The following is a 271458-nucleotide window of genomic DNA, read 5'->3' as shown; positions in this document are numbered from 1 at the left end:
TGAGCGCTGGTGGGTGGCTGAGCCAAAGCAAAGCTATTCTGTCAGCGGCGGACCAGACGCAGGTGGGTCAGCTTTACCCAGCCTCATATCTGGGCACCATGGCTCCTGCAAGTGGATTTGAAAGGCTTTGATCCTCCCTCCCTCCCCCATTGGCATCCTCGGCTCTGCCACTCCCAGATTCATTCTTCTGCATAATGAAAATGAGTTAGTGATCCTACAGGAGAAGATGCTAGTCCCCAAGAAGACGTTAGAGATGTGCAACAGGCATAGCAACCTTTCTCTCCAGCTGGTCTCTTTCTTTTTCTGACACACATTCATAGAGCAAGGTCTCTTTCTCCAAACCCTATGGCTGGCTTTTGAGGGTTTTTCGGGGGAGTCTAGAAACTCCCATGTCATGTGGAGACAAGACCTGTTTATTATCATAATTCATAACAATATGTGCTGTCATCCCTGCTCAACCAAGAAATGCTGCAGGAAGTGTGTAGGACGTACCCCACATTCCTCCCATGGTGGCTTTTTACTTATTTATACCAGCTAGTAATTGGGCTGGCAAGTCATCCCCATTCTCTTCTCTTTGTTCCCCCATCTTAGGCAGTACTTTAATCAATTTAAATAATACGAATCAGAAGCTGCTAGTCCAGAGACAGTGACACACCACTCCTTTCTAATAATATTCACAAGGAAAACAAGAAATATAGTGAGGGCCTAAAGATCAAGTCCTATGAGTAAAAGCTGGAAGAGTTTTTGTTGCCTCGAGGAGATATTACTAGGAGATGATATGACTGCCATCTTCAAGTGGCATTTGAAGGACTCTGCATTTTTTTTTTCTATAATTCTACTGAGGTTATCAGCCAAACCAATTGGTTCAAAATATGACTATGTTCACATAGCATCATAGTTAACTGAACTATGGTTTATTTAGTCCAGTTTCCTAGGTTTGCATCACAACTGAATTATAAACTAATCCCCAGTTAGGTTTGCAGCACACAGCCACCTAACACGTAGTTTAGGGTACTGTGCAACCACAAAACTTAAACAAAGACATTGCCTAAAAGTTAGGTAGAACACCATTATGGTACAAAACTCTACAGTCTGAAAAAATTGTGGATGCCCCTTTATTAGAGGCATTTAAGCAGAAGCTGGGTGACCACTTGACAGAGATTTTTTTTCATTACATGAGCAGCAAGGCTTGGGCTTTGTGACCTTTGTGTTCTCTTTGAACTTCAGATCCTATGGAAAGAAAGGGAAGGAGCTCTGAAATCTTTATACTATTATCTCAGCAACATCTATACTGAAAATGGGGGCAATGCAAGAAATCACCACTCCTTATGGACACCTCTCTTTGGTTTCCTTTCTGCGACATGAAGCCTTATGTGTTCTTACTCCTGGGATTGGCAAGAGACAGAAGCAGCATTATGCCCATTGCATGACTCACAAATCTAAAGGTCCATTATTGCCAGAAGGGCATAGGCAAAGGGCATTTCCAACATAATCACTTCTGAAGTTACATTTCCAATTACTTGTCAGGGAGGGGAATAAACAGAAGGATATTTAGACCGCACTAGCTCTTAAAATAAAGGGTAAAGATAGTTTCAAACCTGTTCAGTAGGATGAGAAATAGGTTCCAAAGCAACTGGCTAATGAAATCTACTGTGAAACAGCTTTAATATTTTCCTAAGGTTTTGGGAAAGACTACACTCTGAATCTTGGGCCTGCTGCTAGTCAGCAAGTAAAATGGGAGTGTTTATACAACACACTTAACCAGGTCAGTGGCTGCATTTTCAAAGCTTGCTAAGCTTCCTCTGTCTTTGAAGTTCTGGCCAGTAGATGATTTGCACATGCCTGACTCAGTCCTGTTACAGAACACCCTTAACCAGGTCTTTTACAAACCCAGCTGCATTTGCCTAATATACTACATATGGTAATGCTAACCTTAGTTAGTTTATTTTCAGATTAAAACATAGATGGATTAATTCAGTGATCTAGGTAGCGTGCAAATTACGTGAACACAGCCAGTGTTCTGCCAGATATCAAATGGTTTGTCTTTCTATAAGGGCAGCTTCCTATGAATTTCCCACTCTATGATTCTATGATGTACTACAACAAGAAATTATCAAGTTCACAAGGATCAATCTTTTAATCGTTTATTTACAGAACAAGTTTCTAGTGGTCACCATTGCCTGGAAGTGTTTGTCAACATTCTCTGATTGGGGGAAGCGGGAAGGGGAGAGATTGCACCTCCAATGACTAGAAATGTTTTCCATTACTCATAACTCACCTATCAGTAAATCTGAGAAATTTTCCTAATCCAGGAAGAGGGTAGAGGATTCTTCATTATATGCAGGGTGATAAACAAAGCAAGGCAGCCTATGAAGAAGACAGATGTCGATACCACCACCATTTACACATTTTGTTAGCTCTTCATGATATTTAGCTCTTGTTCATACATACAGTATGTCTATTTGTTGTCATGGAAAAATTAGCAATCTACTATAATATGAACTAAAGCAATAGAGATCTGAATTAAAATACACTAAAACAGTGATTCCTGGAGCCCCAACAATAGAGCGACAAAGGATAACATGGCAGATGGAAAAGGTACATCAACAGTCATGAATAATAACACATTACATAGGCAGGAAAAGCCCCCAGTCTGCATTAAGGTAATCAGCCAGACCTAACCTTGAGACTGGTGCCTTAGTCTTGCTATTAACCCTGATCTACATTCTTTTTACCATTATTATTATTATTATTATAAGATGACCATTTTCCATACTTCTCCCCAGAATCCAAGTCTGCCTCTTATTATCTGCCTTCTGCCTTGTTATTCAGAGTCACTTTAAATTGAATTAGAGTATCAAAGGGCATCCTGAATCCCAACCACTTTTTTCATTCTATATAATTTTCTCCTGAGACAAGAAATAGGATTTTAAACATAAAAAAAGTCTGAACTAAAAAAAAACTACTTTTAAAGAATTTTAAAATTCCATAATGTGAAATGGATGAAGGAGCCCAAACCCTTTTGAGATAAGTACAAGTAAATTGGATCAATAACATTTCTGGGATATGGTGTGTGTGCGCGTGTATGCATGTGTGTGTGCGTGCATCTTCTTTGATGAGAACAACAGTAGGAATCTAGATCAATACGCTGTTTGGATTAATTCTTCAGTGCACTTACAGAGAAGATTGCAGGGAGAGAAGATAGTTACCCTCAGGTACTGGTAGGCTGTATATAGAAGGCAGAAGTGTTCAGTTGCTCCAAAGACAGGGGAAGAAACTATAGGTTTAATTTACAGAGAAGTAGGTTTTTGGCAGGCTAGAGAAAAATGCTAATGGTAAGAGCTGGTCAACAGTGGAAGAGATGCCTTGAGGGATGCTGGGCTCTCCATTGTTGGAGGCATTTAAATGGGGGGGGGGGGCATTTGTCAGAGATGCCACAGTAGCAGATTCCTGTGCTGGGCATGGGGTGGACTAAGTGGACTCCAACTTCTCTCCCAACCTTTACGTTTTATGATTTATGGATACTTTTCCGCTATACAATCCATGTATTAAATGTAGAGAGATAATTGGCTGCTATGAGGACACAGAATGAATGGAAATCACACATTCAACGGAAAAGACAGAAGTCACAGTTTAGGGCATGTAGCAATCTTGGATTTCAAAAGGGATTATAGTTTATGCTAGGTGGATTCTTTGATCTTATTATACCTTTTGATATAAATTAGCATTATTCTATGCCCCTAATCATGGTTCCTATTTGGACAAAACAGTAATTTTTGGACAAAGAATAGTTTTGGATAAAGTACTGGTTAAGGTGCTGGATTAGAAACTGGGAGTCCATGAGTTCTAGTCCTGCCTTAGGCATGAAAGCCGGCTGGGTGACTTTAGGTCAGTCCCTCTCTCTCAGCCCAACCTACCTCACAGGGTTGCTGTTGTGGGGAAAATAGAAGATGGGGCATCATACATCTTGAGCTGTTCAAAATAAAAGTGGGATATAAATCTAACAACAACAACAACAATTATATTGGGGCATTATTATACACAACATTCATCGTTCTGAAGTTCTACCTTTTAGCTGAACTGAGTTCACATGACATGCAAAAAACTTTGGGAGTTATATTTGTGTCACTTGCTAGCTTGGTTAGTATTAACTTTGGCTAGGCTTTTTTTCTTCTTCTTTTACTTATGAGAGTTGTGCAACCCAAGCTATTCAATTACTTTATGATTCCAAGTATTTGCAGATCCAGAAAATGGCTTAATTCAGAAATCAGGTTAAGTGTGTATTGTGTGAATGCTGCAGAGTGGCATATCTGTAGTACAAGATCAAAGAAACAACAGACTCTAATGCTGCCAGCTGACTTAGGGCTAAGTCTATTGGGTTCCATCCAGAATCCCATAACCTCCAAATTCAGTACCATACACATAACAATAAAAAAGAGGAATCCTATCCTCTTATCTCCCCCATCTTTTTCAAAGATGGCATTCAAATTTATCTACAAGTTCAAACAAAGAGAAAGAAAGATCCCAATGTTGATGCCTGAGGAAAGGGAAAGGCTGGGTTCATACAATACCATAAGCCTGAGTTACTAAACACAGTTGCTGAGTTCACCTAACATGCGAGGCCCAAAGAACACCTTAACAGGGGGGTTCTGATTCACTGACCTTGGTAAGACAGAATGTAGGTCTGCCCCAATATGCTGAACCACAAACTCTCCAACCCCATTTCTGCTGAGTTTGGTGTGTTGTATCAGCCCAACCCAAAAGTAAAGAAAATGCACAGGTGGTAAGAGGGAAGAGAAAATTCAAAAGGATCTGGGAAAAGAGAGAGGAACTGGGGGTGGGGAGCATGGGATATCTTGCCCAGAGACCCCTCTGTTTTAATCAGGTCACTGGCCTTTTCCAGGAGATGGTTGGTTACCACTTTACAGCTGGTAATTTTCCTTCAGGCTTAAACCCAACCATGACCTTATTTATATTCCACACAGTTGTCTTTGAACATGTACTTAGCTGTTTCCTAATAAATACTTTAGAACACCGCTAATTTTGCCTAGAAATTCAATAGGTTTGGTTCTTTCCTTGTTGCATTCTTGGCTAATGTATTACTCTGGCCATAAGAAGAACCTAAGAAGAAAAGAACGTGGATGTACCTCTTGAACCCAAATGAAAAGATGCTGTTCTTCATCTGTCATTGTTTTCCAGATGGTCTATCGAATTGGGGTTTGCAGAGTTTCGTTGCTGTTGACTAAGAATCTCATTCTTTTAACAATAACCAAAACGATATAGTAACCAACAATCTTAGAAACCCATCCCTGGAGAATAAGAAATGGAAATTGGCAAATAAATGTTCAGAGGCCTTGATCTAATTTTAATAATTGGTTGCAGACACATAAATTGGATGCACGTTGGAAAGAATCTGAATGTTGTTCTCTAGCTAGATTTGGGGGTGGAACAAGAGGCCTACATATTAGCAAATTTAGCTGATGCAGTAAAGAATGTGAGTCACAGATTCTCTCTCTGCTTTTCATATCTCTACCCTGCATGTACGGGGAGCTATATATTCTATATATCATAGCTTCAGTAATACTGTATACTGGTGACAGCATTTCCAGTTATCAACGAAAAAAACTGAAAGTAAACCTCTACTTTAGATCTTGCACCACTGAAAATAATCAGTGGAATTCATGGAACAATACACCTTTATTTATTTGATTTATAATTAGTTTTCCTTCCAGGGCTCAAGGAGCTCAAAGCTGTAGGCACAGTTCCTCTAATATTTGCCTGAAACACCAACTCTCTGAGACAGCTTTGGCTGAGAGTGAGTGGCTAAGCCAATGTGAGATTCTGCGGATGAAAGTGGACTTGATTTTCAGAGCCTGAGTTCTAGAACGTTGGTCCTGATTATGACGCTTTGGCTAACGTGGCCAATCGTTATTCTGGCTCCATAAACCAGCTTCTTGTGCTTCAAGTCATAAGAACGCTGTGCGATAGGAGATCTAAATTATGATGTGAACTCAAGACAACATGTTAAGGGGTTACCTGTCCTGCTAAAATTCTGTGACTCTTCCTGTCCATTTTCGTCTATCCTCAGAGGAGGATCGCTGTGCTCCTAGCAAGCAAAATAGGAGCCCAGAGGTCAGGGCAACACAAATCTTATTTAGGTTCTATCACATTGCATTACATTCTAGGGAGTATAGTCTGATTTAATCATTGTTTTACAATAATCAAGGTAAGGAAGGAGAAGGTGTCAACTCTGGCAGGTTGTTTGGAGAAATCACAACACATGGGCACTTGCTTCTGAAAGGCACAATAAATTAGCACTTCGTATTATTGTAACTGTGTGACTCTTCCATAAACACAAAGTTTATCGTCTTTATCCTTGAGTAAATTGGCACAACAAAGTCTCCTTTAGACCCAGGGAGGATATTGCATAGTAAAGAATGTGGGTCTTGCCAGTGTCACGAAGATTTGCTGCTTGTCTGGCAGTCTGACCTTTCTTTGGTACGAGATGAGAAGAAAGCTGCATTACAAATGCAGATCAAGTCGTTTTATGCAAGTCTGCCAACTACGACAGCCTTCTAGGTTCTATGCGGTTCACAGAGTTTATTGGGTGTACCTTCTAACAGTACTATATGATATCGTAAAGGGGGGAGGTGCATCTTTGCAGTTTTCTTGGCAATAATGCAGAAGTAGTTTGCCACTGCCTTCCCCAAAGATGCTGCTGTTGCTGTTTAGCTTCCCCATCTACCCAATGGCCCTGGGGTTTCTTGGTGATCTTCCACCTGAACACTAACCAGGTCTGATCTCCCTAGTTTTTCAAGATCAGCCAAGGTTAGCTGGGGGTTATCTCAGATTCCAACCCAGCAACCACATTATTAGCCTTGTACGAACGAAGCCACTGTACATCTAAGAAATGTCATCTGTTTGTGACAGGTGATAGCTTTTCCACAATTCCTACCAAGGGCAGCATAATGCTGTCCCAACCCTTTGGTGCCTTTGTGGGAGGCAGAAGAAACAGCAGCTGAATCTATGGAAGAAATTTTGGGCTCCTGGTTTTTCTCATGCTGGAACTTCTGGGCCAAACTCAACACCCATTAAAAAGCCAAACTAGGGATGGGGTGGGAGGTTGGTATAGAAAAAGAGAGAATTGCCTTCACTGGCTGCCTCCATTTCCCACAAGGCCTGGTAGCCCCTGAAGCTCTGCGCAAGCAACTATTGTAAGGCATTGATAGTTGGGCGCTTTGATGTCTCATGCTCAGCACGGCATCTTTGCCATTTGCTGTGGGTCATCAACTCCCAATAGCTCAGCGGGGATCAATAGGATGTTACTGAGTGCGTCAGGCCCTCCACAGATCAAGCTTTGGATACAGGAGAAGGACAAGGCAAGGGGTGAGCAACGCAGGCAGGCAAAGGAGGTCAGCCCTATGGAGAGAAGTTGTATCAGTCCTGACGAAGGAGGCTGAATTCACAGACTGCACAAATCCATGGCATTCAGCCTTAAGTGCAAGGGCTGGGTTGCCACTAATTGAGGGATTAGGTTCATGCTTTGGCCTGTGAAAGTGTGAACCGGTGTTATTTTTTGCAGCACGATGGAATGCAGGAAAAAAATGATACAAAGGGGCTGTCTGGATGTCTGGGTGCCCATCAGTAGGACTGCTCATAGAACTGAACAGAATGGGACCAAATTAGTTTAAATATAATATAATATAATATAATTAATATCATATCATATCATAAATATAATATTAAAAAATTCCCCTCTCACCCCTGTGGGTAGTCTGTGTCTTCCTCAGTCTCGGGTCCTCTCCCAGAGGCCTGGGAGTTTGAGGGTTCTGTGCAGCATCTGAGCTGTTCCTAGCCCTGCACTCTTCTGGACAGAGAGCTCTGAGGCTGTTCCTGGGATCTGTTGGAGCCCCTCGCCCAGCTTAGGAGCCACGGCCCCAGTGCTCCTACCACCACTGGGACCACTTTGGCCTTTACTTTCCACATCCTCTCTAGTTCTTCCTTTAAGCCCTGGTCCTTCTCTAGCTTCTCATGTTCCTTCCTGATGTTGCTGTCACTTGGCACCGCTACATCTATCACCAATGCTGTCTTCTGGTCTTTGTCTACTACCACAATGTCTGGTTGATTGGCCAGTACCTGCCTGTCTGTCTGGATCTGGAAGTCCCACAGGATCTTAGCCCTGTTATTCTCCACGACCTTCTGTGGAATCTCCCATCTGGACTTGGGGGGGTCTAGCCCATACACTGTGCAGATGTTCCTGTACACAATGCCAGTTACTTGGTTGTGCCGTTCAATGTATGCTGTTCCTGCCTGCATCTTCCACCCTGCCACTATGTGTTGAACTGTCTCTGAGGTGTCTCTGCACAGTCTGCCCCTTGGGTCCTGTCTAGTGTGGTAGACCCCTGCTTCCATGGATCTGGTGCTTAGTGCCTGTTCTTGTACTGCTATGGTAGGTGCCTCAGTGTTGTCTTTTAGTGCAGCCCTTTCCACCACTGGTAGGACTTCCCAATGTCAGCCACCTCAGCTATCTGTCAGTGGTACATCCCATGCAGAGGCTTATCTTGCCATGGCACTTCCTCTGCTTTAACTTCCTCCCGTGTCTTCTGCTGCCTCAGGCCTTCTCTCAGCAGCTCGTCTGGGTACCATCTTCCTGATGTACTCCTGGATGCTCCGGGTCTCGTCCAGGACAGTGGCTTTGACACTCACCAGACCCCGTCCGCCCTCTTTGCGGCTGGTGTACAATCTCTGGGTGTTGGACTTGGGTGGAAACTCCATACATTGTGAGGGAGGTTTATTATATAATATTATAGTGTGTGTGTGTGTGTGTGTGTGTATTTGATATAGTAAAAGCATACAAAACAAAACAAAAAGAAAGTAAGCAAAAGAAGAGAAAACATATAATTATGCCTTCCACCCTTCTTTTTATCAAGTACTGTAATTATCTTATTCTTTTCTCCATCTTCTTTGGCCCTTTTTAATCCTCAAATCCAAAAATCATCAATTCAGTCTTTTCTTCTTTCCACAAAAAGTCCATATAAGGTTTCCAGCCTTTCAAAAAAAGTCTTTGGCATTTTTTCCCTGACCAGAACAGGATCAAATCTGGAGAGGGGAAAGAAGTCACCCAACAAAGGCGTTCCAAAAGAGGTCAGGTGAGGCTGGGGGCTGCAGAGCAAACCCCCCCCCCATCTGGATGGGAGAGCTGGTTGGGCTGCAGCGAAGAAGGTGGGCGACTGCTCCCTTCTAAGCACCCTCCCTGCTCCTTCCTGGTCATGTGACCCAGAGCGGAGCACATGGAGCCTGCTCCATGCTTCCCAGCGCTCACATACACACGCACACACAGACATGCACACACCAACACATCCTATAATATCGCTTTGTTACACAGAAGAAAACACAGGCTTGCTTTCTTCCTCATCCAACAGAACGTTAAGACAAAATTATGGAACAGGGAATGGGGCTCCGTCCATCAGCAGGATAACTCTCTGCAAACCAAACAGAAATCCAGAACCATTTTCCCAAAGCATCCCCTTTGGCGGAGGCAGCAGGGCAATGGCTCAGAAAGTATTTATTTATTTTATTTTGGTGCCACCCAGCTCTAGAGTGACTCTATACAGCATGAATAATATGAAAATAATACAATTAAGTAATAAAGAAAAATACAGAATAACAAAAAACAGTACAGAATTAGGATGTTGGCAACTGCCACATTCTAAACTCCCTTTGTCCTTCCTTCTCAGTCATGTGACCTAGCATAGAGCACATGCAGGCACCCTATGCTCCCCAGTGCAAATACACACATGTACACACACACACACACACACACACACATACCAAACATATGGGCATTGCTGCTAAAAATGTTGGAAAAGATTCTAGACTATGCACATTTTCCCCTCCTTTTTCCTGTTTTTAAGGACATTTGCATTCACTCTTGGCTTCCTCCTATGGTTTCACTTTGGGCACATCTAGCTAAGTTGACATACTAAAAAGAAAAAAAAACGGGGTTTCTCTTTAGCCATATTTATTTTTTATTTAGTTATACAGTTTATAGGTTGCCTAACTCCCAACGGCTCTGGGCTGCGTATAATTAAAAAGTTTTAAAAATGACAAAGACAGAAAGAAATTGTGTCCCCCCCCACCCCCCCGCCCCATCATCTTTCCTCTCCCTAAAAACGAGCCACTTTGGGCTTCGATGATTTCTCTTTCTACGTTTGGCACCAGATGCCATCTCTCTGCCATTGAGAGCTGCCAACTCCTGTCCTTGTCTGGGCACTTATGACAGGGGTGATGCAGCGGGGACAAAGTGTCATACTCTGAAAAGCAATGACAAATGTGTCCAGTCAAGCAAGATTCAGAAGGGAACACTGACAGACGCTGGCAATGAAGCTGCCAAAGAGGGGCAGCGGGCAGGGCACCTTCTTGATTCCAGCTTGACTCATGCGCAAGCAGAAAGACCCAGGAAAATTGGCCGGCTGGAGGAGGAACCTGCGTGCCCACCAGTCAGTTTAAAGCACAGGTGCGAGGATACGTCCACTCTTCCAGCCAGCCTTCCATAGTCACGCACAAAGAAAATCACGCACCAAGCGATTATTGTTTTGCTCCGTTAAAAAAAGAATCCAACAATCATTATTAGGACCAGGGCTGTCTGCAAGGAAGGGGTCAAAACGTCAAGACAGCAGCCCCAACTCTGCGATCAAACCTTTTCTTTACGTGAGTCGTGAATTTACGTACATCTCGGTTGTTGTTGCTGTCTGTGATGGAATGGACTTAGGAAGGCCATGCTCAGGGAGATAAGCGTGTTCTTAGCCCCCAGCAGGAGCGTGGGAAGTTCAAGAAAATGAGGCTGGCACCTCCCTAAGGAATTCACGGTGTTGTGGCTGGCTGGCTTGGGAACTAGGGTTCAGTCTGGGGAGATTTCTGTCCTGAGGTTGAAGCTAATAAACGCAACAGAACTGTATTTGCATTGTCTCTTGGAGTTCTTTGGGCTGAACCTGACACCGTCTTTAAAAAAAGGAGACGAAAGTGTAATAGTACCTTTTGAAGAGATGATAGCTCCACAGCCTTGTCCCTTCAGGATGTGCTTGGCCACACTTTTTCTCGCATGGGGAAGAGGAAAGTATATAATTACAAAATGTAATACTGTATATACAGAATCATACAATCATAGGATTGTGGAATTAGAAGGGTTCTAGTTAGTTCTAGTTCTAGAATCGAGTTCAGTGTTTGTTAAACTTTTTTCTCCCTTCCCACTTTTAAAAATTATGGAGGACCCCAAAAGAGCTTTTGTTTGTATGGGTTATATTTATCGACCTTTACCGTATTAAAAATTAAAATTGACACATTCGCTGCTCCTACCACTTCTCACAATTGTCGGATGGGATTTTAATATTGCATGATTTTTCAATCTAGGCTGGCAAATAATCTTGATTTCACAGACCCCAGAGAGGGCCTTGGGGGAACCCCAGAGGTCCTAAGAACCACTCTTTGCAGTATAAAGGAAAACCAAGGAAAGGGAGAGGCTTATTCAGCCTCTTCTTTACAATCCTCAGAGGAAGAACCCACAGCCTCCTTGGGGAGACTGTTCCACTGCCGGACAGATATTTTTCCAGAAGATTCAGATAGGTGGAGGGAGGGAGGGATGTCAGGGGCGTCAAAAAAATCAGGAAGATGGCCCTGGTTAGATAATTAAGCCCCCCCCTCCATTTCATGTGTGCCACATATGCAACACACGTTAAAAAATGGGCAGGGCTTCAGTCACGTGGCTTGTCTCCAACCGCATCCATTTTGTGAGTGTGCCATCCTATGCCCTGACAATTGCAGATGGGTTCCTGATCCAAAAAATGCCTTCCTTTTATGTACACTTAAAATATAGCTCAATTTCCACAACAGATGAGTCAAATATGCTGAGTAGCATATTTCGAGATCCCCAAAAGGGAGAAAGTGAGCCACTCAACTAACTCCAGAGATTCACGTTAACTTCAAAGAGATCCAAGTTTAACCTAACTCCGTTAATCCACTGTTCGGTGAAAACACCTACAGCAAGTCAATCAGCTTCTTGTGCATTTCTGGTCCTCCAAGAGAAGCTGCTGGAGAGAAAGAGTGGCTAAAAAAGCCAGCCTCCCCATTTCAGAACTCCCTGCCAAAGCCTGACAAATGATTGGCTGTGGGGGCTAAGCCCCACCTACTGCTCCCTGCCTAGCGAATGAGGAAGGCCTGGGCAGTGAGGTCATGAAGCCCTGCCAGTTTTAAAAAAGAGGGTAGAGATTCTGCCTTCCCAAATCTTGCTCCATTTAGCATGATCATGTGCTGTTAAAACCACCCAAAAAGGGATTACCCTGAGTTAATGGTGCATTAATAATTTGATAATTAACAATATTAATAATTAATAATTGACAATATTAATAATTAATAATGCATTCAGCATATTGGAGGAACATGGTGTCAGTGAAAATAAAGAAATAAGGAAAGTAAATCTTTCGTGTTACGCTGACTTCTTAAAATTTCTCCATAATAGTGTACAACCTTTCCTGTTTAGAGAAGGTGAAATATATTTACAGTAAATAGTTTCAGAATCATGCGGTGTTAAAGAAAGTGATACCTTCGCCTAGCTCCAAAGATAACCTTTTAATCTTCACATGAGTGCGGTAATAAACACCCCCTCATTTTTACTAGCTTTGTTACTTATTTTATTTGAATGAATAAATCACACCCTTCCTTTACTACATTAATTTTTTAATGTTCTTTTCCAAACAGAAAGTGTTTGTCTTGTTTACTCCTTCCCAACTTTAAAGATAGTTGTCTAGAAATGATGCCATAACAACACACTGATTATCTGCCATGTAATTTAGACTTTTAACCATCTGAAGGCTTTCTGAGAATAAACCCTCACTGAACGCCTACTATGTTTGCCCATCATACTTTCCTGGGTCAGATAAAGACCTAGGTGCAGCCACATAATTAGCTAAACTTTGTTACTGTTAATCTTGGTTAGGTTTTGCTTTTTAATGGTTTACATCTTCTGAGAACCCACCTGGTCTGATTATTTCATGGGTTCAGGGTAGTGGACTCACCCAGAAAATGGGTTAATTCAGCAGACAGGTTAAAGTGCTGTGTGAATGCAGAAACTTCAATCTGTTTAGGGATGGCAGTACAAGGAAAATAGTTTCAGTCTGAAATTTTGAGGAACAAAGTGGCAGAACACGCCATGTTTAGATAGGTGCAAAGAAGAGAATTGAGAGTAACCAGGACTGGAAGCCATGTCTTACAAGAAGGAATTGAGGGAACTGGGTTTGCTTAGCCTTGACAAGAGAAGACTGAAGAAGATATGGCAGACTTCTCAAGAACATGAAGAGGGAACACACAGAATGTGGCAAGATTATTGTATGCAAAAAGTTGGAAAAGCAATGAAATGCCTATAGTGGAAGATTGGATCATAAAACTAACTGATCTTGCAAAAATGGCAAAGATGACCAGTCTAGTCATCTAGAACGAAAGATTATTTTTAAAAGACTGGAAACCTTATATGGACTTTTTTCTGAAAGAAGAAAACATGAATTGATTATTTCGGGATTTGGGGATTAAAAATGAGACAAAGAGGTTGGGGAAAAGTTTAAGATGACAATTACTCGATAGACAGAAGGGCGGAAGGCATGGTTGTATGTTTTTTCTTTTTTAAAAAAATTGTTTCCCTATTTCTTATTGTCTATTTGTTCTTATTTGTTTTGTATATTTTACAGTATTACACTGAAAAAATATTTTATATATATAATCCTACTGTTGCTGGAAAGGGCCGGACTAAAAGACAGCACTGAGGCACTGGTCATAGCAGCACAAGAACAGGCACTAAGCACCAGATCCATGGAAGCAGGGGTCTACCACACTAGACAGGGCCCAAGGGGCAGGCTGTGCAGAGAGGCCTCAGAGACAGTCCAACACATAGTGGCAGGGTGTAAGATGCAGGCAGGAACAGCATACATTGAACGGCACAACCAAGTAGCTGGCACTGTGTACAGGAACATCTACACAGTGTATGGGATAGATCCTCCCAAGTCCAGATGGGAGATTCCACCAGAGGTCGTGGAGAACAACAGGGCTAAGATCCTGTGGGACTTCCAGTTGCAGATGGACAGGCAGGTACTGGCCAATCAAACAGACATTGTGGTAGTAGACAAGGACCAGAAGACAGCAGTGGTGATAGATGTAGCAGTGCCAAGTGGCAGCAACATCAGGAAGGAGTATGAGAAGCTGGAGAAGGACCAGGGCCTGAAGGAAGAACTAGAGAGGATGTGGAAAGTAAGACCAAAGTGGTCCCAGTGGTGGTAGGAGCACTCAGCACTGTGAGACTCCTAAGCTGGGCGAGGGGCTCCAACAGATCCCAGGAACAGCCTCAGAGCTCTCTGTCCAGAAGAGTGCAGGGCTTGGAACAGCTCAGATGCTGCGCTGAATCGGTCCTCCTGGCACCTAGTCAATGGAGTCATCTGTGTCTGCTGGCAACACACAACCTGGCCATATTTAATGGCCATATTCACATAACTCACTTAGCTTAAATACTGAGTTACTAGCCACTTTGTGTGTCCAAGCATGAACCATAACCTATCCCCAAAAGGCTGGGTTCACACAACACACTAAGCCACCCCACACACAATCCCCAATCCCCACAAGGTTAACATCAGCCAAGCTTACCATGCTATGGGGTCAGGTCTTCAACAGGACATCTTTCGTAAGTCCTTCCATGCAATGGCATCTTGATATATATATATCAAGATGGCAGCTGTGACCACATGATTGAAGCCCCTCCCCTTTTTTGTGCGCATCACACCTTGACTTTCGACAGCCTTCCCACCCAGGATACCCCTGCTTCCATGGATGCATTTAACATCGACTGTCAATTCTTTTTTTTTTTTAAGCAAAGGGGTTGATATTTTGGAAGAAACTCTTGCTGGAGCAGGAGTTGCCTTCTGCCTTGGTCCCGTTTAATAATAAGTAAACCCAACCATTTGAGTGGTTGTTTTCCCCAATATTGCTGACAGTGTCGTTTTAGAGTTTATGTTTTTGCAAACCGCCCAGAGCGATTTGAAAGTAAGTTGCGTATAGCTTTATAAAATCAGGACATAAATAAGAGAGGTGCCATGGCATTCTTGAAAATAAAGGAGATGCTGGAGGCTAGGGTTTTGCTTCACAACATGCCAGCTTCCCATTTCTTTTCATATGAATTAAAAGAATTGTTCATAATGTCAGGGAAGAAAATTTGGCAAGGACTGATGAAAATTTCCCGTGGGTAACACGCTGGTCTACCTCTGGAATAGAAGGAATAGAAATAAACGCCATGCCCTCGGAGGACGAGCAGGGATGTCTGTGGGGTGGAGGGGATGTCAAAAAAGTCTAGTTGGTGGCCACAATCGTATGGTTGCAGCCACATCTTGACTTTTTTTGACCTCTCCTGCCAACACTCCTGATAAAGAGGTCTAAGATAAAGCAGGTTAAGAAAGAAAACACAGTCTAGCCCAAGCAAGACAGCATTAGGGCTCGTTGCTCCTGATTCAGGTCCTAGAATTCACACCTTGAACTGTCTCTTGTCCATCTAGATCAGTGCTGGCTGGGGAATTCTGGGAATTGAAGTCTGCACATCTTAAAGTTGCTGAGGTTGAGAAACATTGATCTAGATGAATATATGGATAGTCTTAAAGAAAATATGTGGCAGCTCTTACAGAAACCTCAGCATAGCCCAGAAAGAGGGGAAGAAAAACCTGAAGACTGGCCCACTGTGGGTCTCTTTTCCATATGCTCCAATCTCAAGCTTATTCAGCTTCCCTTTCTATCTGCCTGCTAGAAACCATTTTTCAAGATGACAGTTATTTGCAACAACCTTGCTCTGCCTTTAAACCAATGTCGCTCTGACCTTGGCAAGTAATCCGTTGAGAAATTATCAATTGAGGATTGAATCTTCAACGTCTCCCTATCTATTTCTCCAGGGTTCTGTACAGACAGAGTATTGGAGGGTTGGGGTGAAGTGAAAGCTCAATGGGAAAATGAGGGCCAGTTGCTCTCTTTCAGCCCAAGCTACCTTACAGGGTTGTTGTTGTGGGAAAAATGGGAGGAGGGAGATGTATTTCATCTTTTGCTTCTGGAGACAAGCAAGATATCAGTCTAACTAGCAAATGTCAAATCAGTTACTGCATTTGAAGCAATCACTGTCTCTCAGCCTTGTTGTGGAGATACAATCAGAGGACAATGCTATTTATGCTTCCTAGAACTTATAGAGCAGTGATTCCTAAACTATTTGACCCACTTACTCCTTATCCCGGTCTTGAATAATATCAACAACAAGAACCAGACTGTTGTTTTACGCAGGCAACTCAGCAGCGTCAGTCCCAACTCACAAGCAAGCAAATTGCTCCATTCCCCTGCATCTGTTATCTCCCAGCTGTGGTGAATGTGAATCTCAGGACCCAGCTTCGGAAGGGAATGACAGATTGGTAGAGGTGGCAGAAAAGAGGAAAAGGTGTGACAAAACCCCTTACATTTTGGGAGACGCAGCCATCTTGGGTGTTAACACCTGAATAGAGCAAATTACCAGATACAAGTTGCGGAACATTCCCTCCTTTACAATTGCCATTAATCACACTGATATGGGAGGATTAAGATAATGTTGGCCTCACGGGGTTAACCAGATAGGAATCACAACCAGATGAGCTAATTCCACTTTATTGTAATGCTACGTTGACAGAATCTTGCAAGTCTGAAAGTACAGTTCTCCCCCCCCACACACACACTTTACAGCTCAAGAAACTAGGGAGGGTCTCTTCGGAGCCTCTTTTCTCCACCCACTATCCAGCTGAGGGCTATGCTGTCTTTTATCTGACTGTTCCCTTGGCAATATCTCTTTGCCCAGTCTCCCAAGTCTTCCCACATACCATTACAGGTCTTCAATGATAAAGACAATTATTTTCCCATAGTATCTTTTTAATTAAAAGAACCTTCTGCTTTTTCAAACCACACAGCTTGGGCTTTAGCAAAAAGTATGTGGCAAACGTTGCAAGTATATGGGAGCACGTTGCATCTGCAACAAATATGTTCTCTAAGCGCAAGAAGGTTCCTTTATGACATGGACTCAAAGCCTAAGCGTGGATAAGGAAAAAGATATGCTGCGCAGGACGCAGACAGCCAGTCAGGAAGTGGGGAGAAGAGGAGGCAACCAAAATGGTAAAACTGAAACCAGGCGTCTGCTGGGGGCTGACATTACGTATTCTCTACCCATCCTTGAGTCGCATGGAATGGGCTGGAATGGCTATGGAATGGGCTGCCCTTCCTGCCAATCCCAACCTGCCTCCGTTGAAAGGTGACTTGAACGCTGGAAGAACAAAGAGCAGCTTCAGCCTGACTCACTCCTGCACTGGAGATATAACAGAAAAATGATATTGCCAACCGAGTCATGTTTATGCTGTGATAAGTGCAAGTGGAGGTGAATTTTTTTTTCGTTATTGCTACCTCCTTTTGGAATAGTCTTCCTTGCTGGTGTTAAGGTGGGCAGTAGAACAAGGCTACTCCACCGAGCTTCCAGTTTCCTGCCTTGGGTTTCGGATATTAGCTAGGCTGCTTGCAATGTGGGAGTGTATAATAGCCGTGGAGAGAGAAAGTGAGTGAGTGAGTGAGTGAGTGAGTGAGTGAGTGAGTGAGTGAGTGAGAGAGAGAGAGAGAGAGAGAGAGAGAGAGAGAGAGAAAGAAAGAAAGAAAGAAAGAAAGAAAGAAAGAAAGAAAGAAAGAAAGAAAGAAAGAAAGAAAGAAAGAAAGAAAGAAAGAAAGAAAGAAATTGTGGGTTGTGCTGAGGACCTTTTTGGAACTCTGCTATGCTGCCTCGGTAGGAACCAATGGTCTAAGTCTTGGCATATCTTTCTGGGGCCAGTGGAATGGTGCATTAGAGTACAGCAAGCCCCCCTTTTGAATGGGGAGGGTCAAACTACATATTACTTCGTCTATGTCACAAGTGAGACCCATTGCTCACTTTGCCCTCAGCTTTTCAGAAGAAAATCATTAACTTCAGAACATTAGAGAAAACAAGTGGTTGGGGAACAACATGCTGGCTGGGGAATTCTGGGAGTTGAAGTCCACCCATCTTAAAGCTGCCAAGTTTGAGAAACACTGCTAGACTAACCAAGTTAGATACTATTTTTTTTTTTTTTTTTTACTGTTAGAGTTACATCTTGCCTTTTCTCCAGCTTACTCAGAAATTTTATCCCAACAATAACCCTGTGTAGTAGCTTGGGCTGAGAGAGAGGGGGGACTGGCCCAAAATCTTCCTGTGAGTTTCAGTGACTAAAGATGGACTTGAACCTGCCCCCCCCCACCCCCAGTCGAACAACCACCACACCACCTTGCTGTCTCAGCACATTGTGTGAACCAGGTTATCAAGTTCAGCCACAAAACGGTTTGTTTGTTTGATCATCACCTGTTTTATGAATACGGAAATGTGGCTTTCTTAACTTGCATTTAGTATATTCTGTGAACTAAATTAATTTAAAGCAGGGAACGTGGCCCACCTAGAGATTTCTTGAGTTTTCTTGATCTCTCCAAGCCAGGAATACGAATCCATGCCTACATATAGTTTGTGAATGAGGGTTCAAGATTTTTCTTCTGAAGCTCCATATTCTTGGAGGAGGTTCTCACCATAACAATAACTGGCTTACTGAATAAACCCATTTTCTGCATTTGTACAATATATAAAACTCAGGCGACATGATAAGCCACAAAAAAGAAATCAAGGTTAGAGCTGGCCCACATTCTGCATGTTGTACAGATCTGGTTGCTATGTTGATTGAATGTGATATAAGAATCCAGAGAGTTTGGTTTGCTTAATTGCCAAATGTCGAGATGGGTTAATTTATTAACCAAGTTAACGTGTCTTATGAATGCAGCCTCCTTGATGGTTTTTGGCATCCTATCCAGGTAGTGGTGTTTAAATGTTAGCAGAATAAAGTCAAGAGTTTCACAAACTTTATTAAATTCACAACCCGTGAAGCTGAAGAACACCTTCCTCTATTCCCAAAATATCTTTCTTTCGCCTTCCCTCCTCTTCGGGGGCAGGTAATTTGTTTCCGTGTTGAAAATCCTAGCATTTCAAAGCACCTGCGGTGAGCATGGGGAAGCAACTGATGAAGGATACACTCCAACATCGCAACAGATCCTGTCCTTGCACCGCAGCTCTGCACGGTGGTAATGAAGGGCTGACGCTTGCTGCATAATGTCACGGCGCACGTTTCGTCATTCTGATGAAGTCACAGCTCGCCTCTGCAGCCATCTCTGGCGTAGTTATGCAAATGTTATGTCACTAGCTGGTGGGGACAGCCTTCGGCCAATCCCAGCCCCGCAGGAGAATGGGCTGAGTCTGGCTGCAAGGCTGTGCCCGTCATCTGGAGTCCCTTCCTGATGCGCTGAGTGAATTTGAAGGAAAAGAACAACAGTTCTGCATCAGAAAGGAAGCTGAGTCACAAGCAGCATTTTTCTCCCCTTCCTTTCCTTTCATGACATAGGCAGTCAATGCTGGTGTCCAGATTTCTCGGGGTCGTGTTTGGGAGGCAATGGGAGAAGGGGGGGAATCGGCCCCATCATCCCACGGGTCCACTATTTCAGCCAAGGAGGACCACCATTTAGGTTGGCGAAATGGAACAGATTTGAGACAACTTGCTTCTGTTTTTGGATGCTGTCAGTTTAGCGGGGTGGGGGAATACTGTTTTTAGCACGGGTATAGCTCAATGTTTAAACACGTCTCACTTGTGAACTGGGGGGGGTGAGGTGGAGAAACCATCGTGGGGACACGGTGTTAAAAAAAGTTTGCCTGGCCACGTCTGTGCTGTGATTAGTCACGAGAGAAGGAAGGCCTTCAAATTCACCTCTCCAGCACCAGGTTTGCGAAGGCAGAACTAGCCATTCCAGATCCTCTGCTGCTGTGCTCTTGCCACACAGTTGTGAAACTTGGTTCGGACCTCTAAAGCCTACACAGATGCCCTCTCATTTGCCTTAAAGAGGTTTTCTTTTTCCGGGATGATTCCTCCACGATCAGCCGTGGCAGAGAAAACCAATTCAAGACCATGCTACAAGCATTCCAAAAACATCTTGATATTAGTTCACCAGTTTCTTTAGGACCTTCTCTCCAGCTTGCCAAAACCTGTAGCTTAGGCGTACCGCTCTCAAACACTTTCAAAGGTATGGTGTTCCTGATCTTGGGATAAACCAACTATGGTATGGAAATTAAGTCTGACATTGATGCCGGAATTCAGAATGGATGACTGCTGTGCGTTTTGCAGGGGGCTGCCTTTGAAGACCACTTAGAAACTGCCATCGATTGGAATGCAGCAGCCTGCATGCTGGTGGTGCTCCCTGGCTGTAGGAGCAGCATTTGGGACAAACCCTTTGGAAGACATTGTTATTTTCTCTTCTCCCCCCCCCCCCCCGCTCCCCTTCTTCTTGTTCTTTCAATACCCCTTTGGTTTTTTAAATCTTTGCATTCATAGGAAAGACTTGCTTTTATTACTGCATCTGGGACTCTCATTCTGAAAGGGTGTTAATCTTGGTCCATGCATTTTCCTCCTTGGTTAAGCTATGAAAAACAAAGGAATAGCCCATCGCTTTGCCTACTCTTAAGTAACTCAGCACTAGAGAGGATTTCTCTGGAGGAACAGGGGTGCTGGCAGCATTTACCAAATACTGTAGGGTCTCCCCAGAAGCATAGGACAGAGAATAGGCTCCCCACTCAAGAAAGCCCAAGGTGCTCACCAACCTCATCCCAGATGCATTTGTGTTCTCCCAGTTACCTTTCCTTTTAAAATAATAAAGCAACCTTTGAGTTGAGCTGGTGACTGACAATGGATACGTTCATCCAGTTTTCTACGCAGTGTTACAGAAGGGGCTTGCCATTGTCTTCTTCCAGAATATGGTTTGTCAGGCTTACAACCTCTGTCTTCTGAGATAGTCCCCCATCCACATTCTAACCAGGCCAGCCCCTGCTTAGCTTTCTTGAGAAGAAAATTTCAGATAGATACTGCCACCTGCTGAGGCTTTAATAAATCAGAAAGTGTTTACAGATAAGATATGTGTCCATATAACACATATTAAACCATTTTCTGAATGTTCATTATACTTCGAACCCATAAATAAACCAAATGGGCAGTGTTCATACAAACCACTAAGCCACACAGAAGCTAACCAAGTTTAATGCTAACCAAGCTAAATAACATCTGTTAACTTTTTAACTGACTGAGTTAAATGTTCTGTGGCATGACCATAGCCAGAAAGTAATCATCTTAACTGTGTTTAATGTCACCTGGTTTAAATTAAAACTAAACTACATCAAATTTACTTTCTGCCATGGCCACCTTTTGAAATGGGGTTCCCTCATCTCTAAGTACTTCTGTTGAAAACCAAATATGGTCATCCTTTAAAACAGCGTTTCTCAACCATGGCAACTTTAAGACGTGTGGACTTCAACTCCCAGAATTCTTCAGCCAGCATGGAGTTGAAGTCGACACATCTTAAAGTTGCCAAGGTTGAGAAACACTGCTTTAAACAAACTAATGAACGAACTGAACACTCCTGCCTTGTTGCAAAATATGGGGACATCAAACTGTCAGTGCAACCTTACATTCAAAACCCTATATTCAAGAGCAAGTGACACTGTGTTTAATGGAATTAGAGTTCAGAAAAGGACAAGTAGGATTCCAGGCTAATCCTCCAATATTGCTGGCTGGAAGGGAAGGGCAAAGAGCTGTTACCAAAACATGAGAGATGGGTGCAGCACCCTTAAGAATCAGAAGCTTGGCCCTTTGCGTTCATCATCATTATTTCGACATGGAACGAGATGATTAGCCTCCCATCTTATCACTTTAGCTTTTGTTAAGGATCTCAAAAAAGAGGGGTCTGGAAATCAATCCACCCATCTTCTAATCTAGAATCTCTCATTTGTAGGGATTCCCTGTGGTTACTGAAGGCTAAGGTGCACATTATATCCAAATACATTTGGGATTTCTCCCCCCCCAAAAAAAAGTTCCTGTAGAGATCATATTCAGGTTTAAGGGAAATCCTGCAACTAACTTGTATCTGGTCCCGTCCCCCCTAAATTCAGGCCCCACATTGGAGATTCATTTTTCATTAAACACGCTGAAGCCAATAAAAAGCTAAACTGCTGATGAGGAAAACTCAGTGGGAAAGGAAGGGATGAGGTTAAGCATGGCTGCTGTTCCCTGCTGCACCTCTACCTTGACATGTTCTTCTCAAAAGTCTAATACAGTGTTGTCCAAACTTAGCCACTTTAAGATGAGTGGAGTTCAACTCCCAGAATTCCCCAGCCAGCCAACTCTGGGAGTTGAAGTCCACTCATCTTAAAGTGGCCAAGTTTGGACAACACTGGTCTAATAGAAGGCTAGGAGTTTATGCTTAGGGGTACTTCTGTGGATTTGAAAGGCAAATACTCATAACCTAGCTTAATAGTCACATACTTTCCTCAGGGAGCTCTGGGAACTGTAGTTTTTAGACATATTTGAAAGAGAATTTCAAATCATCACATATGTCCTAGGATACTTTTGAACAGTATTTATCAACCTTGGAACTTTAAGATGTGTGGACTTCAGCTCCCAGAATTCCCCAGCCAGCATACTCTGCTCTGGACTGTACAATTGCTTCTCCAAGTCTCTCCTTAATGACTCACTTCTTCCTCATCTGATTAATGGATCTTTTATACGTTCCCAAACTCATCTCTAAATTTCTTTACACTATATGACCAAACCACCTTAACATAATACTTTTATTGTGGTTACTCATTTTTGTATTTAATTCACATTCCTTCAGCACCCATTCATTCTTAATCCTGTTTCTTTTTGTTTTACCACACACACATTCCTTCAACTTACATTGTTGTTCCTCCTGATATACTCAACTCTCCCTTCTAAAGAAGTAGACAGAAGCATGCTCTTACCAGAGTGATTTTCTTTTAGTAAATACTCATTCCTCGGAACAGACTATCTACCATATACTTCCATTTTTCCAACGTTTGCACATCTTCAAATTTCTTCATGAGTTTTTTTTCTTTCTTGGTAAACATTCTAATTAAGGTACAGAAGCTCATCTACTTGCTCTAGTGTAGTGAGAAGAAGAAGAAATGGCCTTGAGGGACAGGAGGAAGAGCCATTACCAAGACAACAATTAGATAAAAGAAACCTGAGTCAAAGGCAGAACTGTAACGTGAGAAAATGTCTCAAACAAGCCCCTCCCTAGTTCTCATGAAGATAAAGAGAGGGAGGGGGAGCACATTCAGACTTGCAAGAGTCTGTTACTATAACTTTATAATAAAAGTAGTGATAGCCTTCAATTACTTTGGTTTTTGTCTGGTCTACCTTGAAGGATTGACATCTAGTTTTTCACCAATGGGGGGCTGATTCAGATTAAACCTATCATGTGCTCCTGGCCAAGGAATCTATGATTTTTCACTCAATCATAAAGATGGGTCTTAATAGCCTTGCTGTATTCCCAGGGCTCAAGAAAGAGAACCATGGACTTTTCTTATCTCAAGAGGGCCCACCCTCCATGTCTCTCTCCTCCCAGCAGTTTACCCCCTTCCTCTGATATCTTTTTAACTCCAGTGCTGTCTCCTGACATTATCAAGTCTGTCATGTCTGGAGCAGATTTGGATATGGGCTGTAGGATTCAAAAGGAGGAGGGGCAAACCAGCCATAGCCTGAATCCAGAGGAAATTGCTGTCTCTTGGAAGGCAAGCTGCAGGAAGCCCAACGTGGGGAGACTGAATGGGATTTTGGACCTGCTGTTATGCCTGGTTTAATTGCTCAGCAAAATCGCAGCTCTGCATTTTTAGATTTTGTGTGTCAATCGGAGAAGCATCATCTCAACAAGAAGACTGAACAGGTGCTAGTAGCCAAGGCAGTAAAGCAAAAGCGGGACTTTAAAAAGCCACCCATCTGCAAACATAGGGAGGGTGGATGGGTGGGAAGGAAAAAATTAGCATTATTCCAACCTGATTATTTTTTGATTTGGAAAATCTCATTTGAACCCACCGGATGCTTCCCCAGAAAGGTAATATCAATGCATTCCCTTGCATCTTAACCTGAGTTACTTCACCCCCTTCTTTGTAGTGAGACTCTTACCGAAATTTTGGCTACCACTGCACACTCATTTACCTAGGAACACACCCCACTGAACTCAATGGGATTTATTTCTGGGTAGACCAGCACAGCCAAGCTGCAAAGCCCTTGCAGCAGAGAATATCTGATCAGCCTGTGCTATAGAGCACCATGTTCTCTGCAGTCTTTGGGAGTAAGCAACTGGAAACCACAAAGGGCCTTGGAGGTTATTTATCCTCCATGACCATCTCTGATGATTCACTACATTGCCTTTTCATAAGTCTAGCCCAGTGCTTCTCAACCTTAGCAACTTTAAGATGAGTGGACTTCAACTCCCAGAATTCCCCAGCCAGCATGGCTGGCTGGGGAATTCTGAGAGTTGAAGTCCACTCATCTTAAAGTTGCCAAGGTTGAGAAACACCAGGCTAGCCTAAAGCAAATGTAGAGGTCTTTTTCTATTGAACTCTTCCAGGCTCAAGAACAACTGCTGCAAAAGCAAAAGATGCTTAACAGCCAAAGAGGGCTGGCCGTATTATTAGGTATCATGGATACAATGATTGATTGATTGATTGATTGATTGATTGACTGATTGATTTCATATTGATTTACTGGGCTTGTATATCACTCCAACTGGCATGGGGTGCAGGGCAAGGGACACACTTGGCTGTTGAATGGCAGATGATAGACCACAGTGTCCAAGGATGGGGCGATGAAGACCATTTTGATTTAAGATGAATTAAAATTCCATTCACGCAGGAGAGGTAATGGCCATGGCTGGTCTCTGAAAAGCTAAGCAGGATCACGCCTGGCTGGTACTTGGATGGGGAGCACCAGAAGGTTTTGGGACTGTATGTTAGACTGGGAAGTCAGAAAACACCTTGGAAGAAAGTGATGGCAAGGCACATATTGCTGCCTTTGGCGATGGGGCCAGCATACAAATGGAGAAATAAGTAAATAATAAGAAAAGAAAGAAAACAGCATGGGTGAGCCCTTGTAATCACCAGGAGTCAAGCTTGAGTCATGGAAGACTTTGCCTTCACACGTATTGAATCATTTTCTGCTTTTGTCACATGAAATGATCATTCTTAGAAGGTTGCCTGTTGCCTCGGATTACCAAGTTGTTCTCAAAACCCGTGCCACACTGAACTCCCAATCTTGAATAACAACAACAACAACAACAATTTTATCCAACCTTTTACATAGATTTGGCAGCGAACATACCAAATACTCCTGCCTCCTATTTTCCCCACAGCAACAACCCTGTGAGGTGGGTTGGGCTGGCAGAGTGTGCCACAGCCTATAAACATCCATATCCACATATACATACATACATACAGCATATGTGCACATATTTGTGTATATGTACACACACACACACACATACTGTATACAAACTGAGGGTAGACACTGTACAAAGTCAACAGGACACTAAGGACCTTCCTCAAGAACTCAGTGGGACTGTGGAGGACAACACTGGAAGTCAACTCAAGGCAGCTCGCACAAGTGGCCATCAAATGCAGCGTATACCAAGGTGATGCACTGTCCCCACTGCTGTTCTGCATAGGGCTTGAACCCCTCAGCCAGATAATCACAAGGACTGGATGTGGATACAAGTTCAAGTGTGGAATCACCATCAGCCACCTCCTCTACATGGATGACATGAAGCTGTATGCTAAGAGCGAACGAGACATTGACTCACTGATCCACCTGACACGGATCTACAGCGAGGACATTGGGATGTCATTCAGACTGGAGAGATGTGGCTGGATGGTAGCAAAGAGAGGGAAGGTAGTGAAGACTAATGGGGTGGAACTGCCAGCGGGCCACATAGCAGACATAGAGACCAGCTACAAGTACCTTGGTATCCCATAGTCACATGAGAACCACGATGAGGAGGCAAGGAAGACAGCAGCATCCATGTACCAAAGGATAAGGCAGGTCCTGAAGAGCCAGCTCAATGGGAAGAACAAGATCCACACCATCAACACGTACTCCCTCCCAGTCATCAGATACTCTGCCGGTATAGTAAGCTGGCCAAAGGAGGACATGGAGGCCGCCGATGTGAAGACCTGGAAGCTCCTCACAATGTACAGAAATTTCCACTCCAAGTTCAATACCCAGAGATTGTACGCCAGCCACAAAGAGGTGGGCGGGGTCTGGTGAGTGTCAAAGTCCCTGTCCTGGATGAAACCCAGAGCATCCAGGAGTACATCAATAATGTGCACCCAAAGATGAGCTGCTGAGAGAAGGCCTGAGGCAGCAGCAGACATGGGAGGAAGTTCAAGCAGAAAAAGAGCCACGGCAAGACAAGCTCCTGCATGGGATGTACCATCAGTAGGTAGCTGAGGTGGTGGACATTGGGAAATCCTACCAGTGGCTGGAAAGGGCTGGACTAAGAGACAGCACTGAGGCACCTACCATAGCAGTACAAGAACAGGCACTAAGCACCAGATCCATAGAAGCAGGGATCTACCACACTAGACAGGACCCACAGGACAGACTGTGTAGAGAGGCCTCAGAGACAGTCCAACACATCCAACACAAATTGTGGGAATACCTCTGCTAGACCTTTACCTGATCTAGTTAAATGTGTTCTGTGAACACAGATAGCTTGTGGTCATTTTGATGGAGCTCGTATGCCTAACCCCTCTTCACAGTGCAAACAAGTGAAGACCTCTGGGGTTCCTCTTTCCCTCCCCTCAATAATATGGCTGTGTTTGCCTAAACGTGCTCTGGAAGATCTGCTCGATCCAGCCTCTGCCTTCACCTCGCATGCCACACCTGAGTAGCCTCAAGCTTTTTTAGTTTGCATGTGTGTTGTGGGGGGTGAATGCTCAAAGGATGTTGTATGAACTCAGCTCATTTGTTCCTTCATGGTTCTATGGCTGTGTTGACACAACACACTTAACCAGTCAGATAAAGACTCTGTGGTGCCAAGTGCATTAACCCGCCTCATTTAATTGGGTTAGGGTTCCGTCTGTTGCACAAAAGCAGGAACGGGATTAATGCAGCAACAACACGAAAGTCACCTTGTGTGAGATGGGCAGCTGTATAAATGTGATAGATAGATAGATAGATAGATAGATAGATAGATAGATAGATAGATAGATAGATAGATAGGTAGGTAGGTAGGTAGGTAGGTAGGTAGGTAGGTAGGTAGATAGATAGATAGATAGATAGATAGATAGATAGATAGATAGATAGATAGATAGATAGATAGATAGATAGGTAGATAGGTAGATAGGTAGATAGATAGGTAGATAGGTAGATAGATAGGTAGATAGGTAGATAGGTAGATAGATAGGTAGATAGAAAGGTAGATAGAAAGGTAGATAGAAAGGTAGATAGAAAGGTAGATAGAAAGGTAGGTAGGTAGGTAGGTAGGTAGGTAGGTAGGTAGATAGATAGATAGATAGATAGATAGATAGATAGATAGATAGATAGATAGATAGATAGATAAGGTGGTGCAACAATAGCCAATATGTGAAAAATATATTGACAAATATATCAAACATGGGTCAATTCAGTATCCACGTTTCGGATGTGCGCTTTTCCCACTGTTCTTATTCTGCTTCAGAAAAAAAACATTAGAGCAATGCCTTTTCCCCAAGTCCTGGAAATTTTCCCCAGACTATTATTAGCAATTGGGTGTTTTTGGAAAAACAAGATGTACAATGATCAGCAGCATTTGTTCAGCCTCATTTGGATGTATTGTTTGCTTAGCAGCTGCATCCTCAAACCATCATGGAATAAAATTCCTGTAAATAGAGCATTGGCTAAACATCCAGAATCTATAAGATATCTTTGCCTCATTCCACATATCTTTGAACCTCATGACGACAAGATGTTCCTTATCAGATCAAGGTAAACCAACATTTTAGCTGAGAGATGATCTGGAACTTGTACTGATGGGAGACAGACATGCTTTTACAATATAAAATAACATTGGGTAGCATTCCTTAAGCCTCTGGTTTTCCAGTCTTCGCTTGGGGAAATTGGAGAGGTGCTCTGAAAATGAACAGGACCATGTGGCTGTGTTCACACAACACATCTACCCATCGTGTCTGCACCATGAAGGGGCTCCGTAGCGGAGGGATTGATGTTTCTGAGATTGGGACTGAAAGTTTCTGAGAGAAACACCAAGATGGGGAATCAATGTTCAACTTGCTTGTCCCATTTTTTTCTTCCTGGAATGACATAGGCCCCAAATAGGGTGGTTCTCCTGGGACTCTAAGGGACAATTACATTTTAGCAAAGGCAGTATTCTGAAGTGAGCAAGAGTCAGTGTTGGCTTCCCTAAATTCAGTCCCCAGAGGCAACCATAGGAACCAATGTTTTCACCAAAATAGCTCCACCCCTTCCATACTTCAGTGGGATATCATAATGTATGCACAAAAGGGCTGGCGCTGACAGTGCAACAACACAACGTTGCTGTCACAATTTGCCCCTTGTGGATCCCTACCTTGGCACCCCAGACACCTCTGACTTTGCTGAACTATTCAGAGGTTTTCTTCCCGTAGGTTATTTACTTATTTATTTGATTTTTGATGCTGCCCAACTCGAACTGACTCTTGGTGGCTTACAGAGTAAAGAATGATGTAAAAACAATGAAATACAACTAGACCAAAACAAATTACAAAATAATTACAAGATGGCAATCTGGACCACACATGGAAATATAAAACAGGGGAGTCTCTTCCATCCTACCCCAAGGCCTGGGAGAACAGCCAGGTCTTCAAGGCCTTCTGAAATGCCATCAGGGTGGGAGCTGTACAGATCTCAGGAGGATCCTCATTCTAGAGGGCAGGTGCCACCCCAGAGAAGGTGTACTTCTTGGGTCCTGAAAGATGACACATTTTAATCAAGGAGATCTGGAGCACGCCCACTCTGCCGGATCATAGCAGCTAGGCAGAAACCATGGGAGACAGGTGGTCCATCAAGAAACCAGGTTCTATGCCATATAGGGCTTTATGGGTGATAACCAGCACCTTGAATTGCTCCTGGAAGCACACTACCAACCAATGCAGCTTGTGAAGCATGGGTGTCATGTGGGCATGCCAAGGCAAGTCCATCATTGTCTGCATCACTGCATCCTGGATCAGTTGAAGGTACCAAGTGGTCTTCAAGGGCAGCCTAGGAGTGCTTGAGAATTGCTTTCAAATCTCTCTTGGTGGTGTAGTTGGAGGTGGCATAAGAGGTGATTGCTGTTGTTGTTTTCTGGTACACCTCTCTCCATCAGTGAGAAACCTCCCTGGCTGCTCATACTTCCAGTCAGGAAAAGGCCCACAGGAGTTCCCTCCTGGTGCATCTGCTTGGCACTAAATGGAAGTATGGGAGCGAGGGAGGCTGCAGAGCACTGGAGAGAGGATTATACAGTGAAAGACAGGACATTGCCACACGCATCCTGCCAACTTCTTAACTGCATAAATACAAGAACTTCATACTATACTTGGCCTAGGAGAAACCCACCAAAATGTTCTTCTCCTTGAAACACAGTTTAGAAGTTTATTGCTTTTCAACAAATTGAATGAAAATGGTAGGAAAAGAAATGGCAGAAGATGGCTCTGCATGGCACTGATTTTGCCCACCAACTCAATCTTACAGCCTTTCAGGATCTTGAGAAAAAAACCCATGAAGTTGCCTTCAGTGGTGAACTGATGTTCTTTGACTTTCCATCCTCTTTGTCCACAGCTTCCCTGGCTCGTGCACAAGAGCGGCTGAAAGATGTTTCTGCATATATAAAAGCAATACAGAGTGCACACAGTTTGTATACAGTATATATGTGTATGTGTGTGTATGTAGGTGTGTGTGTGTACATATACATACAGTATATACATATATATACTGTATACTGTCACAAAAATTACCTTGCCGTTTTGCCCTTCTATTACCAAGCCACTCTTTGCTGTATGGACCTGCTTCTGACTCCCATGTTTGTCATCCCGGTCTACTTTGGGTGATATTGATATTACTAGGAGCACAGAAAGGAGCCTTACACTAGGAAGCAGAAACTGCAGGAACGGGAAAGGGGATAAGAGCGAGACCCCTCCCAAACCAGAGAGATCGGAAAACAGGGGTGTCTATGGGGGAGTCAAGATATCAGTTGCAACCATGCAATTGAAGCCCCGCCCTTTTTGTGCACATGACATATATAAACAAAGGGCGGGACTTCAATCACACAGTCACAGCTGCCATCTTGGGGAGAAGGAGAAAATCTGCTGACTCTAGAACAGTGTTTCTCAACCGTGGCAACTTTATGATGTGTGGACTTCAACTCCCAGAATTCCCCAGCCAGCAGGCTGGCTGGGGGATTCTGGGAGTTGAAGTCCATGCATGCTGGCTGGGGGATTCTGGGAAATGAAGTTGATGTATACTGGCTGGGGAATTCCAGAACCCCACACATCTTAAAGTTGCCAAGGTTGAGAAACACTGCTCTAGAACAATTAATGTGGGGAAGAGAAGGAGCGGCAGAGAATATTATGCAGGAAACCGAGATTTTGTCCATGTATTTGTTATGACATATATTTATGTACCAGCCAGCTCCCAAATCTCCAGGCAGTTTAGAATAATAATCAAAGGAGAAAAAAGAGCAATAATTGTCGTAAGAGAATCAGTTCTTCTTCTAATGTCATGCATTAAATATTTAAGATGATGATTAAGAGATACATTTGTGAGATGGACAGCTATGTAAATGGGATGAATAAATAAATACATAAATTAAATCAGTAAACACATTTAACAGCATTAATGAAGCAATGAAGCGTTGGGACTGGAAATGGCTGGAGACAGCAGGAGGTGAAGGTCAGATGACATTTCTCAGAATTAGCTTTTTGTCTGCAAAGAATCCTTGGGGTGCTCAAGTCTGAAATGAGGCAGATCCAGACCAGCTTTATGCAGATTAGGACATGGGAGAAGATCTGGGCAGTATAGAAGAGAATATATTCTGAATATGCTCAGAGGCTACTTTCTTATCCAGCTTGCTCTTGCTGCTGGAAAGGTTTGGTTCACATATAATGCTGTATATGACACTAATTGCATTCAGATGACACATTTGACCATGGTTAAGCATGATTTGCTAGATTAACCCTTTTTTTTTGGTTTGAATAACATGCAGAACATTGTCAACTGGGTTTACACAACATGCTACAATGAAATTGTCTCACTTGTGGGTCAGAGAACAAGAAATTTTTTTTTTTTGAATGACTGGAAACCTTATATGGACTTTCAGCTGAAAGAAGAAAAAAATGAATTTTTATGGGTTTGAATATTAAGAAAGATGCAGATTCATTGAGGGGTAGGGATTTGTGAAATATTTAAGAGGGAGGAGGGACAATAAGATTGTAATTATCTGTTGAAAAGGTCAGAAGTCATTTATAATTTCTTATCTTTAATTTTCTTTTTCTTTTCTTTTTTTCTTTTTCTCTTTTGTTTTGTCTTTTATTATATGGAAAATCTTAATAAATAAATATCAGTAAATAAAAAAAAAAATGGCTCACTTGTAGTTGATGTGTCATGTGGGCACAGCCAGGGCTTGTACACCTGAAGGCAAGAAAACTAAATCTTAGTGTGCCCCTAATTCTGGAAATAAGGAACATGATCCCATTAGGTTTTGATAATCTGTAAGGGTTTCTCAACCTTGGCAACTTTAAGACGTGTGGACTTCAACTCCCAGAATTCCCTAGCCAGCATATTCTGGGAGTTGAAGTCCACACGTCTTAAAGTTGCCAAGGTTGAGAAACCCTGCTGTAGACACTTTGGTAGCCTCCATCAATCTCCCTGCCTCATCATTTTAAAAACTTTGATTTTTAAAAAAATTAAATGGAAAGTGGCAAACTGCCATATTTGCCAGCCAGGGCACCTGGCAGATGTATGGACGTCTGGTCCCAGCCAGCATAGCCATTGCTGACAATTCTGAGGATTGAAGCCCACACATCTGGAAGGCGCCCAGGCTGGAAAATGCTGGCTTAAGCACAGGCAACACGGCCAGGTTAGATCAGAACGCCGTGCAGATTTTGACGTCTCCCGTGAGGACCTAAGATATCATTTTATGTTTTGCATGGCAGACTGTCATAGCCCAAAGCTCTGTTGGTAGACAGGCACATCTACCCAGCTGAAAGAGACACCAATACAAGCTGGAGGTGGTGTGCAACGTCAACCATGCAGTGGTTGGCCATGGTTATAATCTGGTTCTCTCTTGTTTTCAGTTACAGCCCCCACAGTTCCTGTTCATTGGCAATGCCAGGAGGAGTTGATGGGAGTGAAAATCTAAAATAACTCAGTCTTCTGCCAAGAAACCATCCTAACTGAGTGGATTAGAATTTACGCTAGCCGTCCATTTCAAGATCTGCAACAATCGGGAGGAGGCTGACAAGTCTAGGTCCCGGTGCCTTTGCAGGGGACACGGGAGAGGCAGGAAATTCAATCAGACCCCTTATAGAATGAGAAAAACTAAGATCATGGCATCTGGACCCATCAATTCCTGGCAAATAGAAGGGGTAGAAATGGAAGCAGTAAGAGACTTCATTTATTTGGGCTCCAAGACCACCGCAGACAGAGATTGCAGCCATGAAATTAAGAGACGCTTGCTCCTTGGGAGGAAAGCTATGGCAAGCCTAGATAGCATATTAAAAAGCAGAGACGTCACCTTGCCGACAAAGATCCGCATAGTCAAAGCTATGGTTTTTCCAGTAGTAATGTATGGCTGAGAGAGCTGGACCATAAAGAAGGCTGAGCGCCGAAGAATTGATGCCTTTGAACTGTGGTGCTGGAGAAGACTCTTAAGAGTCCCCTGGACTGCTAGGAGGTCAAACCAGTCAATCTTAAAGGAAATCAACCCTGACTGCTCATTGGAAGGATTGATAATGAAGCTCAAGCTCAGATACTTTGGTCACCTAATGCGAAGAGAGGACTCTTTGGAAAAGACCTGATGCTGGGAGAGATGGAAGGCAAAAGGAGAAGAGGATGGCAGAAGATGAGATAGTTAGAGAGCATCACTGAAGCAATGAGCATGAAACTGAGCAAACTCAGGGAGGCAGTGAAGGACAGGAAGGCCTGGCGCGATATGGTTCATGGGGTCGACTTAACGACTGAACAACAACCACAACAATGGAATGAGAGAGTTTCACAAAGGGGGTTCCACCCCCTCTGTGACTCAGTGGTTCCATGGTTGAACCGCTCTTAATGTGGCAAAGATTTTTTTTCCTGGAGATGGCACGGTCTCTTTCCATCTCCTTGCAGCCCCAGCCATGACTGTGTGATAACAGACCCATCCCTTTCCCACATGTAAAAAGGGGCTTTGGTCATGCAGTGGCAGCTACAATCTGGACTTGTGGACACACACAGACACCTCTTTGCACACATGAGCCCTTTTGAGCCCTAAGGCAAATGGGAAGAGATAGAAATGGGGAAGGGTCTTCATGGACCCAGACCCTTGTGTCTGTTCCTCACTTGGCCTGTTGTTAGTTAAGTGAGTCTCTGTCTTTAACAGACAAATGGGACTTCTTCCTCTCTTGTAGAACTGAACCTTTCCTATCCTCTGAATGTCTTAATCTTTTATTTCAAACATAATGACTGTCTGCTAGCATTCATGGAAAGCTGGGCTAAACGCATACTCTGCATCCATATGAAATGTGTTTTCTTCTTTTTATTGAGGCATTCTGCTACTTAATTTCTCAGTCTTGTTTCAGCACTCTGCTTATGCTCAGGAGCCCATACAGCTGGGATCTGCCTTCCTGTAACTTGAATTGATTCTTCTGCATTCTTCCCTCTGAAACGAGAGGACTGGACCTTCCCTTACCGACATCCCTTTCAGGTACTTGAAGAGTGCCCTTATATCCTCCTCCCCACCCCCCCACCCATGAAAAACAGTATTAATAAAGTCAAATCCCTGAGAATTATTTTCCAAAACAGCTGCCAGGATTGACATGTTCCGGGTCCTCTTTCTTAAACAGTGTCACTTTACTGGACCCAGGAGATATCTCTTCTCCTGTGGAATGAGCTCTGAATGGCCCCAGTCCTGCCCATCTTTCCTAACGCTCTGCAGCCCTGTTTTTTTCCCCAAGCGCTGGGTCAGAAGAATTTGTGAACCCACCCGGGATGATTGCTTCACTTGCTGGATTGCCTTCAGCAGAATTTGCTTTATCTTCTATTTTATGATTACTTTTCAGCATTTTGTTCTTGTCATCCTGCCCTGCCCTGAGTCAATTCTGAGAGGGTGGCTATATAAATGACCTGAATAAAATAAAATAGAGATGATTATCATGACGCCAGCCATGACATTCTAGACCTCATGGAGTCTGCATGGAGTTGGGCGGCCTTGAAAATGTGACAAGTAAATAAGATAAATAAATAAATGGGTTGCAAGAAGCTTCTGAAAATAGACGGGCTATTTCTGCCACAAAGAGGGAAAAAATATATATTTTCCAGATAATTAGGGTCACAAATTTAGGATGCCAGATTTCCTGGCAATGGAAAGCTATTTTAAATAAAGATAAAAGAGGCCTTTTGAGAATAAATACTCTCAACCACAACTAAGGTTCTTTTGTATTTCTTAGCCCAATTAGAAATCTCTTTTGATGCAACACTGTTGTATATGAAAATGTGTTTTACCGAATGCAGATTGGAACATCTCAACCAGAGGGCACTTAATGGGGACTATTAATCATTTAAGAGTTAAGTTCATTTCCTCATATAATCTCATTTTATCATTCCTTTCATATTGCATGTTAGGTTAAGAGTGACTCAGAAGGGACGTATAATATTTTTGTCATAACAATTCATTTCTTACAGTTACCTCTACCGCTGTGCTAGCCAATTACCTTTCTTTGAATTTCGTTTTTATTGGTAATTGGTATTTGCTTTGAGAACCTGGCGGAGTTGTTAGAATTCTAAATTAGCCTGATTTATGACTCAGAAGGTGGTGCGCCACAACAACGTCAGAATTACAGCTGTAACAATTGGGGGTCTTAAGGAGCCATTAAGAGTAGAGGAGACACCAGAAGGCGTAATTATCTCTACTATCTTGGCAGGGTTCACATGAAGAGGAGACGTTAATGGAAAGTTAGGACCTCAATGGCTGCCTGTTACAATCACCACTTTTTCTCTCCATTATTTGAGGCATCAGGCCGGCCTGTGTAAATCAGCCTTTATCGCATCTTGATCGTCAGGCTGGATTTTCCAATTAGACAGATTCGATTCAAACCGAGTCCCATTTGAAAAAAGGTCCATCAAAAGTTACTTAAAAGGCTCCTGAATCCTTGAATCAATTTGGTAGGGTATGAGTCAGTTTGATGATCCAATTTGGAGGGTTAGTCAAACGGTCATCAAGTCAAATTTCCGCATTGAATATCGGCACAATGGAAAAAACCAGGATTGCCCAAGGGCCTCCTCCAGAATCTAAGACAGAAAGCTTCTTTGTAAGTTGCTGGAAGACAAAAAAGGAAGCATACTTTTGTGCTCTTGACATGCTTAGGAGTTTCTTAATGCATCTAGTTGGATACTCTAGAAACAGGATGCTGGATCAAGCCAGCACAACACTTCTTGTGCTGCTCTGCGGGGTGGATTTGGCCCACGGGCTGCTTGGGGCAGATAACACGTGCAGCCTGGGGCCAGCTCAGTTAAGAGAGCCCGTGGACAAAGGAGTAGAGCCATCCTTTTTGTCATTTTTAAATACGTGGTTGATTTCCTTATTCTGTCATTTTAAATTTTGTGCCGTGTGTGTTTTCTTAGTTTCCTGCGTTGATTTTATTAACTGCTGAGTCTATTCACTGCAGCAGGTTAAAAAAAAAAGGTCTAATAAATAAATAGTTCAGAAAAGTGACAAGAAACCCTGAACCTGCTCTTCCCCACCTGCTTGTCTGAAAGTACTCCATCTGACTGTGGAAGTGAACAGACATGGCTCCAAAGGCATCACATTTTCACTTCCCCACCCTTTTTCTTCAAATCTATTTGCCTGATGCTGGTTGTGTCCATAGAACAAACTTGGTTAATACCGACCAGAGTTAAGTTAAGTTGAGTTGCATTGTATGAATCCAGCATCCTCCCTCCCTCCTTCCCTCACCTTGCTCCCTCCCTCCTCCCACCTTGGAGGCAGGCATTCAGAAACATTTTCTATGTTTTTTTTTTCTTTTTCCCAATAGAAGAGAAAATATGTAGCTCAGGTTGAACTGTGGAGTCTTTGGTGCTCTGAGAACTTGGTGGCTTGCTTTTTTGTTTGCATTTCCCCCCCTCTGGGTGGGAATAGCCTCTTCCTCAGTTTTGGACCATCAAGCTAGAAAAAGAACTTAGAGAAAGGGAGGAGGAGACAGGAAAGCTATGAGAAAAGCACACGTTTGCCTGTGGAAAGTATTGGGGTTTTGTGGTGCTTCCCTTTCCACTCTGAAATTGTGCCTTCCCTCAACAGAAAAAAATGGACCTTCATGAGAAGCATTACAGCAGTAACAACACAGCCAAAAATGGGACTTCAGAGCTGTCCCCGAGATGAGATCTATCAATGGACTTTGAAATGCCTAACAAGGAAGACATAGAGGACCATGTGGGGTCCCCATAAACATTCCTAGGGCATTTGTGTTGAAGACAGTTGAAAGAGTCGCACTACTGGTGAATAAGCCATTATTCCTTGTGGGGCAGGTTTACTCTGTTCTTTGTATGCTGGTTTGATGCAAGTCTTAATCCATCTGGACTCCACGGTAGATGAGGCTTTGTGGTCTACATTAGGCTATTGGAAGAATATTAAGAGGCTCTCTGAGCCTCTGAACTATCCTGTTCTACACAGGTAAACCTTGATGGCCTATCTGATGGCTGGGTTTTGGACAGGAAAAAAAGAATCATTTCCTGGCCAAGGTAGGAAGATTAGGTTCATAGGTTGGATATTTGGCACAAAGGTTGGATCTAGGCAAAGAGTTATGATGTCTGGCGGGATGATACAGAACTCCCTCCAGGTACATTTCTGAAATGCACCTTGCTGATGTTGCGTTGAATGCTCATGTTAGGTGCTCTGGCAATAATTCACACAAGGGCTCAAATGGCACTTAAGTAAGGATGAAAGCACTAGGAAGAGGTTCTATTATGGATATAGGTGAATGGTGAAAGATCTTTCTTAGGAATCCCCTAATGTGAGGATGTGTTGAAAGCAGCTCACCACTCCCTAGGACTAGGACTGAAGATTGCCACTTACTGGTACAGAATGGTTGGCTGCAGACCAATATGGAGACCTATCTGTAGGAAGACCAGGATCTTAGGGATGGAGATTGACATGATGAGGCCCCCTTCCTTTTGGTCCCTCTACAGAAAAGTCACCATATTAATTCATTTATGTGGATCATGTATGTCTTCATGGATCCATTGTCAGACCTTAGGCTGGTGAGCTGGTCAATCTCCAGCATCTAAGTATAGATAGCCAGGGTTTGGGTGGTTGAATCTTCTTGGCTCAGCAAGTATGCTGAGACCATGAGCCTCCATGGACAGGGGTGATAGGCTGATTGAATCCAAGTAACAGTCTCAGTTTCCCAAGTAGACCAGACAGGAAATACAACAAGATGAACTAATTCTATTTTATTGTAAGGCTACAGTAACAGAATCTTGCAAGTCTGAAAGTAAAAATCTCCTGCCATCCCTTTTTACCACCTGATCAGTTAGGGTGGATCCTTTCTAAGTTTCTTTCTCTGCCCATTATTCAGTTGTGGGCTCCTCCCCCTTTTATCTGATCATACCCTAGGCAGCATCTCTCCCATCCCCATCTTCCAAGGTCATTCTCACATTCCATTACAAACAGGGACTCCTGGGCCATTTGAAGGTCATCAACATCCCAAGTCTCATATTTTCTGCAGAAAACTAGATATGAAAAGAAACAGGGGGAAGGAACATAATTCATTGGGCTAGTTGGTGCTAAAGACATTTGTTGCCTCTGGGATGAAACAAGTTGAAGTGCTCCACCTTGTGATTAGTGGGTACTGCTAAGAGGTCCATCATCAGTTTTCCAAAGGTGAAAGTGACATATTGAATACCCCAGGGTTGAGGCTTCATTCACCTAGGCCCAATCTTTACAACTGAACTAACCTGTGGCCATATTGTGGATTTCTTGAACAGGTTCTGCAATAATGGAAGGTATGTTTTCTTCAGCCAAGTGTGGAAGCTTGATTGCTTCCTTTGTCAGCTGTTTTGATCTTTCTCTTTCTCGATGTGGAGTTGGTGACCATGTCCATTAGCCCTGACTTTTTATGAGATAATCCAAAATGAAGGTATACATATATTTTATGTGATCTGAAGTGGGCTATGATTGTCACCATCACCTTCATAGGAAAATGGGTTAATTCTAAAACTAACTCAAAACCATTTTCTGCAAGCATGGCAGAAGAATTTAAAAAGTTCAACAGCCTGCAGTGATTTTGTAACGGTTCATTTGGCCTAATAAAAAAAGTATATGGATTGGGTTTTTTTCCCTCATGGCTTCTTGACCAATTTTATTGCTTTTAATCCAAGAATTGGATAAGACTTGAAAGGAGCAAGGAAGCTAATGGGTTCTTATGATAGTCAGGCCATCATCATAGACTGCTAGATTGTCACTGTATTTTGGAGCCTGAAGGAAAGTGATTATCCAGAAACAAAACTAGATGTGCGAGATTTCTGTCCGTTATGAAGTATTACTTAGCTGTCCTCTGGTGGACGCACAGAACCTGCACGTACCATGCACCACTTTAAGGGGCTATTTATGAGCTGTATTTTTGAGCTTTCTGGTTTTTGGACATAATTGATGATTCAAAAGATGTAAAAATACTCATAGCTGTATTGCTCCACCAAAACAAATTAAAAAAACCCAACCCAAAATTAAGAGTTAGGAAAGACATTTCTTAGAACCAATAAAAAAAGCATAAAATAATGCAAATTTTATAGTTCTCCATGATTCATCAGGTATGAAGTTACACAAGAGGACTATTACAGCTTTCCCTACTATTTGTATTTCTTGGGAAATATTATTTTAACCACTTGGGAAAGACTCATCTTTCAAGAAAGAGGATTTTTTTTACAACCTGAAGAAAGAACTATATGTTTGCGGGCTCATTCCCTCCTAACCACTTGGTAAGATCACACAATTTGGATTAATTGACTTCTTTGTTCCTGCTCTGTGTCAGTTCAAATCTGTGAAGTTTGCTCAAGTCAAGAGATAGATTAATGAGTTCACCCAAGCATACTTAACCAATGTTCATCTGGTCAGTTTTCAATAAACTGTGAATAAGGGTCAATAATGGGTCCTATTGAGGTGTAGATCAAATTAGTTTAAACAAATTCATGCTTGAAGAATGTTGGGAAAGATCTGGCCTACGAGAGGGCAGAAAGTTAATCAAATGAAGTCTTGCAATGGGATACTTCTGAACACAGAAACGTTGCTTGGAGCCATAGCTTGAAGCAAAAATTGTTTTAAATGGACCAGAAAGCCCCTTAATTTGCTTTAACAAATCCACATTTAGTTAGTCTCTCTCTCTCTTCAGTGGAAGGATGCAACATTGCAAGAATTGGTATTCAGTTTAAGTTCATGGAAACGTTGGCTGAACCATAAATCACAGAGATATTACATACTGTGAAGCGTTCTTTTGAAGTTTGAAGGAGAGAAGATAATGCACCTGCAGTTCTTCAAAATAAAATTGAGTAAGTAAAACAATGACATTTGCCTTTGTTTTCTAGAGCCCCATATGACTATGGAGGAAAGCTTGTAAGTAGACAGAAATAATGTTAAAAGAGAATGTGCATTGCTGTTGCCTAAATGCACTTAATCTATTACTGTTTGGCATTAAATTACTATTTTCTCACATAGCCCTACTGTCAATCATCATTAGTTTGTCTTTTAGTGAGAATACAGATTATCTATGTACCTACTTATGGAGTGACAATAGTCTTTGATTTTGCTTTATTTAGTAGGTTGCTAAGATGTAGAATTATGCTTCTTTAGACCTTTTATTCTTCCAAGACAGGGTTTCTGAGATTCTGGGTGAAAAGTATAGTCTGATCTAGATAATTTGATAAGGGTGGGAGAAGGTTGACCTACAACTGTAGAAATGGAAGGAGCCACTGAGGTCATTAACCCAACTCCCTGCTCTGTGCAAGAATCCAGGTCAAAGCATTCCAGACAATGGCAGTTTAACCTCTACTTCAGTATTTCTCAACCTTGGCAGCTTGAAGATGTGTGGATTTCAACTCCCAGAATTCCCCTGCCATACTTGAACACATCCAGTGGAGAACTCACCAGATTTTGGAGTAATTGATTCTGCTGTCTTTTCAATGAACTGCTTCTCCTAATGTGCAATCAGAATCTGCTAAGATAGCCAGAATAGAATTGGAGTTACAAGTGCTCCACTAAGAATAGGGAAATGCAGAGTCTACTCCTCAGATGCAAAAGGCAGCTGGGTGACCTTGGGCCTCTCAACCCAATTCAATGAGAGGCAGTCTGACAAGCCGGCTGATAAACAATACCCCTTGTTGCATTATGCACCAATAGGTCTGCTGTAAGGACTAGGCAAGCAGAATGCAAAAACCAGCAGAATGGGCAACCACAGTGGACAAACACCTGAGAAAAACCACCACCATCAGAAATTAATTGAAATGATCCTCTACTGTGTCCCCTGGAATGATAGAAATAGGACTGGCTCTCCTTTTTGGTAGCATTTTTTTAGGCTTTTGAAGGATGCTATAATATCCCACCCACCCAGGTTGTCTTCTCTCAAAGCTAAACATCTCTATCCCTGGTTCCTTCCATCTCTCTTCCTATGACTTAGTTCACAGATAGTTGCTCTTCCCTCTTGCTGGAAGAACAGTCCAGATGTAAGTCACCCAGTGGAGGTTCCAAGAAATTACTAATGTTTTAGTCTAACAATCCATCAGTATAGTATCACATCTTAATTGCTAGAGCCTAAGACATAACAGCAACAATCTACAGTAGCAACTTGCTGTAAATGCCAGACCTGTCTGCCAGACTGCACACTCACACTCACCAATCCTCATCCCCAGAAGAGACAGGTGGGTCCTTGTCAAGATGAACAAGAAGCTGGGCAAGTCCAGGAAATTGAAGCAGAAATCTTTTGCTTCTGGAAAGCTTCTGCTTCTGTAGAAAAGGTCAGTGCTACTAGCCAGAAATTTGTTCTAGGGTTTTGATTCGTTTTCTATGCTGTACTAAGTTTCATGGTCTCCTTTTATGCAAATATGGAGTGTTTGATTTCAGCCTCATCCATATTTTAGGCTATGTCTGGAAAGATGGAATTTTTTCCTTAGGATCTTTTGAATTGTACTATTTTGAACTCTTCCTTGTGACGGGTGGCACTCTGGGCAGAAAATGCTTCATTTGTAGCAGATCAGTGCCATCTTGTGATCTGCATGAAACACTGCATTGGATTTTCCTCCCCCCACCTTTAAAATTTGCAAGCTGCTGTATCCTAGGATCTGGGCAGTTCTGTAATTTACATTCTTCCACGCAGAATGTTTGGATTTTAAGGTTTTAAGCTAAGAGGGGGAATCTGTAAACTTAACTTTTTTAAAAAAAATAATAAACTTTGATTTTACCTCCTGGGAGGTTGATTTATCTCCCAAGGAGTAGAGAAGGGCTAATTCTCTAGCCATGATGTTTTTATGCCAAATGACCAGGATGGCACTATCAAGATTACTTCAAATTTTGCATTTTGACTTTTCAATTGCTAGAAAGGCAGCACAGGGAGCGAAACCTTATTCCTCAAGTACACCCGGGTTACGTGGTGGATAGCAGGCGAGTCACCTGCCAGACACAGGTGGTCACAGAAGGAAAGAAGGGTGATAGTAGAGCTTCTGGGAGAGGTTTGGGATTTACAGCTTTGCACTTTGCAGACATTTTGCTCCATGACCAGCAAAATGTTGGGAGTGACAGAAGAAGCTTGGTGTCAAATGAAATATCAAGAATCATGCCTACTTAGTAAGAGATACAGGTGTTTATAAAAAGCTAGTACAGGAAAGAACTAAAAACAAGGCATGTTAACAAAACTCCTAACAACTCTTGGCCTCTCCCCCAAGATGACGCAGCTGTTCCATTCTTTGACTTTCCATACAGGGTAAGAATGCTTCTCCTCTTCTTTACTTTTCTCTGCTTTCTTGGCACCTTCTTCTGAACCAGGAAACTAAGCGTTGGAAACCCTAGGGTGACACATTTTATGCTCCACTATTTAGAATTCTTCAGGATGCTTATATTGATAATGGGGTAGAGGAGTTGGAATTTATTTTTAATACAACTTTTGTCATGGATTATACCTTCTTTAGTTTCCAGTTTAGCCCAATTTAATCATTTTAGTTGAATATATGGAAATGGCTCTATTATGAAGCAGATGGATGGGTGATTGTCTGTTTTGTTGTTATAGTTTTTTTGACACTACTTTGCCTATCAGTAACATTTAAATTAGCTTCCTTTTTGGTGCAACCTTCATTCTTTGTCCCCCCTCCATCAGCTTCCTGAAACAATCTAGGGAAAAGTGATCAAAGAACCCAGATTTTAACCAGGTCAGTAAAAGTAACTGCATTTGCATGTTCAGTGCTTATCTTAACCTCCACTTTTATCCTTGTCATCTCTGCATGCTGTGTGAATGCAAAGGATGTACTTAGGATTCAACATAGAATATGAAACTATCCATTATGTCCCTCCTTGGATTCTTTCTAAACAGATACACCCTCTGTATTTTCATTTTCTTCATGGGAAATTCACACCAGTCCCATGATAATTTTAGTGCCATTTTCTTTTTTATAGCATCACTTTTTCAGCTGGTTAGTTGAACTGCACATGGTAGAGAGCATAGTTTTGTATACAGGTATTCCAAGACTTGGCAAATGTCTTAATACTCATTAGAGAACTTACCTTTCCCACAGATATCACCAGCTTAGCCCACCCCAAAATGTGTATCATTTCACATCATTCCAACAGGTAAAACTAGAAAAAGTGTTTTTAGAAGCAGTGGATGGCTACTTCTACCCATTCTTTTATTAGTGTTACCTAATTAACTGTTGGACCTCTTCAAGCAAAAGTTCTGAGAATCTTTCTTCCGAAGGAGGTGATCAGCACCCTGACCCTGGTAAATTCACCAGCTTTAAACCTTGCTTTAGGTACACTAGGTGTGGACTTCATGCACTGGATAGATCCCTCTTCTCTCTCAGCCAATAGTAATACAACCCTGAATGTTAAGCACCGCCTACCATCTCCAAGAATGACCTGTATAGAACAGTTCCAGATGTAAAGATCCTGCATTCCTGACATCCTTAACCCTATAAAGACAACCCTTTGCTAAGCCTATCTAATTTATGCACACATTGTTCATGCGGCAACTTAAAATTTTACTTACCAGCACAAAGTCCAGAAAAGCACATAGTATTGCAATACATTCAGGATCGCACTCTTATCTAAGGGGGAACCAGCAGCACCCTTGTTTCAGGTACACCCTTGTATAACAGGACAGTTAAGCAGTTAGCAACTAAACCCACCTGGCTGGGTTTTGAAGGCTGAAGCCCGTTCTAAATACCTAGCTGGTACTTACTGTTACTTTATAGGTCAAGATATTGTGCAGTTGCATATTCGTATGTGTATGTGTGCACAAAGAACTGGAATGCTGCCCCCAACATAGTAAGTAAAAGCGGCTGCCGCCTCATTCTTGGATTAGAGAAAGTGAGAAGATTCCAGCAAATACTGTCTATAATTCCAGCAGCTAATCTCAGTGTTTGGCTTCTTGGGAGTTTCGGTATATGTCAAGTATTAGAATTTGGTGTTGCAAGCAGCAGCTCGGATTTAACTACTCCTGGGAAGGATAACCCCTTGAAGCTGTCTTTTGGCTCAAGGACTCTGTAAAATATTACTTGCCTCCTCCCACTCCCTTCCTCTTAGGCCTAGCACATGCCTTTGTATCCAATACTATTTTACTTTTTAAAAAATCTTGTAAAATCCAAAATACCGTGGAAATCAACTCCTGGGAGACAGGTCTCAAAGTTGACCAGCCTTTCTATAGACTAACCACGGAAGTACCTACTAGCAACTTACAGGTTAGAACTACTCTGCCTAGGGTGGGGGTGGTAGGGCAGAAGACAATGACAAAAGCCCATTCTTTTTGCCTCCTAGGAACAAGCCAGCTTCTCCACCACTGAATCGTCTAGCTCTGCACAGCCTAGAGGGGCTCAAGTCTTCTTCTGTCCTGCAGGATTCTTTCAAGAACTTAACCTTCTCCACACTCAAGATAGGCCACCTCCCAAGTATGCACGCATTATCCGTATTTTAGAACAGGAGCGCTCAGTGTCCTCCAGCTCAAGGGCCATGTTTGGCCTCAAGATTGGCATGCTAGAAGCCACACTGTAGAAAGCAGGGAAGAGAAGGGAAAGTGATGGTCAGGACCAAGACAAAAACTAAATTTAACTTTCAATTAAAATACCGTTAACAGGATTACTTCCAGTGGTATTTTAAATTTTTTCAAACAAAACTCGGGAAACAACTCTAAAAAGGGTTGAAAGCCACACCTGAAGCTTTGGGCCCATGCAGTTGTGGGGCCCAGATTGTGCATCTCTGTTACCAGACTTCAATTTTCCAACCCATTAAACATTCTAGAGCTTTAAAGCTTGCAAGGAACCCATTCAAAGACTTCACTTTCACACCCCATCCAAATCAGACACGCCTGGAACGTACTCATAAGCACCATGGAAGTTATAGCCCCCCTTTCTATGTTCTGCTCTTCTTCTATATCCTATAATTTCTTCAGACCTATTCTTTTCTGGATAACCTAGCCTTTCAAAATAGCCTGCCTTCTTTTTAAAGGCCCAGAACAACATCCCAAGTCGTTCCAGATCAAGCAGCTCCAAGCGCATGGAAACCTCCGTGCCTCCTTTTGGCAGGCTGGGTGACAGGCGCTGCGAATCTCCCGAAAGTCCTGCCACGATCAGGCAGGGATGCGACATCACCCACACATCACCTTTATTTAGCAATGTTCTTTTTTTTTTTTTTATTTCCAGTTTACGGTGAAAAGATGCTTTTGAATCTTCAATTAAATACTCCATAAAGAAAAACAAAAAAGGAAAGAAAGAAAAAGGGAAAAAAAAATATTTACAAATTCAGGTGACCGGTAATTGAATCCTTTTTTTTTTCATTTGTGTTGTTTGCTTTTGTTTTCCTTTTCATTACAAGCACAGCTCCGTTAACTATCCAGCGCAGACGAAGCGGGTCGCGCCCCCGTGCGCTCGAACGCGGGCACGGAGGGCGAGGGTGCGAAGGGGCGAGGTTGGCCCGAGGGGGCCAAGGCAGCCGTGGTGAGCTCTGTGGAGGGGAAGGGAAGCTCAGAGCTGCCCTCACCTCTTGGCCAGTGACACGCCAGCAACTTCCAAGCAAGGTGGATGTTTGAAATGATTTCTGTTGCGCTTGCAAAACGTTTTAAAAGAAACATCCATCCAGGGGGGTTACGTTAATTCCAGGCGGTGATCCAAAGAAGTGGGTGAAGATCTGAGAGGACCGGGGAGAGCAGTTTGTGGACGGTTAAGAGTTCTATTCTCCAACCTCAAAAGATTTAATAAGTCTATATTTATATTTTATATATATATTTATATAATCTCTATATTTCAGCAATAAAGTGGAGGGGGAAGATGGCAGGAGCGTAGGCATTGGGTTGGCTACCCACCCCCTTCCATCGACATGTGTTTCAGGTGCTTTGCACCAGCAGAGCCGGGCCCCCGCTCATTAAAATCATTCAGGTGCCCGGGCGCTAGCCTGGGTGCTGAGCGGAGTGCCCACAGCAACACCTACCTCCTTCAGCATCAATTTATTATCGTCAGACACAAACCAATACAGGCTGTTAAAACAAAAAACGGAAAAAAAAAATCCCAACCAAAAAAAAAGGTAAAGAAAGAAAAAGAAGTCCTATTGGAGGTGGGGGGGAGGAAGGATCGCAGAAGTCAGTCCTGCGTCGGGTTCCCCACACCACCGCCCAAGGGAGTCCAGGCTCCGAGGAGGGGCCAGAGCAGCTGGGCAGGCTTAGTCTGCCCCCGCCCCCCCTTGTGGGCTCAGTTGTTGTCGGATTCGTCCTCAGCTTCACGCAACCAAGTGTAAAAGGCTGTGACCGACTTGAGGGCAACACCCTTTCCTTGCTGCTCGGCTGGGTCCTTGCTCGACTCCCACTTGTAGAAGGCATCCTCTTTAATCACATCCTCATCGTACAAGGCATCGAAGAACATTCGGAGAAGATCTGGAAGCAGGGAAAGAACATCGCCCCGTGAAAAAGCTTGCCCGTGCAGTGCATGCCTTGACTGGTTTCTACGGTATGTGGTATTTCCTCCTGAAGGTTCAAGGTCTTTGGCAACCTCAATGCTCTCCAAGCGTAGCACATTTATACATTTTGTACCACCCCAACCAAACCAGCTCAGGGCAGTGCACAAAAGGGGAAACCCAAAACAGAGCATCTCCATAATTTAAAAACACCCGCAACGACAGGACAGATCACCTATCGGCCAAGGCCACTTGAAACAAAATGAGAGAGAAGCGGATGGATCAATGCCAGCCTCAATGGCAACACTTTCTACCATGTGAAGGCCTGACCTCTGACTCCAGGCTCCTTGACCTAGCATGGAAGAAGGACTTTTAGCATGTCCTCTTTAGTTATTTGCATTGACCGGGCAGAATCACATGTTGGGTGGTCCCTGAGATGGTTGAAAATTCGGTCCCCAAAATTCTCCAGCTGCCGGCTGTACGGGTGAAGAATCTGGGGAGTGCAGTTCCTACCCAGTGTTCAGAAAGCTGTCTTATAGCAATATCAGATTAGTGTCTTTGTTCCAACACTCCCTACTTTTATAGGTCACAGCAACTTCAGCCACAAGGAAACAGCCTTTCCAAAAATTACCAGAATTCCTCAAGTAGGGAGAGCCCAACTGTCCAAGTCTAATTTTCTCCCTCCTATGAAAATGGTAGATATATTGGCCTTCCCCCAACATGGAGCCCTCTGGATAAATTGGACAACTCCCAGGATGACAGTTGTACTGGCGGAGAGGTTTCCAAGTTAAGAGTCCCAACACATCTGGGAGGCACCAAGTTATGAAAAGCTGGCAAAGATTAAAGAAATGTTGGAAAGGCTGTTTCCAACATTTTCAGGCCTCAGAACCAAGCAAGAGGGCTGGACTGTTTTTTGTTTTTCTTTGCAAATCCCTTTAAGAATTTGGCAGCTGCCAGTGTGTGAACATTTGAGAAACAGAAATTACAATGCAGTGGCAACTTTTGAGGGTTGTCCCTCCTAGGCTTTGGAGGACAATATGTAATCCTGGGACCCAGGTAATGCACGTCCGGGGTTGATCCTAAGAGGCCCCATGGGGATTTGTAATGTTTGTGGGGGGGTTTCCTTTGCTAGGAAAACAATGACAGTCAGACAGTTTTGTGAGTGCCTATCACCCAGCACTCCACCCCCAGAGAAATCTGACGTTCTTGGATTAAAGGGATGTGGTACAATAAGATGCCACCCAGAGCATTATGATCACAAACATCTCATAAGAGAATGTTTCAACCCAGTGTTTTTCAAACTTGGCAACTTTACAATGTGTAGACTTCAACTCCCACAATTCCCCAACCAGCACATACACATCTTAAAAGTTGCCAAGTTTGAAACACACAGTTTTAACCACGTGGGAGAACAAAAATGTATTACTTAACCTCATCAAAGCAATCCCTGCAAAGAAAGGAGGAACAAAAAGGCCTGATCCTGTATTTAATACCCAATGATAATCAGTCAGTGAAGTTTTTAAGAATCCAATCTTCACGTTTTCTTTGGAAACCATCTGCCAGAGTGTCTTCAAAATTCAGCCTTAAGGCTTGATAATTTCAAACTGCTTTCTGTCATGCTGATCAAAGGATATGTGTGTGTGTGTGTGTGTGTGTGTGTGTGCGTGCAATTTTTCCCTCCATTATAATCAGGCACATGTGTCTCATACCAGAAATATCCAAATTCTGCTATCTGAATACATGATCAAGTAGAAGAGTGCAATGCATTGACTGGTTTCTGCAGTATCTAACCCAGTGTTTCTCAACCTTGGCAACTTTTAAGCCAGCCAGGAGTTGAAGTCCACACATCTTAAAGTTGCCAAGGTTGAGAAACACTGATCTAACCAATTTACCCCAGTCTGATGCCTTCCTGATACATTCAGCTTCAGTGTCCTGATTTGCTAACCAGTTGTCTATGGGGGCTGGGAATTAGGAAAGTGGAAGTGCAGCATATTGGAAGACACATTGGGAACATCGGCCTGATGTTTTTGAAAAGCCCAGAAGCTTTTTCAGAGCACCCAGGGATTTTTTGCTTCCTCCTCATCCCCAGCAACTAATATTTCAGAGATCTGTTGGATTTAACAAAGGACATACAGATATGTTATCCTGGCTGATAGACTTCTATCACTCCCATCAATTGCTCTTAAGAATACGCTTATTATTAAAAGTAATCTAGGCTTATCTTAGGAAGCAAATTCTGCAAGTTGTACATTTGATGTGAAACATCATCTCTTATCTTATCTGTGTTAGTTCCACACCTCAGGTTTATGGCATGTTCCTAATTTCAATCTTCATTACAATTGTTATGATTATCGTTTTTATCATGACTAAGGTAATGAAGGAAAAATTTGGCTCTATTTGCTCCATACCATGCCACAGTTTTAGAAGCCTGCATCATTTCATTTCTTAAGCTACAATTCTAAAAGACTCACTTTTGAGTTAAAAGGAACAGGGTCATCCCTCCCCTCCCCACAATAGCCAAACTGAACAGCTTCAAGCACCTTAGGTTTTGCTGTATGCTCACACTGTTGCAACTCACCCAGCTTGGTGTTTTTTTTTGGGGGGGGGGAGATTCTAGAAACGAATTTGCAAAACACTAACAAATCCAAAAATGTGGCCACCTCGTAAGGGCATCAGGTTGCTCATGATTTTATTTTCACGTGGCCTGTCCTTTAAGATTCAAAGTCCAATTTTCACAAGAGGGAAATAAGCATGTTGCATGATCACAGCTCAGCACAGTTTAGGTCTGCTACTCGGGATGAGTTCTCGCCAGTTTCCACATTTCTGGTTGGGGAATTCATTCCACTGACTCCCTCCCCCCCTCCCTCATTAGAATCACTTTCCTGAATGGAGAGGAAACTTACTTGCTGGCTGGTCCAGCTTCACCACTAGGGCCTGTAAAGCATAGAGGGCCTGCAGCTCCTTATCTTCATCGCTCAAGTATTTCTGCAGCAGCTTGGCTCGGCTCTTAATCACAAGATTGTCCATCCGGTAAGGATTCTCGACTGCAGCAGAGGAGGAAAGGGAAAGGCCAGATGAAGCTCAGTGACAGTTTTCTGCATAGCCCCAAGGAGCTTATTAGCCACATTCAAAAACTCTTCCCCCCATCCCTGCCTCTGCCATCTCAGAAGAACTGCCTCTAATAGGTTCCTGGGACTATCAGGGGTCTCATTCCTCAACATTCCTGTTAAGAGAACAATCTCCTCTAACTCTGGACTGTTCCCATCAACCCCAGCTAGCACAACCTGATTTGGTGAGGGGTTCAACTTGATCAGGGTTTGCACTGCCCTCTTCACCTTTCACACTGTGGGGAGTTACCAAGGCCTGCATTATTCAGCTCTGGCAAGATTTTTTTATTCCTCTCTGCTCCTGTTGGACCTCTCAGAACTTGGGATTATAGTGAAAAGAAAGTTGCAAGAGGTGTTTGCTCTTCTTCAAGGCCCAGCCCAAGAGGAAATGGCTGGAGGATGGAAGAGGAAGGCATGAGCTTCTCGCATACCTGAAGCCCAAGGGGACAATGATACCAATTCCAACTTAGAGAACCACTAAAAACACTTCGCTCTACCCCTCCTTAATGGCTGACTATGCCAACAGTGGTAAGCCCAAATGGAACTGGTTTGGTTTTGGCTTCACTGTTGCATGCACCTAACCAACCACAGCTTATTCAGCACATCATGGTGGAGGTGTCTAGCCTTCCCAAAGTCATCCCTGCCTTGGGTGTGGTGGATTTGTGAAAAACATATCCCAAGGCACACTGCTGAGCCGGACCAAACTTTGGCCACAGAGGTCTCCGTAAGTTGCTGATGTCCAGCTCTAGTTCCAGTCAGCTGGATAGGGCAATGGTGAAGAGTGCTGGAGGCTGGAGTTCTGCAGCATTCAAGGGTTACTCTGGGTCTCTGACGTGCCACCTTAGGGAGCCTGCCAAAACCACCAGCTGCTTTTTGTAGCCCGACCGTACTAAGGAGAACCAGAGAACTAGGAAACACTGCTGAGGGATTGAAAGGAGGCTGCTCTCCTCAGCTGACAGTAACTTCACCCACTTAGCTGCACGGGATTCCCACAATGTGTGCCTCCCCCAAAGCTCCCCCCTCCTCCCGCCCTTTGACAAGTGTAAAGGCTTACAGACTACAGCTGAATGGCACACTGACATCATCAGGGCCCTGATAAACATACTGGAGGAGACCTGCTGTTCACTCAGGTTTACCTGACGGAAGAAAAGATGCTCAAAATTAGTGGTTGGAATTACCCCTTTTGACAGCCCTAATGCAACTCTCGGAATCTTTTTTCCCCCCAATACAAAAACTTCACCCACAAGGGATGTTATACATCCTAAAAGCTGCAGTATGATTTTCTTTTTTCACAGGAGGCGTGGGGGAGGAGTATGGGGGTGGTAGAGAGAATACCTAGCATGATGGGGAAATAGGACAGTGAACACGCCATGGTGCTTTTTAAAGCATTAAAGCCGCTAGAGTCACATAAAAGTGAGATGGGCGGCTATATAAATCGAATGAATGAAATGGAATGAATGAATGAATGAATGAATGAATGAATGAATGAATGAATGAATGAATGAATGAATGAAGATGGGTGGGTGGGTGGATGAAACAAATAAACCACTTATTGAAAGCATGGTCCACTTTTGGCTTAATGGAGCAACTCTGGCTCAAGGTGACATGCAAATTAGGGTGCACTTTTTTGGTAGATTTCTGGCTTGCTCCTGATTTGGTTTTCCCCCTGTCCAAGCCTCTAGCCAATCCACAAAAGGATGAGGCAAGAGCAGCTGAAGAAGAAAGGAAAACAAACCAGGAACTGGCAAAACAAGCCGAGATGTCTTTACCTTGTCTGTAAGAACTAAGGCAAATATGGTGTGATGTTAGATCCTGTTCAGTTCTTAAACAGAAGAAGGGAACAAGGAGACAGTCATCCTATCCTCTGAGCAAAATGGTAGAAGGGCCTAAGAATGTATGTTGAGGTCTGTTCAACTGCCTCCATCGTATGCAGAGAGGCTGCTGCTTTTCTGCACTGGGCTAAAACTGCAATCTGCAGGTCTGATCCATGGGGCAATGCACCTTCCTATTCAAGTACAATTTCTAGGGAACTGTCAACAACTGCCCGGGGACTCTCACCCTTCTGGCAAAAGTCAACACTGACCAGCTACCGCTAGTTGGCCCTGGATCACCCTTCCCAGCGCTTCAGTCCGGGGAAATAGCTTCAGCTCCAGAAACTGTGAACTACTCGCTCAGGTTAGTCCCTTCTGCCTTTGTCTGTGGAGAAGGTTTGCCTCTTCCCCTACATGTCCCTGCTCTCCCACTTAGTTTCCAGACAGAGCAGAGAGAGATTAGTTCATTCTGCAAGATCTTCCCACCTTGGCTCCCCAGTGAAAAAAGGTCCTGTACAAGCCCTTCAAAGGATTCCTCACCTCAATCCAATCATATATTCTTTGGTTATTGGCATTCTCTTTTAATAGCTTATCTAGTTGTCTGCAGAGTTCTTCAGAGGTGAGCTCCTTCCGACTAGGGGCGTCCGAACTGTCGCCCATGGTATATTCGACTTTCTGGAAACAGAAATAAAAGGGGAGCAGATCTGGTTAGGATACCAGGTGACAGTGCTGGATGACAAACCCACTCCAGCCCACATGAGGGCATTAGCCAATGGCATAGGACCAATTAGCCATGGTACAGGAATGGGCTGAGGATCGCCTTCTCCCAATAACATCTGCCCATTCCACATGGTCCCCCAGGGAGGGCACGTTCCAGGTCCCTTTTTTTAAGCCTTGTCATCTTATGGGGTCTAGAAAGCGCGACTTTTCTGTGGTTGCCCCTGTTCTTTGGAACAATCTGCCCCCCTCCCCACAAATATACAACAGGCCCCAACTCTTCTTGATGTTAGGAAAGTTCTTAAGACCTGGCTCTTCCCCCAGGCATTAGGGGTCAATTGAGTGGGAGTCCCCCCTCTGTGGTTTGTTTTGTTCTGTGCTTGGTGGCCATCCTACATTTTAGATTTTTTATTGATATATTATCAGTTTGTTAGTTTTTTTTAAATTCTTTGTGATTTGTTTATGTTGTACACCACCCAGATGGTCTGAGTTGGGCAGCCTTATAAATCTTGAAATAGATAGACAAACCAACCACTCCAAAAGAATCACTCCACAAAGGACAGACAAGAGATTGAAAATTCAAAACAAAACCACGCCAACTGCACTAAAACGCCTGGCCTGCATATACCACTGCATTATGCTTAGATTTACAGTGGGGCAAAAAAGTATTTAGTCAGCCACCAATTGTGCAAGTTCTCCCACTTAAAAAGATGAGAGAGGCTTGTAATTTTCATCATAGGTATACCTCAACTATGAGAGACAAAATGGGGAAAAAAATCCAGAAAATCACATTGTCTGATTTCTAAAGAATTTATTTGCAAATCATGGTGGAAAATAAGTATTTGGTCATATCAAAAGTTCATCTCAATACTTTGTTATATATCCTTTGTTGGCAATGACAGAGGTCAAACGTTTTCTGTAAGTCTTCACAAGGTTTTCACACACTGTTGCTGGTATTTTGGCCCATTCCTCCATGCAGATCTCCTCTAGAGCAGTGATGTTTTGGGGCTGTCGCTGAGCAACACGGACTTTCAACTCCCTCCAAAGGTTTTCCATGGGGTTGACATCTGGAGACTGGCTAGGCCACTCCAGGACCTTGAAATGCTTCTTACGAAGCCACTCCTTCGTTGCCCGGGCGGTGTGTTTGGGATCATTGTCATGCTGAAAGACCCAGCCACGTTTCATCTTCAATGCCCTTGCTGATGGAAGGAGGTGTTCACTCCAAATCTCACGATACATGGCCCCATTCATTCTTTCCTTTACACGGATCAGTCGTCCTGGTCCCTTTGCAGAAAAACAGCCCCAAAGCATGATGTTTCCACCCCCATGCTTCACAGTAGGTATGGTGTTCTTTGGATGCAACTCAGCATTCTCTCTCCTCCAAACACGACGAGTTGAGTTTAGACCAAAACGTTCTACTTTGGTTTAATCTGACCATATGACATTCTCCCAATCCTCTTCTGGATCATCCAAATGCTCTCTAGCAAACTTCAGACGGGCCCAGACATGTACTGGCTTAAGCAGGGGGACACGTCTGGCACTGCAGGATTTGAGTCCCTGGCAGCATAGTGTGTTACTTATGGTAGCCTTTGTTACTTTGGTCCCAGCTCTCTGCAGGTCATTCACTAGGTCCCCCCATGTGGTTCTGGGATTTTTGCTCACCGTTCTTGTGATCATTTTGACCCCAGGGGGTGAGATCTTGCGTGGAGCCCCAGATCGAGGGAGATTATCAGTGGTCTTGTATGTCTTCCATTTTCTAATTATTGCTCCCACAGTTGATTTCTTCACCCCAAGCTGCTTGCCTATTGCAGATTCAGTCTTCCCAGCCTGGTGCAGGTCTACAATTTTATTTGGTCTTGGCCATAGTGGAGTTTGGAGTGTGACTGTTTGAGGTTGTGGACAGGTGTCTTTTATACTGATAACAAGGTCAAACAGGTGCCATTACTACAGGTAACGAGTGGAGGACAGAGGAGCCTCTTAAAGAAGTAGTTACAGGTCTGTGAGAGCCAGACATCTTGCTTGTTTGTAGGTGACCAAATACTTATTTTCCACCATGATTTGCAAATAAATTCTTTAAAAATCAGACAATGTGATTTTCTGGATTTTTTTTTCTCATTTTGTCTCTCATAGTTGAGGTATACCTATGATGAAAATTACAAGCCTCTCTCATCTTTTTAAGTGGGAGAACTTGCACAAGTGGTCGCTGACTAAATACTTTTTTGCCCCACTGTATATCCCACCTTTTGTTCAGTAACAAAAGATGCCATACATGGGATTCCCTCTTCCTATTTTCTCCCACAATAACAATCCCGGGATGTAGATTAGGCTGAGAGAGAACAAATTGTTCCAAAGTCACCCAGCAGGTTTCTGTCGTTGAGGGGGGATTCAAACCTGGGTCTTTCTCTCCTGGTCTAACCACAACACCACAACTCTCTCTCCTGGTCTAACCACAACTGGTCCTCACAAATGTGGTAAAGTGCTATGTCTTCCTTGTCAGAGACCCATAAGCATTCTATGGGAACAGTAGTGCTGGACTTCACCCTAGCCCAGGTGGTCAATGTGGGAACAGAATGCTTTTGATCTTATGCAGCAGTTTTAATCTTTTAATTTTCTGCCGTTTGGAAACTAGCACCAACTTTTCCACCCAACTCTTCCTCCTTACCTGCTCTGTGATGAACTTATTGATATCCTGGTTCTCAGGCAGGAACTCTTTCCAACTCAGTCCACCTTCTCTCCACAATGTCCCTGCCTTCTTGTGGCTCTGCAGAGAACAGAGACAATCTTCGGACCATTTCACACACACACCCCACTGAAAGGACAGCTATGCCCCTGCTTTGTCATCAAGCCTACACTGAAAGAGATACCACAGACTCTTAGCAAATGCATCCATGAACTTCAGACCCTGTGAGCTTGTGTCTCGTGTGTTTGGCATGTAGACTCAAAACAGGGGCTATATATAAAGTATCATAGGTGGGTTTCTCCTCTTAATTCAAGAAGGCCCATCAAGAAGAAGGGCCTGCTACCCACCAAACCACCTGTTCCAAACCCACAGCTCTCCTTCCCTAGATGTGGAGGGAGAGTGAAAGATAGCATTAGATGCCGTTTTAGATCAAGTGAACCAAAAGCTGTGAAATACAGAATATCATATATGTTGATCCATCTGAACAGGCTTCTCCCAGAACCAACAAAGTTAACACAATGGCAGGGGCGGGTGCTGGTGCTAAGCCAGCAAGTGACCCACAATGATCCATCTTCTCAATCCTTCACAGAGCCCAAGAAGCAGGTGGCCGCTTGGAGGATAACATACCATTCCTTTGCAAAGCAGGCCCAGGATCTCCACTAACAGAGTCGTGGCCTTGCCAATAGGGACCAAGGGCTTGGCGATCTCCCTGAAAAAAAGCACGGGGGGGGAGGAGGTCACACAACAGAATGGGATGCAGGAGCAGAAAATGCAGGGATGTCACCCAGCTCACCTGAAGAGCTCCTCCATGGGAATCCCACCTTCTCTCAAAATGGGAGTGATAATCTCTGCCAAGTACAGCCATATATGGGGTATATCAATCTCCATGTCCTCCCCGATCTCCAGGATCTCATGCAGCCTAGAAGTCAAAAGGGAGGCATGAGGATTGTGCCAGCTCTAGGACACCTGGCCACATGGCCCCAGACCACCTTCCCCAGCGTTCCTCGGAGAGCGGCAGGCATCATTACCCTTTGTAGTACTGTTCCTTGGAGAGGTGGTCTGCCTTGACCAAGTGATAGAGCAGCAGCCCCATGTGCTCGCGAGCGATGGTGCTTCGCTCTAACGTGGACTCGATGCCATTCCGAACAAAGATGTAGAGCTGAGTGGGGCACCCCAGTTCCTGTACACACTGCAGAGCTTCCTGGAAAAATAGAGGAAGGGGCCTTTAGCCCAAGCTGCACATCACACCAGCAGACCAAGGTCAGCAAGACCTGATCAAAGGCCATCGCTCCCCACCCAGCATCCATGGATGTCAGAAAGGGGCACGGCAGCAACCTATGAGCACAAAAAAGGCTGCTCCTAGGAAGTTAACGTCTTTTGGTGGTGCTATTTTACATCACACTGATATTTCCATCCCACACCCAGCCCCCAAGGAGCAGAAAAATGGGCTACCTCCTTTTTTCCTCTCCTTCTGAGTTGAAGCAGAGTGCTGCATTCACCAACATATTTAGCCGGGTCAGTTAAAAGACCTAGCTGTAGCATTCGCACAATACGCTGCCAAGTTTGGTTATTTTCTTGTGAGTTAATGTTTTGTGCGAACCTGACCTGACCTGTTTGATTAGTTTATGATTCTACACTAGTATGTTGCACAATATGCTACATTAAGACTAAAATGATATTGTGCTGTCTAACCCAGCCATTGTGAGGAGTGAGGAAGGCCATCATGTTAAGCCATAATATGATTTGTTTGCGCACAGCATGTTGTGGTTTTGCTAACTTGGGTTTGGAGTGTTGTATGAACTCAAACCGATGTATTGCACAAACCCAGAAAATTAGTTAATTCAGAAACCAGATTAGGTGTGTTGTTCAAACCCACCAAATATGTAATGAGGCCTGAAGATTACTCACTAAACTTCATGGATGAACAAGGATTTGACCTAGGTTCCAGATCTCCCTAGTTCAGTGTTCTGTCCACTACAGCACACTGGCTTCCCCATGAGGACTATCAGTCAATTAATACACTGCTTAAGTCAACCAGTGCATTTTCCTTTTAAATCCACAGGAAATCTTTAAATTAATAAGCCCGCCCTCCCCACCCCCACCCCCGGGGAAAAGAAGTACAATATTTTTAACCAGAGGTTTAGCTTGTGCTGTTTACCTATAACAATGTCAGCATTCTGCCCCTGAGTCAGGTGGAAAGAAGCAAATCGTGAGATAGCTCAGCTTGTGGTTTACACTGATGGGAAAACCTGAAATTCCAACCCTTTCCATGGCAGAGTAAAAAAAAAAAAAAAATCCCAAGCAGCCTCTGAATTTCCTCCGCCAAACCTAGCAGGAAAAGCATGTGCTAGCTTGGTGCTGGCTCATCATTAACCCCAGATTCTTAGAAGGCCTGGAGACCGAGAAGTCTCGCATGCCCTGAAATGCCAAAGCAGCTGAATCACCACTCCCGTTGCAAGGGTCTATTTTGGGCCGGGGCAGGCCAACGCCACAGTGACTCCAGCCTAGCCTTCCTAAAAGACCTGTCCACTGAAGGATGTTCTCCCTTCTGCCACTGCAGCCCAGAACAAACCTTCATGTCAGTGATGTGCAGGTATTCCTCAGTGATGGCCTTGGCTTTCTTCTCCAGCTCCTCCTCAGATAAGGCAGGCTTGGCGGGTGGCTCAGGAGCCACTGGCTCACGCTTTACTGCAAGGGGGAGTGACAATGGGAGGAAGGCAGAGAAGGAGAAATCAGAGTTCCTTCTGGCCTGGAACTGGGACTGGAGGGAGACTCCCTCGCCCACCTCCTATGTTCACCCCCACTGCAACCACCACTCACCAGGCTCCCTGCTTCGGTCCCGCTCTTCCGTCATGCTAGCCACTTTGCGCACCGTTTCAAGGACGCCTTGCCGCTCACGCTCGCGCTCCCGGCTCCGGTCGTCCATTTCTTTGCTGAAGCTGCGCTTGGTGATGGGGGTCCGGTTTCTCTCCGACCGCTCCATCCTCTCGCCTCGCTCCACACGTTCGCCTCGCTCCAGCCGCTCCCGATCCGAGCGCTCACTTCGCTCACTGCCCTTTTCAGAGCGGTCGCGGCTGCTGCTGCTTCTGCAAATACAGCACCCAGGAAGTCCCCTCTAGGCACGGGCACCCTTTCCAGCAGCTTGCAGAAGGGCTCAGAGATCTCTCCAAGGGAGGGAAAGGGTGGCCTCATAAGGACCACCCACCTCCCTAGCTTTGCATTAAGTGGTGCAATGGAAGGGGGCAACAGCGAAACAAAACTCCAGGGCAGTCTCAAGTGAGGAGCAGTGACGTCGTCTTCCACAGGAGTGGAAAGACCTTCAGAAGCGATTGCTTTAAACTGCACCGAGAAAGCCAGAGGTTAAACAAAATTCACTTTCCTTCGTGCCCAGCAGATGAAATGAAAACATTCACGTGCAAGGTACTCTGGGTTTCCAACTCCGTTAAAACCCAATGTATTTTGGAAATTGGATCGATGAACAAAGCAGCATTTAAATTGCACCACTCATTGCTGATAACATCATGCTATGATTGTTTTGAGCACTGTTTGCCAAACAACCTGGAACCTGACAGTAATCATGGTTTGTATGGCCAACTCTCTTTATGATGTCTGCCAGTTTCAATCAAGACTCTAGCAGCTGTAGATGACAATTCCGCCTGTGAGATTCTGCTTGTGAATCTCTGTGAAAATCCTATGTTTTCGACCACATGTCAGTGGGGAATGATGTGGTGCATTTTTTAATATGTTTGCGCATCTGTTGCTTGTGTATGCAAGGGTTAGGGTTTGAATTGCTCTTTGTGTCTGTTTTGTGCTATGTGTACTTCCAGCTTTTTTTTTCAACAAGGGTGTGAGGTCTGTGTTTTATAGAATAATTCTTTATTTGTACTTGTGTGCGTGCATGTACACATACCAAGCATAAACTTTGCCTCTGCACTTGCAAGGATGTCTGCCTCTTGGGTTAAGAGATTTTATTTTCCCTTCAATGAAATAGGTATCTTTTTCAGCCTTGCTAGGGCAAATACGTAGTTTAGCATTTAGAGGCCTGATCTTCACTTCCTTCTCGGCCTAAAGAGGAGGAGACGCACCTGGAAAGACTTTGGTTGCCAGGAGAGTAAAGAGCTGGGCAAAAAGCAAGGTGTTTTTTTTTCCCAGTTTCCTTGCCCTGCACATTTGTAAACTCACAAGAGACATAGACAGAACACAAGAAGCTGGGGAATGAGCCAGGATAACAGGTTCAAACCCCAGTAGTTAGTTAGGGAGCTAGAAACAGGTGGCCTCATAAATAACCTGGTCCTGTGCCACAGGTGGTAACAACATCTATGTGCTATCAATGTGCCATATTGGATTAAGTGAATAAACCAGGATTAGGTTAATCTAAGGTAGGCGTACTGTGTGAACACAGTCCCTATGTTAGGAAGCATGAATTTCAGAACTGAATTACGGCCCTTTCCTTAACAGTAGAAAATGTAATTTTAAAGATGTATAATTTGCCAATAATGGACCATGAAGGCTATTTTCCCCATTGCAAGTGCCAGAGTTTATCGTGTTTTATAACAGGGACACGAGAGGTCCAGATGATAAAGACAGAATCAAGTATTCATACTGCACTATGATAACTTATTACAGGTAGTCCTCGTTTTAGCAACTGCCTCGTTTAGCAACTGTTCAGAGTTACAATGGTAATGAAAGAGTAGCTTTATATCCAATCCCTGCATTTATGACCTTTGCAGGTCTGTAAAGCAAAGGAAAGCTAAAGTAAGAACATAAGCACAGTTGCAGTTTCACTTAGCGACCGCTCTGCTTAATGACAAAGTTGCTGGTCCCAATTGTGGTCACTAAACAAGGACTACCTGTGTAGCAACATGGATTCCAAATTACTTCTTCCCTCACACCTGAATCCAACCTGTGGACTTTTTTCCCCTCTGAGAACTGGGCTGTGTTTGCACAAGAAGTTCATCCAGGCTAGTTCAAGGCTGAATTTGCAGAACATGCTAAGCTTGGTTAGTATTAACCTTGGCTAGACTTAGTGGCTCAGTGTGTAAACCCAGCCCATTTGACGAGATCAGGGTTTAATGTATTGTGCAAATCCAGCAGATGGGTTAATTCTAACTGGGTTAAGCGTGTTGTGTGGGCATGGGCCCATGTGTGGCCAAAACATCTCTCCAATCCACCTGTTCCCATATTCCAGATGAGCAACCACAATGCTATCAAGAGCCCTGAACCCCGGGACAGATCCCTCCACACTTCTCTAAGCAGGCCTGGACACAAGAGGAAATTTTTGCAGCAGAAGTGTAGAGAAGACAACCAACCTTTGTACCACACGCCGAACATCCTGGCTCTCTGCAGGAGCCGACTGTTGTAAGGCTGAAAAACGATTCAAGGTACTTGTGGCTGGTCGGTTAGAGTCAGAAACTGCAAAACAGAAGGATGGCGGGTTATACAAGTACAGAGCTACATGAAGGCACTGCCCATTTTGCAACACCTCTGCTATACTGGTTGCCACCTTACCTGGTTCAGCAGGTTTGGCGCCCGAACCACCACTGCTGCCTTTCCCCCAGCTCAGCCGCCCACCAGGCGCAAAGAGCTGACTGTTAGTGTCAATTGAACTAGGCTGTAGGAAGAGAAAAGACAGACAGACCCAGGTCATTCCCTTACTATTTAGTATGTGTACTATTCTGCCACCTCAACTGTTCAGCCTCCATCTCACAAGCAAAAATATAATGTCTTCAATAAACATCCAAAACAGCACAGCCATAATCTGTCAAATCGCGTTGTAACAAATTCATACATATGGCAATTCAAAGTACTAGTGCCCTCATTCAGCACAGATCTTATTTACTTACACACACACACAGTTTTTATCTGAAGGATAGGCAGGCTATCTTTATAAACATTATTATAACATAATGAACAACAAATGTTGAGCCTTGACCCATGAGACTTTAAAAATAAAAAGGAGAGCATGGTAACTAACTAGCTATTAAAGATCAGGATGTGTGGATATATTCCTTATGCATAAGTGTACTTTCTTCTTTCAAATTACTAGCCCTACTTCCTGTTTCCAGAGTATTTCTCATATCTCGCCTTCCATGTTTATGTCAAAAAATACTCCAGTGTTATTAGCAAAATTAATCTGGAAGTAAAGTGATGCAAAGTCAGTTTAGGCAGACTTATGTCCACTCCTTTCCCACATCCCAGGAAAAAATAAGGTCTCTCAGTACTATGTTGGTTAGCATAAATAACAACCATATTCAAAGACCACAAAAATAAATCTAGCCTTTTGGCGACCTAGGCAATCTCATATCAGGCTGATTTTTGAGGTTCTACTTTCCATCATCTAGAAAAAGAAGACCCCCTAATCTTACTAGTACCCAAAACCAGTCAGCAGCTTACCTTGGTGATCTTGGTTAACCTGCTAGTGTCAATAGGTCGGTTACCCTTGCTGATGGGAACGGTGTTCCAACCATCATCTGACACTAAGTTTCCTCGTCCCCCTGCAGAGATAACCCAAGTCAAGAACACCCCTTTGAAACAGTTCGAAAGCTCCCGTTGCCCACATGCGCAAGTCTGTACTTGGGGAAAGCTACAGCTCTAACTTCCACTGGAGCCCAGAATTTTCTACTTTTGGAGTAGCAGATTCAAGCCCTATTTGGTTAAGCACTCTCTCCTTTTCCACAGCAGCAAATCAAATGTCCCAAGAAAGCCAGAGGTAACCCTTGAAGGCAATATCCCGCTCACTATGGTATCAAAGCTGAAATCTAGCCAACGTAGCAAACAGCCATTTACTGATTGAGCCTTGGAGAATTTATCTTATCCTTTAAGATAGAAAGGCAGAAAAGCCAGCGAGGAGCCCCATACCTTCCAGAAGCAAATGTCACAGTTTAACAAATGTAGTGCTAGTCTGGGTCAAAATGAGGTTGACGTGTTACTGGTTCACTTGTTGTGGGATCCTAGCCCTTATAATGTAAATCAGGATACCAGGTTAAGCCGTAACAGGACTTATTTGTTCTGTCTCTTGTGAACACAGTAACTGTGTTCTGTTAACCCAGATTTGATGTGTTCTGCAAATCTAGCCTTATAATTGCAACTCTGTGATCAGAAAACATTGAGAAGACCATCTATTTCTCTCTGACTCCCCCTCACCTGTGGATGATGGGCCTGGAGGTCCTCTCCTCTTATCCTGCTTGGACATCAGCTGTTGCACTTTAATGTGCTCACGGTGCTCCTCCATCTCTGCTTCCTTGTGAATCTGGTCAATCGTCTTAGGACCCTGATCCCCTCTCCTTGGCACCCAACTGTTCTGCAAAAGGCATAAGGAAAAGCAGGGAGAGGCATTACCGCATGCAGATCACTCAGCTGCTTGAGAGCAACAATGGGGGACATTGAGGGATGAGAGAAAAGAAGATGCACAGCACTGTGCCTGGCAAACCTTCTAGGTTGTTCTTCCTTTCAAAAACCAGTTGCAGTTCAATTCTTTCCAGCAGTGAGCCTTTAAAGCTTTGAGCACCAGCTTACAGCAGAGCTATTCACACAGATTGTTGATTACACTGATGCTGCAATGCTTTTCTGAATGGATCTAGTATTGTTTTCAAAATTATTGTGATAGTTAATATTTGCTTAGAATTCTCTTCCTCCTTGTTATCTAATTATGTTTTTGCCACTTACAGGTAGTCCTCATTTACTGACTGCCTCATTTAGCAATCATTCAGAATTACAACAGTGTAAAAAAAAAAAAAAAGCTTTGTGACCAATCCTTGCATTTATGGTTGTTGCACTGTTCTGTGGTCATGTGACTGTCACTTGTGTGCTTCACAACTGGCTTGCAACAACCAGAGTTAATAGAGAAGACGGAAGTAAAATCGCAAGTCACAGTCATGTGATGTTTCCTTTAACAACCATGGTGATTCACTTAATGACTAAAGGGGAAGTGAGGTTGTAAGCCCATTGCAGTCATGTGCTTTTCTGCTTAGTGACCATGGCACTTAGTGACAATGCTGCCGATCCCAATTGTGGTTGCTAAGCAAGACTACCTGTAGTTTTAAAATATTAGGACTACAGAAACAAAAATGTTCAATTGCTTTGGACATTGGGGGCAATGAAAGGGTATGCTGCAGTTGTTAAACATTTTATGAACTACAGCATCTACATACCCATTTCATTGCTCCCAGTATCCAAAGTGGCTGAACATTTTTCCAGTACCTCATTTCATTTATCCAAGTGCAAGGGCTGGGTAAACTGTTCCCCCAATGGCATCTCATTGTCTCTGACACCTTTATATATCCAAACTGGGGCACAGGAAGATCCAATAACTGAGGACATTCTCATCCTCTAGTTTATAAAGTTGTCCCAAAAACGCTTCTAGCTATGAGTATAAGGAACCTCTATAAACCTCTAAATTGGGAGTGTCAAAAATTTCATCTCTTCATAAAGCTTTGTTGTTGCCATACCCAGATACCTAAATTGTCATGACAGGACATCATGCCCTTGCAGATGGGGAAGAAAGCACACCAGTCATCGCGGGTATTCTCCTTTTTAAAGCATTAAGGACGCATACTGTGTGATGCAAGGTTTCAAAAGAGATCTACTCCTTAAAGCGGAATAGCCCCCTCTTCCAAAGAGAATGGCACCTGCACAGCTCAGGACCTGCACATCGGGCAGTAAAACGTAACTAGAGTCATTGAGCAAATACGATACACGTTTACAAAGCTCCAATTTTCAGACAGCGAAGCCCATGGCTGAGATAGCTCAACCTCTGAAGGCAGGGGACAAAACCTAGGCAACAAGCTGTCCTCACAAGGACCCATGAATTTTGAAGGTCTGAACATCTCTTAGCATGATAGTGACAACAGGGAATGGGGACTAAAGTGAATAATTGGTTGGGCCTATCAGCTGCTTTGAGACCAAGCTCTCACATGGTTACAAGAAAAACAGCCTGATACCAGATCTGTCAGATACCAAAACAAGAGGCAGGTGGAAACTATTGCCCCCAGAGAATGGGTGATTCTCCTTCTAACCTGATACATTGCACAGGCAGGAGAAAGAGGTGCAAGAACTGTGAACCTTGGTTTCACTATAAATAGGGCTCACATTTGATATGCAGCAATTACTGGAATTTTGTCATAATGGCTTATTCAGATCTTCTACAGTTACCCTACTTATCAGAAGTTCTTGTATCCTTCCATGTCAGTTTACCTGCTTCCGGTCCAGCCTGCCAGGAGAAACCTGACAGCTGCTGGGTTTCCCAAACACTACCTCTAGGTCAGGGGCATGTAGCATCTGTCAGTTTGAGGGCTGTATGATGTTCTGTGCAGCATGCTGAGCCCACACTCAAGTGGGGCCAGGTCCCCTTTTTTGCTAGGTTTCGGTTGTTGTAAGATATAAATGGGTACTTTAAACACCTGCCAAGTTTTAAGGGTTCCATTTCACTCCTTAAAACACTTGTGACAAAAAAGGGCCAAAGTTTGTGTTCCCCACCTCCCATTCAAGCAGCTGTAAAAGTATGTTGAGGGTATGAGCTGGTTGCTGGTTGCACTCTTTGTATCCTAGTTGTAAGCAAACATGCAACCCTATGAAATACTGGCCACTGTGCCAGAACCATGGTGTTTTGCAGTCTGCATGTCAATCCAGAGCAGATCAGTTGTCTAAACTCTGAAATAATTCTGGGACTCTGGCAGTAGCCATCTCAAGGCGCTTGAGTGCAACAATGAGCAGGAAAAGGTTGTGTGTGCCCCCAGCCAGCACCCTTACCCAGGTGGAGATGAAGCATGTGGCAGCCTTTGGCACAGGAAGGATCAGCAATGGGAACCTTTCTGCATCACAGCTGTCTTTGGGTGCCACCAGCCTGGTGCATAAGCCAAGAGCTACCAGCCAGCACAGAGTATAAGGGGATAGGAGGACAGGAGAGAAAGTGTTGACCTCTGCCATTACTAATTCCACAGAGCTAGCCTTGGGAGGAAAAGGCAGGCCTTGTATCTTACCCAGCTGGCCTGTCCCAGGAAGGGGGATGGGACTGTCATCTAGCCCAGGGGCCAAAAGGGAGCTGCTACCTGCACCTTACCCGCCTGAGATCAATCACATCCTGCAGCATGAACCGGATACGTGAGGATGTCTTCTTCTCCTTAATTATTTTCTCCATCTGGTTGAAGTACTGATCCATTCGAGGCTGAAGGGCAAGAAAAGAAGTGAGATGGCACTACAGAAACAGTACTGAAATTGCAAAGAAGGTGATTTGCATTTCCACAACACAACTGGTTGGAGGTACTGGTCCTTCTTCGAACTCACCCAGTCATCTCACAGGGATACCCATGAGAAGTCAACTATAGTTTTTTGACAACTCAACATTTTACCAGCTCCTGCTATGCCCTTCCTGTGCCAGATTTGAGGCAGAGTGTGTAATGCTAAATCTCTGGTGGGAAGTAGAAAGGAAGCCCCAGAAGTAAGGAGCGTGCAGTATATGTGCATTTCTATCTGGCAAGCTGACCAGTGTATGGTGGGGTTAGGAGGGGGAAGCCTGAAAGACCTAGCCCAGTTCATTACTTCAAATGGTCATCTCTCCACTACCAGAGCAGGCCTACGGCAATGGCTATGAAGCTACTATTCAAAAGGTGAAGTGGAAGAGCATGACCGAAGCTCCTCTACTGCTTTTGTGGGCTGTACATTAAAAGGGAAGTCTCCTCCAAGCCAAGGTAGATTCCTGGTGTCTTCCTGGACACATCCACCGAGCTTCCTTAGCAAACCTGGAAGATCAAGCATGCACTGTATATGCTACAATGTGCTCTCTGTACATTACCCAAGCTATGGGTCCAACGGAAAGGGCATCTGTACATCTTAAATGCAAGAGAATTGCTGCTTTCTCCCTCCCACAGCAAGGGGCGAAGTACCTTGGCCTTTTCAAAGTCCAGGTCTTTGCCAATAGTAGTGAGCAGTCGACATAAACACTCAAGTGACTCCTCATCATGGTTCTTCAGCAGTTTCACCACGCAGTCGTGCATGATGGCTTCTGTCAACATCTTCAGCTTAAAGAGCTCCCCAATGAACTTAATGTTGCCAAGAGAGCGCCGGCGGGCTTTGTCCCGGGCTTCATCCAGCTCCTCTTTTAGACGTGTCTTCTCTTCAGGCTACCGAGCAAACAGGAGAGGAGATTAATGATGTGTAAGATTACATGAAGTTAACATTAAGGGTTTATTAAGTCATTCATGTGCTAGCCCACTATCAAACATTGCCTACTGCTACACCACCATCCATTGTTGATTACACATGCACAGAATGTTCTGTTCCTGGAAAGGCACGTTTTGCATATCCCTAATGTAGGACAACAATCCCTGTACAGTAGTTCAACAGAGAAATATCGTCTGCTGCAAGGTCACCGAAACAGCTTCAGGGCTGACTGGGGTTCTGAACCAAGTGCCTCTGCCCCTTCCCAGTTACCCTAGCATCATGCCCCCTTTCAAGCCCATACCCTAGAGAACCTTTTCATCTTAATAAAAACTGGTCTCAGGTGGGTAGAAAGAGCTCTCCACAGCTAGACTTTTGGATAGCAAAAATATGACCTCAGATTACAAGGCTGGAAAAGTAAATCTGTGTGAAATTGTGGGAAAACTGCCACCTTTCCAAGGAAACAATGCTAGTATAGACAAACCAATAATCCAATCAAGAGAGCACAGATTTCAATCCAACAATTTCAAAAGGTTTGAGGTGTTCTGGTTTGAACTGTCTATCAATTTTTCTTAAACATTGTTCATAAGGCTCAGTCACTTGAGTGTGATTTATGACTGACTGTGGATAACCCATTTACTTCTCTTGAATTCTTAACTTAAAAGTATACATTTCAGCAGTTTTTTAAACAACCCAAATCTAGAGAAGTTGCACATAAAATGAATGGGTTGTAGCCCTGTAAACTGTCCATATCAGGCTAGCAAGGCTCAAACAACTTCTTTTTCCAACAGAGATGAGAGTTAGGATTTCTCTACTAAGCATCTCAACTGAGACTTAGCAAGCTCCAAACACACGTGCAATTTCATGTTTAGCCATACCCCATACCTCCTCCCAATGGGATGTGGGGCAGACTTTCAGCCAATCACAAGTCACCCAATCACTTATCTGTCAATTAAAGAAGTCCAGATGATCCTATCATTCCTTTCTGCCCAACAGAAGAAAGAAGCCTAAAATGTCAGAATCTCTTTGACCTGGGAACCCAAGTTCCAGATGCTTATGTTCAAGCCACACTTACAGTAGCTGCCTCATCCATCTCCTTCTGCTTCTTCTCAAAAATCTCATCATCATCCTTGTCTTTCTCAAACTCTTTCTGGCAGCGGTTCAAGAGTACCTTGCGAAAGTTGACCATGAGGGTGGGTTTGTCAGTAGTGGGGACTTTCAGCTAAAAAAGGAACAGTTGAGGATCACAATGAGAAGAATCCAGAGAAGTTCTCCATATGCCCATTGTTCCCATACACAAGAAATTAATCATCTGGACAGTCATGTCACAACATATAGTTTATGCTCATACAACCTTAACCTGTTTACTGAATGAGTCCATTTTCTGGGCTTCCCAAATATATCAATCCATACATTAGCCAACCTAACTAAATCTGCCCAACATTCAAGGCCGCAAAAATCGTAACTGAGGTTAACACTAGCCAAGCTTAGCATGTTGAGGTAGAACCAGCCAGGCAACCTCTAGCAACTCAGCATTGGGGATTCCCAGGTTCTGGGAATGGAGCTCTCCAAAGATTATTAAAGTGGAGGTACTATATTTGACAATTGGGCTACAACCTTCAGTTATTAGCATTTCCACACCCCACCCTGGAAGGCACTTAAAGCCACTGCACACTGGGGGGGGGGGGGGGCTGCACATGTGAGAACTGGTGGGCTTTGAGAGCCTGGAACACTTACCCCCATAAGGCAACGGCACATGTTGGCATAGGCAACAGAGAAGTTTGGCTCAGAGATAGCCTTCTCAAAGATGAGGTCAATGACACCCTTGAGGCGTTCTTCTGTGTCAATGGACAACTCAGTAACCTGCTTCATTAGCTGCTGGAACATCTGCGGGGTCAACTTGTTCAGAATGCTGCGCACACGTCGGAACAGCTCCTGTGGGAAGGAAAGAGGGAATGAGGGGAGCTCCACTGTGGAAGACACAACGGGTCTGTTTAACCTGCTGCTCCCTTCTGAAGCTTGGTGGAAATGGCTTGTTCAGGGGCTGAAAAAATGTCTGGAAGATAGCATCAAAGAGGCAGGATCAGACTGAACTATTTCTGTTGAGCCAAAGACAGGGGCCTCTGCAAATCAGAAAAATGTTGCTTCACAGAATTCAGTGGAACTGGACTGGAACATGCTTGAGCATTCTTTTTCTCTTGTGTTTAAGAGAGAAAAAATATTTATTTCCAAGCTCTGAGTAGCAACCAGCTTCTTTCCATTTTTTTAATTCAGTAGATTTTTAAATGTTTCTTCTCAAAAAATACACCAAATAACATGTGGCCATAGTAGATTATACAACTTCTGCCCAAAATACTTCAATCCCAAAGGACACATGAAGTACATGTTACTGAATGACATCCATAACTGTCTTTTAGCACCAAACCTTTCTGTCTGTCAGCAATGAAAACACTTAATGCGAAGTACTTAGGAAGCAAGACAAGTCATCCTTTGCAATGAAATCTGACAGCCATGAAAACCCTGCCCAGAACCATCTAGGGTACTAGGTCAAACAGAACAAGAGTGGCTTCTGCCCTGCAACTGTCCATTTATTGCTGGAAAGGGAAGAATTATGAGAGGTGAGAGCATCTAACTGCCCTAGAATATCAAGACATATTTGATTGTATGGGCTGTGAGCAAAGAAGGCACCCCCCAGCTACATCGGAACACTGGATTTAGGTATCCAGGGAGCGCTCACACTTCCGTACCCCACCTCCTATCCTGTTGTCTTCCTGGGCTGATGGGAGCTGCAACCCAACTGACTGAGTCTGGTTTCTTCCAATTTTAGCATCAGCCACTGCTTACTCATGCCATGCCCTGTCAGCACAGCACAAACCTTTTATGGGTTCTCAACATGCTTAATAAACAGACTCCAAAAAGAGAACTTACTATCTTCGTATATCTTCTGTGATCTTAACTTTAGAAACCTTAGGGGCAAATGTGGATAAATAGTTGGTCTTCCTAAACTGAATCTCTGTGGCCCAAGCTGGCAGTCTAAAGAGCACCCACCCTGAGGAGCCAGCAAGAGAGATATAAAAGCACTGAAATAGCAGCAACAGCAGCTACAAGAGGCCACAGAGTCCATCTGTACCTGAGTTTTTACGTTCTCAGGATCTTCTGGTTCGCTGGCTCGCTTGCTGCTGGGCTTCCAAGCTTTCTCAGCCTTGTTGAGCTTGACATCTTCATTCAGGGATACTGTAGCAATAATCTTCCGGGGTTCCTTTCGCAGGCTTTGCTGGGAACGCCGTTGCCCAGGCCCAGCGGGCTGCAGTGCAGGACAAGAGGAAAGTGATCAGTACTTTGCAAGCATCACCCAGCCAAGTCTGCTAAGCAGAAGCATGGCCTTCACAGTAGTAAGCTATTCTGCTGCCCAGCCATGTTCAGTCCCAACAGAAAATGTTGACTGCCTGGTCAGTTCCTCAGTTCCATCACAGAGCATCAGTGGCCCAGACACGATGGCACTAATTAGGAGTTCATCATGCAGACACAGATGGCAGGAAACGCCTCAAGGGTACATACCGGCCCACGGTTGGGTGGGGTAGGGCGGCCCAGATTGGCAAAAGAGGGCGTGAAGTCTGGTCCACAATTCATAGTGCTCAAGCGTACAGGGTCCAGGGGCCGCAGGGGCATTTTATTCACCTGTGAGCCAAGAGGCAGGAAATAACATCAAAAGTCTATCACTTTCAAATCAGTAGATTGCCTATAACCTTCTCTCAAATTCTATGACTTCAGAAGCATTGCAGACCTTCCCAGCATTCTGGACAGATCACAGTACAATCTTATCTTGCTACCCCCAGGAATTGCATTTAATTTATGGCATAATCTAGAAAAGGGATGGGTAATTTTGCTTGGTCAGAATCCACCCCCATTTTCTGGCTCAGCTAAGGGCTGCACATGACAACCCTGGAAGAGATAAAGATAGATAAGCCTGTTGTTGGGGAAGGGCTTAATAGTGGGCATGGGAATCTCTGGAGGGCAAACTGCTCCCATTTCCACCCTGCAATCCTACTCCTGAGACCCCAGATTTTGTTGCTGAAATTAGGCTGCAAAATAACCAAATCTCAGTGATGGATTTGGGGGTTGTTGGGGGGGGGGTCCTTGAAGCTGGGCCATAATGATGGGAATGGAAGCAACATGCCTCCCAGATGTTTCTTGCTACCAATCCCACCCTTCTTTGAGGAAAAAAAAGTGGAAAGAAAAAATATATGGCTAAAAGTCAACAATTTTGCTATCAACTTTTGGTGGTGCAATCTTGGGGTGCTAGGGAGCATAAGCAGCCTGCATGCTGGCACCAGTTTTAGAGACTATAACTGGGAATAATTCTTTGATCATCTCATGCAAAAAAAGAGGATTCTGTTGGACATTTGAGGAAATGAATTGGATGACAAACCTTTTCCAAGACCACATCACTGATATGGGGCAACCCTTCAGGCTTCTGCATGCTAGCAAACATAAATTGAAATCCCAGCAGGAATTCCCGGTCATATCTCTTCTTTTCTTCCGGGTTCAAGGGCTTCCACTGATCTATTAAGGAAAAGAAGGTAGAGAGCACAACGCTTCAACTAGTTCACATACTAGATCAACATTTCTCAACATTAGCAACGTTAGTATGCTGGCTGGGGAATTCTGGGAGTTGGAGTCCACACATCTTAAAGCTGGTAATGTTGAGAAGCACTATACTAGATGTTTAGTGGCTTTAACATTCAAACGACTGGAGTGATGGTAAGAACATCCTGTGAAACTATGGCAGGAATCTAAGAAGAGCCAACCACTCCCTGGGTAATGAGTCTGCTCAGATCCTCAGTTCCATCACAGAGTATCAGTGGCCCAGACACGATGGCTCAAAATGGAGATCATCACAGAAGGCTCAATGGGAAGTTACCCCACCTTTCCCAAATTGTAAGTGCCGGTCAAATCTGGCTCACCTTCCTTGTAGCGGTACTTCTGATCTGCTTGCTTGACTTTCTCAGGATCCAGCTTATCCTCTTTCTGTTCCCAGGTCTCCTCAGCCTCCTCCTGGGAGCGTGCTGGGGCAGGTTCCTCAGGCTCTGGGGCTGGCACTGGGGGATTGTTCTCTGTCTCAGAGCCCCCCTCGCTGACCTAAATGGGAAAACAGAAAAGTTCCCATGAAGGACAGAACTAGGCAGCACCAAACATCCTCTTCTGCAAGAGGAGGTGTGTTCATCCAGCAACTCCAAGCTCAAAACAAAATTGGTACTTTCTTCTCTGCCACCACAATGAAAACTCAAACCCATGAGATTCACATGCAGCTCATGGTGGACCTCTTCTCATTTTGTCCACCCAACAGCAACCTTCTAAGGTAGGATGTGATGAGGGAGAATGACTGGCCCAAAGTCCACCCAGTGAGCTCTACGACAGAGTGGAGACTTGAGCAGTTCAACTTGGTCAAAGGCTGGCAGGTGAGCCACTATACTGTACTGCTTTTTATCTTAAAGAACATATACAAGACCCAGTAAGTTGAACCTGCAGGAAGCCCAGAAGATTCCAAGCTGCAAGCTTTCTAAACATTCCTTCAGTGGTAGGGGGCTGTAGCCCTGAAGCTAGATTAGCAAATGCTCAAAGTTACCCTCGGTGGGTGCTCTGGAAGTTCTACCACTACAGGTTTTCTGGACACAATTTTTTAAAACTCACTTTGCTAATTTGAACTGAACTTTTCTGTTTAAAATCCTTTTAACTTTTCAGCTATCACTGAAGCACTGGGTGGCTGAGGATGAACAAAGCCCTTTCTGCTCCTCGTTTCAATTTTTAGCAAGATTTGTAGTGTCTTTTGTCTGTGAAGTTACAAAGCCTTATACCAAGGATCAGCAACCATCTGAGGCCTGGGCACCAAAATAACAAAAATAAGCAAGTAAATAGATTTAAAATTATTAGATAATCCTAAATGAAAACAAACTCACAATCTTTCATGAGAGACCACAAAGGTCTTTTTGACAATCCCTGTTTTAGATCTCACTGGCCATCCTAGCCAAATTATTATTCTGGTTTTACCCCTCAAAATGATCTATTAGGGAAGGCTGCCTTTCAATATTAACAGCTTAGCAAGGAACCGACTGAAGTGAAAACACATGGTCAACACGGATTGGATAATGAAGCTATTTTACAGATTGACAAAAAGAACAACGGTATGTAGCCTCTACATGCTGAAAGAACTTCTCACATTATCAGGCATTTGAGATATTTTAAGACCTATGATAACTATGACATGCTAATGGGGAAAACACATTCAGCATCTTGGATAGAACTATTTCAAAAGACGGCATTAGGTTGCACCCAATATGTACATGCAGTCCTTGCTTACCAACGGTAATTGGGACCGGGAACTCCGTCACTAAATAATGTGGTCGTAAGGCACAATATCATGTAACCTCACTGACTTACGACAGCAGTTCCAGCAGTCCCAGTTGCCATCATTAGGCGAATCCAGTGTGGTCGCAGTGTCCTGCGGTCCCCCGCTTGCCATTTGCAACCTCCTGTTGGCTTCCACGTTGACTTTCCTTGTCAGAAGCCAGCAGTGAAGGTCGCAAATGGTGATCACATGACCATGGGACACTGCAACCTCGTAATTGTGAGCCAGTTGCTGAGGACCCATAGTAAATGCCCCTCGTTCAGCACCATTATAACTTCAAACAGTTGTTGAACAAGTGGATGTTAAGTGAGGACTACCTGTAAGTGTAGCCATATCGACATGTCTAAAAAATGGTGACCCTACATATAGTTTACAGAGAGGTTTGTAAAAACAACAGCTATGCATGTGTATATATAAGGGTCCACACACTCACAAGCCTCCACCCACTTCTTGAGTATGGCGCAATCTTTTAACTAGAGTAGGCTGGGAAATAAAGAGGAGGGTCAAAGGGATGTGTTCCCCACCTCTGATCCCTGCAAATTCTGCTCCATGTTTCTTTTTTGGCATCAGAGGTTTCATCATGAACACTGAGCTTCTCAAAATGCTGAAATCTGTGCTAAGATGTGTGCCTGTGATGGAGCTGTGGTAGTCAGACAACCCTAAAGCATTGGGTGGTGAGGAGTGGGGGTGGGCATTTCAACTGCCCCCAAAGTTTACTTTAAAAAAACCCACAATAAATGTAAGCGCCTTCCTCCTAGGCACAGCAAGGTACATCCAAAATCCATGCCACCCCTTGGCACTGGCAAGGAAATGCAATCTCTGTCCCTTCCTACTAGTTCCCTAGTATGCAAAGATTCGTCGGGCATCCATTAACCAAAAGGGCAAACAAATTGTTTTCCCCGATCATCTGCAGGCTACGCACCTCTTTGAACGCATCCAACAGGTCTCCAACAGCTTCCTTCTTGTTCAGGTCCTTCAACTTTCGCTTCCTCTTTGGCACCGATACAGCTACTAGGTATATACAGAGGGATTGAGAAGCATGAGCTACAGATTTGTTCCTGATGAAAAGCCTCCTTTCCACTCCAGGAAACAAACAAGAAGTTAGTGCAAAGTACTGCTCTGAAGCCATTTTCTATGGGTAAAAGGAGTGTTGCTCATGACGTAGACAGAGGGTGCTGTACCCCAGAAAAAAGCTGTGGTTTCCATCCCATCTACTTGGGATGCTTTTGGACAGCAGCACGTGAGCCTTTAATAAGATTGAAAGGAACCAAGGCATCAAAGGCAGAAGTGCCTAAACCAGTGTTTCTCTACCTTGGTAACGTTAAGATGGGTGGACTTCAACTCCCATGCTGGCTGGGGAATTCTGGGAGTTGAAGTCCACCCATCTTAAAGTTACCAGGGTTGAGAAACACTGGCCTAAATACTCTGAAGACTGACTGACTGACTGACTGACTGTCTGTCTATCATATTTATATAGGCACCCATCTCACATAAGGTGACTCTGGGTGGTGTACAATTCATTCCTTGATGTACAGTTAACACCACCCATGCACAGCATCTCATGCTGAAAAGGAGAAGTAACCAATCCAATGCCCACTGGCACAGATGAAAGGAATCATCTGGCACGACATCCTACAGAAGACCATGAAAAGCAAAAACTGCAGGGATGGATCTTAACTTGGTCCAAACTGATTCTGGGAATTGCTCAAGGAAAATGTTCTGAGATGGCACTGAACCACATCTCCCAGCAACCCCAGCTAGCATGGCCAATGGTGAAGGATTTGGGGTGCTCTAGTCCAATCAACCTGGAAGACTTGAGGTTTCCTAACTCTATGTTACAAAAGAAAAACAAAGATTCCTGCACATCACAGACTTCTCAAAAGCTGAGACTGCATCCAGCTGTTTGGGAGGCAGCTGTGGGTACTAACCTTGCGTAGTCACTTCTGTGGTCTCCAAGGGTGCAGCTACTGGTTGGGCACTCTGCTCTGGCACCTTGGCTGCCTCCTCAACTTCCTCCTCCTCTGGCTCTGCCTCCTCTTCCACAGCAGGCGTGGCCACTGGGACAACCACCTCCTCGGGCTTCACCTCCTCAGGTTCAGAGATGGGGCTGACATCCGATTCGGGCTGTTCCTCTGGCTCTTCAGCCTCTTGCTTCCCTGGGGTCCCAAGCCCATAAGGTATTGCCTGCTCTTCTGGCTGAGCAATGGGGGACTCCATGGCTGATTCTGGCTCGCACGGGGGCACCTCAGGCATGGCCTCTACCGGTTCTTCCTCTAAAACTCCATTTGACTCAATGACCCCTTCGGGCACCTCCTCCAGCGAAGGAGAAGGAACAGGTGCACCTGGCAGCGTTAGAGGAGGCTCCTCTGGTTGAGAAGCCTCCTGTTGTATAACCACTGTCTCTTCTGCTACCACCTCTTCATCCACCGGCATTTCTGGTGGCTGGGAAGGAAGCTCCGAAACAAGGCTAGCAGCTACCTCTTCCCGAGGTTCTGTGTCCAAGACAAGAGATTCCAGAGGGGGCACAAGCCCCCCTGGCACTGTAGTGGTGGTGCTAATAGGCTCGAGGATAACTTCAGGGACCTCCAGCAGCTCCTCTCTAGTGTCCACAGCAACAGGGCTCTCTGGGCGCACCAGCGTCACAGTGGCCGGTTGCACAGGCTCCACCTCTGTCAGGGGCGGCGGGGGAGACGGGGATGCTGATTTACTAGTCTCCAAGGATATCGGTTTACTTACTACTGGGCTGGCCTTGGAACGTTCATCTGGTGGGAAAGAAAAAGAAGAGGATGAAGCATTTAGTTGTCTGGCACATTCAATCTTTTTTAGAAAATGGCAGTTCATATCCAAGGACAAAAGGAACCAACATCTCAAACCAGGCTGGTGAATAAAGTGATGGCTGGTCATTCATAGTGAGAAAGAATTGCCTACAGTGACAAGGTTCTCCTGGCTTCATTTCCTTTTAGGTCTAGATAACCTTCCTGGATTCAAAGAAGCAAAGGGTAGTTTTAAATACACACATTTTGGGATGACAATCTTCAATACACATCTGTGAGATGAGTTCCATGGTGAATCTGACCACGCTCTTTCATCTGTTGGTTTTCATCATGAATGGCTATGGCTAACAAGATGCTATGGCCTGGTTAGCTGGGCTTAGCATGAAATGCAAAAAACAAAGCTCTGTTTTAACTTCCTGGAAGAAACTAGCAAAGGAAGCCATAGTTTGATTGTAGTTTCTTAGCAGCTTCATTCTCTAGATGTAACAGTAGCTGCTGAAGTGAGACATTATTGTTGGCTTCGCTGCTAAGCACCTTGGAGATGGACAGGAAGTAGAAGCAGGGAGCTTGGAGGAAAGTAGCCAGAGCTGGCACGAGAATGCTAGGCTGTGATAACAGCCCAAGAATAGTGGGAGAATACAGCAGAGAATCAATGGAAAAACTGGACTAGTCTGTTACCTGATCTTCTTTAGGAGCTGCAGGAGGGCCAGGCCCACGCAAGGCACAACGCACAACACAATGAAAAGGAAGCACACTGAAAATTGTAATGGGTTCAGACTATGATTGTGATTAAAATGGTTTATAAATCCTGCCTTATTCTGAGAACTCAGGGCACTTACGGGAGTTTTGGGGAGGGGTGTGTGCACGCACATGGGTGCACATGGACACACACACACAAACATACCACTACTTACCTATGGCCTTTAAAAGATGATCAATACAGATAAATTGCATGAAAGCAGGTGGAGAAAACAGCCAAGTATGCCAGGGGGCAGGGCAGGAGGAGCAGAGAGGGTGGTCAGGGAGAAGAGGAAATTCAGAATGATTAAAGCCTGGCTCCACCAAATCCCAAACCGGCATTTGTAACTTGGGGAATTAAGCTGTTTTCACATGGTGAATGCATTTTGATTGCAAACGCAGCAGTGCTTTTACAAAATGCCAGCTTATTAAAACGATTACAGTAGAAGTTCAAAAAAGGAAAAAGGAAAAAGGAAAAAAAGGAAAAAAAGGGTTTTGTGCACATGATCATTTGCCCTGGTTACATTAACCTAGCAAACCAAAGCCACATAAATGCACAACTTGTGGAAAATACTGAAGCAATATTAGGTGCCTGTGCCCCTGACCTTTCCCAGAACTTCTCACTCCAGCCTTGGCTGACTTGTTTTCAAAGATTCTGCCTCCCAGTGGCCACAGACTAGACAGCACATAGGATCTAGCACAAGTTGCCTGAACTGAGCTCATATCCATACATACACCTCACGCTATTCCCTTTCAGAGTAAATCATGCAAAGCAAAGCACAGAAAGGGAGGAAGGAAATTGCAAAGCAGAGAAATTCAGGCACAAGATAGGGAAAAGAAAAGGAAGAACAGCTAATGCATCTGTTTTACATCTGTATCATTCTCTGCACCTCTCTGTCCTTGCAGACCAACCTCGGTTTCACCACATCCATGTACCACTTCATACACCACTTTTGCGTTTTAACAAAGAACATGAGAATGTGGCTATTGCCAAATATCCTAGCCGAAGTGCTTTTTAAGCCAGTTGTAAAATGAACCTCCAACTAGATGAGCTACACCAGCTTTCGTTAGTTCATTCTCTCTGTTTAGAGCAGTGTTTCTCAACCGTGGCAACTTTAAGACCTGTGGACTTCAACTCCCAGAATTCCCCAGCCAGCCTTGCTGGCTGGGGAATTCTGGGAGTTGAAGTCCACAGGTCTTAAAGTTGCCACGGTTGAGAAACACTGCTCTACATAGATACAAATGTTTACCATAGAGTCATATGAGACCGGGAAGAAATTCACCCCAACATACAAAAACCTACGCCTTTCAGCTTCACTGATGAATCAATTAAATTTTGTACTGATTGATCTACATATTAAAACAAAAGAATACACGCAATACTGATAAATGAGACGCAAAGAGGAACCAAAGTTCCTGCCTTAAATATTAGCAGCGCTTACAGCAGCTACACCCCACAGATTAAAGATTCGCCATTTCGACTTGGAGGGCTTGTTTTTCCAGAAGGCAAGATTCCAAATCCATGTTTTTAAACTCAACGTCATTATTTAGAAGAAATCATTAGCAACCAAGCAACTGTTATCTGTTATTGAAATCGCTCTGCAGTTGGATCAGCTGCACAGCTGCCCTTTTTAAAAAGCTGTCTGCCAAGGACCTTAAGATGTGCATTTTAAACTACGCTGTCTTCTAACACAGGCCAGGCAAAACCCTACACAGCAAGAAAAAACTGAATTCAGCCACCAGTAAAGAAATAAATTTAATGAGCTGTGTTTTCCACAGCTATTTTGCATGCTCTGCTGTTCCATTGGCAAATCATCTCCTTTTGTTCCAGGTAATAAGATTCCAGGACCAAGATTACGTATCCCAGGATCAGGATACTATTATACTGCAGTGAGTAGATCTTCCCAAAGTCTTGAAGCCACAAAGGGAGCAAACAAAACCTTTCTTTTAATTACACAGGAGTTAAGTGTCGGAAGTGCGGCCCCAGCCCCTTCTGTGGACAGATAAAAGTGCCCACAGAGGGGCATGGGGTTGCACTTATCACACACACCAGCCAGTTCAGCCATATTCAATGTCCCCTCATACCTTGGCGGACAATAACTGCTACGTGGGGTGTCTCCCCATTGGCCTGTGGCTCTGAACCGCTTCCGGCCTAGGAAAACAGAGGGGGAAAGAAGGGTTAATGAGACCAGGAAAACAAATATGAATTGCTCTCTCACACGCACAAGCCCAGAGCAGATAATTTATTCTAGCTACATCAGATGTCGGCGAACCAAACCTCTAGGTGTTGGAACAGCAACTCCTAGAATTTTCTGGCTAGGAATTCCAAAAGCGGTTTCAATTCATCTCGAGGGTGCTGGACTGAGGAAAGCTGAGCTGCAAGAAGATCATGAATATCAACTGGCGTGGACTTTTTACAATCTGGTAAGAATCACTGCCTGCCTGTGTGCAGAGGGAGGCACAACTTCACCCATTCATTATGGAAAACAGCTGGATAGGAAGGAGGAGGCTAGGTCCACTGTTATGTTGAGGCTTTACAGCATTCTGCACAATGTCCTAATATACGTACGTACATACATACATACAACTCCAGTGCCCATTCCAAAGCAGCTTTTTGGCCTTGGAGCCAAACTACCAGATACCCCTACTGGAGACCCTATGCAATCTGACCAACCATGGGGATACATCCTTATAAAAACCTAATATGCTGTTTCTCAACCTTGGCCACTTTAAGACGGGTGGACTTCAACTTCCAGAATTCCCCAGCCAGCCATGCTGGCTGGGGAATTCTGGGAGTTGAAGTCCACCCATCTTAAAGTCGCCAAGGTTGAGAAACACTGACCTAATACAGGAACTGGTACTTCAGCACGTAATAGCACGCTCCCTGAGCCCATTTCTCCAAGTGTAGGGGTTTCAAATAGATCTCTTTTCTTTCCCCAAAACACAACACGGCTGTATCCACAACCAAGACAACAGTTCACATGTTCGGTCTGGAGGAGCTGTACAGAGAAATGTCTCATTTCAGAAGATATTGCAGAGAGAAGGAACGGCAGACCTTTTCGTTAGAGGAAAAGAACTCTGATTTGGGTACCCAGCATTTGGGAGAAAAGCTGGATGGAGAAACGCTCTAGGAAAAGTACAATTCCATCGTGAGTCATGGTCTTTGGCGTACAGCACTTTAGACTTCATGGGGAAATGCCAGCTGGAACTAGACATAGTAGCAATTGTTTTGCAGGATGATAAAAACTGCGCACGGATCAGGATGCATTATCCTGCCACATCAAGGATGGATTGCTAGTGCTCACCTATCCAGAACATTGGCTATGATTTAGTCCCAGAGCTTTTGCATTATGAACATCAGAAAAAAGGCACCCATCAACAAAAGTGGGACCTGTTGGAGGAGGAACGGAGTTGAGGAAACAAACTCCCTTACCTGTGGAGGAGTTGGGGTAGAGGAAGTTCTAGCGCCAGACATTATCTCCTCTGTGATATCCTTGCCACCCTGATTTGGATCTCGTATTCGGATCTGCCGGACCAGAAGGGAAAAAATCAGAGAAAACTTGCTTTAAGCAGGGTAGACAAAGCCTGGAGAGGTGCCTATGCTCATTTTGGGTCTACCCCAACCATTAGGATACAGACATGAACAACAGTCCTTAATGAATCAAACTCAGTTCAACATACAGTTCCAAGAGTGGCCAAACAAATGTCATACAGAAATCATTAGCAGAATGCCTGTGGATCCCACCCAGCACCCGTATTTCAAGACATAACTCCTCTGAATGTTGTTAAACTGTGTGGGTGTCACCACTTGTAGATAATTTCTTGACTTCCATGGACTTCTCTAATCCCATTTTACAGACAACTCAACAACTTAAGAGATTCCTGGTCCACCAAATATCTTACAAGTAGAGACAACCTTGAAAGCAGAGAGCAGAAAAAGGAAATGCCAGCTTCTAGTGGTCCACGTCAAGGCCCAAAGTCACCCAACAACAACTTGTCCTTGGCAAGGACCTCACACCACCCATGACAGGGGGCAAACCTCCCGAAAGCCAGCTGCCATGTCTTTCAAAGCTTGGCACTCCTCCCAGGCTCACCCTCCCTCCCGCCCTACCACAGGGCTGAGGCCAGGAGGAAGCAGTGTCCTCCTCCTGGCCCTAAACGCCCAGGGTGGGTGGCTGCAGGAGGGAGGAAAGGGAAGACAGATCCTTAGCAGCAACCGATGAGGTCACAAGCAAGCTCTGTTTGGCCAACCTGGACACAGTAGCTGAGTGAGCAAATCAAAACCTTTATTACGGCCTATGGGCCAGAAAGCACAACAATAAAATACATAGACCGTAATTATTAATAACACTTTTTTAAAAAATTGCAATAAAATTACATAAAATACACTATTATAGCAACTGTAGTACAAATAGCAGTGGCAATCACCAACATTTGTGCTTAACTGCAACTGTAGGCAGGACGGATACAATGATAGCACAAAATCGGACAACCTGGAAAGATAGGTCAGGGTCCTGGTCAGATAAAAGCAGTGATAGACAAACATGTGTTCTCCACCAGGGTAGTTCTTTAAAATGGGATAAATATATATATCTTTCTTGGTTCCAAAGAGAGAAGGCAGCAAAGGAGCATATGGCTTAGGGATTCTACAGAGCCATCTCCACGCGGACGTAAGCACTGCTGAAGAGGGATGTTTTTATACTGTCCCCACAGAACTGCAGAGGGTAGAGCATCCAACCTGACCAAGGTGAAAGCCCGGCGAAATTTCAGAATTAGAATTCAAGAGAGGTAAGATGATGGCACGTGCCCATTTGAGAAGAATCCATAAACTGCAGGGTTGGATACTAGGCTTAAACTGGTTTGAAAATCAATATCCCAGATGTTGTTTAAGATGACTCCTGGCATTTTCAAGCCCTAATGGACAGAGACTTTCCAAAACTGGAGTTTGCTATTAGCTTTTGTTAGCCAGGTTGATTTAAAACCATCTCTGAGAACCAGTGGAGCCAGACCCACAGGAGAAAAATCAATTTCAAACAGAAATTAAGGAGATAGAACCAGGCTCTGGCACTCACAGAAACCAACCCAGTCTCTAACCGTAAAACAGCATCCTTGATGCATCTTGGAACTATGACTATTGCTCTTATAAATTTGGACTGGACAGCTTCCAGGATATTAAACTTCGTAAAAATGCAAATTGGAACACCATAAAGAAGCTGAGAGATGACCTTAGCAAGAAAAATCTTGCAAGTTGCAGGAATAAAATGTGCCCCCTTTGAATAGAAAAATCTTAAGACAGCTGTGGAGCTACATTGGGCCACACTTGCCCAATAAGAGAAATGTGTGCTCCAAGATAAGGAAGCCTGGAACTGCACCCCAAGATATTTATAAGTACATACCTGCTCTATTGGGGTCCCATTAATTTGCCATTTATGTAACCTACTGTTGTATCGTGCAAACACTAGCACTTTCGTTTTTTGATAGTTTACTACAAGTTGTTCTTTTAGGCAAAAGGAAGCCAATGCCCTCAATGCTCTTCTCATTCCCATCTGGGAGACACACAAAATTACTACAGTGTCTGCATCTAGCAAGGCTGGAATGGCACAATCTGCTAACATTGGAGAGTGATGATTAGAAGATAAGAGAGCCTGAATTACTGAATTGATGTACAAATTCAAAAGTAAGGAGGCTAGGATACACCTTTGCCTTACCCCTCTTTTGGTGGAAACAGCTCCAGAAAGGTGACCACAAGGGGAACATCTGACTCTCAATGAGATGTTAGAATAAAGAGTCTGGATAAGGAGGAGCAATCTTTTATCCACTGAGGATTCCTGAAGTTTTTGCCATACCCTCTTCCTGGGAATCAGATCAAAAGCTGATCTGAAAACCACAAAGGCTGCAAAGAGGGTGCCTTTGGGCAGTGAAGTGTATTTTTCAGCTAAATGGTGCAAGACCAGACAGTGGTCTAAGGTTGAATGGTCCCCTCTAAAGCTTGCCTGTCCCTCAACAAGAATATTTTCACTTTGGACCCAATCCAACAGTTTTAAATAAAGGTATTTTGCTATAGTTTGCTTATTGTATTAAGCAAGCTAACTGGTTTATAGTTGGCAGGGTTAAATCTATTTCCTGTATTCTTATAGAGAGGAATAACTACTATATGGCCTCCTTCCACTCAGATGGAAAACGTGCTGTGCTATTAATGTAAGTAAAAAGAGCAGCCAGCACTGAGGCCCACCAATCTTTATTTTCTTTTAGCAACTCTGGAGGGATGAAATCACCTCCACGAGCTTTCCCAGATTTCAGTTGTATAATGAGATCCTTACCCTCAGCTACAGACACAGGAGGCCATTCAAGAGAAATCACCATAGGGTGGAAAACCACCACTGGATTATTTAATAGTTCTGGATTAAAATGTTCTGGAAGTAATTCTCCCAAATATCTGCAGGTATTTGGCAGATGGGGCCTAAGGGACTACCCATAGGAGAGCCATTAACTAGGCGCCAGAACCAAGCAGGGTTCTTAAGCTTAGCTGCTGCAATTAATTTCCCCCAAGCCTCTCTCAGTGCTTGTTCCTCCTTAGATTGTTTAAGTGCTTTACAAAACTTCTTATGCTCTCCAAGTGATGGAAAGAAACCTAGAGTTGTCAGAAAGAAAAGTATACACTGCAGTAAGAAGGGCCTTTTTTGCTTTGTAACAATCTGGGTCAAACCAAGGTTTGGACCTTATACGAAGGGGGCTAGAACTAATTGATGAAACTCTAGATAGTGTAGCCTTGAAAATGTGGAGAATAGACTGGTAATGTGGTAATATCTGTGCAGAGGAGTCTGCTAAACAAATTTGGGAGTGGAGTTGAAGGAGGGGTTCTGAGTTTAATACAGTGGACAAGGTTTTTTTTGCCACTCTGGAAGACCTTTTATTCCGAATGAGTCTTTTTGTTGTGGCCCCAGGGGGGCAGTGAGCTAGGAACTTCATAGGTGCCTTGCGATTCAGATGGCAGATTAATGAGAAATGGTCCCTATAATAAAAATAATCAACCACACTTGCTCCTTTGGAGCCCCAGAAGGTTACTTGCCCATTTGAGTCTCCTCTAGCAGAGCCATTTAGTATCACCAAGTCCAGACTATCTATAAGCTGGGCCAGTCGGAAGCCTGCCATATTACAGTGTTTATCTTTAGATTGCCAAGCCTGTGAAGGGCAGACTACTTCATTTGAGGGGAGAGACCAACTAAAATGAGCTTGTAAAAAAGCATATGACTCTCCAATACAAGCGCTGAAATCACCAGCAATAATTACTAATGTGTCTGGGTACTGGCAAAGCAGACTAGAGATACAGTTGCCAAGAAGATCCCAAATACTATTAACTTAATTCTGTCTGCGTAATGGGGGAAGATACATATTGATGACTAACATATTGTTCAGCTTCAGATGAAACAAAAGGGCTAGGGCCATACTGGCACATGGCTTCTACACAGTGACAGAGACGTTAAATTTTGTAGTGACCATTATGCTCAAGCCTCCTGAGGGTGTTCCATTTTTAACACTGGATAGTGCCTTGAGTGTGTCCGGAGGGTGTCCAGAGAGAGATATATCATCCATGGCCCATGCTTCCTGGAGCAACAAAATATCAAAGGAGCTAATACATTCCAGAAAAGGGGCATCCATGTTCTTCACTTTCCAGCCAGCTGTATTCCGAGAAAGGATGGAGACTGAGCCATTACCATAGGAGAGTCAGTTGGTGTCCAATACTTCCACTGATGACCTGATTAGTCCCAAATGGTCTTCGATTACAGCAGATAAGGGTATTTCAAAAGATTGCTTTGCAGGAACAGAGACCTGGGGGAGACATGAGCTCACAGATGGAACTGGCTCGGTTGGTGCAGAGTGTGATGCACTTTGAGACTGGGGAGTAGCCTTCAGTTGGGAGATTGAATGTGTTTCTGCTGAGAACATCAAAATCAGGAGAATGGGGCACAGCGTGGGACGGGCCAACAAGATTTATGGCTGAGCTTCCAGAGTGGCTTTGCTAGGACCTGAGAGGCTCTTTTCAGCAGCACTGCAAAGGACTGGGGACTCAATCCTCTGATCATCTGGAAAAGCCTGGTGTATTCCAGCCAACTTATCATCACTCATAGAAAACTGATGATGCAAAGTTTTAGGTGACACACACTTAAAAGTGGCTCAGCTGTAGCAATAGTAGTGAACAGAGTTTTCTTAAGGCTACCCAGCCTTTGTAAAACATCCTCTTGCTTGACCTTGGGCAAGGCTCCAAAGGCACTGATAACTACAGCTTCGTCCATATCAGACTTGGCCTCATTCTGCATATCCACCTTACTCCCAAGGCCTTGCTTAGCCAAGGACAAACAGGGAGAGGAAATAGTTAGTAACAATAGGCTTATTATTTGGAAGACTATGTAAATCAAAAGTAGCAGAGCTGAAAAAAGGGATTGCCCCTCCATCACAAAAAACTCTTGATTGGAACAATCTGAAGGGTACCAAGAAAAGGTTTCATTTTAAGCAACACATGAGGTATAGGAGGTATTATTGCTTAAAAGTCCGTAAGATTCGTTTATTGCCAGGCAAGCTTGGGAGCCACTCAACCACAAATCTATCTGTCAATGGTAGCGGTGAAGAAGCTGTCTCAGAGAAGTTATAATTGCTCTTTTGGAGACCCAGCAGCTGGCATTAAGGCTGTCCAAGATATATGGAGAGCAACTGATTTAATTGCACGGAGTGAGTAAGCTTTGATGAGGTAACTTCTTTAACTGCTTGCACACCTCTGTTGGCAGTCACATCAACACCTTTATTGGCTTGTGATTTATTGTTACTTAGTCCTGAGGAATGTTGCTTCACTAAGTTGTCTGTTTGGGCTTGGGCTTCAAAATAAAGATAAGAGAGACTTTCTATATGTTTTTGTGCAAAAACCTCAAGTCACTTTTTAAGAGATCCAGGTTATTTTTAATGGAGGCTAATTGCTCGAACCCTGGAATAACAGTTTGTGCTGTGAGCAAACACTGCTTTGCCATGAATTCAGTTGAGTCATCCCGTGACAACAGCTTCTCCTAGTCCCTACCCGGGGCGATCTTGTTCTTATTTTCTTTAGAAGAGACTGGAGAACTAGTGGAATGGACCAAAGATTGATGGGGGAGGGCTGCCGTAGAATTGGACCGGTCTATTAAATTGTCTCTAAGAGAAACAGAAAGCTCCGATAATTACTGTTTTTCTATTTCTGTTTGTAAGTCCCATTCAAGAGCCTCAAAATTATTAGAGATGGGAAATGGGATTAGTTTACTTACTGTTTCCTTTTGTAGGAAAAGATCATCAATTTTTGGCTGTTTGGCTGTCTTGGAAGAGTGCTGTGAGCCAGGACTGGCTCCGTGACGCTTCTTCCTTTTCCCCATTCTCCCAAGTCAAAAGTCTCTTCTCTTCTCTTCTCTCCTCTCCTCTCCTCTCCTCTCCTCTTCTCTTCTCTTCTCGAGTCTCACCTAACTCCTACCCTTCTTCTTCTCTCCCAGGAAGTTACAGACGTATAAGTGATACCATTTACTTACTTTAATAAGTCTTAACGAACACTAAACTGAAGAGGCAGGAACATAAGACAAGAGCTCACAGAGGATGATGTTAATAGGTTGCCATCTTGCTCCTCACCCCCGATGAGTGAGCAAAGGCAAGGCTTGTGCACCATCCTTTCAGCAAGGTGCCAAGCTTGTTAGTGAGACAGAGACATTGTGCAGCCTGAGAAAGCAGACGGATGCAATGGCAACGAGAGCAAGACATGAAGACTTTCTTCTTGGCCCTCTCCCTAATAGGGCAACCCTAATGGGGCAACCTGACATGGGTGTATATGATTCACGGTTACTGAGATTTTAAACCCTCAATTTGGTTTCTTTTGGTTTTAATGGAATGTTTTGTTTTTTTGCTTTGTTTGCTGGCCAGAGTTTCTTGGATAGATAAGCAGCCATATAAACTGGATTACTAAATAAATAAACCTGCATGCACGGAGATACACACCCCTTTCCCAATAGGACGGTCCATGCATTCTGACTTGACCTAAGGGATGTCACAATGCTCTCAGAAAAGCACACGTTCACTGGCTAGCAATGCTGTCAGTGGAGAAGTTAGTTATGTATTACCCTCAGCCTTCTTGCTTCGGGATGGAACCCATCATGGCCATAAACCAGCAGGCATAAGCTGCTATTGGGAGCGAACCAAAGCTTAGGACTACAGCACCCTTTTACATGCACGGAAACCCTAATTCAATCTCTTTTGCGTGGGAAAACAGGGTTGAGAAGCTTCTTGCCATACAGCTCAATCGCCATTACCAAGGAAGAAATGGAAGACCATGGTGGAATGAAGAGCCAGCGAAGGCACTGGCTCTTTGGAATTTCTCTCTGAACCAGGAGAGGACTTGGGATAATCCACATGTGCTCCAACAGTTGCTCCTCGCAAGTAAACCACCAGACAACAGTCTCCGGTGGGTTTAGAGCTCTGGGAAACAAGTGAATAGCCATCTTTTTGCTCAAAGCGCAGTTGGTGCCTTTTCAAAGGACACCAGGTTCACATACTTCTTTTCTTAATCACTTCTGGAAATTGCTTGTTAACTGCTTTTCAGATATTAGTAACGCTCAGAACGGCAAGTTTTACTACACCAGGTGAGTTTCCTTCAATCCTTAGTGAAAGAAGTTTTAAATACAAATATAAGGACTTAAAATTCTTCTTTTTTTTTTTTGGAATAGCAAAACAGCAAAAGGGTGATTAGAATGTTGATTTTGGAAAGTTACAAATGGACTAAGGGTCTAGATGGATTTGAAATAAGATTTTGAAACATTAAGAATCCTTCCCGGGGGAAAATGCTGCTATTTTGAATACTTTAAAAAAAATTATATGATAAGATGGGATTTTGAAGGTTGGACACTAGAGGGAACCAGAAGGAACTAAAGATTACAATTAAAGGAGAAAAACACTTAAATTTGACTTACTAATACAGAATGGAGCAACATTGGATGTACTGAAGAAAATTTGCGAACAATGGACCCGAAGTTAATTTTAAGAGCATGTGCCATTATAGATAAGACTGTGTTTGGAAAATGATATGGAAGAGGAGCAAGTTTTACCAGATAGGACTGAAACTGATTTGAAAGTGGATTTTAAAATGACAGGCTATGGGAATGATGTAGGGCAATGCTATACTGAATATATGAAAATTTATTTTCATATACAATCTGTACTATACAAATTAGAAAAGTATTTTAATTCAAAACTTTCTGGAAAACTTATACTACTGTTAGTGAGCAGGGGGAAATTCTGCATTAGAAAAATATTCCAATTCAAAACTTCCTGGAAAATATACATTACTGTTAGTGAAGAGAAAAAATTCCGCCTGAGTCTTAGAAAGCTGTACCAGTGAATGGCAGGATTCCTACAATACACTGATCTTGATAAAAATGTTGTGGTTGCATTCACACAACCTGCTAAGCTTGTATTAATCTTTGTTAGATATTCCATGGCTTAGTGTGTTTTGCAAACTTAGCCCTCAGTTAGTTTGTGGTTCAATGTATTGTAAGAATCCAGAAGATGGCATTCATTCAGTAAGCAAACAGTTTTATGGGACCCCAGCTACTGTAAGACAGCCTTCCATAATCTGGTATCTAGGAAATTCTGGGAGTTGGACTTGGAACATTTCTGAGAGGATGTCAGGCTGGGGAAGTCAGAATTTGGCAACCATTTTTTGCTCTGAAAAAGTTTCAGCATTTGTATTTCAAGCTGATGGGCTGGACCTGATCGAGTCCAAGTCAGATCTGGGGCAAGACCACTTTGTGCACAACTCTGGGGAAGAAAATCTGCCTAGTCCACTAAGTGAGTAGCATGACATTTTCAGCTCATGTGGAAACAGAGGAACAATTTAGGACTCTCCTCTGGGACAGTAAAATTGTCTGTACCAATCTTTTCTTCTATTTTTTTTTTCCTTCCTAGCATTTTTCCCACAGGTGCAGAGTCTACTTTTTTTCGGATCAACCAAACGTTGATTCATTAGTTGTGACAGGAATTTACCAACCGGCTTGTTGCCCGAGCCTGACATCATGGGCTGAGAGAGAGTGACTGGCCCAAATCATCCAGCTGGCGTTCATGCCTAAGGTGGGACTAGAACTCACCGTCTCCTGGTTTCTAGCCTGGTGCCTTCACCACTAGACCTAACTGGCTCTCACCAATCCTTTCTTCTAATGAAGAGTATAAAAGTCTGCAACCCTGTTAGGCATGCTGAAGGATTTCTCTAGCCTCGGGAGCAGGTTCACCTTTCTCTTGCTTCAAAAACAGGAAGCTTCATGTTCACCTGAAAATGAAGCTGACAGATAGCTGCACTGGTTCTGCCATCCCATTCACTCCTTGTATGTCCCTTGCCTCTGTTAGAATTATAAACATACATTTCTTGGGGACACGCATAGGATACACACAATGACAGGGCTGTGTGCAAACCAGTAAATATTTTCACAGCAGAACATGCAGTTCCCCGAATGAGACAGAAATGGACTGATTTGGTCAAAATCCCCCTCTGAAAGAACAGGACATTCTGAAACCCACCCAGAGTGCCTGTACTCTCAGGACAATCCACAGGCTCTGTTCAACACAGGGTTAGCATTAATTTTAATTAATTAATTAGCCCATGTTCCCACCCACAGAGAAAATGTGCTTAGTGGCACTCCTTGGACAGTTTTCCTTATACAACACTGCCATGTGCTATTCCAGATCATATTGGGCAATAGCAGGTAAGGTTGAAGGGGTTATGACAGTATTTTTCTCACTTGAAAGGAAAGTCTCTATGGTGAGAATTGTAAAATTGACCCAACAACACATTTTAAAAAGGAGAGCGAAAATATGAGTGAAAGTACACACAGACTGGACTGTATCATGTACAGGTAGTCCTCGAGTTGTGACAACTGGGACTGGGATGGCTGTCACTAAACAATGCAGTCGTAAAGTGCAACGTCACATGACTGCATCACTTAGTGACTGCAATCCAGGCAGTCCTGGTTGTACTGTAACCCCAAGATGTGCGGGTCATTAAGTGGGGTGCGGGTTGGCACGACCACAGGGAGGCCAAGGGAAGGAGGGTGCAGCACGGTGCACAGGAATGCCAGGAGAGGGACTTACCAGAGTGACTTGTGTCCTTCCCATTAACTTTGTTTACGGGAAGCCAGCAGGGAAAGTCGCAAATGGTGATCAAGTGACCATGGGATGCTGGAACTGTCCTTCTGGTTGCCAAGCGCCTGAATTACAGTCACGTGACCATGGGGTGGTGTGATGGCCAGAACTTTGAGGATTGGTCGTTAAGTACCACTCGTTCGGCATCATCACGACTATGAACAGTTGCTGAATAAGTGGTTGGTAAGCAAGGACTACCTGTACTGACTTCAAACAAGGGCAAGCTATTTAAGACAACATAATGGAGAAGCTTCAAATGTTCAAAGTATCTGCTAAAGACTAAGAAAGATAGTTTTCCCTATTTCTTCAACAATACCACAATCTAGTCTATGATCCTGTCCATAATACACATTTATAAAATGCCAGCAGGGATGGGAGGATGACTGGTGGAACACTCTCCCTAAAGGGAAGGGCTGGACACCTGCATTTCTTTCTCGGTACCAGGCAATGAACTTGTTATTTTCTACAGCCTTTTAAGAAGATTCAGCTCTGTCGACTGGTTTTGTGTTCACTTTGTGGTTCTGAATTTATTTTCCATATTGTATTGCAGGTTAATGTATTTTCCAGCAAACTTGGTGTATCCATTTTTATCTTGTCCTTAAAATAGGGGCAGGCAATTTGTGAAGTGTCAGGGAGGTGCTCCATCACTTTCTGATCTGTTGAACAGCCACAGAGGCAAAACCTGTTTTACTTCAAATGGCTTCTTTTTTGATGCTGTGGGGGATAGAGGTGAGGCCTCCCACCCCACATTTTAACTTTTATCTTCAGAGAATGGGAAAAAACCATCTCATTAAAATTCAATCACTGATCATCAAAATTTTAAGAGAATAATCTCAGGAACCACAAGTGAGATTCTGGGAGCCACCTCTTCCATAAAACAAAACAGGGGACTAAATACAGTTAGAAACATGTTGCAGTTTTAAAGCCAGCCTGATAAGCATTTTCACGGAGGGTTAAGTGGAATTCAGTAGTTCACCAGTGAACTTAGGGTAGATTTGAAGCAAGAATTACTCAAATCCTTTTTAAGAAGCTCAGGTCTTGCAACTGTGCTTATGTATACACCCATCACTAGGCTGTTCCAAGGGGCGGAACTGAAATTACAGCATTCTGTCTCCCTGCAAAGGCTTAGAAATTGGAGCTTTGCCAAGTGACAGCCCTTTAGTGGCAGATGGTTTAACAGGGCCACGGTAGCTTACAATCAAAAATGTTTCAAAGCTTACATTTTGCTGCAACAAAAATGGCTGACCAAGTGCAGGATGCCAGCCTGCAGCTTAAAAAAAAAAAAAAAGGAGGAGTGATCTTTAGTTTGCATGGCATGCATGCCTACAGATGTTGGATTTTTACCAGACCTATTTAAGCATTAATTTATTTGATTTATAAGGCCGCCCAACTCAACCAGTGTGCACACGGTGTGGACAGAGCCTAAAGATTCCTTCTAAAGTGATACGTGTGTGGTAAGATGGTCATCAATTAGGGTGGCTTTCAGAGGGAATAAGGAAAATATGCAGGGTTCACTGGTCATGATGCCTCTACATTGACCAAAGACACAACGCGTGACCTGTACTATTTCCCAGTTGGCCACTGCAGGAACAAGATGCTGAACCAGGCTGGCTTTGTTCTTACCCAACAGTTTTTTATTTATGATGAAGAAAGATTTATCTCCAAATACATGGCAACCCTGGCATGCAATAGCTGCATTCCCATAATCTACTTAAGCCAGTTAGTGCATCAGCCCCTTTTCTAGGTTTGCACAATACGTTACAGCAGCGTTTCTCAACCTCAGCCACGTTAAGATGTGTGGACTTCAACTCTCAGCTTTCCCCCAGCCAGCATTCTGGAAATTGAAGTCCACACATCTTAATGTTGCTGAGGTTGAGAAACACTGCATTACACCATAAAGCAAAACAAGATTCAGGCTCACCACGCTCAAGGTGAATGATGTACAGGCAGCCAGTAGGCCTTCAACTGCTCAGGTGAGGTGTCTGAGTGACCACGGTCATGCAAGATCAGACTCAACTACTGTAGTCATTCAAAGAGTCCAACACAACCCTCGGGAATCGCACCAGCATGCTAAAGAGATGCTAGCCTTGCCCTGTTCCATTATTATTTTTTTAAAAATCACTCAAACCAGACACTCAAGATTGTATCACCTTTGTAAAGACAGCACTGAGTTAAGCATCTTGTGTAATCATTACTGTCAGGCCTGCTTTCAGCACATAATCTATATACTACTAAAAACTCTTGGGTCTGTTTGTAACCCTCAACTGGAAAACAGTGCGTTGTAGGACAATTTTTGAACCAAGGTACCTCCAATGGGCTAACTTACCGAATGCATCCAAAATCTTGGACCCATGACTCCTGTGGGACTGAAATTTGGCAAAGTTATGGCCACTTAAGAGCCGCTACACTGCTGTGGTCAGCTGCGGTCACATGACTGTCATTTCCAATGCTCCCTGCCAGCTTCCCACAAGCAAAGTCAGTGGGGAAGCTGGCAGGAAGTTGCAAGCCCAAGGCCAGCAGGCAGATAAGTGGCTGCTGCTGGGTGGGGGAGGGAGCAAGGTGCGGCGAGGGACGGGGAGAGTGTGGGGAGGGGTGCCCAAGAGGTGCAGTGAGGGTCAGGAAGGATGCGTGAGGGTGCAGCACAGGTTGGGGAGGGTGCGGGGGGTGCTGGAAACAGCTCGTGCCATCTGAATACGATGCATTATAAATTGTTTAAATTGGATTTTAGTGCTAAAGGCAAATTGCAACAGCTATACCATGAACCCACAGCAGCCCTAAAGACGTTCAAACCATTAGCAGGTGAAACTAAAACCAGAGGAGGCAACAGCCCATGTGCCTAGCTCTGCATATTCAATCGCTGCATGACTCTGAGCCAGTCACTCTTTCTCAGCCCAGCCTGCCCTATAGGGTTGTTGTGAGGAAAACTGGGGGGAATGTGGGACACAAAACAACACTGTTACTAGGAGAACTTAGCATGTCCAGCCAGGGACACCCCCACTCTCCTCTTTTACGCAAAGATGGGCTGTGCTTCACAAGCTATCTTGCAGCAAAATCTACCAGCCATTGACTCAGGTTCCTAATGGAGATTCTTTGGGGAAGGCACTGGGCTGTCCAGGGTCAATTTGAAAGAAGCTGCTCCAATGAGTAGCGCTTCAGACAAGGTCTTAGAACTGAGGCATTTGCCACATACCCCAAAGAGGCAACTTTTGTGATGAGTGCACTGCCAGGGAAACAGAGTCACAAGACCCACAGCTGCTACTGTCCCCACAGCAAGGCGTTTCCACACCCTTCCTGATACAGCCATGATTCCCAGAGGATGCACCACTTGTGCACAAGTAGTTATCGGTGTTTGCTTTGCACAAGTATCTATCTATCTATCTATCTATCTATCTATCTATCTATCTATCTATCTATCTATCTACCTACCTACCTTCCTTCCTTCCTTCCTACCTATCAATCAATCAATCAATCAATCAATCAATCAATCAATCACATTTATATAGCTGCCCATCTCACACAAAGCGACTCTGGGCGGCGTACAACAACTAAAACAATTATTGGTGTTCTCAGCACAGTTTTAATTGGCTTCTAAACAGGATTTTACAGCAGAATGACTCTCTCTTGGCCCTATGACTGCGTTTTTGCAGGCAGTGCAGAGGGCTTGGTTTCATCTAAATGATGATACAGTCAGTCCACCCAATGCGCTACAGCTATAATTTACATGACCACAGAGAAGCCTCCCTCTTCTCCACCTGAGACCCTTATAGTGTTTTCAGGTTAGTAAAATAGGGGAGCTGAAATCCAACTCTTCTGAAGGGCAATGGTTCGAATGCTAACCAGTTTTCTCAGTCTAAAGCAGTGTTTTTCACCTTGGGCAACTTTAAGTCATGTGGACTTCAACTCCCAGAATTCCCCAGCCAGCATTTATGGCAGCATGCTGGCTGGGGAATTCTGGGAGTTGGTCCACACAGCTTAAAGTTGCCAAGGTTGAGAAACACTGGTCTAAAGCAATGGTTCTCAAACCCTGCAGTACTGCAACCTTCTAAAATAACAAATGAATTTGCGTGAAGCCCTATCCCTGCTCCTAAAACGTAATATTTAATTGATACTAGGTTTGGACAAGAAATAAATATGGTTCTGAAAGTTTGCACTCAAGTACCAACTGCAGGCTTGCAAAAGCTAAAAGGAAGGAAGAGCAAAGTCTAGGAAGTTCGGATGGCACACTGTCTCTGTACAAGCCTGAGCAGCTGCTGTTCTTAAAAAGAAAAAGATTTAACCCCCAGGGAGTTCCAACCCGTGCTTTAAGAACCCATGTTCTAAAGGAATAGGTTTAAATAAAAGCTGCTTATTAATTCTGTGTTTCACAGCACAGAAGTAATCTCTGCACACTGGAAAGGAATTTACTCTTTTAGAATCCTCCCTTGTTTACAAATCTCTCCGTTATATCACATGGTTTTACCAGCTATAAAACATTCAGAGGTTAATAAAACAAAAGGCTTGATTTCAATCCCTAGCTATCTCCAAAGACCAGTAGCATCTATGGACAGTATCCTGAAAACTCCCAACCCACCTCCACACAGCGCTGTACGTCACACGGGATGAGAACCACAGATTTTCAACTCTTGAACCAAGAGAAAACCATACTTTAGGAGTATGATATCTGTGCTTCCCAGCCCAATTATTCTATGAGATCTTATTCCTGGAAAATGTTATCATCTGAACAAAGAAGGGATAACTCTAAAATATTGTTTTTGATATGTGATCAGTTCCAACATGGCCCAAAGCCCACTAGTGGCACTTCGTTTATGGCAGCTGTATTCTGAGTGGAGCTCACTTCAAAGTTTCTATCCCACTTCTTAACTGCAGAGTTCTTATGAATGCACCTTAAAACAAATCAGGCTTCCAAAGAGGAATAAGACACTCGCAAAACTTACTACAAAACTGTGAGCGGGACGTTAGAAAAAGCCAGCCTAAAACCAGAGCTAGAATGAGTTCACCACCAAAAAGGTTGCAAAAGTCGTACTTTTCAAATGCTATGAAAATGGTTTTTAACATTCGTTTACCAGCGGAAATACAAATGCAGCCTCCCTCACTAAGACTGGGGAGCAAGATTTGTGTTGAGGGTGCTGCTAACAAGAAGACTCTGTCTCTTGGCTCTTCTACTCAAGCTGAAAGCAAAGGAGGGGGAAAGCAAAGGGAGGAACGTACGGGAAGTGGTTCCCCCAGTGGGGATTGTGCCAGGCCTTTTCCTTTGCAAAGAAAAACTACCAACTATTTACTTATCTCACCTGATTCTTCTTCTCCAGCGCTACCAAGACAACAGGGACCTAAATCACGTGGCATGAGAGCAACTTCCGTAGAAATATTGCAGGATTCAGGCCTTAAAGACAAGCAGGCTTGCATTCAAACAGCCTTTCTCTGTGCAAAGTTCCAGCCTGCTCCCATCACTGATGTTCAGTACTGCACTGTGCCACATTCTGGACTCTTGCACCTTGCTGAACTCTGACCCATCTTGCCACACTCCCCTCGAACAGCATGTACACAAACACACACAGGGCGGGGCCTGCTTCTCCTGCTAAATCCATGTCTGGAATCTTCCAAAAGACAAGGAACAGTTTACCACGCTAAACTTTTCCTACATAGCTGGGAATAGAGCCCACTGTACCTGTTGTACAAGACTGGGAACAGCACCTTCTTAAAGCACATTAGGTTATATTTCCCTAATCCCAAGGGAAAGAACCAGGATTTGCAGAAGCTGGCCTTCTACGAACAGTTCCAGTTCTACATCTAGAATATGCCAAACTGGCTGTTTTAGAGGTTGTCCAACAGTTTCATTCAGGGGATTAAAGTCTGCTGGACCACCCCGGAAAAGCTGGATTGGTGTGATCCAGAGAATGAATGACACGTTCTGGAGGATATTAGGTTTCTGACATACCTGGAAAGAACTATAAATGAAAGTTTAATTTAAGGGACCAAGTGGGGCAAGAGGGTGACCATTATTTCCAACTGTCCGTTAAATCAGAATGACAACCCTGCAGTACTGACATCATTATGCACATGACACAAATGACATCATTGGTGTCAATTTAGATCATTTGTGTGATATCATGCAAACAATTCAATTCATGTAATGATGCCTTTATGCCAATGACATAAAATTGCTGCACAAATTTGGCACATGGCATTCAAGGTGTCTTATACTGAGGTCTGATAAAGCGAGATTTCACTGTAATAAACTTCCTACTTAAACTCTTGTTTATTACAATTACAAAGAAGAGAGGGAGCAGGTTACTTAGGTCTTCAATGCATTTAAAGTGCTAGTTGCTTTTCTTGCAGATGCAAAGGCAGATTGTACAGCTGCAAAGATCAGCTACTACAGAATACAGGAACCCTAGCCATAATTACCTGTGAGCTCCAGGATTTAAATCCTGGGTCTCTTTCTTCTTCCCTTCCACACTAATGGAGTTCTTGCTGCTTGTTTCTCAGCCTTAGATGCTGAGAGCATTTGCACAGTGTTTTGTTAACAGTTTCATCTGGTCTTACACTGTTTACTTCTGGCCATGTGGGCTTCAGGCCTCCCAGCCTCAAGCTGTTAACCTGATCCTTCCAAAGCACGTTCACGCAGCCCATAAACCATCCACTAGCAGAGCCTCCTTCTGGTCTGGACTGAGCTTCAGTTCACCAGCAATCATGCAGTCCATTACAACACTATCACAATTAGGACACTATTCTCGCTAATCTGATACAATTCATCATCATCAAAGATGCTATATATAAGGCAGTGTTTTTCAATCTCAGCAACTTTAAGATGTGTGGACTTCAACTCCCAGAATTCTGGCTGGGGAATTCTGGGAGTTGAAGTTCACATGGCCTAAAGTTGCTAAGGTTGAGAAACACTGCTGTAAGAGTGTCAGCAGAAGTTTTGTTGAGGGGCAATTAGCTGAAATATTTTCAATTGGAGGTGCAGGATCTTCCCATATGTAAAATATGGGTTTCCCACTGAGCCATGATTCTTTCAGTACTTTGTTTTTAGGAATCCAACTCATCATTAAACTCCATACAGAAATAGCTACATGTACTTTACATTGTATTGGTCCCAGAATCAGTATCAGTATTTTTTACAAAAGCTATTCAGAACTCTAGGCTGTGGCTCACTTGAAAATGAAAATATCAATTCTGCACATTTGCTTAACAGCAAGAACTATGGACATCAATAGATTTATTGCTAGGCAATGCTGTGGGGTATGCAACTGCATAGCACATGGATCTGTCTGGGTACCTCTGAACTCATCACACTCTCCCAGCCCAACCTACCTTATTGGACAGTTGTGTGAAAATTAAGGCAGATTCTCAATTGAACTACCTTGAGCTTAGAAAGGTAGGATATAAACCTTAGTACTAATAATTTTATGCCACTCTCTTGTTTGAGTTACTTCCACTAGAATCTTATAACACCAATATAGATATATTTGATACAGGTATCAAGATATTTGAATTTTAAATGACAGCCTGACATTTCTAGGATCTTGGCAACCAGAAGGTCTGAGACCTTCTCAGTTCATTTTTCTTATTTTAGTATTTAATTTATTGTCAATTTGAATCAGTATTTTAAAACTTTTGATACAATATTCATTTGAAAAGCAGGGCATAAATCTTATAAATAAAACAGCAAACACCAAGAAGCAAAGTAAGGTAAAGGTAGGGGATGTGAGAGGGATCAACCAACCAACCAACCAACCAAGGAGGTCTAAACAATGGAAATGTTACGGCCCCACCCAGTTGCCACCCCCTCCTTTCTTACTGTCTTGCGCTCTCGCTTTGGTGGGATCGGTGGCTGTGGATTCATCATGACTTGGGAAGTTGGGAACTGTTGCACATTCTGCGCAGGATAATATGCACCAGCTGAGGGAGAAAAGAGGAAATTAAGTTATTGCAATCCCAGGACCCTAAGGGGGCAAATCATATAAGCAGGCTGGGTTCTGAGAGTCTCTAGCATCTCTAAAGTTTATAAAGAAAAACTGCAGGGTATAAAGTTACCTCTCAGTTAGTGTAATCAAACCACTGCTCAGCCTCCCATACAAGAGAAGGCATGTCATCTCTGAGACTCACAAAAATTACTGTTTTTTTAAGTGGCTAAAATCTCTCAAGATTGCCAAATCTCACGAGATCTCGGGCAAGCATGCCAAAATCATGCATGATTTCGGGATGAGAAGAAAGGTCACAACTTCTTTTCAGCTATTTTGAAACGAAAGTGGGGAGGAACGCATCTCTAGCATCGTGCAAAATTGTGTGATTATTCCTGGAAAGGTTGACAGCTGCTGCCCTGCACACATTCACACCACACAACACTTCCTCGAACAATCCTGGCTTATAAATTATGGAAGGTCCTAGTTGAAGCAGGGGAACATGTTCATCTCTGGTATTAGTCAGGAATGTCAAAAACCTGACCCAACAAGTCAAAACAAAGAATGTCTCAGCATTCTTCTCTTCTGGTACTGAGCATCCTTGAGCCACCCCACTTCCCCACTTGGGGTAACACCTCATTTGAAGCTGCCACACCCTGTCCCAACTCAAGTCAAGGTATGTTTGACAGCAAAGTTGGGTGGTAGTTAAACTTGCAAACTCATTTGGAGACATGGAGGAAGAATAAAGTGTACAATGGCTATCATCTGGAAGGATGTTCTGGGCCATCTTCTCAGCTCTGCACCCACTTCTTTTCCAAACCAGCCAAATAAGCAGAGTGGACCCAATTTCTTTTCTGAACCCAAGGCAAAAAAAAAGTAAGAAAACCAATACAGAAACCAGCAGTAGTTCAATGCATCTACACCGCCAGCCATTTTTCAAGTGCCATGGTCATTTTCTTTTCAGGCCTATTACATTCAGCTCAGTACTTTTCTTCAGCAAATGAGTTTCAAATCTGAAGCCCTACAAGAGAAAACTGACAGAACTAGAACACAGGAAGAAGCTCTGGGAACATATGTGTTCTATGTCTTCTTCATTCTATGCAAGAATCCTAATCTTTTCAGAAACTTTCCTCAGTGCCTTCAGAAATTTTGGATTGCAACTCTCACATTCTCATCCACTGGGCATGTTGGTTGGGGATAATGGGCACTGTGATCAAGTAACATACCTAATCTTGCCATGTTTGTACGAGCAATAGGATATCTTGAAAGACTTTAGGTCTGGAAGGGTAAGTCTTAGAAATCACCAAGTCTTCCTCTACATTAGTTTATGATAAGTTATATAGCCATTAATCTGCACATAAGAATACAAGCAAAGTTCTGCTTTTCAGACTAACGATCCAACTCATTCACAGGAACCACCCAGGAACCTCTAGGGGGATCATATATACAACATGAATGTTACAGCTGTCCTCCAAGCTTGCTCTCCACTAGTTGGCATTTGGTGGCATCCTGATTCTAATCTGAGAAATCATGTAATGACTACCACTTGAAACTGCTGACAGAATCAATCCTTCATCACAAATTTCAACTAAACTCCTTTCAAGCCACTGGTCCTTACCACACCTTACGGCTGAAAATTCCATGCATTCATTACACATATTTTTTTTAACATGTACTTTCTTCTGCTGCTCTCAACTTACTAACAAAGCGACATCCTTGGCAAAAAGCAGAATTCATACTCTGATCCATCGAACCCCAATGTATTCTGAAAAGCATCAAGGAGAGCTAATATGGAAACACACCTCAACCAGGTTCCTTCCAGGTATGAGAGATGAAGCCCAAACATCTGAAGGAAATCAGGTTTTGGGGAAGAAGGAAGACTAGTATGTGCTTTCCCCAGCTGTTCTATCACATACCTCACCTGTAAATGAGGAAAACAATGGAAGCCAACATTTCAGCCTGGCTGACTTCTGAAATGGGAATGAACAGAAGAGGATACACAAAAAGACCTCGAACGATAATACTCAGATGTAGCAACCTGTCCTCTTGGCGATGGAGACTACCACAAAACCGGATAACACTTTGATCAGAGCTTTATCACAACAATGAAAAGGCCATGAAATGAGAAAGGTGAGATGAAGGGATACCCAGCTTCTCAACTGAGGCATTAGATGATCTTGTGGCTCCATAATACAGGGTAGAGATGTGCCTAAATTCTCAGTGCTACATCTGCCAGATCAGTGGTAGGCATCTTGAGGACTTCCAGTGTTTTGGCCTACAACTCCCACAATTCCTTGTCACCAGCCCTGTGGATTAGAGCTGGTGAAGTCCAAAACATGTCAAAGGCACCTGGCTGTCTATTCCATTTGCCGCCTTTTCTATGCACACTTCTATAGTGAGGGCTGCCCACTGAACCTCATACAACCATCCGCTTTCTGAAAATAAAGCCTGGAAAGAGAAGAGCAATGCCAAGACAGGAGTATCATTTTATATCGCCTTATAACCATGGCTAAAGTAGTGTAAAGCTGGTTAATATTTGGATTTTTAGGAATTCCAACTAAAGCCACTCTTTGATTTCAAATTGAAAAGTGGGGACACGAGCATTCTTTTAAAGAAGACACACTGCACAAAAAGCCTGTTCAAGCAGCTTTCTGGGCATCTCTCTAGTGTTCAGAAATTTGCCACCCAATGCCCTAAGTGCTACAGAAATTCCTCAGCCACAGTCTCACAGCCAGACTGCATCCTTCTGACAAAGGGTGGGGGAAACTCCTCCAAGCTGCTGCACTGACTGGTCTAGCCTGTTTTGAGCACATGGAGGCAGCACACAGGCTATGCTGAGTCATCTGGCCTAATAAACTTTATGGGTGGGGAGCGAGTGCAGTAGAACACACTGATGACAGCCATCTCCGATGCTGCAGCAGCTCAGCCAACCATCAGGACCCCTCAGCTGCCACCGTGGGAAATGAGTTTTGTCCAGCCTGCACCAGTCCTTTAAGGAGCTGGATGGAGGTGAGAAAGACCACCAAGTTCACCTTCTCCTGCCAATTCAGCCCCATGCAGGGAAAAACAGGGATTGCCATCTTACTCTGCCAATCTTAAGAGAGACATGGGCATCATTTCCGGATTTCAAACCTGCCCCTCTCTCTTCAGAAGACCCCACTGCTAGAAACCCTTGTAAGTCAACCCCCGAGAGGCCCACATTAAGGGTCAGACTCAGCCCACCTGCTGGCAATACAGCCTTCCACCAAAGGGCCAAACATACCTACCTTTTGGTAAGGGGTACAAGCTGACGCTTTTTCCCACTGTCGCACTAGTAAAGACAGTGACATGCAGAAATGTGGATGGGATAGGGGCCTCAGCTCACATTTCTGAGCCTACAGGAGCTGCTGGGACAGGTCCAGGCTAAATATAGGAATAGCTGTCAGTGAGCATGTGAGCATCATGTGGGGAGAAGAATCCAAACTGCAAACAACTCAGGAACCAAAGAGTGTTGGAGAAATATCAGGTCCAGGACAGGTGAGGAAAAGCGTGAATTCCAAGAGCAACCATTCTGAATATGCCAGTTCCTGTTCCGTGAATGCATGTATGTTCACTGACCCTCAAACAGCTCCTAAAAGAGATTAAAGGTGTAACTGGATCAGGAGTTGCCCAAATCCCACCTTTGGTTTCTCTGCTACTGTAGCTCAGACAAGCAAGCAGGGGCTAAAGTCTGTCCAGTATTTGGTAGGTTAGTTAAACATTAAACTAGTCCCACCAGAAAGAAAGAGAAGGGGGAAGGAGGCCCATGAATATGAGGCCAGAGTTTTCAGCTTTTCTGAACACGTGATCCAGGAAAGATCCACTCTGCGAACACATTTGGGAAGGGGACTGAAAAAAGGGCTAGAAATATGCAGACTAAGTACTGAGAAAGAATGCACGTTGAAGGAAGTTGTGCAGAATTTTCATTTGTTTCCGTGTGATCTCTTGCAAAATGATCATCTGATCTCATTTTGCCATCTACCAAGTCACACAATTCTACCAACATTCCAAGAGATGTCGGGCTTCAAAAACACCCTAAAAGACACATTTTTGTAATATCAAAGGTGCCAAGGTATAAATCTTAGTTACCACCATTAGGAGCTTTCCAGAAATCTCTACGTTTTAATGTTCTAACAATCACTAAAAAAAACTGCTGGTCCAGAAGGGGTCTGGAACAAACTATGGACGGGTGGAGGGGGAAGCAGAAAAAAAAAGGTTGCCTAATTAATTAAAGGAACCTTTAGGTTTTACCGCAGAGTTGGTACTGAACAAAAAAGCAGAACTGATGGAGCAACGGGACAACCCAAATCAGCTTACTGTAGCTCACAGATTTTCAGGGTTCTGCCATTCCACAAGATCTGTATATTTACTTTGATGTATACTGTATGCTCTATCTTGTAAAGGCCACCTTGGGGAGGATACACAGTTCTGCTTTGCCTGCAGAGGAACCCAGATATAATTCCCAACCTATCTGGCTAGCGCTAGAAAATCCTGCCTGAAACCCTGGAGAATTTCTACCAGTCCATGATGAGCACCTGGGTCAGACCCAGGTCAATGGGTCGGACTTGACAGAAGACAGCATCCTATGCAAGTCTAGAGTGCACCACTATGAAGGCCCATGAAGGTTGTTGAGATATCTGAGGGCGAGACTTCTCTACACACTCTCAGCCTAGCCATTGTTTTGCCATATGGTCAGGCTGTGGGCAAGTATTCAGAAGATTTTTCCACAAACAGCCCAAAGTGAAGCAACTGAAAACCCTGAAATATCAGAACTATCAATGCATCAGAAGCAAGGCTAGGTTGGAAGCCAGTTTTCCATGATGCAGGTAGTCTGACATCCCACATTTCCATGATGGGCCTTCAGTCCAATGACTCACCTAGAGTTTGATAGGTACAGAACAGGTTCACACATTTGCCAGCTCAGCAAACACTTAATCTCCCTTTATGTTCCCTAGTTGCTAGCACTTTCCCCTCCCCTTCCAACCTCTCACCTTCCTGCTAGTACAACTTTCGTTCCTTGATGAAAAGAAACTTCCTCACTTAGGAAAAAACAGGGACAGGGTTAGAAAAGGCACGTTTCTTTCCACTTAGTTCCTCCTTCCATTGTTTGGTATGCAAATTTAAATTTTAAAAAATCATCCCCTTGACCAATTCTGTTGGAGGCTGAGTAGTAGGTATATTCACCATGCACCACCAACTCTACCTATTTTTGTGGTCCTAGAATGAAAATTAAGGAAGAGCTTGTTTTGCATTCCCAATATTCCCAAAGGCAGGGTTCAAACTCAGCATGTGTTCAGTTTGGAACAGTTGTATATTTCCATCTTTCCCCTAGAACCCTTCTCTTACAGCCTACAATTTCCATCCCCTCCAGAAAATGGAATGAAATCTTATTTCTTTGCAATTACATTTACCGAGTACTTCTGTACCACTCCAGCTTTCCTTATCGTTCTCTTCTCCTCTTGGTCTATACTTGAAAATAATTACCACAACTCTCGAGAAACATGCATGGTCAATGTGTTGCTAGAAATCTTGTACGATATTTTGAACATTTTCCTTTTCTGAGTTAAAGGAGCACATTTCTAGTCTTTGGGGAAACCAAAGAGCTAAATTAAACAACAGGAAGGCTATAGGTGCTACGGTTTCTAACAAAAAGTGAGTGAAGTGAGATTTGCCTGGCTCTTCTGAAACAGTTATTGCTCAACATCACCCAAGTGACAACACACTCCTGGCTCTTCCAGGGAGAGTAAGAAAAAGCATGGAATGGAATAAAATGAGAGAGAAGAACAGTTGGGGGAAAAGATATATAGACACACGAAAAATGTAACAGAAGCAGAGGCTGTTTTGAATCAGACTCCAAATAAATCTTACAATTTCAATACACATTGCAATCAAAGACTCATTGGGTGGCAGTACCAAGCCAATCTTGGCTGATCCCTGAAGCCAAGCAAGGGTATCTCTGATTAATACTGGGACGGAGGACTACCTGGGAATTACAGGATGAGTGGCTAGAATGCAAAGCTGAAAAAAGCTACTCTGGAAAAAAGCGAAGGTAACCGCTTCCGCAATGCATGGTGTGGTGTCCAGGAATCAAATTCAACTTAAGGCCATTTTTGTTATTTGATAACGTGGAAATCTAGAAGTCCTTAGCTGAAGGCTTTTCATAATTGAACCTTAACTTTATTTTCTCTTCAAGGGCTCAGTCAAACCAATCTTCTCTCCTACCAGCAAATTTTCCTCTCCCCACTCCAGGTTTTCCTGGCCATGGTCTCTGTATGTCTTTCCAAGTATTATCCTTAATTGTTTAACTGAGAACAAAATAAATCAACAGTCATACCTTATCAGAGCAAAGCCACTATTCAAGGATAAATTGCAAAGGTGACTGAAAAAACATGAGATGGAGCTGCAAAATGAGAACAAAAGCAGAAACAGAATGGAAGCCATCAACATTCACAGTGCAGCTAATTCCAATAATGGGCCAAGAGCTTCCGCTCGATGTTTCATCAAAATTTCTCAATTCTGCCTCTGATCCCAGATATATTTCCATATAACTTGAACTCCCACTGGAAAGGTTGGTCATCTTAGGGCAAACACAAGCAATATACAGAGGCATGAGTTCATGCACTTACCAAAGGTGCTAAATTCTGTAGGGCTGGCTCCAGGGTAAAAGCTGGGGGCACCAGGTTGGACAGGATACTGCTGCGTCGGAACAACATATGTGTTGCGGCCCTAGGTCAGAAAGAAGAAGAGGAGAAATAGAGCAGGTGAACCCTCAAGACTGCATTCAGAAGATGAAGCAACTGAACTGAAGTTAGGGAAGTGGTCCAGGGATGTTCATTAGATCCAGCAGCGCAGAAGAACTAAACAGAGACTAAACTTTGATTGTTGACCCTACCAGGGATTTTACAGGGGGAGGTTTCTCAAGCTGCGGCATTCAAAGATTGAGTAAAACCTGCAGAGAAATGGCACAGCTCCTTACTAGCTTAAGAAATACTTCTCCCCACCTTAGCTTTTTTTGAGCCATGCAGAGCCAATTTATTTACCCACTCCTTGTCTGGTATAACCAATGGCATCTATCCATTGAGTTCACTGATGGTAGCTGGCAACAAAGGTTTCCAATAGTGTTTGCTGAGAGGATGTTTGCTTCCCTTCTCATTTCTTTCCCCTCCTCAGATCTTTATGGTGACTAGCCTCTGCCCTACCAGTCTCAGTGAGCACCACCTACCACTAATCTCTTCCCAGCAACTGAAAAGCAACCACTGGCTCATGAGTACCATTTGCACAACCAATCAACGCCTTCAATACAAAGGGCTGTCATGAAGATGAGTCTATTCCACTCTGCTCATTTTGCAGGAGGAACACCTGGAGCCCACAGTGACAAAAGGTAATTAATTTACGATTGAAGCATCGTTCTGGAATCCCTTTTCTCTGAAAGGAGAGGCTTAGATGGCGCTCATACTTGAGATTCTCTGGTATCTCACAAGGCAATCTGAGGATCTCCTTCGCAGCATAAGATTTGACCTGCTAGACACACCTCTTACGATACTTAGGGTGAGGCCCCTCACAGCTACATGACAATGTGGCCTAACTTAGAGATCAGAAGAGGCAAAGAATAACAGGGGAGGAAACTGGATGACCATCCAGGGGAAGAGACTCAAGATGCAGCTGATATAGCACAGCAGAATATCAATCACATTAAAATCTCACATTGATTAAAGTATATGTATTATCAATATACAACAGTCCGAAACCCACACAATAGGTTTTTCAGTGATGAACCCACAAATTGCGCAAGGCATCGCCTGTGAGGTATTTCCCTTTCTCTTTTACATAGCAGACCTCCTTTTTTTGAAAATCATGCTTTCCATCTGCAGAACTTGTATTATAAAAACATAAGAGCTCCTTTTTTTTAGCTGATCAAGATGCCACTCATATATATTAAGTGACTGAACTAGAGGAACTGGCCCCAACTGAATAGCCTGGGACAGAACCTTAAGGAGAGCCCATGTTACATCTTGATCTTCAAAAGCAATCAGAACCACTTTCATGTGTGAACTATTGAGATGAGGCAGCACATTTGCAAGAGCTCACATAAGGCTTCCTTAGCGGTCATTCCTGGACAAGTTACGGAAATCAAGCCAAGCTTATTTCCTGAAATGGTGCAAAATATTTATTTTGTTCCAACTGGTTTGGGGACAGACAAGGAAAGAAAGGTCACAGGAGCTGTCCTTTGCTACTGACTCACAGTGAGAGCCATTAAAACCCAGGAAATAAAATAATCAGCCCACAAGCTGGGTTGGACAAGCAGCTCAGTAAGTAGGAGTTGAGTCACATCAGGTAAACCCAATCCATGCTGTTGCCTCCTCATCCCAAATGCTTCTCTGTTGCTTCTGACAAAGGCCAGCACCACATTTCTGACTGCCCCAATTGCTGAAAACATTTACATACATAAGCAATGTGACAATTTACCGGTGTGGGTTTGTTTGACCAAACACGGCTATCCCCAGACAACAGACAACAAAGACCATAGTGTTACAGGCAGCTGGAGCCACGACTGGGATGCTATCTGTTAACAGGTACACGAGAGAGCAGACCAGAAACTTCCCCCGCCATATTACACCAACCCCATGGGAAAGCAAGCTACACATGGGTTACAGGAGACACAGGTCCCTTGGGAAAGCAATGGAAGCTCTCCACCGCTGCACAATAAAGAAGGCCACAGCCCCAATCTAACCCTCACCTGTCCAGGGATGTAGTAGGCACCTTGCGAAGCAGGATAGGAGATCTGTGAAGGGATCATCATGACCTGGGAAGCAGCTGGATATACATGAGTGGGTGGGCCAGGCCGAGCCGACGTGTTACTCTGCACCCGGGAAGCACTGGTCGGAGGCTGGGCCCTGCTCTGGTAGAAATGCTTCAAGAGAGAAAGGAGAGAGGGACGTGCTTAGTTAGCAAGGCCAGGCCTGAGAAATCCCAGCTGCTTCCCCTATGCTAGCCCCACCGTAGGTCTCCTGAGACTGAGTGTGGCAGGAATCGGCCCAGGGTCAAAATACAAGAACAGCCACTGCTGGTAGCTTTGGTGAACTCAGGGCAAACCAAGCTTCAACTTGCTCTTTAAAGAAAGCTTTTTTAGAGCTGAGAAGGATGCAGAGAAAGACTCGAATCGAGGCTATTCTTGTAAAGGGCTACGCTCTGCCCAAGTCTTCAGAGAGAAGGGGAATGGGACCTCTACCCAAAGACATGCTTTTGAGAGCTAAAGGAATGAGGATAGGTTGCACCTGGATCTCCACTTCTAAGAGCGGCCCTACTACAAATATCTGTTGCTGTAGTCATGAACAGGAGGCAGGGAAAGAAAAGGGGAAAGGAAAAATTAGCTCAGTTTAACCTGTGGCTTATATCTGCTGACTCTCTACCCTGGGCTGCATTGATATATGTGCATAAGTTCCCTTTCCAAATGGACTGAATTCTGTAAAATAAACCGGATTACAGACATATGGTGAAAAGGCATAATGTAAACGTATCTATCCTACAAATAGGATTATTTGCCACTCCCCCCACCCTGAAAAAACACAGGGCCAGAAAACTACAAATTACGTTTAACAGAAGTTGACAAGGCTAGGAAATTACAAACCCAGGCAACTTTCCCCACATTTCAGTTAGCTACCCTAGGAAACTAACATGCAACTAATCAGTAACTCTCAAGAGATGTAGGGGCACATTGACATTACAAGCCCCGAGACGTAATGTAGCCTTCTTTACCCTGGCGCCCTCCAATTTCAAGAATTCCTAGTTTGCATGGAATTCTGTGAGTTATAATCCCTATTTGGTGAGTTGGGGAAAACTGCTGTTATGCAACATCTGGAGTGGGGGAGAAGACAAAAAAACGAATTGTGGAAGACGTGTATATGGAGAAGCCAGAGCTGTGCAGAATTATCATGGAAACCAAAGGAAGGTCATTATGAATCACAGGAATTCACAGACCCATCCCACTTTTCCAGAACTTTATGCAAAATTGCGTTGGCGAAAAAGAAAATCTCTACCCAAATCTCATGCTCCCTATGGGCTAAAACACAGCTGTTTTAGCAGCATAGCAAACTATAATTACAGCACAAGGGGCACTAAGGTACTTCCACTCACACTCAGCCCCCCCCCCACCAGAGTACAATTATAGAAAAGGGATTACCTGGAGAGACCTGAATCCGCCCTGTTAGCAACACACATACACACACGCACACACAAGGAGAAAAGGGAAAGAGAGAAAGAAGAGACAGAAGTTACCTACAGCTAGACATGTTACCAGGCACCTAGGAAGAGCCCAACACTCAGCAAGAAAGTAACTGCAGCCATGAGAAAAAGAAACTGGAATGGGGGGGGGGGGGGAGAGCAGGTAAATAGGATGCTAACTTGCACCAAAATTTTGTCCTAGGAAAGTGATAAGGAAAATATCAGGGAATGCAGACAGGATAGCATTGTTTGTTCTCATATCAATCCCACCAGAAAGGGGTTCAAAGAAATTCTGGAAATCACTGAAACTTTGAACCCAACACTGGAGACCTTAATGGACAGCAGAGCTGGTGGGCTGCACGCATCTATTTCCTTCCCTTGGTCCATTCTTATTCTTAAAATCCCTCCATCTCTGCATTTCAACTCACTTTCAGGTCTATCCCGCCCCTTGTTCTTTCCTTCTCTCCCCTTTTTTCCCAGTGGTGACTAACTATTCTGCTCCCTCTCAGAAAAGACTTTGGCCAACCTGGGGTCCTTTCTTGATATGTTGGAAATAATTTCTGTTTAGCCAAGAATCCTGGAATACAGTCATATTTTCCCACTATTTCTTCCATATTTTTTCCACACATACACATACACACACAAATCCAGCATGGAGGGAAAGACACAATAGTTGTACAATGTTTTCGGATTGTTATTGCTTGAAATGATCCATCTGGAAGCGCTCAGCAAAGAAACTTAACTGTGCAATCTCCAAAGCACCCAGCATATTGCTGCCACCTTCCGCTGTAGGAGGACTCACAACCTACAACAAATCCCTTCATCAAGAAACAACTTGAGACACACAGGTGATACAACACCCATCCTAAGTCTCTGTAGGAGAGGCATGAGATAAACATTTAAAAAGCATGCCAAAAAAAACCAGCATACAACCTCTGGCATCAGAAATAAATGGATTATTTAACTAGATCATGGCCTTGAGAGCTGTGGCATTTTAAAAAAACACAAAATGAAGTCTTCAAAGTTCTCTCACAAATCAGAGTTTTACAACAGGTATGAAGACTACTACCTGTTCCTTCCAATACTTTCTAATACAATGTTTTGCTCATCCAAATTTGTATCTTTTAATATGGTAAAGCCTACTTAGAAAAAGGATATTCAGTGCAGTGCTATATTTGTGGTGGGGGGGGCAGTGTAATTATGAATAATAGAAAGGACAAGGGGAGATCTATGTTGAGAAATACCAAGCCCTCCTCTTCTCTCAACCAAATTTCCTATTTTTACTTGGTTACTTTCTAAAGGATACTTTTTAAGAGAGGCAGTACAATGCCCCAAGCACTGGGGAAATAGTTTCAGGTATATAACATACCAACAAAAGGTATTTGTTCTATGCAAGCTGTCTACCCAAGATGACCTTAAATGATGGTTCTTCTTACAAGTCAATAAAAGAAGTAGCCAAATCAATGAAATATTCAATTTCCAAACTGTTGTTGTACTATGTAAAAAATGGCCTCCCTTTAAACGTCTTTATACAGTTTGAGACAATGTCTTCTAATGGTCTCAAGACTGTTATATGCAAAACATTAGAAAGTGATCTTTACCCTGGGGAAAATACCGGCGGCTTAAGGAAGTGATGGGATTTGTTTATTTTGGCTAAGCCTACAGTTTATCAAAGATCACTGATAGAATATGAAAACTTAAATTATGCTTACAGTTTCAACTGACTATTACATTTTCAGGCTGCAAGTAGAGTGATACAGTATAAGAATGTAAAAAAATGCTAGTTTTTTTTTTTAATAAACACCTCTTGCAATGCCTTAACAAACTTGAGGAGGGAAGAAAAACCTAAAGTGTTTAGAGTGGAGTGTCTCTCAGAATAGAATGAAGAATACCCCTTTCTGGTAGAAGAAAGAACGACTTCCAGTTTATCAGAATTTCAGTACCTAAATCTCCAGAGGCACTAAGATGAAAAGGAGAAACATCTGTGTATGAGGAAGAAGAATCAACCTCAGGATCCTAAAGGAGCATATGTAGAACTGCCACCTACCTCTGACCTTTCCAAACCTTTGGGAGAATGTCCAAATCACAACACAGAGCACAAAAGCAGATCACAGCTTCAGGAATTAGCCAAGGGAAAGCTCTAAGCAGATCCCAAGAGGCAGGGATCCAGGCAATTTGAGCTCCAAGGGCAAGAGAGCCCAACTGTGAATGGCAACAATAAACACCACTATCCCATGTTAAGCAAGACTGGGAAGGTGATCACTATTAGCATTTATAACTGATCATTTCCAAAAACTGAAAGAAAGACAAAAGTACTGCCCTCCTTCCCAGTTCTTGTCCCTCTGATGGTGTGTTAAGACTTCAACTCCCAGAATCCTTAGTCAGCCTGGTCTTTCATCCAACACACCTGGAGAGATGCCAGGCTGGGACAGACTCTGAAGCATATGCACAAAGCATCCAAGAGTTCAAAATACTGCATTATCTCGCTAGTAGTTACATTAGGTTTAGGCAAGTATCATCCACCCAGCATGAGTGATGCTGAGAAACGGTGGCTTCCTAAGATCACTCACTGAGATAAGTGTAGTGATAATATCTGAACTGGACTTCCTCATTCATATCCCAATCTCTCCACAGAGACTGGATGGACCAGCAAGAAAAACACCTGAAGGTTTCATCTGGCTTGGAAGCTTCATGCTGAAGATCAAAGCTTCTTCCTGAATGTCACGCTGCACCCAGAAGGAAAGGCCAACTCAAGAAATGGCAGTTTTGATCAGACAAAACAGATCACCCAACTGGGGCAGCGGGGATACAATCCTCCTCAGTCACCATGTTGGTGAAGTTTAGGGACAACATATATGGATTGAACGCCTAGATAAACCAGCAGGAAGGAGCACAAACTCAGTCAGGATTTCCAGCTGGCATCTTTTAAGGATGCCAAAGTAGGCATTAGTCAGGAAAATAAATTAAGGGTTTTACAAAACAGCTGCCAGCCAGATTGAGGAGAACATGTCACTGCATTGCATGGGAATGGAGTCTCCAATCTCACTGCTGAGATCTTGCCTAAGTTAACACTAGCTCAATTCCCAAGTCCTAGCCTAAGGCAACAGGGTGAAATTTCCTGTCTCTCCCTCTCCCTTCATTCTCAACCAAGTAGGCTTTGACAACCAGATATGATGGAGGAATAGAGGCCACCATAGCCAGTGGGGATGAAGGGGTGACTATGTGGGGACAGTGGAGGACAAAGCCCTTCCAAAAGTCAGCAGGCAGTCTGCCAAGAACATAAGATGAAGAACAAAGTCTGTGGCTCTCGACGTGCAACACACCAAAAGGTAATGATGGGAGTGAGGGAGAAGAGAGGGAAAAAGCCAACCACCCAGCAAAAGTCTTGCAACCAGCCCTGGGAGTGGCCAGGAAGTCCATTTGAGGGGAAGGGATGTAGGAGCACCAAATGGGGAAGCAAGACAGCAGGGGTTGAGCTTTCCAAAAATGAGAAACTGTAACAGAGAAGCAGCCATCATGAGTCAGATGCCATGCAAGTCACAAGGGAAGGAGGGGGGAGCTTCTGGGCTTTGGACACTGCAGTCAAACTGACCTGTCAGTCATAAACTCAGGAGATAGGTGACTCTTACATCCCTGCCCAAGCCTCACAGGTTCTCTTTTTTCAGGTTTTATTTTGTTCTTTGATTATAAGGACTTCCTGCTCTTTCTCCCCACCCCAACAAGCTCTCTACATGCTTAAAGAGCTTGGGTGATCAACAAAATGATCAGGTCCCCTTTTAAACATGGTCCTCAATGTTAGGGCGATATGGCCAAAAGGCTTCTTATGGTCATCATAATCCCAACCGGGTAAGAATAGTCAGTATTATTATTTCCCTATTAAAAACAGGGGAGCTGAGAGTGAGGCAAAGCAGCTCACCCAAGCCAGGGGAGTTCACAGCAGACGCACAGAGTCTAAACTGGAGGCTTCACTCTTCTCAGCCGAGTGATCAGCACCCTCCAGCCCTGTGGTCAGTTTCCCTGCAGTGTCCAAGCACAACCCATGATGGGACTGCACCTTCCCCCTAGGATTGCATACAGCATGCAGTGAGGCAAGCGGAGAAAGGTTAGTACCTGCTGATGTAAAGCACGAGGCCCTGCTGGAAACTAAGACAAGAAAGAGCGCAGGGAAAGGAGACAAGAGGAGAACATCACCGACAGTTACAGGCACCTCTACTCCCTGCTCCCACCCAGACTCCTCAGTCCTCAGGGCAGCTGAGCCGCCCTCCCTGAGTCCTTTTCTCCACCTTTCCTGCCATCTCTACCCGTCAAGGAGAGGACAGTTTCCACCACATCTCTGACCTCGTGGCTGGCTCCATCGTGCTCACCCAAACCCACATTCCCACCCGGCACACGCTGCAGATGTATTCCTGAGTCAGTGGCGCCTGCAGAGCGAGTCAGCCTGCAGGGCTCCTTGTGCCCGGCAACCCCCGAGCCACACTGCAGAACCTGTTTAGCAACACATCAGAGAGGGTTTGGCTGCCACCTCAGAGAGTCCCGCAGCCCCAAGAGCTGCAGCCCCAGCAGTCATCGCCACCCCCTTACCGGTCGAGGCTGGGAAGGCGTATTCATTTGGGTAGCTTGCGCTGGGTTAAAAACCACAGGTGCCGCCTGGCCAGGAGGAAATGCTGACTGCTAGGAGAGGGAAGAAGAGAAGAAGCAGGTTAGCAGCTTCACAGCAGCTGCCCCAACCTCCAACCACATCTGAGGCAGTATTTTAGGAATACAAAGCACTGACCCTACGTTGCCCTTCACAAATGCGATTAAAATGGCGTCGGTCAACCCTCCCTCTATAAAAGCAAGCCAATAAGCCAAAGGCAAATGAATTCTAGAAAGGTACGTTTTGGTACAACTCAAGCAGTAGATGATCTACCTCTCAAGCCACCAGAGAAGGTAGAACAGCAAAAAGTGAGCATGAGTAGGGAAAAATGACTTCTTCTGAACTAGCCCAGGGTAGAAGGTCCAAGATGGCCTAGGAGGGAGAATCCTTACCTGTGGAAGTCCAGGAGAAGGGGAGGGGTGTGGGGCTGATGGGGTTCCTCCTGAGGGCTGTGGAGCTTTGTTCATTTCACGTGTTGCTGCATAAGGATCCCCTTACTATCTGCAGAGATGGAGAATGAGAGAAGGATCATCAAAATGAACACAGAAGGAATCAGACATGGTAAAATGCTGAGAAACTAGGTCCAAGATACATCATGCAAGACAGGAAGCATCGGTAGGAGCAGCTCAAATCCAGAGTTTTATTCCAATTTACCACATGTGCACCTTCCACAGCGTACAGAAAACTGTACTTTTCAGCATTCTGTGACTTGACAACTTAAAAAAAATGAAAAGAATCGTGTGTATTAAGGAAAAGTGCAATCAAAATGTGTGCATAAGGACAAAGTCTACATAAACATCATCATACTAGCAAAGTAATAGACAGACCAGGAAGAACATGTATCAAACAGTATGAAGACGTGTGCATGAAAAGTATGAGTTCAGCTGAAATCATAAACTGATATGGAAACAGTACTGGTAAAATGAGTGACCAGCCCAAAAAGTAATTAGACTAGCCTTCCCCACCTCAGCTCAAATATGGAAAGTAATATAGCTCTCATTTCAAATATTACAATATACCCTGAACACAGATTCAATTCTCAACAGAGGAGGAATTAAGGCAGAGCAGAGTGGCCAAGTGAGGCCTGCAGGGTAAGGCAACGTTCTGGCATGGTAAGTTCTGAAGAACTTCTGTACCATTATCTTTTTGCTCCCGAGATACAATGCTTATCCTGTTTCCATGCTGTCTTGTGCCCACAGTTACTTCCTGTACTAGAACTACTCTACAATCTTTCCCATAATCCTTTGCTACCTCTATATCTGTGCTTAGGCAATATGATGTATATGGTTGACTTTCCCTTCACCTGAAGTTGGGCTGCACTTCCACAATGTTACCTACAGAACAGACTCCTTGTCTCTGAAATCAGAGAAACAGATTTCAGTACACAGTACTACTGAAATTTTGTAAAACTGACTTTAGGACTGACAGGAGTCTAGCTTGAATGGAATGAAGCACAGACACTGCTGTCCGAAGAATCTGCTCATCAAGCCACCACACTTGTAGCAGTAAAACTGAAAGGGGTGGGAGATGGAGGTCTAAACCCTAGCTAGGACTTGAAACACCTCCTCTTTCCTCTATCTCCTGCTTTCATATACTTTAAAAACTTAAAAACTGTTATCTCTACCTACAACTATCTCTGCCCTACAACAGATATACCTTTTCCAAAAACGTGAGTTACTGATGTAGCACCAAAAGAGACCTTGAACCAGCCATAAGATGATGCTCAGGAGGAATTTCAGAGAAACAAGTGAAGGAGTCACTCCCATATCAATACCTGGACAAACCCCTAGCAGACTGATTTTCTGAACGTTATAGTATCTGTCTGTCTTTAGATAAAATAGTATCACAGTCCAGTTTCCCTGGGCCAGTGAAAAGATAGACATCACCACATGACCCTGGGTTCGGAAATGCAACCACCACAACCTAAGGTTGTCTTCTTTAATTGTAAAGGACATTCAGTTGCATGTTCCACAGCCACAGGGAAAGACCATTCTGAGAACCACCTACCTAAGCCAGAGTTCTAAAAGGACCCAGCTCTGCTCCCAATCAATGTGCAAAATTGAGGAGAGACACCTTATTAGAAAGTCAATCCTTTTTCACAAAAAGTCTTTTCTCCGCATTTCAGTCTATGCACCATGGGTGTCATCTCACTGAAATCTTCAACTAACTTAAGCTGTTGACCAACCGAAAGTCATTATTTACCTTATACCTCAACAGCAGCTGCAGAACCTCCACATCAACCTGACCTTACAGTGGCTCCCTTGACTTTGCCTCACAGATTTAATGCAGTGCATGAGGTGATGACTAGTATCTAGGGGAGCTCCTGATACACCTGTACAGGAGCTCTGTGCAAGGCTTTTTCCTGATATAAAGATCTAAATCAAAAGGCAAACTTGGCTGTCTCTCACCCTATAGCCCTAGGAGATTAAGGAGGGGACATTCTACTGTAGTTTCAGGATCCAACTCCTGTGGGGCACAAAGCTCACATATACATACATACAGTCAAGTGATTTGGTTGACCTTACCAAGTCCCTGCTTAGGAAATGATGATTTAGAAGCCACTTAAGTGCCTATTAAGCCTCAGCCTAGCATATAAACACGTAAAAGTGCAAAGAGCAGAGCAGAAGAATAAGGGAGGCAGCTGTCAGGGCACCAGGCACCAACATGGCCACTCTGTAGAATGGTCAAGATTAAAACCTTTGGGGCAAAGAAGTGGGGCAGAGGAGAGAGACATCTAGCCAGGGAAGGCACGGAAGCAGTCTGTCCTAAGCCATCTCTACCCAAACAGACCTAGATGCTTGTTGGTAATTGACCCTTCGGCAGCTGCTGCTGCCAGCATTTCAGGCTACAAAGATTTGGGGAGAGAAGAAAGCAGATACAATGCAAAAAAATGAAGGAGGGACAGACAGATGGCAGAAGTTCCAGTTTAGCACACAGAAGGCAGAGCAAGGCTCTTTCTGGGCCTTTCGGAGGGCAATGAAACTACCTAAGCAGGTGGTTTACACTCTACAGCAATCCCAAATTGTTGAGAATCAAGACCAAGACTATGTTGAAGAAGGCTGGCACAACATCACTTACTCCTTCCCCTGCACTAGCAGTTCCTAAAGAAGGGCAGTTCCATCTTCCCCAGCTTTATCAGCTCTATGATGGCACTGGAGTCCAAGATGGCACTGCTGAAACAATTGCAGCATTTAGTCCATGCCCTCTTTGGGTGCCTTCACGTGTGCCATATCTCTGGGGAAGAGAGTTAGCAGGGGGAACCAGAGTTGCTTTGAACACAACTGCACCATCCACAACAACCCTCTCCCCCTTACCCAGCAGCCAGTGTGCCTGTGATAGAGCATCACACCCGGGTAGAGAGGGAGGGGGCATTCAGCATCCCTTCCCACAGGAAGCAGTTGGGCCAAGCCAATCAAGAGGCATCCTCTCAAATGACCCTTACTTTCCAGACAGAGAAATACTAACCTCTAATCCAAACCAACAAACTCCAGGGCAACCCTTTGGGTGAACAAGGAGGAGAGCAGCTCTGAAATCAAGGATCCAGTTACTGCCTTTGGGAAGTTGATCCTGAATTAACCAGACCCCCGCCCCAAGAAGCCCAAAGGAAGTTCTGAAGATCATAAAACCAGCACAGCACCAGGTGTCACTGTGGGGCAGCACCCCCACCCTTTGTACCCAAATATGCTTGGTGAATTTACACAAAGCAGCTCTTTGCCAAGGCCAAGACATTTTTTGAGCATAGGCCCAATCCCACCAGCATGTTTATAAGAAAGATAAAAGAAAAAAAAACTGCTTTGGAACTTATTCTCAGCCTAATGACAACCCTCTCTCAAAATTCTTAATATTGGTCTATCTGGGATTGAGGCAAATGGAAATAGGAGATCTCCATTTGGAAGAGATCCTGCCCCATCCCGCTCCTAACTCAAGACATGCATGGAAAATACACAGCTCAAGGAAGATGAAAAATACTCACCCAAGTAGGAAAACCCCAGGCCAATTTCGCAAGCAGCTGAGACTTTTTTTCATCTGCCAGGCTTTGAGAAATGGATTGGGGGTGGGGGGAGGAGTGGGGAGGGAGAAAAGATCAGCCTGCAACCCGGCTGGTGCATGGCATGGAGGTTCGGGCTCGCCAAACATGGGCAAGGCAGGGGACAGCCCCCCACCCCCACCCTGGAAAGGCCAGGAACATGAGTGCAGGGAGCTGCCGGTGGTGTCAGATCGCAGAGTCTGCTGCACTGCAGAGACATAGAGACAGAAGAGAGAGGCAGCCTAAGGAGAACCAGGGAGCACCCAAAGCCCCACCCACAGTCACAGCCATTCGGTCCCAGCGCTGGTTCAGCACTGCCCAAACCAGTTGGAGGAAATCTCACACCCACGTGCCTGAGTCACTTGCACTGCACAGGCTGAAGCAGCAAGAGGAAGAGGGCTGGCAACCTTAGGGCCCATCTTAGCCGAGCCAACACCTATCTGTGCTACTACAGCAGGCACAAGACAATGGCACAGGAAACCTGGATGCTGTGCCAGTGCACAGCACTTACACCCACGGGAAGCCTTCCTTTGCCAGGGAACATGCCTGATCTCACCTCCTCCCCAAAGTGCAGAAGAGACAGTTTGAGGAAAGGAAACTGCATGTCTTACAGGACTGCTCTGGGAAAGGGCAAGTACAGAGATGAGGGGAAAGGGGTAATGGCAAGGGCTTAAAGACCAGGCCTAAGAGATAGAGTAGATGTATTTCAGGTGATTTAGCAAGCAAGGAGACCTACAAGTATTTGGAGAGGAAGTAAGGAGACAGGAAGTAAGGGGGGAGAATGCAAGGAGATGCAACTACCTCTTCCTTTCAAATGCTCTGGTTCTGGCCCAGGGATACGTGAGGTCAACTTTCATGGCATCTCGCTATTCTGTCTGCTTTGGACAAAATCACTCTCAGCCTCAGTTACCCATCTGAAAATGGGGAATAACAGTAACCCACGCCCTCTTTGCAAAATATAGAGAATGTACTCTGCCAACTGAACATGTAGCGCTAGCAATATCCAGCCATGATCCCTCCAGTAACCACTTCTTGAGGACAACTAGCTCCTAAGGACTAAACTGGCATCATGGATCAAGCATATGCAATGTCATCTTCCGGTTTCAGTTCCAGACAGGAGGTAAGAGGATCCCCTTCGGAGGATTTTATAATGGGGAGAGTTCCAGAGGCAGAATAAAGGCAGGTCACACTGTTGAGGGAAGCCAACCCAACTCTGGGGCATTCTCACCAGCAGAGGAAAACAGCAGCTAAAGAATTCAGTGACTGCCTTCTCACAGAAACACTTTTGCCCTCTGATAAAAACAATCCCACAAGTCACAGCACGTTGCAAGAAAAACGGTTCAGGATTTACCCTTCTGGCATTCAGGAAGCATCTAAAGCACAAGGATGGAAGCTCCCCCCCCAAAAAAAAAATTAGAAGAGGCAATTCCCAAAGGCAATGGGAGTGAATTGCTATGGGCAATTGGAGTTTGCAGCAGTAAAGCAATGGAGGGCCAGGAGGGAACTCGAAGTTTTCTTGGTCAGAACCAGACATTCAGCACAATTATAAGTGGCTTGTAACCTCCGTCCTACACCTCTTTTCTTCCCATGTTCAAAATGCTGTTGACAGCTTAAAAATAAATCTTTGCCTTCTGCAGAATCTACCTGAGGGGACTGACACTAGGATGATATCTGCTATCCCAGCCTTCCCAGCCATAGAGCCTTCTGCCCATGTGAGTACAGAGTGACTCTCCAAACGCATTCACACACCATGACAGAGAGAACACACAGAGGTCATCCTTTCTGTCATTCCAGATGACAAAATCTCAGCAGCCTACTTGGGGCTCAGCTCCCACCCAGAATGCAAACCATAGCAGGGTTGTGCATCTCTGGGAGAAAGCCAAAGCCAAAGCCAAGCTGGAGAGAACAACATGGAGGGATTCTGGCAGGATTATTCTTACAGGGATCACATGCCTTGGGGAGAAAGTACCATCTTCTTTGCCCCCACATTTAGGTAGGTAACCTACTGCCCCCAAGTGTTTTGGATTCCCCTTCTATTGGCCCTCACCAGTGTATCTATGACAAGGAACTTTGGGAGCTACACTCCAAAACATCTGGAGAGGGTCCAATCAGCACCCCTAGTTGATATCGGTGTTGCTCAAACCAGGCTGGGAAGAGTATTAGGAGGACAAGGGTTTTCACACAGACATTTCCAAACAGCTTTCCCTCCAGTCCATAGAATTCCTGCATCTGGAGGCAACTGGGATGAGGATCTGGAGATAACCAGGGGTAACTGGAATGGGGAAGGCTGTCTTGGAGAATTCCAAAGTGGAATAAGGGAAGAATGGGACTTATAATCCACAGTTAAGATATCCCAAATCCAAGGAGCCCAAACTGCAAAGAGAGAGGAACAGAGAATAATGACTACATCTGGAGGTATAAAGCCATACTTTCATTAACTCAGAAAAACATATGGAGGGGGCTAGAAGGAAAAGTCCAACTAGTGCATGCAAAGGGAATGACTGAAATATTGCTAATGATCCACATAGTATATTTTTCAAATAGCTATTTATTCCTAGACCAAACCCCAGCCCAGCCTTGTCCAAAATAGTCCTTGATTGGCTATATTGAGGGAGGAAAGCGGCATTACCCCCCCAACAGCTGCTTCCTGCAAAAGCCAACCAGCTGATTGCAGTCAGATTCACACTCGTTCAAGACCTCTGCCATTCAAGGTCTTCTGACACAACATGATTAGTCAGGCCAGCACCATTAAATAAACACTTGAAGGTTAAAGCCTGCGAAAGCAGGGAGGAGGAGACTTAAAGCAGCGACCACAAGGCATCATTCAACCAGGGTCTCCTGAACATGATGCCATGCACTCGAGGCCAAACCCTGGTGCTTTGGGGCTGCATACATCAAGAAGAAAACAAGAGAATAGCAAGACTGCAGTGAAGATGGAATGTGAGCAATCAGCTTGGGCAAATATACTGACCTTCCCCAAACAGGTGCTCCCCAACTGTGTTAAGATTTCACTTCCCATAATCCCCCACCAGGATGTTGGCTGGGGGTTATGGGAGCTGTAGTCCAACGCAACAGGAGGACGCTTGGTTAGAAACAGAGCACAAATCTTTTTCTCATTTCAACTGCTCCTTCTTTAGGAAATGATCCAACATCAGAAGGACCAGCATATAACTTGTGCCCTAAATACGAGTCTACACAACCTCGTTCTATTAGATCTGTCAACCTGATATGCTGGAGATTAATAATGTGACTGCACTTTTCAGGGCTGTGGTGAGGACTGCTGGGATACTGCATGCAAGACGCATGAATCCTCTTGAACTCTAACAATGTTCTCCACTCCTAGAGGACATTACCCCTAAAAGCTTGGGAGGGGATACCTCAAATGAACAGGCAAGGAAGCAAACACACATATATGCAGACAACTTGGGTTGCTGAAGTGCTTGTTGGAGCAAAGCTTTCATGATCAAGCAAAATATTCCAGGCAAGGACTGTAGCAATGGCTGGCGCTTAGCAAGTAAGCAACCACCACAGCCCTGGCCTGAGAACAGCCAGTGCTCACCAGCTAGAGTGGAATCTGGTTGTCCTTCACCAGTTTCGGATACCTGCTCCTTTAAACATAGTGTACTATAATTTCCTTCATGATCCTGTTGGCTATGAGGTCCATCATTATCGGACCTGTCATTCACATATTTGAAGGGTGCCAAGTTGGAGAAGATAACTCCATGCAGTCTACTGATGGAGGGGGCTGTCATGCATTTTAAATTCTTTGACCAAAGATGTTGAGAGACACCAAAATATCTATCTACAATCATAGCTTGTTTCTCCAACAAACTTTCAGGTTTTGTCTACATACGAACAACAGAAAATTGTAAAAGATGCTTCTGCAAAGATTATTCCAGACAGGTAGTATTATTTCCGGTCCAGACTGTGCCTCCCGTGAGAAGGACCCTGTTCAGTCAAGCCAGACTGTTTTGGGTTGCCCTTTTAGAAATGAAGAGCATCACCATAGGGGCAGGTAGAGTAGAATTCAACTTTTGTCAACATTCAAACTGTTCAGGAAGGGGGTACAGTTCTTACAAATGGCACATACACCTCTGTAGAGTTCACTTTTAATTCCTCAGGGGGGGAATTCACACATTATGGAGAGGCACTTGCAAGGTTATATGTTATGTTATTATGTCCATACACACAGAGTTGAAACAGGCCATGTAGGCCATCTGATCCAAAGCCCTGCTCAATGTACAATCCAAATTATGCATCTCAAGCAGATGGCTAACCTCTGCTTGAGCCCATCCAACACAGAGGAGACCATCTTGTTTCTGGCTTAACAAGGTCCCACTGTTAAACTGCTTTTACTGTTTTCTAATTTTTTTCCAATATTCATTCAACTCTGCCTTCCTACCGCTTAAGTAGTACTTTATCTTTTGAGAGGTAGACACAAGAATTCTAAGTGCTAGGGAGACTATATGTGTGAATGGCAGCAAGGAATGGAGTGAGAACATGCCTGTTTGTGTAAGAGGGAAGGAAGTATGTTTGTCAGCAAATCTGGAGCACAGAGACTATGCTTGAGTGTGGGAAGCATGGGTGTTTGGATGCAAGGAAAGGGTGGCAAGGGGGAGAGAAGTGATGTCCATTTGAGATTGGGGGGAGTGAAAAAAAGTGAGTGAGGGACATGGTGTGTGCAAGTTTGAGAAAAGGGTGATTGTGAGGGACAGAAACGCAGACCTTGGTCAGCATGCTAACACTCATGGCAGGCTTAGCCTAGTTTCTGTGAATGTGCCCTTAGGCACTTTTGGAGTGCTGCAACAGGACCAAGCTGGCTTGCAAAAATTCTGTAAACTGCCAAGCCTTGCCGAGAAGCATTTGTGATGCAGACCAACCTCACCCTGTGAGGTTGTTCTGTGTTTCAAATGCTTCTTCACCAGGACAATAAATATGAGGCAAATACCTTGCGTGTCCTCAAGAATCCATTTAATTACTAAGACAAATTTAAAAGTACTGCAACTTCTTTCCATGGGCCTGCCCTTGAAGATCACTTGGAAGCTACAGCAAAGGCGCCTCTCCATTTCCCTCAATTAACATTGCTACTGTATGAGCCATGTTGGTTGCCAGTTGGGTTCCAGATGCAATTTAAGATGCTGGTAGGCACTGTTGAAGTCCTATATGACTCACAACATAGATATCTGCAGGACAGTGTTGATGAGACCCTCCAAGTCCCAACTTTGAAAGATTATCACCATCAAGGACCATGGGGGCATGCCTTCTCCATTTCTCTTTCAGATAGCGCTCCACCCAAAATCAGACATCACCAAATCCAATCATATTTAGGAAAGCTGATAACACTTTGCTGTTTCTCAGAGCCTTCAGGATTCCCATCCTGCAGGAACTGATCACTGTTATAGAGAAGGGTTTTCCTCAATATAATAACGAATAGAAAAGTTTTATTAGCAATGGTATTGACTGTCTGAGCATGAAACTGAGCAAACTCAGGGAGGCAGTGAAGGACAGGAAGGCCTGGCGCAATATGGTTCATGGGGTCACGAAGAGTCGGACACGACTTAACGACTAAACAACAACAACAACAATTGACTGTCTGGTTTGTGTTAATAATTTCTAGGTTATTGTTTGTACTGTACCATTTGTAAGCCTCTTGGAGCCTTTGGGGGGGGGGGGACTGAGCAATAATAAATTACAATAAATAAATGAGCAAATTACTGATAGTTATAAAGAGGTGGTTAAGAGAAAGAAAATCACTTCTTCAGATGTCTAGGCTAAACTGCCAGTAACATAAAGACTAAGCAGTAAAAGCAGCCATGCTTTTGTATTAACAACTGGGGCAAGTACATGAAGCTTACTTAGGAGGCAGAGGGCAACATCAGGGGATTTCCTTCCACCTTTGCTGGCTTTGTTACTGATAAAGTTGTGATTGGTCCCAAGCTTTAATTTTAATTTTTCACAAGGCCTCAAATGGAGTGTCACTATACTAAGTTAAAATCCTGCCCTGTCAGTCCTAAACGCCAGAAAAAAACAAGACATTTAAGGAGCAGCACTGGGCAGGTGGCAGTCATAAATCTTCTTGAGACTATGGCCAGAGGACTTCACAGGCTGATTACAGGGTTGTTCTTACACCAGCTCACCTACCTGGGTTGGTAGGCACCTGATTAAACCCACCCTGTTGTTGGAATAAGTATGTCAGGATTGTATCTCAATTGTCCAGCCCAGCAGATCAGTTAGAGTCTATTTAAATACCAAAAAAAAAAAAAAAACATAAGTGGTCAACAGGGCTAAGGCATGGTCTACTTTTATGAAACAGGTTGTGTAATTCAAAACAATTACAGGATTTGCATTTGCCAGAGAGTAATCTTATTGCCTTAAAATTCCCCATTTGCAAAACCACTGACAGTAAATATGAGCTGCCCAAGAACTCACAAAACAGGAATTGTATTTTGTTTTTTCAACTACAGTACTTATGATAGTTTCCTATTCACTGATCCAATAGCATTTGCTTCTATGGTTCCGGCAGGCTCAGGTAGACTTATTCCTTCAAAGCATTTCTGAAGAAAAAAGTCCATCAAATATATTAGTTAACTCACTAGAACTGTTAGGAAATCCAAACTCATGTAAACCATTTTGCTAACATTTCTTCCCTTTGACCCATCCATTTTCCTTGTCTCATCTCCCTGTGCCAGCACAACTTAAGACTATAGACTCCTCAGGACAGAAGACAGCACTTTTCTCTTAAGTTTTATACCTACATATAACCAATGGCATTGCTAAAGTGAAAGCAATAGTAATATATTCAATTCTCAATTCAGTAGTAATACCCTTCAATTCACAAAAGCATCAAAATAATATTCTCTCCATTTTTTATCCCTTTTCAATCAATCTTCTGCCTTTTAGGATGGTCATTACAGGAACAGCAGCTCATTTTTACAGGAGAGCAAACTTACCCCAGCAAAGACATTCCTTTCACACAAAATACCTGTTTTAGTAATGCCCATATACTTTCATCCTGCCTTAATGCACATGATCTTTCATTCTCCATCCACAATTCAGAACACCAAAGATAACCCTTCCTGTATTACTGAAGGCCAATTCACCCCTTGTTACTTCTTTAGCAACATTATTCCGAAGGCAACAAGGTTTTCCAGAGCTAGTTCTTCAAATGTCCCAATACTTGCTAGAGTGTGGTAATTTTAGTCTAATATCTAGATCAGTGTTTCTCAACCTTGGCCACTTTGACTCCCAGAATTCCCCAGCCAGCATGGGGGGGACTTCAACTCCCAGAATTCTGGGAGTTGAAGTCCACACATCTTAAAGGGGCCAAGGTTGAAAAATATGATCTAGAGAGTCTAGCTTTGGGAAGGCTGAAGTTATTAATCTGCATTAAGCAATGCCAAACGAGTACCCATGGAGTTGTCAGACTTATCTAAATCTGCCTTCCCTACCACAGGCAGTAGATAGGGAAATACTGAAATTATGGAAGGAGAAATGTTTTTCTCATTTGGCCCATATTCTAATTTCAATTCTAAACAGAAATTGATGCAAAATTTCCCTACCAAACCAATTTTACCACTTTAACCACATCAGATATATAATTTCTAATTTGCTACAGAGACCCAGGTTTAAGTCCACCCTCAGCCACCAAAGCTCACCAAGTTACTACAGGCCGGTCACTTTCTCTCAGTCCAATTTGCCTCACAGGGTTGTTGTTGTAGGGAAAAATTGTAGGGAGTATTATGTATGTCACCACGAGCTCCTAAAGGAAAGGTAGGATATAAACCTAACAAATCAATAAATAAAATATTGTACATATTTAAGAAACTTACCAATGTTGTTTAAATGCTATCTGCCACCACTTTTTAGGAAAAAAGAATTACCACGGCTCTTTGCATTAGAAAAAAAAATCAATATACTTTACTCAGAAATAAGGCTTCTTCTCTATAATTTAGAGTTGCATAAGTAAGGAAGGGATTGCAGCTGTACGAATATCGGTGCCATAAAGTTTAGGCAGACACACACACATTCATCCGGCAAAAGGCTTATAAGACTATATATTTACTACAGTGAAAATATGTCCAGTACTGGGGGAAAAAAGAGACAAAAATTAGATGTCGTTTGAAAGGCAGGGAAAATGTAATAGCTAGAAATAAAACCACAAATTCTGTATTAATAAAAAAGGTATTATGTAGAGTGTCAAACAGCCACAAAAACTGGAGAGCCAGTTTGGTGCAGTAGCTAAGATGCTGGCCTAGAAAGCAGGAGGCTGTGAGTTCTAGTCCCGCCTGAGGCATGAAAGCCGGCTGGGTGACTTTGGGCCAGTTCCTCTCTCTCAGCCCAACCCACCTCACAGGGTTGTTGTTGTGGGGAAAATAGGAGGAGGAAGGAAGATTAGGTATGTCCACCGCCTTGAGATATATATCAAAAAGGTGAGTTAAAAGAAGAAGGAGAAGAAGAAGAGGAAGAGAAAGACTCACAGAATTATTCAGATAAGAAATTAACTTTAAAACAATAGTAAAAACATTAGACAGATCCAGATTTAGAACAGGCCCTATGAAATCAGGAAGACAAGCAGGTCAGGATCAATTTAGATCACAATGATTTCAATTGCACTATTCTAGGTTTATCTAGGTTTAGAGCCAAGCCCTTTAATTCTATCACAATTCTATAATGCTACTGCTTGACATAAAAATATTGATCTTACACATTTTAAGTAAATAAAACAGGAAGAATTTTACTTATTCCAAAAAGAACCTGTTTAATGGATTATCTGCTACCCCACCCAAGATTCACTCAAATTGTTAACAGCAGAAGACATACTACGGTATGATTGCATAACATCTCTACAGAGAATTAGTGAGCCACAATATGAACCACAATATATTCAATTAACTCAATTTTCTGGGTTCGCATAACACACTGTACCATAGTCTAACCCCATGGACTAGGTTCCCACAAGACACCAGATTAAAATAGGGCTGACTCCATTACAACTTAAGTGTCTTGTGAAAACACAGGCTGTATACGTAGGAGGCTCTTTCTCCGAGTTTATTAGGAGTCTGCAGTGAAGGTTAAGCTCCAGTCTACCTCACTGTGTAGATGAAATTTAGCAAAGGGAGGTTCAGCCATTTTTTCCCAGGAACTTTAGGAACTGGAGTCCCACATGTATCAGCCAGTTTATTCTGCATCTAAACTGATTTGTGACTTAATCATTTTCCCTAGGGTTTAACTGCATCCTTTTTTTTTTTTAAAGATGACATGGGAATCCCAAGACAACCATCTTCTCAAAGAACTAGGGCTTAGGTATGTTTAATGTAGATCAGTTACTCTTTAATACCCTCTAATCACCTCCTTTATTTCGGGGCCATAGCAGAGACTTCCCTAATTCTGCAATGAATGGAGAAATGAGGATTACAACTTTACTGTAGCAACTACAAATATAAATCTTGAAGGCAGGTTAACAAGACTGAGGTAGCACTTTCAGGTATTTGCACACACTGTCTTAAGCAAGCCTTACTTATTTCTTCATTACATAAAGCAGACGGAAGAAAATTTAGGCAGCGCCATGGCAGACCGGCAAAGCGAATGGCTATGTTGGGGCAGCTACACTGAACCTCCAAGATCAGAAGCAGTATACCTCTAAATACTATTCGCTAATTATTATTTGTTTGTGGGATGACCTCCCAAGAGTTCCTGCCCATCCCACACATTCTGACAGGGAGGACATAGTCCAGGTCCCTTCTCTGAAACCATGTCACCTTGTGAGAGACAAGAGATCTCACCTTGCCCTTTGGAACAATCTCCCACCCAATATCTAGTTGCCCCCCACCCTGCAGGCCTTTAGAAAGGCTTGGGTCAGGATAAGCAGAGCTCCCATTTTGTAGGAATAGCCAATTTTAGTTATGATCACCATTTAATTGTTTCTTTTGTTTAACTGGCATCTATTGTTCTTCTTTCGCATTTTTGTTTAAATGATTTTGTATGCTGCCCAAAGTCATGGGGTTTTGAGTTGAACAGCCATATAAATGTTCTAAATAAATAAATCTCAATTCTGGGGGACCACAAGAAGAGGGCTAAGATCTTGTTTATGCAACACTAGTAGATGTGTTGCTGATCAGTATAAGAAATGGAACTACTTGGATATTTGTCCTGCTTCAGCAAGACTACTTTAATTGATAGGGAGGTTGGACTAACAGCCTCGTGACTGAAATGAGATTTCTATTGGAGAATTCCTAGCTCATAAATCCACATTACTTCTCAAGCAATACTTATTTCAACTTAGAAGAATTAGATGGAAGAACTTATTTCTCCCTTGCCTCTGGCCATTTCATTTCCTGAAATGTCCTTTCTAAGAAGGCACCTGGAGAGTTACCAAAAACCTGGATAGCAAGATTTTCTTCAAATCGTGAAGATGAGAAAGGGGGGAAAGGAACATTTTGCACCTCCACCCTATTTTTAGTTTCTTTTTCCTGCTGCTCCTGAAGGTAAGATTTGATTCCTTTGGCTGTGCAACTGGAAGTAAACTAGGAACCAAGAGAAACAGGCACTACCACTGAGAGAGGGTGATAGGAAAAGGACTTTCAGAATGAGAGGACAAGTCTCAAAACTATAAAATATTCCACTGGACAAGCCCAAAAGCAAAATATATCATTTATCTAGAGATGCTGTAGAATTAGAAACATGGCTTATCCTTATTATACAACTTCTGGTCAAAATGGAGCACTTCAAGTAACTGCCATCCTGTTTCTACACAGAAAACTACACATAGATTTTTGCACATGAAGAACACAAGCTTAGTCTGTCAATGAAGATATGTACTGATTCTATAAACTTTTTGCACTGACACACAGAGATGTGTATCTTATCACTACTGAGGACAGTGTAGCCAGCGTAGCATAGTGGTTAACATGTTGGATTTGGACCCTGGTTCAAGTCCAGACGTTGAATCACAAAGTTCCCTGGATGACTGTGGGCCAGGCACTCTCCCACACTGTTGTTGTTATAGGGTAAAGTTACACATCGTGCCTTGATTCTCAGAGAAAGTATACAATATAAATGCAATAAATAATGACATGGTAAAGTGGGTACATGTAATTTCTCAAATATTAAATTAGCATCTGTGACCACTGGGTGAAAGGGAGCTACTGTGGCAAGATGAACAGGGTCATGTCCTTGGACAATGAAAGGCCTTGGGCTAAAATCCAGCTGGGTCACAAACTCACTGAGCAGCCCTGGAGAAGCCACACTCCCACAGCATCAGCTCCTGAGCTGCATAATGAAAACAGCAATACTTAATATTTACGCAGCACATTTTTTGCACATTTCATCTAAACAAAAATGTTAAAAGAAATGAAACAGAGTTACCACTATTATTCTCACATTTCAGAACAGGGACTGATGCTGGTTTATCAAGTAATTTACTTGCACCCTCCGTTTCTCCTGTTATGGAATTCCAGGCTGCACACGCAGGGGTTCCCAGATGTCCCCCTCCTGAGCACTAATCAGCTGCATCATGAGATACTGGGAGAGGTGAGATTTTCAACGAGGACCTTCATGGACTACTGCTTAGTCTTGTAATGAATGCATTTGTAAATGCCAATGGCAGAAACACAATCCACTGAAGATACTTGGAGGAACCATGAATTCATCAGGCAGCAGACAGGACTATTCAAAAAGAGAGCACAATACTTTGCCTGCAAGGGGAAGTAATTCCCAAAGGATAGGGACAACTACTTTAACGCATGGCCTGAGGAATACAATGGAGGCATCTTGTAGATGATAACTTCTAGAAATTCAACATTCAGAAGAAGCTACAACCACCCTCTAACATGGTTTTCAAAACATATTTGCTAGGACTTTACTGACTGCTGGACACGGATGAAAAGCAGGTAACTGTTTTTATGTAGTACAACTCCTTCCATCCCCATTGAGGGCTTGTTCCTAAATGCCTTTATCCTGTAGCTTAGGAATTTCAAATATTTCCCCAGCCCTTCTTTTGAGGCACACACCCATGGCTCCAGAGTTATAAAGGAGAACCACTGTATTCCCTCCGCACAGCCAATCTTACTAGAGGAAAACTCAACTATAACACTTTGCTCTTTCTTTTATGGGTCCAATACAATCTTATCAAAAGGGTCAAATACACTCTTATCAAAATGAGTGTACATTCTGCCCATCACCAGGAGTAGCCCAGAAAAAGGGTTGGCTAGGACAAAATGTGCACCATAAGTTACCAACTTTCCCCGGAATCCAGGTTCCCTGAAAGGCCAAACCAGGAAATGTACGAGAGGTTCAAAATGTCCTCCTTCCCCCATTCTTTTAAGGAGAGTTGGAGTTGCTCCACGCAGCAAATTCCCTTTAATCCCCGTCCAATCCCACCTCGATGGCAGTCAAGCAGGCTACAAAGAAAATACAGTTAACTGCATGAACCACATCCCACCGTCTATAGATACAGACACCTGTCAAAGCCAAGTCTGGCATTCCAAGGGAACACAAACTGCAGCGAAGCCTGGAAAAATCAGGTTATGATGCCGCTGAGCCTCCTTCCCTCGCCCAGAACAGGCGAACATATGTTGGAGGCAGAAGAGACAAGGAACCGCCACCTCCCCCCGCAAAAGAATTGAGAGACCCACCAAATAAAAGAATCCAGACGCGGGACAATCAGGAAAGACGCCAAGGCTTATTTTTCCTTCACACCTTTACAAAGGGAGGGGTTTTTTCCTAAGAGCCTCTCTGGGGAAAGGGCTGGGGGGAGACCGAAGGCAGCCGGAAAAGGGACGGGCAGGGCTGTTTTGGGGAGGGGGCAGCCTCCCATACAGAAATAATAGCCCGAAGCCAGCTCTTACCTTTCCCTCCTCTTCCAAAGGCCCCCAACCCGGCCATCCCGCCGAGCAGAAAGGCGAGACAGACTCCGGCTCGACCCCTCCCGCAGAGAGCACGTGGGACCGAGGGACCCCAGACCCTCCCTTCCTTTCCCCCTGCGCGGGGACGCCTCTCCCCTTGTGTCCAGCGCCGGCCGGCCAGGCAGCCAGCCGGAAAAGCAGGCCAGATCCGCCTGATCCAAGGACACGTGTCCCAGCCGGGCGGCCCAGAGGGGAAGAAGGCAGGCGATCGCCAGGCCCACGCGGCGGCGCCTGCCGCAAGAGCAGCCGCGGCGCGGGGGAAAAAGCCAGGAGGCGGCCGAGCCCCCCCCCCCCCAGCGCCGCTGCCGCGGACCGTACCGATTTCAGCCGAAAGCACGTGGGGCCGGCCGGATCGCGGAGGCGGACGCCGAGCCCAGGACCGGCGCGGTGGCGGCAGCAGCAGCCAGCGAGCGAGCGGGCGGGCGAGCGAGGGGAGGGAGGAGGAGGAGCCGAGCCAAGGCCAGCCCCGCCACGGCCTCGGGCAAGGCAAGGAGCGGAGGCAGGAAGGAAGAGGAAGGAGAACACGTGGGGCCGGCGGGCCTCGGGCCTAGCGAGCAGAGAAAGCCAGCCCGGCACGGGCGCCGGCTCCGAGAAAGGGACCGGCCGCAGAGCGGGTGTTTCGGGCCCGTTTGCGCCCGGGGGAAGGCCGCTGCCACGTGCGCGCGCGCCGGGGCGGAGAGGCAGCTCTCGGCCGAGCCGGGAGCGCGGGGAGGCACGCGGGGGTCCGCTCAAGGGGGATCCTCTCCTCTCGCCGCAGCGGGTTCTCCCCCCTCGCCGCCGAGCCCACGTGGGGGCAAGAGCTCTCCGAGCGCCTCGGGAGCCCCGAACTGGTAAAAGGTTTCAGGATACGCTTTGCACGTAGGAAGATCTCCGCTCCCCACCCCCGCACACGTGTGACAAACGCCTACACCAGGATTCCTCAATCTCAGCGACTTTAAGATGGGTGGACTTCAATTCCCAGAATTCCCCGGCCAGCATGGCTGGCCAGGGAATTCTGGGAGTTGAAGTCCATCCATCTTAAAGTTGCTGAGATTGAGGAACCCTGATCTACACTATCCTACCCCATAGGATGCCATCGTTCCAAAGCCACCGGAGAACAATCACTGTGCTATCTGGGGAAGATGGAAGCTGTGCTCTTAGCACCACATCTGGAGGGCCCCAAGTTGGGAGCACTCAGAACGATTCACAGCCCTCATTTTTCCTCCCTTCCGGATGAAGAGGGAACTGGGGGAGCAAGTACGTCAGTAGCCGCAGATATTCTATGGCTTTCCGACCTGAGAAAAACTGAATATTAAGCTCGGACAATAAGCTCAGAATTCCATAAACACAATAGGGGAGGGGAGGACTTCAGACATACAAGCAAGCACTACAAATGCAAACCAAGAAGGTACACAATAAAAAAAAAAATGGCAACGTTGACAAGGGGTTACAGGAATTGTTGTCAGGAGGGTGCCAGATGAGGCAACACTAGCATAAGTTGCGTAAGTTGACTTGTGCTAGGCAAAGTATCTTTTTGAGTGACATTTAGTTTACACATACAAAGAAAATAAGTGGGCTGTCAGACTTACAAAGGGCAATAGAGCGAGAGGGAAAACAAATGCCTCTTTGGATGTTCATCTTTACAGAATGGATTATTTTCTAATACCTGTGCATCACTAATTCAGATTTAATTGCAGAGGAAAAAACCTCCCAGCGTACAAGAAACTTGCTCAACCTGGCAAACGATCAGGAGTCTGGTAGTACCTTTTCCGACTAACGCTTTTATTAAAAGGCATAAGTCTTTATGGGACGTAAAACTGGACCAATGTGGCGATGGCAAGGTGTTTAGGAGCTACATGAAGGTTAAAGGTGGTTTTACAGACTGCAGAAAAGAGGACAGATTCCAGATTAAAGTACCAGAAGGTGAAGCAGGGGATCCAAGATCACAACTCAACCTGTAACATGGAGAAGGGTTTGCAAGAGGTAAACATACCTATAGAATCTCACTGTTTAAATAACTGTGTTGGGGCTTATTTTCAAAATAATCTTCCAAAGCTAAATGGGAAGATGAAGGAGATGTTACTTTATATCTCTCCATTTAGCTCTGGAAGATTATTCTGAAAATAAGCTCCAACAATTTTTTAAACAATGAGATTCTATAGGTATGTTTACTTCTTGCAAACCCTTCTCCATATTACAAGCTGAGGTGTGAACTTGGACTTGGGTGATCTTCTGGGTATAGCCAATTAATTTTCTTGGAAACAACATGAAGATGTTTTATCATGGCCACCAGTCCAGTCATTTGGTCTGACTCAACTTAGCTTTTTGAGATCAGTGAAGTTCAGGAAGAGAACAAGAGAGCTGATCTTGCCAACAGAATGGAAGTTTTCCATTTAGGTGAAAACACTCTACCAGAAAACATTTACAGGCTTAGAAAAACAAAAAAAACCCCCAGTATAATCGATGAAATAAAACCAACCCTTTCTCTATATGAAATTCAAATTTTAAGTCAAGATGATATATTCCAGCCACTAAAAAAAAAAAAAAAGCAAAATCTTAAAACTGCTATAAATTCAGAGATTCATTAGATGTGGTTATGACAACTAATTTGTCTCATAAACACTGGCTGCTTATACTCAGTTTTATAGAGTATAAAGTCCACATCCTACAAATATTACCAGTCCTGTAATGACTGAATGAAGGTTCCGGCTCTCCACATTTGTGCAAGAACATGGCAAATGCATCCTAGATAGTGTGTGCCTTAGATTCTGGGTCCTACAGATAAGGAGGGAGGGGAAAGGAACAAGATCATACAGGAAAGGAATAGGTGGGAAAAGAGGGTTTTGTCTAAGAATATGATGTGTTATAAGCAGCTAGTTTTACTTCAAACATCTTTAAACATCATAGTAATGAACTATCATTACACAGATTGTAGTTTTGCTGCTCAAAGGCAAGAGAACTCATACATTCTTTGTGTTTACATGGCCTTGGTATTTGAAGATATATTAGACACTACAGCTATGACCAAATTGATGACAAGTCAAAACAGTTTCCTTGCTGAACTAGTATGGGACTCTGGGTTCAAGAGCAAGGCTCAGGGTTTCAGGTATAATGGTTCAGGGAACAGGATTTTATGCCTTGAACAAGCCATAATTCAAGAGTTGGAGGGACTTCACCCCCAAGGATGTTCACAGGGAAAACCAAGCTGTAGAACTGGATGACCTGTATATAGATTCATTAATCATTTCTATAGTACTTCATCAGTGCAAAATTATTTCCAATTCTTGCTCAATTGGGTTGTACACAAGAGTGGGACTTTGGACCTATCCCTAAGTGTAAGGAGAAAGCCAAGAGAAGACACTCTAGAATAGGCTTTGATTTGTATTATATTTTGTTATTGCCCGAGTTGGTATAGCAAACAACCATGGTAGGCTGTTTAATGTGCACGACCATGTAAACCTTATAAACATTCACACTGGAAGATACTTAATGAATTTTCAAAGCCTTAGTAATTGAACTAAGAGCTTACAGCCAGCATAGAAAGAACAAAATGTTTCTGAAATAAAACTCTCAGTATTCACACAAATTAAGGTTCAGCAGTTTTCCCAAAAGAATGGATACGAGAACAGATCTTGATCTCAGTAATATCCCATTGCTGAGAGCATATTTGCTTGCGAAGCGCAGTCCTCAAGAATGCTGAACAAAGAAATAGCACAGAAAATACATGTACAGTTAATTAAGAAAACTTGCCATAGATAACTAGCCAAACCAGGTTTGATTATGTGCCTCAAATTCTGTGATTTCTGGCTTGCAGGGAGCAGAGATCTCAGCATTTCTCACACATGTAAAGGTCAAACAAAAAAATTCACTTGAAGGGAGGGAAGAGTTAATACATTTCGTAAGAGTTCTGAAGCCAACAAACCCTCAATCTGCATTAAATAAAACGGGGTGGGTGCCTTGACCAGTAGCAGTGAATTCAGTGTTGTCTATACGGAGAATTCGTGGCTGCCAAGAAGTCTGAGAGTTCAATAGTCCAGAAAGCCAAAGGGCGAGAGAAAGAGAGGAGGCCGAGTCAGGCCTCAAGAGCCGGCCTTCCCCAACCTCTTATCCTCCGGATGTCTTCGACTGAACCAGCCGGTGCCCTTATGGGCCATGCCGGCTGGGGCTGATGGGAACTGTAATTCAGCACAACGGCTGCGTTCACACGACACAGCTTAACATTATTCCCAGGACACCCTCAGCCCCCCAACCCAACTCTAGGTCAGCCCTAGGCAAGCCAAGCACGTTTGGAGAAGGGGCCCGCGGGGCCTTCGGCCTGCTGGGCTGGGGGGGGGCGGGAGGTGGGAGCTCGGCCATCCAGCGGGCGGTCAGTGCGGGGAGGCGGAATCAGGAGGGAGACAAAATGGAGCGGGCCGAGGCGAGAGCCGGCCTGGTAGGCCGGGGGGCGAATTCCACGCGGCCGGGCCCGGATAGGGCCTCCGGCCTGGGCTCCCACGTGGTGCTGAGGCGAGGCCTTGCGGGAGGGAGGGAGCAATGGCGGCCGAAGCCCGGGCAGGGCGCGACGCGGTGCGGGAGAGCAGAAGAGCCCGGCGGAGGGGGCGGGGCCTGCCTGGTCCCCGCCCCCGCCGCGGCCTATTCGCGCGACCCTCCGGCGCCCCCTCCGCCCCGCGCGGTTACCTTCAGTCGCCTTCAGTCCGGGGAGCGAGGCCCAACGCAGCCGTAGCGAAGCCCAGCACGACCATTTCCGGAGCCGCTCCGAGGGGAGGGGCGGGGCCGGGAGGGGAGGGCCGGTCACGGGGCGAGGGCCAGAAGAGGGGGAAGGGGCGGGGCTCGCCTGAAGCCTCGCTCGGGAGGGGAAGACGGCCCTCATCACGTGACCCACGCCATGCTTTACTGCACGGCCTCGGGGAGAGAAGAAAGGGCGCCCGGGCGGGTCAGCTGACCGCTCAGCGATCCGGCTCGGCGCCTCGGCCATGTGATCTCCCACGAAGAGGACGGCGCCTGCGTCACGTGGCGCCGGCGGCTTCCGCCTCCTTTTCCCAGGCGCTTCGAGCGTTGCCGGCGGAGTGACACGTGTGTGCGTGTGAACCGTTCCCATCCTAGGCCCTTCTGGGCGGATCGCACTTCCCCAAGTTCCCAGCCGGTGTGAGAGCTGCCGGGAGGCACTGGAGCGGGAAAGCTGGGTTGAGTCTCCGTCAGGCGGAAGGAAGAGGGGCGAACGAGCCGCCGCTTCTCCCACCCTAAAGCCCTCAATCCAGACACGGAGCAGCAGCTTCGTTAGGGCGTCGCCTTTGAGTTCATTAAGACTAACCCCGCCCCCTCCCAGGAAACAGCCTTTTTTTAACAATCTTGTGCTCTTCAGAGGAGTCTTCCTGGAAGGACAACCTAATCAGGACCGCAGCCTAAAATGCAAATCCTGTGCCCTGCGTGCCTCCTTAAACTGACTTCCCAATGGACCTCTTTTCTGGGTTCCCATAATACAGCGTTTCTCAACCTTGGCCTCTTTTAAGATATGGGGGATTCTGGGAGTTGAAGTGAGCATATCTTAAAGCAGCCAAGGTTGAGAACCGCTGCCGTAGTGCACTGAACTCCATGTTAACTGAATTAACTGGGTTTGCATAACTCACTAAGCCACAATCGGCTGACCAAGTTTAATGTGTGAATGCATCTCCATGTAGTTTAGTTCAGCATGTGTAGATACGGGCATATTTTTGGGCTTTTAACTTTCCATACACAACCCAGAGTGATTGCTATGAGATGAGCAGATGTAGAAATCGTTTAAATCAATCAAGAAAAAGTACAGTTTTTGCTTCCTACTGATATTTCTTTGATGGTTGACCCTAAAAGGCAGAAGCTCCCCACCACTTTGATACCTTCATTGTCAATTCTAAGGCTGGTTGTTCTACCTGTTCTCATCAGTTTGGTCTTCTTTATATTTCATTTTAGTCCCATTTCTTTACTGTGCTCTTTGACTTTTAGTACTAGGCTTGTGGATCCTCTGCATTTTCAGCTATCAGGATAGTGTCATCAGCATAATGCAGGTTAGTGATGTTTCTTCCTCCAATTTTAAAACCACGCTCATCTTCTTCCAATCCAGCTTCCCTTAATATATATTCTGCATATAGGTTGAATAAATAAGGGGAGAGTACACAGTCTTGTTGCACTCCTTTGCCAACTGGGAGCTAGTCTGTTTCACCATCTTGTCTGTATTGCAGCTTCCTGACCTGTATATAAGTGTCTCATGAGGACAGTGAGATGTTCTGGGATTCCCATTTTTCTGACCACATTCCACAGCTTGACGTGATCAACACAAAGGTTTTTCTATAATTGATGAAGCACATCCTGGCTTTTTTTGGGATGGGTGGGTGTTCTTTGGCTTTCTTAATTATCCAGCGTGCATTGGCAATAATGTCTTGTGTTCCTTGGCCTTTTCTAAAGCCAGCTGGAACATCTGGCATCTCTTTTTCCATGTAGGGCTCTAATCTGCATTGGATGATCCTAAACATTATTTTGCTAGCATGTGAAATTAAGGATATTGTACAATAGTTTACACACTCTGTTAAGCCGCCTTTTTTTGGTATTGGAATATAGATTGATCTCTTCCAATTGGTTGGCCACTGTGTTCTTCTCCAGATTTGCTGGCATATCTTGGTTAGAACTTCAACTGATTTTTCTTCCTTTGGTTGCCATATTTCAAGGGGTATTCATCTGTTCCTGTAGCTTTCCGACTTGGTAATGACTAAAGTGTTGATTTAATTCATCTTCTAAGACTAGAGGCTTTGTAAGTACGGAGTATCTTCTAAGGTACCTTGGACGTTGACATCTCTACTGTATAGCATTTCACTATACTCCTTCCATCTTCCTTTGATGTCCTTTGAATTGGTTATTCTCTGTCCATTGGCGTCCTTTAGCATATCAATTTGAGGTTTGAAAGACTTTCCTTGATTTTCCATGTTTGTTTCCATCTTCAATGTCTTCCCATATGTTGTAATATTGCTTCTTGTCTCTTCTAACAGCTTTCTGAAACTCTTTGTTAAGTTCCTGTCTGAGATTTTTGTCTTTTTTTGTCTTTGGCTTCTCTTCTCTCTTCTTGGCAATTTCCCACAACTTGTTCTGACATCCAGATTGCTTAATTCTTTTTCTTCATTTTTGGCAGTCTTTTTTCACATTCATCCTTAACGACTTCTTTAAGTTCATTCCATAATTCCTCTGGTTCTCTATCAATGAGGTTCGTAAGTTCAAAGTGATTTCTGATGTTTTCCTTGAAAATGGTGAGTATATGTTCAAGATCATATTGTGGAAACTGACTGGCTTTCTTCTTTAGCTTAACTTGGAGCTTGTACAAGCAGTTTGCAATCTATTCCACAGTCAGCACCTGGCCATGTCTTTGATGCTATAACTGAGCTCCTCTACCTCCTTTTAGCAATAATATAGTCAATTTGATTTCTATATACTTCATCTGCTGATGTCCATGTACAGAGGCATTGTGTTGATTGTTTGAAGACAATGTAAGCTATGAAGAAATTATTGGCAGAAATTGATAAGTCGGTCTCCTGCTCCATTCTGGTTTCCTAAGCCATACAATCCAACTACATTTTCCTTTTTCAGGTTCCAGCTTTGGCATTCCAAGAAGAATTGAAGAGAAATCAAATCCTACGACAATATTTGAATGAACTAAAGATTAAGACTGTTAGAAGTAAAAGGAAGGAATGTAAAGTTGGTTTATTTGATCAAGGTTAAAATAAAGCTTTTTTTTTTTTTTGACAAATTTCTGGCAACCCTTTACGGACATTTTGCTGACACAAGAATTTAAAAGTTGATGTTTTATGGATTTGCTTATAGATAAGGGATGGGATATGGGAACAAGAGATATTTGTTTGTAACCTTATAGGGGGTGAAGAGTCACTAAATTTGTCTATACTTGTCGTAATGAAGGTTGGAAGTTACTTCTTTGTGTATTTCTTTTCTTTGTATCATATTCTTTTCTCTTCTTTTTTCTTGCATTTTTTATTCTTACTATCCTTTTTTATTTTAATTTATATTGGTTGATGACTATTTAGTTTACTACTATTTAGTTTGTATTATTGATTAGTACTGTAATCAAAATCCTTAATAAAAATATTTTTAAAAATTGTAAATAAGGGTCAAATCACAAAACAAGTATATGGAGGAGTGAATGGGTTGGGAGGAAAGGGAGATTGAGAAAGTCTGATAGAGCTAATAAAAAAAGAGAAGTGAATTTAAAGAACAAAATGCAGTGAATCATATGGTACATGGACCCTGTAGAAACACGAATAGTTTGCAAAATTAGAAAATATGTACAGATATAGTGAATAGTGTTGGTGTAATCCAGATTTAGATTTATTTCCTTCTCTTTTCCTTTTTTTCATGCCTTTACTTTCTTGGACATCTTATTTCATACTCTTTCTCTGCTCTGTGTAACACGGCTTATCCTGAAAGGGAATAGAAGTATGAGAGGTCTGCATGAACGCGTGTTCAAAACGTGCTATGCCCAAAGACACAGAAAGTGGGCGGCCCAGCTCTTTATGCAATGCCTTATTCTAGCTGCCCCGAAGTGGTTCTCGATCATTGCAATTAAAATGGTCCAGTTTGGGTTGTTTTCACTTCTGCTGAATCACTCTGCAACCTGCAATCAGATTTAGCAGCTGAGGTACTCACAGAGCAAGGGGTGTTCCACATGCTGTTGCTCATTTCACCGACAAGGGAAATGTTGGCGCATTTTCACTGGCACTATGTACACTCCTAGATTCTTGGCAGCCTTTGCTTTGTACCACACCTTTCCCAAATGAGCAGAGGTTTGTGAATCAGCCGAACCGTTTGGAGAGAAGGGGAAAAGATCCTTTTCCCGCTGCCTTCCATTCCTTAGCTGACACGATGTATTGACTAGCCCTGACTCAGCAATCAAATCAGCTAAACGTCCCAGGGTTCTTCCCCGCCATCAGCATCCCATTTCTTCCACAAAGCAGAGCCTTGAGCTGACAAGAAAGCACCCTCCTCCATCCTGTCAGATCAACAAGCCCAACCCTTCTCCATCCCTGCTCTTGCAGGACTGGCAAGTGAGCCTAGCTCCTTACATTAGCGGGGGTCTAGGTCAGTGTTTCTCAACCTTGACAACTTGAAGATGTCTGGACTTCAACTCCCAGAATTCCCCAGCCAGCATGGCTAGCTGGGGAATTCTGGGAGTTGAAGTCCAGACATCTTCAAGCTGCCAGGGTTGAGAAACACTGGTCTAGGTTTTCCAAGACACATGGGAAACTTTGATTCCTTGGACCTCTTGCCACCCATTTGCTCTTCAAACTCTCTTTACAACTAGGCAGTCTCTGGCCTTACTTCATGCCAGCAATTTGTCCGTTTCTTAGAAATGCTTGATGCTATGCCAGCACCACCAAAGGATGTTTTGGCGGTGGGGCAGAAAGAGAGGAGTTTCTCAGCTATGAAAATAAATGCGTTAGCCAGGCTGTTTGTGCAGTACAGTCCTTTTCGTGGCGTGTCCAACTCCAGTCTATCCTGAGCTCATTGGAACTTAATCCCAGTGAAAGGGACTAAGATTGGGATCTGGAACCAGGAAGAATCAATGGTTTATTGAGGCTGAGTTCACACATCGTCCTAAGCCCTGTTTGCTGATCTAGAACCAAGCGGCCAAATAAGCACGCCTCACTTAGCGTGATTGGCAAAAGACAAATCTTAAATGCTACTACCTGCCAAGTTTTCTTCTTACTGTATCCCATGGCAGTGTCATTTCCCCGCTCTGTTAAGAGTATATAAAAGTTCAAGACAAATTCCATTTTCTCTCACAACTCATGGGGAAAGCAAATGGTAGTTGTCCTACTACCCTGCCTGTCCTATCAGTACTTTATATAAAGGGCTTCTCTGTTCCTCTCCTTTCCTAGCCAGCTGGCTCCAACATAACCGTACATAAATGGAGACAGGTTCTTCTTAAAGGGACAAGGTAAACCCAGTTCAGAAGCTTGTATCGGCTGCTGCATCTTATATAAAGGGGCTGTAGGGCAGGCTCTCTTAAAGCAGAGGGATCCCTCCTTTATTTGGGAAAAATAAGTTGAGCAAAGAATTCCAAATCATAATAGCTGTTGGCAGATTTCTCTGGATTTGCTGAATAGAGAGGAGGATGAAAAAAACGTATTTATTTACCATGTTTTATGCCACCTAGCTCAATGTGACTGCTGGTGGTTTACATAAATTTAAAAACAACAGAATTCCTACAGACGGCCACCATGCAACCACTGTCATAAAACCGCCAAACCCCCAAACCAAACAGTTTTGACCACTAATAGGAAAGGTGCAAGACAAGGGCTACCTCCAAGGACGACTTCAACCTCCTCCTGAATTTGCAATATCCCTCCGCACATGAGCACATGGACTGGGCAAGTTCCGACTGGAAGAGACAGTCCCTAAGGAACCCTGGAGCCAAACCGGGCCCTTGCAGGTCAGCAGCAGCCCTCTGAATTGCATCCAGGAACCCAGGGGCAACCAAGGCAGAAAATGAAAAGTTGATGAAGTAGTTGTGTGGCCACTCGCACCAGCTAGCAGCCTAGCCATCATTTTTTGTATCAGCTTCCAAAGGCAGCCTTGTGTACAATGTGTTACAGTAATCCACTCAAGTGGTGATAGGGGTGTGAATTACTGTTGCTGAGGCATCCTGGTCCTGGTAAGGCTGCAACTGGTGCATGAGGCAAAACTGGGCAAAGGCCCCCTGCCTTCACTTCTTGTTTCAGCCAAAGCCACAAGTCCAGGAAGCCTCCCCCCGCTCCCCACCTCCCAGTACCTGAGATCAACCTTGCCTAGAGCTAACACTGGAACCATCTTGAAGCCAGGATGTTTCTGGGCAACCAGCCATTCCAGCCTGGCTCTAGAGCAGTGTTTCTCAACCTTGGCCACTTGAAGACATGTGGACTTCAAGTGGCCAAGGTTGAGAAACACTGCTCTAGATGCTGAGTTAGGACTTCCAAAACATCTGTAGCTTCACTTGGGGTAGCACTGTAGAGTTAGATATCACTAGCGTACTGATGGTATTTCACCTTAAAATGGCGGTATGACTTTCCCAAGCAGCTTCATATAGATGTTAAAGAGCTGAGCTCTGTGGAAAACCATACTGGACAACCCACCAGCTTGAGCACTCCTTCCTGTCTGGAACTGCCCAATGGAGAGTGGAACTAATGCAGAATGGTCCCTCCCACTGCCAACCCCCAAGGCACTCCAATAGGATACCATGGTTGATGGTATCATAGGCTGCTGAGAGATCTAATAGGCTAAGAGGAGAAGGCTCCCACCCCTCTTTAGGTCCAGACGTATGTCATCCTGCAGAACAACCCATGCTGTTCCCATCTCATGCCTGGCTCTGAATCCAGAGTTAAAGCGATCCAGATAATCTACTTCTGGACCATCTTCTGATCTCCATCTTAGCAGAGCATTATGTTTTAACGTGGCACAGTTGATATTTATTTTAGAAATAAAAGTACAATCTGACTATTTAACCACCACAAGGGTGTGGTAACAGAAAAAACTAATTCATTGCATACTGTGATGGGCATCCAAAAGATTAATTGAATCTTGAGACACACCCACAGTCCTCAGGGTGTTTGGGGCTCCAGCCTCCCAAAAATCATAGAGTTGGAAGAGGTCGCTAAGACAATCCAGCCCAACACCCTGCTTAATGCAGGAATCCACATTAAACACCCCCAACAAATAGCTGTTTAGCTTCTGCTCAAATAGATCCAATGAAGGGAAGCCTACCTTCTGAGACAGAAAGGGTCTTGACCTTCTGATGTACAGCCAGATTTCAAATTTATGAAAGGAACTATACTGTCCCCCCTCAGCAGTCTGAAGGATAAATAGTCTTAACTCCTTCAAAACCTCTTCCTACAACTTGGTTTCTAGCCCTGATCACTACACTTCCCTGAACTTGTTCCCACTTGTCTAAATCCTTCTTAAAATGTGGTGCTCAGAGATGAGCAGTGTAGCCAAAGTCGGCTCTGCTGAAAGCAGAATCAAGCAGAACTACTAATTCTGTATATATTCATCCAATCAAATGAAGCTAAAAACCATGCTCAGCTTACATAGGGATAGCCATCTCAATCTACTGCAAAGACCCAAGGAAGTCTACAGGCAACCCCATTCGAGGGCTTAACGCCCAACTCATTTAAACTTTACCTTCCTGACCCCTTCAGCCAAAATAAAAGACCTCCCATCCTATTTTCACCCTTCTAGTTCTAAAACAAAAAGAAGCCAGTCTTATTCTGAAGCCAGTTTATTTTCCTTGGACAAACACTTTTTGTAACAAAAAAAGAAGAGAACAGTCCCCCCAAACCCCCAACCCCAATCCCCAGGCAATTCAAACATCATAGTTGGGATTCTTGCGCAGGATTACAAAGCCTTCCAGGATAGGTGTGACTGGTATGTGCTCTTCAGTGGCCAGCTCTGCCCGCTCACCATGTGCCAGCAGCACTGGCGTAGTGTGGGTCTGGAAGCCGGTGATTGTCTTTGGCTTCCCAGCTTGGCCCACCACATCCACCGCCTGTAGAAGGGGGCCAGGCATTAGTGGTGGCAAAACAGTCAGACAGCCACCATCCAGTTCAAAACTAAGGCCCCCGCAACAGGCACAAAATACTGAAGTCCAGGATCCCCAAATATCACTGGGACCCTAACTATCCCTGCCCGGTTGTTCTTTTTGCGACCACTTACCTGCCCCACTCTCACCGACACTGGTAGGGGACGTAGCTCCTCATCAAAAGTCACGAGCATGCGTGGCTGCATGGCAGCCACAAGGCCATAGAGCACATAGTGGGACTTCCCAAGGATGACTAGAAGAGAAAGGAGGACAAGGTCCAAAGCTTGAGGAGACTGGACCAAAACAGAGGTGCTTTCTCCCTATTACTACCATATTCTGTTCATTTGCGAGTAGAGTAACATGGTTCATGTGATGGACCTGGACTGGGGAAAAACAGCTTCAAATCCCCATTCTACTTGGGGGTCTTTCAGTTAATTATTTTCTCTTAGGCTAATCCGCCACACAAGATTGCTGTTTTTTTTAATTATTATTTATTTATTTTATTGCTTTCAAAATAATAACAAAAGAAAAAAGAAAAGGAAAAGGAACAAAACACCAAGGTCATTCTGATGGAAATACATATCTTGTCAAAGAGAAGGAAAAAAAACACATAAAAAGTGCTTTAACAAAAAAGTGAAAGAAATATGACAAAGGGAAAAAAAAAAAACCCACAAGACTGCTGTTGTTGAGGTTAAATTAGGATGATCCACTCTGTAAGCACCCCGAGCTCCCAGGGGAAAGGGGGATATAAATGCAAGAAATAAAGTATCACTGGACGATGCCTATTATGCCATAAACATAGATAGGGTCAACCACACACCCTTTTTCCAGGAAGGGACAGAGAAGTAAAAAGAGAAACTGATCTCTCAGATGCTACAGTGTCTGCATTTTGCCAAGAGGCAGTGCTTTTCCCATCTGGCGCAAAGCAATGGGGCTGTATCCAAGCATCTCTAACCAAGCCCAAATTGTAAAACAGGATCTGGCTCAAACATACAGAAAGGATCACCTTAAAGCAACGTTTCTCAACCTTGGGAACTTTAAGATGTGTGGACTTCAACTCCCAGAATTCGCCAGCCAGCATGGCTGGATGGGGAATTCTGGGAGTTGAAGTCCACACGTCTTAAAGTTCCCAAGGTTGAGAAACACTGACTTACATCAACAACTAACAACAGCATGCTCTCCAGGATCTCAAGGAGGGTTCTTGCCTGGCTATTTTAAGAAAGAAACAAACCTAGGATGTGTTTCAGGGGTAGAAATGGAGGGAGACTGAAATGAGGTGCTACGAGGCTCTTCCCTTTCACTGCAGCCTTCCCCAACCTGATATCCTCCCAAAGTGGCAGGTGCACTTTTAAGCAAGGCAACCTTGTACCTTTGTAGAACTAGACAAAAGGTGTTCCAGCACTGGCAGCAAGAAGTTCTCTTACCTGGGATAGGCCATGAGCCCTATCACGGCGGCAGCATTAGCAGACCATTGTAACTGGGACTGTAAATATGGAGTCCAAGCAATCTTGCCAAAGCTCCCCTCCCTGCCCACCACGGGAGGGAGACCTTTAACGATGGTATTTGCTTCTACCGGTAAGCACCCAGAGAATCCAAGAAGGATACTTACTGTTACGCACATCCAGGAAAGAGACTAGCACAGTCAAAAGGCCAGCCACGGCAACCTGGCTCATGAGCTGCCGGTCGCTGTGGTAAGGGCAGAGGGTAAGTGTTCCCTTCCCAAGGTGTGTCAGACCCTGCAAAGCAAAATAAAAATAGGATGTTGGCAAAGCACCTTCCCAGGCCTGAATCAAGAAACAGCTTGTCATCTCTAACTCCACAGGCACTGAACAGGCCAAGAGGCTGCCCGCTGTCAGAACGAGGGGCGAAGCTGTGCCTGTTGCCCCCCATTCATAACGAGGACTGAGCTTCTCAGCTTCCTTCCATAGTTGTCAGTTATTCAGTACTGTACCAATTAATGGTCAAGAGAAGGCGCTTTGAACTTCCTTTCTCAGTTCTTCATCCAGAGTCACAAGTATGAGATGGGTGGCTATACTGAATGAACGAATGAACAAATGAATGAATGATCAAGGCCAGGGGTACTCAGGACTTATAGCAATCAGTACCCTCCTCTCCTATCAAGTTTTCCAGCTTCTTTTCTCAACCAAGAATGGAGCAAAGAGATTACAGTATCATCACCTCCCCAGAACAACCAAAGATTCAAATCCTCTTTCTACCTCAGGATCTTCTGATTGCCCTTTCCTACACACCTCCCATCCTGAGATCCATTTAACCAGGACTATGATGAGGTCAGCCTGATTCCTCACAAGTTCTCTAGATGAAAAACTCAGAGGACAAAGTACAGCCAAGTAGCTTCAGAACAGATGCTCCAGGGCTTGAGAGCTCCTTGTTCCTTTCCATCACCAGCAGAAGTACATTAAATTAAAAATAAATCTAAACTTATAGGATTACACACAAGGTGCTTCATTTATAAACAAATTGCAGACTATCAAATGCAGAATGCGTTGCTGTTGTTGTTATGATGGAAATACCTGAACTGTTCAAAGAGAGGGTTCACATTTCAACCAATTATGAGGACTGTGATTTCCTTGCTGAGTAATCAAGAAACAGGGTAGAACTTGCCATATACAATGATAATGAGAGTCAAATTACCCTTGCTTTTTATACTTTTTATGGATCACTTTTCTATTAAAAGCAGTGAAGCAGGAAGAAATTCAGGGACTTCGTATCTTCTTTCCTCATGTACCAGGAAGATTTAAAATCATGCCATATATTAAGGAGAGTTAGGACAGATTCTGACTTGTCATGGGCTGTATTTAAACCCACAATACCTTTTGAGCTTTATGTGCTATGATTCCATGAAGACTATATTATATACCGCCCTCTTCTTCACCAGCCATGTCAGAGTTCTCCATTGCCCACGTCAGAACCTAACTTGAATACTTCCTTTTTCTCAATCTTCTGGATTCCACCCATTTATCCCCATCCTCAGATCCTTTGGGGGAGGGATTTTGTTGTTTTTGGAAAAGTCAAGTTCGGTTAACCCAATAAGATACCCTTTTTACTTGCCGAGTCAATTGCACGTTAAGCCATATTGCGCTTAGGCTTAATGTGACTTTCAAACCCAGGCCATGGCAAACAGCCTCATCCACAATCTAAACCATAGCTTGTTTTAGGTTTACTTAGCTAAACTCTGGACCAGCATGTAATCCAAATGGGGGGGGGGGGAGAGACCTATGGTCAACTCCCCCTTTTGACCTCTGGATATAAAGTCCAATGGCAAGAACGGTCTTCAAACAAAATCATTTGCTTTATTTCATTTCCTACCTACTATGTGCACAAACGAATTAGAGTAATAATTAGCCTTCCCCCTCTCCCCAGCATGCAGTAGCTCTAACCACAATCAGATTAACTTGTGTCTGTGCTTTTGTGACTATCCAGGGAAAAAGAAAAAGAAAATGGAGCTGATCCCTAATCATCTGCTGTGAAACTAACTGGGCTATCAGCTGGAGGAGAGGAGGACTTGCAAAACCCTGCTCGCAACAGTTTGCTGTGCAGTCTCAGGCAAGAGCCAGGGGTAAGCGCTTCAGAGGCAGTTAACGGTAAGTTATGCCATACTTAGTGTTATAGGTGAATGTTGAACATCCAGCATAACCAAAATAAGAAACATACTCATTTCTCTGTGTGTTTCCTCTAAGCTTAAAGATGCCACAAGCTGTTTATTGGGCCAGAGGTTAGACTGCATGATTACCTGAGCCAGTCGCACCATGAAGAGGTTATTGGGATCCTTGGCGTGATACTGGGCCAGCTGCCTCAGCATTGCAGCCAGACGAGCGTTGTTGGTACCTACGGACACAGACAGAAGGAATCAAAATGATTTCTGAAAAAGCAGAAAGCCCCTGTTCCATGTTCAGGGAGGCCTGCCTCATCCACGAAACACAGGTAAATAAACCTGTTGAGAGTATAATCCAGTGTTTCTCAACCTTGTCAACTTTAAGGTGTGTGGACTTCAATTCCCAGAATTCCCCAGCCAGCAAGGCTCACTGGGGAATTCGGGGAGTTGAATCCACACATCTTAAAGTTGACAAGGTTAAGAAACACTAGTATAATCAATCAGAAATATCAAATACCTTCAGCTTGGGTATTTGGTTTTAAATCATGCTAAAAGGAGAACTGAAGTGAACAGATCAACCAGATGTTTACAGTATATTTCTACTGCACATGTTCTCCATGAGAAAGATTCCAGGTGCTATCCAAACAACTTTAGGTAGTGCTAGGAAGGCTCTTCCTTAAGACCCAGAATGCAAATGAGGATTGCGTAGAGAATGTTAAGTGGACAAGTAATTTGAAATGGCATGGGGTAGCTTTCTACATCACAAATCCCCAAGTCTCTAAGTGCCACAAAGCTCTGTTTTGCTACCACAGACTAACTTTACTACCACTACAGAAGAGCCCCAAAAGGAAAAGATCTGGAAACCAACACAAGTTGGGTTCCCATTGCAAATATTCTCTCACCAAACACTGTTGCACATCCAGCTGAGTTCACATAGCATTGAATTCACCCTTGTGTTGGGTTCTCACACCCTCAACCCTAAACTAGCCAAATGGCATAGATCTGCATAATACACTAATTCTCCCCACCAACCAAACAAGGTTTACACTAACAAAATGTAGAATGTTGTACACATGCAAACACTGAAATTTGAACCGTCCAGGTTAAGTGGGTTGAGTGAACCACAGCCAGATCTCCACTCCCATTTGTAGTTCAATAGTTCTCTTTCCTCAGAGCCCAGGGGTAAGATCTTCCCTCTTCTTTTCCCACCGCCTTTTCCTGAAAATGCCTCACACTGGGTACATTAATTTTACATCAGGTGGCTATTTAGAACACATTTCATAATGCCAGTGGTAGGGATTTCCAATGACCAATAATGCCCTCCCTTCATCATTACAGGCTTACCGCTGCCCACCATGCCCATGGCGAAGATAGAGTTGTAGGACACCTCGGGGTCAGCATCGTGGGAGAACTTGCTGAGAGTGTCAAGGATGTTGAGGCGAGGGTTGGAAACAGAGATGAGAGCTAGAGCTAATGGAACAGCTCGTCGAAGAGTCGGTTCCCCGTATCGTAGCTGCAGAAGAAGAGGACTGTTAAGGCATCAAGGTATTCTCCTGCAGAGCATTGCAGCCTCTAATCCTACCCACAGCAACTCGTCATGGACAAAAATAAACTTTTTGATCACAACTGTGCAGGTAAGAACAGAAATCAACATCCCCAGAGACCATCCGTTAGTTAATTGAGTAACAGGAAGTAACTAAATTCACATTTTCTGGAGCCAAATTTGTACTGCCTTGCAGGCCATGAAATGGTTTCCCAGAGAAGATAGATTGCAGCCCCCACCCAAATTATCAACTGAAAAAATAAAGGTTGAAATTAGCTGTTTAAAGTTCAGTGTTTTTACATTCTCAGATTGCAACCTTTTTTGCTCCTAAATTCACATAAATTTATTTAGATTAACTGGTCTTCTCTTTCCCTTCTCTCTCACCTTTCTGAACAGCTGAGTACATATGCAACTTTTTTTTCAGGACTCAGTGAAATGGACTGTATAGAATAAATTTGTTGATCTTTAACCCTATTGATTTTGGAGGGAAAATATAGTGCGATAATTTTCAGTTGCCTTTCACACTGCATTACATTGCCATATGAATGCCATCCCCTGTATTATTTATACAACAACTCTTCCCAACTATACATTTCCACTTGTACTAATAACATCAAAAGAGCAAACAGCCTTGATAGTGACCAACTTCTGGTAGGAGGCAGCACTAAAAAAAGGTCCTTAAGATGCCACAAGATTCTTGGTTACTCTTGAAATGGTTGTGTGGCAGTCGAGGGAAGGGGTATACGAGGGCATACAAATTTGATTAATAAAACAAAATATAAAATAGTAGCAAATCATTATTTCCTTGGCTGATGTTGTCCTCTCTCTTTCGCAGCAGAGCAGATGAAGATCACCCACCAAGCAACGTGAAGAAAAGATAACTAATAATACGGATCACACTAGTGCAAATTCTGAGATTTACATGTAACACTGAACAGGGAAGATTAAATTTTAACTCTGCTCCCACTCTCTTGGCACACAAATGTTCACATTTTGAACTTCCTCCAAAGATAAATATTTAAAGCAGTTAGTTGCAATAAAAAGACACACAGCCTTGTTTAGATAGCTCATTTCTATCCCAGAGGGAGACTCCGGGAATCTGATCTTGTCTGTGCTACTGAAACATGGCAGATTTTAAATTTATAAGCTCTCCCTGTATCTCCTTGCCTAAGGACTGTCTAAGTCCTTGCCTAAGTCCTAAGGACTGCCACAAACAGCGGCGAAGAGAACGGAGGGGTGTTAAGCACTCTACAAACACACCCTTTGGCACAATTTAAGGGATTAATTCTGCTCATGTTTTGAAGCTAGCTAATCACCATTTGGGAGTTAAAGAAGAGCCTAAAGCCACATTAGTTGGTAATCCTTAAAGCATTTATTCAGTCTTCCTTGGCTGGGTTGGTACCGTGTGCTTTATTGGATCCTATATAAACTCCTTTTCTGAGTTCACACAATACACTGAATCATAAACTAACCAAAGGTTGGGTTTGCATACGGCATGAAAAGCCAAACGGGTTAAAACTACCCATTGCATCCTTCACCTGGCTGCTTCAGTCTCTTCGGCAAGTCCCGCGCTTACCTATGAAATGATCTGCAAACAATTACCGAAGTAACTCAGCTTTGAAGGCAGACATCGTTGTTGGGCTTTCTCAGCCATTAGCAAGTACAATGATTATAAACAGATCAAGCAAGGAAGTACAGGTAGTCCCCGGGTTAAGAACGCCCAGTTTAAGGGCGACCCATAGTTAAGAATGGAGCCTATTGTAGCAAAATTTGAATTGAATACAGAATGATTCAAGTTCATTGTACAATATTACTTATACTAATGTTTCTCAACCTTGGCAACTTTAAGATGGGTGGACTTCAACTCCCAGGATTCCCCAGCCAGCATGGCTGACTGGGGAATCCTGGGAGTTGAAGTCCACCCATCTTAAAGTTGCCAAGGTTGAGAAACATTGACTTATACAGTATTATTTAACAATACTGTTCTGGCTTACATACAAATTTGACTTAAGGACAAACTTTGGGAACGGAACTCGTTCTTAAACTGGGGACTCCCTCTATGCCAATGCTTTGCCCCTCCAGCTCAAATAACGACACAGTTGGCCATCAACCCAGCACAATCCCAACACACGCAAGGCCCTGAGGCTAATAGCTTTGCTGCCCCCATTCCCCAGGGCGAGAGCACATTCCTGTTGCCTTCCACCTTGTACTCACCAGATGACCAAAGGTACGTAGAGCCATCTCTGCCCCGATCTCCTCACCCATAGCAATCAATGCAATCCCCAGCACTGCCACTCCCTGCAGCAGGAGAGACCACATTTGAAACCACAGGACATCTCATAACATAGCTAAATAGGATTTTTCTGGAGAAAACTGTGCTGGCCCAAACTGCTCAGGCAAGACAAACATAGAGCTACAATCAGGTTTTGTTCTAGGAGAGTGGAGAGAGAAGCAGATTTCCTTAACTGAGTAAGCCAACAATAGACTGCCATCCCTCAGTTTTAACCAGGTTTCTGTTCATTGTGTAACTCTAATGTTCAAGCACCGAATTTGGAATAAGGCACAATTTCCACTTCTCATAGTTTAGATGGGTAAAGTCTAATGAATTTCAGCTGCTCAGGGCAAGATGGTTGCAGAGGGTTTCTACTGATATCTGGACCTCATCAGTCTTTCTGCTATCCTCATAACTAGCAGAAAAAGAAGACGATTATGCAAAACAAGACTGAAAGAGTAATTGAGAAGCACCACTCCACTATTCCTATTATTTTGGAAGAAGGTTCCATACAGAAGGTCAAAGTTTGATCCCTGGAAAACACTCTTGCTGGAAACTATGGAGGGAGCTCCAAGGAGAGGAGACAGTGATGAGCCAAATGGACCCAACTGCCAACAATTCCATGGAGTCTCAGAACATGATGTTTTCCAGCAAATTCAGACTGGAAAACTTTGTGTACTTAGGTACCACAACCTCTTCAATCAGAAGCAAGAATGCTTCTGTCCAGCCCACTCTCTGGCTCATCACAAATTAAAACATGCATATGTATGCACACACAGACATATGTACAGGTAGTCCTCACTTACCAACTGCCTTGTTCAGTGACTGAAGTTAGGACGGTGCTGAAAAAATAACTTTACGACCAATTTACGACCATTTACAACCTGCACAGCGTCCCTCAATCATATGACTGCCATTACAGTCAGTATGCGTTGTCCTGTTCCTGACCTTGTTTTTCTCCCCGCCACCTCGCAGAGCAGAGAGATTGGACAGGAAGGGATTAGAAGAGAGTAAGGCAAAAATGGGGAATATAACATAGAAAGCAATGCATTGGTGCTGGCAGCCGCAAGCACGCTTGGCAAACAGCCGGTGTATTCCCCTTTGTGTTCTGCTTACTCTCTTATAACCCCATCCTCTCCAATCTCTCTGCTCTGCAAGGGGGGGTGAATTTCAGGCACAGGAGAGATTGCCTACTGAAATCGCTTGGTGAGTTCTTTTCTGGGGTGGGCGGGGGAGAAGAGAGGCTGCGGTTGGCACGTGGGAGGATAGCAGGGAAGCACCGGAGCTACTTGGACATCAACAAATTAATCAACATTAATTCCATTCTTGTTAGTTATCCAGCGCTGGGGTAAGCATTCCAAAAGACTGGAGAGTGGTTAGGAGGCAAACAGAAGCTGAAGGTGTGAAACTGATTGGCCTTGTCATTTTCAAGACGGAAAGCACAGTTGCCATCATGTGATTTCCCATTCAGCTTCTGCTTCGCTTAGCAATGGAGTTGCCAGTCCCAATTGTGGTCGCTAAACGAGGATTACCTATACACATTTGGGCTTATGGACTAAAAGTCAGAAGAGAACAGTTCAATTTTTGTGCTGTTAACTGAATACTACCTCACCTTTTAGCATCTGTCTATCTCAAAATACAAATTACAAAAAGAAATTGACAAAACTTTATTTTTTCATATCAGGCACCACCTACCTGGTGAGCCCCCATGTCAGCTGAATTCTCTTTCTTCTCCTTGTCCTTCTTCTCCTTCTTCTCTTTTTCCTCCTCCTTCTCTTTGGAATCAAAATGCTCACTGCAGATATGAAGAAGCTGCTGCACCTTCAGCACATTGCCAGATCCTGGGGGAATACCACAAGCTTGTCACTGAATTCACGTTGCATGCTTAACAGGATTATATTTTCTGGATTCACACAGCATGCTATGCTATAAAAAATCCAACCAAAATGAATGTGCTGTGCAAATGCAGTTGCTAGATCTTCACCTGACTTGATTATGTTGTGTGAACACAGCTCAGGAATAAAACAGGACAGGAATCTCCCAACATCCCATTCTCACCCCACTGACCTGCGTAGGCACAGATGTCCACAAGGGTGTTGGCAAAGCTACGAAAAGGTTCAGACACAACCTGCAGGGCAGCCAAGATTGCTTCAATGGCCTCACCCTTTCCTGTAAAAATTGGGTACAAAAATAATTCAGCATCCACTCAAGTGACTGATGTGACAACTAGACATTCTGAAAGGGAAAGGCTTCTATATCCATTGTCCAGCACAGGTCAATAAAATCAGCAAAGAGCCTCATGAGAACATGCAGGCTTCAGAGGACACAAGTATCCATGGCTAACACAGACTCTAGCCTGCAAAACTTGATGCAGTAAGAAAACTGTGCTTCTTAGAGAACATCACTGAACTCAAGACATACACACACACACACAATTTTATTTTCATATTTATCTTTCTGATATACTATTCTGATATACTATTCTCTTTCTCCTTTTGATCCTGATTCTCTTGCTCCCCATGCTTGGAAAAGAACAGATTCCTCATTAGAGGTCTGAAGTCACTGATTTCAAAGGCACGGTCCTAAACACATCTGTTTGTGCTGCAAAGGATTGTGGGAAGCAGGTCACAATGTCTCTGCTTTTTGTTAGCTGTGGATCAAGCTTGTATACAAAAAAACTTGTTTTTCAATTCAATAAAGGAACTGAGGATGGGAACTAATGAGTTCAGGTCATGTGTGTGAAGAAGAATCAGAATGTTCACATGAAATATCTCACTAATAGTTCTGATCCCAAGTGAAGTGCTATTTCTTAATGCAGGTGTGTGTGAGAAAGATGGCAGGATGCTGCTGGAATAAGGAGGCTAAAAGCCCTCTTATAACGGGGCACAATTGCTCAGGGGTCTTTTGCTCCTGCTCCAAAAAAGAGAGCCCCAAAGGGAAGAGAAGAACAATGTCTTAAAACATTTCAGAAAAAAAGAGAAAGAAAAACTACATTGAGAAGCAGAACATTTAAAATTACTGGGTAGGAGATAATAAATAAACCTAAAACAAAATTAATGAAAAGCAATTTACAAAGAAGCTCTATGTTGAACAGTAGATGTGAGGAAAAAGAACAGGGTCTGGAGAAGACAGGAATACAATTTTAGAAAAGAGAAAAGCCAAACCAGTAAGCTCTCCACTGCCTGGCTGGGGCTGCCCAATTTCTGTTTCTCCTCTTGATTCTACTCTTTGGCTGCCCCCCTGAAAGTCCAGAAGAGGCACTCTTAACGGTTTCCCATCTAGGCTAATAAGGAAGAAACTAAGCAAGAAAAACATCCATTTTGAACTGCCGCTCCTGGATATAAGGAAGCTATGCTTTCCCTGCTAGAAAACAGTATACAGTGTTCTTTTCAGTTTCTTCCCCACCTAAAATTCAGAAATGATGCTCCTGTTTGGAGGGGGAGGGAGAGAAGTGACAGCCAAGAGGGAAAAAAGAGGAAGAATTGCCATTCCTCCACGGAAAATTACAATGTACCTCTAATTAACACTGAAGGGCAATTCTAACACCTCCTCCTTATACAGACCGTTTGGACATCCACAGAGTACCCTAGGGAGCATACTTACCCAGATGGTTCAGGCCCAGGCCAAGAGGCAGCCATCTGGCATAGGTGTCCTTCAGCTCTGTCTCAGACTTTTCCATAATTGTTTGGAGGATGGTGGAGGTGACATCTCCATTGCAGGAGCCCACAGCAATGATTCCGCAGGCCAAGGCTGTCACACCAGCCACCTGGAGAGAGAGAGCTCAGTTCACATCATCACCCTCATAATGTCTTAGAGGAAACCACAGAGGGAAAAAAAAAGTTATCAGGCAGAGCCTCAAAAGAAAAGGCTACTATTTATTTATTATTTACTTAATTTATATGCTGCCCATCTCCCTTACTTCTTGCAAGCTAGAGCACCCAACACTCTCTGCTTGCCTGTGGAACACCAGGGGATAGATATGCCCTGAAATGTATCCTCTCTCCAAATCACAGCAACTATTCTATGCCTCTCTGGGCAAATCGGAATGCAACTGTTGGAATTAGTTTCATTCCATGGGAGCGAACAAATAGTTCAAGTGTCTTAATCCGGCTTTGTGCTTGAACTAACCACTGCTGATAGGACTTGAAAGGTGGGGCGGGGCGGGGGAGGCACACCCAAACATACCAAGGGCATCTGTCTGCATTCAAAACCTCACTACTGTGCACTGTTGTCACTGCTGCTAAATACAGTGCTGTGCTTTATGGAGGAGAAGGGTGGCAAAAAACATCAGCATTTCAGCCTCTCTCTTTATTTCACAAGGTTTTTCCAAAATGTGCAAATGGTTTTTGTCCATGGAATCCCAAAGCACCCTCTTCCCAGATGTGCACGTTCAAGAAATCTCCTCTCTGTTCTATTCTCCATTATGATTTCCACAATCGCTCTTTTCACCAATTTTTCCAAGTTACAGAATCAAATACAAAACTGATCCAGAGTGATCAGATTTCCCTACCTTTTGAATCCTGGGTATCTTTCTAAGAGTTCTGTTAACCTCCAGCTTGGATTGATTCTAAATGGATGATCTTAGAAAGACACTCAGTATGAATTCACCCACTGTCTGCATGATCTGGAAGTTCCACCAGCAGAACATTAGATCTTTATGGGGGTCAGGGAGAGATATTTTAGGATATTTCAGACATTTTGGAAGGATTAGAATAGGTCCAGTTTTGCAACCAGCTGCCCTCAGCACTTTTTATGAAAAAAAACCACGAAGATGGAACTCCAACCCCATGTCCTCACCCCATTCCCACAACTGATCTCTGAGCCAATCTTGAGAGACTGGGACTCTTCTTCCTCACCTCCATGCTGGATTTGGAATCACCCATAACAGGAAGCAGCAAGGTCAGGACATCTTCTCGGTTGGACCCTGCATAGGCCAGCCCCAGCCTGCAAAACAGCACAAAGTGGTTTGAAGAGTACCCTCTGCTGTGCTGCATGAGAAAGAAACGGAAGACTAGGCAGATCCTTACCCAAAGATGGCACCAATTCGCATGGTATTGCTGTTGTGAAGGATGTAGTCTGAGAGCAGCGCGAGGGCAGGGTCGCATTCATTCCTCACACCAGAGTTCACGATGCCACAAGCCAGAAGAGCCCCTGACTGGAGGAAAGGCAAGGAAGAAAGACACAGTCCAGAATACAGGATACAAGCGAGATCTAGTGATGAATGAGTCCCAAACAAAAAGCGTTCAGTCATGAATGGACGAGGACTGATAGCATGAAAAGTGAGCCGCAGCACTTTTCATCTCCACATGAAGGAGGAGGAAAAATGGGATTTCAGGTCAGACAAAGGTCCTGAGGGACACGGACAGAAGAGCCATTTCAATGTCTGCCTCCTACTGATGTTACCAACGCAGCAAGACACAGCACAGAGAGGGAAAGCAGCCCAGGGTCCAAGCGCACATACTTGACCAAACATATTAGATTCAGTCCCTGCATCTCACCAAAGAGTTAGGAAATTTGGATGATGCCTTCCTTAGAATATTCCAGAAGGCAGTCAAAACAGAGTTTTCCAACAGAGCTTTTAATTTAGGATGAACAGTGGGGAGGAACTGGGTATTTGGGCATTTGGCTATGGAATTGGGTTAGGGTTATATCGTTTTGATGTCTCATTTTTTTGTAAATTGACAGGTGTCCTTGCGGAATCTACAGTACATAAGGGCTGCTAATAAACAGGTACATGATCTCCTGAAACCCTGGAGACATACTGCCAGTCGGTGTAGCATAAACGGGTAGATGGAGAAGCAGTTTACATTAGTATAAAGCAACTTCCTAGTTATTATTCAATTATGGCCAAACTGCCTCAACAGGTGGTAGCACCTGGCTGACCTTGGGGGTTAAGCAGGATTTAGAGGGGAGGAGGGCACCTGGGAATTTCAGGGCTGTGGACTGGATTGGGAACTTGGAAAAATATTCTAGAACAAGGTGATGGGACACTACTTTGCATCAATGCAGTTTTCTTGGCAGTGATTTAGAAACAGTTTCCCATCAACCTTGTTCTGGAATGTTTTTTTTCCAAGTTCCCAATCTAGCCCATAGCCCTGAAACCCCCAGGTCCTCCCCATCTAAGTCCTGCTCTACAGGAGTTGAACCCAACTCAAGGTAATTTTCACCATTTTATGGCTAGACTGCCCTACATGGAAGCATTCAGGTTAGGAGGAGAGTCGGTCACCTTGATGTAGTCTTCCGAGGAATACAGGTACTTGTCAATCTGTGTAAGACCCCCATCCACATCCCACAACAGGATCATCCCCAGCGAGGCTGCAGCACTCAGCATCCCTGCAGAATAAACAGAGCTTCTTAGAATGGAGTCAAGCCTTGGATTATGAGAATATCAGCACATTTACAACCTATGGCTATTTTTATTAGTTTATGGCTTACTCACTGCTAGTATTAATCAATGCTGGGTAATGAAGAACCTGAAAAATCTTGCATCCATCTACCCCTATCTACTCATAACACAGGTAGTCTTTGACTTAACAATCATTTGTTTAGCGACTGTTCAAAGTTATGACAGCTCTGAAATAGTGACTTACGACCAGTCCTTGCACTTATGACCACTGCAGCATCCTCACTATCAAAATTCAGGTGCTTGGCAACTGGTATGTATTTACAATGGTTGTAACATCCCAAGGTCACATGATCGCCATTTGTGACCTTCCCAGCTGGCTTCCGACAAGCAAAATCAATGGGGAACCATGTGATTCACTTAATGACTGCAGTGATTCGCTTAACTACTGCAAAAAATGTCATAAAATCAGGTGTGGTCACGATGCCTTGCTTAACAACCGCACTGCTTAATGACAAATTTTCCAGTCCCGACTATGCTTGTAAGTCAAGGACTACCTGTATGTTGGGAGATAGTTACTCAATTTAAAAATAATTAAAAAGAATACAAATCAGGAAAATTGTACATTGAAAAACAAAAAGAACAGTGTATTCAAACAAATCTCAAAAGATACACTGACAACAAACTATTCTAGTAATATAAAAATACATTCTTGTTTTAAGAATACTGTCAATGTTTCCATTTCCATGAAACCCTCCAGGGTATTAATTTGATCAAATCTGCAACATTATAAATTTCCATCTAATTTCAATTTCCAGTGCTCTTCCAAAAATGTTTTACCAAATGGCAGTTTCCAGTATACCTGCTGCTATAAATATGAATATAGTCTTTTAACAGGTAAAACTATTCAACAGTGAAAGATGGGCCAAAATGTCATCTTTCTATATGTAAATGCTAGAAGTCTATGTTCAGGAGTAAGTCTATTGAAGGCATAAAATTACTCTGGCAAAGTTTGTCCCTGGGCTCCAACTTCAGATGTTGATCGTGACAAAAAGTGATCCCTCCTGTTCCCTTCTGGGAAACAGGACTGTTAAAGATCAGAGAAACCTTCAGATCAAGGATATGGCTTCAGTTTTAAGCCCAGATGCTTCCAGAATGAAGTGTTATTGGATAAGCCATGATAGAATTCAACCCCCTTGCATTACTAATGGCACAGTCCATGCTATCTAAGAGTGGAATGGATTTCAAGCATCAAGCAGAGAAGGGAAGGCACATAGCTATGCAAACAGACTTGGAAAGAAGATGACACTGTGCTCCACTTGCTTTTGCTCTGCTCATTCCCAATGCAAGGAACCCCCTCCAAAAAAAAAAAAAAAGCTCAAAAGCAAAAAAGGGAAAAAGAACAAAACCATTGGACTGAACTTCAGCAGTACAAGCTTTCCCCAACTGGATGGGAAATGCTACATGATTTTAAAAATACAGTCTAATAAAGCCTTGGAAAATGAAGTAATCAGTTCACCAGTACTTTCATGGGTCAAAAAGAGTGGACATCATGATTCCTGGGGCTGTCCTCATTCACATATATATGGGAGGGGGAAGGAGTATGCGTGTGGAGAGGAGTGGCTCCCCCCACCCCTGTATTCATTCTAAATAGTCAATTCTCTAAGCTCAGTTCGAGGCATGGAAGGGAAAGCAAAATGCCTGAAACAATAGATGGGTGGGAAGTGAAGCCTGCAGCCCCCTTCATAAAAATGCATTTGCTATTATAAATGTTAGACTAGGACTACCAGATCCGGTCTGCAAAAATCCAGATGGCCACTACAGGGCAGCCAAGAGATACAAGCACCTCTTTGTTGTCATCTAGTGACTGGCCCACCTTCTGCAGTCCGGACCTGGTAGCCCTAAATTAAACCTCCTACTATACCTCACTGAACCATTAAAGCGATCAAGAAGTAATAATACAATTCATCTGCCCAGTTTGGCCTGCGTGAAAGTAAATCACCTGCCTGGATCATATTCCACAGCATTCTAAGACAGCTGTCATATTCAACACTTAGCATTCTCACTACCCAGTAAAATAAAAGTTCTAGTCTAATTTCGAGTCAAACTGGACTCTTGAAGGCTTCAAGGACACACCCATGCAGTTTTCTTGGCAGTACTACAGAAATGGCCTGAAAATGCCTTCCACCACAATAATGGCTTCTCAGTTCGGGTGTTTCCTGGCAATTTACCATCCAGGTACTAATTAGGCCTGATTCTGCTTAATTTCTGAGTTCAGGCAAAATCAACCAGATCCTGCCACCTGCCAAGTCACACCAGTAAATTTCCAGTAACCTAGAAAGTGGAGCACAGAAGCAGAGTTTTGAATTCTACCCAGTAAATGCACTCCCAAATCTCTTGGGAGCGCAAAGCTCCCCACTCTGGAGCAAACTGTCTCCACCTTATCCCTGTCCCCCACCCCAGATGTTGGGCTCTTGTCCCCCCTCACCATGGTCCTTGTTTTTGTAGAGCCACTTGTTGCCGTCATCCGTCAGCAGCTTGTCTTGGCCAAAAGCAGCATTCACAAAACCGTTCACAAAGGAGGAAGCCAAATTCATGCGAGCTGAATCCACTTGCGAACCACTACCACCAAACCCTGAGGGAGCAGAGAGTACAAGGATGAGTGGGTTGCTCCTGCCTCAGATCAGAACTGTGAAACATCTGTATAACAAAGGGGATTGTTTTTAAAAAGGTACTTTGCAGGAAGCTGCAGCCTCACCAAGACATCAAAACAACTACAATATCAGTGGCGATTGCTTAGTAGAGAAAGTTGCATGGATTTTGTGATTAGCAAACCATGGACAAATGGAACACAGGGGGTTGACCTAGAGTGAAACAGAATGCCTAGTTTCCAAATTCTTGGGGGTCTCTCAATTCCTCAGATAATGGTTCAGAGACAAAAGAATATTCTCCAATGGAAACATGGAATCTTCCACCTCATGAGTAGCCAGAATCCCAAATAAAGTTGGCAATATCTAACCTTAAAGAGATTCTAACTATGCAATATATTACTTCTGAACTTGACTCTGTAATGAGTTGCACTTGGGACTAACTTTAAAAACAGTTTGGAATCAGCCAGCTCTGCCTTTTTTCCAGAGCACTAATTCATTCTCTTCTAAAAGACACCCTCAAATTGAGCTTCCCTCCCACTGACCCTATCCATTCAGTTTTCTTGGCAGCTCTGTGGAACTGGCTTGCTATTCATACTGAAAATCTATCTCTAGGACCAAAGTCAAATGTTCATTTTGTTTTTTGAAGCCCATCTAAGCCAGGAGCCCAGAATGACTTTGGGAAGGCCTTCTCCTGTAAATAATGTTCCACTACATCTCTGTGTCATGGAGAAGATCTATCTATGTGGTCTCTGGGAGTAGAAAACAACTTGATGGCACATAATCAATCAATCAATCAATCACATCTCTGTGAGTTCTGACAGCTGTGAAGATATCGATCCAAGTGCCACTACATTCATTTTAACCCCAAACTATAGTTATCACACATCAAGAATTATATGTTCCAAGTAACAAGAGTAACTTTCAAATAGTGCAGCAAGTCTTCTGTATATACAGATGCATTTTTTCACACAAATTAATCTCTACTAAGAATGATTCTTTTCAATGATGGCATTAAAGTTGTGACACTCTGGGCTGGGAAAAAAACTGTCAGACCAATTCTTCTGAAAACAGAAATATGCTTATGTCACAAGGCCTTTTGTGGCCATTCCGTTTAAAGAACTAAACTTTCTGGTTCAAACTACTATAGGTATATTCCACAGCAATCAAAATTGCAAATTTACATACTTTTCCATCCCGTGGCAAAAATCTTCGTAGCAAAAATCTCCATGGCAAAAATTCTTGAATCACAATCTTCAGAATGTGATTCAAGAATCTGGGGGAGAGGGACACATGTAACAAAAAGGGCAGCTATATATAAGTTTGCAAAAGAGAATTCAAACTGAACTGGGCCATTTAAGAAGTATCATTATGTAGTTAGAACTGCCTATATCTATACTGCAAATTAAATCCAAACAGTGCAAGTCAGACTGATGACAGCAGTTATAACCACCCCAGATATCCCAACTTTCTAGTGAGTCCAGAGTCAGCAATGATCCCACTATTTTAAGCCCAGCACTTACGGTTATTTTCTAGATGCGTTTTATAAATATCATCTGGCACCTTGGGCTCCATGATGTCCAGCTGGAAGCAAAAGGAACAGTTATCTTCCCTGTCAATGTATAGAACAAACCTTCACCTGACTGCTGAATTAACCTGCTGTCCCGGTTTAAAACATACAGATTCATAAAATGACCAAAAGGGATGTTTCACGATACTCTAAGTCACCAAAAAAAAAAAAAAATCTGAAATCAGGGTCAACACAAACGTAACGCATTGAGCACACTCACCTGCTGGATAAGCATAAATAAATCAGTGGTAAAGTAATAAATAAGCCACAGTGTCACTTAGGTAGGAGGACCTAAAATTCATCTAATTTATCTCCCATGTCCCACCATCACCCCAAGTCAGAGCTTCAACTTGATTTTCCAAGATCTCAACACCCACATCCAGTCACTTTGAGGGAAATACAAGTTCCTAAGCTTGCCTATGTCTCCCCAGGACATCACAGCAGATTATTTTAAATCCACGGTTTGCAAGAAGGCTTTGCAGAGCAGTGAACTGGGCTTACTTTAGAGTTTTTGTGTTACTCAGTTCTCAAGTAATTGCCCACCACTTTTCAACCACTGCAGTTAGGGAGAGCCTGGGGAGACTAGGAAAAAAAATGTGTCTTTGGGGCTATAAGTATTACGTATTAAGGCTAGAAATAAGTTATTTTATTCAACATCATCCAGAGTCGCTTTGTGTGAGGTGGACGGCTATATAAATGTGATATATAAGTAAGTAAGTAAGTAGCACAGGGGTCTCAGGTTCCCTGGAGTATTGGATGAATGCCCAAATCAAAGATTAGCTGAAAACTGAAGATCATTTTTTGTTTTTTAGCCTCACTGAACAGATGCCCTGCTGAGCATTACTCTTCATTAGAAATGGTGAAACGTGTTGAATTTGAAATGTGATGAGTTTGAAATAACTGTTTCAAGTTAGACCAGGTTGTTCTGACCTTGCCAGAAATATTGTGAGCTCAACCTGGCTGTTTTACACTTGGAACACTTCTGGTAACCTGGAATATTATCAGAACATTCCAGGTGAGACCAGAACAGCTCTTCCAAGGAACTGTTTTGAATTCAATTAAATTATACAAATTTGCACACTACTGCGAAATGTGGCCGCAAAAGGTTGGGAATCAAATAACTGATCAGCCCCCACCAGTACGTGGGGATGAAAAAGGACTCTCTGGCTGCAAATCCTGCTTTATCTATAACTGAACCCTAGAAGTGGGGAATAGTGTTGGCAATCTCTTGAGACTCCATTTTTACAGTAAATTATCCAGATAGCATTTTACCAAGTCAAATAAGCAGCTTTTACTATTAGAGGAAAAATGGTGGGAGCATAGAAATCATTCGTAACTAGGCAAGCACTTCATTTCAAAGAGATATATTACACACGTGCTCAGCTCTCCTAAGGAAGGCAAGGGGACCCCAGTGTTTAGATCGGACTGCAACGTAGCCACAATTTCTTCAGTATAAGACATTTTTCAAAAGTTCTTATTATATATTCGGTTCCTGAGCACTTTCGTTCCAAAAATTAGATGACAGCATACCCAGCTTTATTATGTCTCATAGTTTAAATGCTAAATGTCTTTGCTGGCTTACAATGAAATATACAGAATTAAATGTGTTTAGAATTACAACCTAAGCTTCATTCTATCCAGACAACTTCAGTGTAACATGTTTGGCTGAATGGTTTGTATTATGCATGAGTTTTAACCTCTACATTCCTTTTTACAATTTGTTAAACGTTTCCAGATTGTTTACAGTCTGTATTATTATTATTGTGAATTAAATTTGTATGCCACCATGTCATTCAATATCCTAGCTGTTTACAAGATAGATTTTAGTAAAACATCCATGTTAAAACAAACAAACAAAAAAACAAACAAAAAAATACAATAAAATTGATGCATGTTGAAAAATCTTCCATGCCTGAAAAACTATTAAAACTCATTGTTGGGGTTCTTACCCCAAATTAAGAGCAGTGAAAACTTTTCTGCAATTGTTCAATCTGGCTTAAAAGTCAGGAATGTATTTCAGGTAGTACTCTTTTAGTGATCACAACTGGGACCGCCGTGGTCATTAAGCAAAGCAGTCACTAAGTGAAACCATGACTGTGCTTATGATTTTATTTCAGCTTTCCTTTGCCCTACAGACCTGCAAAGGTCATAATGTTACTTTTTCATCACTGTTCTAACTGTGAATGGTTGCTAAGTGAGGCAGTCGCTAAACGAGGACTACATGTATTATTTCTTCATTTTTGACCCTCTTTTCAAAAACACAGTGGCCATTGTGAAAAAAATCTATCAGGAAATACACCGACAGTATCAGCAGGCTTCATTCTTCTGGCTTGTTTGCAGCAGGAAATGGCAATAAGATTCAAAATAACACCACAGGATGGGGGTAAGGAGGTATTTCTTAAAATTAAGCCAGATTGCTTTGAAAAGCATTCCCTGGAATCTACCCCTTATTTGTCATTCAGTCTACATTTATCCCTTGCCTTGTTCGAAATGGACCTTCTGCAACACACCACACACTCTTCAAGATTCAAAATCCTATTAGGAAAAAAAAACTTGTGGTAGTGTGAGAGAACTTACTTCCCTGGCCAAGGCCAGAAAGTTGCTGTTGAGCTGGACATTAGACATGATCTCTGTGAGATCCTCATACTCTTCTACATCCTCACTTAGCTCCAGAAAGACACCATGGCGACCCAGCATGAAGGCCATTTGCTTCTGAACCACTCTGCAAAAGAGCCACCAAACCAAAATTATTAACGCTAGGGTGGACGTCAAGATGGTGAAGATGAAATGTCATTTACTAAATCTCAGCCATATCCTGTTGGTGGCCTTCTATTTTTTTTTTTAAAGCTACAGACCCAGTGCTTTCCAAGCATACCAGCATCCCCCCAGAGATCTGGATAGCACCTACTCTCCTGGGATTCCAAAAAGCCCTTAAAACCTAGCTTTGGTCCCAGGCCTGAGGTTAATATGTTTGGAGGGGAGGGCTGTCACACTGTGTTTTAATGGCTCTTTTTAGTCCAGGCTGTTCTGTTTTGTCTATGTTTTTAATTAACTTAGCATTAGGTTTTGTAAGCTGCCCGGAGTCTGCTGGAATGGGCAGCTATAATAAATGTAATGAAATAAATAAATAAGATATCCCAACTCAGGAAGAGAATCATGATCACCGATAACACTTCGCTACGTTCACTGAAAGTCACCGTTCCTCATCCTAGCTTGTTTCCAAAAGTCAAGCAATATTAATTACAGCTAAGCAACATTTTAATTTCCACTAGAAGTTTATAATATTGGACCTGGATGATCAATTTCAGACTGTTATTACTATTCATTGTTTTATTTTGTACCTCTATTTCTTCTATTCTGGGATGAACTAAATTCCCATAATTCTTTGCTACTGGTCATAATAGATGGGGCCAAAAGGAGTTGAAACCCTAAATTTATGGAAGCAGGATACCTACACCTAGCTTTAACTGTTAAAAAGGTAATTGGAAATATGTCACTCTTTGACATAATCAAATCAGATTCCTTCTTTGCCGACAACTGCAATTCTATGTTCCCCTCAAAAAAATAGAGAAAAATTATGCATAATAAGTAAACATGCAGATTACTACAACGCACTCTGCACGGGGCTGCCCTTGAAGACCATTTCAAAGCTATAGCTGGTCCAGGATGCAGTGGCGCAGACATGGATGGGCACACTGCATTATATCCATATACCTTCACTCTTTATGAGCTGCACTGGTTGCCAGTTGGCTTCTGGCTGCAATTCAAGGTGCTGGTTATCATCTATAAAGCCCTACATGGCACAGAGCCTGGTTACCTGAAAGACCACCTGTCTCCGATAGTTTCTGCCCACCAGTGAGATCAAGCACAGGGGCCACACTCCAGGTCCCCTCAATCAAGCAATGATCCATCAATCAGAATCATTCTCTGTTGCAGCAACTTCCCTCGGAAACAGCATGCCCCGGAGTTCTGTGTGGCTCCCATCCTACAGCTGTTCCAGAAGTCCTTGAAAACATGGCCCTGCTCCCAGGCCCGGAGATAGGGTGGATGCTGAGCCTTTGTTAGCTTTTGCTGGTTTAGGGTATGTTTGGTTGCTTTGCTCTTCCAAATGCATCTTTTTTTTAATCTGTTGGGGCTTGTAAGCCCCTCAGTCTGTTGGCAGTCAGATGGACTCCAAATCAAATACATACATACAGATGTATTTGCCACACATACATGTTCAGAAATTAGCTTTTCCAGGCACAGAATTTTGGTTACCCTTCCACAGAAATCTGATTTTTCTAAGCAGAGATGATATGCAGGTCTATCAATAAGCAGTAGCCAGACATTGAAGATCTTGATCTCTTCTCCTGCCCCAATGAGGTTCTTAAAAGAAATACTGTACTTTGTATTTCATTCTAATCTACCTCTGGCCCTTTCATAAAGTTTAATTTTTCAAAGTAAGAGGATCTCTTTATAGTTAAGGAAGAGCTAATTTTTTAGAATGTCAGAAGGACTGGACAGGTCATGTCAACATTTATCAAATCCTTAACCAAGAGGCAGAGCTATCCACTGGCAGACCTTGGTCTGCATTCCCCCCATCTCTGCCTGTTCCAACCCTTCCATTAATCAGTTTAGGCTACCAGGCAAATTTTAGTTCATTCCCCTTCTTGATGTACAGTGTGAATCAATGGGTCCTTGGTCAAGCCTCCAGATTTCATTAGCACTATTCTCGATTCTTGTAACCCTCAATCCTGTGGATCTGTCAACAGCAGCCCGCTCGAGGGACCACTACTTACACATCTTTGCAGGAAATGAAGATGTTTTCTGCCAGTTCCATGTCATTCAGCATGAGGGCCAAGCGCAGGGCTTCAGGGTAACGATTGAACTTGCGGAAGATGCTAAGGGCACAACGAAGGAGGGCAGAATTCTCGGGCTCGGGAACATAGCTAACACAGCTGGAAAAATAAAACAGAGAGGCAGACAGACAATGAAGTTTGGCTAGCACTATGGCTATTAGCCAACTGGTCCCTTTTTCATTACAACAGTGTTGCACAATCTCATAGGGAAGCTCCCCAAACTTTGGCATGACCCCCAGTCCCTCTAAAACTTGCTGCCAAATTAGTTTTCAATATGCAATGGGAAAAATCATTAAACTCATGAAGAATATCCTTTGTAGGTGGGATGGGAGGGAAGAAAAACATAATGTACACATTCAGATACACAGGAGCCACAATTTGCCATGGTATCACCATGGAATAGTTGAAACAGGGAGTCCCCAGTTTAAGAACAAGTTCCCTTCCCAAGGTCTGTCCTTAAGTCGAATTTGTAAGTAAGCCAGAACAGTATTATCGTATAATACTGTATCAGTAGTATTGTGTATTTAACTTGAATCATTGTGTATTTAACTCAAATTTTGCTACAATAGGCTCCATTCTTAACTATGGGCCATCTGTAACCCATGTGTGCTTAACCCAGGGACCACCTAGACAGAAATCCTATTGAACGGCAAATTTCATTTCTATAGGAGTTACCTAAATTGGGAATCTTTCACAGAGTGGGGGGGGGAAGCATTTTAAAGAATGAGCTGATTGACTGATCTATTTTAGAAGTAGGGCTAATTATATCTATCTTATCAGATCCAGACACAACTCCAGCACAAAACGCAACAATGAGTGTACGTTTCAAGCCTGTCAGAAGGATTCGGGACTTGGGCTCTGAATACCCTAGACTTCAGCTCCCACATTGATAGCAATTCACATTTCTTTGCAATTTTATTTTGTAATATTCCTTGCCATATTAGGGCGCATCAATAGAATTAGAGTTTCTAAGACACAGGAAATAATAATTCCACTTCATTCTGTACCAATCAGACTTTATTTTGAGTACTGTTCTGAGCTCCACACTTGAAGGAGGAATCAAGTTCAAAAGCTGGGCAAAAGGGTCACCAAGACTTGAAACTAATTCTTATAAAGAGAGGAAGGAATTGGAAATGTTTAGTTTTGAGAAGGTGGATTGGTGAACAGGATAGCATTCTTCATGAATGTGAAAAGATGTCACACAGACGAAGGTCAGGATCTGTTCTGCATTGCTCCAGAGTGCAGGCAAAGAATAAAGGATTTAAGTTACAGGAATGCAAATTCCAATCCAATGTTAGGGGGAAAAAAACTCTGAAATAGTAAGTCAACAGTAGAACTGATTATCCAGAGAAATGTGACTAAGCAGAGGTTGGACAGCTATTTACCATGGATGTTTTAATCTGGATTGAGGGATTGCTTTCAATGGCCTAATTCACCCTTGCCGACTCTATGGGTTGAACTCCATGATTCCCCAAAAAGTCCAGCTCCCTACCTGGTCAAATAGAGACAGACTTTGGCATAGGCATTGTCATCAATATATTCCTCCAGCATATCCATCTGCTCAATCTCCATGAGCAAATCACAGGCCTCATGCTCAGCATTATGGGCCATGTTGTATGGCACAATCTCCTTCACAAGAGTTAGAAGCGTGTCCTTCTGGGTCTTGTCTGCCTCATCAATTTCCTGCCACTCCTTGGCCACTTCACCAGCTAGATGTCTGCAGAGGCAATGGAAGAAAATAGCATGATTTAAAAACAAACGAAACGAAACAAAAAACCCCTACACTATTCATTTTTGTCTGCCAAATGTATATCTCATTTTTCAGCAACTATGAAATTCTGGAGGTAACTTTACTGGGCTTGGATCTTAAATCTTCCCCATCTACTTTATTGTAAGGAAGACTTCAAATAAGAGATTATTTGTTGAAAGAGACATCAGCAGCCTTGGGTTAATAAAACACCTGCTGCAAGAGACTACTGACAAAGCAACTACTATAAATAAAGCTCAGACAATATTGACCAGGACATGACTTGAGAGTCTTCTGTTTGCTGTGTTGAACTCCGCAGATGAAAGGTGGTGTTTACCAATGAAAAAGAACTATACAGTTCAGAAGAACTATACTGCTGATTTCTAGCTGGTCAAACATCTCAGCTCGCTCCTTACCTGACATATTCATGTCCCCACGAAGCTAAGGGTTCCTGGGACCCCACCAACCGATATTTCAGACACTCTCGCTCTCCACTCATTGTCATGGCCAGAACAGATATTATGTCAGCAGCAAAACGCTATGAGGAGAAAGCTAATGTTAAGAATATGTCAAACAATATCTCTTGCTAATTCTTCCTAAAACTGAAAGATGGCAGTACGATCCTATGTTATACTTTGCGACCTGCCTGGATAAATAACAATAACCCAGTTCAGAACCTCCAGTGATAACTACACAATATTAAGTCCCACAAGAACCTTCTCTCCTAACAGAAAAATACTTTTGGTTTTCTAAAGCTAAAAAAGTGCACGTCTTCTTGTGCCCCCTTCTCAAAGGAATGAGCAACACACTCATTCTGCTTACAAATAAGTCCTCTTATAACACAACTACATAGGAAGCTTTTAAGTCATATTGGAAGAGCTCTCTTTGGCTCTACCTCACTTGCCACCCATTTTATGCTGTGCTATTTTGGAGAACATCCGAAAGTATACAGTGAATATATTGATCTTTGAAACAAAGAAAAGGAGCAAAGCAAGTAAATCTGTGTTTAGATTTGTGACAACAAGGAACCAATTCACTAGCTAGCTATTAGAAAGGACAAAAAAGTTTGCAAAGTACCACCAACACTTTCTCAAACCAATCCAGGTCACATACCTTGTTTTCCCCTGAAGCCATGCTTTCATAGATCTCTTTCAACTTGCCATAATGCGGCCGGAGGAATTTCAAGGGCTTAGGTACAGAAGTCATGGAAGTTGTGGAAGAACGTATCTGCCTGCGCAGCTCCTCCAGGGCAGGCCGATAAAGAGCAGTGTCGTGTTCCTACAATCAGATCAGCTGTTATGAGGGGGGAAAGGAAAATTTACCTCCCAAGCCCTCCCTGCAAGAGTGCTGCTTCTGTTAAATATTGCCAGTGTGCATCAATCCACACCTTTGCTACGGGACCTGCACTAAGAGCACATTTACTAGAAACAGGCATAACTAATTTGTTAAGAGTCCTATTGGATGAGATGAATGGTCCATTCAGTCCATCATTCTTGGTCACATGACAATCAGTCAAAAATAACCAGGAACTTCACAAACATTTGAAGGAGGATGAACACTTTCCTCCGTGTTACTTTCTCCACTGTCCAACAGGAAGGGGCCCAAGCCATTAAGACTTTTCTCAGAAGTTCCTTTTGTGGAACCCTCCCTTTTAGGAATAAGGCATGTGATAACTGCCCCATTTTATTTTGTGCTACTTTGGAGATCATCTAAAAATGCAGTTAATATATTACAATTTGAAAGAAAAAAAATGGTGCAAAGAAAGTTTTAGATTTGTGACAACTGTGAACCAATCCAAACATTTGTTTTACTTGAAGTATCTGAACCCCCCTCGCATTCCAAAGGACTTTGGGCAGCAAACAATGTTAAAATTACTATAATAACAAGCCCACAATTGTTGTCAGAAAGAGTGCATCCTACAGAGGACTGACACTGCAATGTGTGCTGTATGGAAGCTCCATAGGCCCTGGACTTGGAGAAGCAGTACACTCTGATTGATATTCCACACGTTCATAGTCAAGAACAAGAACTTACTCCCAAGCGCTCCACAAGCATTTCCAGCTCATCTTGTAGCTGTTTGTCTTCCTCTGACTGCAAGGAACGAAGGAACAGATGTGAAAATCCAGGCCCCTGTGAAATCGTAAATCTTTCAACTATTCTGAACTGCAGCTCAACTGATGGATGAAACAGGAATACAAAGCAGCGCAACAGCAGGGAGATGATGGCGCCGCAATTTAATCATTCACACAAGTGAAGACAAAAAGAGAGGAAATTCAAGCAGTGAGAGAAATCTTCCTTGAGCCCACTGAGAAAAATAACAACAAACCACAGGCTTAACCTCACAGACACAACCATTCATTTGAATTTCGGGCAGATGTGGCAAGTAAACCAAGCCAGAGAGGAACAGGGAAGGATCACAGTTGCTGCTTACTGTTGCCCTAAGTATTTAATCTCTCACAAGCCCCCCATCTCAGTAACAGGTTTTTAATGACCAGACCTCCCTTTCGCTCCCCAGGGTGGCAATTCCAGGAAGGGCCTTGAAGACTCTGAAAGGGGCAGGTGACCAACCAGCCACAGAGGGCCTCCTTTGGCTTCCAAGCTCGTTGCCAGTCCTGGGAGGAGGTGTCCTTTAAGGCAGGGTTGCTCAACTTTGGTGACTGGAAGATGTGTGGACTTCAACTTCCAGAATTCCCCAGCCAGCCATGCTGGCTGGGGAATTCTGGGAGTTGAAGTCCACACATCTTCGAGTCGCCAAGGTTGAGCAACCCTGCTTGAAGGCACCGGGAAGCTCCTTCCTTATCACCACCGTCCAAACGCTCGCTTCGCTGCTCTCCGAGGTCTCCTATCCAGCAGCACGGGCTCGGGCTGGCCCGCCTGCCCGGGGCAAAGAGAGGGCCCAGCGCCGGATCCCAACCGGCCATTCATCCGCTTCTCAGGAGGAGGAGGAGGAGGAGGAGGAGGACGGCTCGTCCTCCGCACGGAGGCAGATCTAACCAGCCGTCGCCCAAGACGCAGCCCTGGAACGGGTCCTTCCCCCGGCCAGGAAAACGGGCTCGTTTCCGTTCGGGTCGCGGTCGCCACTCTGCACATGCTCAGAAGCACGGCGTTTCTCTGCCAGCCCTGCCGGGACGGGATGGCAGGCGGGGAAGGACTCAGCAGGGGCCTCCAGCCCGGAGCGCGGACGCAGGGCCGGACGACGCCGGGCCAGGCGCGCTCCCCGGTTCCGGGCCTGGCCGTGACTCAGCGCGCCTCCCTCGGCGCCCCGCCGGGCTCTCACCAGCTCCTGCTCCTTGTCCACCGCGGGGGTGTTTGGATCCTTCTTGTCCTTGCTCCAGGGCCCCGCCAGCTTGTCGTCCCCGGCGCCCGGCGCCGAGCCGCCGGCCTGAGACCGCCTTTGACAACCGCCGCCGCCGCCGTCCTCCATCGCAGCCGCTTCCTCGCAGGGGCCGACGGAGGCAATGCGCAGGCGCCGGGGCGACACCGGGGCGGAGCCTCGGCGGGCCAATGCGCGCAGAGGGAGAGAGAAGGAGCGCGGCGCCGGCGGCCGTAGGCGGGGCTGGGTGGCAGGGGTGGGGCGAGGGGGTAGGGGTGGAGCCAGGCCAGCAGAGGGGGCGGGGCGAAGGCCACGTGCAGATCGCCCAGTAACTGCCGCCGGTGGGTCTCTCCTCCGCTTTTTATTGTGTTAGTATAAATCTTGATACAACGTGTTATTTCATTACAATGATATTTATTATTTATTTATTTATTTATATTTCAAATTCAGATACCGCCCATCTCACGAAGAAGTGACCCTGGGCGGTTCACATAAAAATGTATATAAAATTATACAATATACTTAAATTCTTTAGTTTAGTTACCTATTAGTTAGATACCTTAGGGCAGGGTTCCTCAACCTTGGCAACTTTAAGACTTTAAGCTTGGCTGGGGAATTCTGGGAGTTGAAGTCCACCCATCTTAAAGTAGCCAAGGTTGAGGAACCCTGCCTTCGAGTACTGAATATAGAGAAGAAGGAAGAAAAAAGTGGATATTCTGTCAAAATTAGTTACAGTTTGGGATATTAAGGTTACAAGCATTAGGATAAATTGGCTTTTTCATTCAGAATTAACTATAACCTTGGAAATGAAGAGATGAAGGAAGGGCATACATCAAGGGATTTGTTCTGCAGGGGGGTGAGTCTCTTGATGTGCCATTCAGGAAACTGTGTGTACAACATGGCAGGGTTTAAACATTAATAACGAAAATAAAGAGGACTTGGAGGGTGGGGAAAACCTTCTACATGAACTGTGCTTGAGCCAAAAGCTCTGCCTCGTCTTTGTAAGTAGAGAACCGGGGCGGGAAGCAAAAAAAGGTCTGAAAATTGATTTATCAGAGAAATTGCCGAAGAGTTCCATTTCTTAACAGTTGCTTTTTAAGTTGATGCATAGAAAGATAGAAGTGCTCCAGGTTGTCCATGGAAGGACAGCAAATGGAGACATAAACGAATTAGTAAAAGGAAGAGAACCGTCTCACTCTGCAGGTTCAGTTTTCAGCCGTCCCTGAGCATGACAAAAATAAAAAAGGTCAGAAGTACCATTTCACTGATTGAGGGACTAGACATTTCCTGCAACAAAATCTCTAATCAAATCTTTGACATCTTTTCTTTTTTTCTGGATATAAGCGCTCTCTATTTAGGTGTATCAAGCGGGGGACAATGCACACCACTGTTTTTGCGCAAAGTCGATGGTTTCCTTGCAGGATCTGAGAACGTAAAATAGGTCTAACTGAATAACCCAAGTTGAGCAGGTTGTGTAACTGTGTTCCCTTCTTCAACGAAGGTTCTCCAAGTTTCTGTTCTTTTTTTGTTATGCCTTTCTCCTCGATCACGGGACGTCATTTGGCTTAAAATATACCATCTCTACCCTGATGACAGCCAGGTGTGTTGCTTTTCCTCTGCGATAAAAGAGGATGTGCCGACTTTCCTGACTAGATGCCTCTCAAACATCTTGTCACAGAAGACTGAGCATCGGTAAAACTCAATATAAAGAAGACCAAGATTCTAGTAGTTCAGCAGGTCCATCTTCCTCCTCCTTTAAGACCGTGGTTCTGAAACTCAGGGTAATTTGGGCCTATCATGGGGGGAATGGAGCAATCTGTAAGTTTCAACAACAGAATCTACTTTTTTTTTTTTTTTTTTGAGGGGGGTTGCATTGACATTATTCAAGACCAGGAAAAGGGGTAGTTGGGTCAAACAGTTTAAGAATCACTGCTTTGTTCCCTTCCTTCTGCTTCCAGATACCATGGCTAGGAACTTCAGAGTTGTGCTAGGTGGTGTATTCGCCATTTATAGTGGCAACTGCGAGAACGTGTCTTGCTTCACTTACTGAACATCTGCTGAATTTGGTGGCCCTTGTCCTGCTCTTTTATTAGTTCACGATCTGGTGGAGCCCTGTTTCTCAGTCATAGCAACTTTAAGACGGGCGGACTTCAACTCCCAGAATCCTCCAGCCAGCACGGGAAGCTTTTTGTTGTCGTGAATCTTACTAGCCATATTAGTGGGGAATCAAATGTAGGGTGTTATCATTGGACACGTGTTATTTTTACTCTGATTGTAGAGATATTTTATTGCTTTCGTATTAGATTTAACTGTTGGTAGGGTTTGCTTGTTAATTTTGCTCGTGGTTGGACGTGGAGGGGTGTGTTATAATTAAAATTGTGTGGCTGGATGTGTTTGGAAACACAGCCTTTGGCATTAACCAGGTCTCTCCCCTTCCCTTCCTCAGCTGACAACTGACTCCTCACTATACTTGTGATCTTTCCCAAGGATCCAGGAATTCAATCCTCTAACCCAGTGTTTCTCAACCTGGACAACTTTAAGATGTCTGGACTTCAACTCCCAGAATTCCCCAGCCAGCATGCTGGCTGGGGAATTCTGGGAGTTGAAGTCCAGACATCTTAAAGTTGTCCAGGTTGAGGAACACTGCTCTAACCTTACACTCATCAGTCCCCGATGAACTGCTGTTATTTTCTCTGACATTTACTAGATCTGGGTGGCAAAAATCCAGACAACACAGGAAGATGGTTTTCTTTTGGCAACTCAGGCCTAGTGATATTTCTGGGGTTCTTCTGCAGCAGTCCTCCTTTTTGGTCCTAATTCTGTGTTCCTGCCTCCCTCCTTCTCTCTCTTCCTTTGCAACCTGGCTGTGCACACACAAGTTCCTGAACTGGGTTACTGAGTGTCTGAGATTTGTTCAAAGCTTTGAATCATGACTTTACCAACCAGCTGGGTTTGTTCATGTAACCAAGGTAAACACGAGCCAACCTTCGGGTGTTTATTGATTTATTATATTGATTCACACAGCCGTCTCTCTTGCCGGTGGCAACTCCGGTTGGCAAGATTAAAAACCACGAAAAACAAAAGAAAGCACCAGCAAGAAAATACAATAATAACAGAATGATTTCCAAGGGCGATCTCACGGAGTCCATACAAACAACAGTCGTACTGAAAATCAGATGGATGTTATCCGGTGTAATTTATTGTAATGTGCAAAGACAGCCCTTGTTCTGGACAAGTAATGTGATTGTCTGGCACAAGACTCGTTCTATGTCACTATTGGATCCGTTCGGCTTTTATGTCCTGATAACTTGGTTAGCGTTCCAGCCCTGGGAGCTTGCCTTGATTGGCTCCTGGATGAGCTTTTTCTCAATATTTCGTCTTTCTTTTCTTGAGCAACGCATGTTGCCGAGGAGCTGCCAACTGGAAAGTAAGGACAAGGGTGTGGAGTTTTCTATGGAAGCTCTGGATATATTTGGAATTTGAGAAATGCGTTGTGGGTACTCTCTGAAAATGACTGCCATGGAGACATGACCAGTTGCAAAGGTTAGGAAATTGCTGTCTTTTCATTAGAGCAGGGTTTCTCAACCTCAGTGACTTTAAGACGGGTGGACTTCAACTCCCAGAATTCCCCAGCCAGCCATGCTGGCTGGGGAATTCTGGGAGTTGAAGTCCACCTGTCTTAAAGTCGCTGAGGTTGAGAAACCCTGCATTAGAGCCTTTTCTACTCTTGGAGGAGCCTCCCTGTTATCCTACTTACCTGTGATCTTTTCCTGGACAGGTGATCCCCCTTCCAAACTCAACCTTGGCTGGCTGTGCCTAACCATTTCTATTCATGGAACCCATCTGAGGTTCACCAGCATTTCTGGAAATGAAGCTGATGTGGAGGCTGGTGTCATTTCACAGTATTCTGGTCTCCTGTTTCCATTTACACGGTCTTAGGTGGCCCTGAGAGAAACTCTTGCCCGGCACATCTGAACATAAGCATCTGATCAAAGTCCTGATGATGTCCCATGCAACGTATTGTGCAATGATGTAAAGATGCGTGTGACATCATTTGCTGCCCCCTGCAGACAATCATACCCTGGAAAGCACCAGTTAGCGAAGGTGGCCTAGGTCTTTTCAAATTTTTTTTCATCCAACAAGGTTTATTGTTTTAGATTTGTTTTAGATTTTATCCCGCCTTTGCTATTTTTATAAATAACTCAAGGCAGCGAACATCCCTAATCCTCCTTCCTCCTCCTATTTTCCCCACAACAACCCTGCGAGGTGAGTTGGGCTGAGAGAGAGTGCCTGGCCCAAAGTCACCCAGCCGGCTTAACCTAGTTACCGAATTAACCCACTTTGGGACTTGCGTAGTGCATTGAATCATAAAGCCACCCAATAAACTAAGCGCATTCAATAGGCCAAGCCACATGTACGCAAACACACGAAAAATACCCTAACCAAGGCCAACAGGAATCAAGCCTAGCATGTTCCAGTGTATCTGACCTGGTTAACTGGGTTGTGGGCCAGAGTCATTGGCTAACTAGCCAATTTTGATTGCTGGATTTGTTGTTATTCTATTGTGGCCCTTTTGGGACTGCTCATGGATTATTGTGCTTCACAGTTCTTTTAATGAATGTTTAGCCGCTGACAGAGCTGTTTGCAGATGAGAAGCGTGTGTGTGCGTGTATTATTGGGGGGCTGGATAGCGTAGTGGTTAGAGTGCCACCCTTTGACACGGGAGACCGGGTTCATATCCCGGCTGGTACCTCCCTTACCAGTAGGTACCAACTGGGATTGATTTGTTCATGACTTGACATGAATAAACCATACATGGATGAGACAAGAGAACCTGGAATTGATGGAAAGCTACTACAACAGCAGTCCTAATGAGAGGGGACATATGAAACGTATGAGGGAACTATGGATGGACAGAAGACGTACATCCACACTAACTGAGAAACAGCTAGTTACCCAATTCTTCAATGTAGTGAAGAGGAAGCTGCTCTCACAACTTGAGGTAGACCAACTACACATTATATCCTGGACTCAAGAAGACCCAGAAGGACAACTGGATGTGCAGCCAACACCTGAAGCTGGAATGTCACTGCCACACAGACACACACACACACACACACACACACCCATTACAGAGCACAGCAGCTGATATGAGGCATAAGATCACAGACTAACTAGACAAGGACCAGAAGACAGTGGTGGTGATAGATGTAGTGGTGCCAAGTGACAGCAACATCAGGAAGAAGGAGGATGAGAAGCTGGAGAAGGACCAGGTCCTGAAGGAGGAACTAGAGAGGATGTGGGAAGTCAAGGCCAAAGGGGTCCCAGTGGTGGTAGGAGCCCTGGGGGCCGTGACTCCTAAGCTGGCCGAGGGGATCCAGCAGATCCCAGGAGCAACATCAGAGCTCTCTGTGCAGGGCTAGGAACAGCTCAGATCCTGCGCAGAACCCTCAGACTCCCAGGCCTCTGGGAGAGGACCCGAGACTGAGGAAGACACAGACCACCCACAGGGGTGAGAGGGGATTTTAATAAATGTCTGTATGTCTGCATGTGTCCATATATGTAATGTGGATAATGTGGGCTTGCTTTAGTCATTGTCCAGTTTGTACCATCTTTTGCTCTTTGCGTTTATCATTGTATTATTTTATCGTTCTGTACGCTTTTAATTTGTGAACTGCCTGGAGTCACTGGATCTCGGGCGGTGTAAAAATGTAATAAATAAATAAATAGCGTTTCATTAGCCAAAAACATGAACATGAAAGAAAGGCAATTTGTCCCTGGCTGATACATGTTTTCTTCGGATGTTACTAAACACGCTCTTCCTGGTAAGTGACACTCTTATCTGGCACTTTTCTCCCTGTGACTCAGAGCTCATTCTCACCATATATTTTATAGACAAAAGCAATGAAATGCCAAGTCCCTCCACGTTGAGCTCCAGATAGCATAATACGAAATGCTTGCTTTAATTACTGATTACTTCTGACCTTTCGTTCTTTGCGAAATAGCCCTTGAAAGTTTTAGCTGTGGTAGTTTTATTTAGGCATACCACAGCAGACCTGTAAAAATCCAAATGACTTTTGGATGGCGGCAGAATTTTCTGTACTCTTTACTGCCACCTCGTGGCCATTCCAATCTTTGCAGCCAGATAAGATGGCTCTAGTTTTGTTTCACGTTCAATAAAGAAAATGAAGAAAGCCTCAGTGGAAGCGAAATTATTACAGAGCAGGGAATAGGAACTACCTCAGGAGTAACTGAGGAGGCTATTTATCAGCTTGGCTGCTCGCTGCCACGCTCAACAGAAACCAGTTTCAGGGCAGAAGTTACAAGCAGGAAACTTTTCATTACAAACCCAGAATTCCATAAAACCCCTTTAGCGTTTTGCCAGTTCAAAGAAAGCTTCAGAGGTTGCTGCTGTAATTTCAGATTCGTTGAAGGAACAGCCACAAATCAGGCCTGAAAGCAAGATGTTGGTAATAACTGTGGGGTTCACAAAACACGCTGACGCATTTCGTTTCGGATTGACACGTACAAACTTGCCACTTGTTTCTCCCTAAAAAGTGAGGTGAGCAACTTGGCACTTCTAGGCCAAAGAGCCAACATTGGAGTGATCTCGATCAATGAGCCTCAAAATCCTCAGATTAGGAAACAGATTGGATCTGATTCCATGCACATTGCTAAGTGTTTAGTGGCTTAGACCCCCCGCATCTTTAGGGGATAGGACCCATGAATTGGAAAGCTCCACTGTGAAATAAAAGGAAACAGAATGGCTTACTGGAATTGTTAACTCTCTGATGGCCTTGAGGACTTCTTAGAATTGGTTGCCATCTTTGGAACTCTTGGAGAGTTTCCACCACGTTGCCAGTCCTGATGTTCTTGGTCGCAGTTCGCTTCTGGATGGGCACTGCTGCCAGCCAGCCATTTCTTCTATTCCTGTTCTCTGCGGCGTAAGGCCTTATCTTTCCCAGGAATCTGCTTCAATCACCCTTCCAGACGAAAATGTCCCAATTCATCTGTCCTCCATTGTCCCATCCCCATCCCCACTTTTCCTGTCTTTTTTATTTTACGTGCCCAGCCCAGTTGCTTTCTCACACCCTGCAAGCCCACAGGCTCTCTTACAGTTCCGTCTAACCAGGCTGCAATATTCCGGTTGCTTCTTCATCATCGGGGTTTCAAAGAGAGGAACAATTTTTTGTAATCAGAGCTGTTGGGATGGCTTTTGTTTTCATTTTAGATGCTCCTTGCTTTGCACGTGAATTCTCAACTCCCAGAATTCTCAGCGATGGGCATGCTGATGGGGAATTCTGGGAGGTGAAGTCTACTCCTTGGGAAGCAGCCAAGGCTGAGAAACAGCGGCTTAGAGTTTTATTTGAATACAGAGGCCGTGGCTTCCAAACCAAGGTTTGTGGCCTAATGCATTGTGCAAATTCAGCTATTCAGAAAATGAAGTAGATAAAGAATAGCTTAGCACAGTGTTTCTCAACCTTGGCAGCTTGTGGACTTCAACTCCCAGAATTCCCCAGCCAGCCTTGCTGGCTGGGGAATTCTGGGAGTTGAAATCCACACATCTCCAAACTGCCAAGGTTGAGAAGCACTGGTTTAGTATGATGAATGAAGCCTGTCAATAAATCAGCACTGAAACTTCGGCTTTTGACCTTTCGGTCCTGATTTCTGGAGCTAAAGCGCCCGGTTATTCTTAAGAAAGCCTCTGGATGCCCGGATCGCCCGCCTTCAATGCAGTCGATGTGCCACGGAGGTGCGTAGCCTGACTGTGAGTGTTGAAGGGCAAATCCGGAGAACCTGAGTCCCCCGAGCAAGAACAGAATCAGAAACCGGGCCAGGGAGGAGAGCAGGGCGTCCCGGGCCACCTGTCCCACGATTCGCAGGTGAGCGTCCCCAGATCCCGCCACCCATCACAAGCGAGCGGGCTGGGTCGGCGGGCGAGCGTGCGGCGGTTCCGCATCCGCGAGGACTCGAAACTTGAGATGGGGATCCGGCTCTAAGACGGCCCTTCTCTGAAAGTCAAGAAATCCGGCGAGGCGGGCGGCCAGGACGCCGCGGATGCGCAGGCGAGGGTCGGGAGAGCGCGCGGGAGCCCCCAGCTCGCCCGGGCGGCCGCTGAGCCCGCGCCCGAGGACCCGAGCCGGCGGCGGCGGCGGCGGCGGCATTGCAGGGCCTGCCGCTGCTCCGCGGCGCGGTCCCGAGCGCGCTAACCTTGCCCTTCCCGAGGACTGGCGGCGGCGGCGGCGGCGGCAGCGGCGGCGGCGGCATCGCAGCCCTTGAGCGGCGGTCTCCGCGTGGCGCGCTGGGCAGGGAGGGACGGGAGGCCAGCTGTCCGCCCGCGGCCCCCTGGTGGAGCGGCTCCGCATGGCCCGCGCGCCGGACTCCGCCGCTGCTGCCACCGCCCCTGCCGCTACCCGGCTCGCCCCCGGCTGGCTACGGAGGTAGAGGCAGCGGCCGTCTCCTCGTCCCTCCCGGTCGCCAGCATGAACGTCGCTCTCCAGGACCTCGGCAACAGCGTGAGTTGCGGCGGCGGCGGCGGCGGCGGCGGCCCACCCGTCCCCGGCGGCCGCTGCTTTCGGGGAAGGGAGGCAGGGGGCCCGGGGAGCCGCGCGGGGGGCGGGCTTGTTTTCGAAGAGCGCGGCGGAGGGCCGGGCCGGGCGCGCGGGCAAATGAGCCGCCGCGCAACCGCCCGGGTCTACCTGCCCTGGCCAAAGGCGGAGGCGCTTTGGAAGGGACGGAGGGAAACGCGGTGCCCGCAACTTTGATCCTTCGCCCCCGCCCTCTCCGTGCCCGGGCGCTACATTTCGGAGCTCGGGACCTTCGTCGCGATTGCTCTTGCGCCGGGACACGCGCGCCCGCGCCCAGCGCCGTGCTTCCAAGGTCGGGGGCTGGAGAGCACGGACGCCTTTCCAGCCCGGCCGGCCCCGTTTGAGTCAAGCGCGAGCCCCTCCCTGCTGAACTCCGTGGGATGGACCCCCAGACACGAGGGGCATAGCCCAGGGCCATTTCCTTAACGGACCAGTGGCCTCATCAGCTTCACTTCCGATGCCCACTAGCCTTGCTTGGGTGCCTGGTCCACAGCTCCCATTCCATGGCCTCCCTTCTCATGGTCAACCTTCAAAAGCTGACTGTAGTTATGCATTAATGAGCCCTTGTGTGGTGTCAAGGGTGGGTGAGGGTTCAGAAGTGGCACACCTTGGTTGTCTGATTGCCAGGGCTCGGTAGTTGAGAGGCTCCCAGCTGGAGAGACCTGGGCTGTCCAGAACTTTTGGAACTGGTGGGCTCTGGAGAGTAGAAGGAACCCGAGTTGGGACCTGGAATCTAATGCTGACCTAGAGGTGCTTGGTGCTAACGTGGAGTCATGGTTAAGTTCTGGAGAAGGACTTAGTTCACCCTAAGCCTGTGGTTACTTTAACCCAGCGTTTCTCAACTGTGGCAGCTTGAAGATGTGTGGACTTCAACTCCCAGAATTCCCTAGCCAGCAGTCCACACATCTTCAAGCTGCCAAAGTTGAGAAACACTGGTTTAATCAAATCACAGAGTGTATGAGTTGGAAGAGATCATAGAGATGTTCTGCTCCAATACTTGCTCAGTGTGGGAAGTCGCTAAACCAGTGTTTCTCAACCTTGGCAGCTTGAAGATGTGTGGACTTCAACTTCCAGAATTCCCCAGCCAGCAAAGCTGGCTGGGGAATTCTGGGAGTTGAAGTCCATACATCTTCAAGCTGTCAAGGTTGAGAAACACTGAGCTGAACCATCCTCAGCAAGTGCCTCCCCCCCCCCTCCTCCTCCCCATTTGAAAGGCACCAGCAGTGGAGAAGGGAGTCCAGCCTTGTTCCACTTCTTACCAGCCTGTGCCATCAGGAAATTCTTCCTAATCATCCTGAATCATTCTGTTTTTGAAGTTTCAGTTCATCGGTCCTTTTCTACCCATTAGTCCATTCTTGTATCTTGCCTCAGTTTTCTCTTTCTTAAGCTAAATGGGGCCCACACCTTTGACCATCTCAGTGGGTTTGATTTCCAGGTCAATGGGACAAACCCAACCTTGAAAACTAGGATGGAAGGTAAACAAGGAGAGAGTTGGTGGAGCCCAGGGCAGGACTTTATGTGTCCCTGGCCTGAAGTTTCATTCACTAGTTTACTGAGAGTCCCATCAAGGTGACCATCGTATCCTGCAGATTTCAGGATTTCAGCTAATCCCATTGTGGGGTTCTCCTAGCCTGTTTCATATGGCCACCTTCCAATCTTATTACTTTTATTTATTTATTCATCCAATGTATATGGCCCCCCATGAAAAAATGACTCTGATTCCCCTCATCCCTGAGTACTTAGAAGTGAAGATTTTCATCCCAACCTCCTTGGTCACTATCTCATGGACTTATTGGTGCAGGTGTCAGTTCATTTGGAACCTTGTGAATTGTGGCTTTTTGACAATGGCCTGATCAGGAGGGGAACACATCAACATGTGTTAATGGGTAACAGCTGAAAAGAATGATGGGAACCTTCTTAGAAAGCCTCTGGCACCTTCTTTTCCCAGAAGTATTGCCCCATCAGTGGTCAAAAGGACATGTCTTCTTCTGGAAGGCCATTAGCTCAGCTCATTATGTGGCCTCTTGAAGGTTTCCTTCACTCTCCTCGCACTGCTGTGGCTTTATGTGGGGTTGTTTTCTAATGTTAAGCTAACTTTTTTGCAGAGTCCCCAGATGTGAGATGAGTGATAATGCTGGTGAGCAAAAGCAGATGTTTGTGGTGTCCCTGATTTTAATGCAGGGCCTGTGAGAGAACTTTAGAGAAACCTGCAAGACGGGGCATTTGATCTTTGACATCTCTCTACTATACCCCCCAAATGGGGGTTGATTGATCAGTTAAGAAGACACTTTGCTGAGATCCACAACCCTTAAACCTTTCATGTTGTAGAAAAACTCATCTGTGAGTTGGGGAAGATTCTGAACCAGGATTATTCAGTTGGCTCAAGTTGCACGCTCTCCCCTGCCTTCTTAGCATGTGAACTGTGGCTGTGTTCACAGGTGAGGGGAAAGATGAGGATATGTTTGCACAACATGCTAAGTTTTATTGATATTAACTTTGGTTCATTTTTCGTGGCTTAGAGCTTATGCTGTAACAATTGTGTATCCAACTGTTTGGATAATGTATGGTTCAGTGTTTTGTGCCACCCCTGAAAATGGGTTAATTCAATAATCAGGTTAAGCAAGCCAAGGGAGTACAACCACTGAGTGTGCTTTGCACTGTTAACATTGTGTTGCAAGTGTAGTGAGCAAGTGTCTTTAGAGAACCCTGCTCACCACCATCTTCTGGAAGGACTCCCTGAAAAAATCCTGTTGGAAAAAAAAATGTTGAAAGTGAAATGTTGGTGAACAATATTTGGAAGGCTGAAATCAGGAGGGAGCCTACATAGAAAAATACACAATGTAATTTTCATATTTTATGTGGAAATGGAAAGAAGGAGGCAAGAAAATTCAGCATTTGGTGTGCGTAGCTGGGGTATGCGTGCATCCTTTTAATTTCTTTTTCCAGGAGAGGGGTATTCCTCAAGCCGCTGGGGCAGACGAAGGATTGGATATCCTCCTTTCCAGTGCCCACATGGAAAGCAGGCCCAGTGTTGCCAACGGTTCCCAGGAACTTTCTACCGTTCTGTTTTCTCTTTTCCTGTCAAATGTATGTTCATCACAAAACAGAGGGTTTGCTCCTGAATCAGCAAGGCATTTGTTCGTCTGCCAAGCACTGAGCACAGTGCAAGGTGAAGGTGACACCTTCTGGTAGTTTGTCTGGTGGTAGTGACACCTTTGCCAGCTGGATGCTGTGGGAACAAGAGAAAAATTGGAATCCCGGGGGTGGGGTGGGGGAGTCAAGAACCACAAGTCTGGAAAGAAAGCCATTCATATTTTCCCCCGTTTCCCAGCAGTCAGGTTGTAGTAAATGTGAAGAGCCAGATCTTTCCGCATGTGGGACTGTAACATTCATCTCACTGAATGCTGAAACCGAATCCACTCTCTTTTTCCCAACCCAGGAAACTTTTGTAGAACACAGAGGCTGCATTCACACAATACGTTCATCTGTGTTTTTCTGGATCCACACAAAAAAGCAAACCATAAGCCACCCCAGACAGGAAAAAACTCAAAGTAGTAATCTAGCTTAATTTTATCCAGGCTTAATGTGTTGCACAGAGGTGGTTGCCAGAACTTTAACTGATCCGTCCAAGTATACACAGCCAATATAATTTACTGGTACAACCTCAATAAAGTTTAGGAGGAGAGAAAAATCAAACTTTTAGTTAAATTTAGTACAGGTAGTCTTCACTTACCAACTGCATTTGGGACTGGCAACCCTCACTAAGCAACAAGGTCGTAAAGGAAAAAGTCACATGACCACGCCCGACTTATGACTACAGTTTGTCAGTTCAAGCTGTGGTCATTAAGCAAATCACTGCAGGTTGTTAAGCATGATGTCATGTGACCTGTGACTTGCAACTTCCTGCCAGCTTCCTGCCAGCTGTGAAGGTCTCAAATGGTGATCACGTGACTGTGGACGCTGCAACTGTCGTAAGTGCATGCCGGTTGCCAAGCGCCTGAATTGCAATCACGTGACTGCAGGCATGCTGCGACAGCCAGAATTTCGAGAACTGGTCGTAAGTCTCATTATTCAGTGCTGTCATAACTTTGAACAGTCGCTGGACAAGCGAGGACTACCTCTATTTATTTATCTAGAAAATTTATATGGCCAGCCAACTCATACACAGTGACTCTGGGCAGCTTACAAAGTGGTGATGAGGTAGCAATCATTATGATGAACTCTTTTAAAGTTACCATTACGTTACCGTATATTATTGTTTTACTTTTTTTATCCTACGTCCCCATCACCTCCCTTATTACTGCTTCTTCTGGGCTAGCGTTTCTTTTCCTTACCCATCGGAATGCTTTGACGAGCGGAGAGAATATTCTCATAATAAATTGTTGTTATACTGGGAAGTGGAAAGAAGAGACAGCGCATACTTTCTGCAACACAGTCTTCATCCAAGCCTATGAAATAGCTGATAGTTGACAGATATACCACAATTAAGCAGCCCTCCTTGTAAGCAACATCACCCCTCCGTGTCCATCTGGCAGATATGAGCCTTCAGAGTGCGATTTACAAGGGGAGGTTGAAAACCAGCAACTTACGGAATTTTCCTCCTCCATGGAAGATTCCTTCCCTCGGTACAGCAGCCATTTTACAGCACATTTTACATTCACATTCACATTTTACATTTTACATTTTACAGCAGTTCGTTCAGCAGCCATTCGGCTTACTCAGGATGGGGCCCTGGATGCCAATTTAAAATACCTGAAAGAAGGAAATATGAGTGACTTTATATGCAGACTTAGTCTATTAAGAGCACAAACTGTTCTTTCAATCTTGGAGCTGCTGGCCCCAGTTAAAAACCAAGAAGATTCACTAAAAAAGTCTTTTGTAAAGTTTACTGGGAGTCAACCAAATAAAAATCGCCCGATTGTTAAAGCCAATGAACTGTGCAGGATGTGGGCTTCACAAATAGCCAGCGGAGGACAGAAAGAACTTATTCCCGAATTTAGATTGAGAGAAGAAAATGAGAAGAATGAATGGAGAGGGTCGAGCATTCATGCAAGGGAGAATCAGAGGCAGGTTCTGAATAACCAACTGCTGAAAGAAGAGAGGCTCATGAAAGACCAAAGCTATCTCTAAAGTAATCAGACCACTTCTGCAAATTAGAAACAGCAGAGTAAATAGAGGTCGATGAGGGGGAAAAGCAGTTATTGGGTCTTTGAATCGGTTTTTACACTGCAAAAGACAACTGGTAGATTTATAGAAGGCTGAAGAACATCCATCTAGAGGTGGCTGCTGGTGAGTCCTACTGACATTTGGGCAACCTACAGCTCCCAACGTTGGTTAAAATAAAGCCTTTTTGATGCTCTTTTTTGATTTCCCAATCTGTGTTTTCCATTGGAGAAAACCAGCTCCCTTCAAGCTCCACCTGGCCAAGAGGATACCAGCATTTATGTATATAACCATAACAATTTAGACTCAGATAACCCCAAGGGTGTTTTATAAACAGTGCCCCTGGGAGGAAAAGGTTTAAGAAAAACAATCCACACATTTACTGAAGAATCCTTTGAAGGAATCTCGATTAACTCTTCTGTCGGACTGGAGCAGGTTGACTAGATCAGTGTTTCTCAACCTCAACAACTTTAAGAGGTATGGACAACTCCCAGAATTTCCCCAGCCAGCATGCTGAGATGCTTTCTCCAACTCCATTCCACCTTTGGACTCAGATTTCTCTTATTTGACCACTGACTTGGCTGTGGCTCTTCCTCCTCTTCCTCAAGGTTATTCTCACAGCCCATTACAGTCTCCTATACTAAAGGTATATAAAGCCAAAATTGCCCCTGTACTCACCTATGGGGCAAAGCTGTGGGGTCTACTCAAAGCTCCCCTACTTGCACAAAAACATAGTTGTTTTTTAAGATGCATCTTGGGAACTAATAAGAACACTTCAGTCCTTGCAATCAGAGCTGAATTAGGCACGCATTCTGCATAGCGTCATGTCCTAATCAAAGCTTTTAACTAGTGGTGGAGGGACTACAAATGGATCCTGGCTGGTAACTCAGACTTTGCCTAGAAGAACAGCTAGCCATGTTTCTGCCCTCCATTTGGGTAATCTAGCTTTTTAAAACTACGTTGCTGCATGGTCTATCACATTCCTATTTACTTTCGGTTGGACAACAAGCCAAGGACATCTTCAAGCGGAGAATTCTGGGTGTCGGTGCTGACCCTGACATAGAGTTCCTTACAACAACCCTAACCCTAACCCTTAAATGGTTGGTCAAAAAGAAAAGCTAATTTGAAACAGAAAAATAGCGATGGGCCTGACACAGGGCCAAAGAATGGTCTTTACCAGAGCAAGATTCAAACTGCTGGACTCAGTAATAAAATATGGGTGATTCCAGAAATTATCTTATGAGGAAAGGAAGTATACGTATATGTGGTACAGCCATAAAACACATCACACATGCTTTATTTGACTGTCAAAGATTTGTCTCAACAAGGGCCCAGTATTTAGACCCATTACTAGCTAGGACAGTTCCCAGCGACCCTAATATTAGACCCTAATATTAATATCTTATCTCCTCCAGGATGTAAATTTAAATGTAGTTAGCAGCACTGCCAACTCTATAGCTAAAGCTGCCCAAATGAAAGATTTTTTTTTTTTTTAGGACAGATTGTGGCCATTTGCAAAGGTGACAGACTTATTTGAACGTATTTTAGTGTGGTGAAATAGTTGCACCTATCATTTCATTGTTTTTTAGAATAGTTTTTATTAAAAGATTTTACATATATAATAAGAAATACATCCAAAGAAAAGATACAGTAAAGTAAATGTGAAAAAGAAAAGAAAGGAAAAGAGACAAAGAAAAAAGGAGATAAAAAAAAAAGAACAGAAAAAAATGAAAATATGATATACTGTATGATATGATATGATATGATATGATATGATATGATATGATATATGATATGATATATGATATGAAGTGGCTTCCAATCTTCTTCTTGGTAGTTATACATATAATTCTAATCAAGCTCTCTCTCCAAGATTACATCATAATTCTCTTCTTTCTATAACTTAATCTTTCTAATCACCCAAACCATAAGTCACAACATCATTTTCTTTTTTATGCAAAAAGTCCATAAAGGATTTCCAGTCATTAATGAATGTCAATAATGACTTTTCTCTAATCAAAGAAGTCACTTTGGTCATCTCAGCAAGTTCTGTCAGTTTCATCAACCATTCCTCCATGGTGGGTAATGCCCAATCTTTCCATCTTAGTCATCTCGCCGCAGTAATCATATATTGAAATAATCTTCCGTGGCTCTTTTCTAACTGTTTATCCATCAGTCCTAAAAGGAAAAGTTCTGGCTTCAATGGAATATTACTATTGTTTTATTGTTTTGATGTGATACTGGGCTTGAGTTTGATATGGTCTTTTGACGAATCAATCAAACACTACTACTGCTACTATTAAATGAATATATTAAATGAAAGTTTAAAAGCTTGCTGTGCTGAGTGAGCCGTTGGGACAATCGAGTTGCTTGTACATTCCTGATCTTTGGATTTAAGGGAAAGGATGTTGTCTCTCTTAAGGGACAGGCCTGATGCTATTTGCTTCCTTTACAACTCGGACATCAATCATGTCACCCCCTACTCGGCTTCTGAGGACCACATGATACTCTAATTGATTGTGGAGATGACTGCTATTCAGAGTTCTGCCAGTGTAGGCACTCTGTAGAGCAGCCTTTCCCCAGCTGGATATGCTCCAGATGTGACAGATTGCAACTCACATTGCCGAACCAAAACAGTAAACACTTAGCTAAATCAGGAAAAAGACCAAGTAGATGCTTGTGTATGATATGCTCAGTTAGTGTTCACCTGCTTAGTTCTTTTAGCATGCTGTGCAAATCAAGCGTATTGATTCAATGGGAAAATGTTAATCTACTAACTAGATTTAAGTACAGAGCAAATGATCACCTCATCTTAAGGAAGGAGGTTCTGCTCTGTCTGATGGTTGCCATACTGCACCTCATGTTGAAGAAGGAACAGAATTCCATAAAGGCTGTTTATATTTAGTTGGTTTGATATCTCTCCTTTCATTCAGGAACTCAGGGTGTTGTACAAAGTGCCCCCTCCTCCATTTTATCCCCATGACAATCACCTTGCTAGGGAGGTTGGGCTGAGAGGGAATGACTGGCCCAAAGTCACCCAGGAAGCTTCTGTGGGCTGATGATGGACTGGGTTCCCGGTCTCCCTGTTTCTACTCCCAGCACTTTCACCACTAAATCACACAGGGTCTGGGGCTGAGAAAGGAGGACTGGCCCAAAATCCCCCAGGGAACTTCCTGGAATAAGGGGAACTTGAACCTAGGCCTTTCCAGCACCTTCACTATGACACATATATGCTAATAATGATTCAGACCAATCCATGTAATCACAGAGACATGGTCGAATCCTCCCCATGAGAATTCTTTTGAGATCATTGGATCAGTTTAGTTCTGTGAAATGGTTTTCTTGCAATACGTTATTTAGGAATCTTGCAGGAGAGGAGCCATATACAGCTACGCCTTTTCTGAATTTTAGAATGCAGTGTATTTTGATGCCCATACAATGGACCACATTCTCTCTCCAGCTTCCTGTCTTTAGGGCTCTTTGTCCTTCCCAGAATTAACAGATTCCTCCCTCTCCTGTTTTCATGGATTTTTTTCAAGTCTATATTTGATTTGGGTCCCCTACAAAGTCTCCAAAATGTGAATTTCTCCCCTCCATCAAGCTGCCATCCTGCACCCTCTTTCTTCAATCTGGACTTCTCACCTGTCTTTCTCCCTGCAAAATAACATCAGATCTTTGCTGGAAATACTGAAAAGCTGCTATTCAGCCCTTGCATATGGAGCTGTTTATAAAACCATGTCACTTGATATCTCGAGATTCAGCTGTTTTTCTTGCTTTCATGCCTCCCATTTTTTTACCCTCATGGTTCCTCCAGAGAGAAAACCGGAAAGCTGTGGAGCACTCTTAAGATGAAAGCGTAGGAATCAGAAGGGGCCACGGTTGGGTGGTTGTCTTTTGGAGCCTAACAAAGCTTTCAGCTCTCTTATTGTTATACAGGGTTAATAAATAGTGTAAGTCCTCAAGTTCTCAGGCCATGATTAGCTCTCCCATCAAGCTGGGAATCTTATCTGAACCTTTTGGGTCAGTTAGTTTTAGTCTGGATATTCTGCTGATGAACAACAGCCAGTCAATCGACTTACCTTTGTTTTCTTGGAGACCACCATATAGAGCAGTGTTTCTCAATCTTGGCAACCTTAAGCTGTATGGACTCCAACTCCCAGCATTCCCCAGCCAGCATGCTCTTGCTGTTCGTCACCGAAGACAAATTCCTTGTATATATTTTATACTTGGTCATTAAAGTATTTTGAATTGTATTGTATTAAAGTTGCCAAGATTGAGAAACACTGAAATAGAGGAAGATAATCATTCATTTCTCTCTATATTTCTATTTCTATCACTATTTCTTTATTTTTTTTTTCTACAAAGAAGGAGCCATTTTTGGTGTTCTTAGCATCCTCCACCACCTTCATCTGCTTTTGAGCTTTTCTTAGTATCCCTTTTCCAATTTCTAGCTACCTGAATATACTTTTCTGTGATGACCATCATCTTCTTTCCTCATCATATACACCCACAGGAGTTTGCTTTCGGAGCTGCACGAAGCCTATCGTGCAGTTTCATTGGCTTCTTCTGTTGCCCTCCATTTTTTCCCCCTGATTGGACCCACTTAAAATTATGCTTTTACTCACTTTTTTTTAGGAACTCCAACCTACCTTGAACTCCTTTCCCCGTGAACGTCTCCTGCCATAGAATCCTGTGACTATTGCTCTAGGTTTATTAACATTTGGGGTTTTTTTGAAGTCCATAACACGCGCAGCTACACTCAGCATTCGTATCCCTTTTGAATTTTTGCCGAAGAAAGGAAGAAAGCTTTTGGAGGAAGTGAGATAGGTGTTAAACAGAGGAAAAGTGTTTTTCTATTGTAAAACAAAAGTCACACCTCTGTGGCAAGTAGTGAGCTAAGGATTCCCTTGCTAACAAGGAGTGGGATTTTGAGATAACCGGTTGTCCGTGTTTGATTATGTGGAATGCATGCTGCCTCTCACCTTGTTTTAACAAAGCGTCCTCATTGGGGCTGCCCCCTAGATGAACCTTTAGGTGGACAGGTGAGAGCTTTCTCATTGTTTTTTGCTGTAATAGTGTTAAGAGGGCTATTTTGGCAGTGAAAATATGATTGATTGTTCTTGAGTGAGGTCTTATTTTGCATAGGCAAGTGGGGGGAGCAAGAGCAACAGAGGGGGGAGGAGAAGAGTTTGCAGCAAGAGAGACAGAGGAGGGGGGAGAGTTTTCAGCTTTATTTCATTATTTTCCCATCACACCTTGAAATCAAGAACTCCAGCATTACATGGCTCCTTCGACTTTCATTTCCTGAAGTAGAGTTTCCTTATGAGGCAACATCAAGTCAAGAATGGTCAATCCTCCTTTGCCTTTCTCCATCCTCTGAGAAGAACTTTGTCAGCAAAGCAAGTCAGGAATTTCCTGGAAGGACCACGGTCAACAGACTTTGCCTCTCGACATATGCTGGGGTAAATAAAGCCCTTCAGCCCATCACTGGTACTTCATGCCTCTTCAAAAGCATTTTGAAAAGGCATTTTGCTTTTGGAAATCATCATCTTCTTCTTGTTGTTTGTATGGGTAAAAATAGACCTCAACTAAGATTCATTCCTCCATTTTTTTTTTAACTCAGATTATCTCTGTAGTATCTTTAAGCTAATTCACTTTATTTCTGGAAGACAACAAAGACTCTGAGAATGGCAGATCAACACATCCTGAGAGAAAAACAGAACCTTCTGGGGAACACCAAAATGCTTTCCATATCCTGATGGAAGTCATCAAATCTCCATTATACCTGTTAAACGATTTCTCTTCCTGTACTAAAAGTTGAAGCTCATTTCATTTATTTCCCGTACTTTGAGCTTTACTGTATAAAACTCAAAGACGGAGTACTTTATGAGCACAGATGTTTGTTATAGAGTGGTGTGATAAATCTCATTACAGCAACGCACAGTAACAGCCACTTGTGGGAAAACCATGTGTCAAAAGATCTTTGTGACATAGGCTGGTCATACATCTAAGCGAGCGAGAAGGGGGGGAAAACCCCTCCAAAATGAGGAGATAATACTTTAATTCCAAGGAATAATTTATTGAAGTACAGGCATCCAGAAAAAGGAAACCGGCTTATTCAACTAGCCTTGAGCAGGCAATCAAATAGGTAAGCAGTCACGTTTAAGTGAGCAAGCAGAATTCCAAGCAGGGCCCTAAAAAACGTGGACGGTAGGTTAAAGATGTGGAATTTAGATCTAAATTTCAGCCTGAAGGGAATGTCTTCATTGGAATTGTGGAAAACCTGGCAGAGAGAGGAGAGTGAAAAGATACTCCTCCTGAAACTGACTAGAGAAATGACGTTCCACAGGATGTTTCAACAGCAGACGCTTGAAAAGAGAGGAGGAGGAAGACGGGTCGAGAGAAGCTGGATCAAAGTGTCAATGGAGAATGAGAGAGTGCACACCACGTGGGGCAGTGAGCTTTACCACCTTGTATCAGAATCAGTCCAGCCCTTTTACTCTCGTTTGGATTTCTCAAAGGATGCTGGGATGTGCCTTTACTGGAAAATTTACTATTTATTTGGTGCATTTATATAACCGCCCATCTCGCATATGTGACTCTAAGGGGTGTGCAAAGTTAAAAACACAAAGCAGTGCAACAAAATAACAACAAACCCCCCTACAAGAATAAAGACATTAAAACAATAAAAAAGAACAATTAAAACCACAAAAAAACCATAATCCGCAGGGGAGCACAATCAGTCTCACTAACAGCACAGCCATTTTGCAGGCTCCACACCACCGCTACCAGATCCCCAGGCCAGGTGGCACGGCCATGTCTTCAGGCCCTTCCAGAAGGCCAGCAAGGCTGGGGCCGATCTGACCTCAGGGGGAATGATGTTCCAAAGGGCGGGTTCCGCAGTAGAAAAGGCTCTCCTCCTGAGTCCTGTCAGATGACACTCCTTCATGGATGGGACCTGCATCATGCCCTTCCTTCTGAACCTGATGAGACAGGTAGATGTGGTTGGGAAGAGGTGGTCCCTCAAATAACACAGCCCAATACTATGATCCTTTTATAACGAGGCCAACATATGGCCTCATACCTCAGTCTACTTAACAGAACAGGTCTTCCTCCTTTAATAGGCCATCATCTGCTGTCTGATTAACAATGGAGCCTGAATCTTTTGTCTGACTAGCAATGGAGCATGAGTCAGGTCTTCTTTTCCCAACATGCCCACATCTATGTATGTCCATTTTAAAGTATACATTCCCCTTGGACCTGGTCTTCCAACTGGAGGCACTGTTCTTTTCCAGTTCCAGTGCACAAATCTTTATCTGAGATCCTTGTTGCAGGGCTTCCATCTCCAACTCCCACAGGATTCAGGTTCCTTCAGATGAACACATTTCGACCAGTCCTTGTGAAGGAAGGAAGGAAGGAAGGAAGGAAGGAAGGAAGGAAGGAAGGAAGGAAGCCCCTCTCAAGAAAGCAATCCAGCCTCCAAATAACTCAGAAGAGGATCTCAGAAACAAATCTCTCCCATGGACTTTGCATAGCTGATAATTCATAATTTCAGTTTCCAGTTGATTTCCACAGACTGAAAAGAGGGATGAGAAGATCATTCATGTCCCTCGCTTCTGTAGTCTCTTCCCTTCAGGGTCAAGGGAGGTATCGTTGTAACTGTTCATTTGCCTCTATATGTATCACCAGGAAGGAAAAATTGCCAGTGGATTTGATAACTTTTAGAAGATACTCTCTCACATCCTAGATCCTTGTTCCTGGCAGACAGTACGCTTTGCGAGCCAGGAGATCTGGTCTTCACACATTTGTTTTGTTTCCTCATAGTAATGAGTCACCAACAATCTGAACTTTTGTCTTCTTGCAAAGTACAGCTGCTTCCATTCAGGGATCCTCTGTTCTGTTTCCTGTTCTTCAGTATCTCTTTTCCTTTTTTTTTTTTTTTAAGTCTTTTTTTCTTGCCTGTTGATATCCTGAATGCTGTTCTTGAATACCAATGATGCAGAATATCTCTAGTTTTGCTCCTCTGTTTCATTGTGTTATCAACAATTGCTACCACCTTCAGCTTCCACTGTAGAGCTGATCAATATTTATCATTTTCATCAGTAAATTGTGACAATGTACTAGTACAATCTTTTTTTTCCCAAACATAGTTGCAAGGTTCCATTTACTGCAAATAATGATTGTTTGGAGGCAGGAGCACAAAAATTGCAATGACAGATTTCTGTACTTTCATTTTCATTTCTTTTTCTTAAGGTTCTACCAGTATAAAGTCTCCCCCCCCACCCCCATTTTATCTTTTTCAATCTTCTCAGGTTAGCCAAGTAGAGATAAAATGTATTAAGGATACCCCATTAATTTGCCTGCTGAACTGTACGGGCAAATTCCTGTTCGCATTCTCTGTTTGCTCGCTCAGCTCACTCCCTGGAAACTATTCATATCAATTAGCATTAGTAATCAAAGGCAACATTAAATCTATCCTGAACGATTTCTGTCTGACAAACTGGCGCTTGGGTAGAGCAGAGCAAGTAATCCTTTCTAAATATAGGGACTCACTAGGGAAGGGAGAATTGTCGTGCCAGAGGTCACCATGGTGGAGCGGCATCAAGAATTTGCAAAATAATTGTAAAATGTGCAGATAATTTAGACATCCTTTGCTTTTTGAAAGCAGTTAGTTTGAAAGCTTCCACCATTAAAAGCATTAAAGACTGGGGAGGAGATGGAGGGAAATTGTAGGGAAGGACCCAAAGAGCTTTAAAAAAAGTGTTCAGTTGTTCATCCTTGTAAGCAAAGATATATGGTTTTTCTGTATCTTCTTCCTACAGGATATTGATTGGCATAAATGCAGTAAATGAGTGCCAATGCCATTCAAAACGAGCTCCACATTTGCCTGTTCTGTCCCTCGACCAGGCATCCTGAGATCCTTCTTCCCTTCCTCCCTTCCCTTCCCTTCCCTTCCCTTCCCTTCCCTTCCCTTCCCTTCTTCTCTTCTCTTCTTCTCATGTTTGTCCAGCATCCCATTTCTGGGGCACGGCCACATTTGCAATTAAAGTTCCAGCCTGCTGTGTTGAGTTGAAGTGGAGAAGTACAAGAGCATAGAAGTGTTGCTAGGGGACAGAGTGACAGATTGCCAAGGACATGTCTCTGGGAAACACATGTGACACTTGTCAGGTTTAGTTGTGATGAAGCGGCAAGGGACAGTTGTGGCAGCTTCCAAAGGATGAAAAGCCATTTTGTTCCGTGGGACAAGGCCTTTCTTTTGCCAAAGTATTAGAATTGTACACAGAATGTAGCCCAGTTCTGGCTCCGGATAAATAAACCTTCCTCTTTCTTGGAATCTTTCTTGGACAAGAATGGCTCCTGTGTGGCATTCAGCTTGGTTTGTTTAAACAGAGTTAATTCAACAAATCACCATTGGTTGAGTTCATGCTACGTGCTAAACTCTAAACCATTCTTTATAAGCAGTCATGGCTGAATTTACAAAAGTGTGGTTTTATTTGGATCAGTTTGGACCCAGCCATTGTGGTTTATAAATCATAGCTCAGGTCCCACCCAGAGTCACCCGTTGGGGGGAGATGGGCGGCATACAAATTTAATAATGAATAAAATAAATAAATAAATAAATAAATAGCTTATGGATGAATGTGAAGTAGTTAGCTTTATTTATTCAATCAATCAATCAATCAATCAATCAATTTATATAGTTGTCCATCTCGACAATGACTCTGGGCTGCGAACAATAATAAAAATAAAGCAAATACATATACAAAAATTAAAATACACAGCACTGAGAAAACAAGCCATCATCCAGATAGTCAGGAGACAGGTCCCTTCACACACTTAGGACCCCAAGCCTGAGCAAAGAGCCAGGTCTTTAGGACCTTACAAAGGCCAGCCAAGTCAGGGCCAACCTAATCTCTGGAGGGATTTTATTTTTATTTTACTTATGTATTGTGTTTGCATACCACTGCATTCAACAAATGTGTCTCCTGGTGGTTTACAACATTAATCAGAAAGCCATGGTTTAACACACACAGTTGAGTGTAATACGTGAACCCAGCCAGTCTGTCTTGTAGCCGAGGGTCAAGAAACCTTAGGATCCTAGTTCAATATTGCAAACAGAAGATGTCATGGAAAGGAATTCGTCCAGCTAGTCAAGAAAAATGGCCTAACTTAAGGGTTTACCAGATCTGGGCTGCAAAAATATAAACAAATACCAGATGATAGCAAACAGTTAGGATTTTCTGGAGCTCTTTGCAGTGATCTGGGGATTAGCTGGCTTTTAGCAGATCTGGTAGCCCTATGAGCATTTCTGTGAAAAGGGTTTTGCAAAAATGTCCTCCATTTTTGCATGTCTGAGCCACTAAACGTGATCAGAATTTCACAGGGGTCCCACTGACAGGAAAAGGAGTCTGAGCAGACAAAGAATTCCCAAGTTTGGTGCTTGTTTCACTTATTTCATAAGCCCATCCGAGTTGTGGATACTAGTGTGGAAAAGGCACACATAAACAGTTCAGTCTATTCATTTAAAGCAGGGTTCCTCAACCTCAGCCGCTTTAAGATGGGTGGACTTCAACTCCCAGAATTCCCCAGCCAGCAAGGCTGGCTGGGGAATTCTGGGAGTTGAAGTCCACTCATCTTAAAGCGGCTGAGGTTGAGGAACCCTGCTTTAAAAGGCTAACCAGGTCCAGTTTTTCATGATATGGAGGTAAACATTTTTCACTTGCTCTTTCCTGTCAACACAGCCGTTTTGCAGAGCTTCAGAGGGAGAGTCTAAAGTTTGCCCTTCTAAAAGTGAAAGAGAGCCCAGATCGTTGCAAATGGGATTGATTCCCACAGAAAGACTGACTGTGGCCACCACTTACTCTGCAGAGGCCGTCGGAGGAAGCTTCAACTGAAAAAAGTTGATATCCGTCGTTCCTGAATGTAGAATTTCAATGTTTCTTCTTTGAATAAATAATTTTTTTTTTAAGGCAAACTTTTTAAAACGCAGCTTGTCCCACGTTAGAAGAACTCCCGGGTTTTTCTTTAAAGAGTGCATGCATGTTCTGTAAAGAGAAGAGAATTGTAGCATGAAGAAATTTTTTTAAACAGGGTGAGAGTATTCCTTTTAACAGCAGTTTGACTACAAATGCTAAGGAATGGATGACTCTCTGACCCAAATATCTCTTCCATAGAATTTTTTTTTTTTTAATATTTTATTGGGGTTTTAAAATTACCAAGTTAAAAGTTAGAAATGAAAAAGAAAATTGAAAATACAAATTATAAAGAAAAGGAAAAGAAAAGGTGAGATAAAGTAAAAGAAAAAAGATATGAAAAATAGATAACAAAGCTACATTTGGTAAAAAAAATCCAATCCATCTCTGGTCTTAGGAATAATAAGAGTGTCATAAGTGCTAGTTTTTAATGCATTAAGTAGGAATAATTCTTTGTCAAAACATATCCCATTACATTTATAATCTAATCTTCAAATCCCCATGTAAGCTTCACCCCGCCTGCATTTTGCAAATAGTCCATCAATGGTTTCCATTCTTTAAGATAATAATTATTTGAGTTTTCTTTTAATAAGCAAATCAGTTTATCATTTTCTGTCATTTCCATAGAATGTTTTAAATTGATTATGTGCTATCGAATTGTTTTCGACTCCTAGAGACCACATCGATGGATCACAACGATTTATCCCTAACCTGTTCTTTCAGGTCTCCCAACGGTGCATTCATCGCTACTGTAACTGAATCTGTCCATCTTGCTGCTGGTCATCCTCTTCTTCTCTTTCCTTCCCCCTTTCCCAGCCTTAGAATTACCATTCTTAAAATGGAATCTCTGTTTTAAAAATGACATTAGGCAGAAGCTGGACCATTGCATTATTTTCCATCTCTGCATTCTCACGTCTGGAAAGGCTGCATCGGATAAATGCACAAAATTATTGTTGGGTGAAATGTGATGATTTTTCGTGATGTAGAGAAACCTGGCCTTTCTCTAAATTATTCTGTACAGAGCCACAGCTTCAGGGACTATGATGATGATTATACCTTCAATTTATGGAACGTTCAGATTGGCAAATCTCTGCTTTCCTGTATATAGACAGTCGCAGAACAGAGAATAAGATTGCAAAACCTGATTTACTGTGGACAGCGATATCAAAAGGTCAAGTCCATTTCACAATGCAGCTGTCTCTTTTTCAGTTTGTCATCCAATATACGAAGCCTTGTTTGCTGAACAAGAACAAACCAATTTCCAGTATCAACCCCTCCTTCTGAATATAAAAGTACCGTAGTTTAAAATGGATTCTGTGATAGGAGTATCAGAACTCCCTTGCCCCGGGAGTTTGGCAATCAAACTACAACTCCCAGAGTTCCCATGAGAAAAATGGGGCTATTCATGTTGTTTTCTGATCCTTTCGTGTTGGTGGCTACAGGGTGGGATCTCAGTCTGTTGAAGGCTGAGACAGTAGCCTCTTGTGTCTTTCACGACAGCGTTATTTCTACATCTTTCCCTCTTTAGATGGCTGAATATAAGCGAGCGATGTTCCAGGATGATGAAGTCCTTGATGGGGATGGCAGCAACACATCTCCGGACAGTATAGAGGTAGGGCGAACAGGGCACTTTATGGACTTGGCCCCAGGCTGAGAGTCTGCTAGGGGCCTGCAATGTGATCTTCAGACATCCTGGGTCTTCTCAGAAGTGCCTCCGATGCTGCTTGGCAACATGATTATTGTATTAAAGTAATAATCGCAGCTCTGTCTTGGCTGCCTACATAATTGCAGCACTAATGCTGGTTGTGTTGCATGAATGGGGGAGAGGAAAAGAGTTAAGGGTGGCTTGTTCTAAAGGGTTTGCGTAAAGGACGTGGAGGAGAGTTCTGCCCAAATCCTTTGCCGCCTTCTGAAGTCACCAATTGTCCTCCAGATTTATAGCTGTGACTTTATTCCTTAGGGGACACCAGGAAGAATTGCTTTATGGAGCAAATACAATATTGTATTGCCAGTTACAGAAGATTCATTTTTGATGATACTGTGCTTCAGTATAAATGATTAAAAAGGAAGCTAAACCTATCAAGCCTGTTGTCCTTTCAACAAAGGCTTGTTGCGAATGATTTAAAGGCCACAGGAAAATCATTTTAAAAATCACCCAAACTTTAAAAAGGCAACCCAGAATTTCCGTAAGGATTGCAAACAGTTGCTGCTTTTAGAGCAGGGACATACCACTTTTTGGGAGCTGAAAGCTACATTTGGTAAAAAAAATAGGTGGGAGCAAAATACCCTTTCCATCCATGATTGGGTTCCCAGATCTTAAGAAGCCATCATGGGACTTGTTTGATTTTTGGCTTAGCCTGTTTTTCAAACCTCTGATTATCAATTATGGGTTTGGGCTGAATATATTGGGAGAATCCAGCCAATAGTGATTTAAATAATAAACCATGATTAAATAAACCACAACTTAGTGTGATGAATGAATGATATCAATGGATTGGTAGTTTAATGTATCCCATCTCCCATTTCTTTTCTGTGTCTGTTTCCTCTTTATTTCCTGGTTCTTCTTCTGCTTTCTAGGTGGGCTTCCGAAAAGGTGATGGCCTCCCAGTGAGTCGCCTTGGCTCCCAAATCCAGCTGAAGTTGGTCTTCTGGGTGGTTTCCCTCTTTGTGGCTGTTCTGCTTCTGAGTACGATCATCGCCATGGGCATCCAGTACAGTAAAGGTACGTCGAGGCCAGCAGTGGGCTTCATCGCCTGCCGTGGACCTCATTCTCCCTTGCATCTCCTAGAATGAAAGAGACTTGGAAGGTGTCTTTCATTTGTGGGTTCCATTCAGATGTCAGCTGATCTCTGTGTTTGTGAAACGACTGCCAGTTGCAGAGATGGATGCTCCATTTCCATCCGCTCTCGCTCAGCGTTGTTGTTATTGATGACATAACATTAAGTGCACATTTGCAGTGCAGAAAAGGAGCGTTTCCGAGAGCAGTAAACAAGGAAAAGAAAGATGATGTGAACAGGGTATCTTACTTATGATCAATCTTCCTCCTTTTGCTCCCCATTGAGGCACTCATAACAAGCACTCTCCGCCTGCTGTGCTTCACGGCTCAGGAACAGGCCTTTTGAGCTTGCTGGAGACTAGCCTTGGTCAATGATTGGGAGTTTATGTGAGAAACACACTCACACCACTTTCAGTGAGATAATAACCTTCAAGAGATCAAGGATGAGTGAGTAATCCACACTCTGACAAGACAGTACGCATAGAATTCTTTGTTAGCCCCCTGGCTTTATTGGGTACAACATAGCCTAGTTCTGCTTAAGCTCTTTCACACACACATAGACACACACACACACACACACACACCTTTCACTCTCACATACTCACCAAACTCTCACCAGGAGCTGGGGGGGGGAGGAAACAAGCTGTGGCTTCAGATGTTTGTACAGATGTTGCTTCTCCCAACAAACTTCTGTCATGCCCTCTCTTCATAGCAACCCGCCTCCTTTCCATCTCAGCCGTGCCTTGCTGGTGGTCACTGTTGCTACTGAGCTAAGTAAGTCTTGCTCGATGTCCACTTTTCAGCTAGTGGCCAGTTTCCAGGCTTGTCTGGTTTCAGTATAGGTCTCTCCCTGGTCTTCAGGTGTCCAAGGTCACATTCCTTACATCAGTGTTCCTCAATCTTGGCAACTTTAAGACGTGTGGACTTCAACTCCCAGAATTCCCCAGCCAGCATGGCTGGCTGGGGAATTCTGGGAGTTGAAGTCCACACGTCTTAAAGTTGCCAAGGTTGAGGAGCACTGCCTTACATTGCTTTGTTCTTCGTTTGCTTTCTTGCTCTCTTCTTCCTAACACTTACTACAGGTTCCTTCCCTTGATACTTGCATAGCAAAGTGGCCAACAGGTATCACATTCATGCGCTCACTCACTCATTCACTGCTTTTCCTGAATACCGTATAAAGCACTGAATAATCCATTCAATAATCATGGAAGTGATTATAGATTATGTTGCAGTAAAGCTACTGTTTTGCTTTAATAATACAGAGATGGGGATTTTTCATCTAATGCAGTATTTCTCAAACCTGGCAACTTGAAGATGGGTGGACTCCAACTCCCAGAATTCCCCAGCCAGCGTGCCTTTCCACTTTTCTGTTATATTCTCATTACCCCAACTTTATCCCCAATTTTAAGATCAGATTTTACTTTTCTCACCACCTGTGTGTGTGTGTGTGTGTGTATGTATGTATGTATGTATGTATGTATCTATCTATCTATCTATCTATCTATCTATCTATCTATCTATCTATCTATCTATCTATCTAAATGCAGTTTGCAAAAAATAAAAAAAAATAAAAACACCAAATATTTTCAAGATAATCTCCAGACAACAAAGATGTCAACTCTTCAAGGTAGACGAGGTTTGGAAGCACAGACAACAAGAACTACAGGACCTCTACTTTGTTTGTTGTAGGATATAAGAGCAGAATCCTGGAAGCCAGACAGAGTTTCTCCCTCCCCCCTCAAGAATAGGATTTTGCAAATATGTAGTCCAATTTTGCCTTTCGGTGTGGCCTAGCTTTTATGTGTAGTCTTTATAACCCCGTTCATTCATTCTAGACGTAGTCTCACAGCAGCCACTCCTCACCCATTCGGTGAAGTGTGTCTTTCCATTATTGTCTATTTTTAAAAGGCTTTCCAATCGTTCGGCACACATTTCCTAAGAAACGCGCCACAACATCTGCTTTTCCACAATGATTCTGCTTTTCCACAATGATGTGCCTCCGTCCATTGAGAAGAGATAATAGCAGTTACAAGCATATCAATAGAGAGATGTGAAGCAAACCGTTAGTTGGCCCCAGCATTTGTCTGAAATACTGCAGCCTGTAAAGAATTAAAAATGAACAATGATTAGAAGGAGCAATGGTGATGTCCTTCGAGCAAAGCAGATTGTAAATTAAATGAGCAAGCAGAAGTTCTTACGGGTCAGTAGACTCGAAATAAAATACTTTAAGACCCCAACAAACAATAGCCTAGCTGATTGAGGACTAATGTTTGAAGACAAATATGTTCTTACGGTAGTAGTCTCTGAACATGTTCAAAGAGATCTTGAAATGCAAATTGTGTTTTCATGAGTTTCTAGCTTCCCAAAATAAAATTCACAGCTGATAGTTTCACAAAAATGTTTTGGAAGCTTTGAGCACTGAGGATGCATTCCAAAATAAACCTGATAAGAGCACAATAGACAACAACAGAGACACAACACCACATGTAACATTAGAATGACATAACAGTAATGCATGCATTTTAGCATTTTACATATGCCTCTATAATTACAGCTAGAAAGTAACTTACGTTGATATACAAAATTCTCTAGTTTTTAGATATAAACTACATTAGACTAGTGTGCATCTAACAATGTTTTAACCAATTAAAATGACTGTAGTAGAAATGAAATCAATATTTGGCTAGGGACCACCCCTATCTGCATCCAGAGTGTGAGAAGTTGCTCCTAATTTTGCAACTTAAAATCTGACACTGGATTTTTTTTCCTTGGCTGAAATTGTTTTGCTGAACTCAGAATGATTCATGATGTGAATAAAATTTGGTTCAGTTTAGTCAGAAGTCAAAGAAAAATGCTGTTCCAGGCACCGCTATGATCTCCTTTTGTAAAACACTTTCTGAAAATGAACACGTGATTATCTGGAAACGTTTCTTCCTCACAGGCATTAAAATGAAATGTTTCATCCGCCTTTTTTAGTACCTGAAATAAAAAATTGAATTAATACTAGGCAGTCAATGGAACCTTAAAGCCACACTGTGTCCCTTCAGTTGCAAAGGCTTCTAATACCTATTAGTTTCCAATATTTTTCAACATGTTTCAATTATGTTCAGTAATTGCAAGGCTGTAAGGAAGACATCTGTAATATTAGCATAAACATTTCTCCAGAGCAACCTGTTTAGTTTTAGAGCAATTTTGAACCATTATCAGCCAGATCATACCTGCTCATGGAGGTTCTATTACATTTTCCCTAAAGCACTATCTCCCTTACGTTCATTACATGCCCTGTCATAGGACAAAGGAACAAACCAGCAGACACCCTCCACCCCTCCACTTGGGATCACCTTGAAGCCTCCGTGGCATCCCATGGTGGAGGCACTGGCCAAGCTCCCAACAGAGAAATGAAGACACAGTGGGTGCGTGGAAGCACCATTTCTTTGTGGAGGGTGTCTGCTGGTTTGTTCCTTTGTCCCATTACATGCACACTCCCCTTTCTTCCCAGCTGTTGTTTCACCTGGAATTGCCCACGGACAATGACTTAGCAGAGGAGGCTGCAAATCCAGAGAATTGTTCTGCGCCATGCATTGTGCAGCAAACCAGATATGCACGCCGTCCCTAAAGCTGCAGCGGTGAATTAATGGGGAGCGAGAGGTCTCCCTCATTTTGTGGGGGCTGCAACCTTATATGACAGTAGAGAGCCCCCCTCCCCAATGTTTCAGTTACTCTCCTGGAGTCCGAGGGCATGCATAATAACATCCCCTCCCTTTGCTCCTGATATTTATAATAAGTGCTTTAAATTCAGGTCTTTGAATTGTCCTTCTAGCAGCTCTTCATAAAGGGTGTGTGTGTGTGCTATTTTACAGGATGCCTACGCTAAGTTTTAAGCTTTTTAGGAATCCTCCAAAGGTTCCTCCTCTATGTGTTTGAGAAGATGGTAATAAAGAGGCATGAAATAGGATAAGTTTTAAGTTTCCCTTTGAGAGTTGCCTTTGGTTTCATCAACTGCTTATAGGTATCTTAAAAGCTAGCCATGGTTAATTTTTTACTTAGCCCAGCAGCCCAATTCTCACTGAGAAGGCTCTCTTGAGTTCTCCCCAGCAAATTACTCTCCCACTTTTCATAGAAAAATGCACTTATCCTGTTTTATTACTAACTGTAGTTGCTAGCCTTCCCTTTCATAGAAAGTACCCTACCTCCTCCATCAATGTCTGCCTTTCTGCTTACAAAAATCCCTGAAGCATTTATTGTAAATTGTTTTATGTCTCCACAGAAAGCCAGAGCAATTGCTGGTTTTTAGAAGCGTATGCTGCGATGGGGCTTTGCTTCTCCTCCTTTCTCCAAGAAGCAGACAAGACAATTCCTAGTAATTAATGAATCAAAAAATTTAGCCGATTCTCTGCAGCCCGGGGTAACCGGGTGAATAAGCAGTCTGCATTTCTTTTAGTGCTAAAAGTTTATCCATGGGTTGTCTGTTAACATTTTATACTAGTTACTTGTTTAGATTATACTCAAGGTGGCGTCATTCTCAGTTGTTGGCATTTGCATTATGATCCTTTGTTCATCTTGAGGTTCCGGCTCTTGTCTGAGCTCTGTGCCTGCCTCTTGAGACGCCGACAGGTTTGATTGTGGTCAGTTAGGTGTTGGTGAAAAAGCGGTTTCTTGGTTTACAAAGGTTCGGTCTCCCCTTGGGGATTTTCTACTTGTTTAAGAGCTGCAAATGGATTGGCAAACTTGGTTTAAAATGGTGGGAGGCCAGAAGTGGTCCCCTCTCTTTAGTTTGAGGACTCTTTATTTCCAAATGCTCAGAAATCTGCCTCATCGCATCCAAAGGTGTTTCTATTTGCTCCATCCATTTGTAAATGGTGCCCCAGGAGACTCTGCTGATTTCTACCAATTCTTCTATGGCATCTTGATAGAAAAGATCAGCACTGGTCCCTGGGGTTGATGCTGCAATGAATCAAAGGATCCAAATTCATTATGGTTGACAATTATCATATTTCCTTGTCGTCCTCTGTGGCCAGGTGGGCATCCCCATGTCAAGGTCATCCCAGCATTTTGTCGGGACTGAGAAGTCTACTGAAATTGCGAACAGCATGATTACTCACCCTTTGCATCCTCCACCATTAAATATTATGACCCTCTTATGGCCAGTCTTCCCTTGGCCCCCATTGAGGCACACATAACCAGCTCTCCCCACCTGCTGTGCTTCACAGCTCAGGAACAGCTTGCAGAAGGCCTTTTGAGCTTCCTGGAGACTAGTCTTGGTCAACGGTAGGGAGTTTTTGTGGGGAACACACTCACACAATGTTCAGTAAAGGACAGAAGGAAGAGCCACTGCCAAGACAGTGGTCAGTTAAAAGGGGCCGGAGCCTGGGTCAAGGAAGTAACTTGAGAAGACATCTCAGACAAGCCCCTCCCTAGTTCACACGAAGATAAAGGGAGGGACTTCCAAGATTCTGTTGTTATAGCTGTTCCAATAAAAGTAGTTTTAGTTCTATATGGCCTTGCTTTCTTAGTCTGGTCTACCTTGTAGGGCTGACAATGTGTGGGTATATGGCTGCACTCATTTGAAGTAAATCATAATGTGGTTTCTTCAATTTTGGCATAGCAGGGTGTGGAAATCCTGCCAGTTACTCTTGATCTGGTAAACCATAATCCCTGTGTGTGTTCCTTCCAGATCCCTCACATACAACTTGCCTTACCGAAGCATGCATCATTGTAGCTGGTAAAATCTTGGAAGCTCTGGACCAAGACGTCAAGCCCTGTGATGATTTTTACCAGTACGCTTGTGGGGGATGGATCAAGCGGAACCCACTGCCAGATGGGCGCTCCAAGTGGAGTACCTTCAACAGTATTTGGGACCAAAACCAGGCCATCATGAAACACCTGTTGGGTAAGTTGTGGCTGCTCACAGATGGGCATCAGAGTACACTTCTCCCTTGAGCAAAAGAAGCAGGTTCTGAGTCTGGGCTGCTAAAGAAGCTGGAGATACATGATGGTGTTTGACATCTCAGAGCCAGGGCATTGGGGAAAAAAGAGGGGTCTCATGTTGGAGGCATCATTTTGTCTACTCTTGTGGGAAAGAACGTGGAGAATAACACTGCAGCTTTCTCCTTGAAGGGTGAGAAGTGGAAGGTAGATTTAGACTGAGGAAAACGTGGACGTTGAGTCTTATATATTAAGGGCTTTTCATGGTCAGTAAAGTTGATCAGTTGCCTTGGTTGGCTGCTAATCTGCTTGCAACTAAACATAGCCTTAGAAGGCAGCATTCCTTTCATTCGGGGATTCCGAGCCTGTGATTGGAGCTGTCCAGCACCAACCCTTTCTTCACCACCATGTGCTCCTCTCTCCAGAAAATGCCACTTTCAACTCCAGCAGTGAGGCTGAAAGGAAGACGCAGCGCTATTACTTATCCTGCCTCAGAGAACAGAAGATTGAGGAACTGGGGTCCCAGCCACTGATTGATCTGATTGAGAAGGTGAGTCTGGCCCAAGGTGAATTGGGCATAGGAAGTGTTGCTGTGAAGGCTGGAGGGTTTTGATGCAGAAAGGAGGGCCAATCAATTCTTGTTCCTTATTGCCTGTGTTCACATCACATGCTTAATTAAGTCAATCAGGGATCTAGTGACTTCATTCTCATAACAGTAACTCAGCTTGGTTAGTCTTCACTTTCTTTTGTTTTCTTCTGTTTTAGTATACTGCATGAAGCCAGACCATTTGGTTAGTTTAGGATTCAGTATTCTGTGTAGATCCAGAAATAAATGAATTCAGTCATCAAATTAAGTGGCTTGTGTGAATTCAACCAGAGAATGGAAAAAGCACAAATGTGGTCTTGTCCTCAACAGAAAAAATATACTCTCAGGACCTCGGAGAGTTCAATTTCAGAGATTACAGGCTGGGTTACTCCTCAAGTAGACAGTTGTGGGCCCTGCAGCTATTTGTGTCCAACAACCATCTTAAGAAGGGTGCTGAGGCTGGGTAACCCCTCAACTTTACCGTTGCTTAAGACTGACCCATAGATCACGTTTAGATTTCCATATGGTTGAGAAACTGGTGCTAATGGATTGATCACCTTCTGGGTCTAGCCATTCAGAGAATGAGAGGCCATTTCCTCAAGTAGGTCAGCACAGAATTGGGCAGGTTGAGGGGATTTCTTGGTGTCAAAAGGTTCTTTTAAATCCCACTAAACCCCCTGCCCTGGGTCTTCTGATTAGGAGAAAGAAGAAGAAAAATCACGCTGTGAAAATCTGAGGTAGACAGATTTTTCTCAGGAGGGCCTATTGCTCACAGTAGGCTGCTGAAGAATACAGCTTCCCTTGTTTGACACTGGACACTAAAAAACCCCCAACCCTATATTATTTCAACTTATTCTCAGGGTTTATTTTATTGCAAGCAGGAAATATATGAAAGTAGGTAGACATGAGTACAATAAAGCACTGTTCATAAAAGGAGCTTGCTTAGGAATAGTTACGACATGTTTTGAATAATAAAAGCATTTTGCTCCCACTTCTCCTGAGAAGAATCAGACTTCTACCCAAGGCCAGGCAGTTGAAGTTTTATTAATTCACATAATCAAGGCAGATATGGCTGAAATCTGGATAAAACTGCTCCAATGCTGTACAACCTGTGGAGGGCAAACCCATCCTTAATCAGATCCAACAAGCAAGGAGATGACTGGACTGAACCCTTGTATCTAAACGAGCAACAATAGCCATGTTAGAGCCAGATTGTCCATCGAACATTAATCAAGGACATCTTCATATCTGAGTGATTTGATCATATTGAAAGTTAGAAAAAGCAGGTTGGCTAGCAACAGGATGATCAGAGGTTCGTCTTACTTACTTCAAGGACAATTCTGGGATCGTACTCCCAATTTTGGGCATCTGAGAAAAGTCAGCAAAAATCTGCAGGAAGAGTGGATCGTGCTAAGAGGTAGGATAGTGTCGAAATAGCTGTCTTGAGGATCTCAACATTTCTTGAACCTGAGTGGGTTCTTGCATTTTAAGATTCCAGGATATGAAATTGTGAGCAAACACTAATGAAAACTTAGATGCCAAGTAGGATGCGGAGTAGGATTCCTGCTGCTCTGAGAGGACCGAAAATATCTCAGGTTTCCATGCATGACTTCACTTCTGGTTGCAATGGATTTTTTTTTAAAAGGCAATGTCTATTCTATGATTCTAAAAGTTTCAACCTGCTTCCCCCTCAGATTGGAGGTTGGAACATCACTGGCTCCTGGAACCAGACCAACTTCATGGACATTTTGAAACTGGTCTCAGCAACATATCGAGCTTCTCCTTTCTTCACTGTTTTTGTGGGACCTGATTCTAAAAGCTCCAATAGCAACATCATCCAGGTAACCTTTTCCCTGTTCTCCCAGCTGTTCCAACAGCAAGTGTGCCTAACTCAGAATAGTTCTCACCACCCTCAGCCTGATCTCATCAGGCTTGCTGTGAGTAGACTATAGCAAATCCTGGATCAAAAATGGTTCAGTGGAGATATATCAGAGGTTATCTGAGAAGGTATCTGGTCAAAGAAGTAGAAAAGAAACAAAAGGAATGCAGGAAGGAGCTGAGATGCAAAAGAGGGTAGACAATTGTTTGCTTGTACTGACAATTGAGGAGAACTGGAAGCATTTGGGCTTCCATGCTCCGTTCCCCTCAGTTCTCTGGCTCATTTTGGCAGGGGGGGGGGAGAAACTTTCACTCCAAGGATGTCAGGTTCAGCCTGCACCGCACGCCTAGGAACTTGCCCAGCCGCGCTTTAGTCAATTTCACCGCTCGAGCGCTAGCGCAGAAAGAGGAAAGGCGAAACCGCAAGCTGATGAATGGGCCCCCTGGCGCCACTTCACTAATCTGGAGCGGATGCGTTGTGTTAACGCCAGAGGGCTGCGGGCGCTTTGGACAAAGGAGAGATCAGCGCGCGAGGGGATGCTCCCGGCTGGGCGCGCGACAGAAGCCCCAACGAAGGCAACGACCACGCCACGGGCAACAACAATCAAAGAAACAAGAGAACTGGGCTGAACCTGCCATTCCAGCAGAAGGGGGGGATTACAGGGGCAATCTGCAATCTAATTTGTAATATGTAACCTAGCAACGGGGCCCGCGGGGGGGATTGAGACAACTATAAAGGAGTAATGTAAATGTACCAAGCCAGTCCTGGCTTTGCTTGTGACTGCTATGTTACACATGAGTAAACCTCTTTTGTGAACCACGGGAGTTTCTCTGTCGAACGGGGCAAACCTTACAAAGGATACAGAGAAACACTGAAATGGAAATCAAGCAGTGATGAACTTTCAGGCTGAATGGCCATGATCTAATCTTCTGTTGTCCTGACAGTTGACCAGGAGCTATAGATGGCATCTTCAAAGGCAGAGTGAGCTGCTTTGTAGTATACCCCCAATAGCTCCAACACTACTGAAGAGGGACTGATTGGGCTCCTGTATTTGAACCTGGCAAACTGATCTCTGATTGGTCCATGTCATGGGAGTCCAAGAAAGCTGGTTTCTGATTGGTCCTTCATCTAGGTAGACCTCCAATTGGTCTATTTTGGAGAATTCCAAGAGAGATGGTTCCTGATTGGCCTGTTTTTGAGCCAGGATCCTGCTAGGTGTTCTTTCTGGTGAACCTGCTGCAGATTCTTTTTGATTAGTTAAGGGTGTTTAATCTTGGTCTTGCATAAAGCGGGATCCATGCTTTGTTGATTTTCAAACTGTCCTCCTTTCTGTTGAAGTTGTTGGAATGTTCATGGAATAGTCATACAGGTAGTCCTCAACTTACGATCACAATTGGGACCAGAACTTCTGTTGCTAAGCAATGCAGTTGTTAAGTGAGTTGTGCCCGATTTTACAACCTTTTTGCCATGGTCGTTAAGCAAATCATGCAGCCATTAAGAAATCTGATTTCCCCCATTTGCTTGTTGGAAGCCCCCTGGGAAGGCCACAAATGGCAATCACGTGACCCTGGGACACTGCAACCATTGTAAATACATGCTGGTTGCCAAGTGCCCGAATTTTGATCATGTGACTGCAGGGGTGGAGGCAGGCCATAGAATCATGGTGGTGTCAGGCATGCGGTGATATGGCAGGAGACAGGGAGTGGGCTGCCCTCAGGACCACAGAATCATTGTTTTATAATAGTTCCACATTCCAGCTCCTTAATCTTAGCCACGATGCCCTGTCAGCAGACCTTCAGCAGCCCTGGCTTCCGGCTGCTGCTACTGAATGCCAGGTCAGTGTGTAATCAGTCCTCCCTCATTCATGATTTAATCATTGATGAGAGGGCCAACCTGGCATGTATTACTGAGATCTGGCTGGATCCAGAAGGGGCGATTGCCCTTTCTGAAATATGCCCAGCTGGGTTTCAAATGTGGCATCAGCTGAGACTCCAGGGCAGGGGTGGAGGTGTGGCGATTGTCATCCAGGAATACTTTACAGCTTTCAGGGGCACTGCACCACAGATCACCGGGTGTGAGACCCTGTTCATTAAGTTGGGCTCTAGGGATCAGTTGGGACTGCTGCTGTTGTACCGGCCTCCCTGCTGCGCAGCAACCTCCCTGCCTGAGCTCCTGGACTCCATTTCTGGGTTGGCAGCAGAGTTCCCCAGACTTACGGTCTTGGGGGACTTCAATCTACCTTCCCTAGGAATAGGGTCTGAGGTGGCTTGGGAGTTCATGGCCACCATGACAGTCATGGGCCTATTCCAGTTCATCCAGAGCCTGACACAGGACAGTAGTCACACTCCGGATCTGGTGTTCCTGTCGAAGCAGTAGATATGTGATCTGAACTTGGGGGGGCTCTTGGTGACTCCCTTGTCATGGTCAGATCACGCCCTGATTACCATGGGGTGCTCTAGTGCCACTATCCACTGCAGGGAGGCTGGACCCATTAGATCGGTCTGCTCCGGTGACTAACGGACCCAGATTGGCTTCAGAGGGAGCTGGGGGTTGTTCCTGTTAATCTGCTGCATGCTCCATCCAAAGCCCTGGTTGCTGCTTGGAATAAGGGGGCAGCTGAGGCACTGGATTGAATTGCACCTATGCAACCTCTCCCCTCTCAGGGATCCCGCCATTCCCCATGGTTTATGGAAGAACTGAGGGAGATGAAATGAGATAAGAGACTCTAGAGCATCGCTGGCACTCAACCAAGGATGAACTCAACCAAACACGGGTTAGAGCTGCTGTTAAGGCCTACTTTGTGGTGATAAGGGCAGCAAAGTGGCAGTACTTCTCCACTCTTATTGCTTCCACAGATTGCTGCCCGCACCACTATTTTGGGTGGCATGAGCCCTCTTGGGTAAAGGAGGTCCAGGGAACCTTTTGGAGGGGTGTGTGGAGGAATTTGCTCAGCATCTGTCAGACAAAATCACTTGGATTTGCTCGCAGTTGGGCACTGGTCTTCTGGCTGGTCCAGAGGAGATGCCTGGGGTGGAGTCTTGCCCAGTTATCTGGGAACAGTTTGAACCTGTTGGACCTGAGGAAGTGGACAGGGTCCTTAGGACTTTGAGCTCAGATCCATGCCCTTCCTGGCTTGTGAAAGTGGCCTGGGGGTGTCGTGTGAGTGGGTTCTAGTGGTAGTTAATTCTTCTTTGAGTGAGGGTGTTGTTCCTTTATCTCTTAAAGAGGACCTGGTTAGCCCCCTTCTCAAGAAGCCATCGTTAGGTCCCACTATACTGGACAATTTTTGACCAGTATCTAAGCTCCCTTTTTTGGGGAAGGTGGTTGAGAAAGTGGATGCACAACAACTCCAGAAGACCTTGGATGAAGCAGATTATCTGGATCCTTTTCAGTCAGGATTCAGACCCAGGTATGGGACGGAAACGGCATTGGTCGCACTTCTGGATGATCTCTGGCTTGGACGGGATGGGGGTTGTGCATCCATCCTTGCCCTACTTGACTTCTCGGTGACTTTCAATACCATCGACCATGGTGTCCTCCTGGGGTAGGCAGCACAGTGTTGTGCTGGTTCGCCTCCTTTCTTCGGGGTCGATTCCAGTCAGTGATGATTGGGGAGGAGAAGTCCTGCCCTTGGCCCTATGGTGTGAGGTGCTGTAGGGTTTGGTGCTCTCTCTTCTCCTTTTTACCATCTACATGGGGCTGCTGGGTGAGCTCATCCATTGCCATGGGGTGAGGTATCATCAGTATGCTGATGATACCCAATTATATATATCTGCCCCTGTCGAATTAAGTGATGCTGTGAATGTCTTATCTCAGTGCCTGGAGACTGTGAGGGTCTGGACAGGGAACAACAGGCTTCAGCTGAACCCTGGCAAGACTGAGTGGCTGTGGGTTTTGGGACCTTCTGGTTCCAGGACTATGCCATCTTTGGTGCTAGATGGAGTTGTACTGCCCCAGACAGACCCAGTGTGCAATCTGGGAGCCCTCCTAGACTCACAACTCCTGTTCAAAGAGCAGGTGGCAGTCGTGGCTAGGAGGGCCTTTGCACAGCTTTGGGTTGTACGCCATTTGAGCCCATTCCTAGATTGGAAGGCTCTGCTCACAGTCGTTCATGCCCTAATCACCTCCAGATTGGACTATTGTAATATGCTGTACATGGGACTGCCCTTGAAGAGTATCCCAAAGCTTCAGCTGGCACAGAATGCAGTGGCACAGGTAGTATGCGTGCTTTTAGGATAGCACATGCCACACCTCTGCTCCGTGAGCTGCATTGGTTGCCAGTTTGCTTCCGGGTCCAATTCAAGGTGCTGGTTTTAACCTTTAAAGTCCTTCATGGCATGGGACTAGGTTATCTGAGGGACCATCTCTCCCCGATTACATCAGCCTGCCACATTAGATCTGGCAGAGGGGGCATGCTGTGGATACCATCTGCCAAGGATTTACATTTGGTAAGTTCCATGCAGCAGGCCTTCTCTGCTGTGGTGCCCACCTTATGGAACGTTCTCCTCCTGAAATTAGGTTAACTCCACCCCTCCTGATGTTCTGGAAGTCCCTCAAGACCTGGTTATGTCACCAGGCCTGCGGGTCCCAGGGAACCAGAGACGTGTCTCAACGGCTCCACTATTGAGGTGGATATATTCATTCTCTCTCTGCCTGGGGTTTGTATATTTTTAATTTTAATTAACTTCTCTTTTTAATGTTGACTTTTTATACCTTTTAAATGCTTGTTTTTATGTATATATTGTTTTTTGTTTGATTGTTGTACACTGCCCAGAGTCACTTCTTGTGAGATGGGTGGCTATATAAATTTGATTAATAAATAAATAAACATTTATGGAAATCAATGGCCTCTCTATGTAGTTGCACACAGTAGTTTGACATGGTTGCCAGTACGTGTGTCTTCGAATTGGACCTTGGAACATCAGGACAACAGAAAACTAGACCTTAGCCATTCGCTCATCACTGCTTGATTGATGCCAGCCATGAAAGCCTACACCAGGATATTGAAATGCAAAACTAAAATGTTGTACTCTTTGCATTCTCAGCATGGTTGAGTGAAGAGAGATGCCTGCAGAGAAAAAGGTACAGAAGCAAACAAGAGTGGTTGCTTGGAAGCTGAGTTGTATGTGGATAATATTGTGGTAGAACTTTTGACTTTCAAATACTGAAAGTTCTTAGGCAATCTTTCAAAGCCTTCTAGATGTGTCAGACTACAGTTCACGGCCATTCCTGCTAGGGAAGGTGCGGGTTGGGCCAACACATTTTAAGGATGCTAAATAGAAAAAGACTGCTCTTGTTCTCACTAAGATTGTGAACTCAGCCCAGGCAGAAAACTCTTCCGTGCTGCCTTAGATTTTAATCCAAGAAAGAAGACAGTCTCCATTTGTATGCAAAATATAACACAGGGGAATATTCAGGTCTCATGAGCTTCCACCAACAGTGGCAAGTGCTGCAACGCGGAAACACGTTTCCTGTCTCAGTGAGAACCAGGTCAGGAGCTCTGAAATAGTTCTGGAGTCATCGATTCATTTTGAAGTCCAAAATACCACTTCCTTTTATAGATGCACTTGAATGGAAAGGCAGTCATAGCCACAGGACGTTTTTTTTCTGGCTAGCTTATAGAGGAATACAAGGGCAGAATGGGCTGGACTCTCTGACTTCTGGACTGAACCTGTTCTTTTTTGTGTATGGCAGGTGGATCAGTCTGGCTTATTCTTACCCTCGCGGGATTACTACTTGAACAAGACAGCCAACAAGAAGGTAAGGAGAGCCCAACTCACTTGATAACGCCAGCACGCCATGAGCAGATTCAAGTGGGGGTTGTTTGCTAAAAAAACGATGACTAATGCACACCTGCTAATCTAAATTCTATGCTTCCAATGAGTTCACTGGAGTTTACTGAGCACATAATAACTTTTATTACACACTTTTGGATCATCCTGGTTCTTCTAGACCAGTGTTTCTCAGTCTCAGCAACTTTTAAGATGGGTGGACTTCAACTACCAGAATTCCCCACCCAGCACGCTGGCTGGAGAATTCTGGGAGTTGAAGCCCACACATCTTAAAATTGCCAAGTTTGAAAACACTAGTCTAGACAGAGCAGTGAAGGCACCGAAGCTGGAAAAATTGGGTATCTTATCTAGCCATTCTTTTGATTGTGGAGATTTCAGTAGTTTTTATTCTCATTCCTTGGCAGGGCTTTTGACTGTTCGGAAAAGATCATTTTTGTTGTCCAATTAAATACCAGTCAAATATTGGCTGAATTTCTACAATGCACTGAATCCTGATTTGATTAATCATGGTTGATTAAATCAGCTACAACTAGCTGCGTATACTCTGTGCATTAAATAATAAGCTGTGGTTTGCAAATCCACAATGCTTGGGTTCCTGCTAAAGCCACAGCCAAGCAAGCTGTACTGTGGCTGAGCACGAATTGCCCAAATCTTGTTAAAATGTTAATATCATTAGTTCTTTCAACAGCAACAATTTGCCTAGGCATGATCCATCTCCCAGGAGAGATTTATAGAGCAACACATGGACAGAGCACTCCTGGTTCCTGCAGTGAGCAAGACAAGAGCATAAGCAGATCTAAATAATTAACTTTTGCATTCCTCTTAAAGATGCCTGTAGTTTTAAGAAGCAGGAACTATTTTTTGCTACTTTGGATTCTGTCATCGTACTTAAATTTTCTCCTGATTGCTAAATAACTGGGTTAAGCAGTCCTTCCTCCTGTGCTTGTAAACAAATGAAATTAAAACCTTTAATACGTGGAAAGCAGCCTTTCAGGCTTCAGAGAATATTTGTCCAAGATCAACTGTATTATTAGTAACAGTATTATTTTAGGGTTTTATATAGTAGTCATTATGTAAATACCATTTGACAGCGAACAAGCTTGACAGTCTTCTACCCCATGAGGTTTACAAACAAAAGATAGAAATGGATACAACTGTGGAATGGAAAGGAAGGAAATTGAAGCAGGAGATCAACTGGAAGAATAGGGTTACAGTAACTGGGCTTCAAAGGTATGGACAACCACTAGATGGCAACAAAGGGGATTAGACATCTCTAACTCCTGGCTGCTATCTAATGATCTTAAGAGATTTTCACTGTCCTTTCTCAATGTGCAACTATTTCAATTGCAGGCATACTATAACAAAATCTAATCCGTTAACAGACTATTATGGCAAGTTTAGATACTGGAAACTGGAACTGTCTCAGCCTTCCCTAATTTCACCTCTTCCAGATATTTCAACCAAAGTCATGTTAGCTAGGAAGTTCAGGAGCAGCAGTCCATGCACATTACAGGTAGTCCTCGACTTACGACCATTCATTTTACTGACCTTTCGAAGTTATGACAGTGCTGAAAAAAGTGACTTGTGACCAGTCCTCACACTTACGACCGTCGCAGCATCCCTGCTGTCACATGATCATAATTCAGGCACTTGACAACCGACATGTACTTACAACAGTAGCAGCATCCTGGGGTCATGTGATCTCCATTTGCGACCTTCCCAGGGAGCTTCCAACAAGCAAAGTCAAGGGGAAGCCAAATTCGCTTAACAACTGTGTGATTCAACTAACAACCACAGCAAAAGAGGTCGTAAAATCAGGCACAACTCACTTATGGACTGCATCAGCAATGGAAGCTTTGGTCCCAATTGTGGTCGCAAGTCGAGGACTACCTGTAGTAATGTGCTAGGTTGGAGAAAGTTGCGTGAGATAATTAATCTCATTTATCCACATGACATGACCTTTGGAGGTGTTAAAACAACTCCATTGATTTGAGTGTGCTTCTGAGCAGAGTGCTTGATTCAGGCTTAATAACTTTTTTTAAAGACAGCCAGTTTGATATAGTGGTTGAAGGACCAGGCTAGAAACCAGGAAATTGTGAGGTCTAGTCCTGCCTCAGTCACAAATCTAGCTGGGTGACCTTGCACCAGCCCCGTCTCTCAGCCCTAGGAAGAAGGAGGCAAGGGCAAACTGTTTCTGAAATTGTTGCCAAGAAAAGTGCAGGGACTTTTCCATGTAGTTGCCAGGAGTCAAGACTGACTCAAAGGCACAACCCCCCCCGCCAAATAATTATTTTTCCTAGGGTGATATCTATAGGGATCCTTCAGACCTGTGAAAATGTTGAGATCATCTTTACAAGCCTTTTTGCTAGAGCCTATGTTTTTAGAGGCAAAGTGGGTATGGAATCTGAAAAGCAGGGTTTTTTTTTCTGCTTATAAAATACTCTCTGTTCTAGCTTGCTTGGCATCAAATGGTTTATTTTAGGCACCAGGTCTTTGTAACCTGGGAATTTAATTGGACAGCCATGGTGAAGTTGTTCTTATCCTATGGAATTTGACGGCACTTGATTTTATGCTTCCTTCTGCTGTTTTTACCATTTTTTTAAAGTGTCATGCCTTTTTATTAACTTGAATTTTGTGACAGTTATTTGTGAACTGCCTTGCAAACCTATCCAGTCTATCCATTTGGGGTATGCAGCCCCTTCCACCCAGGACTTCTCCCTTCAGCCCACCTCTGGGAAAAGAGAAGGCAATATTTTGTACAGTATTTTGGGTCTCCCTGCCCCAAATCCAGAGTCACATAATTTAACAAAGCAGTCTTGAAACACAAGAAATAGCTATAAAATAGCACAGTGTTGCAGGTGAAGAAGGTTTCAGTGAGAAATTCCCCTATAAAACTGATGAAGCTAAATCTGTAGATATAAAAAGCATTTTATTGGGAAAAGAGAAGTATAAGGCTGGCAACAGAGAGAAGTCCAGACCGAATCAATACAGCCAGCTGAGCTAAACGGATTGCCTTCTTGAATTGCAGCACATATTCATTGCGGAGAGGATGGTAGAGAGGGAACATCTGGGCTTCCTGTTTGGATGCTCACAAGCAGAAGGCCCAGATGTTCTCTCCATCATCCTTTCTGCAGTGGATGTTCACAAGCAGACTCTCTTTTTCTTTCTTTCTTGTTCTTTGCTTTTACTCTGGTTCTTCACTGTCACTGTCAGAACTGGAATCCTAAACTAAATTCTATAGCTTCTCTGATTCTATTGGAAATTGGACCACAATAGATCCATGTCTCATTTCCATCCCCACGATTGCCTAACCTTGACTAAAAGCAGTGGGAAATGCATACATACATACATACTTCCTGGATGTATCTTAAGAGTTTGCACATCCAATTTCAATATTCCTTTTGATCATTTTTTAACTTCTTTCTTCCCACTTGGCCTTTCTCACTAAACTCCAGAACGTAGCCCACTGCCCACCAGCCCATTCTTACCCCACACTCAAGAGGAGCAGAAGGCAGGGTAATTGTTCTGGAATTACTCATGTTCTTGGTGCTCCATGGCAGGTGTTGACTGCATATCTGGAGTACATGGTGGAGCTGGCGATGCTGTTGGGCGGAACCAGAAGCTCAGCAGAAGAACAGATGTGGCAGGTGCTGCTTCTGGAGACTCAGTTGGCTAACCTCACCGTCCCCCAAGATGAACGGCGGGATGATGAGAAGATTTACCATAAGATGACCATTGCTGAGTTGCAGGTGGGGCCTGTCTGGAGAAGGGCAGGAGGGGGGAGCTGGTGGAGGGGGGTTGAGTCAGCCGTTAACTTAGGCCTAAATGCAACTGAACAGGAAGGAAATGGGGTTCACTGGAAACAGAGGACATATACCTGAGAAAACTTAATTTGATTGCTTAAGGGCTATCCCCTAAGATGGGAGAAATCGTGTTTTTTAGTCATGGGGCTTCACTGTTACTTTTTATCCTAGATCAAGGCCCTAGGGGACCAAGCTGTTGAGGCATTATCACTGGAGGGCTGAAGGTTTCAGCCCTATATTTGTGGGAGTGGGGTGGGGGAAAGAGGTGTTAGGCTTTAAGGAAAAATGGTTCTATAAGCTGTAACCCTTCAAACACCCCAAATGTATCTGTGTTCCCCTTCATTTCCCCAACTCCAAACACACAAAAAGGACTGGACATTCAATTCTCACCTACTGTGGATGGTCTCTGGACACATGGAGATAAGTGCTGGGGGACGTACATAAGCCATGTTTGGTAGATTGCCCCTAATTCTCTAAAGTGAGGATAAGTAACATATAAGTGGCCTTCACAGAATATACTTAAGCTGGTCACTGAATTAAGACACACTCTATCCCTTACATCAGCTTTCCCCTCTTAATTTTGGGTGGGAAGAAGGTGTCTTCTTTAAAATGTTTGAAGAAGACTGTCTCCAAGGTGGTCTCCAAAGCATCAACATTCATAGCCTGGACTTACATGGTGTGCTTAGTCAGTATTAGTTTTAACCTTGGTTATTTTGTGTGTGTGTGGCTTTGCCTATAGAGGAAACACAGCCCTTTGGTTAGTTTAGGATTCAATGTATTGTTGAGCCTGGTGAAAAAAATCAGTACAGATTAACTGTGTTGGGCAAACCCATCCAGAGAGAAGCAGTAGGCAACACGTAGGACTCTAGAGGTTGCTGAAGGACCACTCCCAGGATCCTTCACTATTAGCCATGCTTCCTAGGGATGCTGGGAGTTGTAGTTCAGCAGCTTCTGGCATTGTCTGCTTCTGCTCTGGAGGAACCCCAGCCATCCATTCTGGGCTATGCGCGAGCAACATCTGCAAAGAAACACCTAACTGGGCTCGGCACAGGACCATGACATTTTTATACATTGCCATCCTTGAATTTAATGTACGCAAAGATGTAATCCAAGGAGCTTCCAACTTAACTTCAAGCAATGGGGAAACAAAAGGAGGGAAGGGAAGGTCAGTCTAACCAAGCATGTAATAAATGCATTGAAATTGCACACATTTTAGGTTTTGATTCAGTTGAGTATGGAGGCTGTGGACTTCAGCTGGATACCAGATGGGGAAAATGAGTTGTTGGTCCTGTGGAGGAGTTTTGGGGAAAGAGCTCCAAGCTGAAATGGCAGATTTTCTGGGTTGAAAACATTGTTTTCCAGTATCCCCCCCACCTTCAGTAGCATCCTATGCACACCCATTTCTCTTTCCCCCTTCTCCTGCTTCTTGCAACCTCGTTAACTAGGAATCACTGGGCTCTTGTTGCATAAACCCAGGCAGCACCTCTTGATTAGGATTGCATTCATGCTGCCAGTCACTCTGAATGTCAGCAGCCCAGAAGCTTTGCTGATCTGCATGCCAGTCAGTGGCTGGGCTGCCTGAAGGCGCAGATTCACTCTCCAGAGAAGAGGATTCAGTTCCCTCCTGGAGCGTTCGTCCACCTCCTTGTCAAGGTCACACATTCAGCAGTGGTGCAGGCAGGGTGCAAAGCAGCCCCAAAGAGAAATTTCACACCTTTTAGATTCTCTGCAAGTGATGCTCTGCTCTTGGTGAGGTTCAGGGTCTTCCTCCCAGTTCTGGACAGAGGGAAGTAGGAAGTGCTATTAAGGGGTGTGGGCTGGATGGCCCCTTGCTGGGGATGACTTAAGTCAGTGTTTCTCAAACTTGGCAACTTTAAGACATGTGGACTTCAACTCCCAGAATTCCCCAGCCAGCTTGGCTGGCTGGAGAATTCTGGGAGTTGAAGTCCACATGTCTTAAAGTTGCCAAGCTTGAGAAACACTGACTTGATGGATCCTGCACTGAGTAGGCGGATGTATTAAATACCTGTGAGGTCCCTTCCAACTTACTTACTTACTTATTATTTTGATTTATATGGCCACCCATCTCAGAGTCATGACTCTGGGCGGCCAACTACACATTCGATGAGTTTGGTGGCTCACTTTAAAATAAGCTGGGCATCTTATCCAAGACCTAATGACTGGACTCCTTCCTGTGAAACGTTTGGCACATGGGATATCAAACATAGGGGCAGTGGATCAAGCAGACACCCCCCCAAACGGTGGTCAGATTGGGGGCCCAACGTTGTAAAATTGCCTTTCCAGAGAACACAAACTCCGTTTTTGACCTTTCAGCAACACCTTGAAAAATGAGCTTATAAAGCCATTTCCGCTAGTTAATACATTTTAACCCGTAACGATTTATGGTTTGAGCTAAATCAAATCACTTTCCAGCAGATTAGGGCTCTCTTATCCTCCTTCCCCCCTCCCCACGCATCTTTCAAATCCAGTTCATCCATTCTAAGTTGGGTTTGCACCATACACATAACTAGGTCACTTAAAGACCGGCTGCGTTCACACAACATTCTATTCTTGGTTATGTTTTTCATTGCAGAATATGTGCAGATCCAACTCTTTGGCTTAGTGTATGGATCTAAGTTTATTTGGGGGGCTTAGAAAATTGGTTCATTCAGTAAACAAGATGCGGTGCCAATCCACCTATCCAGTTCTTCGTTTACTGTTTTCTTTTGCATCTCGTGGGCACAGCTGTGCTGTTACCAGTAGACTGTTCCTATAATTTCTCCTGTCCCTATTGGTCTGGTCTCCCAGCCTCCATCACTCCTGTTTGCTTCTCTGATTTGGACCTGCCAGTTATATGGAGGGACCAGCTTTCTTCCTCACCCATTGGTTGCCAAGCAACTTGCCACCATGGTAACCGGGAGGCAAGTAGAATCCTATTATGGAGTAGCAGTGATGCTTCAGAATGGGAAGTGCAGTTTGACTTCTATGGGTGGGGCCTGATGGACTCCCTGGAAAAAGGAGGGAGGAATCTTTGCAGGAGAACAGGGCTGTTAGGACAAAGGAGAGGAGAAGATTAAAGGACCCCACCCCAGGGCTTATCTTTGGAGCTGGGACAGTGGTCGAGCCGAGAGCATTAGAAAAACTGACAATGTCCAGAATTCATTCCCCACCACTCTGAATATCTTTTCTTACAATGAATCATAACGCTGCAAAAGAGCGAGTGAAGTTTTTTCTTCTCCAGAATTAGGAAAATGCATGTGAAATGAAACCAGTGGCAGGGGGAGAAGAATATGATGAAATATTGAAGCCACAAAAAGCTGCATTTAGTCATAAGTGGAAATTACAGAATAGGCTGTATTCTCCAACTTGAACTGGTGCTCTCTGGATGAATTAGATTGGAAATGACTCCTCCACCCCCACACCAATAATCTTCAAGTGGAACAGGATAACCATGCTGTCGGGGAATAATAGGAATTGGAGTCCAACCATTCTCTGGAAGGCACTGTGTTGGGGAAAGATGATCTATTTGCCACCACATCCTTTTCCAGTTGCAGCTAGTATTGCTGGGACACAGAACTCATCCCACATTTAAAAAAAAAATACCAAAAGTTCTTCAGATGATTCGCCCAATTTAACCTCCAGCTGTTTCTGAATAACCCCTTGTGCCTTTAGTTGGGGGGAATTCTAGATTACAGAGCTGTGTTTCTCAACCCTAGCAACTTTAAGATGTGTGGACTTCAATTCCCAGAATTCCTCAGCCAGCATGCTGGCAGAGGCATTCTGGGAATTGAAGTCCACACATCTTAAAGTTGCTAGGGTTGAGGAACACTGTGATAGAGCGTTGCTACCAATCTGTCATCAGACCTCCCCTTTTCTTGTACATGCAAAGCACAGAGAGAGAGAAAAAATAAAGTTTTGAGTCTCTTTGTGCCTCCTCCAGGTTCTCGCCCCTGCTATTGACTGGCTGGACTTCATCTCCTACTTCCTTGCACCTCTAGAACTAACAGATGCGGAGCCAGTGGTGGTCTATGGGAAGGAATATTTGGAGCAGGTGTCACAACTCATCAATAACACTGACAAAAGGTACCAGAGAGACATTACATTTATCCAGTTATAGCCAGGACAGTACACATTCCAGGCTTCCTGCAGTTCTGGATGGACTCTGTCTTTGGACGTTGAAAGGGAAGTGTTCTTGGATGTGTGGCCCAAAGATGGGGAACGTGGGGCTGTCTAGATGTTACTGAATTGCAGTTCTCCATTGCACCAGTTAGTATAGCCAGCGATGGCGGAAGCTGAGCATCTGGAGGGCCACTGAGAGCTATTTCATTTAAGTAATAGTTGGATCACCCCTTCACTGAACATTATTAATACAATTCAACTCCACTGCTCTGTGCTGAATGTTTTCAGTGCATCAGTGACTGGGTGCTCCTTGTAGATGGGAGTCCATCTCTACATACAAGATGCACAGGAGCAACAATGGGAGAGGCGAGCAGCTTTGATCTCCTATTCATGAACTTCCTAGATGCATTGGGTGGGCCACCATGAGACAAAATGCTGGCTAGATGGGCCTAGGCCTGATCTAGCAGGGTGACTTCCACGTTCTCAGTTTGCTTGGAGGGGTGTGATGGGACACACAAGAAGCAGATACAGTTTCTGAGGCTTAGCATCTCTTCTAACCAATTAATTTTTCAGTTTTGAAGTCAGCAGCAAGAAAAGAGGAAGCAAATGAGTTTTCTTCTCTTCCTGCACTTTTTAACTTCTGGGCAGGTAAACAATGTTGCTGATGTATTGCCCAGGCTTTAAGTTATTTAAAAACTGGAGCCTTAAGATACCACCAGCTGTTTGTGTGGTATGGAACATGAGTAGGTTTGAAGCAGATGGATACCAGGTACCATGATCAAATATAGGTCTGGAGATAAGCCTATCCTTATACACCTTTACACCCTCTAAATAAGCAGTTGGGGGAGGCCAGAGTGATTACATAACTGGTTCCTTCTTTTGTAGTGTCTTGAACAATTATATGATTTGGAATCTGATTCAGAAAACAGCCTCCAGCCTCGATCAGCGGTTTGAAACGGCCCAGGAGAAGCTGTTGGAGACTTTGTATGGTACCAAGAAGGTGAGCAGATGCTTTAGGGGAATGAAACAGACAATTGGGGGTGTCTTCTTCTGGGCAGGACCAGACGCAGCCTCCAGTTTGTAGACCAGTGGAGATCTTGGTACCTGAAATCCCACCCGACCTGAGTCCTGCATGTTTTGAGGAATATTCATTGGGTGAGGATCCCCCACTATCTAGTCTCTTCAGAGAGCAGGGATCCTTAACCCATTTGTCCTCTAGGAACTCCATTGCTCTGCTTTTCTTTGGGCCTCACTCTCTCTCTTTTTCTTTCTCTGGAGTCCTGCACACCTCGCTGGCAAACCTGCATTTCTAACACGGATGACACATTGGGTTTTGCCCTTGGGGCACTGTTTGTAAAAGCCACTTTCGACCGACACAGCAAGGAGATTGTGAGTATCTTCAGCCAGGTTGGTGGGATCCCATTCCTGGGCTACTTGCCTTCTATAGGTAGCCCCATCACAAATCCTCAGATGAGAAGTTCCCCTGGGTCTGTGCTGGCCTCTCTGTTTAAGTGTTGGAAAGCAGCTGGGAAGAGGGAGGCAGCTTTGACATCAGAGAAGGAAGGGGTAAGACACCCCTTACTCTGAAGCTCTCCAGTAGCTGATTTCCTTACTTAGAGGGACTGGGAACATATGCATACAAGCAATACCATGGAATCATATTGAACTCACCCACAACTCTTCTTTGTATCTTTCTGTGGGCAAAGAATTTGGTCTTCCAACAATTTAGTCTACTCAACAAGACAGTGAAATACAGGCTGAATTCTACTGATGTGTAGGGGATCAGACATTCATTTTGCATCAGTAACCAGCAGCTAGGTTCACACAATATGGTAGAGTAGGATGAAACAGGGTTGGATGGTTTGGAGTTCAAGACCCCATCACAACTGGCAGTCTATAGTTGATCTCAAAAGATAAGTAGGGTTGGACCTGATTGGCACTATTAGTATTCAAGGAGTCTCAAAGCTATAGGCTAGGCTGAAAAGTAATAAAAATAATGCAGAATAAGGGAAGGCATTAGAAAATCCTTTGCTGATTGCTACAAAGTCAGTATTCCCATGTAATCATAGGAATTGAACCCAGATGGGATCTTTACTTTTATGTTGTTGGAAATTAATCATTGTCTCAACATGTGGTATGAATGAGGCCATCCCAGCAAGCTGTACTGTATATTTGCTTGGGCCCAGCATGTTATATGAACCTATTTTATGTTTTATTGATTTTATTGTAATTTCATTGTTTGATTGTTGAGAGTCATTGAGAATCAGGTGGCATGCAAGTTTAAATAATAATAATAATAATTATTATTATTATTATTACTATTATTATTATTACTACTACTACTATTGTTTTGTTATAACCTGGGCTTATTTGATTATGTTTTATTTTGCTGTATTAAGTGAACCAGTCTGTATATCTATTAATGGCTTAATATCGATTCATGGCTTATGTGCGGTACTATACGTTTTTGCTCCTTCTGATGCTCAATGTTTTTAAAAGTGGTGGGGATGGAAGCGCAATAGTGTAGTTGAAAGTACAGATGGGATTCAGTTAGGAAGTTGCCAAGACTATAAAACACAGAAGTTTTGAAAGGATTCAGTGCAGGATTGGCAAAGCCAGTAAGATGAACAGTCAGCGGAATTTCCCAAGCTTCGCGGGTCTCTGCCCACTATCTGGATTGATAGGTCTGGTTTTGATTTATTAACTCCTTCATATCCAGACCTCTTGGGATATTTTCTTGCCTTTCACTACAGGAACAATAGCCAGTGAATGAGAAATACAGTTGAACAGCTGTTGGGCAGTGGAATAGAGATGCTGTCTTTCACTCGAGAGTTTTGAGCTGAGGCTGGAATAGGGAAGATACAGCATCAGGGGCTTTGAGCCGCTGTGAATTGGACCAGATGATCTCTTTGATTGAATGAACCTGTTGTTCCCCCTCTGTCCTTACCTTCAGGCTGAGAACATGATTGCTGAAATCCGCACAGCCTTTGAAGAGTCACTAAACAGTCTTGACTGGATGGACAAGAAGACGAAGCAAGCTGCTAAGGAGAAGGTGCTTCTGATATTTATTTGCATCAGAATTTGGATACTAAGAATGGTCTAATCCTTATCATGGTGCAACAGATGTGGGATATATCTTTTTTTTTTTTAAGTATTCGTTCTCTGCAGGAGATTTTGACTTATGGTCATTAGTCACAGTTCCCTTAACTCACTTGCTAAATTAAAACATTTATTTATGTATTTATTTATTTATTTATTTAGCAAATTTATATGGCCACCCATCTCACTAAGTGTGACTCTAAGCAGCGTACAACCAGCAATAGTTAAAAACAATATAACAACCATTAAAACAATTAAACATAAATAAAAACCAAGATTGCGGGAGAATAATAGCCACCTAAACACAATAAGCCACCTTGCAGGCTCACCATGGGATCCCCAAGGTTGATGGGAAAACCATGTTTTAAGGGCTTTCCAAAAGGGAAGCAGGGATGGGACCAACCTCACCTCGGGGGGAACAATGTCCAAAGGATGGAGGCGCCACAGCAGAAAAGGTACACCATCTGGGTCCTGTCCGATGGAGCTCCTTAGCCGATGGGACCTGAAACATGTCCCTCCTGCTTGACCTGATGGGCCGGGTAGATATAATCAGGAAGAGGCGGTCCCTCAGATAACCTGGTCCCATGCCATGTAGGGCTTTAAAGGTCAAAAACAACACCTTGAATTGCACCCAGAAGCAAACTGGCAGCCCAGCTCACGGAACAGAGGTGTTACATGTGCCATCTTAGGGGTACGCATAACTGTCCGTGCAGCCCCCTACAATGTACATTTTCGTACCTAACGAAGTTCTCCTAAACGCCTAAAAGTGGGTCAAGCATTTTTTTCAATTGCAGATAGTGATACTGAACTCCTTTTCAATCTTTAGAACAGTGTTTCTTGACCTTGGCAACTTTAAGATGTGTGGACTTCAACTCCCAGGATTCCCTAATCAGCCATGCTGACTGGGGAATTCTGGGAGTTGAAGTCCACACGTCTTAAAGTTGCCAAGGTCGAGAAACACTGCTTTAGAATTAAGGCAGAGCAACCATCATGTGGCCACCTTGGATGTGTGGATCATGAGCTATTCTCTCCCCTTTTGGGATGCCTGGAGCCATAACTGCTGATAGGCCAGTCCTGCAGAGATTACTGCTTTTCAAATCTAAATTCCCAACCCACAGATGCTAATGGATTAGCAGCAAAGGTTGATCTTGAAGAAATCTAAGCAGGCTGGCTCTGGCTAGAAGAAAAACCAGAAAATCCCAAGACTGTAAGATAACTAGGAAACTGAAAAATATCCCCCTAGAAGATATGCATATTCCTGCCCCCCCAAAAAAGAACAAACCCTTAAATGAATATGTCCAGGTACATTGTGAGGATTTTGTATATGGAGATCAGGGATCCCTGGCTATACAGTATGACCAAGGAAAGGGAATTATAAACTGCAGCCATGTTATATATTTGGCTACAAGAAGAATCCTACCGGATCGTTCTACCTAGTCCAATAGACTATTTTGAGATGCCTCCAGAAGCTTTCCAACTAAAGTGTTAAGGTTACAGGTAGTCCTCATTGAACAACCACTCATTCAGCAGCCATTCAAAGTTACGAATGAGGGGGACTTACAACAGGTCCTTGTAGTTCCAACCATTGCAGCCTTCCTGCAGCCACGAGATCATGATTCAGGCACTTGGCAACCAGCTTGCAATATGATGGTTACGGTATCCTGTGGTCACGTGATGGCCATTTGTGACCTTCACTGCCAGCTTCCAACAAGCAAAGTCAATGGGGAAGCCAGCAGGAGGTTGAAAATGGCCATCACATGACCACAGGACACTGGGACCATGTGGGATTCACCTAACGACAGCAACTGGAACTATCGCAACTGCTGTTGTAAGTTGGCGAGGTCATGTGGCATCATGCTTTACGACCGTGTTGGTCAGCAATGGAGTTGCTAGTCCCATCATTAAGGGAGGTCTACCTATGTAGCCTCCCTGATTGTTTTTCCTCCCTACTTCCTTTCAGAGGTGCACTGAAAGTCTACCTCAAAGTCCATTGGAGTTGGGCGGCTAATCTATTCAAATAAAATAAAAATAAAATACTGCTTCCGTACTACCTCTCTGTTTACTTGCTTCCGTGGTTATCTGTTTACCAGCTGTCCAAACATGGCCTCAGCACTTTTTAAGGATTGGTTGCATGCCAATCTTTATTGGCAATCTACCAATTTATTGGTATACCAAAATACCAATTTATTACCAATTCTTTATTGGCAATTTACCAATCTACAGCCTCTTTCTCTTCACTGGGGGTCCTTGCATTTTTGCAAGCTGAGAGTTTCAGGCAGTTCTCTTCCCTTTCTCTACAGGCTGATTCCATCTATGACATGATTGGCTTCCCCGAGTTCATCCTCGACAACAAGGAGTTAGATGATGTCTATGATGGGGTAAGAAATTAAGGCAGCAGCATGAAAGTCATGGAGATTGCTCAGGGTCTGGTTGTCTTGGAGAAAGAACAGAAACTGCTTCAGTTTTCCTTGGTATGACACTGGGGGTTCAAACATTGTGTGAAATATGGTTTGTTCAGCTTCTTGTCTCATATATTGTGTGAACCCAGGCTTTGTAGTTTGTTAATTGGTTTATGGCTTAAGGGCGAGTTTGCACAATGCAGGAGATGAGACTAAAATGGTTTGGGGATAATTTGTGGATCAGCGTGTTGTAAGAAGCCAGCTCTTGTTTTAGCAATCTCTGCAGATCAAGCCACCTTATGGCCAATTTTTTGGGGCCTATGTGAATATTTGTGCTTTCTCCTTTAGATCGTATTCACTGGAAATGCTAGATTTTCAGCATTCAAAGCACATTATTGAGCAATGGCGCTTTCCCTGTTGTAAGGCTGAAATGTGTTTCTTTCCCTCCCTTTCTTCTTCTTCTTTCTAGTATGAGGTCTCTGAAGACTCCTTCTTTCAGAACATGTTGAATTTCTACAATTTCTCTGCCAGGTTTATGGCAGACCAGCTGAGGAAGCCCCCTAATCGGGACCAGTAAGGATTCTTCTCCCCAACTGCCCAAGTCATGGCATGGGATAGGAATAGGAAGTGAGGATGAATGCCCTAGATTTCACACTACAATGTAGGAGGAGGAGTTAGACAGTCCTGGGTCAAAAGTCAATGGTGAGACTAGGGTTCAGGAAAAAAGAGTTCCAGTATCTGTATCAAGGTTCAGTAAAGCATGATTCATGTTCTGGCAGAGGTGAGATTACTAGGTTAGTCACAACAAGGGTTGTGTTCAAGACCTAGAGCAAAGGGTCACTGAATTTATTTCAGCACCTGACTGCTCCTAGACAGAGGCTTTTACTCCAGAAGTTCCCAGCCTCTACCCAATGACAATATATACTACTCCAAATTGCTTAAATGTGTTTCGGTTACTGAGAAGTCATAGCCTGTTTCTTGAAAGAATCATTCCCAAAGATGATCTGCCAGAACTTACTTTCTTTGTCTTTTGGTCCTCAAGGCATTAGGATCAGAATTGCAAAATTGGGGGCAAAAGAAATCTGTTCTGCTAAGGGTCTCAGAGCTAACTCTTGGCTCCTTGGGAGGAGGTCATTAAGTGTGTTGGGCTTTCTGCTCAAACTTACTAGAAGCCATTGAGATTCAACCTGGCACCCGTAGATAAGAATCTTTATTGCACACTTGGTTGAAGCCACTTTAAGCAGTTGATTATCCTCTGTCAACATGAGAGGGCTGTTCCCTTTTACACCTACTTCAGTCCAAACCCAGAACTTCTTTCTCCCACCTTTCCCGCAGCTTACTAGACACCCTGCTTTGCACTACTGAGTCTTGGCACTAGGTGGCTATGGGTTGTTGATATAATGAACGTTCCTGCCCTGGGAAATTCTAACTCTCAGCACAACTCCCACAATGTTCTTTATTACTCTTGCTCCTCCTTCTCTTCCAATGCATTCCAAGGAAGATGGAGCATGTGGGAGAGTTAACACCAGCCTTTGAGAAGGGACTGAGTCCCATCGTGAGATATTTATTTTGCTGGGGTAGTCCATTAATGGGCTTACATACAATAGCTGTAGCCACAAGCAGCTACAGCCATCTTTTCCAATTCCTCCCAATGCCTTGAACCATATAAAAGATGCTGGGAATGACATTACCTGGAGAAAACTCCATTTGAGCTACATAGGAAGAGGAGGGAAATCATCTGAACCTTATAACAGACATCAGGAATGGGATCTGAATAAATGCAAATAAAAATGTGATCTGGCTATATTTGGAATGTTTTTACTTTGAGAAAGTTGCAGGGGAGGAATGGGTCAGTGAATATGATGGGTTGCCTGAACTTTGAAGAAGTTCAGATGGACAAAAGGAGAACAAGGGCCTCTTTTTCTGGATTGTGTCACACTGAGTTATGGAGGGGAGGCTAATCATATAATGTAGGGCCTTGGCTGTTGAGCAAACAAGTAATAATACACGTAGAAAGTTAGCATACTGTATTGGGGAGGTTAGGTCCAAAACTTTTTTAAGATGCAAATGATGAAGGGGTTTGGTGTGTCCCCCTGTCCCCAAGAACAAGACTAGGAATTTGAAGTAGAACAGACTAGAAGGAGTGGGATCAAGGTGTCCTCCAGAAAGGGCAGCTACATGTTTAGTTTTGCTAGACATAGGTCTGCCTCAACGGGGCTGGCTCCACCAAATTGTTGATGTTTGTGATGCTTTTCCAGGTGGAGCATGACCCCACAGACAGTCAATGCTTATTATCTGCCCACCAAGAATGGCATCGTCTTTCCTGCGGGGATCCTCCAGGCTCCTTTCTATGCTCACAACCATCCCAAGTGCGTCAGGGTGCAGTGGTGATTGGTGGGAAGAAAAGACTTGGGGCATGGTAGTGTACAGGCATTCTCAGTTTGGCCCTTCTGATTAAATGTTCAGGTTGCAGAGAACCACAAGGTATGTGCATGGGTTGGTGGGACTCAAATTCAAAACATTAACTTGATTCTGATAGGAAGGTAATGTGTAAGCCTCTACCTTTTCCCCTTGTAGAATGCCCACACTGGAGTAAGATTTCTTGCACGCCAGTCTAGCCATTCGATCTAAAATCGTCATCTTTTATTCATTGGATTTTTACAGAGAATCTAGAGATTACTGCAACAGTGCAGTTTCAGTCAATTGTCTTTCTCTTCTGTCAATGTTTTTAACTAGACACTTCTTCCAAACATTGTTTCCTGTTCAGCAGGGCATGCCAATTTGTCTTTAGTCAGTTCCCGTTCCTTTGTGGAAAGGGAGAAACTTTAATTGCCAGTTGCTTTCCAGTATTAATAGTTTTTCACACTGTGAAATAATGCCATTGGATGCTTTTTTTAAAAAAAAAAAAAGCTGAAGTGCCTACAATAAACTATGCTAAAAAGGCCTAAGAAATATGTGCTACGATGTGTAATAAAGGGAACTTGCCTTCTGTTTTTGATTCTATGTCTTAATGTGCCTTATTTGAAAGACTTGTCCTTCCATCTATCTGCAATATTCAAAGGCTGTCCTACTGCTTCATCTGTTTTTATTCCCTTTTTTTCCTCGAGGGCCCTCAACTTTGGAGGGATTGGTGTTGTGATGGGGCACGAGCTCACCCATGCTTTCGATGACCAAGGTAACGGCCAGTTATTTCACCTGGTGCTTCAGTGCTTGTGGCTTGCATTTGCCTTGCACATTCTTTTCTTCTAAGTGGGAGATTTTTATTGATGCCTCCCCTCGTGGGCCTTTCGATCCATCACAAATCATGGGAAGCTAATGAGAATCTCCATCTTGTGAATTTTAAGCTTCTTCTTTTTCTTGGTATTTTCTCTCCATTCCATAACACTTCACAACATCTCAGATTCTGCCCAGGTTTTTCATAGTTTGAGAGTTTTGTCACCAGAGGTAGGGCAGAACAGATGCTCTAAGGGGAATCATCCTTAAGCAGTGCAAGAAGCAAGACTTAAATTGTTGTTTCTGGCATTCCATGCGCCATTTTGCCTGGGCATCTGCTTAGAGAGGAGCATTGGACTACCCCAAAGGCCCCCAGCCATTTCCTCTTGAGACTTGGGCCTTTTATTTCATTCCCATTGCATCTGCTTGCCCATTTTTCCCTATGCAAGGAGCTTCCATACAACCATCACTATCAAGTCACCCTCTTCTGCACGGCACAACATCCCGTATATTTGCCCTCCCGTAGTCATCATGTTCCCCCAGGTGATCTGACCAGAAGGTCCAGTGAGCTCTGCCAATGAATGCTATTGTTTTTTTAATGAATTACGATTATTGTTTGTGACCTCAGACATGATGGCTTGGATTGGTAATTGTTGTTTTAACCTTATACGCTGCCTGGAGTCACTGCTATGAGATGGGCAGCCGTATAAATCATTTAAATAAACAAACAAACAAACAAACAAACAAATAAATAAATAAATGTCACTAAGCTGCTTTGTGCTGCTGTATCTGCATGGTGATAATTCATTATCTCTGCATCCTTGACCAGAGCTGGTAGGTAGGACATCATCTTCTACTCCACTGTCTCATAGTCTCCCTAATGCTTAAGACTACTTTGGGATAAAGCCCTAACCCTCACCCCTTTATAACCAGGGAGCTCTGAAGTTGCATACGCCATACATTTCTGTGTGCATTGCGGTGACCGTTGATAAAAATAACATGGGACTCCAAAGACAGCTGTGGCTAGCTAGGAGTTTGGAAATTAAAAAGCATCAACTATTCAGAAATGTCATTGAGGACAACCACCAAGGGAGTGATGTCTAGGCAAAACTCCTTCCATGCCACGAACATTTTGCAGCACAGAAAAAGGGTGGAATATGGCATTGTGGTGGAATCCAGATATCTTTTTAAAATAAGTACCTCTGCCATTGGGATTGAGGGGAAAAATGGCTGAACTTTGCAAGCAATAGCTGGTAGAAATTTTGGATGGGAACTGATGATGGAGTGAGATTCTTTGGGCAAGAGCACACGGTCTGACTTTTCTGCACACACCAGGGCTTATAGGAACTTAATCAGTTCAGCCAAATAGGCAGACCTAAGGACATGTGACCCATTTTCATAACTCAAACCTGGGCACTGAACAATATAGTTGTCTAATTTTGCATGGCATTCTGATTTCTTAACGTAGCACCCAACAGTAACTGAAACTTCTGCTTGTTGACAGTAATTCAGTGGTACTCCAAACACATTGTAAATCCAGCCATCGATGGCTCTAAAATACACAAGTAGGAAAAATCCTTGGAGAATCACTGTAGCCAGACGACTCAGTATATGACAATGTTATATTTTGCTGGGCTCCATTGTTGTTTCGAACCAGCCATCTCTCTTCCTTCAAAACTTCTGAATTATTTTTGGTGGGAGGGAGAACGTCTAATCTGCTGTTATTACCATGTACTATACTGGATGGGTACTCTGGTCCAGCAAAATAATTATATTCCTTCCAGGCCGAGAATATGACAAAGAGGGTAACCTGCGTCCTTGGTGGCAAAACTCATCCCTTGAAGCCTTCAAGAACCGGACTGAGTGCATGGCAGAACAATATAGCAAATACATTGTCAATGGGGAGCATGTCAATGGCAAACAGACATTGGGGGAGAACATTGCTGACAATGGGGGACTGAAAGCAGCTTACAACGTGAGTAAGCCCTTTGGAAAAGTTCTCCACCCCACCAGAACACACACCATGGAAAGCAATCTGGTGGACCTTGAACTGCTTCTTCATCTGAGATCCCAGTTGCCTGGAGGGAGGGGAAGGGTTTGGGCCTGCTGAACCTGGGAGCACAGACTTCACTGTTGTTTGTTTTGCAGGCTTATAAAGCTTGGCTGAGGAAGAACGGGGAGGAGAAACGCCTGCCCTCCGTGGGCCTTACGAGTCACCAGCTCTTCTTCTTAGGATTTGCACAGGTAACACATTTGAATGTTCTTGCCCAAAGCTCTCCCCACTTGCTGTGCAAATTCTCCTGACCAGAGTCTTAAACCTGATGCCTCCCTGTTAACCCTTCAGCCAGAACTAAAGACCTGAGATATCTCAGTGGAAAAGAATTCTGGTGCCCGTTATACCTGAAAACTCATTCTGAGCCTGCTATTGCAGGCAAAGTTCTCAGAGGAGTGTTCTGCTCCAGTGACTTTCTTTTGAATAAGCATGACTAGGGCCCAGTTCATCCTGAAGGACTTGGAATTAGAATTCTGGAACTAAAGACATCACATAGTCCGATGGGTAGCAAGCAAAGGCAACATGGAGGTACCTGTGGATGCTGCTTGAGATATAGGTCAGCTTGACAAAGGAGAGTTAGGGTACATGGCATAGAGTCCCAGCTGTCCCGCATTCCCTCTTCTGCTGCTACTTCTACACATAGACCCCACCCAGCCCAGAAGACAGCGCACTCAGCAGTAATAACAAGAATGAGCATGTTGTGTCCCAAACCTGGCTCACCTAAAACAACCAAATCCCTTTGAAGATACAACATACTTTTATTAGCATGCAAATAATACATATTGGGCTCCCAGCAAAGCATTGGCGGCTTGTTGGGCAGCTCTGAGCAAAAGCAGAACCCCAGCTTATATGCCCTTGGCCCACTATTTTGCAAAGGCAAGACAAAGAAGAAGGCAGACACAGTGTAAATTACAACATAACACTGGAATGTTGTTGATCAACCCATCTGGGTGACCTTATTATTATTTATCCCTTCCTACTAGGTCAGCATGACAGCTATACTATCTCTGAGATACAGTCAGTGAATAGAAACAATTTGGTTTACTGGGCCACCGGTCCCTGTTTGATTCCTCCCCCCATCACCACCCAGGGTCAATTCAGCTTGCTGTGAATGTTTCCTTACAAGGGGCATCTCATAGGTTTGGTAACGAATGTAGCTGACCTGTGTATGGGGGGTACCTTTTATATCACCACAAGTATGTTCAAAAATTGAATGCAGTTCAACATCAAATAAATCAGTGTGTGCATTGCCTTCCTCCACCTCCTCGTAAGGCCAAGTTTGGACAACACTGTCGTAAGCTATCTGACTGTCATCCCCAAATCTTCTGTTACAAATTTTGCTCCTGCCTTGGGTCCTTCAGAAATGGGGATAGACGAGTCATCTGCTGATAAGTTTGCGTTCTTCAAGCCAGCTTGACTCCTGGTGACTTCCCATAAATATCATTTTCTTGGCAGCAATGGCTTGCCATTGCTTTTTCAAGGTGCTTTTTGACTTCCCAGTCAAATCTCCAGTTCTGGAGTCTCCCTGATAGTCTCCCATCCAAGTACTAACCAGACCTGACATTGCTCAGCTTGACTCAAATGCAACCAAGTTTTATTTTATTTATTATTTATTATCAAACTTGTATCCCGCCCATCTCCCCCAATGGGTGACTCTGGGTGGCTCACAATAATAATAATAATAAAAAAAATTATTTTAACTAATAGGTTCAAAAAAAGTTTGAAAGCCCCCTTTCTAATGAAATGTGGGTTGTAGAGGAGCATTTGTATTGATGTTCTCCCCCCACTCCTGCTCCCCCTGCAGCTAGATTCAGATAAAATGCAAAAATACATTTTTGTGGTCATTGGATTCTAGGAATCCAGTCTTCTTGTTAGGAGAATGATGTCATATTAACCATCATATGGTTATTTTAAGCATTGCATGTCATGTAAACACAATAACTGTGTTCTATTAATTTGAGTTTCCTCTATTACCTCTACAACCATCACCAAGATTCCCAATTTTCCACCACAGTGAGCAGAATCAGTTATGGGTAGTTTGTTTGTCTGTCTGTCTGTCTGTCTGTCTGTCTGTCTGTCTGTCTGTCTGTCTGTCTGTCTATCTATCTATCTATCTATCTATCTATCTATCTATCTATCTATCATATTTATATAGCCGCCCATCTCACACAAGGTGACTGTGGGCAGTGTACAACAATTAAAAAATAAATACATAAAAACAATTACACATAAAAAACTGTAAAATCACACAAAACAGGAGGGGATAAAATTAATAAGGGAGCCATCGCAAAATCTTCCCGGTCCCCTGGGAGCCCCAGGCCTGATCACGCAGCCAGGTCTTGAGGGACTTGCAGAATGTTGAGAGGGATGGAGCTAATCTCACTTCTGCGGGGAGGAGATTCCACAAGGTGGGCACCATGGCAGAGAAGGCCCACCTCCTGGGACCTGCCAAGTGTAATTCTCTAGCAGATGGGATCCGCAGCATGCCTTCTCTGCCAGATCTGATGGGACGGGCAGATGTGATGGGGGAGAGGCGGTCCCTCAGGTAACCCGGCCCCATGCCATGAAGGGCTTTAAAGGTCAAAACCAGCACCTTGAATTGGACCCGGAAGCAAACTGGCAACTAGTGCAGCTCGCGAAGCCTAGGGGCACACATAACTGCCCGCGCCACTGCATTTTGCACCAGCTGAAGCTTCTGGACACTCTTCAAGGGCAGCCCCACATATAGCACATTACAGAAATCCAAACGAGAGGTGACCAGGGCATGAGGGACAGTGATTAGGTCCCTCTGATCTAGGAATGGGTGCAACTGGCGCACAACACAAAGCTGTGCAAAGGCCCTCCTAACCCGACTGCCACCTGCTCTTTGAGCAGGAGTTGTGAGTCCAGGAGGACCCCCAGATTGCGCACAGGGTCTGTCTGGGGCAGTGCCACCCCATCCAGCACCAGAGATGGCATAACTCTAGAACCAGAAGGCCCCAAAACCCAAAGTCACTCAGTCTTGCCACAGTTCAGCTGAAACTCATTTTTCCCCATCCAGACCCTCACAGCCTCTAGGCACCGGCATAAGACATTCATAGCATCGCTTAATTCGCCAGGGGCAGAGATGTATAATTGGGTGTCATCAGCATACTGATGATACCTCACCCCATGGCAACGGATGAGCTCACCCAGCGGCCTCATGTAGATGTTAAATAGGAGGGGGGAGAGCACCAAACCCTGTGGCACCCCACATAACAGGCTGAGGGCAGGATCTCTCCTCCCTAACCACCACCAACTGGAATCTGCCAGGCCTAACTGAATGCAGTTTTTTGAGTGGGGAGGCCTAAATTCATGGAAAGTATTAACCACGTTCCCCCTACAGACTTCATCAGTTCTGGCAAAGACCTGTCAGATGCCTTCATACAAAGCTGGTTTCATTTTAATCTTGCTGAGAGTTTGGGGCAAGGTGGCATATGTGTGTTGTTTTGTGTGGTGTAGCCTATCCTTCTTTCAGGACCCTGGTAAATGATTGCATTGGTACCGGGCCGTGAGCGGGATTACAGGACACTTCCTTCTGTAAGGAGTCAAAGGAATGGGGAGAGAACCATATGAAGAGAGAAACATTGACATGTGACAACCACGCAAAGGAAAGGGAGATTATTAATATGTAATAATCCCCCTCTCTCTCTCGCTCGCTCTCTGTGACAAAGTAAAAAAGAGACACCAGTGGTCCTTACAACAAAATAAGCAATTATTCAGTAATTAATCACAGCTTTCTGGAAGTTCCTCTAAACAGAAACAGCATTCTTTTCCAATAAATGTTTAATTGCCCATAATCAACAGATCTTCTGAGTAAGAAAGGAGCCACGCCCCTAACTGCAGCCAACAACCAAGATTCACACACAGTCTCATTAATGAGGCTTATTGCCAGCAAGAAGGGTTGGACTCGGTGTTTCTCAACCTTGGCAGCTTTCAGATGGGTGGACTTCATGGCTGGGGAATTCTGGGAGTTGAAGTCCACCCATCTGAAAGCTGCCAAGGTTGAGAAACACCGGCTTAGGTGGCAGTTTTATCTGGAAACAAAGTAAAATAACAAAACAAAATTCGTCCTCATTTATTAGTGAGTGCATTACGGAGGGCTCTCCATAAGTTGCTCGAATTTCTTTCCCATAGATTCCTTCCATAGAGGCCTCACTTAAGAGATAAGGCTGAAATGTCATCGGTTCTTCATTGGCCATGTTTTGAAAAACTCCCCTTTTTCCTCCAGATTACAAGTACAGATAGTCCTTGGTTAACAGCCACTCATTCAGTGACCGTTCAAAGTTGCAATGGCGCTGAACAAGTGGTACTTATGACTGGTCCTTGAAGTTCTGACTGTCACAGCGCCCCTGTGGTCATGTGATCGTGATTCGGGCACTTGGCAACCGGTTTGCACTATGAGAGTTGCAGCGTCCCACAGCCATGTGATCCCATTTGCTACCTTCCCTGCTGGCTTCCCACAAGCAAAGTCAATGGGAAGATCGCAAGTTGCATTGTTAAGTCTCCCCTCGTAATCCATCTCCTGGCCTTCCTGCACTCACGTGCAGCCCGCGTTGAGCCTCCCCCAGTCTCCTCCAACTCATGCATAGCCTGCGCCAAATCTCCCAGGGCCTCCCCAGCTTCCCACACACCCCTGCGGCACTCCTGTGCTCCTTACCTGGGACTCCCACCACTTCCCGCTTAATGACCGGCGTGTCTTGGGGTTATGATGCAACCGGAACTTCTGGGATTGTCGTCACTAAGCAATGTGTCATGTGACATTGCGCTTTACGACCACATTGCTTAGTGACGGCAATCCCAGTCCCCCCTCATAACATGAGGTCTACCTGTATACCCTTATAAAGAGACAGAATATTATATATCTTTATCCCCAAGTCAACTTAGATGAAATTATGCTACTTCTGACCAAACAATCCCTGTGTTGCTTACATTCACTTTCAAGCATACAACTCAACTCATTTGACCTCCTCTGCAGAATAAATGCTAACCCTCTTCCTTCCAATGCAGGTTTGGTGTTCTGTGCGGACCCCAGAGAGCTCACATGAGGGCCTGATGACGGACCCCCACAGCCCTGACAAGTTCCGAGTCATCGGCACTCTCAGCAACTCCCGGGACTTTTTAGAGCACTTTGAATGTCCAATAGGCTCCTTCATGAATCCTGGGAAACACTGTGAGGTATGGTAGGGAAGGAAGGAAGGAAGGAAGGAAGGAAGGAAGGAAGGAAGGAAGGAAGGAAGGAAGGAAGGAAGGAAGGAAGGAAGGAAGGAAGGAAGGAAGGAAGGAAGGAAGGAAGGAAATAAGTTGCATCTCTGGCAGGTCCTGTACATACATCTGTCCAACTGTCCCATGCACAGTCCTGCTCACTTGGAAGCAGTTGGCAACCCTGCCTTGGTATCTTCAGTTGGTACGAGTTCTTCTCCTTTAGCACCAGGAGAAGGAGAAGCAGAACCTCTGCATCCCTGTCAAGGCTACGTTTCTTAGGTCAGGAAGGAACAAATGCACAGCTTCCCTTCTCTTAACTAAGCCCCTCACTTGCTTCTTCTGTGGGCTCTGCAGAGAATCTCCAACTCAGCTTCTTTGGCTTTTCTCCCATCTCCAGTGTACCCAGGGACCCTCCCCAATCCTTTGCAGTGCCCTGGTACCATCTTCCTTCTGCTTCTCTAGATCAGCTTTGCAGCTTGCTGTTTTGGGGATGGGTCTAGGAACCACACCAAGGAGTATGCCTTCATTCGTTGAATCACCAAGTTGGAAGGTGACCATCCTGATTCAGTTGGGAAATTTGAGCTACAGCTTCCTGGGTTTATGGAAACTACAGATACAGCAGGGAACCCTCCCCCTTGAAACATGACCCTCTAGCATGAATCTCAGAGAACCCTACTGGATCAGAGCAGAGCCCACCCAGTTGAATAGATTTGTTCCCAATACACCAGAAAGATACTTCTGAGAAGCCTACAAAGAGAACAGAGAGTGTAACCCACTCCTTAGTTGCTTGCAACATTTGGGGTAATCAGAGGTACCTTGCCTCTGAACCTGAAGGCATCATTTAGCTAATTGCCAGGGTTCAAATTTGTCCTTCATGCATTTGTCTTGTCTGTTTTATAAGCCATTTCAATTCATTGCTGTAAAATCTCCTGCATGGCTTATGGTTAGAGCAGGGTTTTTCAAATTGGGTTCTGCAAAAAATTGAAAGGGTATCTCAGGACTAAGGGAGAAAAAAAAAATCTGTCCAGAAAAGACTGAGAGGAAAAAAAAGTCCCTGGAAGGGACTAAGCCTCTTTTGGCGGAGAGGTTCTTTTTCCCATAGTCACTAAAGTAAAGTGCAGCATTTCTCAGTCTCAGCAACTTTGAAATGTGTGGACTTCAACTCCCAGAATTCCCCTGGCCAAGGGAATTCTGGGAGTTGAAGTACCAATAGAAGAGAATATGTGTAGCTCAGGGTTGACCTGTGGAGTCTTTGGGGTTCTCTGAGCTTGGTTGTTTTCTTGCAAACGTTTGCTGAGATTGAGAAACACTGGTAGAGAAGGAAGAATGGGGCTAGCCAGCTAACATGGGGGTTGCAGGATTTTTTTTTTTTTTTAACTGAACAGATTCTGTGGCTTGAAAAAGTTTGAAAACTCCTGGGTCAAAGTATAGCTAAGATTTGGATCGTTCCGCAAGAGTATTTATCCCTGGTGCCAGGGTGTAATAGAGTAAGGGGACGTGGCCTATATTTTTCCTACCAGCCAAGCATCCAAAGAAGAAACAAAGCTTTGGCACAGACTTTTCTCAGGCCTGCTTGTTTCGGATCGGGGGCAAAGTCATTCACGTTGCATAGCAAAGGGAGAGACCGTACACCTCCCGAAGCACAATCCCATCCAATCACTGTGGAAAGACAAGCTGCCTTTTACTGTTAGCATCACACCTCCCCAAGCGTCCTACCCCTTTTCCCTTCTCACGAAAAGGAGCTGGCCCCCTCTGCTGTTGGGCGTCCTGTGCAGACGCAGGTCACCCTGGTCCAAGCACACAGAACACCCCGCAAGGTGGTCTTTGGAGTCTGGCAGGAGAGGTGGAGTGAGAAATGAACTCGCTTCCGAAATGGTTTCATTTAACCCTTTTCCAAGCTCGTGATGAATTCCAAATTAGCTTGGCTGAGAAATTCCAAACTTGCTCCCATCTATTGAGCTTGGTGGAGATTAGTGCCTTGGGTTAGTGTGTATGTGTGTGTGTGTAATTGGGGGTGGGGGGGAAGGGACGCTGTTGGTGTATTTACTATTAAAAGCACTTTCCGCTTGACTATTTCAAAGTGGACTTCAAATCTGTGTGATGAAATAAAAAAGTGGAAAAATTGACTTGAGAGTGCAACCGCTGTTTCCTGCTTTCAGCCAACTAGGCAACAAATCAGGAGTGACTCTGGATTGGCAGTGTGGTAACAGGAGATCCAATTGTACATTTGTTCCTGGGAGATTTGTGGCAAATTGTCATTCAGACCTGCTGACATTCCTCTACCGGATCTGAGCAGTATCATTTTCGACTGCAAACACAGGCTCATATTACAGGATTCTTTCCATGAAAAAAAATGTTGGAAGGAAATCTTACCAAGTTTGTTTCTGAGACAGGAATAAAATACACGGGTGGTTGCTTAAAACAGAGGTAAAAGTTTATTTCCAAGAGCACAGCACACAGAATTGGATCTCGGAGGTGGCCACGAGTAAGAATTCCCAAAGAGCCCTTTAATATAGAGAAGATTGTGAAAGAACACCAGCCCTCTAGGACAGTGTTTCTCAACCTTGGCACCTTTAAGATGTGTGGACTTCAACTCCCAGAATCCCCCCACTGCTCTAGGAACTCTAAGTTCTTAGCCAGAGTTCCAAGAGGGGGCGCTCTGAGGCCAGGCACCCCACTGAGCTGTGGTTTCCCTCTAATCAGGCACCCTGTGTTTGCCTATCTAGCACTGCCTGACTGGTGTCGAACTGAGGTATTTGCCTGTCTAAACGCTGCTTGATTGAGATGCAGATCTCTCTGGGGAAGAGATTTTTTGCCGTTGGATTAAGGAGATCTTTTCGGCTAGGTTCCAGGCACTTTGACTCTTCCTGCTACGTTTTAATCTTTTGGGTGAACCCCTTCTAATGGTAAATTTTAACCGCTTACCTGGATTGAAGATTGAATGGCAAGGTGAGACAAGCAGGATGGTTTGATTTCCTGCTTGCACGGGGGAATTCTTCTCGCAAAAAGAAGAGAACAAAACTTGAGATGTAAGAAGTAAAGTGTCAAGGGAAACAGTTCTCCTTTCGGATTCTTCTGATACCTAAGTGTTCTGTGAGCAGAGATCCCCCCCCCACCGCTCCACTGCAGCTCAGTCCAGAAATTGAGTGAATCATCGCAATAATGAAAAGCAGATATTTCCTTAAGCGGCCCCGTGGAAATCATTATCTCTCTTTACAAAGTGACCCATTGGTTATGTGGAAGGACAGACTATCTGCTCTCAGAGTAAGGTAGATAATAGTGATAAAGGCCATGCTTGGTGTGCAAAAAGTTTAAATTCTGGCCATTCCAGTTATGAACCTTTGAATGAGACAACCTCATTTCAGTCCTGTGCTTTCATAAATGCGACCACACCATCCCGTTCCTTTCAAAGCTTATTCCAGTTCAAACTCTACAAATATAGCTTCGGCTAAGATTTGATGGATTACAAAATACAGTGAACAGGTTACGGAGAAGATCTTTGTTCTCTCCTCAATTGCAAACAATGACATGGCTCAGCAAGCTATTGGACTCTGACCCCTTACTAGTCTCTTGAGAGAAACACCTCGAAGTGGAATGAACAAGTGCCTTTAGCAAGGTTGCAGCACAGTTCTTTAATAGGATCTTGGCAGTAGCATCAGGGCCCAAACTGCACTGCAGAGTCCCCAGACCTCTAGCATGGAGCTATTATTTCCCTGAGGATCTTTGTGACGGGGGATTCCAAAGAACCAAGCTGGTTTCATATTGTAATTTACATTTTCATCCTAGAAGCCTCCAAATCTTCAAGATGATACAACTCATGAATTTGTGTAAATACTCCTTAAAATCAGGAGAAGATAATCCTGGTATTTTTCAAGGAGCAGTTCAGTAGTCATTTGCTATTTACTTTTCCTCTGGTGGTGGTGGTGTTTTACATCCTAGTCTAGCTGACGGCCCTAGAATTTTCTGGTGATCTCTTACCCAAGTGCTAATCAACTCTGTCCAGTCCTGTTTAGCTTTTTTCAAGACCATCCAAGGCCAGTTAAGTGCTGCCACTGAGTTGGGCTGCAAGTGCTATAAGCTCCAGTCAACACAGCCAAGAATCGGCGATTACAGGAGTTACAAACTGATCTAAATACGTTGTGCAAACAATCAATATGAGGTTAACATGTAAATTCTAACCTGGCGTTGCTTTCAGCAGAAGAATTTATCTTCTTTGCTGACTTAATTATCAGCATCCCAAGCCTTTTAGAAAATAAAATATTCAAGTCATGTCATATTACTTATTGACTGCATTTGCACGACGTGTTTAAAAGGGTTACTGAATTAACCTATTTTCTGGGCTCACCTAATATTCTAAATCAAACCAATCAGACGGAATGAGTTCACACAACACACCAACCCCCCCAAATAAAACAAGGGTAATGCCAACCAAACCCAGTCTATTTCTACCAGGAGCATCCAATTGCTAGGCCTCTTTAATTTATCTGGTTAAGAATGTCGTGAGAACGCTGCTACCCCTTTGCTTACACAATTTACTAGCTGTCTTTCCACTAGAGATAGTATAATAAAAAGCAGGGTCTGTTTGTATCAGCAGTCACTGATATAAAAAACACACAAGCACAAGCTGGTTAGATCGGTGGCACATGTTCAACATGGCGAGCTTGGTGAGTTTAGCTGTATGTGGTTGTGTACATGCTTAGCATGTTGTGTGAACTCAGTCTATTAGGTTTCTCTACTGTTCAGTGTATTGTGCATTCGGTGTATTGTGCAAACTCAGAAAATAGGTTAATTCAGGAACCACGTGGGGTAAACACAGTACAGCTCTATTTATTCGCTGGACTGTTTTTCTGCCTTTCATTCAAGAGCCCAAGATAACTGCGGCGGTAGCTCTAAAACAAAAGGAGCTTTAAAAAAAACCCCACAGAACACAACAGCCCATTCACCAAACATTCAACGCACTTCCGAGCTGAGCAACAGCCCACGTGACTCCTTCAACAGCCGGATATTGAGAGCCCGCCCATAGGCCCGATGGGATTCGTAGTTTTTAAGTCGGGTAAGTGTTCCTGGCCGCAGCCATGCATCACGAGATTGAGAGTACATTCTCGCGAGAACCGGAGAGTGTTTCCGTCGCACTCGCCTCTTGGGAAGAAGGCATGCCGGGAGTTGTGGTTTTAAAAACAAGAAGACGTGGAGAAGCCCAGCTGGCTTAACGGGTTTGGGAACTTCGTTTCCTATAAGCCCTTGCGGTGATCGTGGTCGGCCGGCAAGGCTCCGGTAGCTGCTGTTACGTTCGAGAGGGAAGGAGGAATCAGGTCCGGATCGGGAGGAGCTTTGCTTTGGGAAATGAATGCCCGTTAGTACCCCTTCTCCAGGTAAACTTGAGCCTTGTAGCAGCCTAGTTCGTGGGCTTCCCGCCTCTGAAAGGCTTTAAAACAAAGGTGCTTCTGAGTACATGCAAAGTGTGCTGAGGGACTGGAGGCTTCAGGGAGACGCAGGGATCTTTCCCCAAGCTTTTAATTGCTCGTTGATTTTAAATACACTGATTTCACTGGCGTTATTGTATTTATTTTTTTTCCTTATCGCTTTGTTGTTCTGACCTGCCTTGTGTGATTCTGTCAGCAGGAGGGGGGGGGGTTAATAATTTAATAGTAAATGCATATTGCAGGAAATATTTTTAGAAAAACGCCTTAAATTGTGCCCCAGCTGTGATCTTTGGCCAGAGACCCAAATTTCAGAATAGAGGGGGAGCTTCAGGATACACATTTGCTGTTTGTCAGACCCAGTAAAATACCCACATGCAAAGAAGCCAGTCAGGTCGCTTTTATTAAGGCTATTGTTACACACGCTGCTCCCAGGTTCCGCTTCTGGTCACTCACTCACACACTCACAGCCTGTTGAGGCACGTGGATCTTGTCAGCCCCCCTTGCTTTCTACCTGGGTTTTCCAGAGAGGTGCGGCTGGAGCAGACAGACACACAGCCCTGGTCAACAGCCGGGAAATAATGAGGGACACACGCAAATAACTTCCAACTGAACACTGAGGCACAAGAGGTTCTTTGTCATACACGGAGACCCAGTGAATTTAAAATAACGGCAAAACTTTACTGGTTGCAAGGTACATTTGCTCATACACACACACGTGCACTCATCCACACTTATCCACATCCTTCCCAACTAGGCTGCCAGGCACTAGCTAGAGGGACGGAAGCTGCCAAGTCTGGATCCAAAGGTGACTCAGAGTGGGCGGGCTTTGGGACTCCTTTTATCCCCAAAAGTCCTTGCTGGGTTGATTTACAAGTTGATGGGATTGGGGTGAGGGTTTCCATGTGCTCAGGCCCAACTTCCTTTTTCTGGTTCAGGTCCCTTGTTTTTTCCTTAACAACTTGCTTCCTTCTTATCTACCTCCCTGAAGGGATCTCATAGATAAGTTTCCTGGCTTTTGTCCTCTCTGCTTACATGCCTGCTTCATCTTTAGGTTATGGCAGCTTCAGCCTAGTCTCACACTATCCTGATTAAAGAAACTTCTCTGAACTCTTATTTTCCTGTTACGGACAGAGCGAGATGTACAGGCGATATGCGTTGGGAGGGACTGGGGGAAGAACCCCAAAGAAAGGAACCTAAATGTCATACCCTTGTGAATAAAAATGTTATATCATTGCAGAACACTGCGAGATCAAAAATATTTTTCATGGACAGCCGAAAACCGCCTAGAAAGGCAAAATAACCATCTCTGAATTTAGAGAGGGGACATTTTCAAACCCAGATGTCAGCTGGGATGAGTTGCAAGTCAAGCGTCAGAAAGGAGACATCATAAAAGCTTGTAGAACAGTGTTTCTCAACCTCATCAACTTTAAGCTGTGCGGACTTCAACTCCCAGCATTCTGGCTGGGGAATGCTGGGAGTTGAAGTCTGCACAGCTTAAAGTTGATGAGGTTGAGAAACACTGTTGTAGAATATGGGGAGTCAGTCAGAAACAGAAGGGGCTATTATCCAGAAGTACCTTCCAAATCCATTGTACAAAGATGTACAACATTTTTAGTTCCTCAGGCCCGTTTAGCTTGTTAAATGGAAACTAGATGGAAAAGGTACATTACTCTTAAAGAAGGAGAAGCAGATATACTTCTTTTTTTCCCCCCCTGAGAGTTAAAAGCAGCATAGACAGAAGTCCCTTCATTTTATCCCTGCACAGCAACCTTTGAATAGGGTTCACTAAAGATAACGACCAGCCTAAAGTCATCTACTGAGCTCCAGGGTCCAGTGGAGACTTGAACCGATGTCTTCCAAGCCTAATACCTGAACCACTGTCTCTGCTGGCTCTCTGGTTTTATGGACAGAGACTCAGCCTGACTTCTTGTCCCAGAAGCAAAGCCTATGCTGTGCATTGTCCTTCTCACATTATTCTCTGGGCCCCAGGGTTGGCTATGTTAGGCCTAACTGAATGGAGAGGGGAGGAGTAGAACTTAGCCCTCAAGATTGCTGGTCCTTTATTCTGGGCCAGAAATTCCTCAGTCCTTCAGACATTCTGAATTGATTTAGTTTCAGATCTCACGGAGTCCATGGTTATGATTCAAGATTTTAAGATAAAGGTATCAAAAGGTCCAGCGCCGCTCAGCTGCTCCAAAACATGGCCTTGAGACTTCCTGTCCCTCAGCGGAACATTTGGTTTGTGAACCAAACACGGAGTGGTGATGCAGTGGGGTTTATCTGAATTAATATTTTTATTATTATAATGAATTTTTATTTTAATTGTTGTACGTCGCCCAGAGTCGCTTTGCAAAGTGGACAGCTATATAAATGTGATGTATAAATAAATAAATAATATTCCGAGTTGTTTTTTAGAACTTGATAATATCAGGCTGGCTGTTTCAGCAGACTAGCCTTTTTTATGCCTTTCCTAAAGGTCTTTAAGCTGAAGAAGGGCTACCAAACAAAACAGACTCCAGGCAACAAATTGAGCTCTATGGAAAAGCAATCTGGACCTGCCTGGCTGCTTGTTAAGACTTGGTAGGCTAATGTCTTGGTCCTGGGCATGTTCCAGCATCAACACCTCTTGTGCTGTGACTGTTCTTCAAAGTCCTCAAAGATCCTAATAGTCTTTGAGGTGTTTTACTGAATTCCTGGTTTTTTTTCTTCTTGTTTTTCTTCCAGCCACAGCTTCAATGGATGCTTTGCCCTTTACACTAGGGGAACTGCTCTGTTTAGGGTCAAGCTTGGCCTTCTCTGGCCTCTTTTATTACCTGCACAGGAAGAAGGCCAAGGTGGTGACCAAAATCCAGGTGTGACATTTCTTTATTGATTTATTTAAAGCACTGTTTTTCAGACTTAGCAACTTTAAGATGTGTGGACCTCAACTCCCAGAATTCCCCAGCTACATACACCCTTCATGCTATGTCTACAGATGGGAGAGGGGGGTTATCTGTTGAGCTTGACTGCTGTTAATTCAGGTCAGACAAAACAAAACCACTTCATGTAGTGTGCAATTCTAGATCATTACCCCAAGACTGGGGCAGTTGCTGCCTGCTAAACAAGGTGGGTGCTTCATCTGATATGCAATAGCAGCACTTAAGTCCTTATGAGACAGTGAATTGGGAGTTTCCTTGGTAAATGTGTGAATGAGCAAATATTTGAGATTCCAAGTCACCTTCACTCTGTGCTAGTTCTGGTATTGCCTCTTCTGTGTACATCTTTTTTCACATTCTTGCACAGGAGGCTCCGAAGCTCCAAATAAGTGCAAGTCTTCCCAGCGTTCTGGCCGCCGCAGGTAGTGACTGCCTCCCCTACGTTGTCATTGAAGGTAAGAATTCAGCAAGAAAGTTTGCCAAGATTTGAACATGGAAACCAGCATGCCAACTCCTTGGCCCCTTCCCTTTGTGTTTATCATAGTGAATTCAGCACCAGTTATCCTTGCCAAATGTCCACCAGGGAATCAACAAATATGTGCCATAGGAAAGTAATACAAGTTTTTAAATAGCTCAGTGGCTTGTTGCGGGCCAGAACTGCTTCCTTGGTGACCAACAGGCAAACATGTAACTGAAAAGAAGATTGAGTCATAAGCTTACCATACATCTGCCCTGAAGCTGGGGAGATCAGCAGACACTTTTTTCCCCTTCTTCTCTGTCTTTGTTTCATTTTTGGCTTCAGAGCTGTTAGGAGTCAAAATGTAAGGCAGTTTTGACATGGTAGAAGTTGAACTGTAAAGCACCTGGAGATGGCTTGTCAAGATCTTCAGAAGGAATTCATTACATCTATAGAGTGGTGGAGAGTGCTTTTTTTTCCCCCCTTACCCTCTCCCCAGTAAACCTCTCATCTAAATCTGAAATGAATTGACTCTCAGTTTGAATGGCAGTGCATTCCCCAAAATGTGAAAATGTTACCCTTCTCTACTGAACTTTGGATACACGCAATTCGGTATACCAATGCAGTTTGGCATGTATTGCTCTGTATTCATACATCTGCCTTTTCTTTTGAAAGTTCCCAAATGTAGAATGCTAGTGCTAAGTTCTTGATCACACAGAATTGGACTTTTCTCCATGCCAATGTGTGGAGGGAGTGAGCACATATATTCAGTCCACAGTTTGAAATCAGGTGTAGCAGAGCCTTTTATCAAATAAAAACTTTTTTTAAGCTATAGATCCTATATGGTAAATCCAGAGTTCTTAATACTACAGGAAAGCCCAATTTTTGGTATATTTTTTATTTGCTTGCTTGCTTGACTGGAGTTATATGCCACTCCAGTCTTAACTGATTCTGAGCGACATACATACCCAATACAGTAATAAGGTTAAAACAATATGGATATTTATTTATATTTAAAAATTCTCACTGCAGAGCAACTCTGGGTGGTTTACATGTACAGATATACATAATCAAAATACTCCGGGCACCGCTAAACAATTAAACCCATATAAGCACTTCCTTTCTAGGAGGGATCAGAATCAAACACATCCAATCCCCAAAGGTTTGCTGAAGAAGCCAGGTCTTAATCCCTTTTCGAAAACTGAAGCATTGGAGCTGATCTGATCTCTGGGGGAAGACTATTTCAGAGAAAAGGACAGTGACTGGGAATTTAACAGTGCTTTCCTGTCTTTAAACCTTATTTCTCTTCCCAACCTCATATTAGCAACCTTTTCAACATTAAACTATAACTGTAGAACCTGCTCAAAATGTGCCAGCCTGCGTCCCTTCCATAATGTTTCACTTCTTGTGGTTTCTGAAAGGTGGAAGGGGATAGCTATTCTGCTTTTCCACCTGTTCTCAAGAAATCCACCCTCTTTCTAGAATTATGCAAACGTTTGGGACTCGAGATGGGTGGTTCTAAGCTCCCTGAAAGGATTCTGGGGCCATTTCAGTCTAATCAAGGACTTTCTGGGCTTGAAACAGCCCATTTTCAAGCCACAAGACTTGCCAATTGGAACTCCCTTTTGCATGCCTGTCCCTCTTCAGGAGTGGTCCAGCCAGTCGGGTCAGCTCTGACCAGCCCATACCACAAGGAGCTGCAGGGAGTGATTGAGAGACTGGTCCTGAAGGAGCATCGTTTGATCTGGAACAGCCTGGCCCGAAGCTGGTAAGCAAGAGGCCTTGGAGAAGAAACATGGGGGTTGAGGAAGTAGACAGTATCCTTGGTTGCTCACATTTATTTGCCCAGTGTAGACAAGGGGGTGGGCTTTTTAATGCCAAGAAGACCCAAGCCTAGCATTTGCTGGCCAGGTTTCATCTGTGGCCTGCGATAAATTCTGACATGGTTAATGTTTCCTATTTCATGTCATCCCAAAGTCGAGGGTAAAGGTGGGAACCTGCAGGTCTAGGAGCGCAAGCAGCCATTGACCTGACTGCAAAGATCAACAAAAGTTTTGGCAGGTGGGTGGGATACATTAGAAAGACATAAGGGGGGGGGAAGCAGAAAGAAGGAAAGGATGGCTCCACTTGGTCTTCACTCTGCAGGAGATGATCAGGAAGTCTGCAAAACACAACAGTGTGCCCTCGGTCAAGGAATAAGCTGCATGGGAAAGTGGGGTATCGGTCCCCTGTCCATAATGCATTCCCCTAGCGGGTGTTCAGCCTCGCGTTCCTGATGCAACTGGACAAATGGGGGTAAATCTGGACTCACGATCAGTAGACCCTCACTAGGGCTTTGCTGCGGCCTCCCCTCCGATGGCTTTACTCTCGTTGCAGGACCGACAGTGAGCGGGTGGTGCTGGAGCAGCTGCACACCGTCCCCTTTGTCCTGGCCTCCCCCACCGACAAAACTGCGGGGTGGGTGAGTGTGGAATTGCCCCTTCAGGCAGTTGATCTGCCCCTGGAGACCGTCTACGAGCGCTTCCAGCAGACCTCCCATGGCTTCAAAGACCTGCTCAGCCACTACCTGAGCGGGGAGAAGCCCAAGGGCTTCCTCGAGACAGAAGAGATGCTTTTGGTTGGCAGCAGCCTGACCGGCATTGGCGAGCTGGCCCTGCGCCCGGATGGCACCCTCTGTCTGCAGCCCCCTTCGGACGGTGCGGGCTATTTCCTGTGCCTGGAGGATTGGCAGACCCTGCTGGCTGGGCTGCAGTCGAGCAGCAGCTTCTGGAAATGGGCGGCCTTGCTGTGCGGCCTCGCGGCTTTGGCCGTTGTCCTGCGTGCCCTCTGCCGAGCCCACCAGAATCGCCGGGTGAACCGGGAGCGGGAGGCCCAGCGACGGGAATTTGAAGACTTTTTGCGTCATCAGAACGATGACGAAGAGTTGCCCCCAAATGCTTGCGTTGTCTGCTTGACCAGCCCACGCGAGTGCGTCTTGCTGCCCTGTGGCCACATCTGCTTGTGCTTTCACTGTTTCCAGGCCTTGCCCAACCCCTCCTGTCCCATCTGCCGGGGCCCCATAGACCGTGTGGTTCCGCTCTATCAGGCCTAGTGAGGTGGCCTCGTAGGCTTTCAGATGCCCCCGAGGCACCACTAGTGCAAGAAACAAGGACCCCCTTCGCTAGCTATACTAGAAACAAGCGTCCCAATTGTGGGTGCAGGGACGTCTGATCCCTGGAGGCATGTGATCTCAGAGGACCCTCTCTTCAACCTCTGCACGGCCCCCAAATCCTCACTATTGGGGAGCGTGTCCAGAGTTGGTATCTCAGCAAAGGCTGCCTTGACTGTCCTTCCAGCTTTGCTATGCTAGAAGAGATACTGAGGAATCTTCCTGTGCTCTCCTGTAGTGCTGGGACTGCCGCTCCCAGGATTCTTGGGCAGGCTCAGGGATTCTGGGAATTACAATCCAAACACATCTGGAGAGCACAGGGTTGGGAAAGGCTGAATTCCATCTATTGTACGGGAGTCACTAGGTTCCCAAGCCTTGGTAGGCAAACTTAAAGCAATAATCACTGAGAGTAGGAGGATCCTGCTGAAACGGTAGCAGGTGGGATTTTTTTTTACTGGAACTTGGGTAGCACTAATCGACAAACCGGGCCGGGCGGCCCTTGCTTCAGGATTTGAGCTCAAGGCACAGGAATACAGGACATAAATACCAACCCAGTTTTGGGTTCCCATTGGAAATGGCTGCATTTAGTTTCATCACAGTATCTTTTAGCCCTTGTCCAGTTCTGCAATATTTCTAGTGACCTGCTTGTTTTAAATGGGGGGGGGGGTGAAGCTACAAGTTCCATGCCAACTATGAGCTTAGACTTCATCTTGGCACAAATCTGGCGGTGTAGAGCTACCTACCTTAACTTAGGGACTAGAGCAGGGTTTCTCAACCTTGGCAACTTTAAGATGTGTGGACTTCAACTCCCAGAATTCCCCAGCCACCATGGCTGGCTGGGGAATTCTAGGAGTTGAAGTCCACACATCTTAAAGTTGCTAAGGTTGAGAAACCCTGGACTACAGTTTTAATCAGCATGCAGGTGGGCCTTTGCAGGAGCTGAGATGGGGTTGGGCCAAGCCATCTTGGTGCCACAGACATTTCTAGCTGATACAGGCTAATTCAGCCTGGAGGACTAAGCCCTCCACTTTGCCAAAACAGTTCCTTTCAAATCAGGCCAGTACCGAATGGCAGATGGTGTTTAATCATACACGATTATGATTGGTGTTAATTACTAGTTCTGTGCGCATTCTGGAATCTTGCCTCTTTACACGCAAGTGTTGGAGGCAGAGGGCTGGTCCAGCTGGGGGTGACTGCCAGAGAGGCTGTTTAGCACATTCGGCAGACGTCCTGCTCACCCAGAGGGCTGCTTCCCAACCCCTATTTTTTGTCATCAAGTTCTGGATAAGCTGCAGAAACTCACTTTGGGTTAGCCGGCTTCGGCCAGTCGAATGGATTGTTCTGCTTTGCGCTCTCTTCTGCACCCGAGCAGAACGCTGGGTGGCGTTCAGCAGACCTGCACGCTGGAAATGTGAAATCAAGATGTATTGATAAATTGGCAAATCCATCAAGGCTTGTCTTGTCTTGTTAATCTAAATACCAATAGGATGGAGGCTTAATAGGGAAGGAAAGACTGAGAGGAGATTCTGAAAGGCTGCAGCTTGTTTTTGGAACATTAGAAATAAACTGTGTAAGGGTTAGAGACGAAAGGGGCAAAGTTGGTTCCCCCAAAGGGTCCCAGAGATGATTGCATTGGTCAGAATGGTCTTCTGCTCTGTTAAAAGTTCAAGGTTCAAAGCAGGCATGAATCCCTATGGAGAGGCAAAGGGTAAGGTGAGGCAGCCGTTATGGGTCTGATTTTAGCCAGTGTGGTGTCGTGGTGAACGCATCGGGCTAGAAAGTGGAAGACGGTGAGTTCGAGTCTCACCATAGGCACAAAGCCAGCCAGGTGACTTTGGCCCAGTCCCTCTCTCTCAGCTCTAGGAAGGGGGCAATGGCAAACCCCTTCCGAAATCTTGTCAAGAAAATTACAGGGACTTGTCCAGACAGTCACCAAGGGTCAAGATTGTCTCAAAGGGATGCACAAAAAGAGGGAGGAGGAGGAGGAGTAGATCACTCACCATTGGTGTTCTCACAGCACATTAATCCTGGTGGGATAAAATGCTTGAGCTTTTCCCAGTGATCTGATCTTTGACTTACCTTAACTCTTTTATCCTACAGGCATGATCTGGCTCCTCTACTCTGTGGCTCAGTTCACACAAGGTTTTCAATCTGGGTACAGAATGAATCCACTTTCATTGAACTATCAGTGAAAAACCTAGCCAGGTTAGGGTGTTGTGTGAATGCAGCTTCTAGGTGTTTGTATAACTGGATTAAATAATGCTGCATAAATTCAGCCGCCATGGGGCCTGTTCCTTCCAGCACAGGTGGTAGTGTGTGAAGGGAGCATGAGAAAGCAGATAGAATGACAAGTTTGTACACTGGTCTACATCAGGCCTGCATAACTGGTAGAGGGGAAAAGCCCACATTTATAAATCAAAAATCATCACAGGCCGCAAAGGAATACCTGGCCTGTGGATCAGCTGTTTGGCAGCTCACAGAGCAGCAACAACAGTGGAGCTGGTGATGGTGAGGCTTGGGGGTGCTCAACAGCATGTATTTTGGGGGTGGGTCACAACTGTGAATTTATTTTTTAAAAAGTGCTGGCCAGCCACACAAAATCTGCTTGACAAGCCACATGCAATCCACGAACCGTGTGTTGTGCAGGCCTGGTCCATATCATAAAATCATTGAATAAACCATTGTTGGGTTCAAGCTGCCTGCCAGACTGGAAGTGAGTAACCGTAAGATACCTCTGCCCCTTTGGTGGCTTTTGAGCACTGAGCAGGCAAAGTCAAGTTTCTAAAATCTTTAGGTGGGTGGTGAAGAGGCAATATAGATTCCTTAAGCTATGAGCAGGTAAAGCCTTTACTTCATCCATCAACAGCTCAAAATAGTGGTCATGTTCTCAACCATATCTCCTATAAACTTCAAGGGTAGTACATGTAAAAATGTGGCTCCTAGCTTTAAAAAGGGGCCCATCCCTGTCCTAAACTGTAAACTGGTTTATAAGACACTCTGGCTGGGTTCATATAATCTGGGTTCAGATGGCTTGAGTTTGGTTTACACCAGTGTTTCTCAACCTTAACAACTTTAAGATGTGTGGACTTCAACTCCCAGAATTCCCCAGCCAGCATGCTAGCTGGGGGATCCTGGGAGTTGAAGTCCACACATTTTAAAAGTTGCTAAGGTTGAGAAATACTGGTTTACACAGCCATTTGCTAGCTGGGGAATTCTAGGAGTTGAAGTCAAGATATTGGACCTACTCTAGTCATGTCCTCAACCATATCTCCTATAAACCTGAAGGGCAATTCATGTAAAGTTCACACATCTTAAAGTTGAGAAGATTGACCAACACTGGTTTACACAGCCATTTGCTGCAACTTGGTTATTAACAGACTGAGTTTAATGCAGATGCCAGAGTGAGCTAAAATGCAGTTGAGTCATTTGTGGCTCAGCATATTGTATGAACCAAACACTTGCCTTACCGGCTTGTGCGAAGGTCTAATGTTTGTTTGTTCCAACCACATGTTGTATGAACAGAGCGAAGGATCAACCTCACCAATTTGTTACCTCTATATATACTACCAGCCTGGAAAAAGAGTGTTGGCAATTCGGCTGCAGAGATTTTCCTGCCCAGCCACTGAGCTTTCTGCTGGTAAGAGAAAACTACTTAATTTTTATTTGAAGTTTCATTCGCTTTTGGGACCTAATTTAGCCCTTTCAGGCAACCAGAGGCAAGATTAAGCAGCATTATGCACCAGGCTTTGATGGTGATGTTACAAAAAATGCAGGCAAAATGGAAAGTGGTTTGAAGGCGCTGGGTGACTCAGCTTTCTGGTGGGTGGGAACTGCTGCTCCCCCCAGCTATCTCTGAAGCAAGCATTCAGCGCAGAGTTGACTCAGCACTTCACCCCTCTCTGCTTCAGCAAAAGAACAACCCGCCGTCTGCAGCTTCATACCGACCATCTCGGTTCACCACATCAGTTCCCCGCGTAGAAAGCCGGCTCTTATTTTATTGCTTATAGGCACGTTTCAAAATCGCCTCCAATCCGTCTGAAGCCTTCTTTTGTGGAAGAACGGGGAATAGATGAGGCTGCAAATGCACCTCGTAAGAGGCCCTTCCCACGACACGCTTCGCTTGGTGGCTGAATTAACCCATTTTCTGGGGTTGCGTGTCTGTTGAAGTCTATACTAAGTGGCTGAATTTGCACTGTCTTGCTAAGTTATAGACACACACAGACGCACATCAACTCACCTCTTACAATCTGGTCGTCCCTTGCTCCTGAACGATCGCCTTGAGGTCGGAGGCAGCGCACGCCAGCACACTGCAAGATTTCCTCCCCTTTCCAAGGGGAACCCTTGTTGCAGAAGGGGCAGCAAATTTGGGCTCTACCCCAATGTTTGCCAAGTACCCCTCCCCCCTGAGGTGGGAAAAGACACCCTGGGGAATATCTTAAGAGAGAAAGTCCGTTGATGTGGGGCCACGTTCAGCGGCTAATTGGCTCTTGATGGGCAGGGCAGAACCCCGGAATTGGGATGGCGGACCTTCAAAGTGAGCTCACCTAAGCTGCCTCAATCTCTTAAAAGTGCAGCAGAGTTCCCTGCAGGGTCTTCTGGTGTAAATAGATTTTGTAGAAAGAAGCTGATGCAGTTTTGCAGCAGCAGCAAAGAATTCTTTACAGCAGTGTTTCTCAATCTTGGGAACTTTAAGATGTGTGGACTTCAACTCCCGGAATTCTGGGAGTTGAAGTCCACTCGTCTTAAAGTTCCCAAGGTTGAGAAACATTGCTTTACAGGTTTCATAAGACACTCACAGGCTAGAGCTAGGATGAGTTTTATAAATGGTTGAATGATAATTTATTCTCTCTAGCTTATCTGGGGTTTCTAATTCCCAGCAGGTTGTGTTTGCACAAGATGCTAGGTGAAAATGGGGTTGGGAAGTTTGCGGATCTGCGTGATGTGGAAACCAGGTTCGGTCTTAGCAGGTTGTGTGAACCAGGATGTCATGTGAAGTCATCACAGTTTATTTGTTTGGGGGTAGCATGTTAAGTGAACACAGCGGCTAGGTTTTATTAGGCATAGGTGTAGAGTTTAATAGCAAATATGTTTTTCCAGAATCTCCAACAGGTAACCATGTTAGTCTGCTGTAGCAACAAGGATTGCTCTGTTAGGATAAATTAAAGTAATTAAAAACTGAATGTATTCCAACCTCATCTTTAGGTGGATGCAGTCCAAAAAAGCTTATGGCAAGGTAGATGATGATGATGATGATGATGATGATTGCTTTTTCATTGCCAGGTTGTGTTTACACATTCCACTTCACCAGGTTGGTTGGACCTTGCAGCTGCATTCACACAACATGGGGAGCTCAGTTAGGGTTTGCTTTGCATAGCTTGGTTTTGTTTTGTTTGAGCTTCACATGTTGTCCCAACCCAGCCTGTTTGGTTGGGTTATGGTTCCATGTCCTTGGAGGGTGGAGGGAGGCTGGTGTTACTTTTGGGGTGTTTGGAAACAGAAGGGACTAGCACGGTCAGTAGCCCAACGTGTCAATGTCAGTTACCTCCAGCAGGGGGAGCCCGGGAGACAGATTTGGTGGGAAACAAGGAAGGAGGGGGCAAAGGGGTCCCCAATGCATCTTCATATATCAATCAGTGCCGTGGGAAAAATAGAAAGAAAGGGTAGAAGGTGCGTGGCTTAACAGTTTCAGAATTTCTTTAGTTGAGGAATTCAAGCTAAGAGTCATAACCATTCATGTAGGAAGGTGGATGAGAGGGGAGGGGAGGGGAGGGGAGGGGAGGGGAGGGGAGAGGAGAGGAGAGGAGAGGAGAGGAGAGGAGAGAAGAGAAGAGAAGAGAAGAGAAGAGAAGAGAAGAGAAGAGAAGAGAAGAGAAGAGATGGTTCAATGAGATGGGTGGTGACAAATTTGATATGTAAATAAAATATAAAAAATAAATAATAAGGTTTCCATTGGGCATTAAGATAACAAGGCCCAAACGTTGTTTGCTGCTTTGTGGCTTAGCATGTGGTGTGAGTCCAGCCAGTGTGGTTTGTAAGATCATGTGCCAACAGCCAATTACGATTTAGGATTCAAGATGTGGCCCTTGTTCCTTTTTTGCCTGCCAAAAAGTTTTTGCCCCCAGTGAGTTTTCTGCACCAGTTCATTATGTCCCCTTATTTAGGCTGTCTTGTGCTTTCTTACTTGCCAGATGGGTTAGGGTTATCGATTGATGGTTAACAGTAGTATCTCTGCAGATTTATGTACCCACACTATAATCCCAAGAAAGACATAGCACCAACTGAGTATATCTGCAGCAGGCAAGACATTTTCAGACATGAGATTTTAACACCAGGGGCAGGCAAAAAAGGAACAAGAAATCGTGGCTTAATGCAGAACGTGTTGCAGGTCACGGGGCTGCAGGCTTGCATCTCAGGAAATGATTCACTGAATAGTGCAACGGAATTGCTAGAAAATCCCAAAACTTCATTTTTTATCATGGCAGCATCTAACCAAACTTGGCTGATCTCAAAAAGCTGAACAGGGTCAAACCTGGTTAGTCCTTGGACAAGTGAGAAATTCCAGGGTTGTAGGCTAGAAGTTAAAAAAAAAAAAAAAATCCAGAAGGAAGCTGTGGAGTACAAATTACTTGGTCTGACAAAAAAAAACTGCACGGGACTGTCTATAATGTTACCAGGCATCTTGCTACACTCAAGGGACACCCTGCCTTATTTTATGCTTCTATTTTGCGTATAAAGTGGAATTATAAAAGGAAGCCAAAAGATTAGGCTATTTCTGGCTAGCTATCAAGCCCAAACTTTTCAGAAGCGCACAGCTCAGGGCACCCTTGTCACTGCAACGGCCTGAAAAGAGCACAATTATATGTCCCAGTACTAAGGTGGAAGAATCACTGCCTGTTGGCACAACACGCTTAAGCAGATCATTTCAAGTAGTTGCATATGTATAATGGGCCAAGCCTGCTCATTTTAGATGGGGTGGCGAGGCTTAACATCTTGTGCCCACCCAACATGTTTCCTTACTTTATGGTTCAGTGAATTGTGCAAACCCAAGAAAAGGATGAATGAACTAGGATAAGGCTGAATATTGCCATTTATAAATCCCTCCCTTTAACCAGAGGGGAAGAAGTGTATTCTGAAAATAATTATACTGCTTCCATGCCATCCAAAAAGCTACAAGTTAGCATGCCTAATCAAGGCACACAGATTTCTAGGGAATTGATCATTTGCAATAATGGATGGTCAGACCACAGGAGCACAAAGTTGAACTCTAAACAGAGGTTAGTATGCAGAGGCACCAGCTACACTTAGGCTGGCACAGTGTTTCTCAACCTTGGCAACTTTAAGATGTCTGGACTTCAACTCCCAGAATCCCCTGGGCTGCAGAATCCCAGTCAACCACTAGCTCTTTGCAGCCCAGATCCCAAGGCCTCTGGAGGCTGCTCCGAGGTGAAATGCAGCTCAGTCTTGGAAAAACAAAGTTGCCCATCCTGATGTAAAGGGATAGTGGGTGCCACACACCACGTCTCCCAAAGGCCAGATTTTTGCTTGATGCTTCAGAACCAAGTCTCAAGTTCCTCAATTCATGGACCTAGAAGTTTGGTTTCCAAAGCCAGATCAAGATGGATTGGCATTCCGGATCCAGCCCCATGTTCTCTCTGCCCTGCTGTTGCTGCTTGGGATGTTGGGGGGGGGGGGCATGTGCTTTTTCTTCCCCACCCCCAGCTGCCAAAGAGGACTTGTCTTGAGCAACAAGGCACAACTGCTGGGCTCCTTCTCCAGGTTTCTATGGCAACCACACACTCCCCATCGGGTGCTGTCCTCCTTGATCAGTCACATTGCTTTGGCACCTCGGTTGCCTTGGAGATGCATCCCTGGGTGTGTTGCACATCCACAGCTCATGTGGGGTTTTGTTTTGTTGGGGAGGGGGAGGGAAACGTTCTTGGGAAGGCCTGGAGGGGAGGGAGGGGTTGAGGAGAACAAAGGAAAGGCTTTCTGCAGAATGAGCCAAAGTCACTCACGAGAGCAGGTTTCCCCTCTCCTGATCCAAAGAGAACAAGCAGTTGTCTTAGGATGTTGTAGCTTCTTTTTGTGGTTCCTGTCCTCTTCCCCGACTCCCTGAGTAGCTGCACACCCAGCGGAAGGACCTTGGAAGAGGGAGCACGGTTGGATAATGACACCCAAGAAATTGAATACCATAAACTTGGTTCACAAAGCACACATCTATGCAGCATACACTGCTCAAAGTAATATATCAAACAGTGGTTGGACACCATGGCCTGGTTCCCCTAAGATGCTGACACAATAGTCAAGTTCCTACAAAATGCCGAGCCACTATTTGTAAAAAGGTAAAATCTCCTTCAAGTCAAGCTTTGATGGTTTAGGATGGCAACTATATGAAGGTGGTTTGGGTTTGTCTTCTGGGATTTTTCTCCTCCCAGTTTAGTCTACAGTCCTATATGGTCTCCCATGCCAAGTATTGTCCAGGGCCAACCTTTCTGCATAACTTTTTCAGATTAGCCAAGGAGGACTAGATGCTACCATCCAACTGGGTAAATCTTTAGCTACCCAGCCCCCTTTGGGCCCAGGCAATGTGGATCTTTATATTTCCAAGATAAATTTCCAACAGGGTATTGATAGGGCAGCCTACCCCAATCTGAGTTTGAGCTACAACTCCCAGAATTCTCAGCAATAGATAAACCAGCTGGGGATTTCTAGGGCTGGTTTGTCACAACACAGTTAACCAACTCAATGACAAACTTAGCATTAGAATTCACAGGTCTACTAAGTTTGGTTAGTATTCACCTTGGTTAGTGGTATGGGTGTGTAGTACAAACTCAGTCTGTTTAGATAGTTTATGATTCAATGTCTTGTGCAAATCCAGAAGACAGTTTACATCCAGATTAAATGTGCTGTGGAAATCCAACATAGAAGTTGAGATCTGCACATCTGAAAGCACCCGAGTTGGAGAATACTGTACTGGGGTGATCAAGGTGTGCCATGGAAAAGAAGGCCATATCAATAGAAGCAGTCATGAAAATATATATCTTTGATGGAGTTAAAAGGCTTGCTTATTTAGCCCAGGATTTTCGGCTACAAGTGACAGCTTCTCTCTTCATCCTTTGTCTCTAAGTTTCAGGGAATAAATTTGGAGCCTTTTCCGTTCAAATCATTGACCCCTGAGTGATGGCCTCTTTCCCAGGCTTGGCTTTCAGAGGCTGGGATCAAAGGTCACACTGGCTCCCAGCCTAGTGATGTACCCCCCAAAGCCCCCCATAATTTTACTGGCCACTTTGGAGAACTAAAGGAAACATGGGTAGTTGAGTATTGCTAAAGCAAGAGCAATATGTTCCTTCCTTCAGCCAGTTCAAGTAGCTGCTGGTTCTTTTTGGTATCAGCTAAATCAGCCAGTCTGGTGTAGTGGTTAAGGCATCAGGCTAGAAACAGTGAGACCCTGTGTTCTAATCCTGCCTTAGGCACAAAGCTGGGTGAACTTGGGCCAGTCCCTCTCTCTCAGCCCTAGGAAGGAGGCAAGGGCAAACCACTTCCAAAAATCTTGTCAAGAAAACTGCAGGGACTTGTCCAGGCAGTTGCCAGGAGTCAACATTGACTTGAAGGCACTAAAAAAAATTAAAAAGTTGATACAGATATGCAACACTAGATCTAAAGTTCAGAAATGAATTCATTGATTTAAGTAATATTAGTACCCTGCTGGTCACAAATGGCTTTGGAAATCCTCCAGCCAATTTGTGGAGAGAGAAATTGGGTGGAGGGTTACTCCAGGGGAAATGTTCTTCTCGTCGGCAGAAATACTGAAACCAAATTCTCATGCATCCAATGGAAAAGAGAACTGAGACGGAAAAATCACAGGAGGTTTCTCTGCCCGGCACAACATTAGCACCATTTAAGCCACCATGCGGAGAAGCCCAAAAGAAGCAAATTATGACTTTCCCATGGAGTTGTGTGCTGCCTCTGAGAAACAAAAGGAAACAGCTGGGATAAGCCTCTGAAAGCTTAAACATTTCCACAAAAATTACTAACCCATCCAATCGCCGATAGACAGGAAGGCAACAAATCCTCCCCCTTCAGCGATGTTATTCCAGTAATGCTTCATCCTTGCAATCCTCCTCATTCAACTTTAAAATAAAGTTTTAAAAATGCCCCCCGTCCGGCACCCCAAATTTACCAATCCCACATGATCCAATGTCAGCAACCACAGAGATTAGGAAGAGCTTCTTCTGGTGACCCACCTAGTGTGAGTAAAGGATCAAATTCGGTCAACCCACTTCCTAATCTGATGCGCTCCTGATCTATAATTCCCATTTCTCCAGCAAATGCTCTTGATAGCCCACCTGTCTGAAGGACACCAGCTGTAATGCTACATATTCCACTGTTAAACACTGAAACTTTTTTCCCACGAGTAAGCTGCATGTGAGATCCCCCCCCAAAAATGTATAACTCCCAAAGGAGAAGAAAGCCGCATTGCATTGCATTGTATTGTGTTGTGTTGTGTTGTGTTGTTTTGTGTTGTGTTGTGTTGTGTTGTATTGTATTGTATTGTATTGATTGATTTCACAGTTTTTGTAATCCACTCTAATCCCAAAGGTCTCTGGGCAGCTAAGAAAGACCTCAAGCAAAGACGAACATATTAAAAAATAGAAACGGAAAGGAAAAACACAGCGGCAAAATCTGGGATGACCATCCTTAATCACCCCTGGCCGAAGGCATGTTGAAAGAGTACTTTTTAATTTAGCCCAGAGTTGTTTGGGGAGAAACTTGATTATATTTATATTGATAAATACATAGTTGAGTAAATAGTTTTCTAGAACTGAGTCATGTTAGAGCAGCCCAGACCTCTTGGAGAAGGGGGAATTGTATCCGCTAAGGAAATGTTTCTAGAGAACAGTGTTGTGTTTGATGTGGTGACATTTTTTATTGATTGCTTGATTAGCGCTGTATTTTAAAGCTTCTGTGCTTAAACTATGACTAAAGTATCTCAACAAAGACAGAAAACAGAGTCTCACTGTGCCAAAAGGCAGTGATGTCTCTGAATCAATTAAAGTGCAATCCAGAGGGAGAAAAGCGAAGCCTGAACATTTTCAGACGGAAAAGTCCCACACACACACTCTCTTTCTCCAGTCCATGTGAATCATCCTTCCTTCTCAGATCCATCTGCCTCTTCCCTTGGTTCCATCTAAAACGGTGCCCCAGATGTTTAGGGTGAAGGATCCCATCCCAACCTCTCCAGCAGAACTTGGGATAGCATCAGAAGGAGACTCTCTCTTTGCTTCATAGGTGGCACGCTTTGGGGAGAGATATTTCAGGAAGAAGACCGGCACCAGATGGGAAAAGTGCTGCTTGACTGTCAGGAACAGGTGGAAAACACCTGATGTGTGAAAGTGAGGGGGAGAGAAAGGTGAGACCGCTTTTACCTGCCTCTAGTGTTTGTCTATGTGCCTTCCCTATAAGCGATGCAATTTGGCGTGGGGTGTCATTAAATATTCAGAATATACAGTTCAGTTCAGAGCTCCCCCACCACCACCTTTTCTTCCGAGCCAGCTGTCAGATGAACTGTATTTCCTGCTCGGAAAAATTAAAAACAACCTGTCAGATTGGGGTGGGAGGACTCAGCAAGTTCTAATTTCTACCAGGACCTCTGCAGGGGTGGTCGGATTCAAAGGTGCCCACTTTGGAGGGTAACGTGCATCGCTGTCCGAGCGCATGGAGAGAGGAGAGGTCTCCCTCGGGCAAGGCTGAAATCAGCCTGGGTGAAAGGCAGCGTTCCCTTCGCTCTGCCAGGGAGAATTTCTTAGCAGAGTGTGAATTCTAGCTGCATATTTTTCACTTGAGGCCGATCCCATTATCTGTTGACTCACATGTGTGACTCTAACCTCAGAATTCAGTGTTTCTCAGTGCCATCTGTTCACACATTCAACTTCGAGCCATCGAGGGTAGAGGAATCAAGTGATGCGTGAGGCATGTGTGAATTGCCACAAGTTAGACCTTGCCTGGCTCCGCGGAGAGCAAAGCTCGTCTTTAAGCAGGGGATCCTTTGTTTGTTTTTTAGCAGTCCCAGCTCTGAAGGCATCGCTGCTTCACCCTGTCCTGACTCCTTGCACACACCTCCCCCTCCTTCGCGCTTGTGAAAGCACCAACCTACTTCTCTCCTTCCACTTTTCAACCCCCATTGCATCTGGCTGTTTGCAAGTGCTCCGGCCCTCAGTTGCCAGGGCGACGAGAGTTATGGTGACAGACAGAGAGATGTTGGCTGATGAATATGAATGAGCCGAGGAGGTTTCAGAGCAGAAACATGACTTGTTCAGGAGGGAGGTTGAGATGGCTCTGGGGGCAAAGTTGGGTCAGTATTTTGAAGAAGTGACTTTACAAGTCTGGTATCTCACCTGCAGGTATAAGGTGAGCTGTGGGTCAGCTCAGGTAAACATGAGGTATCCTGCTGGGTCACTCATCCATTCAAGAACTTGATATCTCATGACTCATTAGCAAATGTACAAAGTGGTTGCGTTGGCCTCTTTGCATTTGAAATGAACTGAGGGCCTTTCCCTTTGGGGTGTTAGAAATCCATTTGACCCATTGACTGGGTTCATACAACATGTTTAGCTGTGTCAGGGAAAGAAGGAGCAGATGCATTAACACAGTCAGATAAGCTTGGGTAGAGTCAATTTTGATTAGTATTTTTGGAGCTTCATGCGCTGAAAGAATCCACCCCCCCCCTTGATTAGTTTATAGTTCAGTGTAATGTGTGAACCCAAAAAATGAGGTAATTTAGTAAGCATCTTAAGCATGTTGTGTGAATGCCGTTGTAGACGTTATTTTACACCAATATTCTGATTTCAGTCTGAACCCACCCAGTAATGTTCAGAAAGAACAATTACTCTAAAGTAATCCTGTGGCATTCAGTTATCTTAGAAAGACCAGCTATGACCAAGGTTCAGGAGTTTGGATAAGGTGACAGGCCTTCTCTGAGGCAGCCCCTACATTATGGAATCTGTTATCTCCAGGGATTCACATGGTACCCTTCCTTCTTGTACTCAGGAAGATAGCAAAAACCTTCCTTTTTCAGCAAGTTTTTAGCTCCAGCTAATTGGCTTACAGCCATTCCTCTATATCTGTACATTGCTATGGGATTTCTAACAGATTGTTATTTTATTTTTGCATTATTTCTGGTCTGTTTCACTTTTTTGTAACAGGGGCAGTTAATAAACAGGAAGGAAGGAAGGCAGGCAGGCAGGCAGGCAGGCCGGCCAGCCGGCCGGCCGATCCCAGGGAGCCCATATGTAAAATCAGTCACCAAAGAAAAATCACTAAAACAATCTTTGTGAGCTGGGAAGTTGCCACATCCAGGAGGAGCTTAGGATAGTAGAAAAACATTGGGCCTGTTCAAGGGTGTGCAAAAGGGAAGGAAAATGGGAACACAGTTTTCAATCTGAACCGCTTTTGTTATGGTGCAAACCCAAGTGGTGACTGTTCTCTCAAATCAGAGTTGGCAGCTGTAGCAGACCTTTGGAGTCACTTAGCTTGCAGTGGTGCTGTAATGGCCTTTTTTGTGGGACAGTTGAGGACAGGGTAGACATTTTTCCTGGGCCCATTCAATGAGCCCATTTGGAATGCTGACACGTGTCATAGATGCTTTCACAAAATGGCTGTCATGGGGACTTGCTTCTTTACAATATGGCTGTTATGGGGGAGACTCTGATGACTCTGAGACTCACACACACCAAAAAAGCATTTATCAGAAGGCAACTCCCAACTATTTTTAGTAGCAAAGAATGCTAGAGGGTCTTTTGTGGTAACCAGAGGCATTTTTGTAAAGACAATATTAGAGGCTGCACGCTGCTTTGCAGAGACTTTAAAAAACAACAAAGGTCAAGTGGAACAGAGAGCTTGGCAAGTGTCAAGGGAGGGATCCTCAGCGCATTGGAAGCAACATTAAATTACACTATTACATTTTTGGAAGAACAATATAAGGTTTGGCAGTTCATGATGATTGGGGCAGGGGGGAAGGAAAGGATGCTGTGCCTCTCCTTGCCTCCCATCAAGGCAGTCCAGCTGTCAGGCTTGCAGCCAGATGTTGGTCTCCAAGAAGAACAATACTTGGTTTGGGAAAAATACTAATAGGTCGGCCTTCCCCAACTTGATGCTGTCTCAGAATTTCCAGTCTAAAGATTTCTCAGGTTGTGGCATTCGTCTTCCCCTTCAGATGACTCAGACTACATCTCCCAGAAGTAGCCACTGGTGGTGTTCATGAAGTACATTTAACCAGATGAGAAAGACCTATCAGAAGTATCTGTACAACATACTAAACTTGGTTAGGGTTGCTGTTTTTTGGGGGAAGGAGCTTCGTGTGTCATGCAGGCTTAGCCTGTTTGCTTTCTTTATGGTTCAGTATATTATGCAAACCCACAAAATAGTTAATTCAGTAATCAAATTAAATGTTTTGTGTAAACTCAACCAGAAAGTTGAATGTGTTGTGTGAATATAGCCATGAGTCAAACCACTGATCTACATAACCTGGAGATTATCTGCAAAATTGGCAACAGGTGGTTCTAGATCTCAGGTGGAGGTCTTCCCTCTGCTGCTGAAAGTATAGTAATAGAAGACTTTCAAGACTGAGCCTGGATTCTTTCTTTTCGCTTCAGAGCATATGAGAATTTATGGTATGGAATGAGACAGAGAGAGAGAAAACGCAAGAACTGGAGATAGGTGAGAATCTGGACACCATATCTACATTTGCACCACAGTTTTTCCTCCCATTCATCTTCCCAACATTTTGTTTGTCTTGCCTGTTGAAGTTCATGACTTCCTTGGTAGAACTAGAAAGGTGAATTACAAACACTTTTAAAAATGAAATAAAAGAATACCTTCAGAATGGATTGTTCAACAAACTGGTAGGTGATGGCCTGGTCCTACTGAAAGCATCCACTTCTGGATCACCTCTCTTCTACAATGTCTTCTTTGATCCTTCCCTTGAATCCAGGTCCGGCCATGCTTATCATTTCACACAAGCATAATAGGAGGGTTAGAGAATTCAAGAGAATTGGCCTACAGCCACCTTCCTCATCTTGGCAACTCTAAATGTGTCAAATTGCAATTGCCATTAACCACTGGGCATGCTACAGATTAGAGGGCATCAAAATGGGAACACTGCTCCATCACCTTTCTGTCTGGATCTGTGTCATACAGTCCTCAAGGCATCCCTTTTCCTGGCTAATTTAAATGATCCCTCTTGATTCCTACAGCACCTTCTCACTCTTTGCTGCTTCACAAGTGGGTTACAGCACTCAAGGGTGGAGCTTCTGACCGTTGGCAGGCTATGATCTGAATGTTCTAATTTGTCTGTCATCCACAGAACAAGAGGCAGCCTATAATGCAGGGAAGACAGCTGGGTGGTTGCAGAAGATATCTTGTTCTTCATATTCAAGGTACCATGTGTGATTTGAGAAGGATCAGAGAGAAAGGGAAAATTAACAGGCTGTGCCTGATTAGAAAGAATAAGATAAAACACAGAGGGAGGTGGACTCTGTTCCTGTAACACTGTTGCTACTGAATCAGAGATGGACCATTAGACCCAACTATCTTTAGTGGGTGATATTTGAGTTGGTGCCATCTACATCTTTATGCAGAATAAGATCATCTGGTCAATTTGTTCTCTTAGTTTTCTGAAGCTCCAGACCCATCCAACGTGGCTTCCTGTTGCTTTAGTCCAGATCAGATTCCAGATGCTATGTTCACGCTTAATTGCAGGGGTGCCCCATGGTAGTCTGTTATCTGGAGGAAAGGATAGGATGGAGTCTTCATTCCGCTGGCTGGACTGGTTACATAATGTGGCATCTATAGGTTGGTCCACCTTAACTGAGAGTACAGGGTCCTTTAACACAGCAAGGGCTAAGCAGCAAGATACATTCAACCTTGTTCATCAACCCTTTACTGCTGCTTTGCTTCCTTCTGCTGCCTGAGAAGATGGGTGCTTCAACCTATGTAATGGTAGGGCAGGCCCTGTTTAATGGTCATAAGCTTGGAGTTTTCCTTTCTGTTATCTTAGTCCCCTTGGTCTGTTTGCTTCAGTCTGGATGCTGTCTTCAGTGATTTCATGGTTCCTTAAGTTCTCAGCCCTGTAGCACCCATCAGATCTTTGTCCAGGAAGCCCACTTCCAAAGGGTTTTCTTGCAAAGGAACTTGGACTTTGCTTTTCATGAGCACAGAAAATCAAGTGTAGAAAAAGCAGGATGGGAGCATAGAAATGTAGGTGTGCCTTAAATTCTGCTACTTAGATGGCTGCATTGACTTTCTATATTTGTCTACTCCATGTAGCAGTTTATTCCACTTATATCCCATCTTTTTTCCCAAAGAGCACTCATTGCTCATTGCACTCATTTTCACTCAAAAGGTAACTTAGACTGACAGACTGACAACATCCGTGTTTCATATTTAAGCCATGCTTTGGTTAAACCACTGTTTGTTGAATAAACCATAATGTTTGGATTCACACATGTTGCTAAGGTGCTGTCGGCTAGAAATCAGCGAGCTGAGTTTGCCATGCCAGAAGCAATGGGAAGTCAAGTAAACTGCATACTGTAGTGGCTGAACCACGTAAACTCAGCCTTTCACTGGCCCAAGATTGCTTATCCGGTGAGCTTTAAACTTGGGCAAGCTTTTGAAACTTTGACCCAGTTACATCGTTGGAAAACACTGCAGTTGGCTTCACACAACCCATGAACTTGAACCCCGTGAACCAGGTCAGTCAAAAACATTGTGGCTGCATTCACACAAGATGCTAAGTTTGATTAGTGTTCAACTTGGTTGGTTGGTTTTTGGCTTAGTGAATTGTGCAAACCCAGCCCATGGGTGGATCTATTGTGGCACTGTGTGAACTCAGACAATGAGTGAATTCAATATCCAGGTGAAGTGCATTGTGTGAATTCAGCCACTCTAATATAGTATGGAAGATTAGCCCTGTTTTGTTTTTTATGTCCATTGCATCCATTTCACTCTTGCAAAAGAATGTCTGCATAAATGCTACCTCTCTGAAAATCATCCCACAGTCTGTTTCAATCCCTGATGGGGACTAACGTGTTCTCCAGTTTTTTGGAATGGTTCTTCATATGTCTCTCCTTTTCTGGTCTCTTCTCTCCTGCCTCCAGCTGCAGTGGTGGCAACATCAGGCCTCATTCCAGGAGGTCAAGCGGAGGAGGGAGGCTCAGAGCCGCACTCTCATTCAAGAGATTTTATGAATAAAAATGGGCCATGGGCCATGTGCTGGCCTGACTTTTCAATGGATAGACTCCGAGTTTTAGAGGAGGGCTCTGACAAGCTTGACTGTGCCAATTGCCACAGATGCAGATCTTGGCATAAAGGAAGCTCATACAGAAGAGAGTGGAAAACAAACAGAGAGACCCATTCACTGCCGTGCTTGCTCTCTTTTCTACCCTGAGTCTTGTGCGCACATACTTCTAACTATCCTGTTCAATATGCATGCCACTCACAGGCATTACCCTAGCCTTCCACAGACTAGCCCTCTCCAGACATGTTGGGGACTGCAATACCCAGAATCCTCTGCCAGCCCCAATGCATCTGGAAGCTACCTCCTGGGGGGGGTGTGGCACACCCTATTAGGAATGTGCTGAGAGGGGTAGATGGCACTTCCCTATTAAAAGACATTGTATAGTGGTGAGTACCAGTTCTGGGAGGAAGGACGTGGTTTTGTAACTTGCTTGTGGGATTTCTGGGAACACTATGGGGGCGGGGGGGGGGAGCCTGAACTCTTATATTCTGCTTCTGTTCTTCCTCAGTTTGCATTGATGCTTTCCATGAATGAACTCTTACAGCCCCCCAAAATTGAGGTTCCATTTCAGCAAAGTGGGTCACCTCTACTTGGGCACAGCTCCTTGTCCTGGCCTCTCCTTGGCCCTCGTAATCCTATTGCTGAGCTAGACTCTCTAAACCAGTGTTTTTCAACCTTGGCAACTTTAAGATATGTGGACTTCAATGCCCAGAATTCCCCAGCCAGCCATGCTGGCTGGGGAATTCTGGGAGTTGAAGTCCACACACCTTAAAGTTGCTATGGTTGAGAAACACTGCTCTAAACAGCTGTGTTGCACAGAAGTGAGGAAACCATGAATTCTTCATCACCACTGCAAAAATGAGACAGTCCCCATGACTGCCTTGCAGCTTCCTCACTCACCTGTCCCAAAGAGTCATGTGGCACCTTGATCCATAGGCTGGGTCTCCACAAGGTGCTAAACATCCAAACCACACAGCTTTAAAAAGCATAACCTACCAGATTGCATGGACCCAGCAAGTGAATAGTATAGAACCTTAGGCTAAATTCTGTGAGATACCCCTTGCTCAGTGCAGGAACGCATTTCAAAACACGCCAACTAATGTTTGTCCTGGCTCTCCTTCAACCCATCCGGTGAAGGGGAGGGGGGTCATTTCCACCCTAGATAATTAATTCCACCATCAAACTGCTCTTATTGGCTGGGCGAGTCTCAACATTTGCCTTTGTTCCATATCTTGCCTTTTGGAATAATAAAGAACAGGCCTTACCATGTCTTTATTTACAACATTCTTTAAACATCTTCCAGAAGATATTTTACAGGTATTTAAAGATGATCATCCTCTCTCTCCTCTTCCTCTACCTCCTCCTTCTTCCAAGGCTAAACGTTCCCAGCTCTTGCAGTATCTCTCTTCTTAGGGCGCAGCTTCTAGTTCCCCCACCTCGCCCCATCTTAATTGTCCTTCCAATTACTCTGCTTTTTAAACTGAGCACTCAAGGTGGGCTCTGTGCAAAGCAGAATACGAATAGAAATAGCACCAGCCGATTCACTGTTCACCGTGGCCCAGTTTGCTACGCCCTCACGGGGGTTTTGTTCCCTGCCGTTCCTGTTCCAGAAACGGGATAATGCTCTCCATGTTCGACTTCTCCACACGCAGCAGCCTTCCCTGTCTACCGCTCACCCACTTGACCCCCCTTGCACACTTCCCAAATCCTCTCACACACCAGCATTCCCCTCTCTTCCCTCTGGGTCCGTGCCCAGCTGACAACGAAGCAAGCGGGATCAGTACAGTAACTGGCGCGGCGGTCTTGGGGGAGACTGAGCGAAATTTGTCTACGCAGCTCGCCGACGGAGCGGCAGCGCGCTCGGGAGCTAGCCATGGTGCTGAATATTAATTCGGCCCGTTTGCGCCAAAGGTACCTTCTCGGCAAAGCTGCGAAGTTACTTCCGCTTGGTTGGGAGATGACTTGGAAGTGGGGAGGATGCCAGGGCGGGGAGGGGGGGGTGGGAGGGGGAGAGGAGCGGCCAACCCCCCTCCCTAGCACTCATTGAGAAAAAGCTCCAGCAACACCCCCTCCTGCTGTCTATGCGACATCAACATCCCATTGCAGGGAGCAGAGAAGCCGAAGGAAGCCAGACTCAAAGAGGTTACACAAGACAACGGAAACCGAGAACATAACAATGCCTTACCTGGTTCCTCGGAAACTCTCACCAGGTGAGGAGCTCCAGGGGCTCCCCAGGAACCTGCATCAGTCCCTTTGTCACGCTGTATAAAGTGCAATTCTGCTTTCTTTGGGTTTGCTCGCTGAACCCTTTCTCAGGGTGCAGAAAAAAATGTCATTGCTCTAAGGAGCCTGCAGTCTAACATTTGGCACAGGAGACAATGCAAAGGAAGTGGAGGAAACAGAGAAAAAGGGAAGAATGGTTACAATATATTGACACAATACCCTGAATTAGCTCAGTTCAAACCTAGCTGTGGCATTCACATAGGACGTGCAGCTTAGCTGGCTTTAACCTTGGTCTTTGTGTCTTTCACATGTTGTGTGGACTAAGCCCACTTTGTTAATTCAAGGTTCGGTGTATTGTGTGAACCCAGAAAATGCTTCAGTCAGCATCCTTGTAATGCATGCTGTGAGAATGCAGCCAATAGGTGATTGTTTTGTTTACATGCAGTTTATGCATAATCACAGTATGACAACCTTCTCCCATCCTGGTGCTTTCTGGGTGTCAATCAGTCCTTCTCCAGCCCATATGGCTAATACTCCTGGGGCCTGGGGACAATAGGATCTGTAATCTAATGCATCTGGATGGCCCCAGGTTTGGACAAGCTGCAGTAAGATATGTGAAGTAGGCTTCTTAGGAAATGCCAGTTTTGTACAAAGTCTAATGGCTTCATGGCTATCTGGAAGTCAGTGCTAAGGTACATGGAAAAATCTTTACATAAGACGTTTTCATTATCCCTCAACTCATGTTTTTTTACTCCTTACAACTGGGAACCAGTCACCTGCTGGGGGAGATGGGTGGCATACAAATTTAATAAACAAACAAACAAACTTGGTCATTGGTTCTGTTGGAAAGGCACGAGGACTTTCCTATTTATTTATTTATTTATTTATTCATTCATTCATTCATTCATTCACTCATTCATTCATTCATTCATTCATTCTTTGGATGCTACAGAACTATCTGGTGCTTTATTCTCTTATTTGTTTTGGCCTATCGTAACAGTGCATTGTCATTTTAAAGAGAAAAAGAGGAGGTTGAAGTTGTCTTACTTAAAATGGTCCAATGGATTGATGTCCCAACTGGTTGTTTGTATCAATATTCTGCACCTGTAATGATGGACTATCAGATTTAATTGGTGCTGACAGGTTCTGTAAAACAGTGCTAAGCAAATAATAGCTTGAAATTTCTATGGATGCTCTTTGTTTTACTCCCAGTTGTCTAACAGGAATAATAACTGATAAGATAGTGTCCTTGCTCAACATGTATGTGGGTGCTTATGCACACACCTCTGGGCGTATGGGGGGGGGGATACTTATGGTGCAAGCCCTAGCTACCTGTTTAATTTTAGGATCAATGTATTGAATGACCCCAGAAATATGGTTAATTCAGTAAGCAGATTAAGCATGTTGTGTGGAGGCAGCCACAGAGTAGACACAAGGTAATGGTCAAGTGATAGATAGGTAAAGTAGAGATTAGATAGACCACGAGAGACTTGAGCTCTTGAGAAGGAACCCAGAGAATTGCAAAAAGGCTTAAGAGCAGAGGGGAGAAGGCCGACCCACCACAGCTGCAGAGGCAGCAGCCAGAAATGAGACGATGATCGATAAGAGAAGAGAAGCTCCAAGGAAGGAAAAGATCAGTAAAAGCAGCAAGGGCAGACAGGAAGAGACTGCTTAGATGCAGAGGCATAAATAAGCCATCAGTGATCACACTGTCTTTCATCCCACACAGTGCACTGAATTAAGATCATAGAATCAGGCCCAACTCATCAGGAGACAGACAATCAAGGGGTGACAAAGCAAGCAGTGAACGTGCAAGTGGAGTGGGGAGTAGTTGGGAGAAAAAAGCCATTGTTAGCTCTGCTGTCATTTCCAATGTCATCTTTGCAGTTTAGGTCTGCCTTTCCCAGTTTGGAAATCAACCCCAGCCAGCAACCTTCAGTGCCTGGGAATGGGTGTGTGTCTATGTAGATCAGCACATCTGGGTGACACCAATCAGGGGAGATTAACCTACACTGAAACCTGCTTAGATTGTGTTGTCTTCTTTGGTTGCCTTCACACAACATGCATACCAAAGTTAAGTGAAGATATGCCGAAAGAAGCCTTTTTCTGGTTGGCACCACACATTATTTGCTTCTTAATTAGCTCTTCTGGGGGCTGGCTTAGCACGTTGCAGGAATCCAGTCTCTTGGAACTGTGGATTATTCCTTGTATTATGTGGATCCAGAAAATGGGTTCATTCAGGAGCCAGTTGTGTAAACATGGCCAATATGTCACAGTTTTCTCCAATCTGGTACCTTCCACATATGTTCAGACTACATTCCCCAGATTGCCAGCAGTTGAGAAGCCACCCAATAAATTTGCAACAACATACTTTAGACAGGCCTGCAGTTATTTGCATGTGGTTATGTTCAGTAAAGGAATATGGAAGAGAAAGAAAATGAAGAACACAGATTGGCCAGAGCCACTAAGGGCCACGTTGGTTACATTTGCTCTTCTTTTTATTTCTTATTTATTTTATTTATCAAATTTCTACGGCCCCCCATCTCACAAGAAGTGACTCTGGGTGGCGTACAGCAGAAGAGTATAAAACAATAAACATGTCAAACAATTTCATACTAAAAAAAAAAAGAACACACAACAGATTCGATCAGCTACGGAGCCTTTTCAAGATCTCATATCTGAACTGACCTCAGTGGCAGAAGACCTGGGTTACGTCTTCCAGACATTGCTGCTTGACATCCTACAGTTTTAGTGGCGTAGGTAGTGAACTCCATATTTCTGATGCCTGTCAGCTTGCTGGAGTAGGATCTCTTATCACCCTTACACACTGTTCTCTCTGCGTCAAGGTGATGCAGATGTTAATTACGTTTCTCTTAAAAACCAGCAGAGGAGCAACTGCAACGCAGAGAAAGAAGCTCATTGCCTATCTCCACCCTGGGAGCCATTAGGTTAAAAAAAAAAAAATGAATGGATGGGGGGGTGGAATATATATGTCGTGTGGTTTCTTCCCACCTTAAAAATATATCGTATCTGAAGGGGAAAAAAACTTTTAACTGAAGTATTCCTTAATTGAACATAACCACATGCAAAGAACTGCAGGCCTGCCCAAACTAGGTTGTTGCAAATGTACTGGCTGGCTTCACACAACCGGCTTAACCAGGTAATTAACCAGTATTTGCACAAGAGAGCTGAGAGCAGTTGGTTTTACCCTTGCATGTTCTTTTTATTTATTTGCTTTCTTGTGGCTCAGAGAATTTCTTATTTTAACCCACTTGGTTAGAAGAGGGTTCAACGCACTGGGAAAATCCAGAAAAAAAGCTAATTCAGTAATCGGATGAAGTGTGTTGGGAACATTTAAGGCACATCACATGGCATTACAAAAATAAAGAAATCAGCAAGCAAGTTTTCAACCAATATTTGACAAAAGGGACAGAAACAGGAATATCTATAGTGACTAGCACCCCCCTCCATGCTCATGGGCATGGAGAGGGGTGTTAGTCACTATAGATCAGTGTTGTCCAAACTTGGCCACTTTAAGATGAGTGGACTTCAACTCCCAGAATTCCCCAGCCAGCCAGGGAATTCTGGGAGTTGAAGTCCACTCATCTTAAAGTGGCCAAGTTTGGACAACACTGCTATAGATATTCCTATTCCTGTTTCTGTTCCTTTTGTCAAATGTTACTCCAGTGTAGAGATAGTATAGAGTTGAAAATTATCTTTGAGGCCTACCAGTCCAACCCCTACTTAGTACAGGAAGCCACTAAACTATCTTCAAAGTCCAACCACCAGTTTGAAAACTTCTAGCAGTTGCATGAGGAGGAATTCACCCAACATTTGCATTCCTTAACAGTTACCATCAGGAGATTCCTTCTAATGTTCCAGCTGAATCTTCTTTCTTTTCATTTCAGCCATCTGTCTTTGTGTCATCCTCAGTTTCAACAGAGACTTGTTCTGTCACCACTTGCCTATGACAGCTTTTTAGATATTTATGGATCACCATCATTTCTCCCTTAGCCTTCTCTTGGGCAATCCCAATCTGTTTAATCATTCCTGATCATGCTGGGCTTCCTTCTGAACCTGCTCCAGATTCTCCATACCCCTTTTCAAGTGTGGTGCCCAGAACTGGATATAATAGTCCACATGCAGTCTAACCAACACAGGAGCCTGGAGTAGCCCTTAATCTTGAAGGACCTCCATTGGGAATCTGTGAGAGCACATTGCCCTCTTGCCTTCTTTTCCATTATTCCACCAGGGATTTCTTCAAAGCTGTTTATTCTCCTCCCTGACAAAGTAGCATTTTGAGACTGGGGATATTGACAAAGGTTTACCCTGACAGCTACACAATAGGCCAGAAGAACCAAATCCTTAGTGTCAAAGCAAACTCCATAGAGAAGGTCTTCTTGCTAGAGGCTCCTCACAACAGGCAAATGATTGACCTGGGCTAGAGATGAGACATGTGAAATCTAGGGGTTGGTTGATTCACACAACCCTCTAAACTGGACTTTCAAATTAACTCATTTTCTGGATTTCCAGAACAGATTGAATCACAAACTAATTCAAGATTAGATATCCACAATACCCTTAGCCAGATAAAATCATGTAAATTACAAGGTAACAAAGCTTACCAGTTGGTGAAGGTGCAAACCCTACATCTTTCACTGCTTAAGAGTGGCACATGAACACAGTAGCCCTCCCTCTCAAGCCATCCTACCAAGGAGGAAGAGCAATGTGTACTCACTGCAGTTTCGGCATGTGGTCTTCTCCAAGGTACATTAAAAATGTAGAACCCAAGAGCACACTCTTTTTCAGCCAAGGGGTTCCCTTGGCTTTTAAATGTGCACACAGGTGTGTCACACAGCAGGTTATAAAGACATTTGATACAATACTTCCATGGTTACTCACTGTTCTTATTGATTCAGAGACTCAAGGCACATTGAAAAAAATGCAGGTATACAACTTGTGTTCTTCACTTTATGAACAAAGAAATCCCATTCACATGCATGCTCAAACTCCTATGCATCTACTCAGTTCAAAGCTTAGCTGGAGGTGGGTGAGTTCCTGAGAATCGAGATGGGGAGTCCATTGTGCACAGATCTTGTTCTCGGTGATCCTCTGAAGTACTACAGTTCCCATTTACTTTTATAACTTCCAGCAAGACTTGGCCAGCCCCAGACTGGTTCTTTTTTTTTGTGCCCCCTGGTACTTTCTAACTCAAGGGCCAACACTTCTTCCAGAACACTTGGAAGCCATCTCTCTTGGTCTGGGAATCAATAAACAGGTTATACGTGTTGTGTGAATGCAGCCATTATGCTAA

General features: G+C 44.2%; 4 protein-coding genes and 2 non-coding genes across 21 annotated transcripts; 2 read left to right on the top strand and 4 right to left on the bottom strand.

Moving 5' to 3' along the window:
- Positions 1-45083: 45083 nt before the first annotated feature.
- Positions 45084-133452, bottom strand: EIF4G1 (eukaryotic translation initiation factor 4 gamma 1). Of its 16 annotated transcripts, none has more exons than XM_088132376.1 (34): positions 133299-133452; positions 112106-112214; positions 111659-111748; positions 111188-111220; positions 107037-107057; positions 105594-105767; positions 103483-103582; positions 96736-96836; positions 79174-79275; positions 77826-77892; positions 74157-74990; positions 73151-73239; positions 70787-70961; positions 70252-70385; positions 69381-69500; positions 68953-69126; positions 67560-67757; positions 66898-67044; positions 65549-65785; positions 64726-64830; positions 61812-61968; positions 61062-61162; positions 60177-60279; positions 59978-60080; positions 57489-57754; positions 57241-57356; positions 55697-55869; positions 55462-55587; positions 55296-55377; positions 54651-54749; positions 51812-51946; positions 50515-50596; positions 49257-49397; positions 45084-46333 (listed from the first exon to the last, which is right to left on the bottom strand). In XM_088132376.1, the coding sequence occupies exons 2-34, from the start codon at positions 112178-112180 to the stop codon at positions 46152-46154; spliced, it is 4842 nt and encodes a 1613-aa protein (XP_087988502.1). In that variant the 5' UTR covers positions 112181-112214; positions 133299-133452; the 3' UTR covers positions 45084-46151. The 16 variants fall into 16 exon arrangements, with proteins under 16 accessions (XP_087988502.1, XP_087988508.1, XP_087988509.1 ...); XM_088132382.1 differs by having other exon boundaries at positions 73151-73236; XM_088132383.1 differs by having other exon boundaries at positions 79174-79266.
- On the bottom strand, positions 69268-69346 carry LOC112541195 (small nucleolar RNA SNORD66). Its single transcript, XR_003085229.1, has one exon. It is a non-coding gene; the product is annotated as a small nucleolar RNA SNORD66 (small nucleolar RNA).
- LOC112541194 (small nucleolar RNA SNORD66) lies at positions 70650-70726 on the bottom strand. The gene has a single exon (XR_003085228.1). It is a non-coding gene; the product is annotated as a small nucleolar RNA SNORD66 (small nucleolar RNA).
- Positions 133453-140948: 7496 nt separating the features above from the next.
- On the bottom strand, positions 140949-169246 carry PSMD2 (proteasome 26S subunit ubiquitin receptor, non-ATPase 2). Its single transcript, XM_007432882.3, has 21 exons — positions 169059-169246; positions 167816-167872; positions 166895-167059; positions 166198-166319; positions 165527-165751; positions 163975-164133; positions 161774-161918; positions 159150-159210; positions 157467-157613; positions 154862-154968; positions 153663-153790; positions 153492-153579; positions 152239-152401; positions 150703-150804; positions 150331-150476; positions 148578-148661; positions 146165-146333; positions 144959-145053; positions 142817-142943; positions 141342-141460; positions 140949-141174 (listed from the first exon to the last, which is right to left on the bottom strand). The coding sequence occupies exons 1-21, from the start codon at positions 169203-169205 to the stop codon at positions 140992-140994; spliced, it is 2739 nt and encodes a 912-aa protein (XP_007432944.2). The 5' UTR covers positions 169206-169246; the 3' UTR covers positions 140949-140991.
- Positions 169247-177372: 8126 nt separating this feature from the next.
- Positions 177373-236704, top strand: ECE2 (endothelin converting enzyme 2). Its single transcript, XM_088131788.1, has 19 exons — positions 177373-177610; positions 195347-195430; positions 196396-196540; positions 202269-202484; positions 202945-203069; positions 204800-204946; positions 210679-210744; positions 214337-214525; positions 218520-218662; positions 219584-219698; positions 219977-220087; positions 221652-221750; positions 224098-224175; positions 224666-224769; positions 226455-226565; positions 227304-227371; positions 229194-229384; positions 229558-229653; positions 234491-236704. The coding sequence occupies exons 1-19, from the start codon at positions 177578-177580 to the stop codon at positions 234665-234667; spliced, it is 2298 nt and encodes a 765-aa protein (XP_087987914.1). The 5' UTR covers positions 177373-177577; the 3' UTR covers positions 234668-236704.
- Positions 236705-239848: 3144 nt separating this feature from the next.
- Positions 239849-247450, top strand: LOC103051249 (mitochondrial ubiquitin ligase activator of nfkb 1-A-like). The gene is made up of 5 exons (XM_088132107.1): positions 239849-240057; positions 242833-242960; positions 243391-243478; positions 245128-245248; positions 245857-247450. The coding sequence occupies exons 1-5, from the start codon at positions 240033-240035 to the stop codon at positions 246569-246571; spliced, it is 1077 nt and encodes a 358-aa protein (XP_087988233.1). The 5' UTR covers positions 239849-240032; the 3' UTR covers positions 246572-247450.
- Positions 247451-271458: the final 24008 nt, after the last annotated feature.

This window comes from Python bivittatus, unplaced genomic scaffold (genome assembly GCF_059951505.1).
Source record: "Python bivittatus isolate LINGU-HERP-01145 unplaced genomic scaffold, Pbiv_v1 ctg000980_np1212, whole genome shotgun sequence".
Lineage (NCBI taxonomy): Eukaryota > Metazoa > Chordata > Lepidosauria > Squamata > Pythonidae > Python > Python bivittatus.
The sequence above is the reverse complement of the archived record's forward strand: the minus strand, read 5'-3'. Positions and strand labels throughout refer to the sequence as shown.

Coding starts and splice junctions, on each gene's coding strand:
- EIF4G1 (XM_088132376.1), bottom strand. CDS start 112,180: ATGAACAAAGCTCCACAGCCCTCAGGAGGAACCCCATCAGCCCCACAC. Junction 96,837..103,482: donor TACAGAATTTAGCACCTTTG/GTAAGTGCATGA, acceptor TTTCTCCCTCAG/CTGGTGCATATTATCCTGCG. Junction 79,276..96,735: donor CAAAGCGAGAGCGCAAGACA/GTAAGAAAGGAG, acceptor TTTTCCCTTCTG/GTCCGGCAGATCCGAATACG.
- PSMD2 (XM_007432882.3), bottom strand. CDS start 169,205: ATGGAGGACGGCGGCGGCGGCGGTTGTCAAAGGCGGTCTCAGGCCGGC. Junction 153,791..154,861: donor CCTCGGAAGACTACATCAAG/GTGACCGACTCT, acceptor CCTTTCCTCCAG/TCAGGGGCTCTTCTGGCTTG. Junction 150,805..152,238: donor CCTGGGCCTGAACCATCTGG/GTAAGTATGCTC, acceptor CAATTTTTACAG/GAAAGGGTGAGGCCATTGAA.
- ECE2 (XM_088131788.1), top strand. CDS start 177,578: ATGAACGTCGCTCTCCAGGACCTCGGCAACAGC. Junction 196,541..202,268: donor GGGCATCCAGTACAGTAAAG/GTACGTCGAGGC, acceptor TGTTCCTTCCAG/ATCCCTCACATACAACTTGC. Junction 204,947..210,678: donor CCAATAGCAACATCATCCAG/GTAACCTTTTCC, acceptor TGTGTATGGCAG/GTGGATCAGTCTGGCTTATT.
- LOC103051249 (XM_088132107.1), top strand. CDS start 240,033: ATGCCCGTTAGTACCCCTTCTCCAG. Junction 240,058..242,832: donor CGTTAGTACCCCTTCTCCAG/GTAAACTTGAGC, acceptor TTTTTCTTCCAG/CCACAGCTTCAATGGATGCT. Junction 245,249..245,856: donor AACAGCCTGGCCCGAAGCTG/GTAAGCAAGAGG, acceptor CTCTCGTTGCAG/GACCGACAGTGAGCGGGTGG.